At 38.7% G+C, this 266,803-nt stretch overlaps 7 protein-coding genes across 12 annotated transcripts; 6 read left to right on the top strand and 1 right to left on the bottom strand.

The window, feature by feature from the left end:
• Positions 1–41,522: 41,522 nt before the first annotated feature.
• tecpr2 (tectonin beta-propeller repeat containing 2) lies at positions 41,523–88,294 on the top strand. Of its 2 annotated transcripts, none has more exons than XM_047157548.2 (20): positions 41,523–41,685; positions 46,071–46,311; positions 46,403–46,531; positions 50,323–50,454; positions 53,165–53,322; positions 57,784–58,090; positions 60,204–60,336; positions 61,447–61,860; positions 63,477–64,213; positions 65,004–65,187; positions 65,568–65,741; positions 68,690–68,870; positions 70,754–70,895; positions 71,287–71,527; positions 71,832–71,921; positions 74,328–74,561; positions 82,367–82,515; positions 82,695–82,836; positions 84,548–84,697; positions 85,922–88,294. In XM_047157548.2, the coding sequence occupies exons 2-20, from the start codon at positions 46,072–46,074 to the stop codon at positions 86,071–86,073; spliced, it is 4,089 nt and encodes a 1,362-aa protein (XP_047013504.1). In that variant the 5' UTR covers positions 41,523–41,685; position 46,071; the 3' UTR covers positions 86,074–88,294. The 2 variants fall into 2 exon arrangements, with proteins under 2 accessions (XP_047013504.1, XP_053538480.1); XM_053682505.1 differs by having other exon boundaries at positions 41,523–41,689.
• Positions 87,310–90,064, bottom strand: ankrd9 (ankyrin repeat domain 9). The gene has a single exon (XM_017475369.3). The coding sequence runs from the start codon at positions 89,619–89,621 to the stop codon at positions 88,755–88,757; it is 867 nt and encodes a 288-aa protein (XP_017330858.1). The 5' UTR covers positions 89,622–90,064; the 3' UTR covers positions 87,310–88,754.
• Positions 90,065–102,421: 12,357 nt separating this feature from the next.
• rcor1 (REST corepressor 1) lies at positions 102,422–119,082 on the top strand. The gene is made up of 13 exons (XM_017476908.3): positions 102,422–103,300; positions 103,398–103,457; positions 107,219–107,299; positions 108,515–108,567; positions 111,183–111,344; positions 111,628–111,746; positions 112,781–112,859; positions 113,128–113,178; positions 113,643–113,840; positions 113,948–114,025; positions 114,244–114,301; positions 116,530–116,768; positions 117,138–119,082. Exons 1-13 carry the CDS (start codon positions 103,144–103,146, stop codon positions 117,177–117,179), a joined length of 1,377 nt encoding a protein of 458 aa, XP_017332397.1. The 5' UTR covers positions 102,422–103,143; the 3' UTR covers positions 117,180–119,082.
• A 2,940-nt stretch (positions 119,083–122,022) lies between these two features.
• On the top strand, positions 122,023–139,990 carry traf3 (TNF receptor-associated factor 3). 4 transcript variants are annotated; one of them, XR_008396990.1, is made up of 13 exons: positions 122,023–122,362; positions 128,145–128,362; positions 130,194–130,245; positions 130,344–130,448; positions 130,766–130,924; positions 131,331–131,411; positions 131,567–131,641; positions 132,536–132,628; positions 133,727–133,867; positions 134,153–134,330; positions 134,657–135,250; positions 136,311–136,634; positions 137,525–139,990. XR_008396990.1 is itself a non-coding variant. In XM_017476927.3 (13 exons), the coding sequence occupies exons 3-12, from the start codon at positions 128,148–128,150 to the stop codon at positions 135,226–135,228; spliced, it is 1,671 nt and encodes a 556-aa protein (XP_017332416.1). In that variant the 5' UTR covers positions 122,023–122,362; positions 122,943–123,157; positions 128,145–128,147; the 3' UTR covers positions 135,229–135,250; positions 136,311–139,990. The 4 variants fall into 4 exon arrangements, 3 of the variants coding, with proteins under 3 accessions (XP_017332416.1, XP_017332414.1, XP_017332417.1); XM_017476927.3 differs by adding an exon at positions 122,943–123,157 and having other exon boundaries at positions 136,311–139,990; XM_017476925.3 differs by having other exon boundaries at positions 136,311–139,990.
• Positions 139,991–147,237: 7,247 nt separating this feature from the next.
• Positions 147,238–171,341, top strand: ehd4 (EH-domain containing 4). The gene is made up of 6 exons (XM_017476890.3): positions 147,238–147,613; positions 150,268–150,444; positions 156,090–156,187; positions 163,645–164,057; positions 167,394–167,558; positions 169,235–171,341. Exons 1-6 carry the CDS (start codon positions 147,384–147,386, stop codon positions 169,790–169,792), a joined length of 1,641 nt encoding a protein of 546 aa, XP_017332379.1. The 5' UTR covers positions 147,238–147,383; the 3' UTR covers positions 169,793–171,341.
• A 3,279-nt stretch (positions 171,342–174,620) lies between these two features.
• On the top strand, positions 174,621–228,851 carry sptbn5 (spectrin, beta, non-erythrocytic 5). Of its 2 annotated transcripts, XM_053682471.1 has the most exons (72): positions 174,621–174,897; positions 175,883–176,008; positions 178,200–178,367; positions 178,538–178,654; positions 178,782–178,939; positions 179,035–179,263; positions 185,486–186,120; positions 186,446–186,584; positions 188,826–189,049; positions 189,189–189,342; positions 189,485–189,685; positions 189,814–190,020; positions 190,720–190,882; positions 190,990–191,126; positions 191,264–191,467; positions 192,407–192,559; positions 192,704–192,834; positions 193,492–193,743; positions 193,876–194,163; positions 194,335–194,578; positions 194,741–194,880; positions 194,977–195,076; positions 195,232–195,402; positions 195,664–195,828; positions 196,174–196,400; positions 196,636–196,822; positions 197,276–197,458; positions 197,549–197,662; positions 197,770–197,927; positions 198,012–198,144; positions 198,359–198,504; positions 198,728–198,842; positions 198,932–199,042; positions 199,156–199,335; positions 200,329–200,532; positions 201,289–201,438; positions 201,775–201,879; positions 202,584–202,772; positions 202,853–203,008; positions 203,138–203,329; positions 203,437–203,532; positions 204,847–204,965; positions 205,104–205,218; positions 205,726–205,839; positions 206,027–206,148; positions 206,228–206,390; positions 206,582–206,770; positions 206,864–206,941; positions 207,127–207,299; positions 207,389–207,479; positions 207,663–207,809; positions 207,946–208,083; positions 208,902–209,158; positions 209,251–209,437; positions 211,650–211,862; positions 212,227–212,423; positions 214,348–214,552; positions 214,705–214,881; positions 216,059–216,214; positions 216,325–216,542; positions 216,629–216,818; positions 217,018–217,194; positions 217,330–217,437; positions 220,557–221,393; positions 221,470–221,535; positions 221,680–221,763; positions 222,020–222,111; positions 223,168–223,281; positions 225,008–225,105; positions 225,192–225,296; positions 226,677–226,772; positions 228,186–228,267. In XM_053682471.1, exons 2-71 carry the CDS (start codon positions 175,883–175,885, stop codon positions 226,715–226,717), a joined length of 12,123 nt encoding a protein of 4,040 aa, XP_053538446.1. In that variant the 5' UTR covers positions 174,621–174,897; the 3' UTR covers positions 226,718–226,772; positions 228,186–228,267. The 2 variants fall into 2 exon arrangements, with proteins under 2 accessions (XP_053538446.1, XP_017332380.2); XM_017476891.3 differs by lacking the exon at positions 226,677–226,772 and having other exon boundaries at positions 228,186–228,851.
• A 5,673-nt stretch (positions 228,852–234,524) lies between these two features.
• foxg1a (forkhead box G1a) lies at positions 234,525–236,361 on the top strand. Its single transcript, XM_017475510.3, has one exon. It carries the CDS (start codon positions 234,884–234,886, stop codon positions 236,096–236,098), a length of 1,215 nt encoding a protein of 404 aa, XP_017330999.1. The 5' UTR covers positions 234,525–234,883; the 3' UTR covers positions 236,099–236,361.
• The last annotated feature ends 30,442 nt before the right edge of the window (positions 236,362–266,803 follow it).

Raw genomic sequence — 266,803 nt, 5'->3', positions numbered from 1 at the left:
AGGGTCAGCCATGATACGGTGCCATTGGAGCAGAGAGGGTTAAGGGCTTTGCTCAAGGGCCCAACAGTGGCAGCTTGGTGGTGCTGGGGCTTGAACCCCTGATCTTCCAATCAGTAACCCAGATCCTATGATAATCTTTTATGTCTTCGTTATGTAATTAAACATAATCAATGGGGATATAGGAATGGTTGATTCTGATTAGTCAGAAGGTGTTGATTACTTCTATAATTACTTCTATATACGGAACAACTAACACTTTTAGAGTTTGTCTGCCTCTGCTCTAAGGTGTTTGCTGTTGATATATGTTTGTCTTTATATTTGTTTGAACTTTTTATTTTTTGTAATCTTTTTTCCTGTCGTTCACTAGCCCACCTTGAACTCTCTCATTACCTGCAGTTTGTCTCATATAGACCTGTGGGTAAGTCTCCACTTTCTCTCTGGTTTATTGCTTGCTACTCTCCTTTGGGTCTTAAAGGTCTGGGGCATTCTTTATCAGTTTTCCTACCCAGTGGTATTCTGGGTGGTCCTGTGGTATTCTGGCTAACACGTTTTTCAACATGGTCTTGTAGACGGTTCAGAGAGATGCGCTGCTCATGATTGAGTGGTTTTCTTTTCACTATGCATGGCATGCCAACTACAGCTGTTGTGCTGTTCTTCACAATATCCTTTCTACAATGGTTTATCGGTACTTACCTGCAGAGATTTATTATTGGTATTCGTCATTGCGTTTTATAAAACCTGTGTCGTACTGGGAATTGCTCGTCGCCCACGTTATGTTCATCGCGGGTCACGACGCAAACCTTGTACTTCCAGTCTCCCTGACACTTTTGTTGATGATCAAATATTAGCCATCTGGTCTCCTTTTCACCATTTACGTGCTAGACCAAGTGCTGGAAATGGAGGAGCTAATTTCAGCAAACCTTAGATCGCTGGAATATTTACCAATAAACACCATGTCAGACCCAGTGCGTATTACAGACCTCCCTATTAAATCTGCTTTAATAAATGCTAGGTCTTTGTCCAACAAATCATTTATCTTAAATGTCACCACTCGTGCTCTGGATTTTTTAATTTGTGATGGAGACCTGGCTCAGCCCTGGTGACTCTTCTTACTGCCCTGAAGGAACTTACTCCTTTAGACTGTTTGTTTCAGATTTTTTTGGCCTCTCTAATGCCACATACTGATAGACTTCTGATTCTAGGCGATTTTAATATACGGGTCCGTTGTCAGTCAAAACCTCAAGTTTTTATGTCTTATGGACTCTTTTCACCTTGTCCAATCCGTTTCTGGACCGACACATCAGAAGGGTCATACTCTTGATTTAGTACTATCGTTTGGTTTGTCTGTGGCAAACCTTGAAATATGTGATGCTGCTATTTCTGATCATTGTCCATTTGTTTTTGAATCTGTGCTGTCATGTCCTATGTCCAAATCTTATCACCCACTGTGTTGTTCCAGATGTTTTAATCCCACTACTGCCAGGCTTTTCAGTGATGTCTATATATCTACTCAATTGCCAAATGCTGTGAAAGTTCTATCCTCTTGTGTCAATCCTGATGAATTGGTTGGTCTTGTTAACAGTACTTGCATTGCTACCTTGGACTCAAATGCCCCCCTAGGTCACAAAGACCCATAGTGATGCATAAAGTCCAGCCCTGGCTAAATACCTGGCTAAAGTCCACTCGTGCACTTAGACAGGAGCGTAGGCGTGCGGAGCGCAAATGGAAAAAAGATAAACTACAGATATCTTATGATATTCTTAGGGAGTGTCTTAGGCAGGAGCAGAGCTCTGTTAAAGAAGCACAGTTCAAATACATGTCAGATTTAATTGCACAAAATGCACAAAGGCCAACGATACTATTCAGTAAAATTAATGCCTTTTTAAATCCTACTTCTAGCGACCCTTTAGAGACTTCTACTGCCCTGTGTGACCAATTTATAATTCATTTTATTCATAAAGTTGAGGACATTAGGTCTGACATAAACATTCTGTATTCCAGAGATTGTTAAAAAGGCATAATCTTGACCAACATGATCTGATTAATTACAGACCCATCTCCAAACTATCTTTTATTTCAAAAGTCTTGGAAAAAGTTGTTAATTCTCAGATCTCTTCTTACATGAGTATTTTTTTAAAAACATTTCGGATACATTTCGGTCTGGTTTTAGAGAACTACATAGTACTTATTCTGCATTGTTAAATGTTACCAATGATCTTTTACTCTGTCTCGACTCTGGTTCCTGCTGTATTTTAATCCTGCTTGATTTAAGTGCAGCCTTTGATACAGCAGATTTAAAAAGTCTTAATCATGTGGCTGGGTTTCAGGGACCTGTGTCAAAGTGGTTTGCCTCTTACCTTAAGGAGAGAACGTTTTCTGTTAATGTAGGTAATTGTTTCTTATCTCATGCACAAATCTCTTATGGTGTTCCTCAGGGCTCCATTTTGGGACCTCTTCTGTTTGCTCTATATGTCCTTATCATATCATTGTTATGCTGAAGACACACAGCTTTATTATATTACATTATATTATATTATATTTATATAGCTGTTCTCTGTCAAATCTGGTTGAATGTCATTATGACATTAAATGCTGTATGGACGTGATTTTATTTATTTATTTATTTTTACAGCTAAATTGTGATAAAACTGAAATAATCATTTTTGGCCCACCAGTCTCAACTGATGCCATTTTCAATCAGTTAGGTCCTCTGTCTACAATTGTGCACAATTGTGTCAAAAACCTTGGTGTCATTGTAGATCCTACATTGTGTTTTGATAAGCAGAAAAAAGCAGCTTTTTTCAGTTGCTAAAATCAAGAAAATGCTTTCTATGAAGGACCTGGAAACTATTATTCATGCATTTATAACATCAAGGTTAGACTACTGTAATTCCCTCTATTTTGTATTGCCTAAAACTGCTCTAGATCGCTTGTAAATGGTACAAAATGTGGCAACTAGATTATTGACTGACATCAGAATGCATGAGCATAATACTCCTGTAATCTCTTTACCGGTTGCCAGTCAATTTCCACACTGATTTTAAAATTTTGCTATTCATTTTTGCAGCTTAGCATGGACTTGCCCCTAGTACATATGTAATCTCCTTACCCTGTATATTGCCTCAAGATCTCTTCGATCATCCAGTTAACTACTCTTTTCAGTCCCTCGTTCACGTTTAAAGCCAAAGGAGACGGGGATTTCTCGGTAGTTGCTCCCAGGCTTTAGAGTAGTCTTCCATTTCATATTAGAGCTTCGCCCTCTATTAAAATCTTCTCTGAAGACCCACTTCTATTTGTTATCTTTTAATTCAGTCTGAGGGTGTAGAATTTTCATTTGTCCACCGATATTTGATATTATTGAATGTTTTTTTATATATATAAATCTGTTTTATACTACTTGTACAGCACTTTGGTTTCAACTTCTGTTGTTTTTAAATGTACTTTATAAATAAATAAACTCAACTAAACTAATATAACAGGACCGTAGTGACTTTATTACCAACTGTAAGGCAAATCCCAGGTTTTTATTAATGTACTAATTCTATATGTCATTCCTTCTATAGTAAGAACTAATTCACAGAGACTTACATGGTGGACACTCCACATAAATGAATCTCCACATTATACACTGATCAGCCATAGCATTAAATCCACTGACAGATGACGTGAATAACATTGATTATCTTGATACAATGGCATCTGTCAAGAGGTGGGGTGTAAAGTATTAGGCAGCAAGTGAACAGTCAGTTCTCGTGTTCGAAACCTTTGGAAAATAGGCAAGTGCAAGGATCTGAGAGACTTTGACAAGGGCCAAATTGCATTGCTTACCTGGGGGTAACAGTATTTAACAGTCTGTGTGAGCTTTATGGAGCAAGGGCTGAACATATGAAAGTACATTTCTTTTATTTGTACAAAAAAATGGTAGAAATGTGAAGCTATTTTGTTTTAGATCTCATTAAGACAAGTTCATTAAGACAACTTCTCATTAAGAAGTTCTGTCTTGAGAAGTTCTGTGAGCAGGTTTCCATGTGTGATGTCTGTGTATTGCAGATGTTTAGTTGTGCTCATAAATTTACATACCCCTTGCAGAATCTGCACAATGTTAATTTTATTTTTTTAATTAAAATTGCATGTTGTTTTTTTTATTTAGTTATATACACAACTGTATATATACTGCAAATCACAAAGGCACCACCCTGTAATCTTATTTCCCTCCAAAAAGATTAAGAAAATGAATAAATTCCTATGATTATTAAAAAAAAATTAATTAAAAGTTTTTTGTGAGGTTTTTGAGTTTTGCTAAAACCCTCCCCACTAGATTCTACAAGCCGTGCTTGAAATTGAACATTACAGTAAAAACCTCTTTTCACTTTTTTCTTTCTTTTGTTTTTTCCAACTGTCCAGTTTTCCATAAACATATTTGTTTATGACGTATTATATGTGCAATCCGAATAACAGACTCATATTTGCTTACAGAATGGTAATGGGGAAAGTATTTCAGATTGTTCTCCTGTATTTAAGTGAGTATGAGCCCTGGGACACATTGCTGATCCGTCTTATCATTGTAAACGCTTCCAGGTGCTTTGACTGGGAGCAGAGTGTGGAGCTATGCAGCTAACTAAGTGCCCTGAATGAAAGACTATACATTTTTGGGTGAAAGTTCAGAACACTATGTCACTGCACCACATACGTTATCTCACAGTCTCTTCCAATCACTCAGCTCAACCACTAATCCCCAGCAGCTGGAAATACTTAATGCATTTGTCTGTGCATTAGCTGTGAGCGGGTTGTAAATGAATCTGTACTTTATCCATCTGCCATGCTGCTGACTGGACTCTCCTGTGTTTCCTGCCTGACTTGTTCTGCTTTGCCCGTCATTATGTATGACAGAGACTTTGCATGGCTACCTGCTGGGCATTTGGCAGCAACGTGCTATGTCTTTGATCTCTTTATGACCTTTGACCTACAGCTGGACCTAGCAGGACAGGATTTGTAGGTTTAGGACCTTAGGAGCTGATGTTTCGCACCACATTTGCTTCTGAATAAACTGAATCTTAAGACTTAATCACTGATAAAGAAAGAATTCGATGCATGTCCTGGATTATAGTAGATAGTTAATAAAAATAAATAGGTGGCTATTGAGCACAGTTAATACAGCTGTATATACAGAATTTTTAAGAAATAAGGAGTACTAATGAAATTAATAGTATGTTAAGTGTTTTAAGAAGACTGAAGACCTATCTCTTCAACAAGTACTTAAATTAACACGTTTTTTTTTTAAGTGCTACATTCCCCCGCCAAATGCTGTAAATGTAAATGAAAATAGCGTCAAATTTAAGAACAAAAACAAATGGTTATGGATTAAATATTTAGTGGGAGATGTTTATGTGTGTGGGCGCACCGTGGCTTAGTGGTTAGCCGCACACCTCCAGGGTCCAGGGTTCGAGTCCCGCCGGGGCCCTGTATGTGCGGAGTTTGCATGTTCTCCCCGTGCTGCGGGGGTTTCCTCCCGGTACTCCGGTTTCCTCCGCCAGTCCAAAGACAGGCGTGGTAGGCTGAATGGCGTGTCTAAAGTGTCCGTAGTGTATGAAAGGGTATGTGAATGTGTATTGTGATTGTGCCCTGCGATGGACTGGCACCCTGTCCAGGGTGTACCCCGCTTTGTGCCCTGTGCTCCCTGGGATAGGCTCCAGGTTCCATGTGACCCTGAAAAGGAGTAAGCGGTGGAAGATGGATGGATGGATGGATGGATGGATGGATGTTTATGTGTGTATAGGAAGGAGAGTTAGAGTTAGACTGTGACTATTATAGTAAGCGTGAGGAACTTTCTTGGACTTCATATCATATACAGTAGTGTGCAAAAGTCTTAAGCACATAGAAAGAAATGCTGTAAAGTAAAGATGATGAAGACTTAAAAAATAAGGACATTAAATCTTTCTACGTAAAAAAGAAAAATACTTTAAACAGCAATAAATTAAAACTTTGGGGGGTTTTTTGGTGGTTGTTGTTGTTGTTTTTTTCTTGCTTTTTTTTGCATAGTAGTACCAAGTACAATTTTTTAGTAAAATGTCTTCCAAATGTTTCCAAAGGTTTATATATATATATATATATATATATATATATATATATATATATATATATATATATATATATATATATATATATTTCAGATAGCCTTTGGCAAAAGAAGAGCGTATTGAAATCATTCTCATGGCTGGAAGCTGTCACACAGGTTGCGATGGACTTTAGCAGGAAACATGGCGAGCACACCACACACGACACTGATGCCGAACTTATTAACAAAGGAAAAAAGACTGGAAATGTTGCGGACAAACTGAGAAGTGGACGTCCACGAACATACACTGATGAAGGCACAACCGACGTGGTGCTGGAAAACATCGTCTCCTGTGTATGGAAACTTTTAGGACACCCTGTATAACAACATTTGTGCTAAAAATAAAAAGGGTGCCTAAGACTTTTGCACAGTACTGTATGTCATAAAAATATTATAAGAAAAGCAACCATTGGTAAACCCACTTGTGTCATAAACCTTAATAGTTCATAAGTTACATTTGCAGTTGAAAATGTGTATAAATTCTGTTGGATTTTATGAATGAAGTAAAACAAACATTTAGTAGTAGTAGTAGTAGTAGTAGTAGTAGTTAAAGTATATAATATTTTTATGTCCAAATAACATTGTCATTTATCCTCCTAAGCTGAATGAAAATGTCCATGATATTTTATTCTCAACATACAAATGTAAGACAGACTGTATCCACAATCTAATCTAAACTCAAAAATAAAACCTTTACATATTTCCTTATTCAATATTTCTTATTTGCATGAGTGAATCTAGTATGCTGAGAACACAGTATAAACATATGCAGTATAAATATAGACTGCAAAAAATGTTAGTTATTACTAATCATATTGATAATGGAGTATAACACTACACACGGCTGTTATTAACAGTTAAGTGCAATTACACTGTGCAAACTGAACCATGTGTTTGTAGCTACATATTGCAAAAAAAAATGGATACTATAATTGTAATAGTTATTACTATTTATTCAGCTGTAATTATTATTATTTATTATTACTTGACATTAAAGCCCACATTACATTTATTTATTACGCACCCAGCATGTCACTTTGGTGAACATTAACCATTGAGCCACTACTATCAGTGTTATGTTTCTGATAATCTGTCCTGCATTCAGTTCTAGTTGTATTTCTTTCTTTTTTTCAAATCGTCAACAATGTCACATATTACAGTTACCTGGATGAGTTCTCTTTGGGTAGTCTAAGTTGCTGAGGTTTATTCAGTAGTTAATTAGCCACGGCTGGCCTAAACTGGGTCTACATTTAAGAGGTGAGGGGCCTGGGCGAGTGAGAGGAGGCCCAGCTAAGCCGGTCTCTCAACAGCTGCTAATTATTCTGAGCCGGTGTTGGCCTGCACTCTACCTACTAAACATTTATCTGCTGTCATCCATATTTTATGAAGCACCATTATCAGCCAACAATGCAGGAAGGAGCCAGACCCTTACTTGATACCAGACACAAGGCAAACACTGAAGAAGCTCTCTCTCTCTCTCTCTCTCTCTCTCTCTCTCTCTCTCTCTCTCTCTCTCTCTCTCTCACACACACACACACACACACACACACACACACACACTGCAAATATATTCTTAGCTATGCATACATATTCATAGCCAAAACTGGAGAAAAAGTCTTCCACTCACATAATTATTAATGCACGAATGAATGCTGTGTTTACACTTAAACATAAGCCCAACCCTCACATTAGTACTAAAAAGAAAACATTTTGGCTGTTTTAGTTTTTTTGTAATTTTTTGTAATTTTTTTTTTTCTTGTAAGGACAAGCCAAATGCCCACACAAGCTCAAACCTGTTACTATTCTTTGTGGACACTTTGTCCCCAGCAAGATATTACAACACACACAGAGATAGAGATAGTGAGAGAGAGAGAGAGAGAGAGAGAGAGAGAGAGAGAGAGAGAGAGAGAGAGAGAGAGAGAGAGAGAGAGAGAAAACACACACACATTTAAAAAAAAAAAAAAAAAAAAAAAACATGACCCAGTAGTGGTACAGCAAACACAACACACACACAGCTGCATAGAGAGCTGTGAAAACCAAATACACTCCATTTGGATGATGAAACAACACATTTTATCATTTTTTTGCCACTCAGCACTTTCTGCTTTTGAATTATTCTTGAATAAGGCTACAAAAACTCTGGTGGGACATGGCAGCTGAAAACTGTTTTAGCATTCCGATATATATATATATATATATATATATATATATATATATATATATATATATATATATATATATATATATGACTCCATGACCCTGAAAAGGAGTAAGCAGTAGAAGTTGGATGGATGGATATATATATATGAAATCATTCTCCAAATTTTTTTAACGAAAAAATAAAAACTGATATAAAAAACTATTTTTAAAAAATGTCATTGCATTTTTAATTAGAGTTGTATCATCCATCCATTTTCTGTACCACTTATTATGCACAGGGTCGTGGGGGTGTCTGGAGGCTATCCCAGGTGACTCAGGACACAATGCGGGGGACACCGTGGACGGGCTGTAGAGCTGTACTGTATCATATTAATGGTATGGAACCCTAGCCTACTTTTGAGCAGAATTTTTTCACTCTCTTTTGGCTTCTTACATTGACTACAGAAATTCATATATGGCATATGTTTTATAGGACATCATAGGATACAGAGATATGTCATTATTTTATATATAAACATTAACAGATTTTTCAATATTACTTTTTTTTTAGCAATAAGTGTACTTTGCAGTATTAGAAATCGGTATATTATTGCATGAATATGAAAACAATTTGTGATTTCAGTTTTAGAAAAAAAAAAAAAAATCGCTTCTCTAAGATCTGCGAGTATACCGACTCAGAATGGGAATTTCTATGGCTCAGTACTGTGAAAGAATGTTGTATTAGTGTAAGATGGGAATATTTTTCATTGATGATGTCTCCTGCCCTGCGATGGACTATATCCAGGGTGCGTTCCTGGGATAGGCTCTGGATCCACCATGATCCTGACAAGGATAAAGCAGTCACTGAAGATGAATGAATGAATGAATGACATTGTCTGCTTTTGGTTTCATGCTGTTTAACAAAGTTTTTTGATAGCAAAACAAGGCATGCCTTGTACGTTTTTTGCTCAGGGCCAATCTGACGACTTTTTGAGGTTTTTTATTGTATAATTCCAAATGCCATGGCAATTTACATCTCATTATACTTCAAATCTGTGGCACAGTGCTTGGCACAGTGCTGTGTTGCTGCCTCACAGCTCCAGGATTCTGGTTCAATCCTGAGCTCGGACTTCTCTTTATGTGGAGTTTGTTCTTCACCTGCATGTGCTACACTGAATTGCCCCTGGGTTTGAACGTGTGTGTGTGTGTGTGTGTGTGTGTGTGTGTGTGTGTGTGTGTGTGTGTGTGTGTGTGTGTGTGTGTGTGTGTGTGTGTGTGTGTGTGTGTGCATGCATGCATGGTGTCCTGTGACTGGCATCTCCTCCAGGATGCATTCCTGCCACATGCCCTATGTTAAGGGGTTCCACTACGACCCTGAGCAGAATAAAACCGTTACTGAAGATGAATGAGTTGTGCTTGAATTCAGTTGAAATTGAAAGATAAAACATCCGTTAGATGTAATGTTGCACTCAGCACCTGAAGAAATCTGTTTCATCTATCTCTGTGTTCATGAGCGCTATGACTATGTCTCCTGCACTAGACACAAACACTATTAAAAAATAATAAAGATAGTGAAAATGAAGTGATTTTTAAAAGTAACTGAATGAAACCCTTTTTGTCATATGTTTTGATGAATACACTCACTCACACACAAACTGACGGCTGTGGAAAACAAAAACGTGTGAAATAAAAATTGAGAAATATTATCAAGTATAAGTAGTTTCGGACTCCTTGTATTTGTGTTTTTAAAATATGGGGCTTTGTGCCCTGGGACACACAAGGGTTCATGGATCTGTAAATATATTTCTTTGTTTTACATTGGTGGAAATCCCAACCCATCATTATCAAAGTTATTATATTTATAACCTATAGATCCTATAGTTATTAGCCTGTTTGATTGTCTACATGAATTGAATGGGTTTAATACAAACTTCAATGAATTGATAAACAAGTCACAGTATATGTAATAATAAGTTGACTTTAATGTGTTCCATTTGCCAGTGCAAATATTATTGCACACATTTGAATTATGAACCTTATATCTGAATAGTTCGGAAATAAATCTGTACTGAGTGGGTTCAGGGAATTAAAGGGTCCCTGTCTGCAAAAAGTTTAAGAACACCTGATGTACACACATCACATTCCATTTAAAGAGCACCTATTATGATTTTTCAAATATTACCTTTCATGTGGTGTGTTATAGAGCTGTTTGCGAATGTAAAAACGTCTGCAAAGTTTCAAAAATCAAAGCGCTCCCAAAAGAAGGAAGCGATTCTGAAACAGCTGGAACGAGTCATTAGTAATTCCACTAACGTAGGTTTGTAACAAAAAACCCCGCCTCTGGTCTTCATCAGCTTGCAAACAGACAGAGCTGAAACTCGTTATGGTAGTGAGTGTTTCCTTTTTTAAACACGCTGACAGTGGTAGACCAATCACAACAGATTGGGACATCTGACCAATCAGAGCAGAGTATGCTCTCTGAAAGGAAAAGTTTAGACTGAATCCTTTAGAAGGGATCATTTAACGAGTCGTTTGTGACACGGGGGGGGGGGGGGGGGGGGGCTAATGCTACAATTAAAATTATAAGCATGTTAAAGTGATATTTGACCTTGGATGCAAGTAAATCTATTGTATAGACGGAGACCGTTAAAACTAAATTAGGCACGTTTCAAAACCATAATAGGTGCGCTTTAAGGTCTACATTCGGGTTGCATACATATTCCAAATATGACGTTTATATGTGTACAGGCATCGTAATATTCCTCTATACATGGTTGTTGTAAGCATGCCTGAGTTGACATTCCCAATTACCTAGCCTACAGTTAAGCATCTGCAAGCACCCACAATTCCTTGTGGACTGAGCATGTACATATTTCACCTTTCAGTGGATTTTCTGAATAAGGTGTTTACCCGCAACAAATTTCCGATTAAAACAGGCATATTTCAGGGGTGGGGATGAGAATTTGGGGAATCAAAATATAGTTTTAATCTGCCTCGGGCAATTGGTCTCAATACTAATTCGAATATCACCAAATTCCGATTAATATCGGAATATTGATGTGCATGTAAACAAAGTCACTGTCTCATGTTAATTGTAGCACTGTGATTCTGGAGGAACTATATTTTATTCCTAACATTACATCTGAGGGGTGCACGGTGGCGTAGTGTTTAGCACGTTCGCCTCACACGTCCGGGGTTCGAGTCCCACCGGGGCCATGTGTGTGCGGAGTTTGCATGTTCTCCCTGTTGTATGCGGGATTCGTCTGGGTACTCCGGTTTCCTTCCCCAGTCCAAAGACATGCATGGTAGGCTGATTGGCATGTCCAAAGTGTCTGTAGTGTTTGAACGGGTGTGTGATTGTGTCCTGTGATGGACTGGCACCCTGTCCAGGGTGTACCCCTATACTCCCTGGGATAGGCTCCAGGTTCCCCGTGACCCTGAAAAGGATAAGCGGTATAGACAATGGATGGATGGATGGATGGACATTACATCTGTATAAACAGGATGATTGACAGTAAAGGCAACTTTTTAAACACATTTTTCCCAGTTTGGTCTTTTTGCCAATTTCCACCCACTAGCCAGCTCTGACCATCATACAACAAGCTACCACTTGGGTAAGCTGAAGGCTAGAACGTTTTTACTCCGAGACACCGAAGCCAGCCACTGCATCTTTTCAAAATCATGCTCATGTTAAAATCACAGGCAGCTGAACTCTCTGAGACGAAAGTGAGCTGCCGTCTTCTGCATATACTGCATATGTGATTGTTTAGTGTTGCTCTAATCAACAGCCATCCCTCACACCCATAGAGCATGAATACATTTTGCTCCCGACTCCTGGACACGGATGGTTGTCATCATCATTGGAATTCAAAAGTGTGACAATAGAGTGAATTCTTTTCACTTGGGAGCCCTGACAATATAGCTACTTGATCTGACTGGTCGTTATTGAATGTATTACATTACGTATATTGCACTTCATATGTATCATCTGTACATATAACAGATCTGTGATCAGTCTGTACACTAATCATACGGTAATGATTAAAGCTTGCTGCTGGTTTTGGTGGCTGCAGTTGAGCAGCAGAGCTTTAGTGCCATGCTTCAGCAGCCTCTTTCAGGAGCCGCTCTCGCCAATTTGTACTTACAGCCACGAGAATAATTATCCAGTGCTGCATGCGCCAGACAGTTCAGGCCCTCCGCCAGCAGTAATCTACACCAAACTCCTGAATAATTCAAGAGCTATTAAACACAAAAACAGGCATACTCTAATATCCCCTTTCTACTTGTGAATCAACAAGTCTGCCTGTCTCAGAGGTGTTGACATAGGAGGAATTAGTACCAACGACTTCACACCCAGTAAAGACAATACAAAAAAACATTGCATTTTCTTCTTGGAACATTAAAGTAGTTGTTAAATCATCAAAGAACCTGTATTTAATGATTAATGCAGACAGATTTGTGTAATTAACTGATATTAGTTGGCCAAATCTTTTGTAAAAGGCTACCTGGTGTTATTTGCACATGCACACACACAGCTAAATGCTGGTTTGTGCTCTGATTGTTACACTCTATGAACTGAAAAAGGCCAGATATTTTACCATTTTGCTTGCTGATTGCAATTTTTTTTTTGGAAAACAGCAAAGGTAGGCTGCAATGATATCTTATAGGGTTTATTAACTAGGACTTTAAAAGTATTTTACTGTAGCCTCAGATTCCTGTTCTTGGCCGTTTAGAGTAGGATCCAGTGTGGTATTCTGCTGTTGTAGCAGTATCCACCTCAAGGTTCGATGTGTTGTGCATTCTGCGATGCTTTTCCTCTCACTGTGGTTGTAAAGAGTGATTACTTGAGTTCCTGTCAGCTCAAACCAGTCTGGCCATTCTCCTCTGACCTCTCTCATCAACTGCTTTAGCCAACAGATCTGCCGCTCACTGGATGTTGTTTTTTTTTATTTTTATTTTTTTTGGACCATTCTGTATTCTCTAGAGACTGTTGTGTGTGTGAAAATCCCAGGAGATTTGCAGTTTCTAAAATACTCAAACTAGCCAATCTGCCCTCAACAAACATTCTACAGTCAGAGTCACGGAGATCATTATTTAAAATTGTTTCAAATGAAGTTTGATGTAAACATTTGTTTGTTTGTTTGATGTGACAATTATGCATGATTTTTACATTGTATTGCAATGATTGGCTTAGTGGTTAGCACATTTGCCTCACACCTCTAGCGTTGGGGGTTTGATTCCTGCCATGGGCCTGTGTGTGTGTGGAGTTTAGATGTTCTCCCCGTGGTGTGCAGGTTTTCTCTGGGTACTCCGGTTTCCTCCCCCAGTCCAAAGACATGCTAGGTGGGCTGATTGGCATGTCCATAGTGTATGAATGGGTGTGTGAATGTGTATGTGATTGTACCCTGTGATGGATTGGCACCCTGTCCAGGGTGTACCCTTCCTTGTGCCTGATGCACCCTGGGATAGGCTCCAGGTTCACCGTGACCCTGTAGGATAAGTGGTACAGAAAATGGATGGATGGTTAACATTTATTTCTTAACAAATGCATAGAAGTTCTATGAAGTATGTTTCTCAAATATTTTCTTTGCAAACTACTTCTAGCACATACATGAGCAATGCAAAAATGTTTGAAAATGCTAATTGTTATTTCACAGGAATGAGAATCTCATTATGAAAGATGAGATTTAATGTTATGGTACTGTTCAATTTCAATTTCATTCCAAATGGAATGGGTATTGCATTAAGGATCTTATTTATTTATTTATTTATTTATTTATTTATTTATTTATTTATTTCAGTCTACCATGCAGAATATATTAATTATTATCTCTGGATGTTTTTTTTTTTCTGGTGATTTTTAAGGGAAACTTGGACATCCATTGTGGACTTTATGGAATGTGCTATTAAAACAGATATGGACTTAGAAGACGTCAGTTCCTGTTGGTTTTGCTCCTGCTAGCCTATTTATAGAAAGCTATATGTGTTTTTTGAAATACCAGTGCAGTGAGTCATTTGCATGACACCAGATGCACTGGCTCATATGTGCTATGGAGATGATGTCACAAGTTTGACATAAATGAAGTCTTTACCACACTCCAGTATGTTTCGTAAGTGGTTAGGATGAAAGACAGACACCAACTAAACAAGAAATTTTATATAAAGCCTTCTGTGGATTTTTGGCACAGATTTTGCCCATTAGAGTAAACGTTATTTGTTTGCTTAGGGAAAAAAAAAAAAAAAAAAAGGAATTCACATCTCACGTTACACTTTTGTTTTTCCACTCTTTACTTTTTGTCATCTTAATAGTGGAGCTCAGTGGACATATGCAAGTATATTTACATTTATACTAAGATTTCACCACCTTTGATAGTTTTACCACTGTACAATAAAGCAAACCGTGAACAGTGTTGTTTCTTGCCCCTCTGTATTATCTGTTGTTGTCTGTTATCATTTGATATTGTTTATGTTTGATCTTGTTTATGCAAGATATTGCTAATATCTTACATAAACCCTTTAATGCAGAGGATCATTTCAGTTTTAGCATTTTTCTGCACTGGTATTGATAATGACAGCAGACAAAAATAACATTATTTCCAGTGTGGCCACTGAAATATTCTACAGGATTTCTGTTAACAAGGAGGTAAAAAATCATAGCACTCAGATTGCTATAGTGTTTTGCTGAACTACTGATGACAGAAAGCCTTAACATGCTAAATTAAACAACTATTCAATTATTCTAGCATTTTCATACAGTATCTCACAAAAGTGAGTACACCCCTCACATTTTTGTAAATATTTGATTATATCTTTTAATGTGACAACACTGAAGAAATGACACTTTGCTACAATGTAAAGTAGTGAGTGTACAGCTTGTGTAACAGTGTAAATTTGCTGTCCCCTCAAAATAACTCAACACACAGACATTAATGTCTAAACCGCTGGCAACAAAAGTGAGTACACCCACTTTTGCTATATATATATATATATATATATATATATATATATATATATATATATATATATATATATATATATATATATATATATGCACAGTGTACACACTACCAGTCAAAAGTTTGGAGACACTTGACTGAAATGTTTCTCATGATATTAAAAACCTTTTTATCTGAAGGTGTATGATTAAATGTTTCATTTATTTCATTAGAAAACTAAAATTTTATTTACAAATATATATATATATATATATATATATATATATATATATATATATATATATATATATATATATATATATATATATATATATATATATATATATATATATATATTTTTTTTTTTTTTTTTTTTAACAGATGACTTGGAGCAAAGTATTACGAAAAGCAGCCAATAAGTGTCCAGCGTAGGTGGGAATTCCTTTAACACTGTTTCAAAAGCATCTCAGGGAAATTCCTCAAGAAATCGTTTGAGAAATTGCCAAGAATACATTTCTGGAAATTCCTGGCAAAAAAAGGGGGTCTACTTTGAAGATGCTAAAATATAACATTATTTTGATTTATTTTAGATTTCTTTATATCACAACATAATTCCCCTAGTTTCATTTGTGTTATTCCAGAGATTTTATGACTTTATTATTAATCTAAAATGTGGGGAAAAATTAAAAATATAGAATTTTTATTCTTTATAAAGAACACACACACTGTCAGTATATATATATATATATATATATATATATATATATATATATATATATATATATATATATATATATATATATATGTATATATATATATATATGTATATATATATATATATATATATGTATATGTATATATATATATATATATATATATATATATATATATATATATATATATATATATATATATATATATATATATATACTGACAGTGTGTTTGTGTTTAAGGCATCATATACAACTTTCCTTGTCGGCCTGCTGCCTTCTTGCAGTGGTGTCTCTTGCTGAAAGAAGAGAGAGCCATATCTAAAGTCACTCTCTGATTACCCTTTCCAACTCAGAATCAAGTAACTCTTAAATATGTTGCTTACACTTCTGCCATGTCTCTCCTTGGACTAAATATTCTCCTCTATCTGACATTTGGCTCATTTTAAAAGTGATAGATTTTATTTCAAGCCATTAATAGTGTGTTGAAATGCTCCAAGAGAGGACTTTGTGTTTAGTGCGAAACTTAATAGGCAGCCGATTGTAGATTGAATAAGACCAGTGTAATATGCTCTGAGTTTCGTTTCCTGGTAAAGATCTAACTTGCTGTGTAATAGCAGGACAGCCAGCTAGTAACATGATGCAGAATATATCTTATTCTGGATATGTTCATCACTGACAATATGCTGTATTAGAAATGTTGCCTGTATGGGAATTATAACATAGACCAGTCTATTGTGTACTTACAATCTAACTGAGCTGATGAATCTGGCCAAATGTATAAATATACCAGTGTATTATTCCATGTAGTAGTAAACACCAACATTGTGTATTCAAATTACATGCCCAAGGGACTGTAAATAAAGAATGAACTGTAAGCGGCCTAGAGAGCCGAATCTTGTTGGACATCGTATTGGACTCTATTAAAGCTCTGAAAAATATCTACAGATCAAATCAATCCCAGCCCGTACCTGGATAGCTCAGGCAGTAGTGCACAAGATGCTTAAGCTAAGGATTGTGGGTTTGAACCCCATGCTGGCCACCAAACCCAGCCACTGGGGATTGCAGAAGCTATTGCCCGCTCAGTGCTAGTCCCAAACCTGGATTAAATGGGAGGGTTGCATCAGGACAGGTATGTGGTGTAAAACATGTGCCAATCTTTAAAAAAAACAGGTTGACTCTGGAAATGTTTTTTCTTACTTTATAATCTTGCCAAGGCTATGTGCAAAGATAATATTGGGTAAGGAATTAGTTTAACAAACACAGTGGTGAAAACAACCAGTCCGCCTAAAGATCTCTGAAATATCTTGTTAGCTAAGTGTATGTCACGATTTGATCAATTTGTCAGAAGCCATAGAGAAACCGAAAATAAGCCGAAAAAGTTGTCAAATGTTCTGCAATGCTCCGGCGCCATTATATTATCATCGCAACATACAGAAAATCATTTGACAGAGGAGAAAATGTGAAAATGTTTGCATGAGCTAATAAAATGATCAGAAATTGGGCCAACAAATCACCAATGTAAAAATAAACAGCAACCAGTTTATATGCCGTGAGTGACGTTTACCTCAAGTGATAAGACTGATTTGGATGATACTGGTGATAAAAGTGATTACACCATTCCCATTACAACATCTTCATACAGTATACACCTAATTCTTTGATGAAGGTTTTAACATATAAAAGATTATACTTTGGATATCTTATTTCCTGTATACTCAATTCAATTCAATGCAAGAACATTTGCATTTAGTTTGGAGTGTGTCAGCGGAATTGGAAAGGACTCTTTAATTGCCATTTTCTCTTTTTTTATTTTAATTTAGGGGATGACCAGATTTTTGAATGTTATATCTTTACATGAAACACATGCGAAAGTGAACCATCTTTCAACTGATGGAAGTCTGTAGTTTTGTTTTGTTTTTTAAATCCGCATAGTAAACAATATCAAGGGATTTTCTTTATATCTATTAATAAATGAATCTTAAAGTGAGACTTGTAGCTATTTTGTATAATGCAAAAGCAAGGAAGACATTAGTTAGTGTTTGGAATTATTGGTGCTGCTTCTTCCACTCATTGCCTTGATATTGAGGGGATAAAAAACAAATATGGTTGAACCTTAAGGCACAATGGCAAAAAATAAAGATACATTGTTATAAGGTCAAGCCAACATTTTTGTGACACACAATAACCTGGATGCCACAGCAGCATAGAGCTGGTCCGACTGTGGAGGTAATCTGTTCCTTGTCACTTTGGTCTGTTTCAAACAATGGTCATATTATCATGTGGCACAAATCAAATGTGGCGACACGGTTCAGTTACAGTAATGAATATGACAGAGGTGTCGCAAGGTATAACGCTCAATTATTCATCGCTAAGACGGCAGCCAACAAGAAAGAGACTGAAGAGAGAGAGAGAGAGAGAGAGAGAGAGAGAGACAGTGACGAGGAAAAAGCCAGTCAAATTCTTTTCTTTTTCTGACCCAGACTTAGTTGCAACTTTAGCTGCCTTGTGAACATCGTATATCAACTGGTGAATGCCTCTTAATGTATAGTTCATCAATTATTTACCGTGCATGATAAGAAGAGAAGACAGCCCAAGGTCCCCAGACTGGATAGTGATATAGTATATAGTGTCCAGTATGTGTGTCTCTGGGTTTGATGGGTTGAGGCGGTTATTTGAGGGGAGAAAGTGGCAGTCATTTCAAGCGTTCTCTGCTAGCCAGAACACACCATGTTGATGTGAGGTACGGGTTCATTGCCGTGCAGTGACTTGGTTACATGAAGCCTCGTAGTGGCTGCAGAGGTGAAGTCAGATTCCATAATACACGGGAAACAAAAGTGCTGTCAATCAGCCTGGCTCAGACAACTCATCAGCAACTCAGTGGGATCCCATTTAGCTGCTCTTTAGTATATTCCATCCCATTCCCTTTACTTCATATGATATTGATGAGTGAAATGAATGTTCCAACATAATAGGGGGTTTAATACTTTAATAGCAGTAACAACAGGATGTGGGGAGTTTTATGGCCAGATGTTTGTGACAGCCCAAGGTCCCTAGACTGGATAGTGATATAGTATATTGTGTAGTGTGTGTGTTTGTGTGAGTTTGATGGGCTGAGGCAGTTATTTGAGTCAGTTCAGTTCTCTGCTAGCCAGAGCGCACCATGCTGATGAAGTGCGGGTTCGTTGCCATGAAGTGGCTTGGTTACATGAAGCCTCATTGTGGCAGCCAAGGTGAAGTCAGATTCCATAATACACGAGTTTTATGGCCAGATGTTTGCAATTGTTATTGACTTTACAGTCTATAACAGTCCCACGATTTTACTGTATGGCCGTGAAGCTTGTAGAGTCCACATCTGTGTCTTGTACATGATGTCTGTGTCTACAAATTAGGCTTTACATTGGTTTATTTTATAGAAAAAATGGTGAAATCTGTGTGGGATTAAGGATGGCATGGTAGTGCAGCATGTAGCGTTACCACCACACAGCTCCAGGGTCCCCGGGTCAGTCCTGAGCTCAGGTTAGTGTCTATGTGGAGTGTCTATGTGGGTTTCCTCTGGGTTCTCCAGTTTTCTCCCACCTCCCACATACATACCAGTAGATTGATTGGCGAAGATAAATTACCTCTAGGTGTTACTGAGTTTGTGAATCAGTCTCATGCCCAGCGTTCCCGAGATTGGCTCTGGATCCACAGGGACCCTGATCAGGTTAGTGAAAGGGAATGAGTGGGTGAGCGAGTGAATGAGGGAGTGAAAAAGAGATGGAAAGTTTATAAGACAAAAGTGTGTGTGTGTGTGAGAGAGAGAGAGAGAGAGAGAGAGAGAGAGAGAGAGAAAGGGAGAGAGAGAGTGTGTGTGTGTGTGTGTGTGTGTGTGTGTGTGTGTGTGTGTGTGTGTGTGTGTGTGCGCGTGTGTGTTGAGTAGGGGCTCAGGGCATTAAAGATTTGAGTGCGCTACCATGTCTTAGGTCATCAGGTGGTGGAGTAAAACAAGCCTCAGTGAAGTTATAAACCCTTTGAACTGGGTTGTTTTATCAGTCGAGCGATCGATCAGACGTGTGGTTGAAAAACAAATCCTTCATCAAAGGCACCCCAGTGTGTGAGCACTGCCTTCATAAACTTGTTTTATTAATGTGGAAGAGGATGTAAAAGGTTATATCTTTTATAATGATAAAAAAAAACTCAGACATTGCTGTATACTGTATATTACAGTTCCGTTCTTGAAGAATTCCTTTGAAACATTTCCTTTCATCAGATTGTTATTACTGATGAAAACTAGAGTTGCAGCAGTGGGACAAGTGTATTTTATTGTATTTTTGTCAAAGAACACAATATTAGATTGAAATCTATTCGCTTTATTTAACAGAGAATTGCTGATATGGTGAAGACATCTGTGAGGAGACCTGTCTTAACATTAATGAAAGGAGTTTTGTAATAGTCATACCTTTAAGTTTTCAGTTTATAAACTGATTTTAAAAAAGAACAACCTGCCGTTCTTTGATTTAAAACAATAATTAATTACTGGGAAATTGCTGTGGTATACAGTAAGAGGAGTAACTGTAACTTTGGAGTAGTAATGGATCGTCACATCGTACTGTCATTGTTTCCTATGAAAGCACATTCCGTCATCTTTTATTAGACCTTAGACTTATAGTCCCCTCTGAATCTATTGGAACGGCAAGACCAATTCATTTGTTTGTGTTTTACATCGAGGAGATTTGAATATGAGATGGATATGAGACGAGAGTTTAGGATTTCAGCTTTTATTTCCTGGTGTTTATATCCAGATGTAACCTAAAACCGTTTTTTATCAGAACACGAAATTTTTAGGCGAGCGAAAGAATATAAACAGATAAGTCTTGAAATACAACCCCGATGCCAAAAAAGTTGGGACAATATGGAAATTGCTAATAAATTCAAAGAGGAGTGATTTGTAAATGTTCTTTGACTTGTATTTAAGCAAAAAATAAACATATAAAGACAAGGTATTTGATGTTTTATCTAATCAACTGCACAGTTTTTTTAAGGTAAAGGTTTATTTTGAAACTGATGCAGGCAACACGTTCCTAAAAAGTTGTAACGGGGCAATTTAGGACTAATAGTGATGTAACAAGTTGAAATAAGAAGGTGATGTGAAACAGGTGAGGCAATCGTCTAATCATAGTATATAGGGAGCCTCCAAAAAAGGCCTAGTCCTTCAAGAGCAAGGATGGGTCGAGGCTCGCCAATCTGCCAACAGATGCTTCAGCGAATAATCCAACACTTTGAGAACAACTTTCCTCAAAGACAAATCGGTAGGATTTGGGGAATTTCACCTTCTACACAATATAATTAAAAGATTCAAGGAATCCAGTCAAATCTTGGCGCGTAAAGGGCGAGGCCGAAAACCACTTCTGAATGTACGTGATCTCCAATCCCTCAGACGTCACTCTCTAAAAAACCGTCATGAGTCTGTAATGGATATCCTGACATGGGCTCGGGAATACTTTGGTAAACCTTCGTCAATCAACACCAGACAACCAAGTTGTCTATTTTTCAAAAAATATACCATAGAAATAACTTGTTAATGTTTCTATTATTTGTACTGGCATAGCATAACATGTCAGCTATTTCAGATTTTGTTATCACAGTGTACCATCATACTGCTATATCACATTAACACCCAGTCATTAATCAAGGTTGAAAGTGTCAAACCAAACGTCATGCATTAACCGCATTGTTCCTCTGTTGATGTTTACTTCATCTGGCATTTCTTTTTTCACAATAGTTGGTTGTTCTGTTGGATGAAACAGAATACAGAGCTCCACATGTGCATCCGCCCGACTCCCTGAAAGAAAAGAAAAACGTGTGTGTGTGTGTGTGTGTGTGTGTGTGTGTGTCGTCTCTGATCATTGCAGCTCCATGAGTCCTGAGGCTCTCGTCAATCTCGGCATGTGTTCCCTGCTGCAAATCCATCCAGCTGTCCTGCACTCTTGGTCCCAATCGATAGTGCCTCCTCACAGTTGGATGGCACCTTTGCGTTTGAAGTTTTTGTATCAAAACCAGGTTCTAGCTTTTGATTCCAGCATTGTAATGGGTTGCTCAGCTTCAGGATGAATCCACAGCCTCTTCTGCCCTTTTAGTGAAAGAACTCCATGCAGCGTGATCATGCAGAGAGCTCGGGAGCAACAACAGGATACCTGTGGGCGTTAATATTAATAGGTAGAAACTAACAAAAACGTATCAATACCTAAAAGTAATGGCCATATTCCCCCAACAGAATGGCAGCATTCTCCGATTTCAGAACACAACTCTTGCCATACACTTTGGCCGCAGGATATACCCCATACCTTCATCCACTGCACTAATGAGTGTATGTGTGTGAAGGTGGGAAATCAACCCAGGGAGGGACATGAAAGGAAAAAGTACTGATTGAAGAACAGACAAATATGTTCTGAAAAACATGGTAATGGTGAAGCTTCACTTCAGAGTACACAAACATATCCCCTCGCCAGCACCTCTTTAAACACTCAATACTTTCAAGTATTGTTCATGGCTTCCATACTTTAAAGTGGTGGAAGTCCTGTGAATCAAAGACGGACATTTCTTGCTTTGTCTGTCTCTTTGAACTACGTGCCAGCCCTTTCTGTAAACTAGTTGCGTGTGTGTGTGTGTGTGTGTGTGTGTGTGTGTGTGTGTGTGTGTGTGTGTGAGTATTTGTACCAAGCAAGGACTGAGCCTTAATGAGTAGTGTCAACAACACAACATGAAAGGAGTCTGACAAGTGTTCGTGTCAACACTGATAGAGAGTGGTTCAGTAACATAACAATCTTCTCGTCGTCACTGTCTTGAGCAGGTGGGTGGAGTGTTTCTAAACTGGCTCAACCATAAACACAGAAACTATGATGGACATGGAGACATATGGACAAAGATAACACACCTCAAATTTAAATCTGCGTTGATCAAATCTTACCATATATCTGTCCACCATCCAACTGATATGTTTTGTTGTTACGCTGCTATATTTTGATTTATATCAGTATTCATTTGTAGTCCTTTAGTCTGCTCAGCTCTCTCACTTCCTCATCAGTACACCATCAATGCCATTGTGCTTGTTATCTCATAGATAGCCAACTAGTAAGCCGAGTCTCTGCTGAAACTCAGCACAGGTACACTGTATAGCTGCGTAGCATTCTGGATCATTGAGTCTCTAGTCAATTTGCTGTCTGCACTACTTCTATGTTGGATTTCTCATTAATATGATATTGAACATTCCTGGAAAATAGTGAGCTTTGGATCTTTTGCTTTTACGGGCTAACAGTGAAATCTGTCCGTTAGCACATATGCTAACATTTTGGTTGCTGTCATTTTTAGCCTGCTGTTACATTGTCCCACTGTAACGTCAGTGCGACAGACATCCACAAACTTCTCACAAGAACAATGAAAATACAGTATAAACCAAAAAACTAGCACCAGAATTGTTCAGCATATTGGAAATATTTCAATAGAAACACATTTAATGTGTGTTCAAGGTGGACTTTTGCTTTAGATTAATATTTTTAGCAAAACAACATTAACCCACATCATACCATTTACTCCAGATGTGGTCAGTCAGTCAAGACATGTTTAGTGTCAGCCAAGGCATGTTTAGATCCCAACATTTGGTGGGTTAAAGGAATTCTAACCATCCATCCATTTTCTGTATCGCTTATCCTACACAGGGATGTGAGGGAGCCTGGAGCCTATCCCAGGGAATAAGGCAGGGGACACCCTGGAGGGGGTACAAACCCATCACAGGGCACTATCACCCAAACACTCACACACCCATTCACACACTACAGACAGTTTGGAAATGCCAATCAGCCTACAGCACGTCTTTGGACTGGGGGAGGAAACCGGATTACCCAGAGGAAACCCCCAGAGCACGGAGACCATGCAAACTCCACACACACAGGGTGGAGGCGGGATTCAAACCCCCAACCCCAGGGTCCTTTGATATATACCTGTTATTTAAATACATTGGGTGCTCACTCACACATTATTGTCATCCCATTGATTAAAATCCCTCTAATTTCACCTTCAAATTAACTGATAATCCTAGAGGTTCACATACTTTTGCCACTCACAGATATGTAATATTTTCCTCAATAAAGAAAGGACCAGGTATAATATTTTGTCTCATTTGTTTAATTGGGTTCTTATTGTCTACTTTTAGGACTTATAGGAAAATCTGATTATGTTTTAGGTCATATTTATGCTGATATATCAAATATGCTGAAGGGTTTGCAAACTTTCAAGCACCACTGTATAAGAACAGCAGTTAACAGTTTTATGTAACTGACATTCAAGAATGACTTCCTGTTCATCTTATTATCAGGTGAATTTGAGTCCCAATGATTCCAAAAGCCAACCTTGACCAAAAGACCAACAGAATATAACCAGCCCTGCTGTCTGGGTGGGAAGGATGACATGTTTCCATCTCCCTCTGTCAATTAGTGCATCCATTCATTTACATAAACAGAATAGAGCATTATCACATTATACACATTATATCAAAACAGATTTAAAAATACTATTTTCACATCACTGAGGATTAGCTATACATACAGAATAATGGGCCCAATGAACCCAAATGTGGCTTTTATTTTTAAAATGCTAACTAGCTAGCGAAAACAGATGATGCTCTGGTTATGCGGGATTTGGAGGCTGAATTTTAATAACCATTCAATCACACATACAAACAACAAAACTGTAGTACTGAACAATTATTTGTTCCATTTCTGTCACCCATAAAAATACAGTAATTAAATGTATCCCCATTTGTGTAGTGAGTGCATTGAGAGCAGAATCAAGACTATGAAATAAAAGCAGTGTTAGCCAATATTTTCTTAGTACCTTCTAAGTGGAAAAAATAAAACCTAATATGCTATAAATATTTCCGATAAAGTGCTGGGCAAATAGTTCTGAGGAGTCTACTCCACTGACACTAACAATACCCTTATATTTAGTCATTTTCCATCTACATCAGTGGTTCTCAATGTGGGGTCCAGGAATCCTGAGGGGGGTCCATGAGTTGTTGTTTTGTTTTTTGTTTTTTGTTTTTTTTTCATTTTACATTTCACCATTGCTAAAATTATTAGAAACATTTTTGCATTTACAGTCTCCTCCAAAAGTATTGGAATAGTAATGCCAGTACTGTTGTTTTCACTATACACTGACATTTGGGTTTGCGAATCATCTTTTGATCTCAAACCCAAATGTCGTTAATGTATAGCGAAAACCTACATTTAATTCCAATATTTGGTAACTATATTACCTTAAATGACTTGTCAGTTAAATTAAATCGGTTAAAACCAAACCTTAATAACCGAAAAACAAGTCAGTTTATAAGACACGCCAACTTGGTCCTTATGTTCAGTCAGTGGAATTTTCAGGAATAAAAAGCTCCATGGCTCCAACGAATACCCAAAATATTATTATACACAATTAATTTATGAGCCTAGTATCACACAAAGTAAATATGTGCTGAGCGGGTTCAAAGCAAAAGGTATCCCTGACTGCAAAAAGATTGAGAAGACCTGCGTGATCCCCCATCTATATCAGACTTAATTATCCTGAGCACATGAACCACCATTTTATAGTGATTTGATCAAATAAAATGATAGAATTTGCAGGGCTTTAAACCATAGAGATCAAATCCACAGCCAAGTTTCCACAGAGTGCTCTATTCTGTGAATGCCATTAGTGCTGCAACCGACCATTTGATTTCCATACCAAGCACAAAAACAGAAATCCTGCAGGATATTAAGAAAGGTGAGCCCATTCTCAGGAAACCCAGTGTATCAGTGAAGATGGCTGTTCATGAATGGACTGTAGGCAGTGAAACTGGATGCCAGTGCAGGTTTTATTTCAAAATCAGGCAGACAATCTGAAAGATAAATCCGTAAATAGAGTAAAAAGGTAACAGGCAAGGGTCAGGCAAATGGCAAACAGAGATAACTAGGGCAAACAGGAAGAGCAAAGTATCAAAGAAACAAAGTGGGGGGAAAAAAACAGAAATGCATATATGAGAACTTGAAAGGATAGGAGCAAAGTGTTTGGATGTCTGGGTTATTCAAAGCGTGAAGGTGGGTGTAAACAGAACGTGTGACACGGGTTATAGTCTGTGATGTTGACGGGAAATTGAGTTGATTTCATGAGTGCTGTGCTGTATAGGTCCATATGCAGGTCTGGGAAGTAAACTTCAAGTCAGAAATTGTGGTGGTCAAAGTGGTGATCGTAATTTGACACCTGTGCTTTAGTGACCACAGAAAAGAAGCTCATGGCCTCTCACCTCTAGCCTCCCTTGTTAATCTGCTCTATTCAGACGCTAATGGTAACACGCTGTCACTGGGCTCGTAGAGAGCCTGAGGCCACCTGCAGCTGAGCACCCATGACATCACCTTCCTGGAATGCAGACACCCCCCTCTCCATCCCCTGCCATTTTCCCCTCTGATTTACTGCACCCTTCCACTCGTTTGTGGTTGTCAGCTGAATTTCGAGCTATTATAATGAAGTTCTTAACAAAGTGACTAACCGAAATGAAAGGGTTTATTTAACGTAAATATCAGTTGTGGTTAAATTTACTTTAGGGCATGACGGCATTAAATGGCAAAGCTATTACAGGTGAACTGCAATTGTAAAAAAAAAAAAAAAAAAAAAAAAAAAGATAGAAAGAAAAGAAAAAAAGAAAAAGAAAAAAAAGGAACAGTAAAAACCAAACCAATTAATATGTAAACAATGCAAACAAACAAAATAACAGAAACTAGAGTTTCTGACTAGGGAAAAGTTATACGAAGCTAACGTTTGGTTTTAAAGAAACTTCACATGTGATTTCAACATCATTCATGTATTTACACATATTAATTTTTACATGTAGGGCGAAAGTGTCTTTATCACGTATTGTTTACATAAATTCACAATTTGCTAATTCAGGCTATAACATGACGAACACCCTCACGTGTTCTTCATAGGATCACGTAATACTCACATAATCACATGAAAAACGTGAAATGTATGTGACTTTTCTGTAAGGGGTCATCCCTGTGGCACTCATTCTCTCTCAGGCTTCAGTGGGTCCCGCTCCTAGGATTTGTAGCTCTTAATCCTCTTTGAACTTTGGGGAATTGGGTCATTTTCTTTGGGATGAATTAATGAAGACCTTTTGTCTTGAAATGTTTCACAACGGAGGTGAAAGTGTCCCCCTGCTTTAGCTTTGCTGCTTCCTACAGTGAGCACATCCATCTTCTTTCACTACCAGGGTTGTTTTTATTGGTCTTTTTGTACGACAAATCTGTAGTCATTGAGTCTGTTTATGGTTCAGATCTGTCAGAGTTTTATATCAAATATTGGTACAATGGCCTTTTAATTATGGCTGTAATAAACATTTCACGGACAGACAAAAATTCAGTCAAAAGTAAGGAATAACACATGACAGGTTGGGCAGTTTTAGGATAAATAATCCACACTGGCATGGTGTGATACGGCCCAATATAAAGCCGAGGGCCATTTTCACCCTAAAGTGTTTTATTCCTCTTACGATAGTGACTATAGTGATTCCCAAAAGAACCCATGTCACACCCCTCTTCAACTCCCTCCACTGGCTTCCTGTAGCTGCTCATATCAAATTGATGCTCACGTACAAGACCTTGTCTGGAACAGCACCCCCCCGTACCTCAAAACTCTCCTGAAGGCTTACGTTCCTTCACGCAATATGTGATCGGTTAACGACTGATGCTTAGTAGTGCCTACTCAGCGTGGCTCAAGGTCTCTTTCCAGAACCTTCACAGTATCTGTCCCTCAGTGGTGGAATGAACTTCCAACCTCAGTCCGGACCGCAGAATCTGTCACTATCTTCAAAAAACAGCTAAAGACCCACCTCTTCCGTGAGCACTTAACTAACCCCTAAATTACCTTAAAAAAAAATTTTTTTTTAAATAAAAAAAATTACTCTGGCACTTACACCTCTACTCGACACACTTTGCTTTTCTAGAACTCAATTATAAATCTTGTATGGTAGCACTACTTGTATTGTTCTCTGCTTGATATATCGCTTTGCTTGTACTTCCTCATTTGTAAGTCGCTTTGGATAAAAGCGTCCGCTAAATGAATAAATGCAAATGTAAATTTGCCAACAATTAAAAATTGAATAACACTTTGTGTATTTTTTACCTATTTTAGTTACATTTAAAGTAATGAAATGTCCATCACTCATGTCATCAGAGCTTCCCCTACCAGCCTCTTGAAGTTGATGAAAAAATGCAGCTTATCATGTTACTGAGAAACCAGAAAGTGCTACGTCCTCTGTCCTAAAGACTCTACCATGGTGGAAATACTTTACTGAGTGTTACAAAGCATGGATGCCCCAAATTCCTACCAGAAATGTTAAATAAGCATCTCCTAACAGAAAGCTTCACCATATCAATCAGTACGTTTACATGCACAACAATATTCCGATATTAACCCAATTAAGACGATACTCTGATTAAGAAACTAGCATGTAAACAGTGATTATTGATGACCTTAATCTGACTAAAGTCATACTCGAAGTAAACTCAAAATGTGAATTAAGACGTGTGGAGTGTTCCTATTTTAGAGGCATTATCGAAGTGCATTACAGACATGTACACACCTTAATCACACTATTAATGTCGTGTGGGAGATTTCACCGCATTTTGCGACAGGATACGATCACACATGGCAGCGCACAACTGTTTGATGGCAAACAAGAGAGCACGGCTACGTCCCAAACCGCGTACTTACCTACTTTGTAATAGGTGAAATACATGAATCTTGGCTACTATACAGTAGGTAAGGACGCGGTTTCGGACGCAGCCCACAAATAATTAACTGCACTTGAAGCGTTCGTAAAAATTAAAAATGAAACACCCAAAACTGTATACGGTATCATAACGACAACGAACTGTACGTTGATTCGTGAAATTCTGGAGGGACGTCGGACAGCGTGGTGCGGGGACGTAATGACGTGTGCTGTTAATCGATGTTCTACAACATGTAAAACCTGAACATGAAAGGAGTATTCTAAAAGCAACTCATGCAAACACCTTAATCACAATATCGTCTTATTCAGAATAAGGTTAATTAGATTACTGCTGTCCATGTAAACGTAGTCACTGATTATATGTTTTTTCTTTGATAAATAGCAACACGTTAAAATGACAACGTTATATGGAGCGTCTGTTAAACCTATCCCAGTGATTGAGTTGTCACTATTGAAAGGAGAAAGTATTAGAACGGGTACATTAACGTAAACCTGTGAGTCGTCTCGCAGCCAGGACTACGACTCTCCGAGCCGTATTGTTACCCAAAATGAATTAACACCTTCTGAGCAATTCGAATCGAGAATTCAACAGCTATGGTATAAAAAGCGTTGTCATTATTGTGCCAACGAATAAAAGAAAGTAATTAAAGAAAGTAAAAGTAAATTCGTTTGAAAAAGATCTTGTTTGGTGGATGTTAAAATGAAAACAAAGTGAATTACATTCATTCAAGTGATTCATCAGAAAAATGTATGCATATTTTATGTTGAAAATTTTTCTCTTTCGACTGCGCTTCTTTATTTTTTGAGAAAGAAAGAAAAAAAAGGACGTCAAACGGTCATGGACTCATTACTCGAACAGCTCGTTGTGTTACAGTGAGGTCAGAGAATTGAGAATTAATCTTGCATGCAATTCCCCCTCTGTCATATATCTCATGCACTGGGGGGTCTGAAACAAGCTGCTCCTCCCTCTATGACTCATTAAGCATGCTGATGTGACCTTGCTTCTATTTTAAAACCATTACCAAACGGCTCATTCACACATGATACACATAATTCCAGCACCGGTCATGATGTCATGGCAGAGCACGTTTTCAATCCGCATATTTATTCCTGGTTATTGACTGATGGTTCATTGCTTCAAAGTGCTTCATTGACTGGTGTCATTATTACAGTCTTTTTTTTTTTTTTTTTTACAAATTATTTTTCCACAGCAATGGAGCTGAACCATAAAGCTCTGAATGAAAGGCATGGATGATTAAATGTGTGTTTAATAAACAGCTCATCTGTTTACTGAGGTCTTCACTTGATGAAGTCACTAGCCATTAAATCCTTTGATTTATTGCAGGGAATATCCAGACCAGTCCACTGGGAATTATTTATAACAAAGATACTATTTGGAAGGTAAAAAGCAGAATCTAATTTATAAGTAATATATCCCTTTAAGAATATCCCAAAGGTAAAAACCTGACAAAGATATTATAATATTAACATTATAAAAGTCATTATTAGTGTAAGGTTGTCATTTATTTGTTTTGCATCTTCCTGTAGTCTCTTACTTACTTGTGCATTTCATCATAAATACCTCCTAAATAATAAGTACCTCCTATTTGTATGTCGTTTTTAGTTTATTGAACTTTATTTCTTTATTGTTATGCATTTTGCGCATGATAGAAAGCAGTTTGATTTGCATCCAAAATGTAAAAATATATAAATAAATCAATGGTTTTTTAAATTTATTTTTACCCCATTATTATTATTATTAGTAGTAGTAGTAGTAGTAGTAGTAGTAGTAGTAGTAATATTAATACTTATTTTTTACAGCTGAAAATGATAAATGCTGAAAAAGATTACAGCAAAAAAAGATTTTATTTCTTTTACCTGTGACCTTTAAATTTGTATTTAAACACACCCAAATTCTTTGTCCCAACTGCGGCTACATAAACTCATTACTGCCACTCTGAAACCCAATAAAGTCATTATTCTAAGTTCACACTGCTCATTATGTGGTTTCTTCGCCACAATCATCCCTCTTTTCACACTCAGCTGCTCTCTCATTCCCCTGTGTGTGTTCCCTTCTTCCCAGCCCTCTGCTTTTGTCTTTCTGTTTTCACAGCTTGCCAACTGTGCTTCTGTCCTCCCTCACACCTCTATTGTAATGCAGGACAGCTTTTGGGGAACTGTAATCTTGGACTGCAGCAGAGCTCTTCACACCTGGGTGCAATCCTCCCAAACACACACACACATGCACGCACATACACACATACTGCTAGACCCCCTGCGGACTCCGGAGCTGTCAGTGCTTCACTCAGATATCTGCAGTGACCTGCTGCGGTTCCTACCTGGGGGAACAAGAGAACTAGAAGGATGAGACAAGATTTATTCTGATTATACACACATAGATATACATCTACACACACACACACACACACACACACACACACACACACACACATGTACGCACAGTCAGGGTGATGTCATTGGCTGCAATAATGGCACGTCTGAGGAAGCAGAGAATGCTGTTTTGTTCACCCCCCAAAATCTGGTTACAGAACCACAAAAGGGGAATCATACTCAAATTAAGATGCTCATGCCTTATTTAAATGTATATTTTAACAGACACCCTCATCCAGTCTCATGACTTACAGAAGCACTTTACAGTCTCTATCAAAAACATCCTCATGCTAGTACAAATACTGTAGGTCAGGGTCTAAAAGTGCTCAGAGTACCTTTTAGCACTAAAAACAAAAGTCACCTTTTTTAAAATGAGTACTTGTTTTAGTAGTTATTATTGAAGAGAGTTATTACTGAAATCCCTGCGTCCCAATTGGTATGCTTTCCATACTAAGCAGTATCCGAGATTAGAATCAGTGTGTCCCAAATCGTAGGATGATGAAACGAGTATCCCAAAGGTACCCAGATGGTGTAGTATTTCTAAGCATGGATCCGTGCACAGTTTTTCAGTTAATATTACCGACAACTCCTTGCACGATGGAGGAGGTGTTTTGTGACAGCTTGCTTAGCCAAATTCAAAAATGCATTTTAGAGTGGTGTAAATGAAACGTGGAAAAAAAATAAATCAAGGGAATGGTAAATGAACTGATATAGTATGGATTATATAAGGATTAGTGAATGAAGAAAAGCTGAAAGGCAATGAGGAGTTTGTTTATGGTGTTCTTTCCCAGCCAACAAGGTTCTCTTCCGTTACGCGACGTGTTAGTATGTCCCAGTACTTACATTACATTTACATTTATTCATTTAGCAGACGCTTTTATCCAAAGCGACTTACAAATGAGGAAATACAAGCAAAGTGATATATCAAGCGGAGAACAATACCAGTAGTGCTACTATACAAGATCTTTTAATTGAGTTCTAGAGAAGCAAAGTGCGCAGAGTAGAGGTGTAAGCGCCAGAGTAAGTTTTTCTTTTTTTTTTAAAGGATAATATGGGGGTTGATGTTTTATGGGTTGGTTAGGTGTTCATGGAAGAGGTGGGTCTTTAGTTGTTTTATGAAAGATAGTGACAAATTCTGCGGTCCGGATTGAGGTTGGAAGTTCATTCCACCACTGAGGAACAGTTAGTGTGAAGGTTCTGGAAAGGGACATTGAGCCACCCTGAGTAGACACTACTAAGTGTCGATCGTTAACTGATCACATATTGCGTGAGGGAACATAGGCCTTCAGGAGAGTGTTGAGGTAGGAGGGTGCTGTTCCAGACAAGGTCTTGTAGGTGAGCATCAAGGCCTTGAATTTGATGCGGGCGGGTACAGGAAGCCAGTGGAAGGAGATGAAGAGGGGTTTGACATGGGTTCTTTTAGGCTGGTTGAAGACGAGACGTTCTGCTGCATTCTGAATCATCTGAAGGGGTTTGATGGAGCTGGCTGGGAAGCCCGAGAGTAGTGAGTTGCAGTAGTCCAGTTTTGATATGACAAGAGCCTGGACTAGTAGTTGTGTAGCCTGTTCGGTGAGATAGGGTCTGATTTTCTTGATGTTGTACAGGATGAACTTACAGGACCGTGCAGTTGTTGAGATGTGGTCTGTAAAGGTCAAGTTGTCATCGAGAATCACCCCAAGGTTCCTGGCCGTCCTGGTTGGCTTGAGTGTGGTTGAGCCGAACTGCACAGTGTACATACTCTTTTAAAACACACTCCACAAAAGAGTACATACTTTTAGTACATAGTATAAATATGCCAACTGGGATGCTGGGAATGTCTTTGTTTGAAGACAATCACTGATCTCCGGACAGACAGAAGAGTCTCGATGCATGTTTTCCTTGTATCTTGCAGGACAGTGGATCAGATGACCAGAAACTATTGTCAGAGCTCCTGCAGTTAATTATCTTCTGCTCAGTCAGAATGAAGAAATCAGCAGTGTTACGGTATAAAACTTCTTATTCTTATTCTTAATCTGATTGGTAAATAAATAATATTATATTAAAATGACATTTTCTACAGATCTGGGCCAAGACGCATGATGGAAAAGTTACAGCTTTACCTCTGATAGTGAGAAAGCCCTGACACTGGAGAGTCCTTCCATAAATGCTCACAGAAAACTTCACCAAATAAACATTTGCACATGTTTGTTTCTTTTTAAAAAAATCTGTTTATACTGAGCATCCTCCATACAAAACCCTGTTTAAGTTCATAGTTACCATAGAAAAAACATAATGTGTCAGAACAAGCTCAGTAATCAGTCCCTCCAGGATTTTGCGATCGCAGAAATGAACGCACAATCAAGGAACCTCCACAATATACGGTGGAGCTTGCAATTTTTCAAAATTATGTGACATCATCATAACGCGCATTCAGCCAAATCCCTCTTCGATTCACGTACATCGTACAGCTAAAAGGTCTCATTTACCAACATTAATCACAGTAAAAAAAAAAAAAAAAAGTAGTTTTCTCCACAAAATGCATGAGATCACAAATTTATATATATAAAAAAAAAATCCAGCATTTTTGGTTGCAACAATCCCCCCCCAAAAAAAAAAAAAAAAAATCTGTGAAATCCAGTATGGACTGAATTAACTTTGCCAAGCGGTCTATTTGTTTCCAGATTTTTAATACTCAACCGCATAAATAAAGGGTCTGTGAAGGTTTTCAGTCATACAAGTCATTTCTAAAATTGGTCTCGTTGTAAACTCAAAGTATTATAATTATACCACAAGTTCAGCAACATTGGCTTACTACTACGACTACTACTTGTACTACTACTACTACTTGTTTTGCTAATAGTTATTTACTGATACTTCTCAAGTAGAACATTATACTGTACCTTCCATCAACCACACATCAATCACAAACTCTTCAAACATGAAACGCAGTCATGGAGATATCTGTCCAACCTTAGATAACCATCAGTAAAGACTATACACAGTCATTTAGATCATGTGGAACATGTCACTGTGTGCGGACGTGAAGGAGAGGAGGTTTTAACTCATATGCCCTCAGGCCTCAAAAACCCTGCGGCTTTTTCCACTGGTCACTCAAGGCCACGTGTAAAGAAAATCAACAGTTTATTCATGCTGACAGTTAAGTAGCTATGTTTGCACACCTAAAGAGCTCTGTTTGGGACTTCCATTTTAGAGAAACGTGTAGACTTTGTCTCTGTTCATTTTTTGGTTCATTTGTTTATTTGTTTATTTGTTTTTTTGTAGGGATGAACGGATAAGGCTCCTGTCCAGTGTAGGGTGCCACCCCGTGACCTTGTAAAAGAAAACCCATGCAAAATTAATGTGAGAAACATGAGCGTACTGTTTTGTTTTGTCCATTTGAAAGCTCTTGGGGTCATAAATTATGTTCACTCAATCCTCTCCTCCTCCTTCTCCTCCTCCTCCTTCTCCCTTTCTTCTCCTCCTCTATGAGGGCAAGGGTATCCAAGGTGGGGCACACTACCGTGCTCGATTAAGGTTCAGTGCCACAGGCTCAGGTGACTACATTCTGATTTATATCATAGCATGTTGTAAGATATGGCAGGCTCATTGCCAAGTGAGTTTTATGTTGGGCACAAAAGCAATCCATGACCTCATCACTCGACTACATCCATCAAAACCACCGAGATCACCAGATGTAAGAAACTGAGCTGAGGGGGTTGTCTGGAGGCATGAACTTCTACCTTAATTACTGAAAAAAGGGAACATTAATCCTTCATGTTCTTCAAACTAAATGAAATTCTTTAATACCTTACTTCTAAAAAAAAAAAAAAACTAAACATATAAATATTTCTAAACAATAAAAAAAACACACACACAATAAGACAGATCCCTTGAAATTAAATTAAAGCAGCAAAAAGCTGGACTATAACCAAGATGTGATTAATTTATTAGTAAAATTAATAAAATTTATTATTACAATTATTTATTTATTCATTGATTTATTGTGAGTTTACAGTTTTGTACACAATCTTACACAGATATAAAAAGTATAAAAGGCCAGTGTGCAGCGTTCCATCAACAAAGCAATCAGTTAAAATCGGAAAAAAATAGTGGTAATTTAAAAAATGTAAATACAAACGTGCTGTGTTTATTATATAAAGTAAATAAATAGTAGAACTCACTCACTCACTCATTCACTTTCAGTAATCACTTTATCCTGGCCAGGGTAGTGGTGGATCCGGAGCCTATCCCAGGAACGCTGGGTGTGAGGTGGGAATACACCTTGGATGGGACACCAGTGCATCACTACACACTATACACCCTGCACATACACACATTTATAGTTAGGGGCAATCTACTGTAGCCAATCCACCTACTGGTATGTTACTGGGAGGTTGGAGGGAACCAGAGAACCCAGAGGAAACCCACACATGGTGAGACCAACTTCACATGAGCTTGGGATCAAACTGGGGGTTCTGGATCTGTGAGATGGCAAACTTTCCTACTGTGCTACCACGCTGCACAAACTTCATTAATCCCAGGTGGGAAATGTTACAGCAGCATACAAGAGACAATAGAAAATATAACACAAGACTGCAACATTATATATTTTTTTCTGTAGAGAATATGTGAGAATTTGCCAACACTAGCCATATTTTGTTTATTAAAGAATGATACGTCCTACTTTTATAATCTCATGTATTGAATGTCCATAAAACAAGTTCCTGGTATAGCAGCTACAAACAATCTTTTCCTCCCAAGTCTTTCTGTTTTGCTGTCCCTTGAAGTTATTAAGACAAAACCATGCAGTGTGTTACAGAGAAACCACAGAGCACCCCCTGTCCTGAACACATTCTCATGATGGAAAACTTACAGCTTTACCTCTGACAGTGAGAAAGCCCTGACACTGTAGAGAACCTTCCATAAATGTCACAGAAAACTTCACCAAATAAACATTTACACATGTTTGTTTGTTTTTAAAAAAAATCTGTTTATGTTGAGCATCTACCATACAAATCCCTGTTTAAGTTCGTAGTTACCATCGAAAAACATGTGTCAAAACAAGCTCAGTAATCAGTCCCTCCAGGATTTAGTGAGTTTGCGATCGTAGAAATAAACACAAAATCACGGAAACTCCACAATATTCGGTGGAGCTTGCGATTTTTTAAAATTATGTGACATCATCACAACGCGCATTCAGCTAAAGCTCTCTTTGATTCACGTGCATCGAACATGAGTACAGCTAACAGGTCTCATTTACCATCAAACATCAATGCAAAAGACCGTACAAAACAATTTCAGGCAATTACAATTTTGCCAATTCAAGTAGTTCCCTTTCAAAGGGAACTCAACATTGTGTGAGCTTCATGCTGTGGGAAGCGCCCTTGCTTGTGACCAGTATCTGAATCTGTGTGAAATCACGCCTATTTATAGGCCTGTCGTGGTCAAGTGACGTGGCTATTTTGCGCAATGCATGACGTGAACCATGTCATCAGCCTTTTTATCTTCAGCGACTGCATGTCGTGAGTTTGTGTGAAACGCTCTTCGCACTTTCTGTGTGAAGTGTCTGGGGATGGAGCGTATGACAGCTGCTCTTGAGAGGGCTGACTGTGCACATTGTGAACACTTTACAATCAGGCAGCTCTGCTCGCGGCTTGCTCTCTTCTCAGCTGAAGGGAGTTGGGTTTCAAAGCCTCACGTATCTGGGCCGGCCAGCCGGCTCAGGTCCTGGGGATCCTGTAATGAGCTGGAAGAGTAGCCAGAGACGAGCTCTATCGCCTGTCTCTTCCGAGTCTGATTCTCCGCCGTATTTTGGAGCTCGCTTCGGGACTCTTCCTGACTCCTCCTCCTATGGAAAGTCAACCCGACCTCTCTGACTCCTAGGAGCCAGAGGGGGGACCCTTTGCACTAAAAATGGAGGGCAGCTCTCGAGCATGTAAAGAGCTGCTTGAAGTGATTACTAGTGCTGTAGAGAAACTTAATCTAGACTGGCCCAGGAAGAGGAAGTGGCTCATAGCAGGCTGGATGAGCACTTCCTGCCCAATGAATATAAATCTCCCTGACACAGCAGAAAACTCCCCTTTTTCCCAGAAATGTCTTTTCCTTTTTTTAATGTCTGGTTGGGCCACACAAGATTAAAAAAGACCTTGTGGTGTAGGCAGAAGGGAGAGTTGCACCTGAAAATAGCTTTTGACATGTTTGACCCGAGTTCGAATCCACCTTTTGCCGAACTTGCTTTTCTCCCTTTTCCACAAGACATTGCGCCCAGGGGCCTCTGAATTCTTAATCCAGGCCTGCTTACAGGATGTGAAGAACAGACCATACCCTCAGTATGACGAAGTGGGTATTCTCGTTCCCACAGCATGAAGCTCACGCAATGTTGAGTTCTCTTTGAAAGGGAACGTCTGGGTTACAGATGTAACCATGTTCCCTGAGAAGGGAATGAGACATTGCATGGCTTTGTCATAAAGGGAAATGCCTGTGAATTGCATCTTCATTTCAGATAATAGAGGCTGATGACGTGGTTCACAGGTGCCGTTTTATAGTCACATGACATGCGAAATTGCCATGTCACCTGACCACGTCAGGTCTATGCAGTAAATAGTGCTTTCACCCAGACTTCAGATTCCAGTCATGTGCAAGGGCGTTTCCCACAGCGTGAAGCTCACGCAACGTCTCATTCACTTCTCAGGGAACAGGGTTGCATGCATAACCGAGACATTTTCCACAAAAAGCACAAAAAAACTTCACAAATTGCATTACAGATTTGGAAAAAAGCAGCAGTAAAATCAAAATCAAAATTCTGTGCGGACTGCTAAATTTTTATTCAATTTAAAATCAACCACTAAAACTTCTGCGCTGTATGGAAACATGCTTAGATCTTTCAGCACATAAATGAGCCAGCATTAACCTTTAAACAGATGACACTGAGCTGCTGATCTCTTGAGCCACCAGTCCAAACAGGAGCAACTCTCCAAGTCTGCATGTTTTGGCAACCAGGGACTGGGATTAAGAATAATGTAAGAGTGTGGTGTTAAGGAATTTTGGTGTGTGTGTGTGTGTGTGTGTGTGTGTGTGCGCGCAGCAGGGAGGTGGAGTATGGAACACCAACTCTCTGTGGTACTGTGAGAGGCATAGGGCTAATTTCTTCCAAACAAGAGCAGCTGTTGTTTTTGCCAATGTGCCCAAAATGGTGCCACACTCACCAGAGGGACTGCTGGATTAGGCATGAGAATGTGAGGCCTCACAATCATCAAACACACTGAAGTTTTTGTGCCATATTTGTGCTATATTACCCAGTATGTTTTCAATATCTGGTAAGTGGAAATCTAAACAGCAGCAAAGTTTAATATACTACTTTTAAAAATAAGGTTGTCTTTTGGGTCTGGTTCCTCTTAAATTTTCTTCCTTGTCTTAGGATGTGTTCCGGAAGCAGCCATGCAAGCCCAAGCCATGACACCTCTACCATGTTTCACAGATGAGCTTGTATGTTTTGGATCATGGGCAGATTTATTTTTATTTTTTTTCAGCACACTTTGGCCTTCCCATCACTATGGTAGAGGTTAATCTTGGTTCCAGACCTCATCTCAGTATTACTTTGTGAATTCCAATCTGGCTTTCTGATTCTTACTACTGATGAGAGGTCTTCTTCAAAGGGTGGATTGTGATACCTTCACCCCGCCCTGTGGAGGTTGTTGGTGATGTCACTGACTGTTGTTTTCAGGTTTTTCTTCACAGCTCTCACAATGTTTCATCATCATCTGTTGTTGTTTTCCTTGGCTGACCCATTTGGTGTCTGTTGTTCAGTACACCAGTGGTTTTTGTTCTTATTCAAGACATTCCAGATTGTTGTACTGGCTATGTCCATTGTTTGTGCAGTGCGTCTGACTGATTTTCCCTCTTTTCCCAGCTTCAAAATAGCTTGCTTTTCTCCCATAGTCAGTATGGGTCTGGTTCCTCTTTTCCCTCAGTTTTTCCTTTCTACTCTTGCCTCTGGTCTGCTAATTATGGATCTAACTCTAGATCAAAATGTCTATGAAGCTGCTTTGTGACAATGTCTGTAGAAATAAAATATAATGTAATGTAATTGAATTGAAATTCGAGTTTCACGGCTCATAACATTCTGTCAAAGTGGTTAATATCCAATAACTGACAACAGCCCATTAATAACAGACAATGACATCACCCTTGTTTTGCCGGGATCAATTAGACTTGGTTTACTTGCAATCAGTCTTTGTCAATAAAAGGCTAAATCAATCCATGTTAGCATGCGTGGCCTCTCTTCCCATGAAACCCTCCTAAATTTTATGCATGGCTGTAACATTGTTAATCACCTTATCAACCTTAAATGTGTTTACAAAAATTAAACTGCAGTGTAGATCTCCAGACCACAGGGGTCATCGGTCATTTGATACTTTATGGTAAAGCATAGATTTGATTTATTTGATGACCACATGGCTACCCTGTTTCAGAGCTTAAATGGGTTTATAGTGATGATTATGGTTAGCACAAAGGTTTGGGGGTTGGGTGAAGGTTGTCATGAAACCTTTGTTTTCAGGAGCCTTTTAAAATACACACTATATCAACTCGATGTCAGCAGAGTTGGCAGGGATGCCACTACTGCCAAGTGTAGTCCTTCTTGTTACTAATTTGTATGCCTCAGATACCTTTTAAAAATATATTTCATACAGGAAAGAAACTAATGAAGAAAAACTGTTTCAGACATTTTATCTTGCTGTGACTTTGACCCTGTTTGGATCAATTCCAAAATGTAATCAGTTCATATGCTGGTTACAAGGATAATTCCTTATAAGTGCTACAAACTCTCATTAAATCAAGAATGAGTGGATTCTCACTAGCGAGAACCTCGGGCAGACGTACGGACAACCTGAAACATGATGCCTTCACCACCTCGTGGTAGATACACTAAACCTCTCACATACTTGAGTATGTTGCAACAAGATAATTGCCTGTTGCCTGCCCTCAATCTCAAATTTATACAAATGCTTATTTAACAGGGACTACAATCATCTGGTTGCTCTTCTTTTTTTTACTAATAAAATTCACAAAGTAGTGTCATTTTAACTGTTTGATTTGGCCTCACAAATTCCAAACTTACCTGAACATAATATAAGTGACATAAATGTTTTTGGGGTTTTTTTTGTTTTGTTTTTTTAATAATATGAACATGATATATTTTATATAAGTGATGAGATTTCTGACATAAAGTTCTAGGTTGTGAAAATTACTTTTAGAGCTTATCCTGGGAGCACTCATTCACACCTAGGGGCTATTTAGCATAGCCAATTCCACCTGCTGGCATGCTTTTGGGAGGAAAATGGAGAACCTGGAGGAAACCCAGTAATTTGTAATGCAATTATTTCCTTCCATCCCTCCATTATAATACACAGGGTTGTGGGGAACCTGGAGCTTATCCCATGAGACGGGGATGGGGTGCCAACCCATCGCAGGGCACAATCGCACACACACTCACACACCGATTCACACACTATGGACAATTTAGAGATGCCAATCAGCCTACAAAGCATGTCTTTGGACTGGGGGAGGAAACCAGAGTACCCAGGGGAAACCCCCAAAGCATGGGGAGAACATGCAAACTTCACGCACAAATGGCAGATGTAGGAATCGAAGCTCCAACTCCAGAGGTGCGAGGCAAACATACTAATCACCAGGTATAACGTCGCTTGAACTGAGGATATGTTTTTAATGGTGCACTTTTGTCAGACGTTGTGGATAATGGCATCTATGTATCAAATGCTGTAAATGTGAAGAGGAAGAAGAAGAAGAAGAAGAAGAAGAAGAAGAAGAAGAAGAAGAAGAAGAAGAAGAAGAAGAAGAAGGAGGTGGATGAGGAGGAGGAGAAGAAGATACGTTGTGGAGACATTTGTAGTGGCAGAATAAAACCTTTGACATAAGTATGTAATTGGATACATTTTTTTTATTTAATAGCTGAATAGTATTCTTGGAGTATGAAAGAAAAAATATATATATATTGCCCTTTGCATCCAGATTTCGTTTCATTTGATTATAGTGCCCTCTACTGTGCAAAGCAATTTATTACAAGCTGCTTATTTGTGAAGTCTGTCCACAAGGTCTATTTATAATGTCAACTTCTTTGTTTTTCTTAAACGATTTGTTTCTGGAAACTATCTGAATATTTATTAAATAAACCCGAACCTTAATAAAAGTACTTTCAACGTTTTTGTTATTCTTGGTGTTTTTGCTTAGCCAGACTTGCTTATTATCCGAGTCTGAAATGACTCCACCTTTGACCATATAGCTCACTAGATAGTATGCAGTAGACATTACTCCACACTCTAACGTAGTGCACTTATACAGGTAGGGGCGAGCTATTTGCACTACAGCCATACTGCCGTTGAACTCAGCTCAGCTGGGACTCCTGGACTGTAGGTGGAAGTGTTGTTTCACTTCGCGTTCACTTAATAAAGCAGGGAAGAAGAAGTCTTCAGTAACATCAACAAGAGCAGACATGTCTGTGATTTGTTCTCGCCATATGTCAAAACATTGCTGGCAGACGGAGAATTTAACACCGACATTATCTTTATTCGTGCCCTGAAAGTCTCTGGCGTGGGCCTGAGTGTAAGTAAGTAGTGTGTGGTGGAGGAGTGATGCTCTGGGTGAGACCGTTCATTTCCTGGACACTGCCAAGCTAGCTCGCTGACTCCAGTGTACAAATATAGTGCTGTGAAACATTTCATATTTAAACCGCTTTTATAATTAGTTAATGCTCGTGGATTCAAACTAAATTCGTGGAGGCTTTGGGAGAGTAGCGATATTAACATGTTAGAGAGCTAAGTGGCTAATTAGCGTTGGGCATATTGTTAGCTAGCTGTGAACATGACTGGTCTGACATCTGGGAAGTGTATCCGTTGTGACTGATGCAGCAGCTCACAGTGTTTACAGTGTCAGGTTTATAACTGTTCCCTGGGTTTAAACATGGGGGGTGGAGGTGTCTGTGGCTGTGCTCAAGGAAGGAACTTGACCTTAGAGTCTAATTTGCTTGTTCATTTAATCGTCAAGATCCTTTGCATTCAAAATCTGTCATGTGAAGAAGGAGGTACATGGGAGAGAACAGGAGAGTTTTATCAGAACGGAAAATGAAGGATGACAACTTGTTTAAATACATGGTAAGTTCGTGTATTTCTTATAGAAAGAATGCTGGCAAAAAGCAGTGGGATTGGTTTAATCCGGACATAGACACAAAGGAAAGGGTAGTGCGTGGAATAGTTTTATTACTTGTGAATGTAGCCAAGAAGTGCACAAGAGACAAACAAAGATGATCAGGGATTGTGATCAGGGACGATGGTGAGCGGGGATTGGTCATTGGGACGATGGTGAGCAGGGGTTGGTCGTTGGGACGATGGTGAACGGGGATTGGTCGTTGGGATGATGTTGATCGGGGATTGGTTGTTGAGACGATGTTGATCATGGGACGATGGTGATCGGGGATTGGTCGTTGGGACGATGGTGATCGGGGATTGGTTGTTAGGAGCCTAGATGTGTGCACAGCAATTCAGTTAGGCTTTACACGCTGGTGGTGAGTCGACCAAACCTTCTTGCTCAACTCATATAACTAGTGGCTGTGATGTGATTGAGAGAGCCATGTTGAATGCAGGACATTTGCTAACGTCTGCTCAAAGGACTAACGCGCTCACATCTAGGGATGTCATGATACCAAAAATCTAATAGTCGGTACCGATACCACAAAAAGTACATGATACTCAATACCAAAGTCGATACCACGGTGTGGTTAAAAAAAAAAATTTCAATAAAATTTAAAACTCCTGGAGTACATCCTCCTCTGATTGATACTGGCAAGAGGGGGGGGGGGGGGGTATTTTAGTTATCAAACACTGTCTGACAATGACTAATAACAAGTGCTAAGGTGCGCTCCTAAATATGCGCGTGCACACACACTCCTTATACTCTGAATGCAAGCATTAGTTTAAATTCACTAATATGGTGGCAGGCCAGAAAGATTTATTAAAAGCATGAATATTTGAATAATTATTCGTGACATTATTCTCCATTTACCCGACAGGACACGGGCTGAATGGCGATGCATGGTGGCCCATTAGGAGGTAGTTTATAACATTGCAATGGGCTAGCATCTTTAAAAATAACTGGCTATCGCAAACATTACATGGAGCATAACGTTAGCTGGTTTCACGGCCACAGTGCCAGCTGCCTCAAACAAACATAATATAGGACTGTCTTTCAGGTGCTTCACCAAATTCCAGGTGTGTCCTCGCTTTGTTTCAAATGAACGATCGCATCGGTTGCACACCAGAAACCGATGCTAGCTTTCTTCTCTTTTCCTCTCAACGAGTCGGGGCGGAGCTAAACTTGTTAAGCTAAGCTAATCTTCTGTAGTGTTTCCTATGTGCTTGTAGGCGTTCTTCTTCACCACTTGTGGACCGACTAATACACTTGCACGTATTTGCTGCCCCCTTCAGTTCTGGAGGAATTGCAACCTCGGTACTTACGCAACTGCAGAAAAACAAGTACCGTCACGTTTTGAGCATGTTGGTACCGAAGTATCGGTTCTCGTGACATCCCTACTCACGTCACAGCTGCTGATTATACAAATTGAGAGCGAAGGTTTGGTTGATTCACCACCAGTGAGTATAGCCTGACTGAGTTGTGTTGCACAAGCCTACGTTCACAATTGGCAGCACTGCACTCATCTCTTTGACTACAGTGTCAAATTATTAATTTGTTAGCAGTTGTGTGGGATTCTTGACTTTAAGCCCTTGTGTCAGTAATGAATGTAATGTAAGACTGTGCAGTATGATTTGCACCCTGACTGCATTACATTACTGAGGAGAAGGCTCACACTCTGGCTGATTTAAAGTAATCACTATGTTTGCATAGAGTTAGTTAGTAAGAGAAATAAATAGCAATAAGAAAACTACACAGAATGGTGTGACGAAGTGAGGCTGGAGCTGATTTCTTTCTAGCTCAAAAGACTGTAGATTCATGCAGCTTATCACTTCTTACAACCTCTTACTAACTATGCAAACATCTGTTTCAGGATTATGTACAACACCACAGATGTGCTATGCTTTAATATGTCTAGCTGGTATCAGTATATCTGATCGGTGTAGCCTTTATTCAGTGATTACTGTAAATCAGCCAGTGTGTGAGCCTTCTCCTCAGTAATGTGATGCAGTCAGGGTGCAAATCATACTGCACAGCCTCACTTCGTCACACCATTCTGTGTAGTTTTCTTATTGCTGTTTATTTGTGCTCTTCCACATGGTTCCACAAAAGTCCAGAATACAGTGCCCTCCACTAATATTGGCACCCTTGGTAAATATGAGAAAAGTAGGCTGTGAAAAATTGTCTTTACTGTTTAACCTTTTGATCTTTTGTTAAAAAAAAATTCTCAAAAATACTCTGCTCTCATGGATAGCAAACAATTGCAAACACAACACAGGTTTATCCAAAAAAAAAAAAAAAAATTGTTAAATATGTGTGGTATAATTATTGGCACCCTAATGAGTTCATGTGAGAAAAATATATTTGAAGTATATTCCCATTGATTTTTTATTTTTTTAGCACTCCTGGGTGACTAGGAGCAGGAAACTGTTCAGCCATGACTTCCTGTTTCACAGGGATATAAATGAGGGAACACATAGGCCAATTTACCTTAATCATTCATAACAATGGGTTAGACCAAAGATTATAGCTGTGATGTGTGGCAAAAGATTGTTGAGGTTCACAAACTGGGAAGTGGCTATAAGAAAATAGCAAAAGCATTGAAAATGTCCATTTCCACCATCAAGGCAATAATTAAGAAGTTCCAGTCAACTGGAAATGTTATGAATGAAATTGGAATTGGACGTGTGTCTATATCGTCTCAACGCACTGTGAAGAGGATGGTTCGAGTGGCCAAAAAATCTCCAAGGATCACAGCTGGACAATTGCAGATGTTAGTTGCATCTTGAGGTCAGAAAGTCTCCAAAACTACAATCTGAAGTCACCTACATCACCACAAGTTGTTTGGAAGGGTTTCAAGTTAAAAGCCGCTACTCTCATCCAAAAACAAACTCGAGCGTCTTCAGTTTGCCAGACACTACTGGAACTTCAAATGGGATTGGTTTCTGTGGTCAGATGAAACAAAATATAGCTTTTTGGCAAGAAACACCAGAGGTGGTTTTGGCACACAGAGAGAAGTAGCCTTATGGAAAAGTACCTCATGCCCACAGTTAAATATGGTGGTGGCTCTTTAATGTTTTGGGGCTGTTTTTTCTGCCAGAGGACCTGGACATTTTGTTAGGATACATGGCATCATGGACTCTGTCAAATATCAACAGATATTAAATGAAACCCTGACTGTCTCTGCCAGAAAGATTAAAATGGGCCGTGGTTGGATCTTCCAGCAGGACAATGATCCAAAACATGCATCAAAATCAACACAAAAACGGTTTACTGACCACAAAATCAAGGTCCTGCCATGGCCATCCCAGTCCCCTGACTGAAACCCATAGAAATCCTGTGTGGTGAACTGAAGAGGAGAGTCCACCAGCATGGACCTCATAATTTGAAGGAGCTGGAGAGATTCTGTATGGAGGAACGGTCTCAGATCCCTTGCCATTTATTCTCCAATCTCATCAGGCATTATAGGAGAAGACTCGGAGCTGTTATCTTGACAAAGGGAGGTAGCACAAAATATTGACTGAAAGGGTGCCAATAATTGTGACACACATATACCTAATAAAGATATTTATTTTTTGATAAACCCGTGTTTGCAGTTGTTTGATATCCATGAGAGCGGAGTATTTTTGAGAATTCTTTGAACAGAAGGTTAAACAATTAAGACAAATTTTCACAGCCTTCTTTGCTCATATTTAACAAAGGTGCCAATATTAGTGAAGGGCAATGTAACTTGCCATAAAACATTTTCCTATAAGATGTACTGCTACCTTATTTTCCATAAAATGTGGTGTTTTTATTTTCAGTATGCAGAAGGATCACAGAACCATGGCAGCTCAATCACCCTATCTGCCCCTGAGGGAATTTTGCCCCCTCTACTACCTGCTGAACTCCATCCCTGCTAAAGTCCAGAAAGGCTTCCGCTCCATCCTCGTGTATCTCACGGCTCTGGACAGCAGCAGTGACTACATCGCAGTGGGCAGCAGCATCGGCATGCTGTACCTTTACTGCAGGAGAGTAAGCCAGATGAACAAATACAACTTGGAGGTATGACCACTCACTTATTTCAGATCACTGCGTGTTACTGGTTTAGCTTCGTGTTGTGATTGAGTTGTTTTCGTGTGTCTGATTTCAACAGGGGAAAAGTGAGGCTATCACTGTAGTGAAGCTGCTGAGTTGCTTTGATGACCTGGTGGCTGTTGGTACGGCTTCAGGCCGAGTCGCCCTCTTTCAGTTGGTGTCACAACTGCCTGGCAGGAATAAACAGGTATACAGGGTCTGCTTTAAAGTGCACCCATTATGGTCTTTCCTAATATTACCTTTCATGTGGTGTGCTATATAGCTATTTGTGAATGTAAAAAGTATACATAGTTACAAAAATCAAAGCGCATGACAAACTGAGTTATTGACTCCCTAAAGAAGGAAGCGATTCTGAACAGATGAAACGAGTCGTTAGTGACTCCACACTTACTTCCTGTACAAACCTACGTAGGTTTGTAACAAAAAACCCCGCCTCTGGTCTTCATCGGCTCGCAAACAGATGGAGCTGAAACTCGTTATGATAGTGGGCATTTCCTTTTTGAAACACGCTGACAGCGGTAGACCAATCACAACAGACTGGGACATCTGACCAATCAGAGCAGAGTATGCTGTCTGAAAGGAGGAGTTTCGAATGAATCCTTTGAGCGGATCATTTAACGAGTCGTTTTTGATGGGGAGGTGGGGATATGGCTGCAATTTAAATTATGAGCACGTTGATGTGTTTTATGAACTTGGATGCATGTAAATCTATTGTATGAGACCATTAACTAAATTAGGCACGTTTAAAAACCATAATAGGTGAGCTTTAAGATATTGTAGTTAAGTTGTACTAATTATGACGAATTGGCAGACTTTTGGACGAATCAGAAAGAAGATATTCAATTCAATTTTATTCGTAAAGCGCTTTTTACAATAGACATTGTCTCAAAGCGGCTTTAAAGAAATATATAAACACGGTATATAGATATTAAAAGTGAGAATTTATCCCAATTGTGCAACCCGGTAGCGAAGGTGGCAAGGAAAAACTCCCTAAGATGTTAAGAGGAAGAAACCTTGAGAGGCACCAGACTTGGAAGGGAACCCGTCCTCATCTGGGTAACAACAGATAGTGTGAAAAAGTTCATTATGGTTTTATATGAAGTCTGTTTGGCCTTAGAAGCAGCTGTAGTTCCAGCAATCTGGAATTGGAGTAGATGAGCACTCCATCCAGAGGTAGGACATCCAAAACTGATCAGGCAGGTCCTGAGAACAGAAAGGATCAGGATCTCTAGATCTCTAGGACTGTACTTAGCGTAACAGAAAGTCTAGTCAGGGCAAGCTTGAGTAAACAAATACATTTTAAGCCTTGACTTAAGCACTGAGACTGTGTCTGAGTCCCAAACACTGATTGGAAGACTGTTCTATAACTGTGGGGCTCTATAAGCGAAGGCTCTTCCCCCTGCTTTAGCCTTCACTATTCGCAGTACCGTCAAATAGCCTGCATCTTTTGATCTAAGTAGGCATGGCAGATCATAGAAAACCAAAAGGTCACTTAGATACTGTGGTGCAGGACCATTTAGTGCTTTACAGGTTAATAATAGTATTTTATAATCAATGCGAGATATAACTGGCAGCCGATGCAGTGTGGATAAGATTGGGGTGATGCGGTGGTATCTTCTGGTTCTAGTTAGGACTCTAGCAGCTGCATTCTGGACTAACTGGAGTTTGTTTATGCTCCTACTGGAACATCCAGACAGTAAGGCATTACAGTAATCTAGTCTAGAGGTGACGAATGCATGAACTAGTATTTCTGCATCATGTAGTGACAATATGTTTCTTATCTTAGAAATATTTCTGGAGATGAAAGAAGACTATCCTAGTAATATTATCTACATGAGCATCAAATGAAAGGCTGATTAGAAAAAACATTTTCTAATCTATCAAGGAGAATAGTGTGATCTATAGTATCAAAAGCTGCACTAAGGTCAAGTAACACAAGCAGCGAGACACAACCCTGATCAGAGGCCAGTAGTAGGTCATTTACCACTTTAACTAACGCTGTCTCTGTGCTATGATGAGGTCTAAAGCCTGACTGATACATTTCATGAATGTTATTCCTATGCAAGTACGAGCGTAACTGCTGTGCTATAACCTTTTCTAATATCTTAGAGAGGAAGGGGAGATTTGATTTTGGTCTATAGCTGGACAGTTGAGAGGGGTCAAGGTCAGGTTTTTTTAATCACTGGTTTAATAACTGCTAGTTTAAGCGATTTAGATACATAGCCATTGCTAAGGGAAGAATTGGTTATATTTAAAAGCGGTTCAATTACTCCAGGACAAATCTGTTTAAAGAAACATGTAGGTACAGGATATAGTATGCAAGTTGATGAATTTGCTGAAGAGATTAATGAAGCTAGTTCGGTCTCTCTAAGGGGAGTAAAACATTCTAAACATTGATCTGATATTGCTATATTATCATCTATAGGGTTAGTTATAAAACTGCCTGGTTTTAATTTAATAGCCTGAATTTCACATCTAATATTTTCAATCTTACGAATGAAAAATTTCATGAAATCTTCGCTGCTATGTAATGATTGTGATTGTGTGTTTCTTTCTGTAGTGGTTTTATTCCTAGTTAATTTTGCTACTGTGTTGAATAGAAATCTCGAATTGTTTTTGTTATCTCCTATTAAGGTGGAGAGAGAGACTTTTCTAACATCGCTAAGAGATTTTCTATAGTTCAGTAGGCTCTCCTTCCATGCTGTTTGAAATATTACCAATTTGGTTTGACGCCATTTACGTTCTAATTGTCAAGTGGTCTGTTTTAAGGTACGTGTTTTATCGTTATACCAGGGTGCTAGCTTTTTCTCTCTAATTAATTTCCTTTTGAGTGGAGCCACTCTATCTAGCGTGTAGCGGAGTGTTGACTCTAAGCATCCAGTCGCCTGATCGAGGTCTATCGGATCAGACGGTGATCCCGATCTAATTGATGTCTCTGGGAGGCTGTTTATGAAGCTCGGTGCCGTTGCTGATGTGAATGTACGTTTTACGCGGGAGGGAAATATTCTGATCAATACGTATTATGAGCGAGATAAGATAATGGTCTGAGACAACTTCAGACTGCGGAGAAATTACAATATTTTCTATATTTAATCGGTATGTTAGTATGAGGTCAAGGGTGTGACCAGCATTATGAGTAGGTCCGATTACGCTCTGATTAACCCCTACTGAATCTAAGATGGACACAACCGCTGTTCTCAGAGGGTCTTCCGGGTTATCAAAATGAATATTAAAATCACCGACGATTAATGCTTTATCTTCAGAAACAACCAGGTTTGAGATAAAGTCTGCAAATTCACTAAGAAATTCAGTATATGGCCCTGGGGGTCTGTAAATAATAATTAGAGGAATTGACTTATTTTTGTGGCTGCATAAGTTATACTGGTATAAAGAATTTCAAAAGATAAACGATGTGTCTTATTTAAATAAAATTGTTTATCATGATCCCTGGTGAGGATCATCTACACTTACGCTTTGGTGTTAATCGAGATCATCCGCTAACCATATGCCATTTTCCCTAATCCGTTTCATGAAGTCAGAAGCAAAATCATAACAAGCGTGTATGACTCGCATCTACGTAAAAATATTGTTCATAACATATGACCTAAACAATGGTCTCCGCTTACCACATAGCCTACCTTAAGATGTCTTTCTCAGAGATGTTGAAACTGCTTGGGGCAAACCAAACAAAATTTTGAAAGCTATGCATGTCATCTGTCTGCAGTTTTCTGCTTCAATTTATGCAAGTGAAGTATAGTTTTTAGTATAGGAGCGATATCATATTAAGTATAGTACAGTTTTTAGTATAGGAGCGATAGCATATTAAGTATAGAAGTATAGTACAGTTTTCAGTATAGAAGCTTTAGCATATTTAGCATAGTTTTTAGTATAGGAGCGATAGCATATTAAGTCTTTTTCTGTTTTACGTTTGGTTTAAGTTGACAAAATGTTATGGTTGTGTATAAATCTTGCTTTCAGTTGAGACGCTTCGATGTCGTCGGCCTGCACAAGAGCACAGTGACTGCATTAGCCTGGAGCGCTAATGGCATGAAACTCTTCTCTGGTGATGATAAAGGGAAAGTGGTCTATTCTGCTGTGGACCTGGACCAGGTGAGAATCTGTCCTTAGCTTTCTGACTACTGCCTAGGATTTCTCCTAGATAGTAATATTTATAAGCTGATTTGTGCTTTAGGCCAATGCCAGATATGTTTTGAACAATGTGCTGTCACAGTGCCTTTTCTTACAGAGTCCTTAGATCTAATTATTTTAGTTAAAATAGCCGTTCTTGTCAATGGACATATTGTACACGATTAATCAGTATACATCACCTGAAATACAAAATTCAATCTTCCTTCGTATTGATGTTTGCCCGTCTTTGTTGACAACACCACCATGCAAGAGTGTACAGGGAAAAATAATGTTTTTTGTTTTAAACTTTGTCAAAAATGTAATAAAATCCAACATATCCAAGCGCCGTTATAAAAATACAGACCTTATTTCGGTTGATAAGACTATCATAAGTGCATGGAAAAATTCCCACAAACCATTCTCTTAAGTGCAAAGTCATCATTGATAGTTTATTAAAACACTTCATAATTAGTCAACAGTACACAATCAAATTAACCAGTAACAAATTAAACAATCTTTCTGTTACAATCCATTAATAACTCGAGCTTATAGAGCAAATGCAGTGCAACCTCAAAATAAATGCATATGAATGTACAACCCCATTCCAAAAAAGTTGTGACGCTGTGTAACATGTAAATAAAAACACAATGCAATGATTTGCAAATCTTATAACCCCATATGTTATTCACAATAGAACACAGAAAACATATCAAATCTTTAAACTGAGGAAATGAGTCATTTTAAGAAAAAAATAAGGTTATTTTGAATTTGATGGCCGCAACACGTCTCAAAAAAGTTGGGACGGGGAAACAAAAGGCTGGAAAAGTAAGTGTTACTAAAAGAAACAGCTGGAGGAACATTTTGCAACTAATTGTTAATTGGCAACAGGTCAGTAACATGATTGGGTATAAAAAGAGTATCTTAGAGAGGCAGAGTCTCTCAGAAGTAAAGATGGGATGGAATCTGGATGGAAGCATATGTTGCTCTAAAACCTGTATATACCTTTCAGCATTGATGGTGCCTCAGTTTAAACATTTGAAGTGTTTTCTATGTTCTATTCTGAATAACATATGGGTTTATGAGATTTTCAAAATCATTGCATTCTGTTTTTGTTTACATATATTTACACTTTTTACACAGCGTCACAACTTTTTTGGAATTGGGGTTGTTGGTATATAATGAAGCATTCCTAGAAAACCACAAAGTTGGTCCTATATTATTTTTTTCTATGACTAGGGAGACCTGAGCAATGCATATAATCTCTGATGAGCTAGTTTGATTAGCATTGTCTTAACTAAAGTATCACACGACTAGAGATTTTGAATCTCTGTGTGGCACTGCTGTGTTTATTAATGTGCATACGTGGTTGTGTCCGAGTCTGTTCCGCATATTGATATAAATGAAATATATGTATATAAATATTAATGTATATTAGTTATGAATAAATATTAAAGTAAATAAGATATACATCCAAACAGAACCAAAACGTAATACTTCAAATAACGAAAATAAAAATGGAGACATCCAAAATGAATTTAAAAAATGCTTCAAATAACACAACAAAATTTGTCAGTGATAGTTTTTATTTCTCCTCTAGAGGCCGCTCTCATACTGTATAATGACAGTGGAACCTTCTCAGGCACAACCGGAAAAAGCTATCCATGTGGACTATCAGTGTGCCGATAACCGATCGGTTATCCTTGCTGATTAATCGTCAAAACCAATCAATAGGTCGACCTCTAAGTTTTAGTGACTGTTAAGGGAATCAGTTTTGTGAATATCTTAACATGATACAGAATTGTGACATGGAACAAGACATATGGGCATTGTCAGGTTTTTCATATTGTCTCAGACACAGGCACCCAACTTGTCAAGATCAGCATGCTGTAGGCGTTTTTTGCTTGTTAACTGTGGAAAATATTAACCAATGCCGCCAAGTTGCCCGAGTCTGTAAAATACAGACCACCCCATAATCGTCAAAAATTGAATGAAACTAGATCTATTACAGAAGGAAAACCTCAACATCATCTTCTACTGGGTCATGGTGGTCTGGCTGGCAATGAGAGAGCAGACATGGCAGCTAAGGAGCCCTCAACCTGGAAATTTCGGACTGTCAAATATAACCCTCTGACCTCAGGCCATTAATAAGTTTGTACATCTGTAAAGAATGGCAGACAGAATGGGACGAATGCGACGATAATAAATTGGATGAAATAAACCCCAGTTTAAAAACAAGATCCTCGCCTAACTTTAAGTCTAGGCACGACCAGGTCGTGTTCACTAGGTGCCGGCTGGGTCAAGACCACACATGGGTTTCTAATGACAGGTGAAGCGCCACCATTATGTCCTTCCTGTTAAATGCCTTTGACTATCAAACATATCCTACTGAACTGCAAAGTCTTTGGTACCATCAGATGACGGTTTTATTCAGAGACATGTATGTTTAATGTAGGAAGGTACCAGCTGAATGCATTTGATTTGTTTCTGTCAACTGTAAATTGTATATCTGGTATTCTTTACCCTGGACTCGCTATGACATAGCCTCGTTGCTGACATGCTGTTAAAAAGCAATAAACAAGTAAAAAGTGATCCCACTTGGAAATGCATCAAGTTACGATAAAAATTGTTAGGTTTTTTATTTCAGCTAGAGTTTGAAATTAATGTTGATCTAAAGTGTGTGTGTGTGTCCCAGGGTGTGTGCAATCCGGTGGTGCTGATAGAAGAGCCGTCAGCTATAGTTCAGCTGGAATATAGTCAGAAAGTTCTTCTTGTTTCTACTTGTCAGCGTTCTCTCGTGTTTAACACTCAAGAACAATCTCTCCAGAAGCTGGGCACCAAACCCCGAAAAAGGTAAGACAAACTAACTCTACGTCTCTCCTTTATCTGGATGTTACTGCGTAGTGAGGGCCAATTCTTTATGGCCATAATGGATTTTAGGAAGTTTTGAGATGTACAGTGCATTCGAAACCTATTTAGACCCCTCCAGTTTTGTAACACTTTCAGAGCTGCAACAACTAATCGATAAAATCGATAATAATCAGTTATGAAAATCGTTGTCGATGAATCTCATTATCGATTAGTTGGTCTGCGCGCGGGACGGGGTGCGTTTACTCATTACGTTACTTCTGTTCCAAAAACACGCTTCGGAGCATAAATACTAAAGTTGTGTCCCAAATGACGTACTCTACACTTACACTATGTACTGCGTACTTTACCTTCCAGTGTATGTATTTTAGAAAGGTAGTATCATCTCAAATGGAACACTAGCGTTTTTTTTTTTTGTTTTTTTTTACTACCCGGAAGTATAAACCGCTTCCTAGTTGACGGCGCATGACATCATACGCACATAATGACCAGAGTCAAGAATAAAACTTTTGTCAGTTTACTGTTTATATACTTAGTTATATACTTAGTTTATATCATATATAAGTATTTATACAGTAGTATTTATGGATGCACAAAAAGCACTGAATTAAACTACAGTCCTAAATGAATAATATATATTCTGGTGTGTATCTGTGTGTATTGGGTTCTTTTCAGTCTTATATAATTGGACAAACAGTTGTGTAAAGTTCTCGTCTGAAATTTAAATTTGTAACACACAGTTTGTGGGTTTTATTTTAAATAAATGGAAAAAATGATACTGAAAGTTTGCCCCGCCAATCCGATTAATTGACTAATTGAACAAGAAGAAAAATAATTGGCCAACTAATCGATTATGAAAATAATCGTTTGTTGCAGCCCTGAACACTTTATAGTGTTAGAATTACATTTAGTTGTTTTTTTTTTTTTTTGTGGTTTGACCATCAGTCTACACACGCACATAAACCCTAACCTATAATGGAAAAAAGCGAAAAAACAAGTTTATAGATATTTTGGCAAAATGTCTATAAAGAAATCTCTCATTTAGATGAGTATTCAATCCCTTTATTCAGTACTTTTGTCAAAGGACCTATGGCAGCAATTACAGCGTTCAGTTTTCTTGGTTAATACATAGCTTTGTACTCCTGGGTCTGGGCAGTTAGTCACATTCTTCCTGGCAGACCCTCTCAAGCTCGGTCAGATCATCTATGGAAGTGTCTGTGAACTACCATCTTCAGGTCTCTCCACGTATCTTCTGTTGGGTTCAAGACTGGGCTTTGACTGAGCCACGCAAGGACTTGTCCCAAAGCCACTTCAGCATTGTCTTGGCTGTATGCTTCGAGTCATTGTCATGCTGAAAGTTTCACCCCGATCAGAGGTCTTGTGCACTGTGGAGTTTTCTTCAAGAATCTCTCTGCATTTGGCTGCATTTATACTTTCCTCAATTCTGACCAGTATCCCGGTTCCAGCCACTGAAAAGCACCCCCTAGACTAAATGGTGCCACCACCATGCTTCACTGTAGTGATGGGATTATCCAGTTGATGAGAGGTACCTGGTTTTTGCCCGATGTAGCACTTGGGGTTAGTCCCAAAGGGTTACATTTTTCTAATCAGACCAGAGTTCTTTTCCCCTCAAGCTGTCAGAGTCTTTATGTGCCCATTATATACTTTCTTCTCAGGATTATCTTCCGTCTAGCCACTCTACCGTAAAGGCCTAATTGAGCGAATACTTCTAGTTCTCCCGTCCTTGTGGAGCACTTTTGTTAGTGTGGCCATTGGGTTCTTGGTCACCTCCCTGTCCAAGGTCTTTCTAACCCAGTTACTGAGGTTGGTTGGAGTGCACTGTGCTTCTTGGGACATTCACATCATTGGCAGTGGTTTATACTCTTGCCCAGATCTGCGTCTCGACGCAATTTTGTCGTGGAGGTGTACAGAATGTTCCTTGGACTTCACGGCTTGGTTGTTTTTCTAAATCGTGTCCAATCGTTTGAATTTGCCGCAGATGGATTGCAGTCTAGTTCTATACATCTCAAGACAATCAAAGCAAACATCATGCACATGATCTCAATTTGGAGTGCATTATCCAAGGGTCGGAATACCTTAATGAGATACTTTTGGCCATACAGTGTATGTGGACACCCATGCTAATTATTTAATTGTGTTCAGGTGTTTTAGCCACACCCATTGATAACAGGTGCATCAAATCAAGCACATAGCCATGCAGTCTCCGTAGACAAACATTGGCAGACCATTATCCCTCCTCCACCAAACTTTACTCTTGGCACTATGCATTCTGGTAGGTAGCGTTCTCCTGCCATCCACCAAACCCAGATCTTACTGAGCAGCTCAGTGATTTTAAGCATGCCACTGTCATAGGATGCCACCTTTGCCACATTGGCTGGAGTGATGTAAAGCAGGATACAACTTGACTCGGGAACAGTGGAAACATGTTCTCTGGAGGGATGACTCATGCCTCACTAACTGTCTGATGGAGAAATCTGGGTTTGGTGGATGGCAGGCGGAAGCTACCTATTTGTATGCACAGTACCGTCAGTAGAGTTTGGTGGAGGAGGGATAATGGTCTGGGGATGTTTTTCAGGTTTTGGGCCTGTTAGTTGCAATGAAGGTTAATGTTAATGCTATAGCATACAAAGACATTATAGACAATTGTGTGCTTCAACTTTGTGGCACCAGTTTGGGAAAGACCCTTTCCTGTTCCAGTCTGAATGTACCCCTGTGCACAAAGCGATGTCCATAAGGACATGTTTTGATGAGTTTGGTGTGGAGGAATTCTATTGTCCTGCACAGAGACCTGACCTCAACCCCACTGAACGTTGATTGCAAGCCAGGCCTTCTCTTCCAACTTGAGTGTTTGACCTCATAAATGTTCTTTTGACTGAATGGGCACAGATTCCCACAGGCATACTCCAAATTCTTGGAGAAAGACTTCTCAGAAGAGTGGAGCCTGTTTTAGGTTCAGATCTTAGCAGGAAGGGCATATTATTGCCAATAGTCTTGAAATGAGATGTCTAACAAGCACATATAGATGTGATGGTAAGGTGTTCACATAGTTATGGTCATATATTGTATTTTAGTTTTTGAGTTTGAGTATATCTGAAAAATCTCCAAAAAAAAACTACTTGTTTTCGACTCGTTTTTTGTGTGTAGATTGAATTTATAACACACAAAGGTTCAAAAACTGAACCCACTGTATATGACCTTGGATGCACTACAGGAATGTGATAAGCTTGTGAAACCACAGAAATAACTGATCAAGTTCCTGCCTTGTTCTTAAAATAACTTCCCATGACATTGAAATCGAAATTCTATATACACCTCAGTCATGGGATTTTAATTTCTTCTGTCTCCAACCTTATCCAAATCGCTGTATTACTCATCAGAAATCCTACTGCAAGCCGAATGTCACACATTATAGGAAAAATACATTTACACTAATGATCAGTGTAAACTTATGTCAAGTGGTGGTATTTGGAATTTGTCATTTAATTGTTTAAAGCACAATCTACCATCAGTGATTTTTCACAATTGCAGCTGGTAGCAAATAAAATGTGTCACAATCTTGAAATGCCCCTTCCTGAATCTAATATTGTCTTGTCTTTGATTTTAAGTAGAGACAACTTAAAGAAGTATTTCAAGAAAATGTTAGGAAAACAAATATTTTTACATCTATCAGCCGTATTTAATATACTTATGAATTGCTTGATTTTAATAGTGATGATGATAGCAGTGACCCCAGTACAGGAAAATGTCATTCTAATTAAAAACTGTAAAATTAATAACCGTTACTAATGACAGTAGAGGTCGACCGAAAGTGGGTTTTACCCATACTGATAACTATGTCGGGCAGTACCTTTCCGATTACCGATTAATAAACCGATTAATTTAAAAAATCGATACTGAATGAAAACATTACACTCAGTAAAATATTGCTGAACTTATTACAAAAATAAACACTACTGACTGTACCGTGAAAATGTACTGTACTTTTTTTAATGAGATAAATATTAATATATTAAATATTTATAAATATTAACGTAAACCAAAGATATACATCCAAACTGAACGAAAAAATAACACTCCAAATAACAAATAAAACTAGATACATCCACAAAAAAAAAAAAAAACACTTCAAATAACACGTCAAAATTTGTCAGTGATGGTTTTTATTTCGCCTCTAGAGGTCTCTCTCGTACTGTATAATGGACGCAACCAGAAATTATATCTGTGTGAATTTCAGTTCCAGCAACCGGTTATCGATTATCGGCAAAACCGATCAATCGCTCGACCTCTTAACAACAGTACTAAATATAATCTGATTGTTGACTGAGTTGTGTAGAGTGTTCCCCGATTTTTATTTATTTTTTGGCAGTTATCAGACCATTTAGGCACACTCTGTGTTCACTAAACTGCTCTCTTATTCCCTCGAAGCAACGGCAAGTTTGGAGCCTGTTTTCAGCCTGCTCTGTGCAAGCAGAGTGACCTTCTGGTGTACGCGGCACGGCCAGGCCTTCGTCTCTGGAGAACAGATGTGCGTGGGCGCGTACAAGAGACTCATGTACTCAAGCCGCTCTTTAACCAGGACGTGCCTCAGTTCGAACTCTTCCCTCGTTCAAGCCCCAGTGGCGCATACCGGCCCACTGACAGGCAGCTGGGGCTCGTCACCTGCTTCCTCAAGGAGGGCTGGGTGCTCAGCTGGAACGAGTACAGCGTCTATGTAGTGGACTGTACCAATCAGGTACACTGTGGGAATTTTTTTTTTTTTTTTTTTTTTTGTAATTTTACAGAATTCAAGTGAATTTCTGCCGATCGCATTTCACACTTGGCCCAAATACTACAGTCCTGTAAAGTAAGAAGTTATTTTAGTGTCCAGCACCAGGAACGGATCGCTTCCACATAGTCTGTGATCAACACTGTCCCCTGAAACAAACACTAGATTAATGTTTTTTTGTGTGTGTTTTTTTTTTTTTTTAAACTGGATCAGAGATCTCTTCCAGGGTTAGAAACAAGTTTTCAAACTTGTACAAAATGTGCCATAGTCTGGGTGCAAAAGTGCCCTTTTAAAAAATCTTAATTTTATTGACGCATTCCTTCTGACATTTCTTATACTATGGGGAAGACCTAATACGAATGGCATTCGGATTTAACTGATATCACATCCTAAACGAATATGGATACAGAGCTGAACTGTAATACGACACAGGAAAGGGTTTTTTTTCTCTTTTTTTCTTCTTTATCTCAGTGTTTCTATGGTAGACAATTTATCAATGGTGCGCATTTCCTATTTGCAGCGTATCTATCTGCAATAAGCAGGCATCATACGCTGAACCTGACAACCCAGCTCCCAGAATAAAAATCAATTTCATTAACCTTATACGAAGACGCACTATTCGTTTTTGTCAGTGGTTTTCTCCACTTAAACACTGCGCTACTGAGTTCCAAAATAAAACCATATATCTACCATGTTCCTGTACAGACAATAGAAATGCTTTTATTTATAGATCCGCTGCTCCATGCAGCTGCACTGAGAGCACAGATCTCTGCGGGGCTCTCCAAAATAATCATGTAATGAATTTGGGGGAAAAAAATAACTTGTATGTTCATTGCACATGTTTTTTGATTTTGTTTTGTCCTTCTTGAATGATCTATGAATCATTATTAAAAGAACATCTTCCTGAAAAATCATGTCATTATAATGAATTGTTGCTTGAAGGTAAAGGTGGGGAGTGGACGGCAATTCTTGGATACATGGCGATGCGGACGTGGACGATTCTGAATCGATTCACAAATGTCAAAAATCGATTTAGTAAATCTTAATCGATAACGTCATGTTGACGGAACGCAGAAGTGCAGTGCCCGGACAGTCTGTGGCTGAGAACTGTCACAGTTATAACACATTTTTGACAAGTCTCTGTTCTAACTCGATTTACACAAAAACGACAGGCTTAAAAACTGTGAGATTCAGGTACAAAGGAGTCGTACAAAACTATTTTCAGAGGAGGGATCGTCATAGCAGTAATGGCGATTTGGCACAATTAGTCAGTAATAAAAAATAAAAAAAAAAGATGCATCAAGATGCATCGATTATTAGTTTTATCATCACATCGCAGCACCCTGAATCGTAATCGAATCGTGAGGTGCCTAGAGATTCACACTTCTACTTAAAGGACCCTAGGAGCATTGAGTGTGTCCAGCTTTATAGAAGATTCTGGTATTGTGTCCAGCGAACTTTTATGATCTTTCTGGAATGTACCAAATCCTAGCTTAAGTGAAGCTGAAATCAAAAACTTATGTAAAGCTGATAACATTTTATAAGACACTTATTGTTTACTGTTTAGTAAAAACCACTTATGGTACAGACCACTTCTGGTTTAAATTTGAATATGAATGCAGATTATATATATATATATATATATATATATATATATATATATATATATATATATATATATATATATATATATATATATATATATAATATATATATATATATATATATAATATATATATATATATATATATATATATATATATATATAATATATATATATATTATATATATATATATATATATATATATATATATATATATTATAATATAGTATAATAAGCACTAAATAGACACAGATGCAAACTTTATGAATTATTTATTTATTTATTTATTTATTTTATTTCCTCTACTTTTTTAATTTATAATGAAATCTGGTAAATGGAAACCCTACTTCTAAGTTAATCCTGTATACAAACTGTGTTTAAACAAAAATGTAATGTGCTGTGGGTTTAATCTGTCGTTTGGTCTACGAATATTAGCTATGGCGACTTAATAACGGCAATTGTTTGTTCACTTCAAGGTTATTGTAGGCGGGATGGAGAGCTGTGGAGACATAGTGTCTGTGTCTTGCACAGAAAACGAGATCTTCGTTTTGAAAGGAGACCGAGACGTTATGCGTATCTCCAACTGCCCCGAGGGATTGGTCTCCAACAGTAAGACTTGATTATGTTACTGTACATCATTATTCATTATAGGTCCTTATTCAGATTCAGCAGAAACATTGGCTGAAACATTTCAGGCTTTGTAGCTTATAGCAAGTCTAAGCTGCTGAATTTTCGGTCGTTTTATATACAGTTATATACAGCCTTGTATTTCTCAATGACTATGCAGCTTCCAAATGAACTGTTTGTGTCTCCTGAACTGAGTAATCTGTCGGCAGTCTCTGATATGCACGCTACATGTAATCCAGTCCAGAGTTATGCACGTGCGGGAAGTAGAGTTTAGTGTCAACATTACCGTAACAAGAGAAGTGCATGAGTCCCGTCAGAGCGTTCGGGGGGGTTTTTTTTTGTTTGTTTTTTTTTTTCTTTCTTTCATCGTTAAATAAATGACCTAGTTTTACATAATTTCAGTCTGTGCAAATCTTCATTCAATTGTGTGTCACAGTGAATTTGCTCATCAGTTCGTATTTGCCTGCGATTTAAGAACAAGCACGTTGTGGTTTCCGAAAATATCAAAATTGTACCAGTTATCCGTCAGTATGACGAAGGTCTTCGTTAAGGTCTTCACACACTAGAAGATGAAGAAAGTTAACGACGTCGTTTGGGAATACTTTCTTCTTACCATCTTTTAAGTTCTTGTTGAATTTCTGATAAATATTAGACCCTGAATTTTTTCAATCGATCTTCATCCTCCGTCTGCCTCAGAATGTTCGCTTGATGCCCAGTCCACCACACATCGAACCTCAAAATTATTCAAACATGGATTACAATGTGTAATATGAACTGTGTTTTCTTCCAAGACTGTTTTATTGCACAGAGAGCGCATTGTAAGTCTCATGCACAGAATGCGCACACAGATTCTGACAGTGACAGTAATCGGACACAAAGGTTTGCATGGCTGTTACTCTGTTTATTAATGGATTGTTAAAAGGATTACCCACATCATTAGTTTGGATAGGAATTTCATTTAGTTCATTCGGTTTACTTTATTCCAATCAGTCAGGTTACTCATAGATTATTAGGCTGCTTGTAAATATTGCCATTGAGTGTACTGGGGGGGACCCCCCTAAAAAAAACCCCAATCTTTCCTTCTTCTCTTAGTGTCAGATCTGTCATATCGCCTAACCTCCCCTCTCTCCACCCCAACCGTTTTGCTCCCCGCAAATGGAGCGGTGGAAACAGCTCAGCCGATCAGGACCGTAGCTATTGTTGCAGAACCAGAAGAGCGGCCCAAAGCGGAGGAGTCTGAAGAAGCGCAAGAGGAGTTTAGAGAGACCCAGGAGGAGTTCAGCCAGGCACTGGAAGCACTAGAGGTGGCAGAGGAGGTTGAGGACCAGAAGAAGGTATCGGGAGATGCGCGAAGCCGCAGTAGCTCCATCACTTCGTGGGAGAGCGCACAAGGAACTTCAGAGATGTCCTCGAGCCGCTACAGCACCATCACACAAGAGGATTTTCAGCAGGAGCTAGTTGTCAAGCCTGTCAAGTTGAAGAGGAAGGGCAAGAGGATAAGGCACGGTGCGTACAGGCTGTCTTTATCAGCATTAGCAAGTCTGATCTACCTTTTAGTTCCTGTATGCAATGACTGTATTTTAACGCATAGGTACTCACCATGGGGTTTCAGGAGATTTTTACCAGCCATTATTAATAGTGGACACTATATAATGGTTTGTGGATACCTGACCATCCTGACCAGCCCAGATGTGTTTCTTCCCCAAACTTTATCCACAAAGTTGGAAGCACAGAGTTTGTATAGGATGTATAAATCTGGAATGGGATGTTCAAAAAGCATGTGTGTGGTCAGATGTCCACAAAATCTTGACCAGTAGTTTGACATAGTTATATGCATCTAAATGTAATCTCTGTAATATTTAATGAAGATTAAAACTACTACTATTATTATTATTATTATTATTATTATTCTTAGGGGCCAAGCACTGCAGGTGCAAGGTACCTATTGTAGCTGTTAGTCGTCGTCGTCTTCTTCTCCTTCTTCTGTCTGTGGCAGTCAGCGTTGGGTATAACGCGTTACAAAGTAACGCGTTACTGTATTCTAATTTCTTTCTCTGATAATGCAGTAATGTAACTCATTACCTTTTAAATTTATATAATTTGATTACAGTTACTGATGTCAATAAAATTACATTACTTGCATTACAAATTTATTGTTAAGAAAACAATATTTGTGCGGGCCCTTGGTAGCTCAGGGCCCAAGGCAATTGCCGAACTTTGCTTAATGCTAAAGTTCACCCCTGGGTAGAGGACAGTCTCAACATTAACCATAGCGAGAATGGAGTCTCTATCTCAAACCCTGTAGTGCCACCTACTGCTCAAACTTGACTTACGTTTATGCTATAAACTTTTGAACCATAAGGCCTAGAAACAAAATTCTTTTTTTCCTCCGATTCCTTGGCTCAGAGCTACTCCACATCAGGTCATTTTCCGTCATTTCCCGCTGTTTAGAATTTTCAGAAAAACCTACTTTTTCAATCTCATCCAAGACAAGCTCGTCCAGTTTTCACCACAATTGGCTGAGATCTTGAGACCATGCTGGCAAAATGTTATTCAAAGCTTTTTGGATAGACGAAATTATTTTCAGATAAGGCGCAAATTCGACTGCAAGCACGCCAAAATGGACGTGAGGCTATATCTCCGTAAAACTTTAGTTAATGCTTTATTTAATGAACCTTCATTCAGCTTGGAGTTCCTTTTAAGCCCATTTTACTCCAGACCAACATTTTCCCTTTTACCAGGGAAAGTATTGTAGTAGTCAGAGTGCTTGTGTCCTAGGAAGGGAGTGTCTTAAAGCTGGTGCATTGTACAGGAAGCGTCTGAGGTAGTGCAGTTGTTTCTCCAGCTAAGCCAACTGGGATAGATGAACTTATCTAGAATACAAAAGAACTAAAATGTACTTTTCAGTTCTTTTGGCATGTCATTCACCAAGAAAACACCCCATTTAGAAGTCGAGCCACCCCATGTGTTAGAAATACAAAAGTCTTGATTATGATTAAAATACAATTCAATAATCCAGCTCTACTACTGAAGTACTTTCCCCATTTCCTGATTGCGATAATTACATTACTTTACAGTGAATGTGTTGCTATGGTGCAGCTCTAATTCATATGATTTCACAGAGAGTGGGAACTGTGTGAACGAGCACAGCAGCTGGTCAGAGAGCACGTACAGCCAGGATGGCCTGACCAGTGACGGCCTTCCCACACCTGCCAGCGAGCCACCCTCAGAGCGCAATAGCCTCCTGTGCAGCAGCCTGGACCTCCACAGCAATGACTCGCCCGATCACGAGGGCTCTGTTTACATAGAGGCCCTCAGCACGGAAACATTTTTACTGCAGAACTTTTCAGAAAAGTCCCAGCTTCAGGACCAGGAGAGCAGTGAGGGCCCCCTGAGCAAAGAAGCAGATGCGCAGCCCTCATGTCCGACATCCCTTTGTCTACAAGACATGGACTGCCAGGTTTACAACGACCCTGCCAAAGCTGTGGAAAGCAAGGAGCAAACAACCAGCACGCCAGATGTAGACATGCTGCTGGAGTGCACTTTCTCCTACATGCATGCAGCTAATGAGAAGCCTGACATGGAGGAGCCAACTGAGATTCATAATCCAGAGCTTCAGGCCAAAGATGATTCAGAAAGGAACTTTGATTTGGATTTACTGTACTATCCTATCAGGCCACTTCCATATTCCCCAGAGCCGGAGCCGGAGCCATCGCCCTCCAGTGACGAGGAGGACATATACGCACATGGCATGCCATCTAGTGCCAGCTTGGGGGATGGCCTCAGTAATGTGGACCTACAGAGTTCTACCGTGAAGCAGACAGAGCAGGAAGACATGCGGCTTCACAAAACAGACCAGGTAAGCCAGACCAGGTGAGTCCTGTGGCTTTTTAATTTTTAGTCATGTGGACAGTCAGGTACATGTGCATTGTTTACCTGAGGAAGTGATGTCACCAGGATTCACTGTGAGAAGAGGACAAGCCAGTGGAATGAATGTTCTGCTGGGAAACCCTCGGGCCTGGCATTCATGTGGATGTCAGTTTGACACGTGCCATCATAATGTTTTGGCTCATCTCACTTATTTTTGCTGTATCGGAAATGTATTGTATGAAAGTACCACAAAACGGTATCAAATTTGAATTCTACGTATCATTACACCACTGATAATAATAATAGAAAGTGATTGCTCCTCTGCTCTAGTCAGTGCAGATGCTTTTCAACAACACAGTCAACCTCATCACGGTAGAAACTGAAGTGTGCGTGTGTGTGTGTATATATATATATATATATATATATATATATATATATATATATATATAAATATATATATATATATATATAAATATAAATATATATATATATATATATATATATATAAATATATATATATATATATATATAAATATAAATAAGTGATTTGTAAAAGGATTATATTAAAAATGTACTTTGTGTTCAACCATAAGTGAATCAAATCTCCATCTCAGTAGTAATGGACGATCTGAAATGATAGATCTGGTCATTGAGAGACATTTTGTGGTCCTTGAGGTGTTTTTTCACATGGTTTTATCCTGTTTGTTGTTGTTGTTGTACGGTTTAATGAGTGGCACAGCTGAGATGTTCCCTCTCCTTATTCTGTGCTCTTGGTGCAGTTGGCCGAGAGCTGGATGGGCTACAGTGGGCCAGGCTATGGCATCCTCAGCCTGGTAGTGACTGAGCGACACATCTGGTGCCTAGATTTTAAAGGAGTCCTGTACTGCAGCAGCCTCACCAATGGTAGCCTGAGCTGGCAGAAATATGAAGAGAATGTCCAGCAGGTGGCTTTGTCCCCTTCTGGTAAGCAGAGCTTTTTCCTTTCTCCGCTTTTGCTTCATGGCAGGGCTTACTTTATTTTATAAGACTACTGAAGGACTGGACTTAAAAGACCACTGTGTCTGGTAACTAAAGAACTTGTATGCGGTGACTGTTTGGCATATCAGGCAATAAACTTTAATGAAAGCCACATAAATGCATATTTAAAAAAAAGGTTTTAGGAATCAATGGAATTGTGATTTCCGGAACTCCTAATGAAGTGAAATGGGAAAGTTCACAGTGAAACTCGGTTCCAGAGCCTGGTAGTTAGTAGTACTAGGTAATAGAATGGAAATAGTATGTCTTGTGTGGTGAGAAATCAGAACATAAGTACAAGATTTGTGCTTCCTGTTTGTCTTTTTTAGGCTCATTGCTGTGGAAGGTGGAACAGAAGACCATGACAGCCTATGCCTGTGGTAAAGTGACCATTAAGGGGAAAAGGCACTGGTACAAAGCCCTGGATGAGACTTCCTTTGTGGCATTGAGTGATGACACAGCCTGGATCATACGCACCAGCGGAGATCTTTACCTCCAGACAGGTGAGCTGTAGTGAATGCTGTATTGTCCTTGAGTAGGATCTCATGATTAAAAGCATGTGCGTGCATGCGTGCATTTTATGTAAACTCTCGCTAGTCATCCACTCCATCGAATGCTTTTCAAACAGGAAGTGTAGCATTACTGTCAAAAACGTAAAGCTTTTTCTAAAGCTATAGTAAATGGATTGTGCTGTTCTTGCTCAATATTGAACCAGACAGAGTTACAAATTGCACAAGAATCTATAGCATGTACACCCCCATTAGAGTAAGTTTTCTCTGTGTAATAAATTGTAAATTTAAATTAGATTCATGTAGAATCTGTGTAGAATTCAGTCCTACCATAAAGATATACTGAAATGTATAACTTCGTATTAAAGGTTTTTATTTGGACTGGAATTCTGGGGGGTGGGTGCGCGCGAGTGCGCCCTCTTTGAATCATTCCACGGTTTTTCAATAGGATCTGAACTCTGACTGGGCCGTTCCAAAACCTTGATCATCTTCTGAAGCCATTCCTTTGTTGACTTGGATTTGTGCTTTGAGTCGTTTTTTTTTGTGCTGGAAGGTGAAGGTTTTGTGCCAAAATGGATTGATATTTAGAGCTATCCATGATTCTCTCTATTTTGACTATAGCCCCAGTCCCAGCTGAAGAGAAGCAGCCCCGCAGCATCATGCTTCCACCACCATGCTTTACTGTGGGAATGGTGTTCTTTGGGTGATGAGCCGTTTCGTTTTATGAGAATTAAGATATCTTTTAGAATTATGCCCAAAACTTCTATCTTGGCCTCATCAGACCATAACATATTTTGCCATAAAGTTAAGGAGGATTTAGGTGAGCCTGGATGTTTATTTTCGTGGAAAATGCTTCCGTTTAGACCCCCTACACCATAACCCAGACAAAGAGTGGTTGCCATAGGACTCTTGGCAGCCTCCCCATCCCCCCCTAAGTTTATTCTTGTCCTTTCGTCAATTTTGGAAGGGCGTTACGTTCTTTAATGTCACTGTGATGCACCATTTTCTCCATTGCTTGATGATTGTCTTCAGTGTTCCATGGTACGTCTTAATGTTTTGGAAATTGTTTTGTACCCATCTCTACCGTTTGACAGTGAGATCATATACATACTTCCTAAGTTTTTTTTGTGGACAAAGAGTCAGCAGTCAGATGAAACCGAGAAGATGTCAAGAAAATCCTCCAGAAACAGAGGATCTTTTATACACCCTCAGATGTGTAGTGTTTTAATAGTTGACCATTAGATGGCGGTGCATGACTTTTTATAAAACACACAATCCAGATTCCACTAATAACATTTCTTCCCTAAACACTTTCTAAACACTTTGGGCAGTTGGATCTTTGACTATAGTAGTCCTGAACTGAAAGCAAGAAGAAAGTCTCAGTTTGCGATTGCAACACATGCTGCTGTGTAGTTGCTCGGGCCCAGTGTTGGTGTTGTGTCAGTGTGCTTTACATAACTCTGCAGTGTGTAATCAAGCACAGCAGCTCTCAGCACGGTCGTGCCAGCTGTCTCGTAGCTCTCTTTATGGAAATCCCCAGCAGTAGTTTGGCCTCCAGCTCCAACCACATTGTTCCTGTGAATACACTGACTAGCTGACAGAATAGCATCTTATTCCCCTGAATCGCCAGATATAATACCTTTTAGTGCATTCATTTGCAAAAACAGCACTTATGATGATCTCAGTTAACGTCACACTGGCAAGGATAGAGCAGTCACTTTTTGGATTTGGAGTGAAATATTTGAAAATGAAAGCAAAAGCCGTGACAGTTTAACTCGCTTTACAACACCCTGTAAATGTATTTATAGTACTCAGCTGTGCCTGATGTTCTTGATGGGTGAGAGCATTCAAATTATATTGTTTTTATATTTTATTGCATTTTCCTGCATGAACAACCATCCCATAATAGATTGACATGATGATAAGATTCTGAAAAGGTGATCAATTCATCAAGTGAATGATCTCGTCGTTGTAGACGTGGTACATGGGAAGCGAAAGATCAACACCATCAGTGTTCGCTACAGTGGAGTGTAAAATGTTAAGAGAGAAAGAATAGGACATTGTATGGCCACCCTCTTCTTTTAGAACTGAATTGAATCTCTATTGAAATCCTCTCCTGGTTGTAGAATTTGCCCCACATTCGCCTTGACATCTCTGTTCTACATTTACATTTATTCATTTAGTAGATGCTTTTATCCAAAGCGACTTACAAATGAGAAAATACAAGCAAAACCCTGTCCTAACTCAGTTTTAACTGCAAGATTGCTCGGCCAAATCTTGACCAGTCTTCTGGACACATCTGTTGTAACTGTGCCAGATGTTGTACACCACCATCTTCAAATCAGAGGTTTATCTTCTTTCTTGTTCCAGGATGCATCCATGTTTTAATTTTAAATCATCAGATCTCTTTCTTTATAGAAGTGTAATTTCTTTGGAAGAAAAAAAACAAAAAACCTGCTAACCTGTACTTTATATCTTACCCACTAAACAGGACATCCTATCAAGATCCATCAAGAATGTTTAAAAATGTTATATAATATTCACCTGGTAGAGAATTGTTTTCAAGAGAATGTTCATAGGTAATAGTTTCTGTTTCCTGTACAATCTAGAGAATAATGTTTTGCATGTTATGTAACTGCTAGGACCCATTCCTGAATGAGTCATTGCAGTCAGGACTTGGCATCTGTCGACTTGCAGTACCTTAGAATAATAACTTCTCCTCCTGCCATTATAGTAGTGTGATCAGTTCTGAACCTATTTTTTAATTTTAATAAATCCAATCCACTGTCTGAAGCTAATATGGAATAAGCTAATAAGGTGGTTTGACTAATAAGAATGTCAAATTGAAAGGCAGTGAAGTTACATCGGAAACTGAACAGCACTATAGACACTTAAAACATGTGTGTGTGTGCATGCGATGTGTATGAACGTGTGTGTGTCAGGGCTGAGCACGGACCGGCCGTGTGCACGCTCGGTGAAGGTGGACTGCCCATGTCCCATGGCACAGATAGCAGCACGGGGCAGTGTGGTGTGGGCACTGAGCGAGCAGAGGGTTCTCTTCTACAGAGAGGGACTCAGCAGCTACTGTGCAGAGGGTGAACAGTGGAAATACGACAAAGTCAGGTACCCTCACCACTCTCCAGACCTTCACCGTAACTACTTTGTCTTGAAATGCTAATCCGTAATACGGTTTAGGGACCAGCTTGACATAATCTAGTCATCATAGTGCACAGTGACTGCTGTTTTACCTTGCTGAATTTGTTTTCCTTGTAGTGAAATGGCAAAACTGGTATAAGCAGGTTCAAACCAGCAATGAATGCAGTACATTTTGTATCTGAGAAATCCTGAGAAAGTACTGTTCTATCGTTTGTTTACGAAGACGCAGGTCTGATTACACTGTTCTCAGCTGATGATCTCTTGTATGTTTCCATATAACAGCTGACTGGACTTTGAGTGTCTTGTTAGTTAAAAATGACATCATAATGTTTCTAGATTAAAACAATAATACAGAACGGTTTAGACTGTAACAATGAAAAGTGCAAGCAATATTTAGCATACACTGTGTGGGCAAAAGTATGTGGACACACCATCACACCCATATGTACACATTCCAAAACCATGGACCAAACCAGTTTGGGCCCTTTAGATCCAGTGAGGGGAAATCTCCTCCAACTTTGTGGCAAGTGTTTGGAGAAGGCCCATGGTGTGATGGTCAGGTGTCCACATACTTCTTGCCATATAGTGTATAAAGGTGATCATGAATTTGACATCAGAGTAACATGAGCTTTTGTCTGTCCAGTGCAAAACATTGATCATTTGAGTTACAGTCGGGGTCATAACGTTTACATCCCCCTTGCAGAATCTGCAAAATGTTAATAATTTAAAACAAAAATAAGAGGGGTCATAAAAATTGCGTTTTGTTTTTTTTTTTCATTTAGCACTGCCCTGAATAAGCTATTTTACATAACAAATGTTACATAAACGGACTGTTTATAACCGAATTTAAAAAAAAAAAAAAACCAGTTCAAAAGTCCCTTGTTTGTCCTGAGCGGTTAAACTGCCCACTGTTATTCAGAAAAATCCTTCAGGTCCTGCAAATTCTTTACTTTTCCAGCATCTTCTGCATATTTGACTCCTTTCCAGCAGTAGGTATATGAGAAGATATATATATGTGTGTGTGTGTGTGTGACTTCTCATACACTATTACAAAACATTCACTGATTCTCAAGAAGGCAACATGATGCATTAAGAGCCAGGGGGGTGTAAACTTTTGAACAGGCTGATCGATGTAATCGATGATCGATTTGTCTTCTGGGAAGTATGTAAATATTTTATGTAGCTTCTGAAGGCCAGGACTAAATTGGGGGGCGGGGGGGCAAAATGACAGTTTACACCGATCATCCTGTTCAAAAGTTTACACACACACACACACACACACACACACACACACCCTGGCTCTTAATGTATCGTGTTGCCTTCTTGAGCATCAGTGAATGTTTGTACCTTTTTGTAATAGTTGTGTTCGAGTCCCTCAGTGTGAAAAGATAGATCTCAAGATCATATAGCCGCTGTTGGAAAGGGGTCAAATATGCAGAAGATGCTGGAAAAGCAAAGAATGTGCAGGACCTGGAGGAATCTTCTGAAGCACAGTGGGCAGTTTAACTGCTCAGGACAAACAAGGGACTCATGAACAACTATCACAAAACATAAACACAGTCATTGATCATCCAGGTAACGACACACAGTATTAACAATCAAGCGTTTATAAACGTGTGAACTGGTTCATTTGCGTAAATTCAGTTAGTATTGTGTCTTGTGGACTATGTGTAGACATCTGTTATGTGAAATAGTTTATTCAGGGTAGAACTAAATAAAAAACCACATGCAATTTTAATGATCCCTCTTATTTACTTATTTTTACTATTAACATTTTGCAGATTCTGCAAGGCATATGTAAACGTATGTGACCTCAAGTGTAGCTTGTAATCTGTGTGTGGTGTGTGCAGTGAGAGTCAGCGTCTGGAGCCCATCTGCATTGCTCTTGGTGAGAACAGCACCCTGTGGGCTCTGGACACCAGCGGTAGACTTTGGTTCAGAACTGGGGTCACGGCTAAGAAACCCCAGGGTGAAGACGAGCACTGGTGGCAGGTACACGTGTGCAGCGCTGTGTAGTACAATCCAAACATCTGAGTCTACTACCAACAGCCATAAAGTTATATTCAGTTATAAAGCTGAACAGAATAGTTTATTTGTGAATAAAATGGATTCTGATTCTCGGTTACTGAATAGATTATTTAAAACTAGATTTTCTTCAACAAATGTCATTTGACAGAACTGTTAGGGATTTTTTTTTTCATATTCTAATGTGATGCTCTTGAATATATCTTGGTGATATTTTAAGCTTTAGTGTAAAGTTGATAAACATGTACAGCGCGTTCCTCACAAATAGCGTTTTAATGTATAAGTTACAAACAAATGGATGACAATCGTGTTTATTATTTACTAGCTACAACGCTTGCACCCCTAATCTCCTGTATAGGTGAGCATCACGGATTACGTAATGTTCGAGCAGGGTGGCCTCTTCCAGACACTGATCCAGGCCACGCAGAGTGTCGCCACGGCCACCAAGGCTCCGGTGGAGCGGGTTGCCGAGCGCTTGCGTGTGGCATTCCTCTGGCAGCAGTCTCAGTGTCACCCAAGCCTGGTCAGTGCCAACCGCAGCGGCGTGTGGATCGCCTCAGGTCGCAACGACTTCCACGTGGCCAAGGGCAGCCTCATTGGTGCGATTCTTTTTTTTTTTTTTTTTTTTTTTTTTTTTGTAGTTTCCCGTTGCACAGTTCAACATTTAGCATATCAGATTGTCAAAGGTTTTCCGAGTTTAACATAGTGTTAGTGTCGGGGAAAACGCAGAATCGTGCAAGGCAGGACCAACAGAAGTTCTGACATGTCTTTCATCCATAATTGAGTAAAAACACCTACAGCTTAGTAATGGTGGATAATCATTTTTGGCTTCTGTTGTGTTTCAGATGTGACTTTTGTGTGTTTTCTGATGTTTGGTTTGTTTGTTTTTTAACGTTCCTTCAGGGACATATTGGAGAACTATTGCACCCAGAGGACTAGCATCTGCTACTAAGTGGGCATTTGTGTTTTCCTCAGCAGTTCCAGCCAAAGAGGGTATGTGCATTGTTCCTTCCTTTTCCATTGCAGCTCCGTGGATTAACAAGCTGAATACTATGGACTCCAATGAAGGCTGTCTAAAACCTGACCTATAAACAGTTCCTTTAACCACATAGTTTACATACACCTAGACTAAAGACATTCAAACGCCACTCGTTCCATGTTACCATACATTTCCTGTGTTAAGTCCATTAGTGTAGCTGCTTTATTTCCACAAGAGGTCATTTCAAAATAATAACTAAGAGACAGATTTATTCAGCTTTTATTACAATATCAGATTTTCAGTGGGTCAACCGTTTATAAGCATTGCACTTCGTGTAGCCTTCCACAAGTTGTTGCTCATTCCTCCTGACAAAACAGGTGTAACTCATTCAGGCTTATGGGCCGCCTTGTTCAGAAACCCATTTGAATCCACAATTTGTCTGTGGGATTCATGTCAGGGTTTTGTGATAGCCACTCCAATATTTTCACTTTGTTGTCTTTTTGTTGCAACATTTTATGCTTAGGATCACTGTCTTGCTGGAAGACCCATTTGCAACCAAGATTTTTATATTTGCATACAGTCGTACAGATACGTGTGGTACCTTCGGTCATTTGGAAATTGCTCCTAAGAAGGAACCGGACTTGTGGAGGTCCACAGATATTTTTTTTTGAGTTCTTGGCTGAGTTGTTTGGATTTTCCCATGGTATCAAGTTCAAAAAGGGAAATAAAATAGAGCCACAGGTGCACTCCTGAGAAATCGTAAGTACACTTCTGAGTAACTCCTAATTATGTCACTTGGCCAATCAGAAGCTTCTGATAGTTTTTACATCAATTTGTTTAGAGAGACAATGCATGTAAATATTTGACCCACTGGAATTCCGATGTAGTGAAATAAAGCTGAAATAAAATCCATCTCTGATCAATTGTTTTAAAATAACCTCTGATGTGAAAAAGGAGATTGATTTGTCAAAAGAAATTTAAGGTAACATGAAATGTATGGAGTTGTGAAAAACTGAGATTGAACATCTTTAGTCTAGGTCAGAGGTTCTCAACCTTTTGTAACTAACACCCCCCACACACACACACATTGCCAGGGACCAGGTATAATGATTATCTTTTCTATATAAAATCTATCTATATATAACCTAATCTGTTATCTGTTTTTGATAGATAGATTCTTTTTTTTTTTTTTTGCTTTTGTATTTTTGTACTTTTACTTTTCATAACTTTTATGATTTCTTAAAATAAATAAAATAAATTTTATGACTTTAATAAAATTATATAACAGACAGGTATGGAACATGAATGATCAAAAATGTTTCTGAACACTATACCTGCTTTGAACAAGAGAACTAGGTTGTAATAACGTGTACTGTTTTACATGTAAAACATGTTACATTCGTCTTGCGTTCTAAAAACATTCACATAAGAAGGATTTTGTTATGTGACATTGTTAAATCTCCGGCTCTCAGACACTCACAGAGCAGACGTAGAGAGAGGTGAGAGTGCAGCAGGAAAGCAAGACCTCACGCTTGCAGGACAGTACTGGTCACATTTGGAAGGTTGCTAACATTTGTCCAAAAAGTCACTAGATCCGTCATCAGCCTTTTTTTTTTTTTTTTTTTTTTTTTCTTTTCCCTTCAAAAAAAATAAGTCGCTAAATTGGCAACACTGGTCTGCACTGACAGCTAGATAAAAGGCAGGCTAAGCTCCGCCTCTTCCCAGCAAAAAGAAAATATAGAGGGAGAGAAAACGCAGGGTTTTTCATATATGAACATTCTATTTGAATGTGCATATATGTACCCAAATGATGCCCTGTCTGTGTGGGGTTTTTTTTTTTCTTCCTTGAAAACAATTTGAGCCCCCCTTCCGACCTCTCCACATCCCCCCCAGGGGGTCGCGCCCCCCGGGTTGAGAACCGGTCTAGGTGTATGTGTAAACCTTTTGCTATTTAATGACTTCTACAAACAGGCATCTTAATAAAGTGACCCTAGATCAGGTTTAATGCTCCTTGGCATACATTATACAGTTATATATTATCTCTGGAACTGTAGTGGACTGATGAATACCAATTTTCCAAAATCTCACATAGGTGTTCAATTGAGTTGAGGTCGGGTTACTGTGAAGGCCATTACTTATTTACCTCATTTTCATGCTCATCAAACATTCAGTGAGTCCTCGTGCCCTGTGGATGAGACATTTATCATCCACCAAGAGACCACTCCCATCAGAATAGAAATGTTTCATCGTAGGATAAACCTAATCAATCAGAATAAATTGTGAACGTATTGTTTTGCATCGACTGTTTCCTCTGAGCTGACAAGTGGACCCAAACCACGCCAGTCAAATGCCCTCACAGCCAGTTTTCCCTTTAATTACTCATCTGATTGTACAGTGTATCGTATATCTTATCTCTGCAGGGAGTTTTCTTTGGCTGGGTCAGAGCAGGAAAGACTTGTTCTGCATTTGGGACCAGGACCTGCAGATGCGTCCTCTCACTGTCCAGCTGCCTGCAGATGTTGAGATTGTGCAGCTGTCGGCCTGCAGAGACGCTCTGTGGGGTCTGGACCAGCACGGCCGTGTGCACATTCGCACACTCACAGCCAACTGCCCCACCGGCCTCCACTGGACCCTTCTTGACCTCAGCCAGCTTGGTATGTAACACTCACCCACCCCCTGTAAGAGAGTAGCGTCAGTGGATCACGCGCATGGTGAATTTAGACTAGCGGAATGCTAAACAACCATGTCATGAAAGCTTTGCTTATTTATTCAGTTTCAGCTCGTTGTCAAGACGACAACAGTTGGTTGTGATGGTGGCTTGGGGCGTTGCTGGGGATTAACAGTAATTACATAACTGAATTAGCCTGGAAATAGCTGAATGGATGACATTAGAGACAGTTACTAACGGGACTCACCAGTTTGATTTTGAAGTTTTTGTACATAAACATTCACAGAGTGATGTTCTTGGAGTTTTTCATTGAATTTGTTTGTTTGGCGCTTATAAGCTTTAGAAATGTGATCAGAGATTTAAAGCTTGTTTCTTCATTTAGCTGCTTTCCCTTGCTTTTACAGAACATCTGTATTGTAGTTCATCCTTCAGCTTTTGTAGTAAATGCTTAACAATCTAGGAGTGGACCTTTTTAACACCCACTCCTACCTATCTAGCATGTTTTAACACATCGTCTGGGTTGGGCTTTTGAAGCGTCCCTTAGGCTGGGTTGATTGTGACGAGGTGACCCACATGGAACATTCCTTTCCGCATAGACCTTCTCTAGTTTCCATCCCGTCTAAGGTCGAGTGTGAACTGCAGTGTACAGCTAACCTGCTTTTCTTTTACCTTTTATTTATTTTATTTTTTTAAATAGCTTCTTCAGAACATAACATGGTATCAAGTTTTTCTTGTTGCAGAATGAGTACTTTTCTGATTTTCCCATTCGCACAGTGGTGGATGGGATTCTACGTCACTAAAGTGCTCAGACAGCGAGTGCCGGTTTCATGTATCAAGACCACCTGCTGTTCAGGGATGTGTTTTATATTTTGATATGAGCAGGTGGTTCTTGCATAACACTAATACGCCCTGCAGGCAAAGCAGTTCTGCTGGTGCCGAGCTCGTGGATATTGGAATAACAAACGAACAGAAACTAGAGCAAATGATGCACCAGAGCATGTCATCAACATGTTTGTTAATAGAAAGCCTTTCAGGTTGCACTAACCCCACACTACTCTTCTGAGCACTGACATGACACTTTAATCTAGGGGTCTTCAAACTTGTCCGGAAAGGGCCGGTGTGGCTGCATTTTTTCCATTATAGCCAAATTGGAGGCACAGTTGATTGTTCGAGACGAAGGTGAACTGATTAAATAAGTGAAATCCCGAGTGGCTCCTGCTTGATCGGAATGAAAGTCTGCAGCCACACCGGCCCTTTAGGGATAACATTGAAGACCCCTGCCATGACTAAACTAAACAGATTTTTACTGGTGATTTACCATTTACAGGAATGCAGTCGAGTCCATATGTATTTGAACAGTGACACAGTTTTCATAATTTTGCCTCTGTACACCACCACAGTGGATTTGAAATGATGCAATCAAGATGTGAATGAAGTGTAGCCTTTCAGCCTTAATTGAAGGGGTTTAACAAAACTATTGCATTAACCATTTAGGAAGTGATTGAACAATTGACTTATTTTGCCGTTTTCATGGACAGGTGTGGCTTGTTTCCTCATTATTTCATGACAAATTAATGAGATAAGAGGTCTAGAGTTGATTCCAAGCGTTGAATTTGCATTTGCCAACTGTTCAAGTGAACTCTCAATATGCGGGCCAAAGACGATGAAAGTGAAAGAGGCCATCAAATTAGGCTGGGAAAAAAAAAACCAGACCTGTCGGAGAGAATAGAAGAAATTTCAGGAGTGGCCAAATCAACAATTGGGTACATTCTTAAGAAGAAGGAATGCAGTGGTGAGCTCAGCAACACTAAATAGGCCTGGAAGACAACTAAAGTGGATGATCGCACAATTCTTTCCTTGTTGTAGAAAAACTTGGTGTAGGCACATCATCTAGCCAAGTAAAGCACACTCTGGAGAAGGTAGGCGTATCATTGTCAAAGTCTACAATCAAGAGGTGCTTTCATGAATGTAAATACAGATGGTTTACCTCAAGATGCAAACCACTTGTAACACTCAAAAACAGAAAGGCCAGATTTCTTTAAAAAAAAAAAAAAAAAAAAAAAAAAGCCTGACCAGTTCTGATGCAAGATTAACTTGTACCAGAATGATGAGATGAGAAGAGTATGTAGAAGGAAAGAACTCTAAACCATACCACATGATCTGTCAGACATGGTGGAGGAAGTGTTATGGCATGGGCATGTATGGCTGCCAGTGGAACTGCATCACTGGTGTTTATTGATGATGTGAGTGCTGATAGAATTTGCAGGATGAATTCTGAAGTGTTTAAAGCTGTATTTTCTGCTCACATTCAGTTAAATGCCGCAGAACTGATAGGACATCACTTCACAGTACAGATGGATAATGACCCAAAGCAGACCGCTAAAGCAACCCAAGAGCTACTTAAGGCAAAGAAATTAAACGTTCTTAAATGACCGAGTCAGTTATTTGAAAACCACCCAATTGAGAATGCTTTTCACTTACTGAAGACAAAAGTGAAGGCAGAAAGGCCCACAAACAAGCAGTAACTGAAGGCAGCTGCAGTATAGGCCTGGCAAAGCATCTCACGGGAGGACACTCAGTACCTGGTGATGTCCGTGGGTTCCAAACTTCAGGTAGTCATTAACTACAAAGTATTTGCATCCAAGTATTTTAAAATAACCTTAACGTTGTTTTTATTATTATTATTACTATTATTATTACGGGGCAGCTGTGGCTCAGGTGGTAGAGCGGGTTGTCCACTAATCGCCAGGTTGACGGTTCGCTCCCCAGCCCACATGCCTCCATATGTTGAAGTTTGCCTCCACATGCCGATGGCAGGCTAGTGCCTTGCACGGCAGCTCTACTGTCATTGGTGTGTGTCTGTGCTTGTGTGGGTAAATGGGTGAATGGGAAACGGTCTAAATCTGTTAAGGTTAAAAGGCACTATATAAGTGCAGACCACTTACCATTCATTATGTTAGCTTGTCCAATTACCTTTGAGCCTGTGAAAATGGAGGGACTCTGTAAAAATGGTTGTAATTTCTAAACTGTTAGTGCAGTATTTTTGTTAAACCCCTTGACGTAAAGCTGAAAGTCTACACTTCAATCGCATCTTGACTGCTTCATTTAAAATCCATTGTGGTGCTGTACAGAGGCAAAATTACAAAAAGTACATCACTGTCCAAATACTTATGGACGTGACTGTACTGTATGTGCATTAAAGGATAAAAAGACTAAAGGCTTTTCTTTTTTCATTTTGCTGTTTTACATACAGTAAAATTCCGTGTTGCTCTTCGACTAACCAGTGGGTGAGCATAAGAATAATTCTGGATCAGTTGTGTCTGTTTATTCTGCTGATGTAATCAGAATTCACAGCCATTGTAAAGATAATAAAGAACACAATCGCTGAACGTTGCATAGATTTACACAAAAGATCTCACTCACATGGAGTTGACGTGAACTTCTTGTGTTACGATCACTGTACTAACCTTCAGTAGACTCACAGTGAACTTAACATCAGATTTAAACCCCAGTTACCCCAGGTTAAGAACATCCTGTAGTATGCGTGGTGTTTGTTTACAAGGCTGTGAGTGTTTAGGTGTGTCGTCCTGTGAATACAGTGGGGGTGCAGATAGACAGAGTCATGTGATGTTGGCAGCTGTAGCCTGCCTGTTTTGGCTGTGGATGTTTAGCAGGGTGAAAGATGAGCTCGGCACAGCTTCAGGGTGTAGGCTCAATTTTAGAATGGAGAAACAGTTATGGTACACAGAGTTTCTTCTACTTTGAATATACAGTACAGTCCAAAGATCTGAGTCCAGCTACCAAGTGTTCTTTTATTACATCAAAAATGAATACAGCAGTTTTTACTGTTATTCAAGAATGTACAGCGGGGGAAATAAGTGTTGGACGCGTCAACATTTTTTTCAGTAAATATATTTCCGATGAGGTTATTCACATGAAAATTTCACCAGACATCAGTATTAACTCAAGAAACCTGGAGATATAAATAATTCACAACATTAAAGTCCATAAATAAAGTTGTGTGTAATAAAGTGGAATGACACAGGAACAAGCTAAGAAAAATCAGTTCTCCAAGGCAAGGTAATGCGAGGAACCAGCCAAAATCCGTAAGTAATTATACCCCCTATCTGTGCAGATTAATATCAGCTTTGTTAGTAAACTGATGGTCTATAAAAAGGCTTTTCATTACAGAGGTGTCACCCAAGAAACATCTCATGATGGGTAAAAGCAAAGAGCTCTCTCAAGAACTTCAGAACCTTATTGTTGCAAAACATATTGATGGAATCGAATATAAGACGTATTTCAAAACTTCTGAATCCTCCAGTAAGCAGAATTGGGGCTATTATCCGCAAGTGGAAGCAACATCACTCCGTCATCAACCGGCCACACACAGGAGCTCCTCGCAAGATTTCTGACCAGGGACTCAGAAGTAGAGTCAGAAATGTAGGACCAAGGATCACTCGGAAAGAGCTCCAGAAACACTTGGAGGCAGCAGGTGTCATCGTCACAGGGAAAACAGTAGGCAATGCACTCCACTGCTCACGCTCACCCCGCAAGACTCCATTACTAAAGAAAAGACATGTCGAAGCTCATTTAAAGTTTTCTACAACTCATTTGGACAAGCCCCTGCAATACTGGGAGAGTGTGTAGAGTGTAGTCTTTCCAAGAGCAAAATGTAACTTTTTGGTTGTCATACTACACACCATGTTTGGAGAAGAAATGGCACTGCACATCACCCTTAAAACACTATACCAACAGTGAAGTTTTGAGGTGTAAGAATCATGGTGTGGGCTCTTTTTCATCACATGGTGCTGGCAGACTTCATATAATTGAAGGAATGATGAATGGAGCCCTTTACCGGAAGATTCTTGAGAAGAATCTGCTGCCATCCATCAGGATGATGAAGCTGAGACGTGTGTAGACCTTCCAGCAGGACAGCGATCCAAATCATACAGCAAAGGAAACTCTCAATTGGTTTCAGAGGGAAAAAAAATCAAAGTGTTAGAATGGCCCAGTCGATCACATGACTTGAATCGAATTGAAGAAGATTGAAAGAGAATATGTTTAGAAGAATGGGTCAAAATCACACCTGGATACTGCGGCTGATTAATTTCTTCATACAGGAAGTGTCTTGAAGCGGTCATTACAAACAAAGGCTTCTCCACTAAGTATTAAATAAATTTCAGTTAGTGTGTTCAATACTTTTTTCCTGTGTCATTCCTCTTTATTACACATAACTTCATTTATAGACTTCAATGTTGTGAATTCTTTATATTTCCGGATTTCTTGGGTTAATACTGATGTCTGGTGAAATTTTCATGTGAATAGCCTCATTAGAAATATATTTAGTGAAAAAAATTTTTCGACACGTCCAATACCTATTTCCCCCGCTTTTATTATTATTATTATTACGTTTATTTTTGTTGTGCTGCTGTGTATTTTATTCAAATACTAACAGTTATTGTTAGTAAGCTGTACGCTTTACGGTTTATTATAGCTACAACTTTCAGTAAATAATAATGAACTTCCTTTGAGTGAATAATTGTGCAATACTGTTTAAGAAGTATAAAGTTTCTGTTAGTGGATTAAATAAAGTTTTAGATTACGGGACCATGAGCTATCCCTTAGTAAGTGCATGCCATTGTCTGATTCATGAGTTTTAATCATGGAACTGTTGACATAAATACTCCTTTATTTCATGTAATATAACATTGTGTTATGAATCACTTTAATATTAATGAGTTTATTAAGAAGACAAAATACACTTGTGCTGTCATGATGAATGAATGTTAACCCATTCTCTCAACAGCTAAGCAATACTGTGTGCAAAGACAAACTTTTAAAGGTCACTATGATTACATGCTTTCTGCTTGTTCATGAAGAATTTATTTGTTCCCAACACCAGCTGAACTGCATTTCTTCTATTGATCCAGGAGATAGCATTTATGTCCATGCTTGCTTTAAGTCTGTCAAACAGTGCTGTGGAGTCTTAAGCACCAGATCAGAATGTGATGACATTGTAGGTTCAGGGACATATCACAGTGTTAGCCACTCACACCGACTGTTTTAATCAAAACACAACTCGGTTCTGACTGCATTGATTTTCTAGTACTAGATCTGCATGTGAAGAATAAACACCTCAGATCCTCAATGTGCTTTTAGATGTACTGACATAGACCTACATATAATAATATTCCAGTATGACAAGAGTCGCTATCTTTTTTCTGATTAAGATGAGCCAGCACAATGCTCTGCTTACAGTTTACCAGCCTTCGAGATTAAGCATACATTCAGAACAAGCAATTTTACTGCTCCTGCACCTAACTTTTCTTATGAGTCACCCTGTTGTTAATACGTGGACTGGACTTGTAAGCTGTTAAGTGGAAGATAAGGGGACATAATGACAAAGTGCATATAGTTCAGTTCATAATGACAAAGCGAATAATGACAAAAGCGTATACAATTAAATTTTATTTGTGTAGCGCTTTTAACATGTGCAGTGTCACGAAGCAGCTTTACAGAAATGAATAAATGTATCCCTAATGAGCAAGCTAGAGGTGATGGTGGCAAGGAGAAGCTCCCTGAGACAATAGGAGGAAGAAATGATGTGAAGAACCAGACAGGTTTTTAGAAAAAAAAAATTCCGAATGTATTAAAAATCATAACGTGAATAACTTTTGTTTAGTTTTCACATCCTTTATTCACTACATTGTAGAAGCACCTTTTGGCAGTGGTTACAGCTTCTTGGGTAAGTCTCTACAAGCTTTGCCAAGTTCTCCCATTGTTCCTGGCAGATCTTCTCAAGCTCAGTCAGATTGGATGAGGAGCATCTGTGAACTGCCTTCTTCAGGTCTGTCCAAAGATGTTCTTTGGGGTTCTTGGCTGTTGCTGGTCCACTCATGGACATTCAGAGACTTTCCCAAAGCCACTACTACATTGTCTTTCCCATGTGGTTCAGGTTGTTGTCGTACTGAGAGGTGAACCTTCGCAGACCCAGTCTAAGGATGTGTGCAGTCTGGAGCAGGGTTTTTTTTTTTCTTTCAAGGATCTCTCTATATATGACTGTATTCCCTCAATTCTGATCTCCCAGTCCCTGCCACTGAAAAGCACTTGCATACATAACATGCTTCAATGTAGGGTTGCTATTATCCAGTTGATGAGCAGTGCCTGGATTTCGCCAGATGACCCGCTTGGAGTATAGTTCAAAGGGTTACTTTTTTTTTTTTCTAAGTAGACCAGAGAATCTTTTTACTCATGCTTTCAGAGTCCTTGAAGGGCCTGCTATATCCCCTTTACTCAAGAGTGGCTTCATTTAGTCAATCTACCATAGCAGCCTGATTGATGGAGCATTTCTGAGATGGCTGTCCTGTCTTACTGTTAGAGTGGAGTTTGCTTGATTTTGTGTTTCATTTCTGCAATTGCAAAATCCTGGAGGGACTGCCTAATGCTGAAGGGGTTTGAATAAATTCCAGACGCACTGGAGGTAGTAATTGTAACAGTCATAGTTGTTTATTGTTTTACCTCGTACAAATTCATCGAAGATTCACTATGCAAGTCTAGCCTCTGGAAAGAACTGATTTTGACATAAAAATCATAAGCTAATTTTCAGCCTCGCCGTGCTGAATATGCTTTCCATTTTTTTATTATTGAGTCAGTGTGTGTGTGTGTGTGTGTGTGTGTGTGTGTGTGTGTGTGTGTGTGTGTGTGTGTGTGTGTGTGTGTGTGTGTAATAACTTCAAGGTCTGCAAAAAAAATGGTGAGTATGACCTCCGGAACCTCTTACACTTACAGGACACGTGAGGCTTCTGAGCTTTTCCTGTGGCAGTCAGAATGTGTGGGCATGTGACTCCAATGGCATGGTGTATTTCCGAGTGGGAACCCAACCTTTAAACCCCAGCATGATGCTCCCAGCCTGGATCTGCATCGAGCCACCTGAGCAGGTAAATGGACCTGTCTGACGTTGATTAACCAATTGATTAATTAAAGCCATTGTACACTTTGATTTGAGGTATTTGTTAAATCCAAGGCATTAATCTTTAAACACAAGATTGCACAAGTGCAGTGACAGTGCAGCCTAACACAGTTCTTCCTGCGTTTTTTTTTTTGTTCCCTGGAGCAGCTTGTGGGCGTGCACTTAGTACGCGTTCAGACCAATCCCAACGACCGCATGTTGTGGGCTCTGGATAGTCGCTGTAACGTATATGTTCGCACTGGCATTACCGAGGAAATGCCAGTGGGGACGGCCTGGGAGCACATTCCAGGTACATCATCGTTATACTTTTCTCTTTTGTTTTGTCTTATTTGCTTTGTTTCTTCTTTGGCTGACTCAGACATTCACACTGCCCCCGCCCCTTCATGTAACTTAACTATGCACTATAATGGGAAGCTTTGACTCAGTTGTCTGAGTTGACTCAATTACAGCAGCAACATGCGTCACACTGACACAAAGCACATTATACACATTTCTATATAAGCGACACACGAAAAGAAAACTTTAGTTTTTGGGGGGTTTTTTTTCTTTTTGTTAAAATAAATCTAGTGGCCTCCTCCACTAGGTTTGTTTCTGTGTTGTCAATCCATTCACCTGCCCATGTGTCCGCCTGAGATGTTTGTAGGATTTATATGGAATTATCATTGTAATCAGCAGATGAACTGATTGCATTTTGGAATGGATCCAAACAGGGTCAAGGTCACAGCAAGGGTTAGGGTTAGAAAACTGAAATGGTTTTAGGGTTAGAAAACTGAAATAGTTTTTATTCAGTAGCCTCCTTCCTGTTTGTCATACAGACATTCGCGTTGGTGTTCAGGAACGTATCCCAGTTGATGCCATTGGCATCAAGTTCTATTTGTTTTGTTTTTTCTAGCTGTTGAACCTGGACACATAATCGGATTGTTCTGGGTGCCTGGGCTACTGATTTGTCCAGCCCTGAAATGTTTTTGAATAAGATCAGCTAAAAGGGTTAGTCTGACTAAACAAAATAATGTTCCTGGTAGGGGTGGAATATGAAAATTATTTTAAACCCAGCATTGCAGTCTACTGGACATCATGGTACAATATTATACAATGTACAATATTATTAAAGAGGATGAAATTACATAATGCACCATTCAGTTGTAAAATTATGAGGTTAGGGTAAACAGCGCTGTTGTACCTTACAAATATTTTAAATATTTCGAAGGATGTTCCAAATAATGCTTTTGTGATGTTATCTATACCAGTACTGCTGTAACTATTTTCAGAGTTCCTTGTCATGGTATATCATAAGTAGGAATGTCCCTATCCAGTACGAAGTATCTGTATCCGAGCCGATCCAGGCACGTTCTAATGTATAGGGATTGGTTATTTTAAGTCTGATTCACGCAACTGTCCTAAAGCAGGATAACAGCTGTAAGCACTACCAGTATTTCATGTGGTGGCAGCAACAGATGTGCTTTCAACATGAAGGATGAACTCCAGTGAAGGAGATTTTGATTTTGTGGTTCATTTAGAATGTTCATGTTATGCTGCTGATGTTATGTGGAATTGCAATGAGCATACACTGAGTATACTAGTTTTGCTATAATGCTGCTACACTCCAACATGTTAAGAGGACTTAACAGAATTGTGCCTGAAATGGTATTCATTAGAGTGTTGTATGTTTTTGCTGTATGTTTAGAAGTCTAATTTATTTATTAAGACATTTTATAGATATTTTTGTTGTTGTTGTTTTCGTTATATTTTTGTTTAAAGGAAAGCTGGGATAGCAGTTTTCTTAATGGAGAGGTTTTTTGAGCTCTAGCCTGTCTTGGCTTATTTGGATTAGTTTTAGTAACTTAAATGTACATGGCATGACAAACAAAACTGGACTGGGACATCCGTACTTATTTTCTAGCACCGATTCAGTACTGGTTCTGCAAGATTGCATGACTCAGAAGTGACAAAGATGGTTGTCCCATTAAGATGTGTAATGTGGCCTCTCTATGTTGCTACAGGGCTCCAGGCTAGTCAATTAGTGCTGAGCACAAGAACTGCATGGGTGCGCTGTCCTAATGGTGAGATGGCTCGACGATACGGGATTTCAGAAAAGAACCCAGCTGGGGATTACTGGAAGAAGGTGCCTGGCCTGGTCAACTGGCTGACGGGTGAGTGGTTAAAGGGTTACGGGTGAAATATGGGTGAAAATTCTGTAAAAGCTCACTAAATAATGCTGACCAGACTTTAGTAGCTCCAATAGGAACTCCAGTTTTTATTGTGAACAAATGTTAATGTTAATTCACCCCCTTTTTGGTCAATACTTGGGAGAACCAACTTTGGCTGCAATTATAACTTCAAGTCTTATGGGATCTGTCTCTATCAGCTTTGCACATCTGGATCCTGATATGTTTGCCCTTGTGTGCCAAGGCCAAGGAGTCCATCGTACCAGAGAACATTTTTTTCCACATTCGCTGAGTCTCCAACATGGGATTTCAAAAGGCTTTTTGTCAATAAAGGCTTCTCGTCAACACTCTTTGTGGCTGTGGTTGTCTTGTGAACAGTTTCTCCCATTGGATCTGTGGATCTCTCCAGAATCCTTCAGATTCACCCTTAACCTCTTGGATGCTTCTCTGATTAATCTGCTTACACCTGAACTAAATAAAGTTTTTCACAGCAGTAGGGGTGAATACTTATGCAATCGCAACATTTAAGTTTCTTTATTTGTAAATAGTATTGCAGACTATACTATACATTTGTTATAAAGCCGGGCTCGGTGGTTTAGTGGTTAGCACGTTTGCCTCGCACCTCCGGGGTTGTTCAATTCCCACGTCCACCATGTGTGCGCAGAGTTTGCATGATCTCCCCATGCTTTGGGGGTTTCCTCCAGGTACTCCAGTTTCCTCCCCAGTCCAAAGACGTGCATTCTAGGCTGATGGGTATTTCCAAATTGTCCGTAGTGTGTGAATGGGTGTCCACTTGTGCCCTGGGAACACGTCGAGGGTGTCCCTGCCTTGTTCCCCGAGTTCCCTGGGATAGGCTCCAGGCTAACCGCGACCCAGTGTAGGATAAGCGGTACGGAAACTGGATGGAGGTTCTAAAGCAGGGTTGTCCAAGCTTATCCGCAAGGGCCAATGTGGGTGGAGGTTTTCATTCCAATCAAGCAGGAGCCACACCTGATTCCACCTGTTTAATCAGTTGAGCTCGGCTTTGAGGAAAATCAGATGTGGCTTCTGCTTGGTTGGAATGAAAACCTGCACCCACACCGGCCTTTTGCGAATAGGATTGGACACCCATGTTCTAAAGCCTACTGTCCTCTTACAGTGATCCATTACACAAAGGTAGAGTAGACTGAGCTAAAAAACAAGTATGAGAATGATGTCTCTCTGTTGCAGTGACTCCCATGGATGAAGTCTGGGCTGTTACCCCAACTGGCGCTTTGACACAGCGCCTGACCAAGACCCTGCCACACAGCACCAGCAAAAATCACGCCAACACAGGCTCTCTCAGTGGGGAAGAACTCGAAGAGGAGTGGGAGGTGATCTAGACAGCCGTGGTGTGTGTTGTGTCTTGTAAAAACAGTTCTGTTAATGGGCACTTTTTTGTTGTTGTTGATTATGAGCTTAACCTGTGTACAGAACAGATTGTCTTTACAGAGTGTACAGAATTATCGATGGTTACGTTTTGAAGGGAAGTCTAAACAAAAGTATTTGTTTAATGAACTTATTTTAACCATGCACTATTTAACTTTTTACCCACAATATCAGGATCCGTTACGTTAGGATTTTTTCTTTTATGTGACACAGTGGTCCAGTCCGTACAGCAATGCACGTCATGAGGCGTTTCTGTCACAAGTGCGTCAGAGTACGCTTACAGACTCGGGATCAGATCCGCCGTGATGTACTGTAAAGGGGGAAATATAAATCGGTATTCTAACGCTAAACATTTTGATGAAAATGGGTTCTGGTTCGCAGACAGAAAAGTGAAGGAGACCGAGACTAAAGTCTGATCGTGAATTGAAATGAAAAATATGTAATGCAAATGAAATATGTCAAGGGATTGGTTGTAAAGAGCATTCATTGAACATTTAACATGAGTGGAATCATACATCGCAGAATTTGTATGATAATATAAATTGTACAAGATATGTTGTTCAAGTGTCATCTTAACTTTTGAAATGCAAAAACATATGTTTGTTAACCTCCATGTGTGGCGTATAACATCTGTTAATATTAACAGTCCGCAGCTGTTCGCGTTGTGAAAGAACACCGCTTTATGGCAGAAAATGCTGTTCTCAATTTAGTGAATTGATGATTGGTATATCTGTGGCTGATTAAGCAAAATGGACTCTCTTTCTCCCTTTTCATATTTGGGAGCAGCCAGATTTTACTTTGCGGTTAAGGTACATGCTAAAGAGAAACAGTTGAGGAAAATCTGTAGTTTTCAGCACTATATACACTAGAACGTATCAAAATTTCACCATACGAATGGTTTTCCCAGGACACCACTCATAATGTGAAGCAAGCAGAGACATCTCCACGATGCTTAATGAGTCGAAAGTCTATATAAACATGTTTACAATAACAGTGTGTTGAGCTTAACAGATTACTAGATTGTACTGTAATTGTAAAGCCAAAAAGCCAGAAACCCTACTGTGCCAGGAGTAAAATTGCTGGGGCCAAAAGTACTTAGTAGTGGATTTGGGATTCCATTCTGATTAATCTAGTGTGTAAATTCCTGATTAATCTAGTGTGTGTCTTAAATCCCCCCCCCCCCCCCCCCCCCCCCTGAACTGATCATGAAATCAGTTCATGATCACAGTGAGAACGTATAACGGTCTCTTTAAGACAGAATGTAGGAGGAACTATTTTTTGCTAATATTTACCGAAGCCTTTGCTTTCACAATGGACTCACCAAGGAATGTGTGTGTAAATTTTCAAAATTGGTAATAGCTACTGAGAGCTGTTACCAGAGTTAATTAAATACAATAGGGAATAAGGCATGCTTAACATCGTTATTTACATACCTGCTGTTTGTCGGGTCAGATCGACTCTGTGCATGAACCATCGGAAGCAGGAAAAGGGGATGAGGAGGGGTGTGTGTTGTGTTTTTTGTTTGTTTGGGTTTTTTTTTTTTTATTATTATTATTATTATTATTATTATTATTATTATTATTCTCTTCATTGCTGTAATTTTGTTCACTTGGTTATTACTAGACTGCTTAGTGTTATTGTGCCAGTCTACAGCACTCTTATATGCCACCCGGTTCATAAAAACTTTCATAGTCCATTCTGAATGAACTGTAACGCCGTATTGGCAACTTTCATGTAACGTCATTTAGAGAATGCACTTTATTAATGAATAAATATGTGTACCAAGTGTATCATAATTGAATAAGAGGCATATATAATGGTGTCTTTTTTAAAATTTATTTCTTTGGACCACAGACACCTCAGAAATATGCAAATATAATGTGGTAAGTAGATTAACATTGCATTAATAGTGTCGATTGTTTGTGGTTGTTTTTACTTGTGACTATTTTTTCCTGTAATTTGGGACGCTCGTGTCCTCTTTTCTTCTCCTCTTCTCCTTTGACCACAATGCTGTTGGTGAAAATGAAATGGGAACCCTAGCACTCATTATAGAGCACTATGTTATGTGTATGGTATATTATCACTGATAACATTAACCCTGCTTTAAGCGCTGCTGTCATCACTTTATGCTGTCAATATGAACTGCCAGAATTAAAAAGATGTTTACCAAAATAACACCTAAGCCTGATTATGACTCCGATTTAGCACAGGAGAATCAAGTACTGACTTGATGGTGTACTTGTTGCAGAAGTGTGTTTTTTGTTGTTGTTGTTGTTGTTGTTTTCTCACGTCTAAAAAAAAAAAAAAATTTTAAATCGACCGTGTATGCAGGGAGTTAAGAAATTCACTGATACTGTTCACAAAAAATATATTTAAAAATATATTTATTTTTTAGAACAGTTACCAAGCATCACTTGGTATCATTGTATTTTACAACATTGACATATTTACAGTGGCGGAATCAGTGTAGCAGTCCTAAATGCTCTGAACAGAACGATTTTCCAATTCTTGCTCTAACTTCACGAGGTTTTTTTTTTTGTTTGTTTTGGTTTTTTTTTTAAACCACACACTTTTCAGATAAGGGATCTTGTTGATGCTATCAGTCAAAGTCAGATAGAGTACATCCATTATTGCGTTAAGACTGGTGCAATCTGAAATCAGGTGGTCTGAGGAAATCAGGCAGGGACTCGAGCTGTTCGTCGGGAACGGATCGCGTCACAGTGCGCATGCATTGCACGAACAGAGATGTTGGACATTGACCAGAGAGCCACTGGAACGCCTGCTCTCCGATGAGGCGGCTCCACAGTGCGGGGTTCTCCCGCAGCTCCGCGCGCATGCGAAAGCGTAGCGCGGGCATGAACAACACCATGTATCCGAGGCACACGCGCTTCGTACGCATGTCCATGTCACTCTGGCTGATTTGTTGCAGCAGGCAGTCCAGAGGTGTGTCTCCAGCACGGTCTGTGACGTACGGGCACGCGCCGTGGCCCAGCAACAGCAGCAAACACTCGGGGCGCGCCAGGTCGCACGCCAGGTGTAGCACCGTTTTGCCTCCCTCTGCGTGCGCGCACCCGCGGTGATTCAAGAGCAGCTGTTTTTCGCCTTCGTCGGCGAAATCCTTGAGACTGCCCATCATCATTTTGAGAATGTTCGTGCGGTTATAGCGCACGGCCACGGCGACGTGCGGCGCGGCGGAGTGCGCGCAGCAGCGGAAGCTCGCGCTCGGCACGGCCAGCGCGTGCACGGGGAAGCGCTGGAGCAGGTGGCGCGCGTACTGCTGGTGGTCGTGGACGAGCGCGTAGAGCAGTGCTTCGGATGGCGAGAAAGCGCATGCGCGACCTTCGTCTTCCCAGTGAAACGCTTCGGTGGTGCGGATGTCCTCCAGCAGCCACACCGGCAGCAGATCCCGCACAGCCTGATAGAAAGCAAGCGAGGTTCTCTGGCACTGTTTTTCAGATTTGTAATCTGGCCGGCGCTCGTACATTCCCAGATCCAAAGGCATCGTTACTCTGTTCTACCCCCTTTTTTGCACTCTGTTGTGATTTTAAAGTTGTTCTTGAGATGTTTGGGTGGTTTTGCTGGTTTGACTTTGAGGTCAGTGTGTAAAAACACTGAAACATCTGCAGACTTACTGGAGGTAGTTTATAGCGGTTATGTTGACTATCCTGCACAGCGTTAAAACAGTTAACAGTCACTTATCACGCATCAGCAACCAAAAGGACAGTTCAGTAACCTCAATAATCCATGTGAGTACTAACCAAGAAAACAGCGGCTTGTTTACTCGTAATGTTACATTCGTCCACCGTCAAAGCCCGCTTCAACACCATTCAGCAGTTTATATATGTCCGTGCAGCGACACGCCCCCATCCCCGCTCGTCCCCGCCCCTCAACGCTCGCGCACTTGTTTCATTGGCCATGAATATAAGCATGCAGATGTGACGTCAAGAATGTCTGAATGACCTGTAAACGTTTCCATATAGAGAAGAGCCAGTGACAGAGCGCTCTCACAGGAACTGAAATTTTTAGAACAACAAAACCTTCCTTGCCCTCGACTTAAAAGATACACCCTAAAGAATTCACTTGTCTCATCTCAATTTTGCGATAATAGACTTTACCAACCCCGTTATTGCCCTGCAAAAACAACAGAAATCCTCAGAGAATGTGTAATGGTTTTAATGGTTATAATGGGAATTGTATTGGTTTTAATGGAACCTGTAATATCCCTGTGGGTCTCTACTGGTAATTTGTTGCCTTCTATTGGTGGTATGTTATGCGTAGTGGATACCATTAAGGACTGGTAATGGTTTTAATGGTCAGCTGATGGTTTGTCATGGTATTTGTAGTGGAAACCAAATACCAAGTAGTGATGGTTTCTGTGTTTTTTTCAGTGTGCAGTTCCTCATCCAGCCGTGTTCGGTACAGTTGGGAAAATAAGTATTGAACACGTCAACATTTTTTTCAGTAAATATATTTCCAATGAGGTTATTCGCATGAAATGCTCACCAGATATCAGTATTAACTCAAGAAATCCGGAGAAATAAAGGATTCACAACATTAATGTAGATAAATGAAGTTATGTGTAATAAAGCAGAATGACACAGGGAAAAAAGTATTGAACACGCTAACTGAAATTTATTTAATACTTAGTGACGAAGCCTTTGTTTGTAATGACAGCTTCAAGACGCTTCCTGTATGAGGAAATTAATGGGCCGCAGTGTTCAGAATCCCAAATTGTGTAATTTTGGAAATGTGACCTCCAGCTGTCCTAATGAACAAAATGGCGCTGTAGACTCACCAGGAATCAGGGTCTCGGTAACTTGCGAATATTTATTTTCCAGCCTTTAGCACCTCACTGCTAACCTTACAGCGATTAGTGTGAGCATTTTTTAAAAATTATTATTTCAGTGGAGTTTTAGCTTTACGTCTGTCCAGGTGCCGTTTTCCACTGTATAAATAAATTAGACTTGTGCATAGTTTTTAGCAAGTGCCATCCTTTGGCTGTCCAACTAAGAACATCCACAATCATCTTTAAGGAATCCAAGTGGTACCATCATTTTCTTTAACAAAATATATCAATATTCTTTACATGTGTGTTGCATAATGCAGCTGATTTTGGAGGCAAAATCTTTTTGCAAGAGATATACGACAGACATACTGCATTGAGAATGGTGAATAGTCAAGACAGCAACAGAAATCAGGATAATGATGCATGTTAAATTAAATGACAGTCATCAGGGGATTTGACCATACAGGTCTCAGGTGATTTGGAGATGATTTACATCTTATGTTTTCTTTAAATTGACTATCCATAAGTGTGGACACTATGCATGAAAAGGGTTCAATCAATAAAAATAAAAGCAGTACACTACCATTATGACGGTAGTGTCCAACCAATTAATAGTTTCTGGTATTATGTTATTATTATTATTATTATTATTATTATTATTATTATTATTATTAAGGTCAAAAGTGGTGCAAATGAAATAGTGCAATAATAGTACCAACATTTCCTTGCATTTCAGCAGTTACGTATTGTAGACTGTAAACTTCTGCCTGCTTGTATGACAATTACACTATATGGCCAAAAGTTTGTGGACACCTGACCTTAATACCCATATGTGCTTTTTGAACATTCCATTCCAGATGTATTCTTCCCTTTGTTGTTATAATAACTTCCACTCTTCTCGAGAAAGGCTTTCCACTAGATTTTGGAGTGTGGCTGTGGGGATTTGCTCATTCAGAGCATTAGTGAAGTCAGGCACTGGGGCACAGTTGGTTTAGTGAACAGTGGACTCGTTCAACAAAACAGACTTCATGTGAAAATGATCTTTCCTTTACTTTCACACTATCCGTCATCACCCAGATGAGGATTGGTTCCTTTCTGAGTCTGGTTCTTCTCAAGGTTTCTTCCGCATATCATCTTAGGGAGTTTTTCCTCGCCACCGGCTCGCTCATTAGGGATAATTTCACACACATATAATATGTATCCTGTGTTTATATGTTTCTGTAAAGCTGCTTGGAGACAATTTCCATTGTCAAACGCGCTATACAAATAAAAATTGAATTGAACTTAACTGAATTGAATTGTTCCAATTCATCCCAATGGTGTTCAGTGTGGTTGAGGTCAAGGCTCTGTGTGCAGCCCACTGGAGTTCTTCCACTGCGACCTCGGCAATCTATGCCTTCATGGACCTCACTTTACACTCGGGTATTGTCATGCTGGAACAGGTTTGGTCCTCTTAGCTCCAGTGAAGGGAAATTGTAATGCTAGAGCATAAAGGCATACTGTACAATTGTGTGCTTCCAACTTTGTGGCAAAAGTTTGTGGAAGACTTTCATATGGGTGTGATGGACATTGTGTCCACATACTTTTGGCCATATAGTGTATTTCATTTTGCAAAATGTATCGAACAAGGTATTAAAACACAGGTTAGTATTATAAACGTTGGCTTACCCCACTGTGAGTGGAAACGCTCTTGGTTTTCATGGCAACTTCTTTTACTTGCAGAGGCTGGATTTGTCACATATTTTGCTGCACAGGTATGATTTACACCTACAACCTTTTCTGACACAAAGGTCCTTTGCTTGTTGTTATCCTAACATAAACACACAGTTATACTGCCACTAGTAGCTGAATCAGATTTTTATTTTATTTTTATTACATCTATTAGGCTTTCCTTGTTATTTATTGACCTAAAAGTGCTTATTAGTGAGGCGAAATCTATTAAGAAAAGATGTAGCATATAATATTTGCCACTAATAGTATTCACAATGTACTCAATATCCGAATCTTTCCGTGAAAAGTGCCATCACGGTGGATAAGACTGCCGTCATTTCCAATCTGAGCGTTTCAAAATCTCCACTTTTATTACTTCCAGCTGCTCACATTATACACCGCTGAAAGTCTGAGGTCACAAATGACTAATGACCTTCTAGTGGTGAGTTTAAATGATAGTGATAGTGTTGTGACGTCACATGATCCCATCCTGCCAGGCTTATTGGGTAATATTGTACGTATTATCAAGTGACCAGCGCATTCAGAACATTCAGCACCCAGCACTCACCTTATATAAGCCCAGGCTTTAGCACTGGGTTCATTAACAGACCAGAGTGTTTAATGGTTTACTAGATGTATTTCAACAATGTATCTTTAATTATAAAATGTACAACTTTTACTAATTAGGTGATTTTCGACAAGTTTTGTCTGCCGAGTTAGTTATGCATTTACATTTACATTTATTTATTCAGAAGTCGCTTTTATCCAAAGTGACTTACAAATGAGGAAATACAAACAAAGCGATATATCAAGCAAAGAACGATACAAGTAGTGCTACCATGCAAGATCTTTAATTGAGTTCTAGAAGAAGAAAAGTGTGCAGAGTGGAGGTGTAAGAGCCAGAGTAAGGTATTTTGTTTTGTTTTTTTTCTTTGTAGGGGTTGGTTAGGTGTTCATGGAAGAGGTGGTTCTTTAGCTGTTTTTTGAAGATACTGACAGATTCTGCAGTCTGGACTGAGGTTGGAAGTTCATTCCATCACTGAGGGACAGATACTGTGAAGGTTCTGGAAAGTTATGCAGTAGTATGCATGTGACACTATCTTTTTCTTTTTAAATCTATCCATTAACATTTAGTTATTTAACATACACTAGATTTCCTCAAGCACACAACAATAACTCTTTGCTCCTAGGATTTAATCTCAACCTTCCAGACATTAGCAGAGAATCTTAAATGCTGAGCTATCTATTTATCTAGACAACTACTCAGCAGTTGTAATAAATAAATAAATAAATAAATAAAATGGTAATGTAATCACATTGAACAAAACAATAGATAAGCATTTAATCTACACCTTGGGTTTTCTCTGCTCACTACACACCTGATCAAGCTTGAAATCTGATTTGATGTGAAATCTGATCAGCCTTGAAACCTGAACTATTAATCAACTACTCTAACTGTTCATTCATCCAATTACCCATCAGTCAGTACTTAATGTGTGAGAACGTAATCAAGTCTGAACAGCAGCATTCACAACAAGACCCTGGAAAAGGTGGGGAGATTGCCCTGATGAAACACTAACCACAACACCCACACCACCTAGTGGATGAACATTTAATGTCAAATTCAAACAAGCTTCTTTTTATATTTGATAAGGGTCTTCCGCAATAAATATTTGAATCAGTATTCTGCATTTTGTTGAAGAAAGGTTAAATAAAGGTTTAAAGAAAGCTTTATAAATTCAGTTGTATTTTCACATCATCAACCAGACAGATAATGGCAAGTTAGAGTGCCCTCCACTAACAGTGGCACCCTTGATAAATATGAGTAAAGAAGGCTGTGAAAATTTCCTTTATTGTTTAACCTTTTGACGTTTTTGTTTAAAAACAATCACAAAAATACTCTTTTAAAATTAATCTTTGCTAAATATAGGTGTGCAATGATTATTGGTACATATGAATGCATATGAAAAAAATATAATTGAAGTATATTCCCATTGATATTTAAAAAAATTTTCATACTCTTGGGTGACTAGGAACAGGAAATTGTTCAACCTTGACTTCCTGTTTCACAGGGATATAAATATGAGGTAACACACAGGCCAAATTCCCTCAGTCGTACATAACAATGGGTAAGACCAAGGAATAAAGCTGGGACGTGCAGAAAAAGGTTGTTGAGGTTCACAAAATGGGAAGTGGCTATAAGAAAATAGCACAAGCATTTAAAATGCTCATTTCCACCATAAGAGCAATAATTAAGAAGTTCCAGTTAACTGGAAATGTTATGAATCAACCTGGAATTGGACGTGTGTCTGTATTTTCTCAACACACTGTGAGGAGGATGGCTCGAGTGGGAAAAAAATCTCCAAGGATCACAGCTGGAGAACTGCAGAAGTTAGTTGTGTCTTGGGGTCAGAAAGTCTCCAAAACCACAATCCGAAGTCACCTACATCACCACAAGTTGTTTGAAAGGGTTTCATGAAAAAAGCCGCTACTCTCATCCAAAAACAAACTCGAGCGTCTTCAGTTTGCCAGACATTACTGGAACTTCAAATGGGATTGGTTTCTGTGGTCAGATGAAACAAAATAGAGCTTTTTGGCAATAAACACCAGAGGTGGTTTTGGCACACAGAGAGGTAGCCATATGGAAAAGTACCTCATGCCCACGGTTAAATATGGTGGTGACTCTTTAATGTTTTGGGGCTGTTTTTCTGCCAGAGGACCTGGACATTTTGTTAGGATACATGGCATCATGGACTCTGTCAAATATCAACAGATATTAAATGAAACCCTGACTGTCTCTGCCAGAAAGATTAAAATGGGCTGTGGTTGGATCTTCCAGCAGGTCAGTGATCCAAAACATACATCAAAATCAACACAAAAATGGTTTACTGACCACAAAATCAAGGTCCTGCCATGGCCATCCCAGTCCCCTGACTGAAACCCATAGAAAACCTGCGGGGTGAACTGAAGAGGAGAGTCCACCAGCATGGACCTCGAAACTTGAAGGAGCTGGAGAGATTCTGTATGGAGGAATGGTCTCAGATCCCTTGCCATGTATTCTCCAACCTCATCAGGCATTGTAGGAGAAGACTCAGAGCTGTTATCTTGGTAAAGGGAGGTAGCACGATGTATTGACTAAAAGGGTGCCAGTAATTATGGCACACATATATTTAACAATTTTTTTTTTTTTAATTAAAAATAAAACTTGTGATGATATCCATGAGGGAGTATTTTTGTGATTTTTTTTTAAACAAAATATCAAAATGTTAAACAATAAAGACACATTTTCACAGCCTTCTTTGCTCATATTTACCTTTACTCTGTACAGATGACAGATATGTTATAATTGCCTAATGAAAACACGGGTACGAGTGAAATTTAGTCAACAAAACAGACCTCACTGAGGTAACTTGCAGTAATTTCATGATCAGGAGATCAATCGAGGGCCATGTTCAAATGCTGTTCAAGTGATTTTTGCTTCAGCTGATAGGTCCTGATAAAGTGATAAAGACTGGTGTGCGTGCTGATCAGAGTGATTGCTTATGTACTCTTGCACCCATAATTATTGTTTGACTAATGCTGTTTTACGTAAGTAAATTAGGTTACAGTTGTAGAGGTATTCAGGGCGTTGGCTTGCTTGTCAGCTCAATATAATATATATTATATAATTCCAACTAAACTAAGTACGTTTATAATGTAAATATAATCAATTATAATATCCCATAAACGTTGCTTGGACTTTAAAAAATCAAATAAAATCAATGATATTAAACACAGAATGACTGCTTTGGAATAGCTTGTCCACCTGTAGGCTATGAATAAAGGCCGCTGTAAAGACAGACATAGTTTTCATTGCCATATTTACAATTTCATATTCATGTTCATGAAATATTACATTTATTTAATAAATAGCAGCTGCTTTTAGACCATTGGTGTGTTGATGTCTTTTAGTGGAACTGAAATGGAATCTTTCAATTCATTTCAATTTTGGAGGTTAACCGGTTTTTAAAATGCTAGAACATGACGTCTGATTGAGATATGTGCAAAGAAAAACGTATTTCAGTCCAGTAAAACATTTCATTTTCAGAATTTCTCATAGCAGATTTCAGCATGAGAAGGTTTTTCCCCAGACCGCCTCATGTGTGCATGAGTTCAAACCAAGTGACCGCATAGTACAACATTGTTTCATTGAATAATGACTGTAGATTCCAGTTATAGTGCACATTGATCTACATGGAAGTGTTTATTGTAAAACTGAGAACGTGACTTTGGGGCTGTAAAGTCTATTTTGAATAAATGTCACGTACTGTAAATACAGCTACCTGTGACAAATTCATTTTCATACAAACCAAACTTTAGCAATTACAATTAGGTTTGGAATTACAAGTAAGCCAATCATGTCACAGCAGTACAATGCCTTTGGTTAATGCTCACATCAAACATCAGAATGGGGAAAACATGTTATCTAAGTGACTTTGTCTGGGGCGTGGATGTTGGTGATGGAAGGTTGTTTCAAGTATTTCAGAAACTTCTGATCTCCTGGGATTTTCACATACAACAGTCTCTAGAGTTTACAAAGTATGGTATGAAAAGCATAACATATGCAGTATGAGGCAGCTCTGTGGGTGGAAATACCTTGTTTATGGAAGAGGTCAGAGGAGAACGGTCAGACTGGTTCTAGCTGTAGGAACGCTACAGCAATCAAATAACCACTGTCTAGAACCATGATTAACAGAAAAGCATTAACTGAAGCTCTTGACCTTTATCTGTGTGGGTTTTTTTTTAAAAATATATATCGTGCTGCTGTGACATGATTGGCTGATTGGATAACCGCATAAATGAGCAGGAGTACAGGTGTTTCTATTAAAGTGTCTGGTGTGTGTATACAGTACATTGGAAATATTGAGCAGATCAAGTAGGGTCAGAGTAATAGAGCTGGTGCAAAAACCATGTGAATTACAATAGATACTCTGTTGACTATGTTAAAGAGGAGCTAGCTTACTTGTTATTTCAAAATTAGTTATACGTGTATGCTAAAGATTATTTTTGTAAGTGACCGTGTCAGAGGAAGCTGTATTTACAGTATGTGATGTTTATTCAAAATACACTTTACAGCCTTAAACTGACTTTCAGTAAACAACAATAAACAGTTTTGATTCAATATACAGTTGAGGCCAAAAGTTTACAGACAGCTAGAAAGATATTCAATCTCAGTTTTTGTTTTACCATACATTTCATTTGGCAAGTCAGTTTGGGCATCTACTTTTTTCCACATCAGAGGTTATTTTTAAACAATTTATTTCAGCTTTAATTCACTATATCAGAATGCCAGTGGGTCAAAGGTTGATGTGCACTGTCTCTTTAAACAGTCTGCAAAACTCCAGAAATTGATGTAATGACTTTTAGAAGCTTCTGATTGGCCAATTGTAATGATAAGGAGTTAATGGTAGAGACATTTGGCTGTAAAATGGCCTTTAGAGACAGTGGCTTTTAGCTGTTGATACCCACTGTTGAAAATCCTAGCACCTCAGCCAAGACCACAAGTCTGGCTCCTCCTTAGGACCAATTTCCAAACAATGGAGGGTGCCACAAGCAAATATAAAAATCATAGGGCCACAAAAACAATGCATCATTCAGGAAAGAGACACAAATTAACTCCCAGGGATGAGCAAACTTTGGTCAAGAAGGGTCAATTGAACCCCAAGCCTACAACAAAGGAACTGGTGAAGGAGCTGGAGGCATCAGATACCAAATATGTACATTCATCTTAAAGAGAGTCCTACACCTGCATGTCCTGAAGGAGTGCCACACAAGGAAGCAGCCCCTATTCTGAAGCCAACATTATTAAAAAAAAAGCCAGCGTGATGTTTGCAGGTGATTACCAGAATTTTAGAGGAGTGCTCTCTGGTCAGATTAAACAAAAAAATGAACTGTTTGGTCATAATGATCAGCACTACAGTATGTATAGGGGGAAAAGGTGAGGATTTTAATCCAAAAACACCATCCCAACTGTGAAGCATGGGGGTGGAAGCATCATGTTGACGTGGTGTTTTTCCTGGAAAAGACACGGGATAGACACTTAAGACTTAAGACACTTAAGAAAATAGATGATTAGGATTATCTAGAAATACGGGAGCAACACCTCAAGACAACAGCCAGAAAGTTCAAATTAGCTCAAAACTGTGTCTTCCAACAGGAAAAGGATTCAAAACATACATCCAAGGTTTAAGGACAACAAAGTGAAAGTATTGGAGTGGCCATCCCAAAGCCCTGACCTGAATTTCATAGAAAACACGTGGAATGAACTCAAAATGCATGTTTAAGCAAGAAGGCTCACAAACGTGACTGAGTTACAACAGTTCTGTCAGGAGGAATGAGCAAAAGTTTCCTGCATAGTATTGTGAGAAGCTTGGAAGGCCACGCCAAGTGTTTGATTAAAGTTCAAGCAATTAAAAGGCAATGCCACCAAATATTACAAAGGGTATGTAAACTTTTGAACTAGTGAAAATCTGATATATTAAATAAAAGCTTAAATAAATCTGTCTCTTAGTTATTATTTTGAAATAACCTTTTATGAAGTAGGTACTCTAAATGACTCAACACAGGAAATATATGGAAACATGAAATGGGTGGAGTTGTGAAAAACCGAGTTTGAATGTTTTTAGCCTGGGGGTATGGAAACTTCTGGCCTCAACTGTAGGGCTATTAACCTTTCAGTTTTTGTATAATACCTAAATATCATTACAACAAGTACTTACACTTTAACTAAAATATAATTACATTAATGAGCTAGAGTACACATGGTCAATGGCCACCGTAATAAATTCCGTAAGTGGTATTGTAGTGTAATGTAACTGTATCAGAATGGGTATTCCGGGGGGTGGGGGTGGGGAATCATGAATTTGGAGGCTTTGTCTCCCTTCATTGTTATTTTGAATTAGACAAAATTTAATACAGGCTATTGTATTAAATTCATATTAATACTCGCATTAGGCGCAGCCTGTTTTCATAATAAAGGATAGCATTACAGTTACTGTAACGTGAGATGAAATTTGCTATGAAATACGTACAGTTAATGAACCTGGACCAAGTGTAACAATTCTCAGTTATTACTGGCTCAGTTATTACTGGTTCAAAATGATTTGTTTTTATTATTTTACTCAACATTTTATCCATTTGGCATCTCATAACTGGTATAAGCAGTTAGGCATTAAAGACAGTGCTTAATGGTTTTCTGGCAGTCATATTTCATCTCATTTTACAGTAAATTTTACATAAAACCTTTATTGTGGTTTGTTACCTTCAGCATAACCATATAATAATAATGGGGGGTATATGATTAACACACTTAACACACTTACAGTATAAGGAGTACTCAATCTGCCACAGGCTTACTGAATGTTTAAAAAAAAATGCCCTTGTTTTCTTAATTAGTTGTTCTCCATAATTATTTGTTTCAATTATTTTACATTTATGTTTATTCATTTGCTTATGATTTTTATTTTAAGCAACTTTAAGCAAGGTGGTACAACTGGATTAAGGTTAAGTTTAAGGGGGCAATTAGTTTTTCACACGAGTGAAATATGTTGGATAACTTTTTGTTTTTTGCTTCAATAAAATAAATAAATAACTAAAAACCGCATTGTGTGTTTACTCTGGTTGCTTTTGATTCATGTTGTATTTCGTTTGAAGGTCTAAAATGATTTAGTATGAGATGTACACAAAAATAGAAGAAATCAGGATGGGGCGAATACTTTTTCACAGCACTGTATGTACTAGCTAGGACTCTGACATCTTTTGACATTTAACGTGTCCATGAAACTCGAGATCTGTGCTTTGATCCCGTATGTCGACATATTTGTCTTTGAACCAGGAAGCAGACTGATGGCAGGATGGAGTGCATGACTGATTTACACTACATGCAGTAGTGTTTGCGATGTGCCACACCCTGGTGAATCTATACAAACTTGACAGTAATTTAGCAAAGAGAATTTTATGAGTTTAACGAGAGCCTGCTTTCAACTGTGGAGGATTTCTGAACGCAGTGTTCTGACCCTTTCTTATCGACTTTAACAAGAATGATATCATAGATCACGAGATCCTGTGTGCTTTTGGAGTTATGCCGTACTTTTGAGCCAAGGTTCATGATCAGGAGCACTAGTGGTCACAGAGATCCAACACAGGGAGGCACCTGAATGGTAGATAAAATTATATTACACACTCTTACTGATGGAGAACTCCCAGTGGTGTATAAAGATGGAATTGTGTTCTCAATCTGTCTGAGATAGCAATAAATTCTGTCGGTGAACAACCCCAAGATGATAAATCACGCCTACAGAATGTGCTGGTCATATAACTACAGACTTGCACGAATTCCACCCTTTTCAAAAGGAATAAACTGCAATCTTTTTTTTTCCACTATTCAGGGATGGCTGGAAAAGGAACTAGTGCACAGGAAGATGTGAGAGAACCATATTTGCTACTAAATAGCTGCTACTGTAGTGCAAGACTTGACCAGTGAATTTGACCAGTGGTCACCAGCCGACCACCAACGACATGAGGGTAACTGATGACAGAATTTTCTTCCATCCTGAGGTAACGGTAAAGTCGTTAGCTTAGCTTTTAGTTAACACGAGGTCGCAGTTGCAAACAGAGAGCTTACTAAATTAAATCATGCTTAATTAACTTTTTGTTACTCAGCCTGTTAACAGTAAATCTATTAACCAGGTGAAACATATTACTTAAGTAGCACTGAAGAGATGAGGACCCTGTCCCACTAGTAGAAATGTGCTGGGACGGTCCTATGAGCAACAGGAAGCTCACAGCACATCTCAGTTCTTACAAAAAATGTTTTCTATGCCCTCCTGTCCTTCCGAGTTCGTTCTTTCAAAGTAGCCTGACAACGACCGGTCTTCACGAGAACGCAAGTCCGTTCTTTGTGTTCTTAGAATTGAGAAACAGCCAAAGTCCTCAGGAAGGTACAGAGTTGGTGACCACTGGTGTAGAGAGTATTTGATTGGATGAACACAAGTCTAGTACAGGCTGAGTCATCAAAAAAGGGCTAACTTTTAAATTGAAATGAGGATCTCTGGGTGCACGGTGGCACACCTCCAGGGTTGGTGGTTCAATTCCTGCCATGGCCTTGTGTGTGTGTGTGTGTGCGCGCGGCATTTTCATGTTCTCCCCGTGTTGCGGGGTTTCCTCCGGGTACTCCAGTTTCCTCCCCCAGTCTAAAGACATGCATGGTAGGCTGATTAGCATGTCCAAAGTGTCCATAGCATATGAATGTGTATGTGATTGTGTCCTGTGATGGATTGGCACCCTGTCCATTGTGTACCATGCCTTGGGCTCATGCTCCCTGGGATAGGCTCCAGGTTCCCTGCGACCCTGTAGGATAAGCGGTATAAAAAATGGATGGATGGATGAGGATATCTTCAAAAGTGTTTTGTTTTTGCTTTTTTCCCCCAAGGTATGATAACATATTGGTGTCCATAACAAGGAATGGGTACAAAAAGCTCTGAGAAACTTTGATTTTCATTTCAGGGGCACTTTTGGGGAATGAATCTGACCTCCTGGTTAAGCGTTAGAGCAGTCAGTAGCACAAAATAGAACACCAAGCCATTTATTTTATTTGTGTGTGGGGTGTTTTTATTTCTTCTTTATTTTTGCACCCTAAATGTGTGCAAAACTAAAGCTAAACTTATGATTAAGTTCTTGATTAATCGCACTAACTCGGCTATGTCAGTGTAGACCCCCCCCGCCCCTTTCCCCCCGTCAGCAGTTTGACTGAGTGTGTTTCGCTCATTCACAGCTCACTAGGGCTCTTTACTGTGGAAGTGCAGAACTGAAGTTCCCTTCTCTCTCTCTCTCTCCGTATGAAGAGGCTCAGACTTTTTATTCCACACAGTTACGTTTTTACAGCAAAGCGTATCGGTTGTTTTCCTCCACACTGGACCTTAACGCGTGTCCTGAAGGAAAGTAATCTCTTGCCGGAAGTGTTTTTAAATGTTTCCAATTAATTCTGGACGAAACGGTCAATTAAATTAGCATTAGCTGATGCGGTTTTGCTAGCTCGCTATCAGTGCTCTGACTGAAGCTCTCTCTCTCCCTCCCTCTCTCACACATACAGTGCTAACAGTTAGCCTGCTAGCTATCGACTTAATATTGTTCGCACCAGTTCGGGTGAACTTAGCTGGCTTGGTATTGCTAACTTCACAGAGCTAGCTATTTCTACAGACGGCGTTGCAGTTTGAATACTTCGTAGTTGGCGTTTAACTGTTTTGTTCTCCTGTCTGGAGGGATTTGGGCTTTTTTTTTTTTTTAAAAAAAGTTGTTATTCAGACTTCGTTTTTGACAGCGAGGCCGCGAATTAGCCATCATCATCATCATCATCATCCTCCTCATCATCATCAGTCTCCACTTAGCTTAGCCTGTTAGCTAGCTAGCTAGTCGTGTGTGTGTGAAAGTGAGTGAGTGAGTGAGGAGAGGGGGAGAGAGAGGTAGCTAAAGTTCGGTGCTGTGCCTCGAGATGCCCGCGATGTTGGAAAAGGGTACGTCGGAGATTTCGGGGAAGAGAAGAGGCAGAAACTCGGTGAATAACCCGGCGAAAAGTTTTACTTCGAACGGCAACAGTAACAATTCTTGGGAGGAAGGAAGTTCGCCTTCCTCTAGCGATGACGAGCACGGTAAGTCTCGGTTGGTAGCCTCGATCACTCGGGACAAGTTCTGACACTTTTCCAGCCTGTTCTGAGCCTGATTTCGTGCCTTGTTTTTTGTGATCAGGTGCAGGAGGGATGCGAGTCGGGCCACAGTTTCAGGCTGTAGTTCCAGATTACGACCCCGGTAAAGTGTGCCCGAGTTTCCCGAGCTGTAGTGAGGGAGCAGGTTACAGCGCGCGCTAGCCTCGAGCACAGCCCGTTGTTTCACTGGTGTACAGTTGCATCAGACCTGCATCACACTGCACCACTTACTGCTCTCATTCTTCCCTCACTCACTCCTCATCAGCTCGGGACAACTTACTTATTTTAAACAAGATGCCTGTGTGCTTTTATTATTATTATTATTATTTTATAGAACATCTCATTATTGGCATCAGAATTCACATTCATTTCTCTTCCCTACACTCTCCACTCGCTCACTGTTTACTCTTCATGTAAACTCCACTGGGCTTCTTTCCTCGTTAAAACTCTTACACACTAATATGAAGTGTCATTCACTTTATTAGGAACTCCTGCACGTTTTTGCAGTTCTCCGTGTAAATCATGCAGATACAGGTCAAGAGCTTCGGTTAAAGTCTACCTATTATGCGCTTTTTTAAAAGATTACCTTTGATGTAGTGTGTTATAGAGCTGTTTGTGAATGTAAATAAAAGTTTCACAAATCAAAGCACACAACAAACGGGAGTTATTGACTCCCAAAAGAAGGAACCGATTCCAGACTTACTTCCTGTACAAACCTAGGTAAGTTTGTAAGAAAAGGCCCCGCCTCTGGTCTTTATTGGCTGCTTAAGGCCAATCAGAGCAGAGCATGCTCTCTGAAAGGAGGAGTTTAGATTGAATCCTTTAGAACGGATCATTTAACCAGTCGTTTTTGACACTTGGGGGGACATGTCAAAGTGTTTTTTTGATCTTGAACGCATGTAAATCTGTTATATGAGACCTTTAAAACAAAATTTGGCACGTTTCAAAACCATAATACTGTAGGTGCGCTTTTAATGTTCAACTCAAACAATGAAGTCTATACTAATTCAAATAAGCACTCTTTACTGTTCTTGGCTGACAGGAGTGGATCTCGGTGTGGTCTTTTGCTGTTGTAGATTATCTACCTCAAGGTTCGCTGCTTTGTGCATGCCTAGATGCTTTTCTGCTCACCACAGTTTTAAAGAGTGATTATTTTGATTATGTCCATCGTGGCAGCTCGAACCATTTTTCTCTGACCTCTCTTATCAACAAGGCGTTTCCACCCACAGAACTGTCACTGACTCAGGGTTATTTTTTTGGTTACCATTCTGTGTAAACTCTACAGACGTGTGGGTGTGTGTGTGTGTGTGTGTGTGTGTAAATCCCAGGAGATCAGCAGTTTCTGAAATACTCAAACCAGCCCTTCTGGTACCAACATCTGCCATGGTTAAAGTCATAGAATTTTTTTTTTTCTTTCTCTTCATTCTGATGTTTGATGTGGACTTTAAATAAAGCTCTTGACCTGTTTAAAAAAAAATTTGCATGGCATTGCACTGCTGCCACACAATTAGGTAAGTGCATGAATGCAGGTATGCATGTACAGGTGTGTCGACTATGCTGGAAAATGCAGTTTGGTCTTAGCAACTGCCAAAGCATATGCTGAGCTGAGCTAGTCAAACTGGTAAATGGAACAAGTTTCTAAATGACTGCTATGAGTGCAACATAGACTCGTTGTTTTAAAGAAAATTCAAGCAATTTATTGATTTAGTTTAATGATGTAATTAGGATACTGGAAAATAATTGTAAGTAGCTTGTAAAGATGGTGTACCAACTTGACGAGTTCAGCCTGTGATATGGCAGTTGATAGCCTGTCAGACCAAGATTGAGATTTTTCAGCTTTATTATATTATGTTGTATTATATTATATTCACTAACTTGACTTGTCATATTAGAGTAATATACTGCAGTGTAGCCTTTTCATAAAAAAAAAAAAAATCACACATCGAAAGTTTGTGAGCCCTTTAGAATTTTCTTTTTCTGCATAAATATGACCTAAAACATCAGATTTTCACCTAAATCCTAAGAGTAGATAAAAGGAACCCAATTAAACAAATGAGACAAATATTATACTTGACAATTGATTTTTTTTGTGGAAAATGGTCCAATAGTACATGTCTGTGAATGGCAAAAGTATGTGAACCTTTGCTCTCAGTGTCTGGTGTGACCCCCTTGTGCAGCAATAACTGCACCTAAACGTTTTTGGTAACTGTTGATCAGTCCTATACATCGGCTTGGAGGAATTTTAGCCCATTTCTCAGGACAGAACAGCTTCAACTCTAGGATGGTGGTGGATTTCCTCACATCAACTGCTTGCTTCAGGTTCTTCCACAACATTTCTATTGGATTAAGGTCAGGACTTTAACTTGGCCATTCCAAAGCATTAACATTATTCTTCTTTAACTATTCTTTAGTAGAACGACTTGTGTGCTTAGGGTCGTTGTCTTGCTGCATGACCCACTTTCTTTTGAGATTCAGTTCATTGGAACATATTGTGTGAATTTGCTGGTATAATTCATAATTCATTGTTCCATCAATGATGGCAAGTCATCCTGGCCCAGATGCGGCAGAACAGGCCCAAACCATGGTACTACCACCACCATGTTTCACACATGGGATAAGGTTCTTATGCTGGAATACAGGGGGTTCTTTTCAAACATAACTCTTCTCATTCAAAATACTATTTTGGTCTCCTCCGTCCACAAAACAGTTTTCCGGTAGTGTTCTGGCTTGTAAACATGCTCATTAGCAAATGCAGAGGGGCAGCAGTGTTCTTTTTGGCGATCATTGGCTTTCTCCTTGCAACCCTGCCATGCACACCATTGTTGTTCAGTGTTCTCCTGATGGTGGACTCATGAACATTAACATTAGCCAATGTGAGAGAGGACTTTAGTTGCTTAGAAGATACCCAAGGATCCTTAGTGACCTTGCAGACTATTACACGTCTTGCTCTTGGAGTGATCTTTGTTGGTCGAGCACTCCTGGGGAGGGGAACAATGGTCTTGAATTTCCTCCATCTGTACACAATGTGTCTGACTATGGATTGGTGGAGTCCAAACTGTAGAGATGGTTTTGTAAGCTTTTCCAGCTTCAACAACTCTGTTTCTGAGGTCCTCAAAAATCTCTTTTGTTCATGCCATGATGCACTTCCACAAACATGTGTTGTGAAGATCAGACTTTGATCGATCCCTGTGCTTTAAAGAAACCAGGGTGCTCACTCACACCTGATTTTATGTAATATTGGCTGATTTTCACTCAATAAATAAACGACCAAGTATATTATTTTCCCCCATTTGTTTAATTGGGTTCACTTTGTCTACTTTTAGGACTTGTGTGTAAATGCGATGATGTTTTAGGTCATTTATGCAGATGTATAGAAAATTCTAAAGGGTTCATGCACTTTCAAGCACCACTGTATAATGTGACCTGTTAATTGGCAGCTGGTTTGGTGCCATTGTGATTTAAAGACAAAGCAGTGTCAAAGTTTTCGTTAAAATCTCAGAATGTGACCGTTGCAGTGACGCTTGAAGACGGCACAGGAGTTTCAGTGGTGACACGTAAATGAAAACACGCTAACGGACAGAAAAATATCCTTGTTATATCCAGCTCACTTTGTAGAATGTTTGTTTGACCTAAGCACATTTTTTTAATCGCAAGAGGTCCTTCAATTTATAACCTGTCACAGAGAACACATAATCACACGGTCTGTTTTAGAGTTTAGCCAAGATTGTATTGGGGTAATCTTAAAAGACCGCTCTCATCACTGGGTGAAGCAGGGTTTAGCAAGAACAAAAACGCAATATTAAATAAGAGATTGATTTTCTCTACTTTATTATACTTGTCTGTTGTGCATCTTTGTCTTGTCAGAAGTGGCCAAGGCGAGCCAGGAGAGGGAGAATCTGGGGATGTTGGTGTGGATTCCTAACCAGACTCTCTCAGAGTCTAAATGTGAGTTATTTGGCAGGGTATTATCCATCAACTGTAATCTCAGTGTTTATATCATTTATACACTACAGGCCAAAAATGTGTAAGTAACACTAACATTCAAAAAAAAAAAACGTGACATGAGTTATTGAATAGTAATATGTTTAACACACATAAAGGGTTTGATTAAATGTCTGCAGCAGTCAAAACTCTTTTCTTAATACACACAATCTTCGTGTTCTTGATTTAATAAATCAAGTTTTGTTTTTTTAACAGTGAAATATCGCGTTACTGTGAAGCATACTGTGATTGAATTAAGATGCATCCACTTTTTCCACTGAACAACCTAGAGATGTTATACAGCTTTATTAAAGTTCACTGATGTTAAATTCAGTTGATCGGACATGATCTGGAAATATAAAGCGCCACAGTTGACCGTGGATGTGAAAGGAATTGTCCATCGATCTCTGAGACCGCATTCTTACTCGACTGGTTTGGTCTGAATATTTGTGTGAATCTGAAATTTCTGATTTTGTTCATGTAACGCAGTCCAGACAGAGAGGTTTGACAATAATGTATGGAGTGGTGGTGTTATGCTGCCATGATCTTTTTTGTTAAAACATCACAGTAATGGAGTGTGTTGTACTACAATGATCATTCCCTCACCGGTCTCTCTTGCTAAAAAAAAAAAAAAGAGCTTATCGTAACTTATGGAGAAACGAGCACATAAACTCTTCTGTCTTGAAGACGTTCCTGTGCTGATTAAACTTCACAAAGCACCGCGACTGTTACAAAGTGCTTACTGAGATTCCTTCCATAAATGTTTGAAAAAGAATTATACATTTATACAATGATTATACTTTTTACGTTGTGAAGGAGCACAGCTTTAAAATACATTTATAATTAGTCTAAAATATGTATATAAGACACCTGTAGAAACAATAACGTATTAAAACGAGCACGTTAATATAAACCTGTCGTTCATATACAAAAATAATGCACGCCTTTCGACCAATCAGATTCAAGAATTCATCTATGCTGTAGTCTAAATTTGATAATTTTACTACATTTTGTGAAAACCTGTCTATGCTTTTCATTATGGGGTATATTTCTGCAGTTTCATCAGAAACAAAAGTCAGTATTTTGACCATAATTACAGGATAAAAATATAATCTACAGCCCTGTATGTTGATGACTGACTTCACTCTCCTCACCCCCCCCCCCTTTTTTTTTAAACAGTGGATGAATATATTGCAATAGCCAAAGAGAAACATGGGTACAACATGGAGCAGGTAAAACTATTTATGATTTTGTTTCATTTTTTTAATGCTTTGTATTTTGGTGCATTTGAGGTTTACATGTTTCTCGATCTTATTCAGATGAATGTTTTCTATGTACAAGCTACATACGTTAGTTAATTAGAAAGTACAGTATATTTACCTATATATTATAGGGCTGCAACAACTAATCGATAAAATCACTAATAATCGATAATTAAAATAATCAACAACGAATTTCATTACCGATTAATTGGGTCTGTGACATCACTGACGGGGGCTATCCACAGGGGGTTTATCCAAATCCCACTGCTACGTCACAGACCCAAAGAATCAGTAATGAAATTTGTTGTCCATTATTTAGATCACTTCATTAAGGTGAAAAATGCATTTCTGTGAATAAAACACGAACAGAGTGAGCTGCTGTGGGGAAAAGTGCACGATCCAGGTCGTCCAAAACTTGAGACTAGGGCTGAAACTAACGACTATTTTCATAATCGATTAGTTGGCCGATTATTTTTATTATTATTTTATTTTTTATTTTATTTTCGATTAATCGGATGGGTCGGGGTGAACTTTCAGTGCCTCTTTTTTTGTTTATTTAAAATAAAATCCACAAACTGAGTGTTACAAATATAAATTCAGACTAAAACTTTACACAACTGTTTGTCCAAAACAGAAAAGAACCCAACACACACACACACACACCAGAATATATATTATTAATTTAGGACATTAATTCAGTGTTTTTTGTGATACCATAAAAAAATGCATAAGGACTTGTGTGTGTATGTATGTATGTATGTGTGTGTGTGTGTGTGTGTGTGTGTGTGTGTGTGTGTGTGTGTGTATATATATATAAAATAAAAACTCACTTTCACTGCACCCTGTGATTTCTGTTACTTGCTGCCTTTAGACATATTATTTTACTTTTGATCATAATGTTTTAATGAGATATTACAGATCTTACTCACGCTACACTCTGTATCAGCGCGTGATCAGCGTCGCAGGCTCTTTACTAACACATCACTTCCGTTATAATAAACAGCAGAAGTTACACTGCATGTACGCAAATACAGCATATAATGACAGTAAACTGGAATTAGATTAAACCTTTTAAGCAACTCGTGACTGCATCACTGTCATGCTTCCATGCTCCACAAACTCCGCTTTATAAAGTTTATAAATCTTATTGGCGGTGTTTAATATAAAATGGCCCCGTGCCTTAGAGGACTTGGAGGTCGCACAGTTTCATCCTCAGTCACGTGACGATTTCGCCTCCATCTGATGAGGTCTGAGATCATGTTGAGACTAAAAGATAACGCTGACAGAAACCGTAAACTGAAGAAAGTCAGTGTCGGTGACTCTGAGGCTAAAGCTAGCGGTGTTGCATTACGTGCGTGTGACGTCAAGCGCCATCGACTAGGAAGTAGCTTATACTTCTGGTTAGTAAAAACCCGCTAGTGTTCCACTTGAGATGATATTACCTTTCTAAAACTCACACACTAGACGGTAGAGTACACCGTGCACAGTGTAAGTGTATAGTACGTCATTTGAGACACAATTTTAGTATTTGCTCTCCGAGGCGTGTTTTCTGAACAGGAGTAACGTAATGAGTAAATCTCCCCCGTGCCGCACGCAGACCAACTAATCCATAAATGATTAGTGAAAATCATTGATAACGATTTTCATAATCGTTTATTATCGATTAGTTGTTGCAGCTCTACATGAGACTGTTTTATATTAAGCTTGTCGTGTCAGATGCTGCGACAGATGCGTGTGCTGTTTAATGTGTTCCAGACATGTTTTCTTCAGCACAGAAATGACATGTTTACATTTATATCCTTATCTGTAAATGTTGAAATGAGATTCACACCAGTATTTCCATTTTACGTAAAGCCTCATCCTAACAGCGAGCAAGTCTTCATTAAACTTCACTGAATGAGTGCGAGTCCACGCATGCACGTCAAAGATCGTGCGCTAGAAAGGAAGCGCAATAACTGACTAAAATATTAATTTGATCAAATATGTTGTTTGCTATACTTAGCGATATTTAGAGACAAAAGTAAGTGTGTTTTTAATGAGAGCAGTGACTGTAATGGGGTTATAACATGTCATTGTATATAAATGTAAAAAGTGTCATACATTTAAAGAATAAAGTAACGGTACTGTGTTCAGATGAGTGAATGTGTGTTACTGCAGAACATTCAACCTCTTACCAGTTAACACTTAGTTTGTTTTGTTTTTCTTTTCATAGCATTTTAATATAGTGATTTAACTTCTGCTTTAAAGCTTTTAGACAGATCAGTTGTTGTTTTTTTTTTTTTTCAATATATAATGTTAACATTTTAAAAAATAAATAAATAAATTCTTTGCTCAATGAATAGCATAGACCACATAGACACATTTAATACCTTTTTCATAGTCTTCACTTTGCACAATGTTTGAAGGACATCAGGCAGAATGTGAAATAGCATTTTTTTCTCGAAAAAAAAAAATACAGAACATTAAAATTGGCCTTTTAATCCAATTAATTGATTAATCGAAGGAATAATCGACAGATTAATCAATTATTGAAATAATCGTTAGTTGCAGCCCTAATATATTATGATACCTTTTCTTCTTAACAGGCATTGGGGATGCTTTTCTGGCACAAACACAACATAGAGAAGTCTTTAGCAGACCTGCCCAACTTCACCCCTTTCCCTGATGAATGGACAGTAGAGGACAAAGTACTGTTTGAACAGGGCTTCAGCTTTCACGGCAAGACTTTCCACCGCATTCAACAAATGGTGAGCCACCACTAGGGATTATAACACTGCTCTTATTCCGACCCACTTTAAACATACCCAAGTTGTATCTGGAGGGGGGATTTAAATCTTAATTTAGCCCTCCACTGAGAGTCGGTTATCCTGGCAATGAAGTGAAATAACAGTGATTAGTGTATTAGTTTTATTTGTAGTTTATATAGGTTAATGACTTTAAGATTGTGAATAATCCTGGCAAGTTCAGTCCTTTTATATGGTCTAGAAAATGTGTAAATGTTTTTTTTTCTTTCTTTCTTTTTTCCCCCAGCTTCCAGACAAGTCTATTGCAAGCCTTGTTCGATTCTATTATTCCTGGAAGAAAACGCGCAGCAAAACCAGTGTCATGGACCGCCATGCACGCAAGCAGAAGAGAGATCGTGAGGAGAGGTCAGCCACTCATATACATACAGTCAGGTCTAGAAATAAAATGAAAGTTATTAAAGTGTAGACTTTCCTCCTTTATACAAGGATCTTTACAATTGAGCGAAAGCTGTTGGAGTCAACACTCTTTATATGTGGTAACGTGCCCCCCCCCCCTTTCTTTTCTTCTTTTTTTCTTTTTGAAGAGACATAAAGTAATTGGGCAAGCTAACATCATCTAACATTAATTTTTTACACTTGGTTGCAAATCCTATGCAGTCTGCCTGAAGTCTGAAACCCATAGACACCACAGGGTTTCTTCCCTGCTGATGCACTGCCAGGCCTTTACTGCAGCTGTCATCAGTTCCTGCTTGTTCCTGGGGCATTTTGCCTTCAGCAAGTGAGATGCACACACAGTCAGATTCAGGTCAGGTGAACAGCTTGGCCAGTGCAGAATGTTCCACGTCTTTGCCCTTTCTTCCCATCATTGTGGTGCAAGTTGATCTGTCCGTAGGAGGATGATCCAGAATGCATAGGCTTTCTAGATGTTTTTGGCTAACTAATCCAGTCTTCCTGTTTTTGAGGCATATGAGTGGTTTACATTGTGTGGTAAACCCTCTGTATTTATTCTGGGAAGTCTTCTCTTGACTTGACTTTGACACGCCTACCTCCTGGAGTGTGTTCTCGATTCTTCAGTCATCCATCACAATTGTTTTCCATAACAGTCATGTTTTTTCCACACATTCAACTGTTTGCTCTGATTGGATAGTTGCACAAATGGGAAGGGGTACACCTGTTCCTATTAAAGTGTCTGGTGTGTGTATACGTGTATACATACAGGTGGTAGTGTGGGTGGTTCTCTTATCTGTTCTCTTATTTTTTTTTCTTTCATATTATCTTTAAAGCCTGCAGGTGAATCATTGCATCATTAAATTACACAGTCAGTTTCAGTCTTCGTTTTCACTGGTGTTTAATCATTACACAATTTTTGTGAGCTGTAAGTTTTCTGGAATACTCAAACGGTGAATTCAAAGTAAATTACTCCTCCTCCTGTTTCTAAGTGATGACGAGGCCGAAGAGACACACTGCACCTCTCCGGCTGATGCGGAATTGGAAGCAAGCAAGGAGGAAAAAAAAGAGGTAGAGATTTTTCTACCCCATACAAAGTAGAAAGTTGTCTGCATGTGAAGTAAAATAGAAAGAATAAACTGATATCAGGTGTACTTTTTGCTGTTTTCTTTGGGGGGTTTTTCTGGGAATTGAACTTGCAGTGCTACACACACTTGTCTGAGTCTTTTACCTGTGATCCATCTGTTTTGCAATGGTTTATTCCTTTTCCTTTTAAAGAGTGTGTAGTATTTATTTTGGCAAACCCTCTTCTTCTTCTTCTTTTTTTTTTTTGCCTCAGGGTCCATCTGGAGTTGAAAAACAGGATACAAAACCTGCACTTGTCCAGAAGGTACCAGTACAAATTTAAATAAATCCATGGCTAAACCCCAGTGACCATCAAGCACATTTTACTGAACTTTTATTCAGAGACTTATTTAATAGAATTCTTTTTTTGAAGTACCATCTGAACAGATTTCACAGTTTTTATCTTGTATACATTTTAAGGGTCTTATTTAATATTGTAATATTTACACATGCATACAACATACTTTTTCTGTTTTTATCCAGCTGGGGGAACGTGATAGTACATTTATTTGGTTTCCTGTCTTCTAACTGAGTGAATTGAGACTAAAGTGGGCACATGGTATATAACAGCAAATGCCGATATTTACCGCTAGTTATGAGTTATGGACAGTTTCCAATTTCTAGGATTTTTTTTTTTTTAACCTCCGTCAGTGATTTTATTTTCTTCTTTCAATTACAAAACCATAGTTGGGTAATAGGTTTAATAGGTTTTGATTCCGTTTTTTTTAGCCAGCACCTCTCACAGACAAGCCAGCTCATGTTAAAAAGGAAGCACAAGGTCCAAGGAACCACCACCGGTCCAAGAGAAAGCCACCCAAAGGCATGCACCTGATCCAGAGCGACGTGACGGCCATGTCGAGCAGTGGCCCAGCCTCAGCCAGCGTTCTCAGGCAGCTGGACATGGAGCTCGTCACCATTAAACGACAGGTCCGTTCCATCCAGTCTGCATTCATTTAACGTTAACCTAGCATAATGAGCATAGGCTCGAGGTCGTAGTGCACAATTAAGCATGTGATTGTGAAACCTGTCTGCAGATCCAGAGCATCAAACAGAACAACAGCGCCCTAAGAGAAGCGCTTGATACAGGGGTGGAGGAGTTTCGGCCTCCTGAGGTAATCACACAATTCAGTTGTAGTGTGATATGTCATACTTCTAAACGTCAGGTTTTATTTCTGTTCTTAAGAATTTAAAAAGTGGGCATTGAGTCACAACTGTGGCACATACAAGTGTTGTTTAGGTGGTTAGGTTTCTGATTTTAATTATATTCTTTTTTTCACCCCCATATTATTTCTGTGCTCCTCAGTCTAATTTAAGCACACTCTTTTCAAAGGTGAATCAGAAATTCAACACACGCTGGACTACAGAGGAACAGCTGCTTGCGGTACAAGGTAAATTTACAGGGTATTTTTTACCAGTACGTTTTGAGATTTAGTATTATTTAGCTGTTGAAATCCTGACGACAAAGATAGTTAGAAGTAGTTATTGGGGATCGATAGATATACAGATGTGTGAGCGATAGTGGATTTTAGTACGATAACTAAGTTGGGCAGTACCTGCCGATAACCGATTAATTAACTGATAGTTTTTAAAACTGATACTAAATGAAAATTAACACTCAAAGTAAAATAAACAGCACTGACTGTACCATTAAATATGTACTGTACTTTTCAAAAATGAAACAAATATTAATATATTAACTATTAATAAATATATAAGTAAATAAATGATGTACATCCAAACAGAACCAGAAAAGTAACACTCCAAATAACAAGAGACACCCAAAATGAATCAAAAAACACTTTAAATAACACAACACAATTTGTCAGTGATGGTTTTTATTTCGCCTCTAGAGGCCGCTCTCGTTCTGTATAATGACAGCTGACCCTTCTCAGTCGCTCCTGCAACAGGCACAACCTGGAAAAACTGTGTGGAAAAAAAATGTGTGGATTTTTTGCCTATAACCGAAAGTTCCATAATCAGTTATCAGTGCCGATTCATCGGCAAAACCGATCAGTCGGTCGACCTCTAATATTTATGGAGTCGTGTGGAAAAAATAAGTACACCCCATGGAAATTGGTGGCTTTTTTGACATATTTGGACAAGCAAATATTTGATCATCTTTGAAACAGTGCCTATTAATGAAGTTGATGCACTCAAATGACACACAAAATTTACTTTTTGTAGTAATTTTCACAATTTAAATGAACAAAAACAGATCAGTCACATGGAGAAAATAAGTGCCCCCCTACATTTATCGCACCTTCAAATCCATAAGATTAGAATTAGGTGTTCAAGATTTGGTGCCAATGATGAGAACCTGCTTAGGGAGTGCAGGTGGAACCTGTTACTTATACCTCACGCATATCTAGTGTCTGGTGTTCCCTTTGTTATTGAGGTGTGTGGTGTCATCATCCCATGATCTAAAGAGATCTGTAAGGCCTTCAGAAAAAGGTTGGTGTGGATGCCTATGACTCTGGCAAGGGATTTAAAAAGATCTCCAAATTATTTTAAATGCATCATTCCACTGTAAGGGAAATCATCAACAATAGGCGCAAATTTCAAACGACTGCCTGTCCCAGTAAATTCAGCCCAGGAGCAGACTGTCTGATGCAAAAAGAAGTCTCCTAGAACCCCAAAATTTAATCACATGACCTGCTAGTAAGTCTTGGAACTGTTGGTGTCAAAGTGCATGCTTCTACAATCAGAAAGACATGCCAGGAAAAAGTTTTTGCGAGACTACAGTTTGCCAGTGAGCATATAGGCAAAGACCAGGCCTTTTGGAATAACGTACTCTGGACAGATGAATCAACGATCGAGTTGTTTGGCCACAGTAACAGCAGACATGTTTTGGCACAGACCAAAAACAGCTTTTCAGGAGAAGCACCTCATACCAACTGTGAAGCACAGTGGTGGAAATGTTATGGTTTGGGGTTGTGTCACTGCCTCCGGGACTGGACAGCTTGCATTCATTGATTCAGATATGAATTCTGCATCATATCAAAAAGTGCTTGAATATAATGTGAGGTCATCTGTTCAAAAGTTGACGAAAACGTTGAACCGAAAGTTGACCTTTCAACAGGATAATGATCCTAAGCACACTAGCAAATCCACCAAGGAATGGCTCAAAAAGAAGAAATGGAGGGTTATGGAATGGGCTAGCCCTGATTTAAATCCCATTGAAATGTTGTGGGGGGGCTTTGAAATGGGCAGTACATGCAAGAAAAACCTCAGCCATCTTGCTTCTAAAAGAATATTGCATGGAAGAGTGGTCAAAACTTCCAGAAAGCCTGGTGGACAATTATGCAAAATGCCTACAAGAAGGTATTTCTGCTAAACGGGGCGATACTAGAGTCTGAGGCCAAGGGTGTACACACAAGAATCTTTTTCCACAGAAGAATCTCCTATCTTTTGATATTTCTGTTAAATTAATGATTGCAAAAGCTCATTTTCCTTCCTCGTTTTGTTGCAACTTTATTAATAGGCACTGTTTCAAAGATGATCAAATGTTTGATTTCTAAATATGTCAAAAAAGCAACAATTTCCATGGTCTATACTTATTTTTTCACACGACTGTATTATTTTTGGTAAATAATTTTTTTTTTCCACGACCTTTCAGCTATAAGGAAATACGGAAGGGATTTCCAGGCCATTTCCGATGTCATCGGCAACAAGTCTGTGGTGCAGGTGAAGAACTTCTTCGTAAACTACCGTCGCCGCTTCAATTTGGACGAAGTGCTGCAGGAGTGGGAGGCCGAGCACGGTGTGGAAGCCTCCAAGAGCTCGGAGGAAGAGAAAATGGAGGTGTCGTCTGAGGAAGGAACCATCACACCTGTACCATCAGAGGACCAGAAGGAGGTCTGAAGTTCTTGAATCAAGACAACATATTTCATATCCTGTCATTAACAGTGATATTTACCCCTTATTTACCCCAGACACTACACTTGGTTGTGCAAGAAAAATTTGGAAGGGAAGGACACAGTGCTGCACGTAATAAAGAAAGCCTTGTTAAAAGTCAGTGTTAAACCAAATTGCAAACTGAAAGAAAATGCCCATTTGTTACTTATTTATTAAAACATTTTGAAAAGTTGGTGTCTCCAGACTTCTACAGGAGATGCATGTGTAATACACCAAGGCTTAGTTCTCTTGAGTCCTGCACTTAAACAAATCAGAGAATAAAGAAGTATTAGGAACACTCTTTGAATAATAGCTTTTTCTTTTGTCCAGGAACCTATGCCCACAGAAGCACAGACCCCCTCTGCCTCTTGAGTGCCCACATCTGAGAGATCAGATGCATCCGATCCAAATGCAGTCTGCAATCCAGTTGAAGGCATGTTGTCCTGAAGAGGCACCGACTCGTACCTACCATTCCCACCAGTCTCCTTGCTGCTGCTCCTTTGACTCAGCTGAAATCTATGGTTTTTACATGTCCTACAAAGTGGAACCGGCCCAACCCAGGAATAAAGATAGTCTTTACTTTTGTATCGTCACTGCCAACAGGAAATAACCTCTCTGTCAGGTCAATGCTGTGCCTGGTTCTCCAAGCACTGTATTCACTGAACCTTCAGAAACATCGAGGATGCTGGATGGATTTTGTGACCTTATCAACGACAGAGGAAAGCTTGACTTCTGTTGAAGGTTCAATAAACCTTACTTCGGTCTCCCTCATAACTTACTAGTTACTTCAGTGTAGCATTCAGCTCTTGCGTAAGTTTTCTTTCTTATCAGGTTGTACAGTGATCATTATGATTTTAGATGAGTTGTCATAATTGCTATCTTGACTTAAGCTATTCATCTATTTATTTGCTTAATAAGTTGTTTCAAATGAATAATAGTTTTTCCAATTATGAAAGAGCCTGTATTGAAGAGATCTCGATGCCTGAATCCCAAAGTCATATGAACAGCCTTGGTTGCTTCCAAAATCCATCCTGTGATTAAGTGGTAGGACATCCAGCTTTGGTGCTGCAAGTAACCGAGATTATTAGCTACCTTTAAAGATACAACAGTGAAGTCGTTTAGTAAAGTTAGTATTTTTTATTTATTCAGCCATGTAAGGCATGTTTAACATGTAATTAAGTGATATATACATATATATATTTTTTTTCTTCTAAGGAACCAAACAAATGCAGTGAAGTGAAACGATTTACTGCTTCTTTTTCTCCATAATACTGGCTCTCCCCAGTTCCCAGTGGTGTGCTACAGAATACACACGTTACTGGGGAACTCGTGATGATTTGGCCTTGTGTCAGCTGGAATGCAAAAAGTTTGTCTCTGTCTTTAATTGTTTATTTTAAATCCATTTTAAATTCTGGATATTTGGATGGATAAAGCTGTTTAATTCACCCGATATTAACTATTGAATTATGGATAAATGGATTAAGCTAAGTGTCTGTGTGAAAATATTGAACTTCCCCTTTCAGATAATCAGATCATTTCATTTAAAATGCAAAATCTGTTTTAAATTCATTGGGTTTTTTTTTTTTTTTTTTTTTTTTTTAAATAGTGGTTCAGTATATCAGGTTCTCACTTTAAGTAAGTAAGTTGCTTAAGTAATTCATTAAGAAAGAGGCTTAATAATGGACAATTAATCATTGCTGTTGAGGGTTGTATGTGAATATTGCAAAATAAACATGTCTTTAAAAGCCATTTAGCTAGGGCTGTTGACTAAATACAGGCTACCTGTAATAGTAAGTGGGATTTTTATTATATATATATATTTTTAAATATTATTTTGGTATATGCTTTTCTCTTGGGTTTTTAATGATGTGTACTAAAGTCTGTCTTGCATGCATGGGAAATTATTTGATAAACTTTGTCCAAGTTTGGAGGTGTATTCTCCAGTAAAATAAGAGGGGACGTGTGGATGCAAGTTGTTTCAATTATCAAAAGCACTACAAAAACGAAATACATGCAGGCTACTGAGTTTTGGACAAACATTGTCAAGTCTGTCCTGAGGTTATTTTCTTTTTCTCCATTTATGTTCATTTCCGTACCGTTCCAGAACCACAAACAGGCAGACTGATTTTAGTTGTTTTTTTTTTTTTTTTTTTGTGTGTGTGTGTGTGTGTGTACAAGCTTCAGTGTGCTTTTTTTGACAATACATAACTTTGCCCACATATAACCAGTTTGTCACATTAACCACAGAATAAACCAATGGGATTTAATCAAATAATGGAGTATGTGAGCTTTTATGATTTAATCTGAACACCATATTGTCATAACTAATCAGTTAGGATTTCATTCCTACATGACATTTGGAGTTTAGTGATGCAGTTACGAGATGATTGTAGACAGTGCAATGGGTCAACAGTTGTTTTTTGTTGTGCAAAAAAACCCCGAAATCAATCTACTTACAGGTAAGCTTGTATTTTTTTTCTTATGATGCCACACAATTTGAACAATGAACATTGTCTGAAATATTAGTTAGCTTCACCTTTATGATAACTTATAGAACAAAACTGATCATTTAAATTAAAAGATTTTCCCTACAGGGCAATAATTTTATATGATGATTAAAAGGGATGGTGGGTATGAGCTATAGTCTGTGTATGAAGGGCGAAAGGACCTATACCGGTGGTCAAAATTTGTGGACCATGAGCTAGATCACCTCTGCAGTATTTTTTTTTTTTATATATACATTCAGAAAATCATATGTAATAAGCAAAGCTGTACAGTTTACTTTTAAAAGTAAAACTGATCACGTGTAGAAAAAAGCACTCACACGAGTAGCCTATACCAATCATTTGAAGCTTTGTACTTTTCAGATCAGTGTGTTTTCTTGGCACAAAAAGGTTTTAGTTCTAGATTTGAGTAGTGTTTACTTCTGTGGGAGTAAACACCATCGTCTACCACAGATTTATCTTATTTTAAAGTAGATTTTCACAAGTATATACTATAACACTTGGCTGCCTAGACAGGTGTGAGAGATAGAATAGATTACCACGTCTCTCTCTCTCTCTCTCTCTCTCTCTCTCTCTCTCACACACACACACACACACGCGCGCGCGCGCGAAATAGAAAGCAAAAGCAAGCATTGTGTAATCTTTTATGTTTAGTTTTTTTGGTATTATTTTTTATTTTTGAGGCACACTAAAATAGGAACTCAATTATTTAAAAAAAAAAAAAAAAAAAAAACTTTTGAAAAATAATATGTGGACGGGTTTTAATTGTAGCCATAGTTCACGCTGGCAATGAGGTAAACATTTTTAGCACAAACACAAATCTGGGTGTTTTATTTTGTTAGCAGGAAAGCTACATATTGGCAAATTTAGCAAACATTTACAGTAACCTATTAATAGCCATGTGACTATGTTCTAAAACACTGCCCCACACAGTGATTATATATATATATATATGAATATATATATATATATATATATATATATATATATATATATATATATATATATATGAATATATATATATATATGAATATATATATATATATGAATATATATATATATATGAATATATATATATATATGAATATATATATATATATATGAATATATATATATATATATATGAATATATATATATATATATATGAATATATATATATATATATATATGAATATATATATATATATATATATGAATATATATATATATATATATATGAATATATATATATATATATATATGAATATATATATATATATATATATGAATATATATATATATATATATATGAATATATATATATATATATATATGAATATATATATATATATATATATGAATATATATATATATATATATATGAATATATATATATATATATATATGAATATATATATATATATATATATGAATATATATATATATATATATGAATATATATATATATATATATGAATATATATATATGAATATATATATATGAATATATATATATATATATATATGAATATATATATATATATATATATATATATGAATATATATATATATATATATATATGAATATATATATATGAATATATATGAATATATATATATGAATATATATGAATATATATATATATATATATATATATATATATATATATGAATATATATATATATATATATGAATATATATATATATATATATATGAATATATATATATATATATATATATATATATGAATATATATATATATATATATATATGAATATATATATATATGAATATATATATGAATATATATATATATATATATATGAATATATATATGAATATATATATATATATATATATATATATATATATATATATATATATGAATATATATATATATATATATATATGAATATATATATATGAATATATATATATATGAATATATATATATATATATATATATATGAATATATATATATATATATATATATATATGAATATATATGAATATGAATATATATATATATATATATATATATATATATATATATATATATATATATATATATATATATATATATATATATGAATATGATTTAAATCTTAGCGTTAACATTGTAGGTGTGTGTTTTTGAAGTGTCCTAACAGACAGGTACAACATTCATCCACAACCTTCTAAAGGATATCACGCTACTACTAATGAAGTACTCGAGTGGGACAACTTGTAAGGTGTCAGGAAGCATAACGTTGAAGTCTAGCCTGTATGTCTATTTAAAGAGTCTGGGTCACATTTCTCTGACATATTAGCTCGGTGAAGGATGTTTTTTTTTTCTTCTTTCCTTCTCCATGATTAATGATTAAATAGCTATTCACTGTAGTGGGCTTTACTGTATCTGTAAAATCGAACAAAACAAAGACGGAAATTTTGATATTTATGCCATGTTTAATGTTTAGACCAACATTAAACTATTTTGAACATCTGAATTGTGCCGTTCATTCCACCAACCCCCCGCCCCGGCTACACACTGACTGGGAAACAGGGCGCGTGAGACGCTGATGAACCGAGCTTCAGACTCTGCAGCTTCGTCCAATCAGATCGCTCTCCCGGTTTAAAATGCCAACGAGGTTTGCGCGTGCGCACAGCGCCCTCTCGCGGCCACGCGCCCACTTCAATGGCGTCCTTTTACTACGCTTTTTTTTTTTTTTTTTTTTTGACGGGGATTTCCTGAGGAAGTCGGAGCGAGGGGCTTTCCAGTTAGTCGAATTGAAATCAACAGAGCACAAGGCTTCAACGCTGGTGGATTTTTTCGCTTCTCCTCGAGCCGAATTACGCACTTTTTTCCCCCCGTCTCTCCAAACTGGACATCCGACCATGAGAATGTTCGGTGTGTCTGCGGCCGCTGCCTGTGTGAGAACCCGCGAGGACGGATTCCTCTGAACGGTAGAGACGTCCGCGGTCTCTGGGAGCGTTCATGAAGTGGACAAGCCGCCGAGGCTCCGGCTCTTACATTGTTCCGAGGCAGAAAACAGTGCTGCAGTGTCGGACGACGTCCATAACTGATTCATGTGAGTGTTTGTGAATGTTGGGGTTTGTGAGTCCAGCTAGCTTTCCACGTCGAGAAGCTTGGCTTGTTAGTTAGCAACAACCTGTGTCAAGACAAGCCCAAAGGAGCTATGGGCTCATTTAACCACAAAGCTATGTGGCTAGCACCCAAAAGTTGCCTCTTTTATAAAAGGCCTTCTTAGCTAAATATCATTTGAAGAGGTTCGATTTAAAATAATAATAATAATAATTTAGTGGTTTAAATAATTAAATAAATAAACAATCTAACAGAACATCTAGTCCAAAACACCTAACCTAAACCTAGTGGTGAAGTGGTGCTTCCAGTCAGTCAGTCAGCTCTTCACTAACATCAGCTCAATACATATTTGGACAGTTTCCTGGCTCATGGATGACAAGTGTACCTCCACCCCTCCACCCATCCATCACAGACCTGAAGATTTTATACTTTTACTCCGAACTCTGCTTCTTAATAGATTCGCCTTCACCAGGGATGGGCACGGTGCATGGAAAACCTGTCTCCTCCTCCATCATCATCATCATCATCATCATAGTGCTGTATTGTGTTTTTCTTTTCTGACCTAGGAAAGTCTGGTTCAGGCCTGTAAACTAGTGATGGAAAAACCGTGATGACACACAGCCGAGTTTAGCTCTCTGTTGGATTGGCAGTTTGTGCTGAGGCATTGTCAGTCAGTCTTTGGGAGGATGTTGGGGTTGCTTTTGATCACAGGGTGCGCTTTCTCACTTCGCAGCCTGGGCCATTTGAATCTGACATCTGTTGAACTCTCAGAATAAACACGGTAAGGTCCCTTGACATGCTTCACTACACACACACACACACACACACACACACACACACACACACACACACTCTTTTGGGACCTGGTGTCAGCATAGGAGCTGAACGCATGTACCTTCGTCTTGGCACGTGAAGTTGTTTTTTGTTTGTTTGTTTTGTTTTTTTGTTGCACCTCACCACCTTTTTTTAATTTTTTTTTTTTTTTATACACAAATCATCATTTGTCGGCATTTAAACCTGACCGTTTGTTCCCGTTAACAGTGTGAGTACCGCCCGATCTCTTCCTCTGTCGAAAGGTCAGACGAGAATAGTCTGATATTCCCCTTTATAGACGTTTGTTTCATTTTTGCTATGATTTCTCCGGCAGTGCAGGCACGTTCAAAGAAAAGCCTCCTTTACCTGGACGCCATTCAGCCCTGAACTTACACTCTGGGTGGATTGAGTTTCACACTTCACCGCCAGCTCTTTCTGGTGTTCAGTTCGGTCAGACTCGGATGTGGCGCTTTTGGCTGAGACGGCAGATGTGGTCTCTTTGCACCTGAGATTTTTTTTTGCTTTCTGTCGTTTTGAGGCAAGTCACACACTCTGTTTTGTTTCAGCTGTGTGTCGGGCGAGTCACAGAACTCACGTTGTGCTTCTAGGAGTAGATTTGGTCGTTTTTAAATATGAATGAAGTGAAATGTAAATATAGACCGCTGAAGTATCCGAGCTTTAATCTTTGTTGTTCTGTGGAGTTTCTTGATTTAAAAAAAAAAAAAAAAACCTTGGGAGAAAGGGCTTATAAACACTTAGTTCAGGCAGATATATCCTCTAACAGTTCTCCGAGTGAGAGTAATGAGTCTGGTTTATTTCTTATATAATAGTAGAATAGTGAATTATTATTATGTTTTTAGCTATGAGATTTCTCTGTCTGTAGGATGAATTGCTTACATGCTGCTTTTTCTTGCGTGTGTGTTGTCATCAGTGACGGCGAGGAATGAGGCAGCAAACTGAAAAGCCCCTTAAATATTCCTGGAAGCTCCTAGAGAAGTACACATATTGGTCAGCCGATATACGTTGCCTTTCATGGGAGGGTTTTGACTGTTACTTCGTTTCTGTCAGGTGATGATGATGATGATGATGATGAATTAAGGCTTAAGGTCCTCTTGACGGTCCTCTTTTTCAGGGGCAGTATTTGCATCACTCAAGATTTGATTTAAAAAAAACAAAAAAAAAAAAACTGAAAAAACCCCCCTCCAGTATGACTGAGAGATGCAAATACGTCGAACAGAAGCGAAATTAAAACCAAGTTTCTCAGTAACCTTGACACTTGAACATATGGTGGGTGCGACGGCGTACTAATATTAATACTAATAGCGTAGAAAGATATATATTTAGAGATATGTATTATATGAAGACGATTGCATCCGGCAGATCATTTCGTTATCATGTTTCATATTCATGTTTCAGGCTCGTGTTTCTCTGTAAGTTCCTACTCGCTCTCAACAGATGATTAAGCATCTTGTTATGACACAGCAGTCTCATACGCTTGGGTCACACCGCAGCTCTGCGCTTGGGTGTTTGGGAGGTGCTACGTGCGCCATACTTACATCAGAGTTCTTTTGATCATCCCCCATGTAGCTTGTATACACGTTGTAGACACTGGCATTGTGAAATACATGCCTGCTTACCCGAGTGACCAAACGTTATAAAGACATTGCAGCGTGTAACGGAGATTCTGCAGAAACCCGTTCAGTTGTAAAGCTTCTCTTCCTCTTACATTCACACCGATGGAGTGATTTGTATGTTTTGTCGTTTCTTTTAGGTTTTAAAAAAGACATTAGTCGTGACGTTACTTATTAGAAAGTCGTTGTGTATGTACTACCAGAATAGGTTTGTCAGAAGCTCTGTCTCCTTAATGATTTATTTCAGTTTGACAAACCTGTAATAACGGCTTTTATATTCTAGGGAGGGAATCTGATCTGGCTTCATGTTGGTCATGAAGTGCCATCCGTAGGGTAAAGAAGTAATTATCTTCGTATTACTCTTTGTGTTTGTGTAAATTGTTAGTACAGTAACGACGAACACAGAGCAGCATGGTGCTGCCTCACAACTCCAGGCTTTTCGGTTTGATCCTGAATTCGGGATACTGTGTGTATGTGTGTGTGTGTGTGTGTGTGTGTGTGTGTGTGTGTGTGTGTGTTGAGTTTTGCATGCTCTCCCAGTGCCCGCATGGCTTTCCTCTGGGTTCTCTGGATGGACTGGCATATTCCTGCCCCGTGCCCGTTGTTCTGGATCGGCCACGACCCTGACCCGGTTACAGCGCTTACTGAAGCCTAACGATAGAACGCGATCGAGCTCGTTCAGACTTTTCTCATACGTACAGCTCACTTTTTGCATTATTCGCAAATCATTTGAAAACTTCTTCAATCCAAGACGTTTGAGCACGTCCTCAGTTTCCACAAGACTGAAAGACAAGCTTCCTAGCACGTCAGGATATGATCTACACGATGGTCGGTTTTTTCCTTCTTCTCAGGCTTCTTTTTTTTTTTTTTTTTGCGCAGATTTGTGCTCTTATACTCTTGCTTGATTTTATATAACCATGGCAGTGTCTGTAGAAGGAATTTCATGTCAGGCTGTGTGGCACTGCTGGGACCGTCTTCTGTGCTTGGTTCAGTGAGGTACTTGGCTCCAGTGTGATGATATTCCTGCCAGAGTTATGCCTGTTATGACGGGGTTTCCCAGGCTGTGAGCTGCTGGTCAGGAGCTCTTGACAAGGCCAGCGTTTACGCTGTTTGAAAACGGAGCAGGAGATGACGGTATATTCTCTGTCCGCTGAGCTGTACACTGTGTCTGAGTAGATTCTCTGTGTGTGTACGAGAGAAACACCAATGTCTTGTAGACCTCGACATAATCTGCAACACACGCCAGTTCTGTTTGTGTCCCAGTGCTTCAGTGTTATCCATGTTACAGTATGGCCTAGGGGACAACGGAATTCTGCACGTTTCTCTGTGTGTGTGTGTGTGTGCGCTTTGACATCTGACTCATCAGCTAATAATCAAACCCTACCTGAGTTGAATCCGTAGAGATTATAATAGATGCAAGAGACTGAGAGAGGCACAGTGCCAATTCTTTTTATAATTCTAGTTAACATAACAAGATCTATGTGCTTATAACTTCTCAGACAAAACAAACTCGGAGGTAGGAATCCACAAAATTCTTCCACAAATTCAGGTCATGTAGGTGATTATTGACAACTGACCCATATGGATTTTTTTTTTTTTAGTATAGAGGGAAAAAGAGCAACAGTAACACACAAGAAACCATGCTCGAGATGGAGCTGATTGCACATTCTCCTTTCCTAAAGTTGCTTTGAATATTAAAGTGCTGTGGTTAAGGCATCAGGCTACCGATCCGAGGTCGCGTGAGATCAAATCCCAGGAAGGCCCTTAACCTCGACCGCTCCGCTGTATCCACGTTGGATGAAAACATCAGACACAATGAGCTAAATGTTAAATAAACACCCTCGAGCGATCGCTAGCTCGTAATTGTAAGGAAGCTGACAGACCTGCGCTCAGCTCGTGTAAATTCCCGGTACACGAACGTGTTAAACAAATTAGCTGCTGATTATTTCCCTCCCTAGTTCACATTTATCGAGCACATAATAACACCTCCTGTTCCTGGAATAATCCGCTTGTAGTCTGGCAGCGCATCTGTTTGAGTAGCAGAATACGGCAGATAGATTCAAAACCTATTTCACGACTCGTACGCCATTTTTAACGACGTTAAACCGCTCTGATCCATCCAACACGAACCCTGAACGAATAACCGTCTTGAGGAAGACCTAAACGTATAAATAGTAACTCCGATATACGTTCTATGCTAAATTACATTTGCAGACAGACAATGCAAATAAAAGGAAATCCTTTTTTTTTTTTTTTTTTTTTTTTTTTTTTTTGCATAAATTGTCGCAGGAGTCCAACAGACATGTGCAAAAATAATAACAAGCTGTAAAAACAGCTACAGTTTTAGGGGTGTACGACTTGTTGAGAGCGGACGGGTTTCACTCGAACGCCACCGGTGCGAAGAAGGTGCTTGCTTCAAGTTTGGCTTTGGCTGGAGATGATGGAAGAGAGTGCTTCCCTGAGTGTCTCCATGTCGAGGACAGTAAGATGGGATGGAGTTATTACCAACATGTCAATTTGATTGGATACATGTTACCTGAAGCTATTTCTACAGGTCCTTTATTCTATATGAAAATGTAGTCATTTTTTTCACATGCAGGGGGAAATAGCACCAAGAATATTTTACCCCTTTACATTATAAATGCATTTGATTAGCCCGTGTAGTGACACTATGCCCTTGAGAAGGCAGCTGACTGTGATTGTTGTCTGTATTGAGGCACTATCTTCTCTAAGCACTCTCTTTTCTCTCTGGGATTTATTTATTTATTTATTTTCATTTGAATATCTTGCAATCCATCTCAAACGCTTTTCTGAAGCTACGAGACTCAGCTTTTAGTTCCTGCCATCCGAAGAACTGAAAATCCGAGAGGCGTCAACCGATAAAGCCGGAAAATCAATCTTTTTTTTGAATATCGCACCCGGGCGCTCTCGGACATGGTGTAAGTCTCTGGTGCTTTTCCAGCAGGCTGAAATAATTGCTCATTAATCAGACACGTAGATCAGCGAGTGACTTTCTAAACTTTCCAGGTAGCAGCCAAAACATGACTGCTGTGATAGTGTTGAAGCGTGACGTTTTTGGAAAGTTCCTGAAGTTCAAGAGGTTGAGCTCATCATCCCTAGGGTTCAGTGACAGAATCCAAAACAAGTCTTCCCATTGAAGATGTAGTGAACTATGTGCATTTACAGCAACTCTTATTTGGTTGCAGAGATGATGATTTAATACCTTTTCCATGTAGCCACGTGTATGACTAATTAGTATTCACCTGTACAAGAAACTTGTTCATGGAGGTAACGTGTCCATTTGTGTTTTGTCGCCTTTTGCAGGTCATGTCCTTGCCGCGCCGTGTGGACGGGCGGGAGCAGCAGATTGCTCTGCAGCAGCAGCAGTCCTTCCTCCCGCTGCGTGGTGGTTTTCAGGACCACTTCGTCATGCCTCCCGAGCCCAAGTATTGCTGCGAGTACTGTCGCATGGTGTTGTGTAATCCTCGGCAGACTGAGTGCGGACACCGCTTCTGCGAGAGCTGCATTCCCCAGCTGCTTAGGTTGGGACACTTTTTTTTTTTTAACTTGCAGTCATTACTACATGTCTTCATCACTATAACATTATCAGGTTATTATCATGAAGGGAGAAAAAATGTCCTGAGGCTGGTGATCCATTTTCTGATCAGTAATAAGACTATAAAAAATCTAATGCTTCTGTTAGTCTGTTGAATTAAAGATGCTTGTTTATTAAACAAGAATAGACTCAACCTGAAGCTTGCATATCAACACTTCAAAACATATTATTCAGAACATTGATGGGGAATTATCATTTTGATGTTTGAAAAGCCATTTAAGCTACAAAGAACTCAACACGGGGCTTCCAACTGGTGACCTAATTCTGTTTTCATAGTTGCCCCTGGCCAGTCTAGAGCATTTGTCTGTTCATGTAAACACAAATTTGGCCAAATTGTTCCCTAGTGCTAAGCACATTCAGCTGCTCTGTGATGTATGTATACATGCAGCAGTTCAAGATGCAGAAACCTCATGTGGCTCAGAGGCAGGGTACCCCTTCCACTCCCAGATTGGTAGCAGTCATAATAATAATTCATTTATATAACGCTTTTCTAGGCACCCAAAGCTTTATATTGTACGTCAGAAATCTCCTCAAACACCACCAGTGTGTAGCTTCCACCTGGATGATGCGACGGCAGCCATAGTGCGCCAGAACGCCCACCACACAGGTGTGGGGATTATCAGGGGGCAGTGATGGAGAAGTGCCACTGGGGGAAATTTAGCCAGAACTCCTGAGTTATACCCCTACTCTTTTAGGAGAAGTGTCCTGGGATTTTTTTTTAATGACCACAGAGAGTCAGGACCTCTGTTTAACATCTCATCTGTAAGACTGTGCTGTTTTTACGGTGTAGTGTTCCCATCAGAACACTGGGGCATTAGGACACACACAGACCACAGGGTGAGCGCCTCCTGCTGGCTTCACTAATACCACTTCCAGTAACAACCTTACTTTTCCTCTGGAGGTCGATACTGGCATACTCATACTAAATCCTGCTTAGCTTCAGGGGGAAACCAGGCGAGAACTATGCATCGAAATATGGCTATGTCATGTGGTAGGGGAACACCAACATACGCTGGAGGGAATTTGCAGCAAAAACAGTAAATCGGGTGAAAAATATGACTAAAGTTGAAAGGTATTGACCACAAAATGTGCTTGGTGTTTTTTAAATTTTGTGTAAGTACTTTAGGAAGAGCTTTCAGCCAGCACTTGAGTTTTGGTGCGTTACCAAGGCACTTGGAGTATAAGTGAGCTTTATGGTGGGACAAGATCTTACAGATGATTACAGACTGCCATAAATTCATTAAAAAATACAGTAACCCTAGAGGGAGAGTTAGTGAAATATTTACAAATAGTCAGCCATGGTCTCAAAAGAAATGTTACACTGACTCAGTCATGATTATATCATAAATATGCACTTCTTTTATTAACTTGTATGTTGTATCGGTTCATATAAATAGAAAATAAATCCCAAGCTAATATCTGTAACTATAATACAAGTCCTATTAGTGATCCATAAATAAATAAAATTGGCTGTTAGCAGGCAGAGGCGATCCTGAAGCCAGAGATAGTGGAGAGTCTATCAGTACCTGATCTGAGACACTGACCCAATTTGCCCCATGCATGCCTTCCATTTGTACAGGGAAAAAAAAAAAAGAAAAGAAGAAGCCCATCATCTGAAACTAATCAACTGAACACTGTCACCGCGTTTTTATTTCCTTTAAAATATTTATTTCATATTCACCTGACCTCTGAAGGAGTCTTAGGCTTGAAACAGTGGTTACTGCATGAGATCTCACGCACCTTGTTTATTCTTTCAGTAAACCAAATCCGGTGTGCCCAGCTGATATGGAGCCATTATCTCAAGAGAAAGTAAGCCCCTCCCCATTATTAAGCTTTTCCTGAATGCAAATATGTGTTTATAGGGTGAGAGTAGTGTAACGGCAAACTCTTTCTTGCTTTATGGTCAGATATTTCGCGATGTTTGCTGCCATAGAGAGATTATGACGTTGAAAGTCTACTGCCGCAGTGCGAAAAACGGATGTAAAGAACAAATGAGTTTACAGCAGGTTACGGTAAGTTTCCTTGCATTATATTGCTTGTTCAGAACGATATTGCTATATTATTTACAAATACCATTTTAACACACAATAATACAGACTGATTTTTGATTTAATCGTTCTATAATAAAACAGCTGCCATTCACATCAAACTGTACATTCAGGATAATGACTCTTGAAATCATGAATGTTAACACTATAATACATGCTCTTTACAGTATTAGTCTCAGTAAGGTAGAACTAATGACTTTCTCACAGTCCTCACCCGAATTAATCGATGTCTTCTCCTTTATTCCCTTCTACATCTCTTGTCTCCCTCTTTGGACCATCAGGACCATTTGAACATGTGTGAGTACTTTGAGGTGCCCTGTCCATTGTGTAAAGAGAAGATAATGAGGAAGGACATGCCTGAACACTTGAACCACAAATGCAAATACCGTGAGGCCACCTGCGAATTCTGCAAACACAAAATGGCCTTAACGGATCTAAAGGTACCTTTAAGGCTACTTAACTCAGTCAGAGCTCATTATCATTTATCTATGTGGATTCATGATGGTTTTTTTGTTTGTTTTTATGGTAAATTAATTCTAAAGTGTAGTTCATTGCTTTGTACGTCCTCTGTATTTAATATTTCCCTTACTGCCAAAAAAAAATGTCCCCTGAAGTTTTGGTTTCACTTTAGGTCCTGGGAACTTTAGGGGAATCTCCTGTAAGACATTCAGAGAATGCTGGTCATAGTGTTCTATAAAAATTGTGGAAGTAGTTACTGTACTACTTATAATAGGGTTGTGGGAAGTCCTAGGAAGTCTAGGTGAAGCATTTTTGGTCTTATCTTATGATTAGAAAAATTACTAACACTGCTGGTTTTCTGTTTCTGTTTGTTACTCTCTCATCTAGAAACACAAAGAAACAGTTTGTCCTGCATTTCCAGTAGCATGCCCTAATCATTGTTCATTTTCATCCATTGTAAGAAGTGAGGTAAGAATGAAGTCTTGTCATTCTGAATTATGTGCTTAATCTGCTTTAATGTCTAGTGAATTTATTTATGTCTAGTTCTGTACTAGCAGCGTTTTTACAGTAGACAGTGAAGTGAATTTGTCTTCAATTTTCATTCTTTATTTTTCCTCTTCTAGCTGTCCATTCACCAGCAAGACTGTCCAAAGGCTCAAGTCACGTGCTCCTTCTTTCGTTTTGGCTGCACCTACAAGGTGATGACTTCTGTTGCTTATATGAGACAATAAAAGCTGTATTAGACCATAAAAACTCTGTACTCTTAACTGTAACTTTTCTTATTATATAATTAGTAGGGTAGCCATGCTGCTAATTAATATATAATTAATATTGATAAGTTTTTAGTTCTGTATGAATGATGAAGGCATAAAGGTATAAGAACACAATATAATCAAAAAGACTATATTCAGTTATGGAGGAAAAATAAGTACACTCCATGGAAATTGTAGGGTGTTTTTTTTTTTTTTTTTTTTTTTTTAATGTATTCGGGAGGCAAACATGTGATCATCTTTGAAACAGTGCCTATTAATAAAGTTGATGTACTCGAACAAAAAGGAAAATTAGCTTTTTCATTCATTTATTCAATAGAAGTATCAATAGATGTGATATTCCTCTGTGGAAAAAATAAGTACACCCTTGACCTCAGATGCTAGCAGAAATCACTTCTTGTAGGCGTTTTGCAAAATCCCCCCCCCCAAAAAAAATATAATGTGCGTGGGATCATTATCCTGTTGAAAGGTCCACTTTCGGTTCAGCTTTCGGACAGATGACCTCACATTATCTTCAAGCACTCTTGGATATGATGTAGAATTCATATTTAAATCATTGAATATGGCTAATGGTGTACTTACTAATGGTGTACTTACTTTTTCCACAGAAGAATATTACATTGAAAAAGCAAATTTTCCTTCTGGTTTTGTTCAAGTATATCAACTTCATTAGTAGGCACTGTTTCAAAGATGATTAAATGTTTGTTTGAAAAAAGCTTGTGTGTGTGTATATGTATGTATGTATGTATGTTTTTTATATATATATATATATATATATATATATATATATATATATATATATATATATATTTTAAATTGCAGGGTCTGAACCAGGAAATGAGGGAGCACGAGTCAAGCTTTGCTGCAGAACACTTGCGAATGATGGTGGCCAGAAGCAGTACACTAGAGGCCAAGGTAGGGAAGCTTTGCTGTTTTATAGCTATATTAAAAGAGGCTAGATTTATGTGTAATAACAGTAGGAGCATAATAAATTAGAATACTTTAAATGAGACTCTTGTATAACACTGAATAATTGCTCATCTAAAATAACAGTGTCTCAGGTATAATTGGCAATACAAAAAACAATTTCAGAATCACGTCAAGACATGTAGATCAGTGTTTCCCCATACATAGGCTCTACTTGGGCGGCGTGCCCATGTAGATAAAATCCGAATTCCAGTTTTCCTTTTCAACCAAGACGCGCAATTGTCAGTTCATAATGGACACAAACCAGCGGACCTTCGACCCGCCCCACCCCAACCAACTTTTGTGTGTGTTTTTTATATCTCCCATTCACCGGCTTTCTCCCTAACACCGCTCGCTCTCTTCATTCGCTGTCTAGCTCACTCGACCACTGCTGCTCGCGCTCTGAATGAAGAGAGATGTCCCTCCTTTGTCCTAGTAACGGCTTTGTGCTCATGGCAGGGTTGCACAGCTCTGATCAGTCTGACTGCTAAACTCGGCTGCTGCGGACAGTCATGGAGCAGACACTTTGTTTATAATTGTATTGTCCATCGTCCAACTAAGTCCTGATAACACACTTATCAATAACCATACACCTACAGACAGGCATTGGAGAATTTTATTTATTTATTTATTTATTTCCCCAAGCCAAGGAAAATGAAATCTTCCTTAAGCCATGTGAACTGTGCAAATAGGCACATTTAAAAATGTATTCCATAATGTAAAAAGTTGTTTATTTTGACATGTTCATCAAAAATCAGTCTGTTTTGTTCTTTAATATATTTTGAAAATGTATTTTAATACATAGTTATTTATTTCTTAATAGTTATTTATGCTGACATATAGATAGTTAGTTATTTTGAGAAGTTTGCAGTAAATAGTTTATTCATAAAGCTTGCTTTGACTGGTTCATTACTGAACCCGTACCGTCACACACCTCGCCACCCACCACCACCACAAGTAAATTTCCAACCTGTGGGAAACACCGTAGATGTTAGAGTTTTTGCTTGTCTTATTCCTTGTCTTATTCACAAATATTTGTACGTATAGGTGGAGGATGTCAAAAATGAGCTGTTGGAACGCTACAAGGTTCTCCCGAGTCTGAGCAGTCGTCTTACAGAAGTGGAGGAGCAGTATAAGGACATGAGGGAGAAATACCGACAAATGGAACAGAAACTGTCCAGCACGCAGGTGAGAAACCTGTCTTGCTTGCTCCGCAATTGTCACCTGATACTTGTTTTACATACCACGCCTTGAATGGGACTTTCCCTAATACAGCTATGAACCCAGAAGGCCATCAAAATAAATGACTGCTGTGAATTTATGATGTTATGTGGTTTGGAGCAATTAATGGGATGCTTTTCAATTGTTACTGCACTCAGTAAATTACAGTACGGCTTTATTTCACTTATATTGGCGAAGAATGACGAAATATAATCAAGGTAAAGTGTGACAAAAATTGTGATGTGCACGTAGAAGCTACTGAGCACGCACTCCGAGAAGCTGCTGGAGGTGGAGATCGAGCTGAGGGAACTGCGGCCACTGAGGTCCATGCGTGATGAAGTGGAGGCTCTGAGGGACGCCGTGGAGAGCATGCGCTCTGTGGTAGCATCACTCGACTCTGTCCGAACCGGTTCTGGTTCCCACTCGATGAGTGAGTGTCACCTTTGCATATCTGCTTCATGACTGATCTGTATGTAGCAAACTAACTAAACAACCTAATGACACAAGTCCATATCATATAGACGTCACACATTTCCGTTCCTTATTCGGGAAAACTCTCCTGATGTGAATCAGGATGTGAATGTGAAAATGTGCTAATTTTACTTCTAATCTTGTGATCTTAAGGAATGTCCAAATATGAATGCATATGAATAAGTTTCTAAATAAACAGTACAGTACTTTTGTATAATTAGATTTTTTTAATTAAAAAAAAAAAAGATTTGATAAACAGTTTACGTTGTTCTGTTCCGATTCCAGCCTCATTAGAGACCCAGATGTCGCGGCATGACGAGCTGCTCAGCGTGCATGACATTCGTTTGGCTGACATGGACCTTAAGCTGCAGGTGCTGGAGACGGCCAGCTTCAACGGAACTCTTATTTGGAAGATTCGTGACTACAAACGGCGCAAGCAAGAGGCAGTGGCTTCTAAAACATTGTCGCTTTACAGCCAGCCGTTCTACACGGGCTATTTTGGCTACAAGATGTGCGCACGTGTTTACCTGAATGGTGACGGCATGGGAAAGGGCACGCACCTGTCGCTCTTCTTCGTAGTGATGCGTGGTGAGTATGATGCTCTGCTGCCGTGGCCTTTCCGCCAAAAAGTGACACTCATGCTGATGGACCAGGGTCCTACACGCAAGCACCTGGGTGACGCCTTCAAGCCTGACCCAAACAGCAGCAGCTTCCGGCGGCCCACGGGGGAGATGAACATTGCCTCGGGCTGTCCACTCTTTGTCGCCCAGACCGTGCTGGAGAATGGCACCTACATTAAAGATGACACCATCTTCATCAAAGTCACAGTGGACACCTCAGACCTGCCTGACCCATGACACCGGGACAATTATCCCATTGGTCAGTACCACTGTCATTTTCATGTCACTGAAACTCAAAGTGCTAAATATTTTAAATAAATAGTTTATTGCTCTGTATTACACCCCTTATACTGTCACTTCAGGTCCAAAATCAGGTTTGAACACTCCTGAAGGTCTAGCACTAAAAAAAAAAAGAAATATAAATGCAACCGTAGCATAAATACAGGGTGATTCAGAAAAATCTTAAAACCTTTGACACTACAACATTGTACCGCAGTTAGGTTCCTAATTCCGGACTGTAAAATGTATTCACTGCATCATCTCCACTTAAAACGGCAGTACTCTAAAGAAAACGAAAGGAAATTTTTGCCCATATGTGCTTACATTTTTAAAATCACGTGGCATCATTTTAAATGACGGCATAACGGCAGGGTAATACGACGGTACTATATCAGTGTTGTGATATAATCATAGCATGAAACGTTTTTTAAAGTATCATCGTTATTATCCGGAGTCAGTGCTTTTATAACTCCTTTTATTAAGCCCCTCTGGGATCTGACAATTCTACAAACACAACCTTTGGTCTTTGCAAGCAACTTTCCTTCTTAAAGAAGTGCTTTATAAAAGACCAGTGCATTCGAAGGGGAAGCTCGTTTAGCTCATATTTCCGACTCGAGATGGTGCTAGTGTTGTGTGCGACAACATACATTTAGTTATCAACATTGAAACCTTTTCTAATTCGATCTAGCTTGTTCCCAGTGAAATCAGGAATTCAGGGAAATGCTCTACTAGTATCAGTTAAAAGTGAACACATCTCATTTCAATTATACACATTAATATCGTTTGATTTTCAGCTCATTCCCCGATGATGAACCAAAAAACTTTTGAATAGCAGTGTACACACACACACACACACACACACACACACACACACACATACACACCCACAAACACACACACAAGAAATCAGTTATTAATTCGGGAGGCTTTTATCCAGTGTAGTTTTTATTGAATGAGTTTGTTTGTTTTTTCCTCCCAACTTCTACCATTAGCATTGTAGCATTGTAACATTTTTATAACAGATTTTTCTATCATGCCAGAGGGCCCGGTGCTCATCATGGATGTTACGAGATCACAGGATTGGGAAAAACAGAGCAGGAACCGATGAGGAGAATCAACCAAACACAAGAGTGTGCCGAGAGTCTCAGGCTGGTTCTCCTGAGACGGTGTAGGCACAGTTTCTTGAGAGACAGATTGTGCTCTCCTTTGGATCATGACCAGGGTAGGGGAGGTCTCAGATAGCCACAGTGTTCAAGATGGAGCAGAAAGAGCGAAGGGTTTTCACCTCAAAGCAAACGAAAGTATGTAATTGTCCGTGATGGTAAAGGTGCCAACATGCAGCGCTGCCTTTCAGCCAGAGAAAAGTAAGAGGGACCTATTTGTTCTCTTTAACCTACATGTTACTGTTTTTAGGATATTAGCTTAAAAAGAAATAAATATTTCACTAAAAATTCAATTTTTTTTTTTTCCTAAATAAATAATTAAATCTGACAAATTTAATGAGTGGGCCTCATTTATCAATCTTTTAGTAAAGTAATGTGTAAATGTTTTCATAAGCCAAAACAAAACTAAAAATTCCTGTAAGATTATTTTTGCTAAATACTTTTCTTCATACTCCAGCCTGTTTGTTTATAAATGCCAGTCCGCTGTTTTGCATTTAGTGATGCCCACAAAAAAAAATTAAACGGCTGAAAATAACTAAATGATGAAAGAGTAGTTCGTAGTTAATTAGTAGAGATGCACCGATCCTAAATTTCTCAGCCGATACCGGTACCCGATTATTCAGAGTGATATCGGCCGATACCGATAGTTCTGCCTTTTATACCTTCTTATAAAATAATACTAATTAAATCCACAATTCTGAAGGAAATGCATATAAAAACTTTATTCTCTCCATTTCAACAAGTTGTTTCACAGTAACTGGTCTCATAAACAAAAAACACATTACTCTAATTAACATTAACACATGAACTAAATCCTGAAGATTAAAGTAAGATTTCTGAACTTATTGAATGTTATTAATTCATATTAACATTGACTGAATTCTAAAAAACCTCCTGTTAGTCTCACATTCACTCACCACAAACAAAAGCATTTCTACTTCATCATTAACATCAAACTGGTAACATATAATATAAACTTTTTCATGTATTAACATTAATTGAATATGAAATATACTACTCTACAAATATATTTTTCTGTGCCATATATACTTTTTTTTCCTCAACTCATCTTCATTTAAATTTTTCAACAGTGTACTGGCGCTTTAATTCAGCGGGAGCAGTGCGGCAAAAAAAAAAAAAAGGTCTCAACGCAAAACTCCCGCTTCACTGCTGCAGCGTCCGGTTTTAGCAGTGCAGAGCTTACAAACTGCAGTTTTGTCGTCATTCCACACAAGAGACATCATCTTTACTCACAGCACCAAATCGATGTGTTTTCCCGCCCTCTTTTGATTGACAGGATATAATCGGCCCTGATCATCAGATGTTTTTAAACTATCGGACGATGCCCGCTAGCGTGAAAAATTACCTTTACAATAATAATCAGTAATCTGTATCGGCCGATACATCGGTGCATCTCTACTCCTAAGTGAAAAGTGTGCTAAAACTTCCTGTACCGCAGTTCTGTCATTGCAATACTTTAGCTACCATAGACACACACTATCTCTTTCTCCCTTTATAGGTTGCTATTTCTTTTTTTCTTAACTGAACGGCTAGTGTTATTCGTCTTAATTTACGGATTGTTTTGGATCGCTTTCTTTCAAGTCATTAATATGAAGTGCGTTTCAACACTTTTCAATAAATTTGTGTGTAATTGAAATTGATTAATATAATTACGCGATTTTAAACTCGACCGTGTATAATATCTCAGTAACTCATCAAATGATTGGCTTCAAATCGTATAATTGGCGATAATAATTCACCTTATTGAGTCCTTATATGTAAATTTAAACAAACTCTGGAGCTTTCGTTGGATCCTTTTTTTTCTTCTTCACTAACTGGATTTTCCTGAATAGCACATTTATGATGTAAATGTTCCTATGAACAATTTTATGAATAGATTTGTTCGTATCCAGCTTGATAAATGAGGCCCAGTTTCTGTATTGCAGGCTGTTGTTCTGGCAGTTCAGCTTTTATATTCAGCGAAATAAAGATAATGTGTATTTCACTGTATTCAGTGATGTTTGGTGTTTTCGTTAAAAAAAAACAAAAAAACCAACTTGTCAGTATCACGTATCGAAGCATTCATATAGCGAAGAACAATGTATAGAATGTGTTTTGTGCGTATGCTGGTAGAACTTTCTTTATTGGTTCACTGGTAATGGACCTGCGCTGTAAAGCATGAAGATGAAAGGAATCCACAAAACACATTGGGCTAAAAGTAAATAAATAAATATAACTAAAAAATAAAAATAAAAAATGATGCATGTAAAACCAACATAACGGAGTTTAATCTTCAGAATGTGTTTACTATTCTGACACATTATTTTTTGTAATGTTAAATATTGATGGATGCTGTGCATCAGAATATATTGTTCTTTTGTTAACACGGTTTGTAATACTAGTCTTTAAGACTACAGCTATGCTGGTCGAGACATTGACAGTAAACCAGATCACCCTTCTAGGATTTGCACAACTATGGTTTTTGTATATGTAATGCAAATGTATATGAATATTAAAAAAAAAAAACACACAAACATTTTACCATATTCTTTTGTTGTCATTTGTGAATTAAGGTTAATTTAACTTGCCTCAAGTTAATCCACAGGTTCGGCTTAGGGTTTGTGTAAAACGAATTAAAACCCTCTTTTTTTTACAGATTTAAAAAAAAAACAAAAAAAAAAAAAAAAAACTGGAAATTTCATGTTCATAATATTTTCTCCTTGAGATCCATAACATGGCCTACAAGTCAGCATTTATCATTAATATTAATGCATCCTGTATTTGCATGTGCCTTATTAACCCTTTCATTCATAAATGAGGCTTTTTTTTTTTTTAAATGAAGTTTATTACTCAGTTCTGCATAGACAGTCATATGATATTTCATATTTTCATTTTTACCTTAAAATCACTTTTATTAAAAAGGTATTCAACTGTCCACATATGTGGACACAATGCAAGTCAAACAAAAGTAGAACAACACTGATTATAAAATACAGACCGTGTTTTTAATCATCTTTGTGTCGTTCATTAACTTTTAGCTGTAACATATTACATAAATATTTAACTGCAAAGAATTTTGAACTCCTTCTTTTAAAAAAACAAACATTTCAATTTCATTGCAAAACGTTCAAATTTCTGAGGCTTAATCCTCTTTCTATTAAAACAAGGCATTTCTGTTTTATTGAAAGATCCGGAAAGCAACAACACTTAAGGAGAGAACAATTAATAGAAACACTTATGAATCTGTTCAGGCTTTGATGGCGCTTTAAGTCCTGTGACAGCGGTAGATATTGGCACTAAGGCGTGGGTTATTCTTCTCTTATTTCTTGCTGTGAACTCCCCCAAAAGCAGTTCGCCCATAAATTCACATAGAAAATGCACAAATTCGAATATACCTTCCTTTGTTCTTTCTTCTACGTGTTATGGATCACAGCACACTCTTTTTCACTCCACCTTTGTACAACATCCTGACGATGTCACATGAATTATGTGGATTCTTCACCGTCAGGCTTCACTGTAAAATCCCCCGTCTGTTTCTGGCATTCTGCTGTCGTTGGCAGTAATTGTGTACACCTCACCTACTCGCTTCCTCAGTCCCTGAAACAGAACTGGACTCAACTCGTTCCTCATTGCAGTTGTCACTGTCAGCGTCACTGCACTTTGACCCCCCTCCATTCTGCAGTCTCTTCAGTCACGTTACTGTGTGTTTTAGATGACATGAACTCCCCCTGTTGGAAAATCAATACATCCGATGTACTACCAAAAAGTGTGTTGCTCTTTGAGCAAAAAAAATAAGTATTTTTAATTATTATTTCTTCACGTTTGTTTATAAAAATTGTCATTTTGCAGAAATTTACAACCATTTATTCAAATACACCAATGAAAATAAATCCATGTTATTTGTTTGCAGTTATTTGATGTTATTTAGTTTGTAGTCACTGTTGTTCGGTATGATGTCCACACACAGTGACCTCCACTAATACTGGCACCCTTGGTAAATACGAGCAAAGAAGGCTGTGAAAAATTGTCTTTACTGTTTAACCTTTTGATCTTTTGACAAAAAAAATTCACAAATATACTACTATCAATAAATATAGGTGTGCAACAATTATTGGCATTCCTATGAATTCACATGAGAAAAATATATTGGAAGTGTGTATATATCAGTATACTTATATATTTTTTTCCATACACCTGTGTGACTAGGAACAGGAAATTGTTCAACCATGACTTCCTGTTTTACAGGGGTATAAATATGAGGTAACACACAGGCCAAATTCCCTTAGTCATTCATAAGAATGGGTAAAGCCAAGGAATACAGCTGTGATGTGTGGCAAAAGGTTGTTGAGCTTCACAAAATGGGAAGTGGTTATAAGAAAATAGCAAAAGCGTTGAAAATGCCCTTTTCCACTATCAGGGCAATAATGAAGAAGTTCCAGTCAACTGGAAATGTTATGAAACAACCTGGAATTGAACATGTGTCTGTATTTTCTCAGCGCACTGTGAAGGGGATGGTTCGAGTGGCCAAAAAATCTCCACGGATCACAGCTGGAGAATTGCAGGAGGTAGTTGCGTCTTGGGGTATGAAAGTCTCCAAAACTACAATCCGAAGTTTTGTAGTCCATAATCCAATCACAAGTTGTTTGGAAGGGTTTCAAGAAAAAAGACTACTCTAAGTTGAGCATCTTCAGTTTGCCAGACACTTGGAATTTCAAATGGGATCAGGTTCTGTGGTCAGATGAAACAAAATAGAGCTTTTTGGCAATAAACACCAGAGGTGGTTTTGGCACACACTGAGAGAAGTAGCTGTATGGAAAAGTACCTCATGCCCACGGTTAAATATGGTGGTGGCTCTTTAACGTTTTGGGGCTGTTTTTCTGCCAGAGGACCTGGACATTTTGTTAGGCTACATGGCATCATGGACTCTGTCAAATATCAACAGATATTAAATGAAACCCTGACTGCCTCCAGCAGAAAGATTAAAATGGGCCGTGGTTGGATCTTCCAGCAGGACAATGATCCAAAACATACATCAAAATCAACACAAAAATGGTTTACTGACCACAAAATCAAGGTCCTGCCATGGCCATCCCAGTTCCCTGACTAAAACCCCTAGAAAACCTGCGGGGTGAACTGAAGAGGAGAGTCCACCAGCATGGACCTCGAAATTTGAAGGATCTGGAGAGATTCTGTATGGAGGAATGGTCTCAGATCCCTTGCCATTTATTCTCCAATCTCATCAGGCATTATAGGAGAAGACTCAGAGCTGTTATCTTGACAAAGGGAGGTAGCACAAAATATTGACTAAAAGGGTGCCAATAATTGTGGCACACATATATTTAACAATCTTTTTTTTTTTTCTTTTTCTTTGGCTAAACCTGTGTTTTGTCTTTTTGAGAAGAAACTGTGAACATATATATCAGTGGTATTTGCTGTGTTTTTGGTAGTCAGCTAATGTTGCATTTGAGAAAAATGTCTCATGACTCTGTAATTTTTTTGTTTTGGAGGATACAAAAAAATCTAATTTAGCTTAAAATTGACTAATTTGAGCTCTCCACAAAGAAGGACCATGCAGGAAAAGACTGCTTTGAGTCTTATTTCAGGCATGAGAAAATTCCACTAGGCTCAAACTCCCAAGCAGTCAAATTACGAGTCAGTGGAAAGCAGCTATCTCAAGACCTAAAATAGAAATATCGACCATTCACAGAACTGAAAAGGGAAAGAAGATACGGCTGTTTTAAGACCTACTGCAGAATATGAATAAATGGGTCTTGTTGATTTTCCTGCTTTCCCTTTCTGTCCACACGGTGGCAGTGGCCCACAACCTCTCAACGTGAAGAAGACTTACTTACTTACTTACTTACACAGTGCTTTCCTCAATGTACAAGTCTTCAACTTCCAATGTAGCCTAATGACTTTTATACCCTATATGTACTGCACTAGTCCTATGTGCAACAGAGAGCCGTTTTAAGGTTCAGTCATTGTATAACAAAAATACACAAGTATTTGACATGGGATGTACAAAATAAGTAAACCTACCACATAATACCTTCTAACTTCTCCTTGGCTGTGCTGATCTGCTCGTATACTAGGGCTTTAAAACTTTTGATAGTCATCATTCAAGTGTCTTTTTTTTATTATTTTAATTTTTTTTTATCTGTGTTTAATGTCGTTTACATGTTACACTTGTAGATTTCTGCATGAAATACAGGCCTTAGGACAGAGGTCAGGAACTTTTTCAGCTGGCAGAGCCATAAAAACTAAAGAGAGTTACAGTGCATACGGAAAGTATTCACAGCGCTTCACTTTTCCCACATTTTGTTATGTTACAGTCTTATTCAAAAATGGATTAAATTCATTATTTTCCTCAACATTCTACAAACAATACCCCATAATGACAACGTGAAAGAAGTTTATTTGAAATCTTTGCAAATTTATTAAAAATAAAAAACTAAAAAAGGGGACCTTATATAGACAGGTGTCTGCCTTTCCAAATCATGTCCAATCAGCTGAATTTACCACAGGTGGACTCCAATCAAGTTGTAGAAACATCTCAAGGATGATCAGTGGAAACAGGATGCACCTGAGCTCAATTTTGAGTGTCATGGCAAAGGCTTTGAATACTTATGTACATGTGCTTTTTTTTGTTTTTTATTTTTAATAAATTTGCAAAGATTTCAAACAAACTTCTTTCACGTTGTCATTATGGGGTATTGTTTGTAGAATTTTGAGGAAAATAATGAATTTAATCCATTTTGGAATAAGGCTGTAACATACCACAATGTGGGAAAAGTGAAGCGCTGTGAATACTTTCCGGATGCACTGTATGATTTTTTTCTTAAAAGAGCCAGAGAAAGAGCCAATGTTTTCATCTTTATGTTTTTTAAAAATGTTTTTACATGTCTTTTTATTATTATAGTTATTATTAGGTTTACAACTATTATATAATTATAAAAAGTTGTAATGTAATAAAGTGCTGCTGCTGCTTCTACTTCTGCAACTACTACTACTACTACCACCATCACCACCACCACTAATACTACTACTACTACTACTACTACTGCTACTGCTACTTGTATTACTGCTACTACTACTACTACCACCACCACCACCACCACCACCACTAATACTACTGCTACTACTACTACTACTACTGCTACTATCATCATCACCACCACCACTACAACGACTACTACTAATACTACTACTACCATCACCACCAATACTACTACTACTACTACTACTACTACTGCTACTATCATCATCACCACCACCACTACAACTACTACTACTAATACTACTACTACCATCACCACCAATACTACTACTACGACTACCACCATCACCACCACCACCACTAATACTACTACTACTACTGCTACTTCTATTACTGCTACTACTACTACTACCACCACCACCATCACCACCACCACTAATACTACTGCTACTACTACTACTACTACTGCTACTATCATCATCACCACCACCACTACAACGACTACTACTAATACTACTACTACCATCACCACCAATACTACTACTACTACTACTACTACTACTACTGCTACTATCATCATCACCACCACCACTACAACTACTACTACTAATACTACTACTACCATCACCACCAAAACTACTACTACTACTACCACCATCACCACCACCACCACTAATACTACTACTACTACTGCTACTTCTATTACTGCTACTACTACTACTACCACCACCACCATCACCACCACCACTAATACTACTGCTACTACTACTACTGCTAGTATCATCATCACCACCACCACTACAACAACTACTACTAATACTACTACTACCATCACCACCAATACTACTACTACTACTACTACTACTACTACTACTACTACTGCTACTATCATCATCACCACCACCACTACAACTACTACTACTAATACTACTACTACCATCACCACCAATACTACTACTACTACCATCACCACCACCACCACCACCACCACTACAAGTACTACTACTACTACTATTACTACTACTACCATCACCACCACCACCACTAATACTACTACTATTACTACTATTACCATCACCACTACCACTAATACTACGACTACTACTACTACTATCATCACCACCACCAATAATACTACTAATACTACTGCTACTACTACTTCTACTACCACCATCACCACCACCACTAATACTACTAATATTACTACTGCTTCTTCTATTACTACTACTGCTACTACTACTACTATGACCACCATCACTAATACTACTACTATTACTACTGCTATTTATATTACTGATACTACTAGTAGTACTACTGCTGCTACTGAATCTTTTTTCCAACAGTTATTCTTCTCCTCTTTGTGGTGTGGTTGTGAATTGGTTTTCACTTCTATATTTGTTTATATGCTTACCCCTTTAGGGGTAATGAAATAAAGGGTTATGCTTACCCCTTTAGGGATAGATGTGTTAATTCATCCTGTTTAACTTTTTATACCTTAAATAAGTGATTTTAAAGTTGCAACAGTAAAATATAAGATTTGTTTTTTGTTGCAAAATAAATAATGCCCCAAAAATTGGAGTCCAAGATTTATCTCACCATGCTCTTAGCAGCACAAGGAAGTGAAACCTTAAAAAAAAAAAACTGTCTTCCTTGTGGTATTTGGCCAGTGAACTGATCATGGATGTACAGCATCACATGTGTATACTGATATATTCAGTTGAGGAAAAAAGCGAGAGATTTATTTCAGCTTATTTAATTTGTTATAATGACATTTATAAACTTCTGATTGGCAACTTGTCATAATTAGGAGTTAATTGGGAGTGCACCTGTGGCTGTAAAAGGACTTACCTTTAGAGACACTGCCTGTTTTCCCTTCATACCATGGCAAAATCCATGTCTGGACCTCCACAAATCCGGTTGCTCCTTAAGAGCAGTTTCCAAACAACTGAAGGTGCCACAAGAATCTGTACAAACAATATACAAATATAAAAATCTTGGGACCACACAGACACTGCATCGTTCAGGAATGTGGCACAAACCAACTCACATGGACGAATGAACTTTGGTCTGAAAGGTTCAACTAAACCCCAAGACAACAACAAAGGAATTGGTGTTAGATACCAAAGTATGTAAATCCACAATAAAGAGAGTCCTACATTACCACAGCCTTACACACACAAAAAAGAAGCCCCTAATAAGAGAGGCATAAAAAAAAGCCAGACTGGAGTTTGCAGGTGATCACCAGCCTTTCAGAGTGTTCTCTGGTCAGATGAAACAAAACCATCTGAACTGTTTGGCTGTAATGATCACCACGATGTATGGAGGAAAAGGGGTCAGCCTTTTATTATGAAGAACACTATCTCATCTGTAAGGCATGGTGGTGGTAGAATCATGTTGTGGTGGTGTTTTACTAAAAGGGACTGGTGCACTTCAGAAAATAGATGGCAACAACACCTCAAGTCAGAAAAGTTTAAACTCAGTTGCAACTGGGTCTTCCAACAGAACAATGACCCTAAGGATACCTCCAAAGTTGTAACAAAATGGATTAAAGACAACCAAGTTAAAGTATTGATGTGGCCATCACAAAACCCTGATTTGTATCACATGAATTGAAAAAAGCCTGTCTGAGCAAGGAGGTCCACAAACCTGACTGAGTTACACCGGTTCTGTCAGGAGGAACTGGCAAACATTACAGCAAAGTATTGTGACAAGCTTATGGAAGGCTACACCAAATGTCTGACTCAAGTAGAGTTCAAGCAATTAAAGGCAATGCCACCCATAATAAGTGTATGTAAACTTTACTGCACCCACTGAAAAGCTGATATAGTAAATAAAGGCTGAAATAAATCTGTCTCTTAGTTATTATTTTGAAACGACCTCTTATGGAAATGAATTAGCTACTCTAATTGACTTAACACAGAAAATGTGTGCTAACAGGAAATATATGGAGTTGTGAAAAAAAGAATTTGAATGTCTTTAGCCAAGGTGTACAGTAGGTAAACGTTTGACCTCAGCAGTAAGTGATCTTGGACGTGGCACTAATATACCAATTACACCACTCTCGTGTATAAGACACGCCCCCTGTTTGCTTGTTTTTTTTTACTACTATACCGCTTACACCGGTCTGGTGTATAAGACACGCCCCCTGTTTGCTTGTTTTTTTTTGACTACTATACCACTTACACCGGTCTCGTGTATAAGACACGCCTCCTGTTTGCTTATTTGTTTACAAATATATCAAATACACAGGTCTCGTGATTGGAATAAAGTTGGTTTGACGTTGAACGTTCGATATTCGCAGATATGCGGAAATTAAGGGTCCGTCTCTAAAGTTACATACTTATTTTAATAAATATCAAAAATCTAAGAGGTGTGGTTCATACCTGATACCTAGATGAACACTTTCCAGTTGTTTGTTTGACTGTACGTCATTCCCTTCAAATGCTATTGAGCTTTAAATTATGGTATATTTTGTGTATGACCCCATGCAGTAGGGAAATACATGGCAATATTTACATATGATTTAATAACTTATTTTATTTAATGTCAAAAATATAAAAGGTGTGCATTATAGCTGACACCTACATGAACACTGTACAGTTGGTTATATTACTGTAAGTCATTCCCTTCAAATGCTATTGAAGTTAGAAACGTGTATAATAATGCCGTGTGTAACTTTAGAGACGGTCCCTTAAATTCGCTTATCTGCGAATACCGAACGTCCAACATCAAACCAACTTTATTCCAATGGTCTCGTGCATAAGACACGCCCCCTGTTTTTTTCCATAATTAAATACGCTGTGGGCGGAGCTTACGGCGTTCAGGTGACGGCAGCCCAGCTGGACGCGCGCGCAGAGAAACACAGAAGCAGCATTTATCCCCTTGCTACAGAAAAGAGAAGTCTAGTTGTGCAATACTGGTTGGAAAGTGGGAAAAAAAACCAGATCAGCATTATGTTCAGCTGGGTGAACAAGGAGCAGGGTGGAAGAAACAAGGAGGGCGACATGTTTCAAACGGTCACTGAGGGACTTCAAAGTCTTTACAGTAAAAAATTACTGCCTTTGGAGGAAGCCTACCTTTTCCATGACTTCCACTCACCAGCGCTGGAAGAAGCGGATTTTCAGAGCAAGCCAATGGTCCTTTTGGTGGGACAGTACTCCACAGGAAAGACCACTTTCATAAGGTAATGCTGTCATTCATATCTTCTATGTTTTAACAAAGTATTACAAGTATAAAGCACAAGTATATGCGCGAGTAGTCTTGAATGTTCCAACAGCTTTATCACGCAGTCAGTGCAGTCTGTTTATTTCTTTACATATGAGCTAATTAAAGTGTGTAAAGTAAGCTGTAGTCACACAGCCTAGTTAAATACACTCGAGTGTAGTGTACAGTACAGTGGTTATGGAGGGTTAAGGAGCCCTCTTGGCAGTGATGAAGAAAAGCCACCTCACAGAAGCCTCACAGTTCCACATGTGTTTCCTGTCGTTTCTACTGTACTATATATCATCATCTTACAACTTTCAGTCTTTGTTTGCAATTAAAGGGCAGGGGCATAACCTGGCCTGTAGTCCCGAAGATGTTTTCTTTACCCCAGAATAATTCTCCACCTGGAGCGGTTTGTCACTAAGTAACTGAACTTCAGTGAAAGAAGAAGGCTGTGTTGTAAATTTGTATCTTCAGTGAACGGAGACCAATCAGACGGGGTTTACAGGAAAATACATGGAAATACTCGCGTCTTATTGGCTGACAGCTCTCACTTCTGCCAAACACTAGCTCATACAGTTAGTGTGAGTAAAAATAGATATCTCGCAGCAGTTCTTTCTTGGTTTCCCACTGAAGCTAAGCAGGGTTGAGCCTGACCAGTACCTGGATGGTAGAACTCCTGGGGAAGTTATATTAGTGAGGCCAGAAGGGGTGCTCACCCTGTGGTCTGTGTGGGGCCTAATGCCCCAGTGTGGTGACGAGAAGACTGTACTGTCTTTCGCATGAGATGTTAAACGGAGGTCCTGACTCTCTGTGGTCACTAAAAATCCCAGGACATTTAACCTAAAGTGTAGGGGTATAACTCTTTTGTACTGGTCAAATTCCTCCATTGGCCCTTTTCTATCGTGGCCTCCTAATAATCCCCATCCCATCTCCGAATTAGCTACATCACTTTCCTCTCCTCTCCACTAATAGCTGGTGTGTGGTGGATGCTCTGGAGCACTATGGCTGCCGCCACATCATCCAGGTGGATGCTGCACACTAGTGGTGGTTGAGGAGACCCCCCCCCCCCCCCCCTCTTTATGTAAAGCATTATATAAATGTAACTGTAACTAACTAACTTTGGGGTGGTGTAATAATAATAATTATAATAATCAGTTTCACATTGGGCCATAGTACACCACCCCATCATTGATTATTTTCCTATAATAGCACTCCTTGTTGCATTTTAGGTGTTACTATCCGTAACGATGTATGGTAATATTAACATTATAACTAATACAGATTTTCTTATCACAGTCTATCATCATAACAGTACATCATCCCAGCCTTATTAGGAAGTAAATAATGTAGACATTGGACACATAAAATATGCGTTTTTTTAAATTTATGCCACAAAAGTTACTTAAACACAAGTCCACACGGAACCTATCTCTTCTGAAAGCTTTGGCCTTTGTCCAGGTTAAAAGTGTCTAGGTTATAAGAGTATTTGTGTGAAAGCTAATAAATCTACCGTATAATGTCTTTTTCAGCACCCATAAAAGAAACATAGAGGCCATTTGTGTATTTTGAAATGTGAAAAGTGAATTTTGGCATATGTAAATATTTTGATGCAAGAATTAGGTTTCGGTTTTCCTTATTTCTCATATTTCTTAGAAACAGGATCTTATTGATGCCCACTGAAAGTTGCTTCCTCAAGTTCTATGGTTTTGCAATCAAAGAGGAGGCTAGTAACTTCTTTCTTAACATGATCATACACTACATGGCCAAGGATTTGTGGACATCTTAGCATCACACCCATGTGTACCTCTTTTCTGTTATAATAATGTCTGTTTTTCTGGGAAGGCTTTCCACTAGATTTTGGAATGTGGCTGTGGGAATTTGTGCTCATTCACCCACAAGAGCAGTAATAATGTCAGGCACTGATGCCAGGTGAGGAGGCCTGGGGTGCAGTCAGTGGGGTTCCAGTTCATATCGGATTATCCCCTGGTTATACATTTTTAGGCTTGAAATCAGCAGTTAGTGTATTCTTGTAAATGTGTTGTGTTCCTTTAGCAAGAAGTATTGTTTCTGCCCAGTTGCTGTTAACATTTACTTTGAATTTACTCATCCATTATTTGATCCTGAATTCACGTGGCATATCTTTATCTCTGTTTAACAGCTGGAGGGTGTCAGACACTAATGCGACTCCATCCTTGCAATGAAAGGTTAATGGTTAATTAACCTGTTCTGCTGGCAGTGCTGGAAAGCAGCTGAGATTTACCATATTTACCTAAACTGCTTCAGTAATTCCTCATGAAATGCATACATTTCAGTTCAGTTTATAATGAATATATGACTTTTCATATGCAGTTCACTGCTTTCCTGTTCAGTAGGAAATCACAGTGCCTAAGAAAACATTTCATATCGGTCACTACCACACCCTTGTTTCCTTGCTTCAGTTCCAGAATCAGTTTTGAACGCTAACACAAATCCAGTATAATACAGAGACCTGTTCAGACTGTTTACTATTTTACATAATGTTTTTCAGTAGTTTGAAGGAAGACCACTATTATTTCTCGTTATATCTCTGTGTGAAATAACAGTATCTTTAAACCGAGCATTGACTTTCATGTTTGGCTGCTCTGGCTGCAGGTATTTGCTGGAGCAAGACTTTCCCGGTATGCGGATAGGGCCCGAGCCGACGACAGATGGCTTCATTGCTGTGATGTATGGGGAGACCGAGGGAGTTATACCTGGAAATGCGCTGGTGGTGGACTCCAAGAAACCTTTCCGGAAGCTCAATGCCTTTGGAAACGCCTTTCTGAACAGGTAACGATAACGAAGGGTTTCGCCATTACTGGCTGCTGGATTGGTGCCGATACTAGTGTTTAAGTTGAACTCATATGGGGGTGTAAAGGTGCAGCAATTTGAAATGGCAGAATCTTTATGATGAACAAGGAAGTGCTAAACTGCAATGTTCCAAATCATAAGCTGCTTCAAAGGCATCTTTTGCATATGAGACCATTATTAACTCAATGGTATATCGGTATGAGTGACAGAAGGAGAGATGCTAATAACAAGTGAATTAAAATAAACCAGAATAAACCTCTCAAACAACTCTGACACACTTCTGTGTCAGATGACCGTCTCTATGACCGTCTTCCCTGCCTACACGCCTCTGTGATTCAGTGCATTATTAAAAACCTAAGCAATTACTGAGTTAATAGGAGGGAAGAATAGAATGGACACTTTAGTAGGTTAACTGTGAATGTAAGTTGCTTTATTTATCAACCTGTTCATAAGACTACTCAGTCAGTCTGTCCTGAAATCTACCCCAATTTATATTGAAGAAAAATGCCCTATTCTACATAAATGTGAAATCCGAATTGTTCATAACATCAGTAAAAATGATTTATTATTAGTTATAACAACCTTCTTGTATTCTCGCTACTGATTGGTCAGAAGGTGTCGATTCATTTCCTATAACACAAGCTCTGATAGTTGTGTCGGCTGTATTTCAAATCACAGGCTCACAATTACACACTTGTTCTGATACTGTACGTTATAGTTTCTATAGCAACAACTCATTCGCAGTTTATAGAATCTAATTCTAATATTAAATAGAGTTGAAAAACTTTGTTGTTATTTAACAAAGACAAATGTATAATTGTTGATATGGTGAAGCTTTTGGTAGGAACATTTTTATTTAATGTTCACGAATGGAGTCTCAAGTGTGTCAGGGCTAAGGCTTTTCTTTTAATATTTCTACCATGGGAAAATCTAAGGATGAAGAAAACAGCATTTTGCAGTTTCTCTGTAACAAGCAGCTTTTTTTTTGTTTGGTCATTTAAATTTCAAGAGAAACTGTGGGAATGACTGTTTATAGCTGTTATAACCTGAGTGATAACAGGATCCAACTTGGTTTGTGGATGTTTAACATTAAATGTAGATGTAATTCCCATGAACCTGTTTCACTACACAAGACAGGTACTATGCTTATTCAGTCACAGCTGGTACAGTAGCTGCTGTAACAGGTTCAACATCTACTGGAGCTGTTGCCAAAACACACCATTTCCTTTACTGTGTATTCTAACACGTAACACATACAACTCCAGTTCCGAAAAATGTTGGGACAGTATGGAAAATGCAAAAATAAAAACAAATAAAAAGAGTCATTTGAAAATTCAGTTCACGTTGTACTATATTGAAAACACATTATTAACACATTATTTGATGTTTAACTTTGTGACGTTAATTTATTTTTGAAAATATACACTCTTTTCAAATCTGATGACTGCAACACACCAAAAAAAATGGGACAGTTGACTGTTTACTGTGTAACATCACCTTTTCTTTTAATAACAGTTAAGTGTTTGGGTGCTGAGTGAAGATGCCAGTTGGTTAAGTTTAACAAGCGGAATTTTCCCCCATTCAACCATTATGCATTTCTTCAGCTGCGCAACTGTACGGGGCCTTCATTACCTTAACTTGCACTTCATAATGCGCCACACATTCTCAATTGGAGACAGGTCAGGACTGCAGGCAGGTCATGCTAGCACCCGCACACTTTGCTTACGCAACCATTCGCTTGTAATCCAGGCAGAATGTGGTTTGGCGTTGTCCTGCTCTCGATGACAGCATATGTTGCTCCAAAATGTGTTCACATCTTTCTGCATTAATGATGCCCTCACAGATGAGCAGGTTACCCATGCCATGGGCACTGACACACCCCTATACCATGACAGACGCTGGCTTTTGGACCTGACGCTGATAACAGCTTGGACGGTCCTTTTCCTCTTTGGCTCGGAGAACACGACGGCTGTTTCGTCCAAGAACTATTTGAAATGTTGACTCATCAGGCCACGAAATACAATTCCACTGTGCTACTGTTCATCTCAGATGAGACCGAGCCCAGAGAAGTCAGCGGTGCTTCTGGACAGTGTTGATGTATGGCTTCTGCTTTGCACAGTAAAGCCTTAACTGCAGCGGCGAATGGTGTTGACCGACAAAGGTTTATCAAAGTATTCCCGAGCCCATGTCAGGATATCCATTACAGACTCATGACGGTTTTTTTTAGACAGTGACGTCTGAGGGATTGGAGATCACACGCATTCAGAAGTGGTTTTCGGCCTTGCACTTTATGTATAGAGATTTGACCGAATTCCTTGAATCTTTTAATTATATTGTGTAGAAGGTGAAATGCCCAAAATCCTACCGATTTGTCTTTGGGGAACTTTGTTCTCAAAGTGTTGGATTATTTGCTGACGCATCCGTTGGCAGATTGGCGAGCCTCGACCCATCCTTTTTTGGAGGCTCCTTATATACTATAATTAAACGATTGCCTCACCTGTTTCACATCACCTTCTTATTTCAACTTGTCACATTGCTATTAGTTCTAAATTGCCCCTGTTGCAACTTTTTTGGAACGTGTTGTCTGCATCAATTTCAAAATAAACGTTTATCTACAAAAAACTATGCAGTTGATTACATAAAACATCAAATGCCTTGTTTTTATATGTTTTGTGTTTAAATACAAGTCAAAGTACATTTACAAGTCACTCCTCTTTGTATTTATTAGCATTTTCCATATTGCCAACTTTTTCATAATTGGGGTTTTAAAACTGTACAATGTTTTACACCAGTTGTTCTCAACCAGGGGGGCCCAGGGCGTGGAGAGATCGGAAGGGGGGAACAAATTTTTTCAAGAAAAACACGGACAGGGCATCATTTGGGTGCTTGATATATTTTATTGCTTTTCAAATAGAATGATGTATTGATGATATATTTTATATAGAAGGGATAATCATTATACCTGGTTTCCTCCAATATGAAGGGGGGGGGGGGGGTGCATGCCACACGATAGGGAAGGCTTGGGGGGGCTTTAGTTTAGTTTAGTAGGTTGAGAACCTCTGTTTTACACTATTCAATTCAGTTCAGTTCAATGGTATTTTATTTGTATACCGCTTTTAACAATGGACATTGTCACAAAGCAGCTTTACAGAAATATATAAATTTAGGATATAAAATTTACATTTATACATTTACAAGTTTTATCCCTAATGAGCAAGCGAGAGGCGAAGATGGCAAGGAAAAACTCCCTGCGACTAAATGAGGAAGAAACCATGACAGGGACCAGACTCGAAAGGGAACCAATCTTCACCTGGGTGACACCAGATCTCAATTATAGATAATTCCTTTCTATATCTGTGTACTACGTGGTCAAAAAGTGCAAATGTGTAAACAGGAAATTCATTACAGTTTTCGCATGAATTCTGTTTTGTTGAAGTAATCAAATGTTCACTGATGGAGACTTGTCATAGCAATCGTAATCCTAAGCCATTGAAGCAAAATTGTTCATATCGATTGCAGTCCAAGCCATTTTCATGGTTTTTAAGTGGTACCATTTTCAGTAAGCTGATTCATCTTTGGCTGTCCATGTTGGGCCGTCCTCAGCAAATTTCTCCGCCTGGGGATTAATAAAGTATTATCTTATCTTATTTTACCAACAGTCAGTGATTTCCAAGTGATGAGAACTCAACCACAAGTAGGGCATAGGGGTGGTAACACTACCATTCATTCATTTTTATAGTTACAATAACGAATACACTTCATCTCATACTGCTCTTCAGACTACACACACACACACACACACACACACACACACACACACACACACATACATATATATATATATGAAGCTATCTGAGTTATAGTTTATGTGTGCAATTTTGATCATTTTAGTGTATTGGTGAAAAAAGGTATATATCCACAGTGCTTTTATTTCATATAGAAGAATGTAATACTTGTTACTAATACTCATTGCATTTACCGATTTGTGTGCTCCAGTGCTTCCGCCCTTCCTGAACCATGTGACCTATTATAGTTGGCATCACTTTCCACAAACAAGTTAGCTCTGGAAATGGTCACTGGTTTATTTGAGTGCCTAGTGGATGTTGTTTGCTGCCAGTTTTTTAATGTTTAACTACAGTTACATGCTACAGCATGTGGAAAGTAAGGGGAGGGCTATTTTTCCCTTGCGTGGCTGGATATTTATGTAGAGGGGAAATAGGTAAAGGCTTCTTTGACAATCACTGCCACGGAGGTCAAAGACACACTTGGCAGAAAACATCTCTTTTTTCCAGAGGAACCTCAAACAATGCATTTGGTTTCCTGTGGGCCACTCTGTGCGTCATTTTTTGGCATGTTTGTAAGTGAAATTGTGAGGGCTATTTTTTTTTAAAACAGGTTGTAGTTAAGGGTTATGATTCATTTCTAGATAAATAAATAGAGGAAGTCTATAACCGAAACATCTGAGATTTTCTGCTGACGGAGTCGCTGATACATTTTTCAATTTCCTCTTTTATGAATACCATGTTAAAACATTTTTTTTTTTAAATCCAGTGCTTTGATCTTTTTAGCAAATGACTCATGCAAAAAGATTTGTGTTTCAAAAGACCAAATATGTAAATGATTATTATTTTGAGATCTGTTTTTCAGGATAGAGTATATTAGAGATGCACCGATGTATAAAGGCAATTTTTCACGCTAGCGGGCATCGGCCGATAGTTTAAAAACATCTGATGATCAGGGCCGATTATATCCTGCTAATCAAAAGAGGGCGGGAAAACACTTCAATTTGGTGCTGTGAGTAAAGAAGATGTCTCTTGTGTGGAATGACGACAAAACTGCAGTTTGTAAGCTCTGTATGTTCTGTACTGCTAAAAATTTTACAACGGAAGTGAGCAGAAGTGAAGCGGGAGTTTCGGCGTCCAGTGTAATTTTTAATTAAAGCGCCAGTACACTGTTGAAAGATGATGAGTTGACAAAAAGTATATATTGAACAGAAAAATATATTTGTAGAGTAGTATATTTCCTATCCAATTAATGTTAATATATGAAAAAGTTTATATGTTACCAGTTTTGATGTTAATGATGAAGTAGAAATGCTTTTGTTTGTGGTGAGTGAATGTGAGACTAACAGGAGGTTTTTTAGAATTCAGTCAATGTTAATATGAATTAATAACATTCAATAAGTTCAGAAATCTTACTTTAATCTTCAGGATTTAGTTCATGTGTTAATGTTAATTAGAGTAATGTGTTTCTGTTTATGAGACCAGTTACTGTGAAACAACTTGTTGAAATGGAGAGAATAAAGTTTTTATTTGCATTTCCTTCAGAATTTTGGAATTAATTATTATTCATTTAAAACAATGTATAAAAGGCAAAACTATCATTATCGATATCACTCTGAATAATCGGTTATCGGTATCAGCTGAGAAATTTAGTATCGGTGCATCTCTAGAATAATTTTCTTTCTCAGGAAAAAGGAAGAAAATAAGGGTGGATGGTTTGCGTCAGCTGTTTTACTACCCAGTGCCTCAGTCTGATGATATATAGTCAACAAGCAGTTGTGGTGGAAACACCTGTGTTTGCTTTGGTAACACTCAGTACGCTTTCTCTTCATGTACCACCAGGTTCATCTGCTCTCAGGTCCCCAACCAAGTCCTACAGAGCATTAGCATCATTGACACACCGGGTATCTTGTCTGGAGAAAAACAGCGTATTAGCAGAGGTTAGTAGCTACAATGCATTTTTGTTGGTTGTGTTTAAGTGCAGTGATCTGATGATCACATGGTCACACATGTTGGTTGGGAGAAGTCAGCAAAAGTACACATACAATAATAAAATAAATCATATAATATAATGATCCATCCTTCAACCAGGGCCCTCGAAAATGTTCCTTTTTAAAAGGTTTAGTGAACAGTGCCATGTTATGGAGCAGGTCATGGAGTGGTTCATTGAATATCATTTAGGCAGTATCTGTCTGCATGAGTCAACACTGAGATTTTCCACTGATGCTTTGCTGACGCTTTGCTGATGCTTTGCTGATGACTGTCTGCATCATACCTTTATTGAAGGCTGGTCAAATTCACATTATTCCTAGCTGTTTCTCAGTACTGGGTCACAGTGCTTTGCTCTCATTAGGTTTCATTTCAGTAACCAGATGCAAGCCCATGTCTTTGTAATGAGGCATCATTTCCGTCTCTGCCTTCCATCCTGTGGGTCTGGAATCACAAAAAAGCAGCTTGAATTAAGGGCTACAGCCGGTTGCTGTCAGCACGTCTTGCTTTCTATTCCTCATTTTGACACAACTGATTCAACTCTCGAAACCAAAGCGTGCACATCTGTTTGAAGGTATCTATTAATACACCAAGAAGAAATTGGCCATGCGTTTATAGTTTACCTGTTAATTATGTGCTTACCTATAAACTATACAGTACATTTCATTTCAATTTGAATCCAGTACATTTTATTTCAGTACATTATCATATCATTTACTTTTTGACTAGGCTAGTCTAACATAAGTGACATTTTGTCCAAAATATATAAATATATGTGTCTAAATAAATACTACAGCGGAATCTGACCATCCAGGATGTTTTTTTATTTTATTAGTAAGAAGTGCATTCATGTAATTAGCTAAAGACGAACAGCTGTACAGGGAAAGCATCAGTTGCTGAGTGACTGCACCTCATTCTGTTATTTCATGGTAACAGCGACAAGGTTAATGTCTCAAGAATATAAAAACAAGTTGTGGCAGTTTTCGTTTTGTAGTACTTTCTGCCCCCACAAAAAGTAAGCACTATTTCTGGCCCAGTGGTCCAGGTATTGTATTATCGCACAGCCTGTATTGCTTTAGTAGGTGAACTGCATCATTGTATGGTAGATGAGATCCAGTGTGGGCTATGATGGAGGCTGTGCAGCCCATATTGTGATTTCTTTGGCCTGATTTTTTGTCTAATAATGCCACAGCAGAGAGTGAATCTGAGAAGAGATCCATACTGTTTACGCTAGAGGACAACAGTTTACTTTTACCCCATGGCTTCAACAAAAGGAGGGAATCTGATGAGTGCACATATGTTCATATATATATATATATATATATATATATATATATATATATATATATATATATTATATATATATATATATATATATATATATATGTTCATACACTAAGACCCGAAACACACCTTACAAATGCAGGCTACATTCAGCAATGCAGCTGTCACAGTAAAACAACAACAGTTTGTACTGATATGGACAATGTTTTCTTGGTCAGAATAGCCTAATGCTAAAGGTACATACAGTGGCAAGAAAAAGTATGTGAACCTTTTTGAATTTTATGGGTTTCTGCATAAATCTGTCATAAAATGTGACCTGATCTTCATCTAAGTCAAGGGTATTGACCAATATAATGTGCCTAAAATAATAACACAAAATAAATTCTGATCCCTCGTGTCTTGTCCCCCCCAGCAGCAATAACCTCACCCAGGCGCTTCCTGTAGATGTGGATCAGGCCTGCACATCGTTCAATCGTTCAGGAGGAGTTTTAGCCCATACTTCCTGGCAGAACTGCTTTAGCTCTGTCACATTCTTTGGACGTCTCATGTGTATGGCTCTCTTCAAGTCATTCCATAGCATCTATATTGGGTTGAGGTCTGGGCTCTGACTCGGCCACTCCAAAAGGCGGATTTTGTTTTTCTGAAGCCATTCTGTTGTGGACTTGCTCCGGTATTTTGGGTCGTTGTCCTGTGCATCACTCAACTTCTACACAGTTTCAGCTGACGTACAGACATCCTCACATTATCCTGTAGAATTGTCTGATCATAACATCATCTTCCCCTCAATGATCGCAAGCTGGCCAGGCCCTGATGCAGAAAAGCATGATGATATGCCGTGCCCTTTCTATGCCAGATGTAGTGCTGTGTGCTTTTTCCAAATAGTTCAATCTTTGTTTCATCGGTACACAAAACATTTTGCCAATACCGATGTGGAGCGTCAATGTGCTCTTTTGCAAATTTCAGGCGTGCAGCAATGTTCTTTTTACTAAGCAGTGGCTTCCTCGTGGTGTCCTGCTGTAGATACCCTGCTTGTTCAATGTTTTACGTATTGTAGACTCATGAACAGAGACGTTAGATAGTTCCAATGATGCCTTCACATCTTTGGCTGTCATTCGAGATTGTTTATTTACCTAATTGATGAGTCTTCATTGTGCTCTTGGTGTCATTTTGACTGGGTGCCCACTTCTTGGTAGAGTAGCAACAGTCCCAAAGTGTCTCCATTTGTAGAATGTTTGCCTAACTGTAGACTGGTGAATTTCTAAAGTCTTTGAAATCACGTTGTAACCCTTGCCAGCTTCATGTAAATCAACAATTCTTGATCGTAGATTCTCTAAAAGCTCTTTTTGGTGAGGCATGGCTCACATAAGCATGTGCTTCTTGTGCAGATCAAACTCCAAAAGTTTGAGGGATTTTTATCAGTCAAAGTAGCTGTAGTCCTCACCTCCAAACTCATTTTCTTAACGAGACTCCAGGTGTGCTAAAACCTGACTCCAATTAGCGTTTTAGAGGTCATTAACTCAAGGCTTCACAAACTTTTTCCACAAGCACTATGAGTTTTTTTTGGTGGTTCTCAATAAAGAGCATGAAAGATCAGATTTTTTGTGTGTTATTATTTTAGGCACATTATATTTGTCAATACCCTTGACTTAGATGAAGATCAGATCACATTTTATGACAAATTTATTCAGAAAACCATGAACTTCCAAAAGGTTCACATAATTTTTCTTGCCACTGTAGCTGTGTGGCACCAGAAATTTACTCCACTCATTAACCAAACATCTACAGCCAGGATAATTTGTCACATAGAGTTCAGTCTGAAATATTTAAATGTTTTCTTTATCCTAATGCTTGCATTTTTTACATGACATTTCTGATAAATGCAGAACATCTTCAACATTTGAAAAAAGGATAATCTTTGTTCCTCTATTCTTATGGTTTCTTTTTCATTACATCACTGCTGCTAAAAGCATAAAATTCCCCACAGTTGAACAATGTCAGGCTTCAGTTATCTTATCTAGCCTTATTCAGTATACCCGTCCCAATATTCAGACCAGACCCATGTATTTCAGCCAGGATGTGGAGATCAGGACAGGCCAAAAAATAAAAAAAAATAAAAATAAATAAATAAACAACACCAGATTGTCCTGAATAAGTGATACTTTGTCAAATGACGTATTTTTTTTTTTTTAAATATATATTTATTCATTTATTTACAGTTTTGAGTTTATAACTAGTTCTCAGAAACCAAGAAATCAGAAAGTACTTATACCTATAAATACTGATTAGCAGGTGAAACTCGACATGCTCTGTTTCTGCTTTGCGTTCATACCCACCTGCAGTTGGGTTATTTATTAGCTCAGCTTTTTTTTTTTTTAATTTCAAGGCGTTTGAGACACAGCCTGATATACAAGTAATGAAGCCTTCTCAGAAACATGTGCAGGCCTTATCTTGAACCTTCAGGGCAGTAGGAGCACAGTGGAGGGTAAGAACTGGTTAGTGCATGTGATAGAAACTGCTGCAGATTACACCAGGCCACAGTCATGCAGCACTGCTCTGGACCTGAGGGATAACACTCCATGGGCGTTCCACATCACATCTGTTACTGGTTTAAGTCCATCAGCTGAATCAGCATTCCTGAATCATGAACCTCTCAATTCTACAGGGTGTCCCAAAAGTCTGTTACAACACTTTTCAGAAATATCTTCATACTTAGTTTATATATATATATATATATATATATATATATATATATATATATATATATATATATATATATATATATGTATATGTATATAGTGTGTGTGTGTGTGTGTGTGTGTGTGTGTGTGTGTGTATGTATGTATGTATATATGTGTATATATATTTATTATTATTATTTTTTTTTTTCAGATAGCCTTTAAGATTGACGAAAGAAAAACATATTGGTGTATACAGTACAAAGATCATTTAAAGGAATGCATTGAAAGTGCAATTACATGTATAACACCAGATGTGTTAACACGAGTTCATCATGAGTGGGAGAGACAACTCCACGGGTGTTTACAAAGAAATAGCAATCATGTAGAGGATGTTTTGCAAATAAAGCTATATGTTGCTAAAAAGTGTTTAATATATATATATATATATATATATATATATATATATATATATATATATATATATATATATATATACACATACATTCATAGGGGGTACAATGACTTAGTGGTTAGCATGTTTGCCTCGACATTTCCAGGGTTGAGGGTTTGATTTCTGCCTCCGCCCTGTGTGCGTGGAGTTTGCATGTTCTCCCCGTACAAGAGCCACCCCCACTTTCCCGAGTCACCTGGGATAGGCTCCAGACACCACATGACCCTGATAAGCAGTACAGAAAATGTATGGACGGAGATGCGCACACACACACACACACACACACACACACACACACACACACACACACACTTATATGCAGTCATGTGAAAAAATAAGTATATCACACAGAAATTGTTGGCTTTTTTGACGTATTTGGAAAGCAAACATTTGATCATCTTTGAAACAGTGCCTATTAATGAAACTGATTGACTTGAACTAAACAGAAACGAAAATTTGATTTTTCAATCATTTATTCAAGAGAAATATCAATAGATGTGATATTCTTCTGTGGAAAAAGTAAGTACACCCTTGCCTTCAGAAGCTAGTATTGCCCCTTTTAGCAAAATAACTTCTTGTAGGCATTTTGCATAATTGTCCATCAGGCTTGTTGGACTTTTTGACCACTCTTCCATGCAATATTCTTTTGTGTTTGGGGATTTTCTTGCATGTACTGCCCGTTTTCCCCCGACAACATTTCAGTGGGATTCATATCCAGGCTTTGACTAGGCCATTCCATAACCCTCCATTTCATCTTTTTGAGCCATTCCTTGGTGGATTTGCTAGTGTGCTTAGGATCGTTATCCTATTGAAAGGTCCACATTCTATTTAACTTCAACTTTCGGACAGATGACCTCACATTATCTTCAAGCATGCTTTGATATGATTCAGAATTCATATTTGAATCAATGAATGTAAACTTGGTTTCTTGGAGACTTCTTGTCACATCAGACAGGCTACTCTTGGGCTGAATTTGCTGGGACGGCCAGTCCTGGATGAATTGGCAGACGTTTAAAATCTCCGCCCCTTGTAGATTTCCCTTACAGTGGAATGATGCATTTCAAACCATTTGGAGATCTTTTTAAATTACTCGTCAGACTCATAGGCATCCACAACCTTTTTTATGAAGGCCTTTAGAAGTCTTTAGATCTTGGCATGAAGAAACCACACACCTTAATAACAAATGGAACACCAGACACTAGATATGAGAGGAGTATAAATAAGACAGACTCCACCTGCACTCCCCTAAGCAGGTTCTTATCATTGGCACCCAATCTTGAACACTTGATTCTAATTTTATGGATTTGAGGGTGTGATACATGAAGGGGTATACATACTTTTCCATGTGACTTATCTGTTTTTTTGTTAATTAAAATTGTGAAAATTACTACAAAATGTCAATTTTATGTGTCATTTGATAGAGTGTATCAACTTTATTACACTGTTTCAAAGAGGATCAAATGTTTGCATGTCCAAATATGTAAAATAAATAAATAAATAAATATTCCATCGGGTGTACTTATTTTTTCACATTTGTTGTTATAAATATAAAGATTTTTCTAATTTACCTTAATTCTTTTATGCAAGGAAACGCTTCAATATTTCCCACGCTCCAAAGCTCCTCCTCACAGGGCCTTGGCAGTGTTCCTTAACATTTCTATACCATTATGTAATCGTATTCTATTGTTTTTTAACAGCCTAATATCATCATGATTGGATTGTGAACTGATTATATCAGCAGATGCACTGAATTGCTGCCAGTTAATTTTGCTAGCAGTATTGTGTATTGCTAAAGGTTGAACACCGTTGTATATGGTGGCTATTAGAAACCAGGCTTTAATACCAGAACACCTGAAAGCTGTGTGAAAATGTGTCCTCCCGCCTAAAAAGTTGTATGACCAGGTATTAAGGTTACATGGGTAGTAGCATTACTAGGAAGTAATAGCAGCAGTTGTTACTCAAATGTGCACAATAAGCTGAAATGAGTAGCGATTATAAATGTGTAATTAATAAAACAAATGCAGTAGCTGTTAGTAGTATTGCACGAAATCTTTTAGAAAGTAATCAAAACTAAGTAAATATAAAATGTACATTGCAATTAATTGTTTTGTACAATTCCAATTTGTCAGTGTAACGAATCGAGTCTTGGGGGCCGATGCAAATGCAGTTTAGATTTTTATTAAGAATAGGTAATCCTAAGGGCAAGGCAGAAAGAATAAACAAAGACAAGGGTCAGGTGATCGGCAACAGGCATAAGGCAGGCAAAGCAAAGTACACACGAGAAACTAGAAACAGAATCAAATAACCAGAAACACGAACACAGAACAAAAGCTTGGTAAGGTGAAAACACTCAATACTTCCCGTCCGAACAACGACACACAAGGGGTTTAAATAACGAACATAATCGGGTATAGCACAAAACAGCTGTGATTAAAGAGGACATGTGAGTGAAACATCCAATAATATAACAGGGGTGGAGACAGACGTAAACCATAATAGAAGCATGCGTATGAAGTAAACAATGTCAATGTCAAAATGCCTTTCGCACTTCGGGCTTCAGAGTGCGCTGCGTGCTCCAGCACTGTACGAGAGGGGACATCGAATTTCTTCAGTCATACACCTTGTTAGACCATTGCTAGATCAGCGTTTGAGTCATTATGTTCCTTAGTTTGACGTTTACAAAAGAAGCCAATGTGGGGATACAAGACATATGTGGCCAAAAGGGTATTTAGGGTAACCTGAATATCCTAGGATATTTGGACATTGCCCTAATTGTGAATCCTTATTATAGAAAGTCTGTAAAATATTTCTTTTATCCCAGAAACTATACGCTAGACTTAATCTGCTTGGTAATTGTACCCTCAACCAAAACCTGTATTATGTATATACTGTATATACTGTGTGTGTGTATATATATATATATATATATATTTATATACACACACACGCACAAGCAAAAGCAGTCCTTTTAAAACGTCTCATCTCTCCTCTGTAGGCTATGATTTCTCTGAAGTTCTGCGATGGTTTGGTGAGCGTGTCGATCGCATCATCCTCCTCTTTGATGCCCACAAGCTGGATATCTCTGATGAGTTCTCTGAGGCTATCAGGGCCTTCCGTGGCCAGGACGACAAGATCCGTGTGGTTCTAAACAAGGCTGACCAGGTGGACACACAACAGCTGATGCGTGTCTACGGGGCCCTGATGTGGTCTCTGGGCAAAGTTATCAACACCCCGGAGGTGGTGAAGGTGTCCCTGGGCTCCTTCTGGGCCAAACCCCTGCAGAACACAGACAACCGTCGGCTCTTTGAGGCTGAAGCACAGGACCTCTTCCGGGACATCCAGGCCCTGCCACGCAATGCTGCCCTGCGCAAGCTCAACGACCTCATCAAAAGAGCCAGACTTGCCAAGGTCAGCTAGGTTTAAGAGCGCTGCTGTATCTCTCAGCCTTGTAGAATCTCAAATCCATATGGTATGCTACAGTCCATATCATTTTATACAATCTCTGTACCATATAAAGATCATTGGTAGGCTATATAACTTCTTTGAGCACACTGTCTTTCTACACATGGTGAGGTATGTGCATAAATCCTTTATTCGAAGAATGGGCATTTGGGTGCCGAAGGAAAACCTGAGGTTATTTTTGTATGATATCAGTCGAAATGTTTGGAATGATTACAGATAATATTGACCTTCTCTGCTCCATGTCATGGCTGTTTTGTCTTGCATTTGACCTGAGTTCAGACACTGTTGTTTTTGGCCAGCTGTACTATGCAAACACACTCGCTGTGCCACGTGAGCTCTCAGCATGCCGCTTGAAAGAGTCTAGAACAGCACTTAAGTCAAAACAATTAATTTACGGATCTGCCTTGAGAGCGCCTCTTATCTTTTCCGCAATGCTTCCCCCCAACTGCCTGACAAACAGGAATCCTGGTTCTACTTGTATTCCTTCCTAAAATGCAAAAAAAAGGCGTGTGTGAAATAGTTCACACAATTTCATCTCCTGAAAGGGCCCAGTGTATCCCTTTTCCCTGACATGAGGGATGTGTCTGATGTATACCAGTTTAGAAAATGTTTTTCTCACCACCTTCCACCCTCTTCTGCACTGCCACTCTTCTTGTTTGTGCCACTTCTGCCAGTCTGTTTCTGGCTACAGGCCATATATTGAAAGAACAAGTGTGGACTTTTTTTAGTCCTCCTCCTTCAGGAAAGAGGTGTGTACATATAGCTACTGTTGACCATTTCCTATGCAAGCGTCAGTCTCAAGGTGGACCAGTTGATAATATTATATTTTGCAACCAACCTGGAGAAGTGCAAGGCAAAGTTTACAGTGTCTGACAGCTTCCTGATGATAAAAGAAATAATGTTACAGTGCAAGGTCCTTTTCGGTCTTATTATTTATAGTTACTGACTTGTGGACAAAAGATACAACAGTGTTCTGACTTGTGTACTGAACAGATTCAATTCAATTCAATTCAATTTTATTTGTATAGCGCTTTTTACAATAGACATTGTCTCAAAGCAGCTTTACAGAAATATCAACATGGTATACAGATATTAAAGGTGCGAATTTATCCCAACTGAGCAAGCCACTGAGTGGCGACGGTGGCAAGGAAAAACTCCCTAAGATGTTTTAAGAGGAAGAAACCTTGAGAGGAACCCGACTCAGAAGGGAACCCATCCTCATCTGGGTAACAACAGTTAGCGTGAAAAAGTTCATTATGGATTTATATGAAGTCTGTATGCAGATTCTGAATTTCTTTGTGGCCATTCATATTATTGAAATGACCTTTGTGGAGTTTACACCTCTGAGGTTGAGCTGTTCAGTAGAGCTCCTGAGGCATGTTTAAAAAATTTTTTTTTTTTAATTTAAGCTCAAAAGAAACTAACCAATTGAAAATGTAGAATGATAATAATCTTTTATGAGTGAAAGTCCAGTACAGTGTTTTGAGACAATAAAAAGCAAGAGAATAAAAAGTTTGGATTAATATGATAATGATAATAATAATAATAATAATAATAATAATAATAATAATAATAAAAGGAGACATCAGCAATCAAATGCAAGTTTAAAAAAGTGTGTCTTAAGTTGAGCTTTAAAAATGTCAAAGGTCTGAGCTTCCCTGAGTTCAGGAGGAAGAGAGTTCCAAATTAAAGGAGCGTAGATAGAAAAAGCCCTGTCACCCATAAATTTTAAGCGTGTTTGTGGAATAGTTAACAGATTACACTGTGAGGAGCGTGGTCTGCGATTTGGGGTGTAAGGGATTAATAAACCAGATAAGTAATGAGGAGCCAAGCCATGTAATGCCTTTTATGTCAACATCATGATCTTAAAATCGACACGGAACTTGACCGGGAGCCAGTGCAAGGACTCAAAAACAGAAGTAATATGATCACATTTCCTGGTTCCTGTCAGGATCCTGGCAGCAGAGTTTTGTACATATTGCAGTTTGTTGATTGTGAATTTAGACACTCCGGCTAAAACAGCGTTAAAGTAATCCAACCGAGTGACAACAAACGAGTTTATCAGCTTTTCAGCCAAGTTTAGCATTGGGTGCAGTCTAGCTATATTTCTGAGGTGAAAAAAGGATGCCTTCACAGTGCTCAGAACAAAAGAATCAAATTCAAGTCTGGTATCGAAATTACTCCAAGGTTCTTCATTACTCTGAGTCTCTAGAACAGAGCCATCAACAAACAGAGACAGTGGACCAGCTTTGAGAATTTGATGACGTGAACCTATAAGCATAAGTTCGGTTTTCACGCTGTTCAGGCACAGAAAATCATTGTTCATCCATGTTTTTATCTCAGAAATACAGTCAGAAAGAAAACAAACATCAAGGTTTTCACCAGATTTTTAGTGAATGTAGATTTGGGTATCGTCGGAATACAAGTGATAATGAAGGCCGAGCGATCGCAGCAGATGCCCAAGTGGAGATAGATAAATATTGAAAAGTAAAGGGCCTAAAACTGAACCCTGAGGGACACCAGTGAGCTAGAGTCAGACCTGTAACCACCTATATAAATAAACTGGGAACGTTCAGTAAAATAGGATTTAAACCCGATTAAAACTGTTCCAGACACACCAAAAACACCTTCAAGGCAGGTATCATCTAGGTGCAAACAGAGCTGGTGTAGCTAACATTTGGTGACCGGGCTCAGGTACCTGATATCCTATGGGAAACATACCCTGAACATGATTGAAAGTAGTCATAATATATACAAATGAAAAGCAAGCAGAGATTTAAATAAGCATCCACTGATTGATTGTTACGATGAGGATTGCTATAAGTTTCTCTAATTTTAATAATATCGGATCCACCCACATTAACTGCCTTCTAATCTATAAAATGGGCAGCTATGGCTCAGGTGGTAGAGCGGGTTGTCCACTAATCGTAGGGTTGGCGGCTCGATTCCCGGCCCACGTGACTCCACATGCCGAAGTGTCCTTCGGCAAGACGCTGAACCCCAAGTTGCTCCCTATGGCAAGTTAGCGCCTTGTATGGCAGCTCTGCTACCGTTGGTGTGTGTGTGAATGGGTGAATGAGACACAGTGTAAAGCGCTTTGGATAAAAGTGCTATTTAAGTGCGCCATTTACCATTTATCAAAATAGTGCGGTGAAATAAACCACAGAACGAAATAGCAGATCCTACTTCTAATGCTAATCATTTACAATATAATACAATTATACAGTATATATAATTCTCTGGATAACAGTAAATGACTCTGAATTATGTTTATGCCTCTAGGTGCATGCCTATATCATCAGCTATCTGAAAAAGGAGATGCCTTCTCTGTTTGGGAAAGAGAAGAAGAAGGAGGAGTTGATTGCACACTTACCTGAGATCTATCAAATGCTGCAGAGAGAACACCACATCTCACCTGGAGATTTCCCCAACGTCAACAAGATGCAGGTAAATTCTGTAATCAATCACCCATCAACTATTACTGAATCACTTTTTTGCTAAACTACATTTATCAGAATCCTCTTGCCATTGTGCCATAGCTGGGGGATGATGGAGGTCATCGACCCAACCTTCCAGGCAGCACTTACAAGATACAGAGTGGACTCTAAATAGATTTACATTTAAGGGCCAACATTGATTAGCATGCGTACAGCTCCAGATATGGCTAAAAAAAGAACTACATCAATGCTTGTTAATTTTTTCACTCTTGTCTCTCCACATGCTTTAATTTCGATTCAGAAAACACAGGAATAGTCCACAGAACATTACATTTACATTTACATTTATTCATTTAGCAGACGCTTTTATCCAAAGCGACTTACAAATGAAAAAATACAAGCAAAGCGATATATCAAGCAGAGAACAATACAAGTAGTGCTACTATACAAGATCCATTAATTGACTTCCAGAAGAAGCAAAGTGTGCATAGTAGAGGTGTAAGTGCAATTTTTTTTTTTTTAATGAGTTGGTTAGGTGTTCATGGAAGAGTTGGGTCTTTAGCTGTTTTTTGGAGATGGTGAGAGATTCTGCGGTCCGGATTGAGGTTGGAAGTTCATTCCACCACTGAGGAACAGTTAGTTTGAAGGTTCTGGAAAGGGACCTTGAGCCACGCTGAGTAGGAACTACTAAGCGTCGGTCGCTAATTGATCACAGATTGCGTGAGGGAACGTAGGCCTTCAGGAGAGAGTTGAGGTAGGAGGGTGCTGTTCCAGACAAGGTCTTGTAGGTGAGCATCAAGGCCTTGAATTTGATGCGGGCGGCTACAGGAAGCCAGTGGAGGGAGATGAAGAGGGTTCTCTTGGTCTGGTTGAAGATGAGCCGTGCTGCAGCATTCTGAATCATCTGAAGGGGTTTGATGGAGCTGGCTGGGAGGCCCGAAAGTAGTGAGTTGCAGTAGTCCAGTTTTGAGATAACAAGAGCCTGGTCTAGTAGCTGTGTAGCCTGCTCGGTGAGGTAGGGTCTGATTTTCTTGATGTTGTACAGGATGAACCTACAGGACCGTGCAGTTGTTGAGATGTGGTCTGTAAATGTCAAGCTGTCATCAAGAATCACCCCAAGGTTCCTGGCCTCCTGGTTGGCTTGAGTGTGGTTGAGCTGAGCTGTACAGTGAGGTTGTGGTTGATTGAGGGCAGGCTGGGATGACGAGAAGCTTAGATTTTGCCAGGTTGAGCTTAAGATGGTGTTCCCTCATCCAGACTGAGATGCCCGACAGGCAAGCAGAGATGTGTGCAGAGACGGATGGATCGTCAGCTTGGAAAGACAAATAGAGCTGGGTGTTGTCAGGATAGCAATGATATGAGAAGCCATGAGACTCAATCACCTGCTCTAGAGATGTAGTGTAGATAGAAAAGAGGAGTGGACCCAGAACTGACCCCTGTTACATGGAGGAGGAGCCGGTCTATGCATGTCTGGGGTTGAAAACTGGTTCCTGATTGATGTAATCTTGTTGGAAAATAAAGTGGCAAAGTCATCTGCAGTGAGAGGGGGGGGGGGACAGAGAAGAGAGGAAAAGGTTTTTACATATAGGCAGTGAATTATAAAAAAAAAAAACGAATATTTCACCCACGTCAAAAAATATTACTTTATTAAAGATTTGTCAAATTTGTCCATATGTGTCTATACAGGAACAACTCATGCACTACGACTTCAGCAAGTTCCCCTCCCTGAAAATGAAGCTGATCGAATCAGTGGACAAGATGCTGAGCAGCAAGATTGCACAGCTGATGAACATGATCCGGGAGGAGGAAGGCAAACAGCCAGCTCCGACAGTGATGGGCGGGGCTTTCGAAGGCTCTGAGGATGGACCATTTGGCCACGGCTATGGCGAAGGCGTTAGTGCTGGAGCAGACACCGAGGACTGGATTGTGAGTCGTGACAAGCCACAGTACGATGAGATCTTCTACACACTGATGCCCATCAACGGCAAGGTGACCGGCGTCAGTGCCAAGAAGGAGATGATGAACTCACGCCTGCCCAACACCGTGCTCGGAAAGATCTGGAAGCTGGCCGACTGTGACAGGGATGGCATGCTGGACGATGAGGAGTTCGCCCTGGCTCAGCACCTCATAAAGATCAAATTGGAGGGATACGAGCTGCCCTCAGAGTTACCGCCCCACCTGGTGCCCCCCGGCCACAGGAAGAACCCCACTGCAGACATCCTGTACAACCACCAGGACGACTAAGACCCCTCACCATATGACCACAGCTATTCATATATAAACTTTAGCCAACAACTCACATCGCAGCCTCAATGGGATGATTCAACCAAATGCTAACGTGGATAACAATAAATCAAATTTTCTGTTGCTAGTTAGCTTTATTTTGCTTTCTAATGATATGCCTTGTACAGAATTCTGAAAAAGAACACAGTTTAATGTTATACTTATTCCACCTTACACAAAAGGAAATGATCACAGACTTAGGTAGAGAGGTCTGCATGGTCTGCGGTCAGTGCGCGTGCTACACATACATTTCGCATGCTGATCAACGGCAGACTTTCAAATCAAGTATTGCCATTGTTGAGTGAGTTGACGATGCCAAAACTGCAGCCAAAGTAAATCATCCAGCAAACAAAAAAGCTGTGAACCCAGTATAACATATTTACATCCATAACATGCACACACTATACGCCCAAAAGTATGTGGACACCTAACTGATCACACCTACAATACCGGTCAAAAGTTTGGAGACACTCGACTGAAATGTTTCTCATGACCTTTAAGATTTCTTTTTCTGAAATGTTTGAATTCGGTGTTGTAGACAAAAATATAATTGTGCCAACATATTCATGTCTTTCATTAGAAAACTAACATTTTATTTACAAAAAAAATATTCTTTTAAACGGACGACTTGGAGCGAAATATTCAGAAAAGCAGCCGATAAGTGTCCAGCATAGGTGGGAATTCCTTTAATACTGTTTAAAAAACATCTCAGGGAAATCCTTCAAGAAATCGGTCGAGAAAATGCCAAGAATATGTTTCTGGAAATTCTAGGCAAAAAGTGCGTCTACTTTGAAAATAATAAAATGTAAAATTATTTTGATTTATTTTGGATTTTTTATCACAACATAATTCTCATAGATCTATTTGTGTTACTTCAGTGTTTTGATGACTTTATTATTATTCTAAAATGTGGGGAAAAAAATAAAAATAAATAAAATTTTAACTGGTAGTGTATATGAGGGTCTTCCCCAAACTGTTGCCACAAAGGTGCATTAAAATTTCATTTCACTGGAACTAAGGCACCCAAATATGTACACAAAGTGAGGTCCATAAAGATGTGGTGTGGAAGAACTTGAGTGGCCTGCACAGGGCCCTGACCTCAACCCAGCTGAACATGTTTGGGATGAATTGGAACACCACCTTCATACCAGGCCTTCCTGTTCTTGTGGCCGAATATGTACAAATCCCCACATCCATGCTCCAAAATCTAGTGAAAGGTCTTCTCAGAATTCTCCTTATTAATGCCTATGGTTGTAGAATGGGATGTTTAATAGTCAAGTGTCTACTTACTTCTTTTTTTTTTTTTTTTTTTTTTTTTTACCATATATTGTATTTAAATTGAAGTTGTCAAGTCATCGCTTAATTATTCTTTTCAACATTCGCTTGTATTGTGCAGGTATACAATTGTGAAAGGAGTGTTTTATTGGTAGCTAGTGTGTTATAGAACCATGTTTGATCTAGCACACAGTCTACTGTAGGTAACGTGAAATAAATATCATTTGAATCCAAATGGCAAACCATTTCCAATATTATTTTGCAGTTAGTTCACTGATAGTGATACTGGCCCTTATTCAGCAAAGTTGCATAGAAATGAGCACAGACTGAGTCAGCTTCAGCTCACCATCATATCCATACGAGACCCCAATTTACCATTATATAATATATCTAAATCACATGAAACATGTCATCATTTTTGCGGTTTCATCATAATGCAGTAGGCTTGTCTTTTGCAATCCTTTGTGTTTAGTGAAATAGTTTTACGTAGCTGAATATAGATAGTTATTAATTTAGTGTGTGTGTGTTTTATTAAGGTGTTGTTTAAGGCCTAAATCAGGCAGATAATGGATAGTTATGGCTATGTTCATTCATTTTAAATCTCAAATAGGTCAGATTTAACTGATGTTGGATTTAAACAATGAAAGAAATGAATCAAACACTGAAAGACAAGGCTACCAAAATAAGTATAATTGCATCTAGAATGTTTTAGTGTTTAGGGAAATTTTGCAATAAGCTCAAAAAATGATGATATTCAGGCCCAACACTCAATTCAATTCCATTTTATTTGTATAGTGCTTTTTACAATGGACATTGTCTCAAAGCAGCTTTACAGATATATACAAACACAGGATGCAGATATTAAATGTGTGAATTTATCCCTACACTCTACATCCTGGTCAGAGCTTCATGATCCTTTTTTATTATTATTCTTATAGTGATATTGAATATTTGACTGAATTTTTTTTGTTTGTTTGTTCAGGTTCCGAAATTATTATGATTTGATTTCCAAGCACTCTGATCCAACAAAGATGAAACTAATGAATGAGGAAACCGGTGGTGTAATTTACATGTACTCGATTTACGATCAGATTTGACTATACATAACTTTAATGAATAAGGGCCAATGTTCCATTTAATTAAATTGTATTAAAGGGCATCTGAAGGTTTTCATTTGTAGGCTTACGTAGTCCAAATGAGTTGGTCATTCTACACAATAATGTGTGTTTTTTAACAATGACAACAACAACAACAGCAAAATGTGTAATGATTCTAATGCTAATAATTAGTTGCTACTGATAGTGTGCATTATTACAACAAGCTCATGCTTGTTGGTCCAGGTGAATCGTTGTGCTGGAAAACAAATTGTACAACTGGAAAACAAATCGAATTACTTTTAATGTATATAAAGATAAAAATAGATGAAATAATTTCATCTTGATTTCAGAAAAATCAACCTGCTAGGCTGCTGCAGACAAACTGCACTAAATGGACATTGTTTCCTGTTGATGTTAGTGTATTAAGTGACCTTTTCACTTTGTCAGTATCACTTTTGCTTCAGTGTCTCATGAGCAGGGTTGGGAGGGTTACTTTAAAAATGTATTCCCTTACAGTTACAAATTACTTCATAAAAGATTTAATCAGTAACGTAATCCAAGTATCACAATATGAAAGTAATGTAATCTGATTATTTTTGGATTACGTCAAGGTCACATATGTACATAAAGTCAAGAGAAATCAATATGATGTAAAATACTTTCATTTAGAGCTTATTTTAGCTTAAAAACATGTTCAGTGTTTGGGTTTATTTTAATAAACTAAATAGTTAAATAAATAAATAAAAGATCACTGTCCCTAATGCGGGTAACGTTACATCACAAAACCTAGGGTGAACATATTCTGATATATTTTTTTTGTTGGTGGTGGGGGGTGTTGTGTGTCTTAATAGCGTTCAAAACAGTGTTACTATGAATGCAGACTTTAATAAACAGAAAAAGACACACTATTAGCATCACATAAACATATATAAATAAAATTGGTTTCACTCTGAGATGGCAGGAATTACAGAGAGGGGTTAAAGCAATGCAAAATATGCGCACACACATTGCAGTATTAGACCATAAGCACATCATAATGAAACTAAAGCCGAATCCCGGACATTTTACTCAAATTTAGAAATCCGCCTTTTTAAGGTCTGATAAAGAGGACATGTCCTGGAAAAAGAGGACGTATGGTCACCCTAACAGAAAGCATTTCAGAGAACAATTTGTGTTCATGCACCAGGAGGTTGCTCACGTGAACTATAATCAAGCAGCTGTCTATATTGTGTTATGTCGAAAGATTCATTTCTTTGGTTTTAAATGAAAAAAAAAAAAATCCTGGTAGTATTCCCATTTTTTATTTATTTATTTATTTATTTTACAAAATGTACCTGTAATCTGATTACTTTTTTTTGTACGTAACTGTAACTGATTACAGTTACCAGTTTTTTGTATCCTGATTACGTAACGCTGTTACACGTATTCCCTTACTCTCCAAGCCTGCTCGTGAGAAATTAATGTGATATTATTTCAGTTACATTTAACACGGATAATTGCTAAATGATAATAACAGGATTTTTTCCCCCCATGCAAATCTGTAGCTCTTAGACAGTTTTGTTCATGTAATAATTCCCTCCAGTGTTACATCACACCAGATGCGCAATGCACATTGGTGTAGAGTTACACTCGGTCTGGTTAGTGGCTCCAAAGTATTATTATTCACAGTAATCCCTCAGTACAGCAGTGCTCATTTTTACCTGATTGAATATTGTATTCTTACAGTATCCTTCAAATGAACGATTTCAACTGACTAGTTTTCTTTGCGATCAGTGTTTATGAAGAGATTGGCTCTTTGAGGACACTGACTAAAAGTAATATTCCAACTGTTAACATTACTGTATATGTGATTAATGTAAAACACTTTCAGTGTTAATAAACAGGTTTAATGTGTAGTGAGGAGAAAAGGAGCTTTTCAGATGTTACATAAAGACATGTACATGTCATGTACTTACTAACCATTAAATTACTTTTTTGATTATCAGTCATTTTTCATAAGCATGTTGTTTTAATCAATGTAATACTGTTACCTATGAGGTCAAATGGTGTCAAACTTGATTTCAAATTGATTGTAATTTTATTTGGGGTATTTATCTACAAATATTCTAGAAATAGAGAAATTCTACTTGTTTTAGTTTTTGTTTTATGTTATTATTTTAACTAAAAACGCTTTCCCAAGTGTCGTCTCTTTTTTCATGTTAGTTTATAGTGCTTATACTGCGTTTTCTTTAAAGACCCATGGCATTATAATGTCTAGCATATCACTGACTGTAAACAAATCACATTCATATACTCCTCATTGAAATAAAGGAATATGTAGATATTAAATAATATTTAACGACAAAATGTGTTTTTCCTTATTATTTCATGATTTCTAGAGCTTTATAGATGTAGATCTCAGATCACGTGCTCACTTTATCTGCATTATCGTATATTATGGCTAAAGTATTTCCTGTTGAATTGCATAATGCACTAAATATGATGTGAAACCTTTATCCTTCTCTCTTTACAGAGTCAGGTGAGAGATAGTTGCCCTCCCTGTCAATCTACTACTTACTATGGCTTCAAAGTTCAGTTCACTACTTCACTCATCAACCTGCAGGAAGGAGCGGAGTTCGCTTAAAACCATGACTTTCTCCACATCTTAGCTCGACGCTCTTTAAGGCTGAGAGCTCAGAAGAGGACATTGTGAGGGTTTGTAAAATTTAATAAACAAACCAAAAAAAAACATTTAATTCGATTTGATATATTGAATTTGTAACTAGCGGATATAAAAGGAAAGCTGTAATAGTATGTTTCAGTTCTGTCTTTTGATTGTTATATAGTGTATAGTGTATAGTGTATAGTTTATTTGACCTATAACGCACAACATTTTAGACATACAACACTTGCTATGCTTAGGTGTTAAGTAAACTCATGAGATCTATAGCTTATGTCAACGTACTGTATCTATAAAGAATAACTGTAGCATATTCTGTCCATTACATTACATTAAGCTATACAAAGGAATTTGGATATTCTAGATAAATGCTGTTGCTTTTGTTCTCAGCCTATAAGTCTGACTTTAATGGTAATTTAATGGCTACCAGCTTTGATTTTGTTGACTCATATCATGCATGGCTGTAAAAACATAAAATTCCAGGAATTTTTACTGTCCTTTGGATCAATTTAAACATGGGATGCGGAACCAGATGATAAATTAACATGAAAAAAATTAGATAATTCATGATAACATTTGTTTTTGTATAAATAACTGTAAAAAAAAAAAAAAAAAAAGTTTCTTTATTCCTCTGCTCACTGTTAAGTTCAAAACACTCAACAGTGAAGTCCTCAACTACAGTATGAGGTGTGAAGCTTAATAATTAAGCTGATCCTGTGACTTAATTTAAGTGCACCAGTCAGTGTGAAACCATAATACTGTAGCATATAAAGGAATATTCGAGCAAAGAAAGGCCTCGTACGGATCGGCCATAATTCTGTTAAGAGAATGCTAGCATTCTGTCCATCAATAGCTATGCTGACATTTTAATAATCTTATATACATATTATGTTAAAACACTATGTTGATTTTTAATGCTTAAATATACAGTTCTTCATTTATAACTCGATGATGAGTTTTTAAACAAACCCACCTGTATAGGTGTTACTTACTTCTGCGAACTTTGCTGTGATCTCACAGATGTCTGAGTCAGCAGATATAGATGAGTACGAGCATGGACGCATCCGGGAGCTGCAGCAGCAGCGCATGGCCGTCCAGAAAAAGACCTACACCAAGTGGATGAACAGTGTCTTCTCTAAAAATGGGGTATGAATGCACCATTATGCCTAACATTAAAGTAAATAATCTAACACAGTCATTGATAGAATATTCACCACTTGAAGAAAATAAAAAGCAACAACAGTTGTATACAGTTGTATGCAAAAATTAGGGCACCCCTGGCCAAATGACATATTTGGATTTTTGAAGTGAAAAGAAGTAAACACAAACAGTTTGAAAATAAAAAACTGCAGATGTTAATTAGGAAACTAATTACCTCAAAACTTTTTAAGTTGATAAATCAATTTCTTTAAGCCAAATACACTTAAATATAACAAGTTTGAGTTAAATTTTAGAAATTGATTTATCAACTTCAAAATTTTGAGGTAATTAGTTTCCTCAAATTTTTTGAGTTAAATGAACTATCCGGTTTTACAGTGTAAATTGGCAACAGGTCAGTAACATGATTGGGTATAAAAAATAGTATGTTAACTCATGTCAGTAAACATTTATGTGCTCATCTGATAAATAAGCAGTAAGGTTTGTTGCCGTTGGTTTCCAAAAGCTCTTAAGATCAAGCTTAATCAAATGGAAATTCTAAACAAATATATGCTACTAGCTAATTAAGCTAATCTCTAAACACATTTACCAGCTAATAACAGGTATACTGTATAATGCATTATACTGTCTAATGCAATGTTTATTACTATCTCAGTTAGCCTTGTATAGTGCTTTTAACAAACGAGCTTTGCAGAAATACAAATGTGGATTTACATCCCTAATGAGCAAAGTACAGACAACAGTGACAAAGAGAAAAACTCCCTGAGACAACATGAGGAAGAATCCTTGAGAGGAACCAATCCTCTTCTGGATTACACCTGATACAGTGAAATTTTACAGTATACTCGAGGAGAGGTGTGTAAAGTTAAAGTGTGTTGAAAGGATGTTTGGTATAGGCAAATTTTTAAATAAGAGTCCTGAGATGAACACAGCATTTAATAGGTACTACAGTATCCAAGTGCGATTATCCACTGAAACATGCATCTCTTAATTAAACCTTTAATAGCATCATGGCATTCCTTTCTGTATTATATATAAATAATGACATTAGTTCCTCTGACGTTGGAGGATAATCGTGGTGAACAACCTTTGAATTCCTTTGTAAGTTCAATTGTATAACCCTCTGGTGGCATCTCACTGAGGAAGAACATAAAACAAGGAGGAGAGGATATAGCTCGTAACTCAAGGCCTTGTATAAACATTTCAGCAATGCTGAAGCCAGGAAGGAACAGGATCTTGCTGTTATAGTGTCAAAACTAAATGCGGTACATTCACTGCCAAAACAGCAACAAAACAAATAAATAATGAGTCAAATAACTCAGTAAACATGGAAATTCATGGAAATTATTGGTAGTACTATAAATCAGCTGATACTACATTGTGCTGCTTGTTATGGGGCAAGGAATATATTAATAGCTATAAGGGGCTGGCACAGACTTCATATGCTTCCCTTTCCTTTTTTTTACCTTCACTTGTTTGATTTTATTATTTCATTCCTTCATTAGTTCACGTCTAACAAATCCTTCCTGTTTATGTCCTTATCTGCAGAGATTCTAGGATGTTTTCCCCCCATAGTTCTAAACCAGGAAATGCACACAAACATGCTAGATCTGGTCCGAGACTAAACTCCCTTAGCTCTCAAGTTAGGGAGTGGCTCTGAATGGAACCGACACAAAGGCAGGGGTGTGCGACTCATGCTGGAATATAGCATGGTGGCCACTAGCCAAACGCAATATTCAGACCTTGCCCGAGTACACAGAGCAGAGCACGCAATACTTCCTGCCCCATCTAACCTTAAAATCTATAGCAAAATACCAGGAGCCAGTTCAACCTGTCCTTTGTGAGTTGGATTATGATTAGACTTTGATTATGGACTATTGGACATCATTAGTCACTGTATCGTGACAGAAATAGTCACATACCAGTATGTGTCCAATACATTACAAAGGTTAACCTTTAATATTGTCATTTTTCTTGTTCTAACTTGCTCATTACTTGCTCATAACTTGTGCTAGCTTCCTAAATCATTTATATCCATAAAGAATTGTGAAATGTGGGGAAATAACATTGGGGAAACCTACATGTTGAACAAAGAATGAAATTTTAACTTTTTATTTAGGGCTTTATACAACTGACTTGACTTATGCTAGTGAACTAATCCAGGTATCTCTGTGTTCAGGAAAAGGTTGTCCTGGATGATGTGTATACAGAGCTTAAGACCGGAGTGCATTTAGTGCGACTCTTGGAGCTCATCTCCAGGGAGAAGCTGCCCACACCCAGCCGACGCACCCTCAGAGTACACTGCTTGGAGAACAATAGCATTGCCATAAACTTCCTGAAAACCAAGGTGCACTTGGCAGAATCAAATGAATAATTCTTAAACACAAACGAGGAAACAAATAAGTATACAGCAATGAACAGTCGAAAAGAATTTCTCTTCTAACATGTGGGTCTTTTCTTGGAGGATATCCTTCTTAATTATGAAGGCCTTTAAAATGCCCCTTTCTTTCCCTTCAGATCCGAGTAGATTTGATCGGCCCCGAGAACATTGTGGATGGGGACAGAACTCTGATCCTGGGCCTCATCTGGATTGTCATTCTCCGTTTCCAGATTGGAGCGATTAATCTTGATGAGGTAGTGGGCAAAAATGCGTGCATATAGTATGTCTGCTCGCAAGCATGCAAGTGACGGGAATTTGCTAGCATCTTTTCAGTGACTAATTCTTGACTAGAACTGCATCCCGACTTTGTTTTGTGTCCAGGTCAGCGGTGATGCCAGCTTAGCGCGCCGTTCAGCCAAGGAGGCTCTTCTGATATGGTGCCAAAGAAAGACTGCTGGCTATAACAATGTGGATGTTCAGGATTTTTCCAGCAGCTGGAGGGATGGATTGGCCTTCAATGCACTCATCCATGCTCACCGGTAGTGTTTATGAAAGCAGTATCATTGCTATATATTGAAAAGTAGGCATTCAGATTCAGCAATATAATTAAGTCTCTGGTGGCTTTCTTTTCCAGGCCAGATCTTTTTGATTACAATCGCCTTCATCCAGATGAAGCAAGGAGAAACTTAGGACATGCTTTCAGCCTAGCTGAGAGTGAATTTGGTATCATGCAGCTACTTGATGTAGAGGACATAGTGGTTTCGCATCCTGATGAGAAGTCCATCATGACTTATGTCTCGCTCTACTACCACTACTTCTCTAAAATGAAGCAGGGGAAAACAATTCAGAAGAGGATAGCCAAGGTCAGTTTTACCGATAAATGTACACTGCACTTAAATGTACCTCCAACCATCCAAACCCAAATACAAGCACATTAACAAAGGTTTTTACACACCAAGTATGTAGTGGTGGGGCAGTGGTTGCTTGGCAGTTAAGGCTCTGGGTTACTGATCAGAAGGCTGGGAGTTCAAGCTGCCATTGTTGGGCCCTTGAGCAAGGCCCTTAACCCTCTCTGCTCCAGGGGTGCTGTATCATGTCTGACCCTGTGCTCTGACCCCAGCTTTCTGACATGCTTGGATATGCAAAGAAAAGAATTTCACTGTGTGTGTGTGTGTGTATATAGATATATAGATATATACATACAGTGAAATTCTTTATATATTTTATATATATATATATATATATATATATATATATACAGTGAGATTCTTTTCTTCGCATACCCCAGCATGTCAGGAAGCATGTCAGCAAGTTAGCATATATGCAGCATTAATCCTTGATAATGATAATGAGTCCTTTTTGATCATATGTATACAGTGCATCCGGAAAGTATTCACAGCGGTTCACTTTTCCCACATTGTGGTATGTTACAGCCTTATTCCAAAATGGATTAAATTCATTATTTTCCTCAAAACTCTACGAACAATACCCCATAATGACAATGTGAAAGAAGTTTGTTTGAAATCTTTGAAAACTGATTAAGAATAATAAACAAGAAAAGCACATTTACATAAGTATTCACAGCCTTTGCCATGACACTCAAAATTGAGCTCAGGTGCATCCTGTTTCCACTGATCATCCTTGAGATGTTTCTACAACTTGACCGGAGTCCACCTGTGGTAAATTCAGTTGATTGGACATGATTTGGAAAGGCACACACCTGTCTATATAAGGTCCCACAGTTAACAATGCATGTCAGAGCACAAAACAAGCCATGAAGTCCAAGGAATTGTCTGTAGACCTCAGAGACAGGATTGTATCGAGGCACAGATCTGGGGAAGGGTACAGAAACATTTCTGCAGCATTAAAGGTCCCAATGAGCACAGTGGCCTCCATCATCCGTAAATGGAAGAAGTCTGGAACCACCAGGACTCTACCAAGAGCTGGCCACCCGGCCAAACTGAGCGATCGGAGGAGAAGGGCCTTAGTCGGGGAGGTGACCAAAAACCCGATGGTCACTCTGACAGAGCTCCAGCGTGTCTCTGTGGGGAGAGGAGAACCTTCCAGAAGAACAACCATCTCTGCAGCACTCCACCAATCAGGCCTGTATGGTAGAGTGGCCAGATGGAAGCCACTCCTCAGTAAAAGACACATGACAGCCCGCCTGGAGTTAATGACAAGTGGACAAGTTGGCCTTAATGACAAGTGTCATGTCTGGAGGAAACCAGGCACCAGTCATCACCTGGCCAATACCATCCCTACAGTAAAGCATGGTGGTTGAAGCATCATGCTGTGGGGATGTTTTTCAGCGGCAGGAACTGGGAGACTAGTCAGGATCGAGGAAAAGATGAATGCATCTATGTACAGAGACATCCTTGATGAAAACCTGCTCCAGAGTGCTCTGGACCTCAGATTGGGGTGAAGGTTCATGTTCCAACAGGACAATGACCCTAAGCACACAGCCAAGATAACAAAGGAGTGGCTACAGGACAACTCTGTGAATGTCTTTGAGTGGCCCAGCCAGAGCCCAGACTTGAACCCTATTGAACATCTCTGGAGAGATCTGAAAATGGCTGTGCACCGACGCTCCCCATCCAACCTGATGGAGCTTGAGAGGTCCTGCAAGGAAGAATGGGAGAGACTGCCCAAAAATAGGTGTGCCAAGCTTGTAGCATCATACTCAAAAAGACTTGAGGCTGTAATTGGTGCCAAAGGTGCTTCAACAAATTAGTGAGCAAAGGCTGTGAATTCTTATGTACATGTGCTTTTTTTGTTTTTTATTTTTAATAAATTTGCAAAGATTTCAAACAAACTTATTTCACGTTGTCATTATGGGGTATTGTTTGTAGAATTTTGAGGAAAATAATGAATTTAATCCATTTTGGAATAAGACTGTAACATAACAAAATGTGGGAAAAGTGAAGCGCTGTGAATACTTTCCGTATGCACTGTATATATATATATATATATATATATATATATATATATATATATATATATATATATATATATATATATATATATATATATACAATTGATACAATTCAAACAATGGCAGTCAGTGTACTGTAATTCTTTTATCACAACCAGTGACAAAGATGGCTTATTTGGTTGTTTATAGTTACAGTATCTCACAAAAGTGAGTACACCCCTCACATTTTTGTAAATATTTGATTATATCTTTTAATGTGACAACACTAAAGAAATGACAGTTTGCTACAATGTAAAGTAGTGCGTGTACAGCTTGTGTAACAGTGTAAATTTGCTGTCCCCTCAAAATAACTCAACACACAGCCATTAATGTCTAAACCGCTGGCAACAAAAGTGAGTACATCCCTAAGTGAAAATTTACAAATTGGGCCCAAAGTGTCAATATTTTGTGTGGCCACCATTATTTTCCAGCACTGCCTTAACCCTCTTGGGCATGGAGTTCACCAGAGCTTCACAGGTTGCCACTGGAGTCCTCTTCCACTTCTCCATGACGACATCACGGAGCTGGTGGATGTTAGAGACCTTGTGCTCCTCCTCCGTCCGTTTGAGGATGCCCCACAGATGCTCAATAGGGTTTAGGTCTGGAGACATGCTTGGCCAGTCCATCACCTTCACCCTCAGCTTCTTTAGCAAGGCAGTGGTCATCTTGGAGGTGTGTTTGGGGTCATTATCATGCTGGAATACTGCATACTGATCATGTTCTGCTTGAGTATGTCACAGTACATGTTGGCATTCATGGTTCCCATTCATGGTTCATAGCTCCCCAGTGCCGGCAGCACTCATGCAGCCCCAGACCATGACACTCCCACCACCATGCTTGACTGTAGGCAAGACACACTTGTCTTTGTACTCCTCACCTGGTTGCCGCCACACACGCTTGACACCATCTGAACTAAATAAGTTTATCTTGGTCTCATCAGACCACAGGACATGGTTCCAGTAATCCAGTAATGTCCTTAGTCTGCTTGTCTTTTGCGGCTTTCTTGTGCATCATCTTTAGAAGAGGTTTCCTTCTGGGATGACGACAGCCATGCAGACCAATATGATGCAGTGTGCGCCGTATGGTCTGAGCACTGACAGGGTGACCCCCCACCCCTTCAACCTCTGCAGCAATGCTGGCAGCACTCATACGTCTATTTCCCAAAGACAACCTCTGGATATGACGCTGAGCACGTGCACTCAACTTCTTTGGTCGACCATGGCGAGGCCTGTTCTGAGTGGAACCTGTCCTGTTAAACCGCTGTATGGTCTTGGCCACCATGCTGCAGCTCAGTGTCAGGGTCTTGGCAATCTTCTTATAGCCTAGGGCATCTTTATGTAGAGCAATTCTTTTTTTCAGATTCTCAGAGAGTTCTTTGCCATGAGGTACCATGTTGAACTTCCAGTGACCAGTACGAGGGAGTGTGAGAGCGATGACACCAAATTTAACACACCTGCTCCCCATTCACACCTGAGACCTTGTAACACTAACAAGTCACATGACACCGGGGAGGGAAAATGGCTAATTGGGCCCAATTTGGACATTTTCACTTAGGGGTGTACTCACTTTTGTTGCCAGTGGTTTAGACATTAATGGCTGTGTGTTGAGTTATTTTGAGGGGACAGCAAATTTACACTATTACACAAGCTGTACACTCACTACTTTACATTGTAGCCAAGTGCCATTTCTTCAGTGTTGTCACATGAAAAGATATAATCAAATATTTACAAAAATGTGAGGGGTGTACTCACTTTTGTGAGATACTGTGTATATATATATATATATATATATATATATATATATATATATATATATATATATATATATATATGTGTGTGTGTGTGTGTGATCAATAAAGACTCATTCTAATTATCAAGGATTAATGCTGCATATACGCTAGCTTGTGTACTCTACAGTGAAAGGGCTGCCCTCATTCAGCTAGACTGCGGATTATTGGATTTTACAGTAGGGCAGTAGGGAGGAGCTCTGGCTCTAATCAGATAAGTATAAGCTCAGCCCTGGTAATACACACAAGTGAGGAAGTAAGTCCCCATCCTACAGCATAGTTAGCAAGATAATGAAATAGCTTTCACCATATTTCAGCATCATGACAGAAAAACACTTCTCAACAGACAGTTGGAGGCCACCTAGCGGATTTGAGTTCAGAGGGCAGAAGATTCTATTTCAGTGCTGGCCAGGGACTCATTGAGAGGTACAGTGGTGAGAAGTGTCCTGTTCTGTCCGTGCAGGAAAAGGATGACAAGATTGTTCAGCACCACATCCGTATGTGTGAATAGAACAGTACACTAGCTGTCACAGAGGTGCGTTACATAATGACGTACACGTCGGTTCGGGAACTGCTCCAGGCTGGGTCAGAGTCGGGGGCAGTTTGGTGTTGAGACAAGACGAGACAGACGGCGTGTTTGTTTCCAGGTGTGGCCAGCTGGGTCATTGCTTGGCAATGTCTCTCATTGGGAGTTTCAGCAATCAGTGGCTGAGATGGCAGGCTATGAAAGAGGTCATTATTAAACCGCAAAGGAGTGCGTCTGCACTGCGAAAGGTGTGTATAAGTAGCTAGATGTCAGTGTACTATGTTGAAAGATGCTCTGGTACTTTCATGCTCCATTATAGTTTGGAGATTACCGTAGTAATTCAGTCGAAATAGCGTTGTGATAATTTAACTTCTGCACTGGTCTCAGGTGTCTGACCAAAATATATGTTTTAAAAATGTGTTTTTTTCTTAAAGCTTCATTATTTGTTAGAGATTCTGAAAAAACAGAATATTAAGCATTAATACAGAAAATACAGCATAACAATTAATACTTAAAAAATAGGAGGTAGTAGATATTTACAGAGTAGAAACACACACACACACACAAACACAAAGAAACAGTCTCCACAGAATGCACACTAAAATTGTTGTTTACAGTACTTCCCTTTTAGTGTATAGAAGTTTATCCCATCTAACAGAGCTCTCTAATAAATCAGTTTTTCTAATAAATCACATGTTTTATGTATACATACCTTCAGTGGCCCTTGTGTCAGGTACATCTGGAATTGAGGTGCACCTTGTAGGTATACAATTTCTAAATGTAGTCCACGTATTGCTTTGCACAATTTGTCAGCCCCTCCACTCCATCCATCAATAGAAAGGGACCAAAACTGGATGACCGCTGATCACATATTATTTGGGAGGTGGATCATTCTCAGAATAGCAGTACCAATGAAAGGCAACAGCACTTAGTGTTTGTTGGGCTGGTATGGGGGTATGAGACACAGCAGCAATGTTGAGGGGGTTTAATCCCTGTGTATTCTTACTTGATGTTTTATTAGACACATCTTCTTTGTTAGACCGCCCTGGAGGTACAGTTAGAGGCTATAGTTCTTTTTCAGTTCTTGTTTCCCCTTTGGATTACTCTCTAGATCCTCATCAGTTTAGAGTTTTTAAGTGGGTAAATATATTTGGACTGTCCTTAAAGGGATAGTTCACCCACAAATGAAAATTCTGTCATCATTTACTCATCCGCATGTCATTCCAAACCCGTAAGATTTTCGTTCATCTTCAGAACACTGTTTGTTACAAAGATTGTTCTATGTGTACAGCGTGCCTCTTCCTTTGCTGTAAACAGTACAGTGCTTCCGGATCCTGTCAAGAGCTCTTTTAGTTTTTTTTTAGTTTTTACTTTTTGAAAGTACTTGAAGAACTTGAAAGTTTTGGTTACATGGACTGTAAATGGAGGGACAGAAATCTCCCAGGTTTCGTTAAAAATGTCTTCATTTTCCGAAGATGAACGAAAGTCTTATGGGTTTGGAACGACATGAGGGTGAGTAATTGATGACAGAATTTTTTTTTTTTTTTTGGGTGAACTATCCCTTTAACATCAGCTTGGAACATTACACCTTACTGTCAAAAGAGTTCTCCTCCCCTGAGTAGTGAAGCACTTCACAAGCAGAGGGCATGACAAATAGACTACATGTACATATGCATTACGTTTGGAGAGTACTCTACTGTAACTAAAGCTCTTTACAAGAAATTACCCTACTTATACTGATTTGAAAAACCTGAAGTGCAAGTCAATCTAGAACCTGTGAACATTCTTCACTGTGCTTCCAGATTGTAGACCTCCTGAAAGAGCTGGATGACATGAAAAGGGAATATGGGCACATGGTCTCTGACCTACTGCAATGGATAAGGACCAAAATAGTGATGCTAGAAGACCGTTCTTTCCCGAACTCCCTACCAGGCATGAAACCGCTGGTGGCTGCCTTTAAGACATTCCGCACTGTGGAGAAGCCCCCTAAGTACCAGGAGAGAGGTGCTATCGAAGCCCATCTCTTCAGTCTGCGTACAAAGCTGATGGCCAACAATCAGCGTGCTTATGTTCCTCCAGAAGGCAAGACCCTAGGAGATATTGAGAGGACCTGGACCCTGCTGGAGAGGGCAGAGTATGAGCGGGAGCGCTACCTGCAGAACGCCCTCTTGAGGCTGGAGCAACTTGAGCAAGTGGCGCAGAAGTTTGGCCGCAAAGCAGCACTCAGGGAGGGCTACGTGGAAGAGACACTGCAATTGGTTCAGAAGGATGATTTGAAGCGACTGGAGACTCTGGAGGAAGCCCAGGTTTCAGCCCAGAAACTGGAAGCATTATACACTGATGTGCTGGCTCGCGAGCCTCGCTTTCAGGCTCTCAGTGAGATGGCAGCCATCATTGAGAGGGAGAATTACCACAGCAAGGAACAGGTTGTCCGCAGGTGTGTTGACAGACTTTATCATTTGTGACATACAATATAATTACTTTACTTTATCAATGATGGTGTTGTAGGGATACTGTTTAAAAAAATAGAAATGGAAGATTGCAAGAATAAAGTCGAGAGTACTTCAAGAATAAAGCTGCACTATTATTATATTCTTCAAATATTGTGACTTTTTTCTTGTAACATTATGACTTTTTTTCTCAAAATATTACAACTTTATTTTTTAAATCTCATATTTTTATTTATTTTATTTTTTTTACTATCTGTGCTCACTATAAGCCACCGGGAAGCATCTCTTCACAGTTGTTCTTGTGTACAACAGGCAAATGAATATCTCCAAAAAATGGCAAGCTTTGCTCCAGCAGTTGCAGCAGAGGAGAGATTCTGTTGGAGATGTTGTGAACACGCTTTCTGTCCTCAAGGACACTGAATTAATCTCTCTGGACCTCAAGGAGCTACAGGTTATTAAAAAAAAAAATTTCAATTCAATTTATTTGTATAGCGCTTTTGACAATAGACATTGTCTCAAAGCAGCTTTACAGATATATCAACACGGTATACAGATGTTAAAGGTGCGAATTTATCCCAACTGAGCAAGCCACTGAGTGGCGAAGGTGGCAAGGAAAAACTCCCTAAGATGTTTTAAGAGGAAGAAACCTTGAGAGGAACTAGACTCAGAAGGGAACCCATCCTCATCTGGGTAACAACAGATAATGTGAAAAAGTTCATTATTGACTTATATGATTCTCTATGGCCATAGAAGCAGCTGTAGTCCAGCAGTCTGGAATTGGAGTAGATTAGAGCTCCATCCAGAGGCAGGACATCCGAAACGGATCAGGCAGGTCCGGAGATCAGAAAGGATCAGGATCTCTAGTATCTCCATAAAGTCGTGTGTGTTTTTCTAAAAAATTCTAAGCTTAAAACTAATATTTATGACTAATTCTCATTTCATTGAATAAACATAAGGCACTTCTTAGATATAATGGTTCTAAAAAAAAAAGTCCACACCCCTGTTGCAGGTTTTGGTGATGTAGAAAATGAAATCGAGATAAATCATGTCAGATATTTTTTTCACCTTTAATTTGACCAATAGATTTAAAGTTCTAATTCCATTCCCTTGTAATACAGCACTCAGTCTTTTTGAGTAATAGTCAACCAACACATTTTATTCCACACTTCTTTGCAAAAATGCTCCAGATCTAAATGGTCTGCGCTTATTTAGCGCTTTTATCCAAAGCGCTTTACACTGTGTCTCATTCAGCCATTCACACACACACACTCACATACCACTGGTAGCAGAGCTGCCATGCAAGGCGCTAACTTGCCATCAGACGCAATTTGGGGTTCAGTGTCTTGCCCAAGGACACTTCAGCATGTGGAGTCATGTGGGCCGGGAATCAAAGCACCAACCCTACGATTAGTGGACAACCCCGTTCTACCACCTGAGCCATAGCTGCCCGTTGTGTCTATCACGTTGCAAGGGGATCTCCTGTGCACAGCCCTCTTTTTAGTCATTCCACAGGCAATGTGAGAGGATTTAGATCTTGGCTCTGACGGGGCCATTCCAATACCTTGATGATCTTCTATAGCCATTCCTTTGTTGACTTGGATTTGTACTTTGGGTCATTATCCTGCTGGAATTTTCTTTTTTCTTTATCTTTAGCTGTCTAACAGCGGTCTGCAGGTTTTGTTTCAAAATAGATTGGTATTTGGGGCTATCCATGATTCCCTGTATCTTGACTAGAGCTTCAGCCCAAGCTGCAGAGAAGCAGCCTGTAGCAGCATGATGCTGCCACCACCATTCTTCACTGTGGTTATGAGGTACTTAGGGTGATCAACTATCTTGTTTTTGCACCAAACATATCTTTTAAAATTATGCCCAAAAGCTTTAACCTCTCATCAGGCAATAACACATTTGAACAGCGTGGAAGGAGAGCCTCCTGAAATATAGAAAATCTCTTAGCGATGCTAGAAAAATCTATCTCTCCACCTTAATAGGAGATAACAAAAACAATTCTAGATTTCTATTCAACACAGTAGCAAAATTAACCAGGAATAAAACAACTACAGAGAGAAACACTCAATCATTACATAGCAGTGAAGATTTCATGAAATTTTTCACTGGTAAGGTTGAAAATATTAGATGTGAAATTCAGGCTATTAAATTAAAACCAGACAGTATTGTATCAAACCCATTAGATGATAATGTAGCAATATCAGATCAATGTTTAGAGTATTTTGCTCCACTTAGAGAGACTGAACTAGCTTCATTGATCTCTTTAGCTAATTCGTCAACTTGCATACTATATCCTGTGCCTACATGTTTGTTTAAACAGATTTGTCCAGGAGTAATTGAACCACTTTTAAATATAATCAATTCTTCCCTTAGCACTGGCTATGTACCTAAATCGCTTAAATTAGCTGTTATTAAACCCCTGATAAAAAAAAACCTTGACTCCTCTCAACTGTCCAGCTATATCTGCTTTGTGACAATGTCTATTGTAAAAAGCGCTATACAAATAAAATTGAATTGAATTGAATTGAACACAGGATTGTGTGTATGGCTGTATGTATGTGTTATATTGATTTATTTTTTTACATCAAGGGTGTGTAGACTCTTGTTATTATTAAAAACCAAATGATCCAACACATTACAAGTGCAGTATGAGTCGTTGCAGTCTGCCATGTTGTTTCACTCTTAGGTCCAGGCAGAGTCCTCTGACCTGGGGAAGCATTTACCAGAGGTGGTGGATCTACTTCAGAAACAAGAACTGTTGCACACCAAGATCATCTCTCTTGGAGAATCACTGAGTGCCATCAGCAGTAGTGCCTTAAGGGGGAAACAGAGGGACGTTTCACAGGTTCAGACAAGAGTGAAAGCACTTAATAACCAGTACAACTCCCTCCTGTCTCTCAGCCTGAACAGGTGATATCTTTGCAACTTGTTCTCCAGTCTGGTATTTTCATAATGATGCATAATGATGTACTATGTACTAATATATTCAGTGCTATTGTATGGTTAGAGCAAACAAAAGTTGTTTGACAGATCATCTATCCTTTTAAAGGAGGAAAGCCCTGGAAGGGCAGCTGAAGCTCTTTGAATTCTTCCATGACTGTGAGGAAGTGGAGGCTTGGATCTATGAAAAGTGGCTTCTGGTGCAAGCAGCGTCTTTGGGCAGAGACCTCAGCCAGATTGAACAAGCCATTCAAAACCATAAGGTTTGACGCTTTAATATTAAAACACCAAATGCTAAATGCTTCTTACAATTTGGGGGAAAACAAACTTTTCCACATACGAATTATGTTGTCTTTAAGTAATAGCCTTTGCTAAGCAATGCAAATGTTCTAATATTATTTGCAGACATTGGAAGCAGAAGTGCGGTCACAAGAATCTCTGTGCTCCAAGGTTGTGTCCAGGGGTGAAGAACTGTGTCGAGGGAGACACCCCAATGAGAGAGATATCCAGAAATGGATCCGGACCTTGCAGAAGCAGTGGCAGCAGCTTAGGGACCAAGTTACAAACCGCAAAAACAGACTGCATGCAGCCAGTGTTATCAAACAGGTTCTAGCTATTGATTCTACAACTAACTGGTAGACCCACAGAACTAGAATGCGCACTGTAAGAAAGCGCATAAAACGATTATATTCATACGGAGTCTGTTTTAATTTTCAATGCTGTTTTCCCTACAGTATTTTGCTGACGCAGCAGAGGTAAACTCATGGCTTAATGACCGCAAGCCCCTTCTAACTGATGAAGATTACGGAAAGGATGAGATGAGCACCATTGCCCTGCTCCAGCGTCACCAGAGACTGGAGAAGGAAATGGGGGCATATGCTTCAGAGGTGAAAAGGCTCGGTGAGCAAGCCGAGAGTGCTGCCCAGCTTGCTCCACTAACAGTGAGTAATAATCATCATACTGTTAGCAATTATTTGAAAACACACTGAAAAAAACACTACAAAAATTTTAGCATCAGACTCTTTAGAGTTGCCATGATCCATTTCTAAACATAGTTTATAACCAAGGACGATGAAGCAGGAGCTCAATTTTAGGAAGAAGCTATATATGTACCATTCAGTCTGTCAAATTATGGGTCATGACCAAAAGAATAAGATAGCAAGTACAGGCAGTGGAAATGAGGGTCTTCTGTGTCAGGGGACCTACTCTCTGTGACAGGGTGAGGAGCTCTACAATCCAGAAGAGCCTGTGAGTAGAGCTAGTGTGCCTCTGAATTGAGCTGTCCTTTGGGCACCTTATAACAATGCCCCCTGGTGGCTTCTGGTAGAGGTGTATCAGACATATCCCACAGGACTTGCTAACAGTTGGCTTGGGAACTTCTGAGGATCTGGACTCCTTGGCCAGGGTTAGAGATGTCCGGACTGGGACTGCTCTTCTCAGCCTTTTACACCACAGTGACCCATACCAGCAGAAATAAAATGAATGAATGAACGAATGAATGAATTTTTTTTTTTTTTTTTTGGAGTCTGTGGTTCGATGGTTCTCAAGATCTCAAAAGGTCTAATATAATAATATTAGGCAAAATGTTGTACTTCTGATAATTAACCAGAAGGTAATCATCATTCTTTCTGTTCACTCAGACAGAACCTCAGCAGACCAAAATGGTCCACTACAGCGATTCATCAGGAGATGAAAGAGAGACAGTGAAGGAAAAAGCAGGAATTTCAGTGAAACGCAGCGGAAGCTCCCAGGCTTTGCCACAAATGCAGGAATTTAATGCCAAAATTAGGTTCAAATACAGAGGTGCAATTAACATGTATAATTAACATGCTAATCTGATACTTATATTAAGAATCAAAGTGGTACAACAGCAACAACACATACCTTTTTGCATGGACTTTTTCGTTTAGGGATGAAATTAACCTGGGACCGTGGAGAGATGCTGACAATCCTAAGCAAAGACAAAGACGATAAAATACTTGCGCGTGATAGTAAAGGAAATGAACAACTGGTGTCTTCTACGTACATTACTGAGCTTTCTTCATCTGTAAGACACTCCATTAATCACTGAAAAGCCATTACATCATTGTATAGAATAGAATGTACTTTTAAGTATGCGTGTTCTGTATGTCCTAATGTATTAACTCATTATTTGTGCATGCATTTTGAATTCTGAAAATGCAGCAAGCCCCACCTGCACCTACAAACACAGTTCCAGAGAACCAGACACGGAAAGTGAGCCGGCCACGTCGCACCCGCTCAATGCGCCGGGGCACTGCTGAAATCTCAGTCACCTCCATACCAGACCCCCATTTCCAGAAAGATACCATAGAAAATACACAGAGCAGCTTAGAGGAAGACTTTAACAGTCTCTGTCAGCTACTACAGGTGAATGAACACTGTGAAATCTCCAAACGCATACATTCTGACCTGGTATAAGTTCAAGTTCTATAGGGGCTTGGAAGCTCGAGGCTAAGGGCAAGATTTGTCTTTAAAAACATTACAATTTAGAAAGTCCAGACCATAAATATAAATCTCAAATGTTCTAATCAGGTAGCTCATTTTGTACATAAGCACTTGGTGCTTAATATATGCCCAGTGTTACTAGTTAGGTAACATTCTAGTTAATAAGGTTATGCTAACTAGCTTTCCTATTAGCTGCTTAATAGCTATTTCAGTAGAACATAAAATTTTCTATGCATTTACAGTTTATATCCATGTCTCTTGACTTCATAGTCATGAGCATGGCAGACTACTGTTATTAGCTAAATGTTGATTTTGTCCACTCTGAAAGCATCTACTTTTCCCTGGGAATCCTGAATGCTTCACCTTTGGCTTACGTTACATAAAATATATATTTCTGAGATATTTTTGAGGTTTGTTTATTTTATTTCAAATCATAACCTGTCATTCCAAATTATGCAAATGTTACCCATAGTGAATTGTGAATCTTACTCCTAGTAAGTTCGAAACAAAGAAAACTGGCAAAACTGTACAGTTATTAAATGTAATGTGATGTGTATAATTCAAATAGCCAGAATTCATATTCAGATATTACTGTCAGATTACAAGTTCCATAATATAGGTCAGAAAATTTATATTCTTCTTTCTTTTTTTTTTTAGTTAGGAGGAAATATCAAACAAGCCAACAGTATAACAGATTAATAATTCTTCAACTGAAAGATTTGTCTTAAAAAACAGAATCGTTATATAGCAAATGGTAAAATAGATACACAATGCAGTTCTAATTTCAGAGCTCTTTGTCAAAATCAACCGTTGTTACCTGTTACGGTTCAGAATATCACAGAATCTTATTTTTACCTGTAGTATAAGAGAAAAATCTTGGACGAGACTGCTCGATTGCATCGGTTTTATAACGCCTGTGATGAGTTTGAGTCCTGGATGGAGGACAAGGAGAACATTCTTAACACTTTCAGCTCCAAGTCTGATAATACTGAGGCTGTGCAGGCCAAATATGAGGTGGGTGTACTGAAAAAAACAACAACAGCAAAAAAAAAAAAAAAAAAAAAGAAGATAAAAATGCATTACAGATAATGCTTGTAATTTGCATCCATTCATCATATAATTTAACTGTACTAAACCTGTCATCATTTCCCCACACAGAATTTTCTTACAGAGCTGGCTAGTGGGAAGGGGCAGCTTGATGACATCACTAAATTGGGTGAAGAACTTGTGAAAAAGCAGCACAGCAAGAAGAAAGAGATTCAGTCCAGATATGCTCAGGTCACACAGAGGTAATAGGAAATGGCTTTACACCCTGTCAACTGTCACCATAATGACTTCAGAATCTATCCCCAGATGCGAATAAAATCAATCATGCTCCACTGAGGCTGATTATTTATTTATTTATTATTTGATAAGAAGACATATTCATAAACTACGATGGAAACACATTTACGGAATAAATTCATCGATGCGCATCAAAAAAGTCATGAGTTTACATCAACAAATCGCTATAATTGGCTCAGAAAAGCAGACCAATCACGTTGCATAGCATCTCAAATGTTTTTGTCATTGTGAAATGCCTGAGCCAAGATTGTCATCCAAATGATTTGGAATAATTACCTCCCAGAACTGTTGCATCCCCGGTTGCAACAACTTCCATTTGTATTGATACTTTGTGCCAGTTTCCCCAGAACTGACGATTATGTTCTCTTGAACACATGGGTTGGAAAAGTGCTTTATTGACAAATGTTTTATGTGATATTCCAATTTTTCGCATAATTTAAATTCACAACTTGAATGGAAACATGGCTAATAAGTGCTGTGCTGTACTGGGAAAAAAAAAAAAAAAAAAAAAAAATATATATATATATATATATATATATATATATATATATATATATATATATATATATATATATATATATATATATATATATTGTCCTCAGGTGGGAGCATATACAGGCCCTGAAGGATGAGAGGGGTCAGGAACTGCTCAGCTCAGCTGATATCAAGTCCTTCTTGCACACTTGTGAAGATGCCAAATCGCAGCTCCAGGAAAAAATGGTCCAGCTGGATACGGCTGGTGTGGGCAGCTCAGCATCAGCCCTGAAGGCTGAAGAACAGAGTCAGGCCCAGGCTGAAAGGGAGATCGAAGCCCTCGAGAGGAAGATAGAATACCTAAAGAATGTGGCCAAAATGTGAGTCTGTGTGGCACACGACATTAAGGTCTAAAACCTAACGATACACATTGTTTAGGACATAAGGTAATAATCCTACAATTTTCATTTTCTTCACTTCCCTTCATTGTGCTTGCCCTACATATGTTACAGGAAACGTGACTGCAGCCCCGCAGAGAGTGCCGCTATCATGGAGGAGGTCTATGCTTTGGAGGAGCTGCTGCGGCAGGTCAAGGGCCAGGCTGCAAAAAGGCAGAGTGTTATAGAGGAGGCTCAACGCCTGCAACTCTTCCAGAAAGAGTCCAGAGATTTGCTGCTGTGGGCTGGGGTGGTGGAAGAGCGCTTGCTTGAAGAAGAGAACAGCTCTGATGTTGCCTCCGCTCAAGCTTTACTGAACGAAAACCAGGAACTGAAGCTAGAGATTGAGCAGCAGAAAGAAAGGTTTTGTAATACCTGACTGCATCAGTAAATAAATGAAAATATAATTAAGGGATTTCAGAACAACTAAGTGTTCTAAACTCCCTTGCATGATCGATTACAAAATATAGAAAGTAGGACAGAATAAAAAAAAGGAGCATCTAAATACTGGCTATAACGTGGCATTTATTTCAGATTGATAAGCATGGAGAAGCTGGCTGAGTCTTTGGAGGCATCATCTGGAGACAAAGTCGCTAAGGATATCCGACAAACACTGGCTCAACTGAAGCAGGAATGGAGCAGGCTGGACAAACTTTGGTCCAGTCGAAACAGACGGTTAGAACAAGAACTTCAACTCCAGAAGTGGAACAAAGAGGCAGATCGTATAGATGCTACAATAGCTGGTCATGAAGCCAGGTTAAAGGTCAAAGACCTAGGGGTAAGATCAACTGTAACTGTTTGGGGGAATCATTTAAATTACAGCTTTATGCAAAAGGAGTCGGAAATCTTTTTTTGATGGAATCGATGGAAATAATTATTTTAACTGTTCTATTTCAAATTGCTTTTATGTTATGTTTATGCATTATATGTGTGTGTGTAGGACACTGTAGATGGCGTTCATAGTTTACTTGGCCGCCAAGAGGAGCTGGAAGGTTTGCTAGTAGCTCTTGACCAGAGTATAAGTCTTTTTCAAGACAGGAGTCAGGAACTCATTGACAAATGCCACTTTGCATCCAAACAGTGAGGAGAAACTTTCAGTCCTAATTACTGTTTTTTCTGTATTTCATTTTAGCGTATTTATGAAACATGCTCTTATATTTGAATCTGTTCTCTCAGGATTCAGCAGCGATCCTGTGCCATTGAAGAACGAAACAAGAAGCTCAAAGACAGCTGCAAACAAAGAAATATAGAATTACTTGCCTCCAAAGCATACCAGGTATTACTACATATGTATGATAAAGGACACAGTGACTGCTTTCCATACTGTATATAAAATACAGCCAAGTAGATATTCACTGAACTGAATAGGACTGTACAGTAACTAGGCAGCACTAATCGCTCTAATGCTTACATTTTTTTTGTCTATGGCAGGAATTTTACAGAGATGCAGAAGAGCTACTAATTTGGATGGAGGAGAAATTTAAGATAGCTGAGGACGAATCTTACAGAGACCCAACCAACATCCTGCGCAAACTTAAAAGGCATGAGGCTGCAGAGAAAGAGATGCAGGCCAATCAAGTTCTTCTGGACAGGCTGATCGAGGTACACTACAATAAGCATATGACTTTTCTCTAAATTTATTTGAGGAAAATTAAGCCATAGTTTATTTTCATAAAAAGAAACTGTAAAAAATACATGGAAACCAAATGTTTACTGTAGTGTTAATCACCAGTAAGATCTCATAGAGCGTGTGCATTTTTAACATCATCCTATTTTATGGTTCATCTGTGCCCCTCAGATAATAACTTTGTTCAATTTAAAGGCATGTCTGTAAATTTTACTGGGTTTGTTTTAAATGAGAAGGCAGGAGAAGAGATGCTGGCTGAGGACCATTATAACAGTCAGAGCATCCGGAGAAAGGCTCGGCAAGTGCAGAGTAGATGGAGTGAGCTCCAAAGAAAAATGTCAGAGAGAGGGAGCAAGCTAAGACAGGCTGGCCAACAGGAACAGCTCATGGAGCTACTTCAGGTATGTTTGAGCTCCTAACACTGGTATAATAAGAAAATGTTGTTCATTGTTTTAAAATGTCATAACTTGCAAAAATTGGAAACACTGTTTAACAAATAACACATATGTTCATATACACATACAGTAACATATAGGTTTTGGCAAAAAAATTAATTCAAACAAGATATTCCAGATTTAAACTAACAAGATGCGTTATGATAAGATTGACCAATCAGACACGGAATACATATATAATATAAAAATCAGACAATTTAAAGTCATAATTCACCTTCGAGGCTACATTTCCCTTCATAAAATGTGAATTCTGTGTTGTGAAAGAACAATAAGTTAAACATATTATTTCAGGATGCAAAAGTCAAAATTGAGGAAATTCAGCGGATGCTGCAGCATGCACCTAAAGGCCACGACCTTCGCTCGAGTCGAATGCTCCTGAAGGAACACAAGCAGGTCGAGCAGGAAGCTCAGGAACTTGCGGACAAAATTAACTCCATCGTCACCCACGCCAAACACCTGGCTACAAACCATTTTGATTCTCAGAGAATCCTCCATGAGACAGACATGTACCTGAAACTGTGAGCTCCACTGTTAATATGGTCTATACTCGATGCTTTTCTCAAACGCTTTACAATGTTCTAAATTGTATTCAGAGTTTCGAAGAATCTGATCATAATCTTGTCAATTAATGTTTCATAGTCATATGGGTCCATTTGATCTGTGTATTATAATATTCCTTGACTGATTTTCATATATTCATTAGTTAAGCTAGATATAACAGTCTCTTTCATTTTCTTTTGTTATATTTGATAGGTTTAAGTCTCTAGAAAAGCCTCTGGATCACCGCAGAAACCAGTTAGAAGAAGATGTGGCACTCTACAGCTTTTACCACGATGTGGACTTGGAACTTGCTTGGATCGCTGAACATGAACCTGTAGCAGATACCAGTAGTTATACCAAATCCTTAGCTGGGGCCATCAACCTTCTACAGAAACACAAGGTTAGAATTCAAGAGTGAAGCAACGGCATATAAGAAAACGCATTCATGGAGCTCCCAAATGGACCAACACTCTCCGCTTTATTGTTATTTAATTCAAAAGACCAAAAGCATTCGCCATATTATGGGAGATCATGTGTTTTAATCCTGTCCAGGCAAAGGCCATCCTTGAATCCAAGAGAACTAAATTGGCTGTGCTTTTTGGGTAGGAGGGATGGCATTACTTTGTCTCCCGTCAATCAGTGACCTCGTGTATGCGGACAAAGGCTGTTCGTGCTTTTCTCTGAGTGTTCAGCTGCCCTGTGATGTATTACTATGAGCAGCAGTTTGAAAAGATGCATTGGCTTCATGTGTCTTGGAGAAAGCACATGCTAGAGAAAATACATTAATGACCGCCCATGTTATTGCTATAATTCTGTTCAAGAGCTTCGTCTTCACACTTCTGAAACCCAACAGGAGCTGCAAGCAGAGGTCAACGCCCACAGGCAGTATCTTCAGCGTGTACTGGACAGAGGTAGGGCCATGGGCAATCAGGAAGTGCTCCAAAGGTGCAAGCATTTGTCTGCAGCATGGGATGAACTTGAAGATGCTTGTGAAAAACGCTCTTCCCACCTCAACAAAGCAGTCAAGCGAGAACAGGTACCAGCTACATCTCTGCAGACTACAGCAATTCCTACGTGCATCATGATAAAGTGTGGCTTTTCTCTAATTATATATGATTACATGCAGATCTTGCTTGACTGTGCTGAATTAGAAGTCTGCTTATCCGAAACATCAGCTCTGGTCAGCGCGGACTATGGCAAAAATGCATTAGCCACACAAAGCCTTATGAAGCAGCATCAAGTAAGTAAGAAGCTGTACCTGGGTTAGTAAGTGTATTACGTGTTAACCAGTGGGGTTATAGGTAGAGCACAGGTTTATGTTTCTACAGTAGTACTTTATCTTTGCAGATTGTGGAGGGGCAGATTGAGGTACTTTCTGCCCAGGTGGATGAATTAAAGTCCAGGGTGGAACAGGCTGTACATGCATGGGGCTTAGAGGAAGTAAAAAGACCGTACACCCACATTAAAACTCAGCTAACTGAACTCCAGCACTCAGCAGCAGTAAGGTAATTGCAGAAAAATCTACAGGTTTAAACTGTGTACCGACGTGTGTTATGTACATCGTGCATGCTATATGCTTTGTGCGACAGAGAGCAAAGACTCCAGGATGCCCTCCACTTGCACGAATTTAAGAGGGAGTCTTCAGAACTGGAAGATTGGATATCACAGGAGCGGCTGATTGCCTCATCTGACAACTACGGCTCAGATTATGAGCATGTCCTGGTGAGAAAACTGCTACTTCCTGGTTTTACACAAATGAAAATAAATATAAAAACCAAAACCTTAGGACCAACATAATCTGTGCATTTAATTGTCGTGTCTATAACAATGAGCTTTATTTAAAGCAAAGAGAGTGAATTAATTGGGCTGAATTTGGCACGTGACAAATGTTCATGTATGTCAGAAATGTACCTGAGTGTGATCTGATCTATGACAGCACCTGCAGAGAAGGTTTGAGGTCTTCCTGAAGCAGCTAGACATGGGTTGGGAGAGGATGCGTTCATGTCAAGAGCTGGCACACAGACTCATAAAAAACAACCATCCTGAGAGTAAATTTATCCAAGAAACACAAGAGCAATTGAGGTATGAGCACACATGTCAATTATTTGAAAACTTCAGTGCAACATCCACAGCAACCTGTTTGAATTTAAAATAGTGGCATGAATGTGTCATGTTCTGTTACCATTGGTACATGACACTCTGTGAAACAGGAACCTGTAATGTGTGTAAAAGGTTATCCATCTACCTTTATAGGAACTGTCATTTTTGAAAATGACAATAATGGTTTTTTATTGCTTTATGTCAGGGAATCATGGGATGAGCTGCAGCACTTGGCCAAAACTCGTAAGGAGAATTTGCGTAAATCTGAGGAATGTTACAAGGTCTACAAAGACTTGACTGATGCTTTTGGACACATAGAGGTACTGAAACCCAAACACAACGCAGTGACCTTTTAAACCCAATAGAGCTGTTAGTGTGGTAACCTACGACTCTCTCTGTAATCCAACAGGACAGGTCCAAGTGCATTCCTGACGATATCGCCAAAGACCTGAAAGGGGTCGATTTGCAGCTAAGGAAGCATGAAGCACTGGTAAACGAGCTGGCAGGAAGTGAGCTGCAGGTAACTGAGAACATCCAAATTTTACCCCCAAGTGTACAATGAAACTCAATAACAGAAGTGATTTTGATGGCATTTGTATTTTACTCATGTGTGTTTGCTTGGTATTTGTACAGATGCAGGAGCTACTGGACACTGCGGACTCTATTTTAGACCAGTGCTCTGCAGAACTAAGAGGAAAGATAAAGGAGGAACAGCAGGAGGTGGTGGAAAGTTGGGAGAAGCTCCGCACATGCATGGAGCAGAGGGAGCAAGAGCTACGGCTTGTCAAACAGCATTACTTGTTTCTCAAGACAGTAATTGTCTCTTTTTCTCGGTTACACACACACACACACACACACACATTTTTATGTTGTACTTGGTATAAAATGGACAAAAATCATTTCAGAAATGAGAGTAAATGTGCAGGGTTTAGTGCATTTGTTTCAGTAGAATATTATTATAATAATATTCTATAATATAATATTAATAATATAATATTAATATTATAATTTTAGTAGAATCAGTTCATTCTTTATTATTATACCACAGCGCTGTTAAATTCATCTAATGTTTAGTTAAATCATTTTTAACAACATGGTTATTTAATATAGTGAATGCTTTACATGTTCTAAACCTAATCATAAATGGATTACAAAATGTGTTCTTATTTAACAAAGATGTCCATTCATTTCTAAGATCTCTATAAGTTTATTTACCGTTTATGAAAGGGGTCTCTCTTTGTAACTGTCCAGGACAGACAACTTTGCACTTTCTGGTTTCTCAGTACCAAGTCAAGCTGCGAGATGCAAAAAACAAAACAAAAACGAACAAAAAAACAAAAACCAAAACCTTATTAACTTCATGAGAGAGAGAGAGAAAAGAGAGGCTGGTGAGGGAACGACAGTTTCTAGCTGCTATAACATAAGTGGTAGGAATTGACTTGTTTCGTAGATGTTACACAACATTAACTATAACTACAAACAGTGATGTCAGTTATTAATAATTAGGAAATTGTAATCATTGGCGCATTGCTATTGCATAAGAGGAATAAAACACTTCAGGACATGATGTTATCGGAGAATAATCAACAGCCCTGAGTGCGTCACACCGTCCCGTACAGTAATTGATTCTTTTCCTGTAACTGAATGCCCTGCTGTGTTTTATTCCTTACTTATAACATAACAGTTAACAGCACATCCTGTATGCTGGTGAAAAAGTCTAGTATTGATATTAGGAAAGTGGACAGGCATTAGGGCAGGTGTAACCAGATACAAGACCTCTGTTTCTTTGCCACTTTTTGTCCTTAGGTACAGGATTATTCATTGTGGTGTGCTCACGTGCTGAGTGGCATGAAGGCAGAGGAGTCTATTCGGGATGTGGCCACATGTGACCTGCAGCTTTTCCAGCATCAGCAGCTGTGGGCTGAGATCATAGCCCATGAGGAGACATACGCTCAGGCTGTAGCTATGGGTCAACGCCTACAGGAGCAAGATATTCCCAATCCTCATGAAGTGAATATCTCTTTTTGTCATTTTCTTATATCAAGGTTATCACTGATGGTAAAATGTCTTATGAGAAAATGAACCTAACCCTAAAAAAACACAGGAAAATGGGCATTTCCACCATTTCAAGGTTAAGTAGAGTAGAGCACGCTGTAAAAATACTACCAGCTACACTGTTGGATGCCAGCAGCAGCAATTGTGATTGATGGTTGATTTTTAGGTGATTCGACTTCAATCATATCATCCCCATTAACAATTTGTAAGGCCTATTTAATCTTTTTAGATTCAAAATGTTAGCTTTTTTCTCTTTTGGCCAAAAACCAACAATGCTGTTGAGCATTTTCCACCTTAAATCAGAGTTAAATGATGTCTAATGTCTAAATTGTCTAAAGTTATTTAAGTCACATGTTTATAGATTTTCCATTTACCTTGACCTAAAGGCGAGACCTAAAGAGTCCTGGATTTCCAGGAGCTGTCAGATAATATTGGAGATTTCAAAATGCCTGCACAGGTCATTCCAGATTCATATGGTGATTGGCTTATCTCCTCTTTTATTGTGGAGAAAAGGGCTCTTTTCTGAATATTTTAAGTTATAACTCATACTACCTTACGGCGATGTTAAATTTCAGCGGTCCTATACACAAAATGCAAGGTTGTAGAGCAAACATCTCGGGATTTTGGCAGTGTAATATCGTATAGAGAAAATGAAATTGTTATATTGCACAAGCTTTATTAGAAGCTATAAACAAGCCTTCTGTTTGCCAGGTCCAAGAAAAACTGAGAGCTTTGCGGGGTGAAAGAGAGAGGCTGACAGCTAATTGGGAATCCAAGCAGAAATGGCTGGAGAACACCTATCAGGAACAAGTGTTCTACAGAGACATCGAACACATGGAGAAGCTCACCAACTCCCAAGAGGTGGGAATTCAAATACATATGATATTCACTGGGCCTTAGATTTTTTTTTAACAGTGTACTAATTTGCTTCAAAATAAACTCTCTCAAATGATGAATGGACTTGGCAGACTTTTCTGGCAAAAGTCCACATTGGTGGTGAAGACACTTTTTAAGGAAATGAACACCTGGTGGTTTCAAACACAGAATAATCCAGAAAAGTCTGGGGACATGATTTATTGCTTGAAGTCATGGTGTCATGACATTCAGCTGATACATAACAGATCTTTATTTGTTCCACAGTTTTACTGCAATTTTATCATGTGTCTTACTCGAATTTCATGATCTTTTTTTCTGCAGGTCCAGTTGAAAAATAGCGATTTGGGGTCAACAGTGGATGAGACAGAGAGGCTCATCAAACGCCATGAAGCCTTTGAAAAACTTCTTAGCACTCAGGAAGACAAAGTTGGTGCAATACTTTTTTATTCATTGACATTTATTACTATAATTCACTTAGAACTTGGTGACTAACTAATCTTGTGCATTTAATTAGTAACAACTGGCTGCTAATTACTCTCTTAATGATTGTGGAATAGGAAGGGTGCACTTTCCACCTGGTTTCTGAATGTTGGTTAACTTTTGTTGTGTAATCTGTTGTGTTTTTGTTGTTGTTGTTGTTGTTGTTGTTGTTGTTGTTGTTGTTGTTGTTTTATTGTTATTGTGAGGTTATTTGTTTCTTTATACATGTTGGTGAGGATCACACAATTGTTAATTAGGCCCTGATAAATAAAAATAGAGAATTGAAGGAGGGTACACTTTCTTTTTCCCATGACTGTATTAGATGAAGGGTGTTTTTGTTTGTGGTACAGAACTGCAAGGGTGATGTTCTCTACTGCATGCGCTGTAGTAGCATGAATTCATTACAAGGGTTGATTCAGAACCTAGGATGGGAATGATAACAATCTGAGCTGTAATATTTTGAGTTTGTCACTGCAACTACCATAACATACTTGACGATTATCAGCATTAATTAACATTAACCATTATTAATGATGTTGCCATTACGACTCAGTAGATGTTCTTTCAGGCTTAACCAATTGCAGTATGTCATAATATATCAATATAGCGAGATATTATACTTTTAGGAATAAGGATCTTCCTGTTTGCAGATGTTTGCGCTTCAGGAATCAGCGGACCGTTTGAGCAAAGGCGGGGTAATGAGAGAAAAAAGCGACTACAAAAAAACACTGAACTCTCTCAGAGCACGGAGGGAACGAATCAGAGATCTGTCCATGAAACGCAGGGAAGAACTTGAGCTCTCTATGCTTCTTTGCATCTTCACCCGGGATGCCTCTGAGGTATCGCAGTCTTCACCACAGAGCAATAGGGAGTAATGTTCTGTAATAGTTCAATTAATCTGTTATGAATTGTAATTCAGGCTGAGGAATGGGTGTCGGAGCGCATGCAGAAGATGCAGGAGGATTCCAAAATGGACCTGAGCAACCTTCAAGCCAAAATGAAGCTACTGCAGAAGCATCAGGTGTTTGAGGCAGAGATTCTGGCTCATGGAAAAATAATTGACTCTGTCCAGCAGGTGAGGCCTTTTGCATGGTGCTTCAAGATGGCTTGTATATTGTGGTATGTGATTGCATGAGAATGTGCTAATGACAGATCCCTAGCTTTTACACTATTTTCATATACTTGATTCTATCCATTCATTCAGACAGGAGAAGAGCTGGTCTCTCTTCGTCATCCAAAGTCCAAGGAGGTGAAACAAAGCGTCTCTGCTCTGATCTCGCACTGGGAGGCTCTGAAAGAAGCCATCTCCGCCCGGGGGAAAGTTCTAGAAGGCCACCGTGACTTTCTTGAGTTCCTTCAGAAAGTTGAGCAGGTAGAAGTTTGGATCAGACAGAAGGTAAGAAAAACAAGCTTTAGACTCATGGTTGAGGACCTTAAATTCCAAGGTTTCTCAGACAAAATATAAACTAATAAGACTGCTCTCTAACTTTACTTCCTCTCCAGGAGGTCATGATTAATGTTGGGGATCTTGGGGAGGATTATGAACATTGCCAACAACTACTGAAGAAACTAAGTGAGTTCAGAAGCTCCAGCCCTGGGGTAAGTCACAGGATGTAACGTTTCGCATTTAAAAAATATGAGAAATTAGATGCTCCATTATTATGATATGATATGATATGATATGATATGATATGATATGATATTATATTATATTATATTATATTATATTATATTATATTATATTATATTATATTAGTGCTGGTATTAGGAGAAGGGGAGGGAGTAACCAAAACACAGTGCAACATTTTTTTTTTATCCAGAGACGTAAATTATTATTATTATTATTATTATTAGTAGTAGTAGTAGTAGTAGTAGTAGCAGTAGTAGTAGTGGCAGTAAAATTTAAGATTTATTCATCACATTTGTAGCAGGTACAAAAGTGCAGTGAAATGAGATGCAGCTATTCCAAAGAGTGTAGGAGTAAGGGAGAGTACAGACAAAACAAGAGCACAGGAGCTGAAGGGAGTTTGTGGTCAGGAGATTAGGGTTCTGATGGTTTGGGGAAAGAAGCTCCTCCTTAGTCTCTCAGCCCTGGCCATGTGATTGTGGAGACTCTTTCCAGACCGCAGTGATCAGTACAGTCTGTTGTCTGATGTAAACGTTCCTCAGCTGATATAAACGTTGAAGGCACTGTCTCACCTTCCGTAATGTAGTTGAAGCGTGCAAAGTCCCTGACTGGTCCTCGCTGAGTTACTGCTCATTCTCTCCACCGGGGTCTGCAAGCAGTTTCTAGGTTTTGTTGATGTTTTGGAACAGGTTGCTGGCCAGGCACCATCGTGAAGCTGTCTACATTCACCACCTGCAGCTGAGCAGTTAAAAAGTCCAGAAGACAGCGGCAGAGTAATGAGTACAGGCCCAGCACCCTGAGCATACCAAACAGCCTGAGGGGGACTATAGTGTTAAAGGCTGAACTAATCAGTGAACAGAAGTCTCACATAGTTCCCCTTGCCCATGTCCAGATGAGATAGGGTGGTGTGTGGGACATGGGAGATGCCATTGTCTGTGGATCTATTTAATCTGTAAATGAACTGGAGTGGGCCTATCGTGCTGAACAGAGATGTGCAGATGAGGTCTTTCATAAATATCTCAAAGCACTTCATCACTACAGAGGTCAGGGCCACTGTACAGTAATCAACCGAGGTGCTAATATTAGTAGTGCTAGCATCAAAATAGTCCCTGCCACACACACTCGCCTGGTGTTAGTTGTAGCAGTAGTAGTAATAGGAGGAGCTCTTGAGCGTTGTAATTGGTCATTTGGAAGTGTCTCTATGGGCTTCTAATTGACATTTTTCCATGTTTGTTGTGCTGAAGCTAATAAAACGGTTCATTATAAAGTTAATCCCTCTTTGCCAGGATGTGACTGTTGATGATGCTCACATTAAGACCATCAACAACCTGGCAGCTCGACTTGAGAGACAGAATTGTGATGAGATGGTCACTGTGAAGAAGCGTAGACAGCAACTTAATGAGAGGTCAGTTAGTATGCATTTTCATAATATTAACTAGCTCCCTCTAACTTCCATTCAACATTAGAAGCTTTTACAAGTCCAAGCAAATATTCATTAGCATACCCACATTTGTGCTGTGCTCACTGCTCCTGCACATGACAGATGGAGTAATTTCCACGGAAACCTGAGCAGCTATAAGAGGAAGTTAAAAGAAGCATTGGAGGTCCACTCGCTGATCCGTGATCTTGAGGAGGTCAGAGACAGGGCAAGTGAAAAGGTAAGGTTTTCATTACCATGATTTTGTCAATTATCTTTGGACCATATTACAGTGCCACTGACATTTCTGTCATAGTGTCGAACAAAGCAAAGTCTGTATTTATAGAATGCACTTCTACTCTCCTGCACACCTCTTATTTGCCATCCTTCACCATATTCAATTCCATATACCATATTCCATATATTAACATATTCACCAATGACATGAGGTTAAACATTTATTTAAAAATATATATATATTTTAATGACAATCCTGTCAACAATGATGAAACTTGAGAAGTATTGCAAACAGGACACTCACCCCCCCCCCCCCCCCCCCCCCGGGATATCGTAGTGATTCCTGTGCATGCAATTTTCAAAACGTCAGTGAACAAAATACCTTTTCTAACCAACTACAACTTGCCATGGAATACATAAAGCTGATAAGACACATTCACCTGTCAAACACCATCCTTCGTCTTGTACAAAACAAATCCTAGCATTTATGTTCCTTTCTGTGGGCCTGCAGATGCTGTTACTGCAAGGTCAGGGCTATGGAGAGGATGTAGAGAGTGTGGAGAACCTTATACGTAGGCATGAAGAGATGGAACGGGAGGTTCGAGTTATCCAAGACAGAAGCACTGTGAGTATTCCTTAGAGCTTTAGTACACGCAAGATGATCGATGTCTTATCAATCATATTGCTCTGTTTTACAAGACATGAAGACACTCTGTCTTATTATTATACTTGCATTGCACCCCAGTTATTCATTTCACCAAGAATATGTTTCTTGGTCTTTTTAAAAAAAAATAAAAAATTTTTTAAATCAGCTCCTGGAAAAAGAGACCAAAGGTCAATTAAGGACTCATCGTGACCTTTCTGACAAGCTAAGTAAGAAGCAGCAAGAAATAAACAGCACTCTGATGAAACTGGACAAGGAAATGAAACTAAGGTGAGCTGAGACATTATACCATTTAGGACAGAGCTTTAGTGTAACAAACTGCATTGGGTTCATTTTAATGTCATTACAGGAAAGAACGTTTACAGGAGGCACACCAGCTCCAGCTGTTTAAAGCTAACCAGCGTCTGTTGCTGGACTGGACACTGAAGCAGACTGTGGAAATGGGAAAGAAGGGCTTGCCAAAGAGTAAAGCTGAAGCAGAAAGTCTTATAGTGGAGCACCAGGATTGGAAAGTAAAGGCTCCCAAACTTAATTATACACTGACTGATGAGGAATATATTTATAAGTTTAAAAAAAAATTTGTTTTGAACACAACAATGATCTATTACATACATTGATAGACATGGTAGAAAGTGATAAGCAGAAATCCTACAAACTGAAAGCAGATTTTTATTCATATGAAAAATTGCTTTTATGACTGAAGGCAGAGATAGATGCACGTGGTGACCGCATTGATTCAGTGAAGAATTTTGGACAGAACCTAGTGACGTCTGGCCATAGTGAAATCGCAGAGATCAAAAAAGCCCTAAGCAAACTCCAAGATGCTAAAGTAAAGCTCATTCAAGCATGGGAAGAAAGGAAGACAACATTGGACCAAGCTCTGGAGCTTCAGGTATTATAAACAATGCATTGCAGTACATTTGCTAATGCCATATGCTTCTACCTGAAAAGTAATCAACATGATATGTTGATTGATTGGGTGTAGGTATTCCTTGATAATTTGGAGCAAAGTGAGAGCTTGTTGAGCAACATAGAAGCTTTTCTGGCCAATGAAGATGTTGGGGTAAGTGACCTATTAGTGTGATTTAAAAAAATATTATAGCGCTTATACTTTTCAAATTGTATTTGAAAAGCAAAATTTGCGAATTTGCAACTAGTCCGATGTGAACATTGAAACTAATTGAAGACACTACTTTCTAGGATTCAGAAAACTATTCATTGTTAGTTTGTATACACTCGTCTTTGTAGAGCTCCTTGTCAGAAGTGGAGGCTCTGCAGAGGAAGCATGCTTTGTTTGAGAACTCTCTAGAAGCTCAGCTACAACAGGTTGAAGAGGTGGAGAGATATGCTCAACAGCTGACACAGAGAAAACATTATGACTCAGACAACATCACAAAGAAGAGCAAAGCAATTCAGCTGAGGTGAGCTGTAACCCTTTTTTCTATATAAAAACACTTCTAAATTAATGGTTCAGTATGGTCATAAGGTTTTTTTGTTGTTTTTTTTCCAGAAAAGAGAGATTGTTGGAGATGAGTAAAGCCCGGCAAAAGGATTTGGAGGAATCAGTCCAGCTACAAAAATTTTTAGAAGATAGTTATGAGGTATGCCAATGCAAAAAAGAAACAAGTGTTTTCTCTGCTTGAAGCCATCATAATTACTTTGCTTTTCCGTATTTCTGTATTTAATGCATAATTATTATCTAATAAATTTTCGCTTGAAATCCTTTGAAGTCCTTCTTATTCTTATTAATGTGCATATATCCTAACTCTTCTTCTATCATTAAGGTGTGCTCATGGTTGAACGAGAAGAAATCAGTGGCCCAGGATGAGAGCTGGAGAGAGCCCATTAATTTGCAGGCCAAGATACTGAAACACCAGAGCTTTGAGGCTGAGATCCTCGCCAACCGCAACTGTATAGAAGCCCTAACGAAGGTAAAAGCAAATCAGAACATTAGTTGTTTTTTTTTTTAAACTTAAAATTATAAAGCAAACTGCAGAATACTAAAACACCCTCAGAATCAGTATCATGAATATCAAGAATATCATGGAGATTATATTTAAATTCCAGGAAGGTGAGAAGATGCTAGCTGCTGGTCATCCAGCCATGGACAAAATAAAACCCAGAATAACTGATCTCAGTGAAGGCTGGGAGCAGCTCTTAATCAACAGCAAGGAGAAGAAATCACGTTTACAGGAAGCATATCAGGTATATAACAAGAATTGCATAGATTAGTTTACATTGTGGTAGCCTGTGTCCTTATCAGGAAAAAAGATGCATGGCTGCAGCATTTCAACTATCTGCTACTCAAAAGGAATTATGTACTACAAATATGAATTGAATATTATTTCCTCACATAAATGAATTCTTAAGAGCATCATACAGGGAGTAATGGGGCTGTCTAAAATTCAAATTGGGTATATAAGTGCTGCATGTGCCAAATAAATGAAGGTTAGTCATATAAGCCTGAATATTACTACAAAATATTTCTTGTTCTTTGTTTTATTATAAAGGGATACTTAAGGTTCGAGGCCCATCATTATTCTAAAATGTAATGCTATACATACAATATATGGCGAAAAGTTTGTGGATACCAGACCATGACAGCCATATGTGCCTTTTGAACCCCCCATTCCGATAGATTTTGGAACATGGCTGTGGCAGCCACCAGAGCAGTAGTGGTCAGGCACTGATGTAGGATGAGTAGGCCTGGGGCACAGTCAGTGTTCCAGTTCATCCCAAAGGTGCTCAGTGGGGTTGAGGTCAGGGCTCTGTGCAGGCAACTAGAGTGTTCATGGACTTCACTTTGTACACAGGAGCACTGTCATGCAGTGGAACATGATTGTGCTAAGACTCTGCGTCCAGTGAAGGGAAATTTTAACTATTCCAACTTTGTGGCAATAGTTTCCCTAGGGGATTGCACACATATGGTTTGAAGGTCATGTGTCCACATTCTTTTGGACATATAGTGTACGTAACATACAGTGTATCACTATCACTTCTCTGCCTCATTCCTTATCCTGCAGGCACTGCAGTTCCTACGCTCCTTGGATGATGTTGAAGAACGGCTAGATTCAGTTGAAGCTGAGCTGAGTCAGAAAGACTGTGGGGAGGACCTGGCCTCAGTCAGCAGACTACTAAAGGATCTACAAGGCTTGGAGGACGTGGTGGATGGACATCGGGAAAAAGTCCAGAATCTGGTGGACACAGCCAAAAATCTCAGCTATCAAGGCAATTTTCAGGCTAGGGAGATTCAGCAACAAGTTTGGCATATGGCCAACAGGTACCTTATGGTTAGGTCTGCTGATAGTGAAAATTGAAATATAAAGAACAACACAGAAATATAAATTGCTTGCTTCTACCTTTTTTCCTCAGGTATAATGCTCTGGCTGAGCCACTCCAGTCTCGTAGAGATACTCTGGAATCATGGCAGATACTGTTCCAGTTCTACCGGGACATCGAAGATGAAATGGTATGGATTCAGGACAAGTTACAGGCAACAGCTTCAAAGGACTACGGTACTTCGCTCGAAAGCACACAAGCAGTGGTCAAAAAGTACCAGGTCAGTGTTTAACTGTGTTACAGCTCACAGTTATTGTGGTAAAAGTTTTAGATATATTCAACATATATGATACTCAAATTTTCATCACAAGAAATTCATTATTAATAGATCCCTTAGACATACTTTCATCTGGAAAGGAAAGTACACCCTTCTTCACTTCTGTGTTTTTATTGATCAGGGCCTAAATAACAATTTTGTGGTTCTCACCAACATCTGTAAACAAACCGATAACCTCAGGTGACCACAAAAAAAACACAGATTTCTATATGTAGTCATCTTTTTCCAAAATGTAAACCAACGTTCAGAAACCTGATGGGAAAAAAGAAGTACACCCTTCCTACTTCCACAATCATGACACAAGTAATTAGCAGCCAGGTGTTACTAATGAAATGCACAAGATTAGTTATATATCAAGAAGTGTGACTACTGCTATAAAAAACAGAACTTTTGGCAGTTTGGTGTTCTGGAGCATTCCAGGTGTGTGTCTATTGGATTGAAAATTGGACTGTATTGAAAATATTTCGAAACTGATCCAATCTAATAACATTCCAAAATATCAGACAAGTATTGGTGCAGATATTGATTCTCAGAGAAGTACACTGTCCTCCACTAATATTGGCACCCTTGGTATATATGAGCAAATAAGGTTGTGAAAAATTGTCTTTATTGTTTAACTTTTTGACCTTTTGTTAAAAAAATCACAAAAATAATCTGCTCTCATGGATGTCAGACAATTGCAAACAAAACACAGGTTTATCAAAAAAATATCTTTATTAAATATAGGTGTGCAACAATTATTGGCACCCTTTTATTCAATACTTTGTGCTACCTCCCTTTGCCAATATAACAGCTCTGAATCTTCTCCTATAACGCCTGATGAGGTTGGAGAATAAATGGCAAGGGATCTGAGACCATTCCTTCATACACAATCTCTCCAGCGCCTTCAAATTTTGAGGTCCATGCTGGTGGACTCTCCTCTTCAGTTCACCCCACATGTTTTCTAGGGGTTTCAAGTCAGGGAACTGGGATGGCTATGGCAGGTCCTTGATTTTGTGGTCAGTAAACCATTTTTGCGTTGAGTTTGATGTATGTTTTGGATCATTGTCCTGCTGGAAGATCCAACCACGGCCCATTTTTTAGCTTTCTGGCAGAGGCATTCAGGTTTCATTTAATATCTGTTGATATTTGATAGTCCATGATGCCACGTATCCTAACAAAATGTCCAGGTCCTCTGGCAGAAAAACAGCCCCAAAACATTGAAGAGTCCCCACCATATTTAACCATGGGCATGAGGTACTTTTCCATATGGCTACCTCTCTGTGTGTGCCAAAACCACCTCTGGTGTTTATTGCCAAAAATATTTTGGTTTTATCTGACCATAGAACCCGATCTCATTTGAAGTTCCAGTAGTGTCTGGCAAACTGAAGACGCTTGAGTTTGTTTTTGGATGAGAGTAGAAGCTTTTTTCTTGAAACCCTTCCAAACAGCTTGTGGTGATGAATAAAAACACTTCTTAATTATTGCCCTGATAGTGGAAATTGACATTTTCAATGCTTGTGCTATTTTCTTATAGCCACTTCCCATTTTGTGAACTTTAACAATCTTTTGCCGCACATCACAGCTATATTCCTTGGTCTAACCCATTCTTATGAATAACTAAGGGAATTTGGCCTGTGTGTTACCTCATATTTATACCCCTGTGAAACAGGAAGTCATGGTTGAACAGTTTCCTATTCCTAGTCACCCAGGTGTACTAAAATTTTTTTTAAATATCAATGAAAATATACTTCAAATATATTTTTCTCATATGCATTCATAGGGGTGCCAATAAAAATAGGTGCAACACACCTTTTTTTTAACAAAGATATTTTTTGATAAACCTTTGTTGTGTTTGCAGTTGTTTGATATCCATAAGAGCAGAATATTTTTGTGAATTATTTTTTAACAAAAACAATAAAGACAATTTTTCACAACCTTCTTTGCTCATATTTACCAAGGGTGTCAATTTTAGCAGAGGGCACTGTATATCCCTAATAATATAAAAGTGCAATTAATGAAAACTAATTCACATAATGTTTAAAATGCTCTAAAAATATCTTGTATAAACTTGCATCAGTGCATATGGCTGTCTTCAGTGTGCCTGTTTCAAACAGAAGACACTGTGATATAAAACACACGTGTATTTACTAGTGTGGAATGCTGTACTTTTCAGATGATGATGCAGGAAATTGCAGGTCGTACCCCTCTGGTGCAGGCAGTACTTGAGGCAGGACAGAACTTGGTAAGAGGGAAGCACTTTGCCTCACAAGAGATCGGTGCAAGAGTGGCTGAACTAAAGGAGCTCTTTGACAATTTGACGAAAGAATCTGAGAATAAAGGCCGCTTGCTGAAAGAAGCCCTGAAAATCCAGACCTTCCTCTCAGAGGTGTGAGATCAATTTGTCCAGTTTTTATTAGTAAGATTTACTCAGACTCTGGCATCCATAATGTATTTGTTTGGATATAACTATTCGTTTAAAGAAGAACTAACAAAAGGACCTAGCATAATAATAGGAAAGAAAGAATATATGATTTCATTTGCAACATGATAATCCATAATACTATAATAATTAGTGATGAATAATGACCATTTCACCAATGCCACTTTGCATTGCCAAGTCTTAAAATGTAATGGTGGGTTGCTAAGTTGAACAATTACAAAATCATTGCTAGGGAATTCCTTTAGATATGAATAGACTTTTTTAAAAGGTTTATGTAAGGTTGTCTTAGACACCTTATGTTTTTCTACAGGTCTCTGAGATTGAGCTGTGGATGGAGGAGTTGAAGCCAGTGCTAGAGTCCAGAGACTATGGGAAAAGTGAGGAGTCCACAGAGGCACTCCTCAGGAAGTTAGATGCAGTGGACCTGGAGTTAGTCAACCACCATGACAAAGTCAAGTCCCTGCAGGAGACTGGAGCTGAAATGGAGAAATGTGGCCACCCCAACAGGTACAGACATTAAAGCAAGTTTAGAGCAGTCTTAATACATCTCGGTGTGCAGGTATGCATCAATTAGGTTAAACTGATTGCCATGTTATTTTCAAGATTTATCAACAAACACCACAGCACTGAACATACAGTGAGGGAAATAACTATTGAATGCTTAAAAAAAAAAAATCAGTAAATATAGTTCCAGTGAGGCTATTCACCAGATTTTGGTATTAACTCAAGATATCCACACATATAAAGAAATCCAAACATTAAAGTCCATAAATAAATGTATGTGTAATAAAGCAGAATGACAAAGAAAAAAATTATTGAAGATGCGAACTGAAATTTATTTAATACTTAGTGGAGAAGCCTTTGTATGTAATGACAGCATCAAGACACTTCCTGTATGAAGACATTAATGGGCCGCAGTATCCAGGTGTGATTTTGGCCCATTCTTCTAATCATATTGTCTTTATAACTTGTTCAATTGGATTCAAGTCAGGTGATCGACTGGGTCATTCTAACACCTTGATTTTTTTCCCTCTGAAACCAATTGAGAGTTTCCTTTGCTTTATGATTTGGATCATTGTCCTGCTGGAAGGTCCACCCATGTCTCATCTTAATCATCCTGCTGGATGGCAGCAGATTCTTCTCTAGAATCTTCCAGTAAAGGGCTTCCTTCATCATTCCTTCAATTATATGAAGTCTGCCGATTACCATGCGATGAAAAACAGCCCCACACCATGATGCTTCCACCTAAAAACTTCTCCAAACATGTTGTGTAGTATGACAGCCAGAAAGTAAAATTTTGCTCTCGTCTGATGAGACTACACTCTCCCGGTATTGTATAGGCTTGTACAAATGCATTGTAGCAAACTTTAAACGAGCGTCGACATGTCTTTTCTTTATTAAAAGGGCCGGCTGTGGTTCAGATGGTAGAGCGGGTTGTCCACTAATCGTAGGGTTGGTGGTTTGATTCCCGGCCCACATGACTCCACATGCCGAAGTGTCCTTGGGCAAGACACTGAACCCCAAGTTGCTCCTGATGGCAAGTTAGCGCCTTGGATGGCAGCTCTGTGATGATGGCATCTGCTGCATCCAAGTGTTTCTGGAGCTCTTTCTGGGTGGTCCTTGGCTCTTGGGCTACTCTTCTGACTATTCATCTGACTCCCTGGTCAGAAATCTTGTGAGGAGTTCCTGTGCATGGCCGGTTGATGACGGAGTGATGTTGCTTCCACTTGCGGATAATGGCCCCAATGGTGCTTACTAGAGGATTCAGAAATTTTTAAATGTCTGTATTCAATTCCATCAATGTTTAGCAATAGTAAGGTTCCAAAGGTCTTGGGAGAGATCTTTGCTTTTACCCATCATGAAATGTTTCTTGTGTTACACCTTGGTTACGAAAAACCTTTTTATAGACCATCAATTTACTAACCCAGCTGATATTATTTTGCACAGATAGGGGGTATAATTACTCACGGACTTCGGCTGGTTCCTTGCCTTTCCTTGCTTTGGAGAACTGCTTTTTCTTACCGTGTTCAATACTTTTTTCCTGTGTCATTCCACTTTATTACACATAACTTTATTTATGGTCATTAATGTTGTGAATTCTTTATTAATTAATTATTTGCTAATAATGATGTCTGGTGAAAATGTGAATAACCAACCTCATTGGAAATATATTTACTGAAAAAAATGTTGATGCATTCAATACTTATTTCCCCTACTGGAGAGCATTGTTTGGAGCTGTATTTCATTGCACAGCAAAGACTAAAAAAGAAAGAAAGGTTAAATATCACCTTTAAATGGTTTCACACAACATAACACATTTGTTAAGTCTCACAGTTGCAACACCAAATACCCTCCGTTGTATATCCCCCTGATAGCAGCAATCTGAACTGAGTGAATTCACATTTAAAACACTAAATATGTTTAATTGCAGCCATTTGGTGAGCAAGAGTGTCATAAACATGGAAAAGAAGTATGAAACTCTGCTGCAGCTGTCTTCAGACTATCGTGCAGCACTGGAAGAACAGTACAATCTCTATGTGTTTGAGAGAGAGAGCAGAGACCTCAAAAGCTGGCTCATCTCTCGCAAGACCCTCGCAGAGTCCGATGATTTTGGCCAAGATCTTGAAGATGTTGAGGTACTTTTGCATCTGATTATAATTTATAAAATATCATGACAGTGGTCACCAATGGATCGAGTTTATAAAGACCATAATTGGCCAAACTCGTAAGTGTCTCAGAACTATAACCTGCTGAGTAATGATTTTCTGAAATTATTTATTTTTGCCAGACCCTGCAGAAAAAGTTTGAGGATTTCACAGGTGAAGTCAACACTCTGGGTCAGAACAAACTGACTACAGTTCGAAAGCTGAAAGAGCAAGTGAAATCGTCAGAAGCCCAGCAGAGAGAGAAGGCCCTACTAAATTTATGGGAGGAGTTACAAAAGTCTATGAAAACTCGAGCGGAGGTAACTATATAATGCATTTGTGAAAAGTCAGAAATTTGCATCGAAGTCGGTCATATAAAGCTTAGCCTTTCTCATTTTCAATGAGTTTCTAACAATGGGTCTCATTTAGCAAACAAGTCAAGTGTAAAAGTTTTCATAGGCAACACCCACAAAAAATTCCCACAAGATTTCCAAAAGTTTGGTAACATTATTTTCTTCAAACACATGTGCCATTGTCACGTAATGGAGGCACAGACAGAAGAAAGTGCAGGTATGGCAGATTAATAAAATAACAAGTCCAAGGGATCAGGCAGAAATCAAAGTGCATAGGCAGGCAAGGGTCAATCGATCAGGCAAACAGTCCAAACTAGGCAAGGCAAAGAGACAAGGTCGTGAACAAAGTCAAAACCAGAATAAACAAATCCAATGTCAACGCTTGGCAACTGAGCATATACTTCACAATATCTGTGTGTGTGAGAGTCTCTTAAGTAGCGTGATGAGATTGTCAGTGTGATTGGGAACAGGTGTCTTAAAGTAGAACTCTGGAGAGGGTGACCGTGTTCGTGGGAGTGTATAGGAAGTGTAGTTGTCTTCAGACATGTTTGTAGCTCGTGGAGTATTCTGGGAAATGGAGTAGCTGGCTTGTGATGACATGACAATCATGGCACAGCTGATTTGCATTTAGTGATGCCTACAAAACTCCATAAAAGGAAAAACTCACAGAGAGCTGAAAGCACAGATTGAGGACAAAAAACGGCAAAAGAAAAGAATTTCTCAGAAGCAGAAGTCGACGTTATTTTGACTCACATCTACACAAGTAAAAAAATATTATTTAGCAAAATAACAGCCAGAATATGAAGAGAAATGACAGAAAATATGAATTAGATGTGAATTAGGCACAGCAAGTGGCCGCGGTGGCATCCCAGGCCAGGTGCTCAGGGCATGCGCAGAGCAGTTAGCTGCAGTCTTCACAAACTTTTCCAACCTGTCCCTAGCCCAGGCAGTGGTCCCACCCCCTTCAAGACACTGATCATTGTGCCAGTACACATGAAACATGCCACTGTCACGATACTCACCCCCGTAATCGCCAAGTGTTTTGAGAATATTACAAATAAATTTTGTTCATATCAAGCTTGATAAATAAGGCCTGTTGTTAAAATGTACAAGGTTGGTTCTTAAAATGAATTGTTTACCACAGAATTTACAATCAGCCCGTGAGGTTCACCAGTTTGACCATGACTTGGACGAGCTGAAGAGCTGGATAAGTGAGAAGGAAATTACGTTGGACTCAGAGGACAGGGGAAATGACCTGTTCAGTGTTCAAGCTCTTATTCGACAGCATGAAGGTCTTGAGGTACTGGCCAGCCACTAGTATTGTCACCTAAGAAAAACTGTAAACACTGTATCAGGTTCTACGTCTGTGAAATCTTGATGTAGACACATAATGCAATTTCCTTTCTCTAGAGGGATCTGGTGGTAATAGAAGAGGATATGCGGCGCAGAAAAGAAGAGGGTAGGGCTCTGGTTAGACGGTGTCCCCAGGTGAGGGAAAGTCTGTCCGAGAGGATGCAGGAGGTGGAGGAAAACTGGGATAGCCTCCTGGAGAAAGCCAGCCAGTGCAAACACAGACTACAGCAGGTCGTGGCTGTCCAGAGATATCTTACTGACTGGAGGGAGCTCATGTAAGTCAATGTTCTTTCATTTCTTTCTAAATGGTCACGGCACAATATGACTTTGGACCTGTCAAATACTCTTGACACCTCCACAGGGCGTGGCTAAGGGAGTCACTGTCTCTGGTGACAGGAGAGGGACTCAGAGGTGAGGTAAAAGACTTGGCACAGCTCATCAAACGGCATGAGGAGTATCGTACCCAGATTGAGCAGCAACTTGACAAATCAGAAATGGTGAAAAATGAAGGGAGACTTCTAATACAGGAAGGAAACTTCATGAATGAAGAGGTGTGGTTAAAAATATAACAAAAATTACACAAAGCACTTTTGCATTGATACTTCAGGCAGAATGGCCAGAACCCAATTAACATCCGTTTTACAAAATACAGCACATCAGAAAAGTGTTGCAAAGCTAATAAACTGGACCTTTGATCTATATGCATGCATGTGTATATTTGTTTTATTGCTTTAAAAAATATGTATATAGTTGGAGGAGCGTCTAGCTGAGCTCCAGGATCTGGAAGTCCAGGTCCTGCATGGCTGGGCTGAGAGAAGAGATCTGTATCAGGAGGAACTGGAGCTGCAGCAGTTGCAGAGAGAGCTGGAGCAAGCTGAACATTGGCTGAACACATATGAGAATGTGCTCACCGCCCAAGACTATGGGGTGAGGATGTGTATACAGACATTGCGCAAGACAAATTCCTTTGTTTGTAAGGGATCATATTGCTGGACGATTTTGTTGCTGATTATGTAAATGTTAAATCTAATTATTAAGCTGTTCGATTGCTTTGTCTTTCAGGACACTGTTTCAGATGTTCTAGAGCTAATGAAAAAACAGGAGGATCTGGAAGCAATGATACAAGCTCAGAGTGACCGATTTAACACCTTACATAAGAGGAAAACTCAGGTAAAAGGACCAAAAAGCAACAAAACTTGATTAGATGTGCTGCATTATTATTTAAATTTTGCTGTGTCAAGATGTGTAGAATCACTCAGTTCATTCTTTCATCTTCATTTTCCACTTGATCTTGATCAGAGTCGTTGTAGATCCAGATGCTATCCTGGGAAAACTGGGCGTGAGGTGGGAATACACCCTTGATAGGACTCCGGTCTATTGCAAAGCTCCATACATACACACCACCACATACTCATTCACATGTAGCAGCAATTCAGAGTAGCCAATAAACATACCATTACCTACTTTTTGGGAGGTAGGAAGAACCGGGAGAGCCCACATGGACACAGGAAGAACATGCAAAACTCGTAGCCTAACAGCATACCTCGTAGCATCCATTGTGCTACTGTTCCGAGAATGATTCCTTAGTTAAGGGTGAAATGTCCTATACTAGATGGTTTTGAGTATACACTAAAGCCACGATATGAGACAAAGCCCAATACAGGCTTTAGTCGATATTGACACAAATAAAATATTACATTTTAATGCATTTATTTTGTAGTGACACAAATTGGACCACAATATCAGCACATTGCATTGTAAGAAAGGTAGGTCAGGAGATATAATAAACGGTGTAATTTTCCCCTTATTAAAAACATGTTATTTAAATCTTTTCATAACTGTGTCATAACTGTACAGTACTTCATGGCAACATTATTAATATTTGTGTCATGACCACTCGTACTGCTGTCTGGCATCCACCTGAAATACATGAGTGTGTCACACTGAAAACTTAAATTTTACAGATGAGAAAAACAATAGTGATTTTTATTTTGTATATTTCCTCATCCCTCCAAAATTCATTTTTGGTTATGCCACTGCCAGTACAACACAGATTGGGCTTCTGAATTATTGTTAGACATGAGTGTGACTTATATCAAGTGCAGCACACAGGTGTTGGTTTTAACCCACATTCAGACCACAGTCAAGCCAGTTATGGTGAAATCCGGGGTGCACATATATGGCGATTCACGGTAACTACCCTACAGAAGGCTGTTCTCCATATGTGCAGTGAATTCTGGATAGTGTGAAAATGGTGAGCAGTAGTGTTGTATTTGCCAATTCGGTATTCGTTTTTCCGAGTTCACATGGGTTGAATGAAATGAGTGAATGAATGAATGAAACGAGGCTGTGGGCCCTTGTGTTTGATGCATGTGCCATAATGCTTCCTTCTGATTAGATTAACTTTTTGGATTATTAAGTAAGCATGCTTCGAATCAGGTGGGTTCCCACTCATAAGCTCTGTATACTACTACCACTGGTGCTGCCACCTAGTCTGTAAGAAGAGGTAGAGCTTATAATTATGCTTACAATGTTAAATGGGAATATCACAATACATTATATACAAGAAAAATTAGTCTCACCAGTATTGTGTCCAGTGACACTCTTTTTAGTGCCACCCAGGGTGTAGCCATAACCTGTGTAATGGGAGAAGATGCTTCTTGTGCTGTATTCATGTGTACTTATGCAATCACCTTTTACCCAGTCGCTAATCTGTCTTCAGACAGACAGCTGATTTGCACACAAACAGCTGGTTAATGGTGTAGCATACAGAACAGCACTTGTTTTAAGAAGACATGTAAGCTTATTTATTTATTTATTTATTTATTTAACCCTGTCTGGCTGTAGAATATTATATGTGGGTAGCCTATTGTGGGTGGTTGGATGGATTTAAGGAGAACATTTAAGCACTGAAAATAAGGCTGTGTGAGACTAATTAAAACATTACTCTTTGCAAGTAGCAGAATATCTGCTTATTCTTTTACACATATACATTTACACAGGCAATCTGACATGTGTAATGTCTTTTACAATACCTGTTTCTCTAGTAGTGGGTATCACACCATTTTGGGGTAGACACTGTGACTGGTGTTGGTGGTGAAACTTATATATGCGTATTTCATATATAAGGTGCCCTATACATGTGGTCATGCCCTGATCTGGCATCAAATGATTTTAGTGTTCAGAGTTTCCATGGTGGCACAAACATGACCCTTGTTTATTCTGCATAACCACACTTTCGGCAATAGTGGATTTCATTCATTCTTGAGCATCTCACTAGGGTATTGGTCACTGCCATGCTCTGACTTCATGGAGTCCCGTGCTGGAGATTTCCAGCGTGTCAGTATACTAAAGACTTGTTCAGGTACTACCAACAAGTCCAGAGTGTTTCTACCGGCCTCCGGCAAAGCCATTTGAACTAACCAACTTATAATCTCTGTTATCAAACCTAGTGATCTTCCACACTCCTCGGCTAGGTCTCTGATTGCTTGGAGTATTGTATGTTGTATTTCTGTACCCATTGCACATGCCGTTATGGTAGTTATATAATTAAAGACCAGGAGCAACTGTTCCACCATGTTAGAAATACAACCCACTTTTATTCAACATCTCTATTATATTCAGGTTGCATGCAGCACAGATTTATGTGCAGACCCCCATCAGCCTGTACCAGTAGTGAGGCCACTTGTGTTTATACAGAGGCATCGAGTAACATTAGGCACTAAGTAGCATAGTGCGTACTTGTCCTGGTCCAGAGAGCTGAGCAGGCAAGCACTCTGCCTGTTTATGATCTGTTTCTGTACATTTTTTTAAAATACAGGGTTCAGCAGTCATGTCTTGCAATGATAATAAATAGTTACCAGTATGCACGTAGCATCCAAGCATGAATCACTATTAGCATTAAGACTAATATTGACTGCAGCTGCCATAAGTCACCTTTCTTTGTGTGTTGAGAGGGTCTATCATTGTTTCACAATCATTAACTTTATTTAAACTGTATCACCATCTATGCACGCTCTTCGTGAAGTCTCACATTAATATGCACTTGATTTGCCATGAATATTGTGACTTCTTTCTTTTTATTAAATTATCAATATTTTTTTTTTGTACTGTGCATCATGCATCTCCATGCTGCTTTGTACACTAGATAAAACTATACAATAATTTTACAGTTTAGTTGTATCTAAGATGAAAATTGTCTACAACCACAAGTACTTTTAATAAAGATTACTGAGAGTTCATTTCTCTCGCAAATTCTATTAAATTTATAACAAAGTCTGATTTTTCAGAAAGAGCAGAGGCAGCAAGAGACTTATGGAGAAGATAGTGGTTCCAAGAAGAAGCCTTTCCGAGTGACTTCCCTAAAGAGAAACCCGTCTGATCACCCTGTCTCAGTTTCTCAGCCTTCTGTAGCCAAACACATTCTAAGAAGAAAGAGTAGCGGGAAGAAAGATGGCACAAAACTGACCTCAGCACCGCTGAGGAGAAACAGCAGTGGCAAGGGTGACAGTTCTTCTCCAGTCCCCCGAGTGGCATCTATGCTCAATAGGACCGTCAGCAACAGTAGCGATACCATGACCTCCAATACTCCCTCTGTCAACTCTGTCCCTGACTCTTCTCAATCACAAAACACATCCCATTCAAGCCTTGTTTACAAATCCCATCTAGTTCCCAGCACAAATTCTGACCACTCATCCATGCTAGAAAATGAAGTAAATATCTCAGGAAACATAAATCTATCCCACAAATCCTCCTCTGTTGACACCCCGAGAGAAGTGAGGCTGTCAAGTCCAAATGAAGTGATTGATGAGCATCCTAAATCTATATTTCTTGAATCAAATGAAGAGATTGAGGAACCTCCTACATACATAGTTCTTGAATCAAATGGAGAGATAGAGGAACCTCCTACATCCATACCTCTTAACCCTCCTATAGCCAGTCCAAGAAAACTTGCAGCAATCAATAATGCTTCACCAGTGAGGGACCTTCCTCCATCTTTCTCCACCTTGCAACCACCTTCACCTCCACAATCTCATCCATGTTCACCACCCACACTGAGGAAATCCACTGAGGAGGCTAAGAATTTAACTGAGGAACCTCCTGAATCATCCCCTCTAGATTATAAGGTATGCTTCCTTAAATTACACTACCTTTGTTTATTTGTGATGTGTATTCTCTGTAAAATTGATTTGTGCTGTTTAGGTCGGAGCAGGCCTGGTCAAGATGGAGGGACCACTGGATATTAAACTGAAACAAGGAGGATTTAAAGTAAGCTGTCCAGCTGATATAAAATGCAGATTTTGCTTACAAACCAATTTGGATATCTTAAGGACTTTGCTATATAGAGTCTGACAGTTATATCAGGTGATGATTTTATTAGCTGAATATTGGTTGTGTGTTGATTTGGATCAGGGTATGGATCACTGGGAAACCATCTATGCACTACTGGAAGAAGAGACACTGAATTTGTTTAATGACCGAAATGCTGCTGGAGAGGTATGAATACACAAGTAAAGACACATACAGGGCATATATGAAAAAGAAATTGTCAGTCCTAGCTGTCCCTCAACAAAATCTATTAGACCTACATGATATATGATATGAACATACATGATAGCGAAGACGGAAACACAATGCCATTCATTAACTAACTATGAGCCAGCAAACCTCCTTTTTTAGCCACCATACCCCTGCAATTGTAGTTTATTTATCTTGCTAGTTATCATATAGCTAATTTTGATATGCTTTACAGAACTGCACACGATGGCCACCTATCACTATGTCTGGAGCAATTTGTAAACATAACCCCTACTACAGGAGAAAGGACTACACCTTCAAACTTATGTGCGTAACCTACTCTTCTAATGGGTTCTGATAGATCATATACATAAGCTGACAGACAGATAATGAGGTACAGATGAGAGTTTCAGGTTTTTAAGTGTGTTCTCTGAGCAGAAAATGAGACTGGTCATCAGAGGTGGTTAAAAAAAATACTCAAGTTCTTTATTCAAGTAAAAGTTCAATCACTCATTTAAATAAATACTCTGGTAAAGGTTGAAGTAATACTGCTACAAATTTCTTGTCTCAAAAAACAAACAAAAAAAAGTATATTTAACTCTTACAAAAGTAAATTAAAAGAATAATTGTAAGAAATACAAGAAAGATTTATAAAAGAAAAAAACACCTGCCTCAAATCACACACTGATTTTACATTTAAGGAGCATGAAAAACATTACCTAAGACTAAGTAACTATACCTTTATTCCTACTGTGTTATAATAACTTTAATAACTCAGATTATCTAAAAAACTAGTTTAATGCTATTATCGGGACTCATCTTTGTCAAACTAGTTGCTACCTATTTTACAAAAGGTACCTGAATACATACAAAGTTTATGTAGCAATAGATATACTGGTACATGACAGGTATTAAGTCTTATTCTTGTGTGTCACATCCATTCATGTTTAGATTTGTTAGGCATTTAGGTACTAACAAGTCACCTTGTGACTTTTAGTGTAGTGATGTGGGTTTTGAAAACATAGCAAGTAGAAAAAAATTTTTTTTTTTCTTTTGAAATGTAGTAAGTAAAGTCTAAGGTATTAGGTGAAAGAAAAACTTGATTAGAGATACTTTAAAACAGATGCAAATACAGTAAAAAAGTAATTGTACTTTGTTACTTCCCACCTCTGCTGGTCACCTCACAGACTGATCGTGATCATTTTCACTCTGAAATCACATTTCAATAACTAAAACTGATTTTTTGAGGATGAGATACTGCTCTCACATAAGTATGTTCTTAGATTCATAGTTTTATCTCATAAAACAATTATAACTGGGAATAAGGGAAAACTAATAGTGTATTGAAAAAAAGTATAACTGTTATGTTCATTTTGGTTAAAGACTGAATGATGGCAGTCATTACCTGTTTGCTGCACCCTCTCAAGAGGAACAGCAGAAGTGGGTGGAGGAGCTGCAGAATTGCACTGGTCAGAGAGGCTTCTCAGAGAATATTGGGTAACCAAACAAATATGGAAGTATCAAATTCAGTATGGGTAATATACAGTATGTACTACAGTGAGGGAAAAAAGTATTTGATCCCCTGCTGATTTTGTACGTTTGCCCACTGACAAAGAAATGATCAGTCTATAATTTTAATGGTAGGTTTATTTGAACAGTGAGAGACAGAATAACAACAAAAAAATCCAGAAAAATGCATGTCAAAAATGTTATAGATTGATTTGCATTTTAATGAGGGAAATAAGTATTTGACCCCCTCTCAATCAAAAAGATTTCTGGCTCCCAGGTATCTTTTATACAGGTAACGAGCTGAGATTAGGAGCACACTCTTAAAGGGAGTGCTCCTAATTTCAGCTTGTTACCTGTATAAAAGACACCTGTCCACAGAAGCAATCAATCAGTCAGATTCCAAACTCTCCACCATGGCCAAGACCAAAGAGCTCTCCAAGGATGTCAGGGACAAGATTGTAGACCTACACAAGTCTGGAAAGGGCTACAAGACCATTGCCAAGCAGCTTGGTGAGAAGGTGACAACAGTTGGTGCGATTATTCGCAAATGGAAGAAACACAAACGAACTGTCAATCTCCCTTGGCCTGGGGTTCCATGCAAGATCTCACCTCGTGGAGTTGCAATGATCATGAGAACAGTGAGGAATCAACCCAGAACTACACGGGAGGATCTTGTCAATGATCTCAAGGCAGCTGGGACCATAGTCACCAAGAAAACAATTGGTAACACACTACACCGTGAAGGACTGAAATCCTGCAGCGCCCGCAAGGTCCCCCTGCTCAAGAAAGCACATATACATGCCCGTCTGAAGTTTGCCAATGAACATCTGAATGATTCAGAGGACAACTGGGTGAAAGTGTTGTGGTCAGATGAGACCAAAATGGAGCTCTTTGGCATCAACTCAACTCGCCGTGTTTGGAGGAGGAGGAATGCTGCCTATGGCCCCAAGAACACCATCCCCACCATCAAACATGGAGTTGGAAACATTATGCTTTGGGGGTGTTTTTCTGCTAAGGGGACAGGACAACTTCACCGCATCAAAGGGACGATGGACGGGGCCATGTACCATCAAATCTTGAGTGAGAACCTCCTTCCCTCAGCCAGGGCATTGAAAATGGGTCGTGGATGGGTATTCCAGCATGACAATGACCCAAAACACACGGCCAAGGCAACAAAGGAGTGGCTCAAGAAGAAACACACATTAAGGTCCTGGAGTGGCCTAGCCAGTCCCCAGACCTTAATTCCATAGAAAATCTGTGGAGGGAGCTGAAGGTTCGAGTTGCCAAACGTCAGCCTCGAAACCTTAATGACTTGGAGAAGATCTGCAAAGAGGAGTGGGACAAAATCCCTCCTGAGATGTGTGCAAACCTGGTGGCCAACTACAAGAAACGTCTGACCTCTGTGATTGCCTACAAGGGTTTTGCCACCAAGTACTAAGTCATGTTTTGCAGAGGGGTCAAATACATATTTCCCTCATTAAAATGCAAATCAATTTATAACATTTTTGACAGGTGTTTTTCTGGATTTTTTTGTTGTTATTCTGTCTCTCACTGTTCAAATAAATCTACCATTAAAATTATAGACTGATCATTTCTTTGTCAGTGGGCAAACGTACAAAATCAGCAAGGGATCAAATACTTTTTTCCCTCACTGTATATATGTAGTTCTTTACCACTGCTATTAAATATGTTTTTTTTTCTTGTATTATTTCAGGATAAAAACTGAAGAAAAGGTAGAGATGGCAAAACAGCAGGACTCAAAATTATTGTATGAACCTTATACCCAAGTCTCCAACGTTGAGCTGGAAAAAAGTGAGGAACTCAAGGCAGCCTGTAAGACTTTATAAGCATTTATCTGTGCCTGTGTGTTCTAATCAGATGTTCTGAACCAACTACAGATTCCACAGAGAGTTTCGAGAAGGAAAGGGAACCACCCCCCAAGCCCCCACACACATACTACAGCAAACATCGGTACCCAGATGGAGGAGAGGGCAAAGACTCAGGTGGGCTCAAAAATGGATCTTCAAAACTCAAGCTTTCTTTCTCCTACTGTGACTGAGACTTGGATTGTCCAAGTCCAAGACTTTGACTTGTCTACTGATTGACCCCCAAAAAGTGCATATTTGAATGTTTTTCTTTGAGTCTTAATTTTGTCTTACCTCAGTGACATCAGAATTTCCAGACTGGTCAACTGGAGTGTATAGGCACCCAATTAAATGTGGCCAGTGCCTAAAGAAAAAAGTTCCCTCCTCTGGTTTCTTCCTACTTCCCAAAAAACATGCATGTAGGTGTGATGTGCGTGTGCATGGTGCCGTGTGATGGACTGGCATATCATACAGGGTGTATGGTTCTGGTAACCGTTGAAGATGAATGCATGAATATACACTATATGGCCAAAAGCATGTGGAGACCTGAACATCACACCCATATGGTCTTCCCAAACCTGTTGCCATAAATTTGGAAGCACACAATTGTATATGATGTCTTTGTATGCTGTAGCGTTACAATTTTCCTTCACTGGAACTAAGTGGCCCAAACATGTTCCAGCATGGCAATGCCCCTGTGCACAAGACATAGTTTGCCATGGTTGTAGTGGAAGAACTCAACTGGCTATGCAGAGAGCACTGATTTCAACCCCACTGAAAACATTTGGAATGAATAGGAATGCCTGCTGTGCCTCAGGTCAACTTACAACTTGCTCACCAGTGTCTCACCTCACTAATGCGCTTGTGGCTGAATGGGCACAAATCCCTATAGCCACACTCCAGAATCTAGTGGAAAGCCTTCCCAGAAAAGTGGAGGTTATTATAACAGCAAAGGGGGAGGAAATATGGAAAGGGATGTTCAGAAAGCACACATGAGTGGTATGGTCAGGTGTACACAAACGTCCTGCCATATCTGTCCAGGATTTCACAATTTTGTGATCACAGAAATGAATGCAAAAACAAGCAGACTCCACAATATTCGGAGGAGCTTGCAGTTTTCCAAAATTACTGCAGATTTTCCCCAGATTTGGCCCAAGATGTCTAATGTGAAGTCATGACAAGGCACATTCAACCAAAGCCCTCTTTGATTCACGTGCAGCCAACATCAGTACACCTAAAAGGTCTCATTTACCAACAAACATCACTGTGAAAAACTGTTTAATTTCACTAATTCAAGTAGTTTTCTGCAAAAAAAAAAAAAAAAAAAAAAAAAAGGGCACAAAAAACTCCGCAAGTTACATTGCAAATTTCTTTAAAAAAGCCACAGCAAAAGCAAGCATATTTGGCCGCAACAATCACAAAAAACTCTGCGAAATCCTGTAAGGACTGAGTAATATACTGTAAACAGTTATAACACACGACTATCTTGTGCCTAAATCCATTGTTATTTTATGTTAGGTGGCCTGTCTGTTGATACCCCACAAGTTAGTGGACCATAATAGTACCACCACTGACCAGATGTTATATGGGTGGTGGATAATTCTCAGCACAGAGGTTAGTGTCAGTGTCACCAAATATAGACTACATACACTCAGGTGTTTTGCAGGTATATTTGTTCTGCTTTTGTCAACAGTCACATCAACAATAAATACAAGGCAACCAGTTCCATTGGCAGCAATACATGCCCACGCCATAAGATGAAGTGGTATGCTTCAGATCATGAGCAGTTCCTTCCCTTCTCCTTACTCCCACCATTTGGGTACAAGCTGATCTTTGTCCCATCTGTCCATAAGATGTTGTTCTAGAATGCATGGGCTTTTGAGGCTTACCAGTGGTTTATATCTTGTGGTAAACCCTCTGTATTTACTATGGTGAAGGCTTCTCATGATTGTTGACTTTGACACAGATGTGTTTGCATCCTGGAGATTGTTCTTGATCTGGCCAACTGTTGTGAAGCAGTTTTTCCTGTACCGGGGGAAAAAAATTCTCTCACCTACCATAGATTTTATCTATGGTTTTTGGGGTTTTTTGGTGTCCATGAGCTGACCAGGGCGTTCTTTCTTGTTAAGAATTTACCAAATGGTTGATTTGGCCTATATGTTGGCCTATATATTATGTTGTGTACATAAAGATCAATTTAATAAATTTTATACTGTATTTAGATCAGAAGAATTATGTGGAATAACCTATACTGGGCAAAAAGACTAAGAAGAAAAAAAGATTGCCCATTATATCATCAGATATCATATTATAAATTGTAGACAAATAGAGTTTATAAGTACCAAATATCCCAGGTCCCGCTCCTGAAGTCCACTACGCCAACATATAGGCTTGTTGTAGGCTTGTTGTGGCTAAAAGGCCTTCTGATCAATAAAGATACAAATAAAAAAAAGCATCTTGAATTAATTTTCCTTTATTTTAAGAAGTACATTCATTGGATTCATTTACACAGTTCTAATGCATGTTGTATTTCTTCAATTTGTCAATTTGACAAAGTACAAAATATGTGACAATGCTATTAGGTTCCATAAGACAACATTTTTGAAATTTTAACTGAACAGAAACGCAAAAAGCAACAACTAAACAACTGAACACCAACAAAGGTTGTACTAGATGCTGGGGTTCTATTCCCCAAGCATCAGTCAGTAAAACTGTGAATAATGCAATCTTATATGTCGGAAAATGTCTAACTTGCATTAGTGTGCCAGATTATACAAATAATTGTGAAAACAAAGGTGCAAGCAGCAACAAATAACTAATGGAGACAGATGAATCGTAGTGGTGTAATGTATATAATGTTTCTGCTGAATAAAGACTGGAAGCATCACTATACTTTGGATCAACTGAGTCTTTCAAAATCTTCCTCAGCAAAACATTGTATGAAACGTCACACACAAATCTTAACTAGGAAACTGGAATAGAGTTCAAGTTGTATTGACGAGTGCTGTTTTCTTTGTTTACTTTCAGTGACTTTGCAAGGTCTGAGGAAGAACCAACCCCCCTCCTTCTCCCCACCTGTTCCCCCACAAAACCAGCAGGAGAGCGGAGGAAAAGAAAAGTCTAAAAACAAGAATGTCTTCAAAAAATTATTTAAAATATAATTTATACTGCTTGGTAGAAATCGTCTTTGCCCATCAAAATCCTTTTCCCCACTGGCTCAAGTTAGAGATGTTTCAGTGATTGCTAGGTCTTGTAACAGGATATGTAATGGGAACAACTTAACAGCTATAAAGAATCACACTAGTCTGAATTATTTGCATTTTCTTTTACTGTCATTTTATTTCTAGATACATTCTGCACCTTGATCATTAATTAAAGCTTACTACAAATTTAATTCCACATAAATGGATTTCACATCATTGTTATACTATACACTACTTAACGTACACTGAAATCAGTGCTGTGCTTTTCCCATTTAATGTTAATGAAAGAACAAACCTATGGAAGCCAATTGTTGATGTTCATTTTATTGAGTAATGTAGTCTTGAGCCTTACTTTTTCATTCGCTTTTTTTTTTTTTTTTTTTTTTTAATCTTCAGTTAATCTCTTAAAAACAAAAGCCTTATTATTGTGCACATTCCATATGCACTCTACAATCACATAAGCCTAAATAAAGACCACGATTTAGAGGCATGTAGCACTGTGAATATATTAACTTTTTAACACCTTTCCTAGTGAGTAAGCTATTTATACTAGTCAACAGCAGCTACCCCTTTCATGACAAAACTCACTTTTATTGCTCCTCAATAGCCATACATATTTGTTAAACCATTGGCCATATATCAAAAACATGTTGCGCTTTGTTATTGGATGAGATTAACAAATACACCATTGCCTACTGCACAGATACCCAACCCTGTTTCCTGAGTACCCCCTGTTTCTGGAGTAACCGCTGTCACTACACGTTTTGGTGTTTTCCCTGTTCCCAAAACACCTGATTTAACTAATCAGCTAATGAACAGCATTCTCTGAGTTTGTGTGAAAAGGTGTGTTAGAGCATGGAACAGTTTCACAACCCAATTTCACAAAAAAGGGTCTCAGACTGTTAAAATTGGCGACAGGTGGCAGCACTGAGACACAAAACACGCACCACTAATTTCCACACTCATCGGAATGAACTGCAGTTGATGCAGAGAGTATAAAGACATTATCATATCTGTGTATTAATTTGAATTCATTTGACTCCAGTGCTAGCCAATAATCCGAGATAATACAGAGAAACCCTGAGGTAATTTTAATGTATCTGTTTTAAAAACTAGCTAGTAGTAATGTTTATTAGTTATGTATAAGATCAGAATTTGGTATTGTTAACTGTGTACTCTAATTATATAATTATTTAATTTAATCTTTACATTCTTCTTACATTTGTCTTTTTTTTTTTTTTACATGAAGCCAACTTCAGCCATATTTTACCCTCAAATAACATTAGCTGCTAGCATACTTTTTTATTAGCAGGCTAACACTGGATATAAACAACATATTATATTACTACTAGCCTACATATTTAAAAAGTTATTGCTTTAAAGTTAAATATGAACAAAAACATTTCTTTGAGTTGTCTGGGATATTCTTATATTGTAATAGCGATTTGTTAATTGTTAATAACATATGGATTAATAATGATTGAAAAAAAAGAAAGAAAAAGGATTATGTAGCTTTACACCGTACACAAATTGGGCGTGCAGCTTGATAAGGAGATAGCGCTACCACAAGATGGCGCCAAAGTCGATGCAAACCGCCATTCAAACACAATGCATTTAATTTGGTCCAGAGGTTTATCCAAGACCGTGTATCTGTTTTAAAGGTTCGGGCTAATTATAAGTTGGAATAAATACAAATAATGTAGGCTACATCTGTTGAGAGGTTATATATCGCATAAACCAGAAGCACCCCTGACGAAAAAACAATAGAAACCATCACAGAAATTCTATTGGTTTCCACTACAAATACCATTACAAAGCTAACCATTACCCTTATTGATCCTTACTTGTATCCACTATTCATAACATGCCACCAATAGAAGGCAACAATTATCAGTAGAGACCCACAGGGACCATTGCAGTTTGCATCAAAACCAATACATTTTCCATTATAACCACTACAACCATTAAAATTCAATGAAGGTTTGTACTTTTTGTTTGTTTGTTTGTTTGTTTGTTTGTTTGTTTGTTTTTGTTTTTTGTTTTTGTTTTTCAGCAGGGCCCTGAACAGTTCTGGCGTTAGTATTCAGTATTAGTATTCCGTTTCTCAGAGCTTTATCTTCGGATACTGTACACAGTGCATCTCAGATGTGACTGTTAGCTGTCGTTAGACGCCATTATAGCATCTTTTCTTATTTTTATAACCCGTTACATTTACATGACATTTCTAGCCTGACGATCTATCCATCATAAAGTTATAAAAATCAAAGAATCTTTATATGTGCAGTCCATACACATAAGTGTCAGATGTGTATCTTCAACCTTTTTACTACACAACTCATTAGATGAAAATTTCTGTGAGTAACATTACTATTACTACTAATATTAACTGCTAATACCCCCTTCTCTTTATTATTATTATTATTATTATTATTAGTAGTAGTAGTAGTAGTAGTAGTAGCAGTAGCCTGTTGTTGTTGTTTTTGGTGTACACGGTGCATGGACACGTCCTATGTATATATAACTTATTTTATGAAGCTATATTTACATTGGGGTTTTGACTGAATAATGAATAATTTTAAACGAATCGTGGTAGCCTGCATATGCTGAAAGTCGTTTCTAATGGTGTTTTATAAGTGTTTTATCCGTTTCTCGAGCAGTCACAAAAAGTCTAACATTGTTCAGTTTTACTAAATTTAGATTCAATACAGCAAAATAGCCAGAAGTCAGATTACAGTTATAAATTATTTCAAACAAATGCGTCTAGATTTAAGCAGTTATACAGCCCAGAGAATATATGCGCTAGAAACACTTGATAATTTGAGACTACTTGCAATTAAGCCTATGCTATATAAGCTTTAGGCAATATTTCTTATGCTACTTGAACATTTCGCTGTATGGGGATGAAAAACCTAGCTGGATATAGCAATGTTTATGACTCCACTGTCAAATCTGATTCATTTTTATTTGAAAACTTGTTTTAGGTAAGTCGCGTAGTCTAAATCACGTCGGCGTCAGACATGCCATCATTCTCTGACCGCTAGGAGGAGCCCTTACTACATTTACAAATTTGAAACCGGCTTTAAATATTCCTTCATCCACAGAGGTGTTATCACTTCAGCGCCTCAGAGTATGTTCACTGATATGGAGGGTAACTCTGATTATTTAATGCAGTTATGTGATAGATTTTTCCAGTTCGTCTCAAAAACATATTTTTTTAAAAGTTTAGTTCAACAGTAAACAACTGCTTTGAATTATATAAAATCGTTTGGGCAATGATACAAGAATGTAGTCTAGAATTTGGTCTATCGTAATTAATCCGTTTCAGTTATTATTATTATTATTATTATTATTATTATTATTATTACAAAATGTGTGCAACCACCACTAGTTGCTGTAAAAACTAAACCCAGACGTGGCCTATAACACACTACTGTGTGTGTGTGTGTGTGTGTGTGTGTGTGTGTGTGTGTGTGTGTGTAGATATATGAATGACTAATTAATAGCCAGTCTAAAGCTAGCACAACTGTTAGAAAACAATATTAGTTTTACAAAATATCTTGCAATATTTTAATACTAGTTGTCTTTAGAAATCTAGAAACAATTAAAATCTTTAAAAAAAAAAAAAAAAAACTATTTAGAAAAATTGTTCGTCAAAACTACTGGGACTGGGATTTATAACAATGAGAAAACATGACAAGCTCTGCATTAGGCAAATTGAACTGACAAAAAGAAATGTTTGATTATTTCTTCCAATACAACTCGTTTCTTGGAGTCTACATCGGTACCAGTCTACATGCATGAAGACGAGTGTTTGTTATTTGGAGACAAAAACATAAATAAATTAAAAGAAAAAAAAGAAATAATAAAAAATAAAAATAAAAAATAAAGAGCATTTGTGTTGTGCTTTATAGAAAACATCATACACATCCTATAGACCAATAAAAACGCGAGCAAACAAGATTTTCCTAAATGTTCTTGGCTCCTAAATCTAACCGAGTCAAATAGGAGACTGAAATGATGTCGATATGTAAAGCAACATGTGGATACAATCATAAACACCCATGCTTTTATTGATTTGTTTTGAACTTTGAAAGATTTTATCCATCTGTTTTGAGTAAATATTCTGATTTTTCTGTAAATAACAATATTCAGATTTTTTTGTGCGCGCGCTGCCGCACAGAAACAGGACGGGAAAGTCGTTTGACAATCTACAATGTACAAAATTATGACGCGGAAAATATAAGTAATGATGCTGTGTTTTATTTATTGAAATTACGAGGGATTATTTTTCATTGTACACAAGTCGTAACTCAATATAGGTACAACAAATATAATAATAATAATAAGAAGAAGAAGAAGAAGAAGAAGAGGAAGACGATGATATATATATATATATATATATATATATATATATATATATATATATATATATATATTCTATTATATATAAATTCTAAATTATATATATATAATTTAGATATCATTTATAACATAATTTGTGCGTTCCACTTCTTTCTTCCTATTATTATTATTATTATTATTATTATTATTATTATTATTATTATTATTATTATTATCGTTTTTTTCTCGAGAGCATTGCCATTGATCTACAATGGAAAAGTATCAGCTAAATAAAAAAAACACTGAAAAATCTTAAGGAGTCCTGATCTATTCTGTATAGTTAATTTAGAACGTGTATAACAAGAATCTAATCTCATCCAATGTCTAATCAATTCTTTTTGGAAAAACACACGAGCTCTTAATATAGCTGTAAGCTACATGGATCCGTACTGTCCGGGCGTGTATCTTTTGTCTTTTGTTTGTGTGCTTGCATGTGTGTGGACATGGACCGTGTGTGTGTGTGTGTGTGTGTGTGTGTGTGTGTGTGTGTGTGTGTGTGTTACTTTCATGTATGTGCCAGTGAAACACCCTGCAACGTCTCTAACACAAAACATACATTTGACTGGAATTCAATGGAAACAAAAGTATAACGACTTTAAAAGCCAGTTGGGTTTACACTGACGTCCCTATTTTATTTTATTTTTTTTATTTTTTTATTTGTCGCCAAGCCTTCACCTAGCCTAAAGATGACTTTATGTATTACTTATGCATCGAAACTCAACTGCTGAAATTTCAGGACTAGAATTGTTGGAAAGGCTTTCACTGCTGTCTTCTAACTGTCGCCAGAAATTAAAAAAAAAGGTGGTGGGGGGGACATTTCCATGGGTTAAGGTTAGTTTTCTAATAAGCCTGATAAGTAATAAAGATGAAATAAAATTAACAGAAGCACTTATTGTAAGTATTTATTTTATAATCACAACAAATACATAAAAGGTTTTTTTTCACGTCATTAGATCGTTTCCGGCTTTCCTGATAGGCTACTTGAACTGCAGTTAGCACTTCACTTTTGTGAAACAAACATCAAATTAATTGTAGACTATTAGGATGCAGCGTGTTGGTGCACCCGTATTGCTGCTAATACACTTTTATGTTAGCTGCCTAAATGATTATCGTTGACAATTTTTGCGATACTGCACCTTGGCTGATTTAGTAGGTGTACTGTTATTACTTGGAACTCATGGAGGATATTATATAAAACACCACGCGCTATTGTTTAGTGTAAACACACACTCTTGTCAAACAGAGGCAAAATCTCTGCGTAGGCTATACTAAATGTAACGACGTGCTGCTGCTGCTGCTGCTGATAAACAAATGACGTGCGTCAGGACGTGTGAATTTCCCAGTGAAGAAAACTGAAGCTGTTGTGCTATGATATAATGTCCCGGGGAAGAACTGCAAAATTAAGCCTAAATAAATAAATAAATAAATAAATAAATAAAAATAAAATAAAATAAAATAAAATAAAATAAAATAAAATAGAATAAAATAAAATAAAAATGCCGCCAAACCCGCGCAGGGAAATTATGAATTGAGGTACAAGCACGCGCTGTATTAAAAAATAATGTCCGAGACAGGAAGTAGTACCTCTGTGTCCACCCCCACACACACGCGGCATGGAAACAAATGTGAGGGCGTGCGTGTGTGTTGAAACAGCACTCTAAAATTATCTAAAGCTGCGGAACGGATCGAGGTTATGTGGTGTGTTTTTCGTGGTAATGGTTTGGTGCAGAAATGCGAGCTCGCTGTTGACTGTGTGCGCGAGTTTCCGTGTGTATCCTTACGCGCTCCAGCGGCCGTTAAGAGCTGCGCGCTGATTGGCTGCAGCCAAGGAGGACGCTTTAATACTTATGGTGCTGTGGTTGGCTGCAGACTGTAAAGGTTCAAGCAATTTTTTTACAGCTTAGTGTCTGTGGCACCGTAATTAATTGTAGCTAGCCGTCTCTTATCGATGCGTTTGGAAGGAACATGAAATAGCAGTTGTGTTGTGGTGTTTTTTTTTTTCTTTTTTAATCAAAGGACTTTACCGGTCGGCCTTAGAGATTAGAGATCCAATTGTGCTGCTGCTGCTGCTGCTACTGCTACTGCTGCTGCTGGTGGTTACTATTTCTACCTTTACGTGTGATGTTGGATATGGGAGAACGGAAAGAAGTAAAAATGATTCCCAAATCATCGTTCAGTATAAACAGCCTGGTGCCTGAAGCCGTCCAGAGTGACAACCACCACAGGACCATCCCCGAAGAAGAAGAGAAAATCCCTTTACCTATAGCACAGGACACGAAGTCGGAGAACACTTGTGCTAAAAGTGACAATTCTGAGCCAACGGACGATAAGGAAAAACAGGAGGAAAAAAAAGACTCCAAAGAGGGCGAAGGAGGCAAAGACGGCGAAAAGAAAAACGGCAAGTACGAGAAACCTCCCTTTAGCTATAACGCCTTAATCATGATGGCCATCAGGCAAAGTCCGGAGAAACGGTTAACGCTGAACGGCATTTACGAGTTCATTATGAAAAATTTTCCATACTACCGGGAAAACAAGCAAGGCTGGCAGAACTCCATCCGGCACAACCTAAGTTTGAACAAGTGCTTTGTCAAAGTTCCACGGCATTACGATGACCCGGGCAAAGGGAACTACTGGATGCTCGACCCTTCGAGTGACGACGTGTTCATCGGCGGCACGACGGGAAAACTTCGGCGGAGATCGACCACGTCACGGGCCAAGCTGGCGTTCAAGCGCGGCGCACGGCTCACCTCCACTGGCCTCACGTTCATGGATAGAGCTGGCTCTCTATACTGGCCCATGTCGCCCTTCCTTTCGCTGCACCACCCCAGGGCAAGCGGCGCCCTGAGCTACAACGGCACGTCCTCGGCCTACCCGAGCCACCCGATGTCCTATAGCACCATGCTGACGCAGAACGGTTTGAGCAACAACCACTCGTTCCCGTCCTCGAACGGCCTGAGCGTGGACAGACTCGTGAACGGAGAGATCCCGTACGCCACGCATCACCTGACGGCTGCAGCACTGGCCGCATCTGTGCCCTGCGGCCTCTCAGTGCCCTGCTCAGGGACGTACTCTCTCAACCCGTGCTCAGTGAACCTCCTGGCGGGACAGACCGGCTATTTCTTTCCCCATATGCCGCATCCTTCCATGAGTTCGCAGGGCAGCACGTCGATGAGTTCTCGCACAGCTTCTTCTTCGTCGCCGCAGGCGGCTGCGTCTCTCCCGTGCGAGTCGTTAAGGCCTACACTACCGAGCTTCTCGTCGGGACTTTCCGCCGGACTGTCTGATTACTTCACACATCAGAACCAAGGCTCTACGTCCAATCCTCTTATACACTAACTGTCATCCCGAAGGATGAAGACTGTAAGTGAACATTTTACACCCCCATTTACACTGTAATATATATATATATATATAAATATAAATATACTTTAAAGAAAAAAAAGACTGAGAAGGGAAAGGAAAAATGCAAGCGGCCGAACTCCAGGTATTTTGTATTATTCTTCTCCTTTATTTCTGTACACACGAAAAAAAAAACTCGGGTGTCGCGAAATTGTTTATTATTCCACTGTCAGCAACGTGCAATGTGACAAGATCTTTTTTTTTTTTTTTTTTTTTTTTTTTTTTTTTTTTTTTAAAGAGGGTGAAGCGTCGATTTTTTTTAATTTGGAAAGGCAGTAAAATTGCATTAGAATGTGTATTTAAATAGTGATTGCAGATTTGTTTAATTTTAAATGTTAAAAAAAAAATCTAATACCATCGCATCAACCACCAGTCTTCATGTTTGCAGTATTATACGTATCATGGGCACACTGGTGAAATATAATTTTTCAAAATTAACACAAATTTTTCTCTCTCTCTTTTTTTTTCTCCATTTTTAAATAAATGTGCTCCAAGTGCAGAATACCCGTTCGAATCCATGGCTCCTTGTTATTTTGTCCTTTTCATAGGCTCTTGTTCATGGAATAAATGCATTTATAATGCATTCTTTTATACATATTTTTAAATTACAGTTTCTTTATAGACCAAAGAATGGGTATCGAAATATTTTTTTTCAGTATTCACTATCTGACCGACAGTTTTAAAGGGAGCAGAATGAATGAATGCTTTTAGCTTGTGTTTTGCATCTTTTTTAGGCTAATGTATGTGGGCACCACCACATGCTTTTTGTAATTAGTGAAATGTCAATTCCTGTTGTAATTATAGGTTAACTTTGCGAAGTGTAACCGTGTTGAGTAAATGCCTCATAAAATATTAAGTGAATGTTTATGTCGTCTTTAAATTCCATGGTTGTGATTTTGTGGTCTATATGCCCGTGTTTGTCGCTTAAACTGTTAAATCTAACAAAATAAAAGAAATAGGTTTCGTCCATATATCGCGATCATTTTGTCCTTTTTGCAGGTAAAATTTACAATGAGTTGAATCTTGTTTGTTCTCTAAACCGACATTTAAGCGACAGTTTGCGGGTATGCTGAGGGTTTTCTTAATTAGGCCTCTACTAAAATCTTCGAATTTGGCCGTCAAAATGTCTTTGGCACTTTTCGGAGTAAGCGTGAGAGAATAAATTATTTCTAATTTATCTTTACAAAGCGCTTGTGTCGCGAATATCAAAGCGCCCCGTGACCACAAATATTTCCTGTGTTCCTATGCGAGTTCTCATTTTCTTGCTTTTGAGACTATTTTACAAAAACAAAAACAAAACAAAACAAAACAAAACCAAAGTAAGTAATATATTCCGAGTAGCCTAATATTAACCCGCGGTCTTTAATCTGTTCATTTCTCTCTGTTATAGCCTAACCTGTCTATTCATAACAATCATTATATATTGTTTGTCTTGTCGACAGACAGTAGAGCCCTTCCTTGTAATTACAACGAGTTTTCAGCACTAAGCTATATGTACAGCAATTTGTCCATTTCTTACAGATGTTAAATGCAGCCAGCTGTAATGCAATAACCTCACTGTTTGTCACAAAAGAGCGGTGGAATTTAATATCTCCTTGCACGATGTTATCACTCGAATGTTAAATGGGGTGGCCATTCATAAGACAATAACTGTGAGAATAGAGCATCACGGAGACAAAATTCTGAAAATCATTTTTTTTAATGACTGTAACTTTTAAAAGGAGCTAAACTTACATATGAAGCGGACGGCGGAAATTATAAATAGATCCAGTCTCGATTTGACACATTTTAGGACAATATTAATATGATCACCGGATAACGTGATAATATTAAAACAGTGATTAAAAAAGCGAGTGATAATTTAATAATAATAATAATAATAATAATAATAATAATAATAATAGTTGTTATTGTTGTTGTTCTTGTTGTTGTGGTTAATAAATTCAGTTACGTGGCATGTACCTGTATAAAGTGACATACAGTATTCAGTGCATTAGTGGTGGAAGGAAACTGACAACGCTGATGGAGGAGTTTTCTCTTGCTCCTCTGTCAGTGGGCTTTAATGAGGACAAAGCGATGATCTTGAAGCAGTGATTGCTGTCCTCGGCGTTTGACGTCTTAATTAGGCCGCATCTGCCTGCAAGTTCGCTTTCACCCCGCGACAATAAACAATCAGTCCATACCTGAATCTCAAGTGGCGTTAAGAAACAAAGCATCAGATCAGATTTGCAAGCGGATCATCGGGCCTGCAGCTAATACAAGTGTTACATGCGGAAAGCTTGCGGTCTCATACATTTAGGCGAGTTATTGAAGCGATACACGGGTTTTTTTTTTTAAATAATGTTTGTTTAGAATTCGCACCCAACTTCAGGTTTCAAATGTTTTATCCTGTCTATCCTAAGGCATAGAGAAAGACTGGATCTCTATCCACTCAGCTGTTAGTATATAAACTCGATACTACTGTATTTAGCATTGTAAGCTTACAATGCAGTGTGTAGTTACGAATATTGATGCCTTAAGCTGTGTTGCACTTTGTCTTTGCACATTATACTTCAGAATTTATTGAAATCGATAACAGATCGTATGAAAGTCTTATTTTTTTCAGTTTTCACTCAGTTGCATGAGAGTTTCGCGTGATTTAGCTTTTTGTAATTTAGGTAAATAAATACACTCTGTAGTTTATAATGGTAAATAGTCTACCAAACATAACCCTACTAAATATTGTTAGATTATGCAGTAGGGTCTACCTCACGTACCTCATGGACAAGGCGAAGACATTGATATCCGGCATTTATCATTACTATAAACTAGAAGGAGCATGTCCCATAAAATGTAAACATTTTAAGCATTAACCAAATATTTTACGTAAAGTTATTAAAATTATTTGTGTGAAGTTCTGAAGTGCTGAAGGTGGGGAAAAAAAATAGAAGGAGGTTTTTAAGTCTGATCTATATGATCACGTTTGTATGGTCATGTGAGAATGTGCAGCTTTTGGGGTAAATAAATCTCACGTGCACTTCCTTACCCGATACTTTACCTTCTACCGGCGCACATATTTGTTATAGCTTGTCACGCAGAGAGCTTATTTAACAAAGTCTGCAACCGTATAAAATATAAACGTTAACAGTCTCTATCACTGAGTGACGGATTACCAAAAACGCCTATTTTTTTTTTCAAAGGAAAAAAGAACCGTAATGTAAAATGATCATTTCCACAGGGGGCATTTATCAGAGCCGTTTAGACGAGTTGAGAACTTTTGTAAGCAACGCAAATCCTGCGTAAATGGTAAATGAACGTTTCCTCCTTCAGTGTAATACGAGCTGAACAGAGTGAGGGCGCTAGAATGACACGCAGAGCTGCAGGCATCCACCTCCTCACACCACTACCTAGCCTACAATGCGTCTCACAAAGTTTTACCCCCATGTCATGTAAATAAATCTGCACACTGTACGCTTAAAAACAAACAAACAATAATGGATACGGATTATGGATAATGGAACTTGCTTTTTTAGCGATATGGAGCTCTTTAACAGAAGCGTGAACGAAGATGCAGGGCTACATGAGAACATCTTTAAGTATGATTTAAGCATGTTATGGATAATATAATATAATATAATATAATATAATATAATATAATATAATATCATATAAATTGCATTACATGAATGATCATTTTATTTCTCTAAATTAAAACAACAGCAATTATCATTTGTATGTCATCATTATATCAAGCTACCATTTTTAACAATCTATAGAATATAACACTAAACTAAATAACTTATTAAAATGCAACAATAACGACAACAGTAGTAATAATAATAATACAGCTTTATAATGCGTATAAACTATTATTATTATTATTATTATTATTATTATTATTATTATTATTATTGTTTGGTTGTTGTGGATTTCATTTTATACATAGCATTACGAGAAATGCATCACTGCAAGAATATTCTAGGAAAATTCTAGGAAGAATAGGTCTCTCTCTCTCTCTCTCTCTCTCTCTCTCTCTCTCTCTCTCTATATATATATATATATATATATATATATATATATATATATATATATATATATATATATATATATAATGTTTATCAAAGCATATCAAAGTTGTAATGTATAATGTAAAAATGACCTAATTTGTATAAAGATAAGGTTGCGTCTCTTTATTTGATTTGATTCTTAAATTATTAAGTGATCTTAAATCAGGGCTGAGTAATTTTAGGTTTGCTTATATAGCCAGTGTGGACATGACCTTTAATGTTATAAAGTCCCGCACTGCACAGCACGCGCAATATTAAAGTAGATGGGCATCTGTTTTTTGTCATTGAAGCAACAGGGTACTAGATCTCGTCTGCTCCTTGTTTGTAGCAACTTTTTTTGTTAATGAACGATTGTAGAAAACACCTGACAGAACGTAAATAATCGTTTTAATGAGTCGGTGCACCGACCTGTCGGGTTAAACAAACAGTTTGTCCCCAGACGAATTCGGATTGTTTAAGTGCAAAGTGGTGTCATTCCAATCCATCGCTTCTTTCACTGAGTCCAGAAATCAGACAGACTGAAGTCTACTAGGTTAGTGTCCAATAATAAAAATAAAAATAATAATTTTTACTATGCAGGCCGACCGAAATCGGACTTTTTTTTTAGTTATTTAGTTATTTTTAAATGTAAAATTTATGCTTTGTTTGGACTGCAAATGCAATATATTAGGACGGCGCAAGTCAAATTAATTTATACTCTTGAGGGAATACTCTCGTAAATACTCTTCCTTCAAAAAAACCTAGTCGAGTAGGCTAAACATTATTATTATTATTATTATTATTATTATTATTATTATTATTATTATTATTATTATCCATCCATCCATTTTCTATACCACTTATCCTATAGGGTCACGGGGAACCTAGAGCCTATCCCAGGGAGCACGGGGCACAAAGCGGGGTACACCCTGGACGGGGTGCCAATCCATCGCAGGGCACAATCACAATACACATTCACATACCCTTTCATATACTACGGACACTTTGGACATGCCAATCAGCTTACCATGCATGTCTTTGGGCTGGGGGAGGAAACCGGAGTACCCTGAGGAAACCCCCGCAGCACGGGGAGAACATGCAGACTCCGCACACACACAGGGCCGTGGCAGGAATCGAACCACCAACCCTGGAGGTGTGAGGCAAATGTGCTAACCACTAAGGCACCGTGCGCCCCATTATTATTATTATTATTATTATTATTATTATTATTATTATTATTATTATTAGTAGTAGTAGTAGTAGTAGTAGTAGTAGTAGTAGTAGTAGTAGTAGTAGTAGTAATAGACCTAGTAGTGACTATTGTTAGCTAGTAGGCTAGTATTAGTAGGCTAGTAGTAGTAGTATTGAAAATAATATAATTCTAGCAGGAAATAAGGTGTACCGTTTCCTAAACAAACCAAAAACAATGAACAACACTGAACAGCACTGCTTTTGTGATACTGGACAAACCTTACAATATAATTTTGTAAAACTGACTGTGGGTAGATATACTAAGATGTAATAATTTATGTCAGTGTGGTTTATTTAGATGCATACATATATTTATAATAAAAATGCTGATTTGTGTGACTTTGTGCTAGACATAGCTAGGCTGTAAGACGTAACTGGTGCGGAGGCGTCACTCTGGAGAGTGACCGTTTGGCCCTTTGACCTGCGCGCCTCCTCCTTGCGCTCTCGTGCACGCTCTGTCTCGCTGTGGCGCGTGCACGCGCATTCGCTCGCGGTCAGCCAGGGCTTCGCTCACACTGAACTTGATCTCGTGCATTTAGTTTACATGCGCAGGAGTCGTTTCATGTCTAGGATAATAAAAATGCACAGTGGCATCAAATCAAAATCGATTACCGCGAAATACGCAACTTCAAAGCCCGTACACGCGCTTAAACTAGTGTAGCGACAGGCTGTGTGTGTTAACCAGAGGGTGACTCGGTGCGTATGTTTGTTTATCCAAGCCATGACTAATTTTGTTGGCCTGGTTTAAATATGTGTGTTAAAACGCCGAGATTGCTTAAGCATTACACCACACTAAAGCCAGCGCCTGTAATTCAAGTTGTTGCATTTTATATAGGCTAACTGCAGAAAAAAGCACACTCCGTGCAACTGTAAGTTAACACGGAGGTCTTCTGTGATGTTTTTACCCTATTGCCTCCGAGAGAAACTTTAGACCAATTTTAGATCAATAGACGCCTTTCGCCATATCACTATAGACTATGTGTTGCAATTGTATACAAGGAGACTAAAAGCCGCTGAATGGTGAGTTCGACAGAATGCGTTATGTTAAACTGCATGTTAGATATGTGATATGATTACATTTTTTTTTATAAATATGTTGCTTACTGACGTGTAAACCTGTAGAATATAATACTACTTTAAATAAACGATTAAAATGCAATAGTAACAACAATAACTATAACAATAATAATAATAATAATACAACTTTATAATGCATATAAAGCATTATTATTATTATTATTATTATTATTATTATTATTATTATTATTATTATTATTATTATTATCATTACCACGCGTCACTCTGAATCCTCGGTTGATCGCGAGGAATCACGGCTGTACTCGGATCATGTTGCACTCCGGTGACTTTCTGAGACACAACCAACAGGCCTGCCGACGGGGATGAATTCCCTCTGGCCATTCTCAAACGACAGCAAACTATTACAGGAGGCACTTAAACTTATTTATAATTCGCTGACTTACAGCTAGAGCAAACATTTATTTAAAACGCCTTATTCCTTGAATGTCTAAGCTCATTGTCTTACTCTTTTATAAAGCGAACTCTAGCCTATTGCCAGGGATGCTGTCTAACAATAAGCGGTTTTCTGCCGCCAAGCATATATCATACCATAATTAAGCAATACTAGCTGGTCCAGTTTAAATGGGCTAACGTTGTTTTAAAAAATAGCCTACAAGCCTAAAACAAGCTTCTACCCTGTTCACGTATGATATTTTACTACACTTGATATTGAGTGTAAATACATAAACACCTTTGGGATTTCAGATATTTATATTTCCACCACCACTTTGTTTAAGTCAGTGAGACCCTAATACATTTCCCTACATGACTTAAATTGTTATTAGAGCTTAACCACTGCTACTGTCAGTAGCAGCAGCAGTGACATCACAGCCGCAGTGTATTATTATTATTATTATTATTATTATTATTATTATTATTATTATTATTATTATTATTATTAATGCATTTGTTTGTTTTTGTTTATTTTTCGATTCTATACATATTTTAAATGAACTAAGTTGTTTTGTGCACTAGGTTTTGAGGGCTATAAATATTAACAACATAGATTAGAGAGATGTTATAACACTGTGTAGTAATAGCCATAGTAATAACCAAAGATTAATACACACACACACACACACACACACACACACACACACACACACACACACACACACATATATATATATATATATATATATATATATATATATATATATATATATATATATATATATATATATATATATATATGACTAGACTCTGGACTAGACAGACTAGACTGGTTTGAATAGCATCTAAATTACTTTTTCGTATGCCTTATACTCGTCGTGGAATTTTATTTTCAATGACATTTAATTAAATTTGAGTGTCGTCATTTTTTTTGCGTGTTTTATTATTATTATTATTATTATTATTATTGTTATTATTATTATTATTATTATTATTATTATTATTACTACTACTACTACTACTACTACTACTACTATTATAAGGCATTTGTGCTCTAACAGGAAAGCTCTTCGCGCTTATTCTTTAATCGTTTTTTCTCTCCTTTTTTCTGATTTTTCCTAAATTAGATTTCCTGCCTAGCATTGGCCTAGTCATAGAAGTCTGGTTTTATTAACACCCAAACAGGTTGAATGCTTTCACCTGCTAGAAATACATGTCCAAAAGAAATCTCCTACATCCCAACGCCTTAATATCCCTCTATCTACAAGATAGAGTCCTACAGAAAGTAGATAGAAAAACAAAGCTACACCATCATGCTTCGTGGTCTTATTAATATAACATAAACGCCACTTTATTTACCGTGAACCCTAATGAAGAAAAGAACATTCTCTTAAAGGGTGAGCTACTTCCACCTGCTTTTAGCCCCCCTCGCCAGTAGAAGAATTGGAGATTTTTTCCTCATTCCGTACTTTTGGGGTGAGGCAGGTTGTGTGTGAGTGCAGCAGAGGCGACAGTCTGTCTACAGGCCGTAAGCTGATCTGCACCGAGCTGCAGGGAAACCGGGCAAGATTCCTGGCTCGCGAGCAGCGATATTGATCTACCTCAGGCACCTAAACAAAGCCTCACCTGTTCCCCTTGTCCATACTTTATTTTATGCCGTCTAATGCTTGTTTTGTTTGACATTTCTTTTATTTCCTCGGATCCGAGCTTTGATACACGTTTGGGGAGTAGCACATAAACACGGTGTTTTTGTACCTGGAGCGCGCGGAACTACCTCGCGGCATACGAGACCACCCTCCTCTCTCGGAATAATCACACTGCTACGATTAAAGAAACCGGAAAACAACAACAAAAAAAGTTTTCCCTGTTTCGCCGGCGGGGCCGTGTCCAATAACATTCAACGTGAGATAAAGCTAATTACTTCCATTATGGCGCGCCGGTTTGCGTTTCATAAAAGCGGGCCCGCTAAAAGCTCCTTTATTATTTATCGGGCCTCTCCTCGAGCTGCTTGTTAAACATATCAAGATTAGCGGAGGATCTTGTAGGGTCCGTTTGCGGAGATTTTCGCTCATACAGCGCCGCTTTATCAGCGCGTTCCGCACACGACGCTGCTGACACACCGCCAGCAGCATGAGGAGAGGCATGTGCCTACTGCCCAAGAGCCTAATCACATATTCCTTTGTAAATAATGCATTGTCAGAAGCGAATATTAGCCATTTGTTCACGGCATAATATTTGCAATACTCTTGGAACCCAAAAATATCTTTTATTTTTATATTTAATGCGACAGTGCCGCAGTTTTTATCCTACAGTTTGTACACGTAGCTGCACCTTTAGTCTGGAGTGACGACATGTCACTATTTGAGAAGGCGGTAATAAATGGAAAGTGTTGTGTCATTTTGTTAGACTACAACTTAAGAAACTTAACGGAGACACTCGGAGTTAAAGTTAACTCGTGTATTAACCAGAGCAAGAGCAAACAACATATCAGTGCGCATGGCTAATTACCAATCAGAAATCAATGCTAAGGGGAGGGATTCCACTTTAAGAAATAGATCCACTCTATACACCACAGAAAGAGAGAGAGAAAAAAAAATCTGTATGAATTAACATGCCAAGATGAGTATATAGACTTCTCATAAATTTCGTACCAATTCAACCAACGAATGACTTTCTAATGAATGTCATTAGAAAGTCATTAGAATCGCCAGCCCCGCCCCTACTCTTAACCTTCGTAATATTTATATAAGCGTTGAGTCGTGAGAGTTGTTACGAATTTCAAAGTGTGAGACCGTCTTGAAGAAAAATACTCTACCCCTGACTGCTGTTCACAAACTAAGTATCTAAACTAACTAATAGGAACTTTAATCAACAATAGGTTCTACGTAAAAACAGAGGTAACCTGCACACAGTGGGTTTTTTTTTTGTTGTTGTTGTTGTTGTTTTTGTGGGGTTTTTTTTTTTTTTTTTTTTTTTTTTTTTGCCATTTTGGACATCAGCTGTATAAATGAAAGGTAAAAGAGTCTATTCAGAAGCTGATGGACAAATGTGCTACATTGCGGAACAAACACTTCTGAAGCTCACCATTACACCTGTGAAGCAGCCTTCTGAAAAAATTGGACAGCATTCAGTAAATGGTGATGTCAGTCCAAAGATAGCAGACAGGGGTTTGAACCATTTCAAAGGAGAATCTCATCAGTGCATCAGAAAGTGAGGAAGGGGTGCTTTCTAGGCTGACACAAACAGGTGCCTCAACCAGTCTCTGGCTATTCCACAAACAAGCCCAGCTTCTCAATTCCACCCACAGAGTCCCTCAGCACTAGACAATGTGTTAAAATGCCTGCCTGCCTGGAGCTGATACAGGTCCAAGCACCTGGATTGGATGCCCAGACTATTTCTATTACCCAGTGCATTAGTTGACAAGCAAGCACAACTTAAGATCTGAAAAATAATACATGAGAATAAACCAGAAAATGGAGATAAACTGAATCTGGAACATCAAAATATATGGATTCAGCAGCAGGATGTAGAATTCTAAAGAGGTTAACGTGTCTATATAGGACCTTGCTGCTAAAAGGGCTACCAAGGACAAACCACAGGCCAGTGGGCCTCATTCCCCCTGTGGGGCACCAAAGAGAATGAATGGGCAATGAGAGGGTCCCAGTGTAAAAAACAACCGTTGTGTACCTGAGCAAAGCACTTAACCCTAAGTTGAGTGCTGCATCATGTTACCCTGCTCCCTTTAACCCCTCCTCCATCCAGGTCACAGTAGCAAAAAGAGGAACTGTTCTTTGGGAGTTTTCCCAGGTTAGAGAAGGTATTAGGGGTAAATGGGAAGGCTGTGTGGTGAGAAACTGTGGGTGTGTTTGTTCGATTTGCAAGGCACCCTTAAAGTTGTGGAGAAACAAAGATGTCCGACATTCAGTGGCTTGATGCTTTAAAACTGAGTAAATAAAAGAGTCCACACTGAGATTTATAAGGTAGTTCAGAAACCCCACTAGCAGATCTACATTGATTCACCATCAGCTGTCCATACATCGTGGCCCTAAATCAATGATATTCTCACAGGTAAGGTTATTAATCTTGAAATGTCAGTACATTATCCAGGTGAATTCAAATATGCGTTAACCAGATATTTTTTTTAATGGACAACTAGGTTTCAAAAGAAGCAAACACTAATCAAACTAATGTCAATGCTGAAACAGGCTTATGCACATTTCTGCAAGGAAACAAAAGTGCTTAGACAAGCTCAGCAAAACGTGAGTGTCTTTAGAAGTGAAAGTATTTCTGACTGCGTTGAGAAGTCTGGGAACTTTATGTTCTGTGGACGAGAGGGTGCCTGGAGTGCCCTCTTCCTGACCTGTCCTTTTAATGCTGTGTGGATAAGCGTATGACCTGCTGAATAGTTTTTACCATTCATCCTTGTCAAAGAGATACACTTTGAGGAGAAAATGAAAGAAGAAGTGATAGAAAAAGAGACGAGGAGACAAAAAATGAAGACTTTAAATGAAATGAAGTCACATTTGTTTAATTTGATAGACAGCAACAAAAACTATCCATAAAATTGATAATTATTTTGAGAGATTGTCACCTGTCTTTGTTTTATTAAGACTCTTACTCTCTAGGATCTAATGCTTTTTAATATAACAGTGTAATATAATTTTCACTATGTAACAGTAAAAAAATAAAAAAAAATAAAAAAAAATAAGAAAAAATAAAGGCTAATTAAGCATGTGCATGATATTTATGTGATCATTGTGAACATTACTTGTTTCCCATACAAAAACATCAAATATAGCCATGTGTGGGTGCTCAACATATTTTACATTTCGTGATTGTACATAACTTGATAGCAGCCTTAGTGAATTGATAGACTTGGAAAGGGAATTGTTGACTACGTATGTTTAATTACTAGTTAGTCACATAACATGGATAATTACCTTTTTTACTAAAACTATAAGCTGACTCTGGCTTTTAACCTGAGTGTGTTACACAACACGTTTTAATTCTAGTGTGTGAAGAGGTAATGACACAAGAAACTTCTCTTCTAGTGTTGATGTCACGTTGGAAGCCACAACGCAATATGGAAATGAAGAGACTGCTACTCTCTGTTGTTTTCACTACAGTAAAAAGCTTATTAAAACGCACACATTGCTGGAAGTATAACATGTTCTGTTTGCCCACTGCCATGGTGAAGAAGGAAGCTGTTTACACTAATTATAAATAATGCACTAATTGCATAAATGCCTTGCAATTAATCTAAATATACTATTGCAACTGGTACAGAGAAATGTACAGGGACAGCAACGTGGTTAAGCCAGTGACCAATGTTCAAATTTGAGTTATATCCTGTGACTGAGAGAGCCCCAGAGAAACACTGTGGGGCCAGTGACTGTTAAAGTTAAATTGCTGAGCTATATACTCCACTATGTCATCTCTTGCTGACTTCTAAGTCATTTTGTAAAAAAAAAAAAAAAAAAAAAAAAAAAAACCTCAGGAAATAAATTAATGGATATGTTATTATATACAGAGTATACACATTGAGGCTAATGGTCATAGCCATGTAGGCTATATAACCATTAGCCTACATGGAAATTTCTTTTCACACCCACCCACACACACACACACACACACACACACACACACACACACACACACACACACACACACACACACACGCATTATCTATCTATCTATCTATCTATCTATCTATCTATCTATCTATCTATCTATCTATCTATCTATTTATTTATCTATCTGTCTGAGTCATGGATAATGTTTCTGATAAGAACCACTTCAAGGCTGTCTAGGATGTTACCCACAGAGACAGAAGACCTGTAGTAAGTTCTCCATGTTCTCACCTAGAACTAAACTGACATGACAGTGAACCTGAGAACATTTATTTGATTTCGTTCCTTTTGTTGTTGTTATTTTCCACACCTGACCATATTTAGTTTACTGCTCAAAACTGTCATTAGTTGTACTTCGATACGTCTCATTTCATTATTTTTGAAGGCATCTCTTTGTTACATTTAAAAATATATGTTTAAGATATTTTGCATACATCTCTCTAAATTTTAGATGATGCAAATAACGGATTTTTTTGTTTCACATCTCTCTCAATGTAGGCTAAATAACCTGCAATTTAGTTTGAAAAGGGTATACTTTTCATAATTTGTCACAAATACTGCCAATTTTAATAGGATATTGATACTGCCAAATTCTTATGCATCATTAAAATTTGAGTTAGAAATAGTAAAATTAGTTGTATCGTCCTAAATCTTTTTTTCCCCTTTTTATTTATTTATTATTTTTATTTTTATCTTTCCTTGCTATGTTATGACCTGCGTAGCGTCTGTTTGTTTTGTAATAGTGTTGTAATATCGTCAGTCTTCCTGTTTAGTGTCAAAAGGGAAGGAGGAGGGAGGAAAAAAGATCTTTTACTTGTGTACTTGTGCATGAGAGAGAGAGAGAGAGAGAGAGAGAGAGAGAGCATTGTCTTGGTGGTGCGTGGTTGCCAGCGCGCGCAGTGGAATCCACCCCGGAACGCGCTCCTCACTCATGCTGCGAATGTTTACAGTTGTAATCAAGGTCCATGTAACTTGTTTGTGAAATGTTTTGCCTTTATGGTTTAGAGGTGCTATACAATTTGCAAATAGTGGGGCATGAAGTCACAGTTTGATTAAATTGCTGTCAGTACGAGAAAAGGAGAAAAAAGAAAACAAAAGCATTGTACAAAGCAAACACTGTTGTTTTGCATGCTTTTTCAACGAGTAAATGTTTTTCCCTTAGACAACTAACTATTCTGAGTTCGAAATGTAATATGTAATAGTGGTCTTGTATCCGTTTACCAGTTTGGATGATTGGATTTATCCAATATAGCCTATATGTTTTGGATACAATTGTATATTATTGCTACTCGTATTTTGGATTTGTTGTTGTTGTTATTGTTGTTGTTTTTGTTGTTATAGAGAAACTATTATCTTCTAACAGTAGTTTATTATTTATTTTAGAAGAGTGAAATCTACGAGTCACTATTAAAGCTCTTGGGTTTTTCTCAGTGTTTCCCAACAGTTCTTCCAGTTTGCTGACAAGTGAGACTGATGCCTAAATAGTATCTTGTGTGTGTCAGTTTGTGTGTGTTGCAGTGCGTGAGCTCAAGGGAGCACTGCATTGAACCTGCTATAGACACACACACACACACACACACACACACACACACACACACACAGCAGCAGCAGCAGAAGGCTCATAGGATCAATGTTACAGCAGGTATCATAATGAGAAACGATTTCACATGTGTATATGCAATGAGGGGAAAAAATTGTGTTGTGTGTGTGTGTCTGCCCACTCTGTGGATTTGCCCTTGTGACATGAAAGGACTCGATTTTACACACCCAAAGTCTCAACGTCCCAGTGGACATATCTCCAGAGATGTCCGCTTCAAGGTGTCTTTTAGTGTGTGTCTACAGTGAACAAAGTAAACACCAAATGTCTCGTGAAAACACAAAGGGATATGAACAGGCTTTCAATGAGATAATGAGAGGTTAGTTGCTTTCTTGGTAAACACCATATGCCACAGAAGATACTAAAGAAAAATATACATGATGTCTAAACAACAAAGTTAAAAGCTAATTATTTACATTTGAAATAATTATTAAACATCATAATGTTTATTTGTATTAAAGAACAACTGATTTGGAGAAACATGGCTACTTTCACATCTCATTATTTCTGAAATAATCACTGAAATAATCGTCTCATGGAAATGTCAATGGATATATGTCTTATTGGTGCTCTCAGAAATACATTTCTTAATAAAATGTTATTGCGATTGATAGGATGCACTCTACTGAATCATCACACTGTGCTCATCAGCGAGATGTCCACAGGGTCATCTTCAGCACCCTCCTGAACTCCTCTCCTTGCGCTACACACTTGAAAGAATAATACATAAAACATGAAAAAAAATGCCTCTTTCTTTTTCTCTCTTCAGTGCTTTGAGCTGCAATGGAAAATCTGCGCAAACAAAAGGATGCGGCTGCCGTCTCGCCTTCCCCAGCTGGGCGGAACACGCAGGCCATCGCCGCCAATTTCACAGCCCAATTATCTACTTGCATTCAGGGGAGTTGACTAAACAAACAGCGGCCCCGCTGCGCCCCGAGAGCTCGCCGAGTCACGCGAGACCCCTGCGAGATCAATCCTAAACGCACCAAGCACCTCTGAGCATCAGCACTGCATGTATACGTTAAAAGCCCATCGATCACTATACGCGCCTTAAAGCGAATCCATTTATGCACCTGTTTACTTATTTGTCCTCGACTTAATTACGCACCCACGCAGTCTGCGTATTGACCCAAAGTTGTTTATGGCAATTACGAGTCAAGTTTCCCCTTTTTTTTTTTTTTTGGGGGGGGGGGGGGGTTGTATGATTTCTTCCTCCCTTCCCTCCCTCTCTCTCCCTCTTTCATAAACCACATCGCCAGACTGTCGTGGTCAGACCACTGTCAATTGCTCTTGTTAGGGCAGACATGGCTTCGGCGCCTGAAAGGGGGAAAAAAAATCAATGCCACCGTGATTAGACCGATGACAGCAAATTCACAGTTTCATCCGGGAGTGTTCAGACAGAGACGAGGTGTGCGGCAAATAAGGCGCACTTGTCTGCACACAAAGGAAAAGTCCTCCCGTCTTTGTTTATAAGGTGTAAAGATTCGACAACGATTGTTGGGTTTCTGGAGACATTCTGGCCGTTTTCATCTACAGCGTCGCATGAAAAGAGTTGTGTGGCAAATTTCAGGGCAACTTTAGCTATAGTTTAGTCTACTGAGACGGCTTTACCTTTACACGATTCATCACTCAAACCCCCCCCCCCCCCCCCCCCCACACACACACAATTTCACTGTATATCTACAGAAACCAGTGCTCGTGATCTACACAGTGAACTGAGTTTAAGATTTTCTCGGCTGCAGCCTAAAACAACAACAACAACAACAACAACAACAATAATAATAATAATAATAATAATAATAATAATAATAATAATAATGTACATTTGAAACCTACTGTTTTAAACCCGAGTCAGTGCAAAGACCAGAACTCAGTTCTGATAGTTACATTTTGATCTTAACAATCTTGTAAGCTAAACTAGACTATTTTGACACATGGTGCACTACGGGGAGGTGGGCCTTTTGTTTATTAATCGCACGATCTTGTTTGGAGAAACTTTGTGGAACGGAAAATGGAAACACCCCCCTGCAATCGGGGCGGATATTATTAAGCAGCATGGGGCGGCTCGGTTCACGTCACGCGGCCTTCACGAGCTGAACGCGGCGGGACCGCGCGCGCACGCTCTAACGGGCCAATTGGCGTCGCGGAGCGCGCTTTTCTGCTTGCCAATCGGTGGCTCTCCTCTTACTGCGGCTGCCATGGCAACCCGCTCTTTAACCGGCAGCCCCCTCACATTACAGCGTCGCGCGCTTCCGTCGTGATTGGTGACTCGTGGAACGAGGGGAGAGCGGTTTCCACAAAACAAGAGCCATCATTTTGTGTGTGTATGTGTGTGTGTGTGAGGAAAAAAAGACATCACTCGTCTAACACCGAAACGTTCCCGTGATAAGGGGGCGCACAGAAAAGCAGACAGGAACAAGATAAGACAAGGCCAGCTGTGAATGTGAATTTGCTCCGAGGCATTTGTTTGGGGTTACAGTTGGGCATAAAATTGGAAGGGTGGCAACACAGTTTTGTTTAGTCTAGCTGTCCTCCAACCAAATCCACAGCAGCACACTAACATCAACAAAATACCCCACACTCTTAAGGACAAGCCACAATGTCGCCTAGCCTTGTTATATACTCAGAAATAAAGGTAGACCTACTGTTCCTTATAGCTGTGGTGGTACCATCAAGCATACATCTTTTCTACCTGGGAAGGTGCATGTGATGTACCTTTTATTAGCATTTAGTATAACGTTTTAAAAGGTATCTCGGTGATCTTCAAGGTCCAGTTATGTGCCTTAAAATATTTTTAAATGTAGGCTACATTTAAAAGATGCCCTTGATGGTACCACCCCAGCGATAAGGAAGAGTACAGCATGGTACCCTTATTTCTCAGAGAGTATCTAGCCTACTGAACAGACAGAGTAGGCACGAATTAAATTATTCACTACTAACTAGCCCACTATGTTTCCAAAACAACTCCAAGAAATCTCTTTAAAGTGACACCAACTCTTGTTTCCCATGTAATTAAATATCACATTAGCGTTCTATATATAGTGGCTGTGCAAACATTTTTTTTTTAAATAGCAAACTGCACAGTAGTTTATATAGTATTTTAGAATGTTCAAAACCGCATAAAATATAAGAGTTGATGTGCTATTTATTACGAAGAAATGGCTAACTACACATAGGCTATCTATTTAGCACAATAGTAAACTTTTTATTTGGACGCAGCTTTATTTATGATTATTTTTTTAAAAACATTCCCTCGCCTCCAGTAGCTCCGCAGTGCTGTGCGCGCCTTGGAGCATGCGCAGAGCGCACCAGCGGCCGCCTCGCGCGGCTCGTCATCTTAATCCTCTGCTCTCACCTGCTCTGGCCCGGAATGCACTCATATATCAACCTGCGGGCCACACTGAGCCACTCCGGACCAGTAAAGCGATATCCCGGGGTGTCATGCTGAAAATTAGACTTGGATTTGAGTGAAGAGTCTCCCTCCCCACGGCGACCTTTATTCAACACAGATGTGCTCAGATATATACACGGCATGAATGTGTGCGCATGTTTTCAGACGAGTAATCTGTGCAGAGGAGACAAAGAATCAATCACGCGTGTTTAGGGTTATTATGGGGTTATTTGAACATGTGAGAATGAAAGATAAATAGACTTATAAGTTAGAACTCAAACTATATATATATGTATGTGTGTGTATGTATGTATGTATATATATATATATATATATATATATATATATATATATATATATATATATATATATATATATATGTACATACATACATTTATTCATATATATATATATATATATATATATATATATATATATATATATATATATATATATATATGTATATGTATATGTATATGTATGTATATAATTGTCACATTATAGGCCTAATTACAAGGGGGTGTGCCCACAAGACCATTAATAGAATTAAAATAACATTAGTAAGAATAGTTTGCATCTGTCGCTTTGCACTAAGAGACATATTAGTGAGCAATTAAGTGACCTTCAACATGACTCTTGACAGATTAATATACCCCTGACATTGTAGAGGTGTTGCTGATACAGTAGACGCAAAAGTTGCAACATGACTCCTTGACTGAGGAGGAGGTTATAATATATGTTTATGACAGCTGAAGAACTTGTCATTTGTTAGAAAATGCAAAGAAATCAGGAAATGTAGTGATGGAAGTCACTAGAAGGTTTTGTTTTCGGTAACTCTAGAGGAAATATGAAGTTTTAGCTGTCCATTAAAACATTCAACTTGAGTCAAACATGGCATTGCCTCAGATTACAAAGATTTATTGAAAACACTGCATTTAATACCCAAAATATTCATGATCGAAACTGAGTGCTTGAACTGGTCTGGTATACCTTTCTATTTCAAATAATAAAGAAAAATGGGCATGCAGTTCCAGGACTGTAGAGTCATTTGGCCTGCAGATCTAAACAGGTTTTTTGCTTTATTTCTGAGAAGGTCATCACTTGAACACCAGCCCAATGATATACAGCTGCATTTTCTCAGTGTTTTGCAATGCAAAAAATCTGTATTGCCTTCTGGTAGAAACCTTAAATGTTATATGTGATCCATACTTATTTATGGTCTGTTTGTAAAGTGTTTTATTGTGAAGATGAAATTAAAAACTATAAGTACTCTTTGTCAAGCTCTGTATGTTCCTGTAGGTTTACAATAATCTAGGTTATCTTTGGCCTTTTTACTAAATTAAAGGCACTTACTAGACACTGAGGTTATAAAATGTTGCCTTGTTTTTATCAAACGACTCCACTTACAGTAACAGCTGCTAAGCCTATCTTGCCATCTCCTCCCATGCCAAGCATTTCAGAGGAAAAGCCACAAAGGAAGGAATAAGGGTGCTAATTTATGTTTTATTAGGTTGAAGCACCACCACATGCTATATGATACTCATATGCCTCTGGCTTCAACTGCACCTGCACCACAAAATAAATAATCAAACCCAAAATGATAATCCTAGACCCTCAATGTTATCTTGCTGTGTTTTAATGTATTGGCTGAGGCATTATAAAACGTTTTAAATAACATGTCTGTTTCAGGTGAACTGAGCAGCTTGTAACTAAACATACAGAAGTGTATACAGTATATGTTAGTCAATAAAGTATCAGGTGATGCATCACACTGAAGCTGCTCATAGCTGAAGAGGAAACTGGTTCCAGAAAAACAGGTAATAAACCTATCCCTAACCGTCTCTAAATGATAAATAAATATCTCAAAATGAAAACTACATACCACAGTTTGATGAAAACCAATGGTTTGGGCTGGAGATCTATGTTGTTTGCAATCTCTTTTCTTCATGCATCAGTGTATATATGATTTGATACTTAAACTGTTTATTGTTTTCTAACTGATTCGAATTTGTAGAACTTCCTCCAGGAACTTTGGTTCCTTCACACCTCCCAAAAACATGGCTGTAGGTGGACTGGTTACTCTGAATGAGTGTGTGTGTGTGTGTGTGTGTGTGTGTGTGTGTGTGTGTGTGTGGGTGAGTGTGTGTGAGTGTGTGTGTGTGAGTGTGTGTGAGTGTGTGTGAGTGTGTGTGAGAGAGAGCGATGTTCTGCAATCAACAGACATCCCATTCAAGGTGTGCTCATGCCTAGTACTCCATGTTTCCAAAATAAGCTTCGGATCCATCCTCAAGTGGATTAGCAGCTATGGAAAATGAATAAATGAACAATAATTCTGTGAGGGGAAAAAAAAACAACTGTTTCAAAACAAATTCAATTCTTTATATGTATATATATTATTTAATATTCTAGATCAGTATCCTGGGAGCAGTTATAATGTTCATTGGGATGACCTGTCTAGTGGTGGCTATCTTTCATTATCATGCCATCATAACCTGAAGAGTGCTGAAAGTGTTTTCAAATTCCTTGGCTAACAGAAATAAAGACTTTATTTGAATTTGTCAAATGAACTAAGAACCAATGTCATGTTAAAGACTTAAAGCTTATAGTTTCATTGAAAAAATGTTATGTTTGATTTTTCCATTACACGAAACCGTTTAAGGATGGCGATCAGGGACCAGAAAATGTTTTCCTTAATGTAATACAGAAAAGATTTAGGGAACTCACTTTTGTGCAAAACACACAAAGAAAATGTAGTCGTGCAGTCTTGAACATTCTGGAACAGACTGCAGACATTTGCAATGTGCATGCCGCACATAATTCAGAAGCTCTGGGAGATGGGCACAATTTGCAAAAACACGAGTTATTTCAGGTGCCGTAGTCCCCTTTCATGCCAATCTCTTTTCGCAGACAGGAGTTTTTCTGGAGAAAGAGTAATTTCAGGTATTACTCTTAATTCAGATGTACTTGTAGAATCTATTGTATGAAGAATGTGTTTTGTTATTTGAGAGCGCCATTAAAGACATTTCACTTTGTTACACTCCATTTTATAGCCTTCACACAGAGCTAGAGTGTGTGTGTGTGTGTGTGTGAGAGAGAGAGAGAGAGAGAGAGAGAGAGAGAGAGAGAGAGAGAGAGAGAGAGAGAGAGAGAGAGAGAGAGTGGGGGCATACATTAGCATCATTTCAGCTTTTAAAACTGCCATGAATTGCATGAGTGAGATGAGAATTTCTTTCAATTGTTGAAAGATGTCATTTTACAATGTTTTAGAAGTCAGCAATATGAAATAGTGCACTGTTAGCTGGCACTAAAATTAGCTCGTAATTATTAGGACAGCAGTACTTGCCCAACAATTGAGAAGCTTGTTAAGTGGTATGCATTTTCCTCATAGTAGTTTTACGTAGAGAATTCATGTGAATGAATATAAACTCTTTTTGGGGGGGTTGGGGGGATAAGGGGGGGGGGGGGGGGGGGGGTTGAGTTAACATATATTCTGATACATCTATTAAAATGCTTTACTTTATATAGTTCAACACTGAGTTAAAGATTTCTGCAGTTAATTCAATAAAATTACTCAACATTAGTGCATATAACACTTTTATAGACAAAAATTGCTATAGACAGCCCACGATTTGACCAAAAAAAAATAAAAATTGACCATAATTCCCAATCTGTCTTTTTAAGACAGATTTTTATGACACAAACTTCCTGAACTCCTCTCTCTGACATTCTGATGTTATGTGACTGCAAATCAAATATATTTCTCATCATATTTAATAAATTTTTCATTTGTCTAGTAGACTAGACTACATGGTTATGAACTGCACTGGTATCCAGATGTTCAGTGTAAAGGAGTGAGGAATGGCAGCCTTCTGCACCCTACAATCAAGTAGGTGAAGGGAATAGAGACAACAGTCCAACAAGAAGACATAGCCCAGCTGGCCAACTCTCTCTCATGTCTTTTCACTCTCACTCACTCTCTCTCTCAAATAGACATTCTGGACTTCAAATAAAAGATAAGCTCTGTGGTGGTGTTTTGAAAACCTTGCTTGAAAATTATCAACAGCTGTATTTGATTGGTGCATGAAACCACTGCTAACAGACCAGTGGCCATTGTACCAGAGTACGGTGGACTAGTCACTTAACACAAATTTTTGTAGAAATAATTGTAAGTTACTGATTATCACAGCGTCAAATCTGCCAATTCTCTTAGTAACAGAGGATTAAGTAGAACTCAATACTTACTACTAGCTTAAAACTAAGCTTAGATTTTGAGTGTCCAGAAAAAGGACATGTTCTGCGCTTGAGCGTCACAACGTGGGGGCCCCAAGGAGTGTTGCTAAATGTCTTCTCATCGCCGTGCACTTTTAGCATAAACAGTGCTCAAGGACACTCGGGGAGGGCACACCTGGGGCATGCCAGAAATCCACGCCTGGAGCCAATACGCTAGGCCCCAAGGCACCAAGCCCTGGGAAGAAGGCTTGGAAAAGAAGAGGGAGGTAAAGTGAGATATTACTCTTTAATTATTTGAACGAGTGGCTGTTGACAGAGAAGAACAGGCTGGGGGGGTGGAAGGGGTTGGAACAGGGCTTATGGCGGTGTTGGCTAGCTAGCTGCTAGCCACCCCCCTCCCAAAATCTCTAGTGGGGAATTCATCAAGCAAAAAGAGAAGGATGATACCAAACACTGCAAAACACTGTTACCAGTGATAAGCTAATGACTGAGAGAGAAAGGGTCAGATGGGGAGCGAAGTCATAGACCAATCCTAAAATCAGGGGAGAGAAGTATTTGGGAAGATATTTGCAATTATAATGACATGATTTAATGAATCTTCAAGACAAGAAATGAAATAAAATATCTTGCTTTCCTGGTGAAAGTTTCAAGTCAAACAGAGCTTAAACAGGAGAAGGGAAGCAGGGTGCAAAGAATGTGACATGACCATAAGCCAGGGATGGTTGTGCTGTTTACACAGAGTTGAGGACTATGGGATTGAGAATAATTCACTACTGTAATTCAGATTCAGTAAATCCATTCAGACTATCTGTTGCTTACATTTAGTTTATGCTTAGAAAGAGATACACTCCACTCCTTTTAAAAGAGAGGGCTCCTACATTGCATTACATTTCTCTAACACATCTTAACAGACTTAAGACACAGGTTAGTGCACAATCTGTGTGCATATATAATTAGCATCACAAGCACTGAAAAGTAAGATGTTACTAATATGTTAAACATAAACATACATTTTTTAAATTTGCATACTGCCTCAGATGTCTAAGACATGTAAAGTCACATGAGCATTAGATACATACACACATATATATATATATATATATATATATATATATATATATGTGTATAGCTTATATTTACTTTTCATAATAAAGTACAGTTTAGCAGGAACATTTAAATTTATTCTTATTATGAATTTTTTGTTGTATTTTAACACAACGAAATATTTTAAATAATTAAAAGTATTTTAAATATTTTATATTTTATATTAAGGATTTCTTTATTTCCACAACAGTGCTTATACAAGATACTGTGGATCAGTCCTGATTTCCTTATGTTTCTTTTTTTTTTTATCAGACAGACTGCATTCTCGACTTTGGTATGTTTGGTATTCAAAGTACAACATTTTTTAAATGTTTATCAGAACGATATTTATAATGTTTTAATCATAGCTGTTCTGTATCTGATTGTTTTTCCTATGTTCCCTGAGTTTCTTCCTGGTTTCCGCCCACCTCCCAAAAATATGCTGTTAGGTTGATTGGCTACACTAAATTCCCACAAGGTGTGAATGGTTGAGTGTGTGAATGCATGTGTGATAGACTCTTGTCCCATCCAGGTTGGATTCCTGCCCCATAGTCAGTGTTCCCAGGATATGCTCCACTACATCCCTGACAAGAATAAAGCTGTTTCTGAAGATGAATGAATGAATAAATATTTCATAACTACATAAAATAAACGTGTGTAGCTATAATTTAACTCTAATATAAAGCTAAAGTACACTAGAATATTGTACCATAAATTACAATTTTAAAAGTGGATTTATACCTGATGAATCTTTACTATAAGCAGACAAAAACAATAAAGTGCATAATTTGAATCAGAAGGCCATACAATCTCCACAGATTTATATAGAATCTTTATTGGACATAACTTCAAACAATTATCAGCTATTATCAGAGCCTCAAGACCAACAGAATATTCCACACTTATTCCCCCAAAATGCAACTGACAGCATTTTAGACATTACACAAAACATCATTCACTACACCGAGGCATTGTCCAACGAGTTATTGGTAATTAAAGCTTCCCTCTTGCTGTTTGCTATTGCTCCATCTCCCTTAGTGCTGCATTTCAGCAGCATGAAGCACCGTTAATGAATGGAGGCAGCAGAAGCATGGGCTGCATAAATTGACACTAGAGTAGTGTGCCCAGTATCACCCTGCCCCCGTGGGAGCCGGGAGGATGAATGTGTGTGTGTGCGTGTGTGCTGTTTTCCATTTTTAATATTTGCACACATTTTTTTCTTCTCTGAGAATAACAGTCCCCCGTGTGTGCACACACGCTCGAACGACAGGAACGAAACTGTTAGTTAGCTGCTCAGAAGACTCTTCCCTCGAGATGATCGGGAAAGTTTTATAACAAATGACAAAATTTAATTTTCACCCTGATTTTTAAAATGTGACAGATATTGATGTTTGGAGAAAGAAAAAGGTAAAACAGAGACCTGACATTTACAATTATTCTGTGAGGAAATACATGAAGAGAATGGATGCAGCTGACTAAATTCATTTCCTGACACCTGAGAGCACCACATCTAAGGACTGTCTGTCTATCCCTAACATCATCTCTGGTATTGACTTTCTTATAGTAAGTCTTGAGTTGAGTGATGCAAGGACCAGTGACATGAAAACTTTTTCTGTCCAGACAAAACAGAGATAAAACTGTTCACGTCAAATCATTTTTCACTTTGATCCCATCTACATACACTTACACAGTGGCAGTACAAACAGAATGACTAGTGCAACACAAGGACAAGTACAGAACCATTCAATAAATGCACAGAACAGCATAGGGACATGGTCTCTCTATGTTTACATGGGTTTCTTCTGAGTTTTCTGGTTTCTCCCACATCTCAAAAACATTCCACTAAGTGCACTGGCTATGCTAAATTGTCCTTTGTTGTGAATGAGTGTGTTCGTATGTGCATGCAGGGTGCAATGACAGACTAGCGTCCCATTCACGGTATATTGTATAGAGAACAAAAGAAGCAGCATAAATGAACATGAAAAGGGCATGTGATGTAGATAACAACAGGTAGCAGTATATGAACATAGCAGCCTAAAGCAATATAGTAGATTAATAAGTATACAATCCTAACTACCGGCATATTAAGGCTCTGCATGATGCTAGATCTACAACACCAGTTGGCTGACAATGGGCACATTTTAGCTCTCATAGACTAGAAGTTGCCTATTTACTGCTCAGTGTAACTCCTTATGCAGAAACACTGACACATTAACCTTTATTTCACTTGATCAAAGCTATAGCACCTGTCTTCACATGAGACAGGTGTTAGGGAACTGCTGAAGAAGCAGCAAGGACCTGAGAGAATACTTGCTCGCCATGGACATTTTCAGGAATGTATAACACTGAGATCTATCTTAGAAATGAAAATGTGTACTTGCCCAAAAAGCTTGGTCAAGGACACCAGTGAATGACACTGATGATTACATATTCAACGAGAACAGGATGCCTTATCATATGCCATGCATTCTTTAATACTAGGGTTGTTCTATAAAAAAGGTATTTAAAATAATAATTAGTATATTATTATCCCAGAAAAAGAGTAAATATAAATGTCTTAGCATTTACTACTTTGATGGGTGGTAATGGTCTTAAAGCCATGACAGAAAATTCATAAATAAATTCTAAACGCTTTGATGCATGATTTAAAATATTTTCAGATTTGAAAACTTGATGATTACTCAAGGTCAGAACAGTCCAGAAAATGTGATATTGGTCGGTTATTGTTTTCTAATGACAGACATTCGGGCAGAAACAATTATGTACACAAAATATGCACTCATCATATATACAAAATATGCTGGAAACACACTTGTTTCCAGCAGAACACTTCTCTCACTAATTGCTTATTATTAGTTAAAACGATTACTGATAATATGGATCTACTATCACTGAATGATTTAACGATATAGAAATATGCTAATAGTAACAGTTTGTTTATGTTTTTTTTTTTTTTTTGCTGTTGATATATGATACAAAATGTGAATTCAACAGTTCACCAGCCATAAAATGCAAATGTGACAAACATGCACATATTTCGCCTGAGAATTAGTTATCACGTTCACAAACCCAGTTCTGATTTATAAAGCTGATGTGTTTTCATGACTAATATGCCGTACAGCATCTATGCAGACTTTCCTGAGCTTTGTATAGCCTGCCTCATTATATGTGGAGTGTGGTGAAAGGTGTTCAATCGACTTTTTGAGGCAACTAGGAGAGCAAAGGGGAGAAAAACTAATTTACACTCGCCTACAGCCCGCAGATTCCTTTCTTCAGCTGAGAGCGCAGGCAGCGGGGTCGGGAGCTGGTGTGATCGAAACGATGAGCCCTTTGCGCACCAATAGGACGCTTCCTATACAATTAATTGGTTTTGTTTGTAAATCGGTTCATTACAAGTTAATTGCTGTTAACGCCAGGGAAATGAGTGGCTTAAGAGAGCTTGACCTCACAGGTGAAGGTCTTGCCTAGAGAATGTGTGACTTATTTCCTTATCTACCATTGTCTGGGGTCAGAAGGGGTCAGGAGAGCATTGTTGGTTTTTGTGTATGCGAGAGGGATTTTGCATTCACAGACACAGACCATCCAAGATCTGAGCCTGTCTACCAAGGATTTGGATGAAAGGACAAGGAGAGCTGAGGATGGATCTTTTGAAATGAAAGCACACTTCCTCCCTCCTTCCTTCCCTCCATCCACTGAAAATGGCTTCGGGGCACTGGCCATATCTATGGTTCTCCCTTTTCTCTTCCTTCTGTGCTCATTAGCAAGAGTGTGATGGTAAATCCCACATATCCCTCTTTTGCCCATGTAGTATAATAGACTTTTCTCAAACAAGGGTGAATGGCTGAATAAGGGGAAAAACCTTGACTAGAGGGAAATAAATTCTATAATATAATATTTACTGATGACTAATCCCATGCTGAGATGCATCTCTCTCAAAAGCTCCATGTGCATCTTTGCTGAAACTTGACCATGTTGTTGAAATAAAATAAATAAAGTAAAGTGATTCTGTGCTTTCACAAAAAACATTGACTCTTTTTTTTTCTTTCCATCTATTGGCTTATATTTTTCTCTATCCATTGGTGCAGAAATTATTAGGCAAAATATAGCTACTGTAGTTAGGATCGTACAAACAAAATGCACAAATCGATAAACAAACAAAAACATAATTTTATATTTCTATATATTTATATTTCTTTATTTATATTGATAACCCCAATTCCAAAAAAGTTGGGACGCTGTGTAAAATATAAATAAATGTAGTAAAAACAGAATGCAGTGATTTGCAAATCTTATAAACCCATATGTTATTCACAATAGAACATAGAAAACACATCAAATGTTTAAACTGAGTAAATGTACCATTTTAAGAGAAAAGTAAGGTAATTCAGAATTTGATGGCTGAAAGTCTCGAAAATGTTGGGAAGGGTGCAACAAGAGGCTGGAAAGAAACAGCTGGAGGTTAACTGGCAACAGGTCAGTAACATGACTGGGTATAAAAAGAGTATCTTAGAGATGCAGAGTCTCTCAGAAGTAAAGAAGGGCAGAGGTTCACCAATCTGCAAAAAAATGTCTACAAATTGTGGAACAATTTCAGGATAATGCTCCACGATATAAATCTCATCATCTACAGTACATAATATCATCAAAACATAATCTGGAGAATTCTCTGTAAGCAAGAGACAAGAGTGAAAACCAATATTGCATGCCCGTGATCTTCAGGACCTCAGGTGGAACTGCATTAAAAACAGAAACGATTCTGTAATGGAAATCACTGCATGGGCTCAGAAACACCTCCAGAACGCATAGTCTGTGAACACAGTTTGCCGTGCCATCCACAAATGCTGGTTAAAGCTCTATTATGCAAAGTAGAACCCAAATGTGAGCATGATCCAGAAATGCTGCCATCTTCTCTGGGCCAAAGCTCATTTAAAATGGACTGAAGCAAAGTTGAAAACTGTTCTGTGTTCAGACAAATTGAAATTTAAAATTCTTTTTGGAAATCATGGACGCTGCGTCCTCTAAACTAAAGGAGGACTAAAGAGGAGAGGGACCATCCAGCTTTTTATCAGCGCTCAGTTCAAAATCCTTCATCTCTGATGGTATGGCGTGCATTAGTGCCTATGAAATGGGTAGCCTGCACATCTGGAAACGTACCATCAATGCTGAAAGGTTTAGAGCAACATCTTCTTCCATCCAGATTCCATCCCATCTTTACTTCTGAGAAACTCTGCCTCTCTTAGATGCTCTTTTTATACCCAATCATGTTACTGATCTGTTGCCAATTAATATAATTAGTTGCAAAATGTTCCTCCAGCTGTTTCTTTTTAGTAACACTTACTTTTCCAGCCTTTTGTTGCCCCGTCCCAACTTTTTTGAGACTTGTTGTGGCCTTCAAATTCAAACTGATCTTATTTTTTTTCTTAAAATGGTACATTTACTCAGTTGAAATATTTGATGTTTTCTCATCTCTACTGTGAATGACATATGGGTTTATGAGATTTGCAAATCATTGCATTCTGTTGTTATTTACATTTATTTACATTTTTACACAGCATCCCAACTTTTTTGGAATTGGGGTTGTATAGTCTATGCAAGCTATCACACTTATTGTTTGTGGTATAGTGGAACAAATCTACTTCTACCACCACACCTCAACAAGATCCCCACACCTCAGGAGGAAGATGCCTGGGCCACAAGAGAACACAGCCAGCTTCTCATTATTAACCTCCTAATAGACAGGCAAAGTCTGGCCTGATTCCCACAGGGCTTCCCTGTAAATACAGTATCTGATTTGAGAAGACCACTTGTCTCCTTCTCCTCCCTCTAGAGAACAGAGCATCAACTCAGCATCAGTGAGATCTATTTAAGACTGATATCAGATAACACTTAAGTTAAGTTACGGTATAGTCACAGTTACAATTCTACCTATGGAAGTGGCAATTTGCATGTTTTTGGTTGTTGCTTAAGAAATGCAGATATGTCTTGAGATGGCATAATGAGCTATGAATTTCATATTCTGTATCATTAATTGGTGGTTGCAAGCCATGAATTCCCGCCAAATCTCTCACTTGTGCGCACTTAGCATTGTGCAGCCAAAGGCTGTTCGCACCCATCATCTGTCCTCCCATTTTGTTTTGAAGGAGGAAATCATTTTGCAGTTTCGTCTTGTGCCATAGCAGCCCAGAAATCTGGCTTGTAATATAAACATAAAATTCCACTCTGGATTACTGAACAGTTTCCAACTGTTTGTGTTGAATGAGTCTTAGTGCACTTGTGTTTGCAAATATAACACGGGCTCTTCAAGGTACAGAGAGTGCTGGAGACACTAATCTTCAGCACCTGCCTTGGCACTGCTCATGGAAACCGCTTGACCTGCCTTGGCATTAACTCACAGTAATAGTTGACCCCAGGACTGGCACAGTCATATCCAATAATTAAAAATACTTCCATCATAGTCCAGACACTTAATGCATATGGAACTGCATGCTAAACTAATATACTGTTCCTTATTAGTGCTGTAAATAACATATTTTACCAAACTGCATCTTCATAAAATGATGGCAAGAATTAGAAATAATAAAAACAAATTCTCTAATTTTAGTATACTGCTTCCATTTGTGGGGGGGGGGGGGGGGGGGGGGGCAAGAAACTACAGAGTTTCATGAAACACCAACCTAGCCCCATTACACAACCTGTAATGAACACTTTAAATCTATACTACTCACACTCTATACCTTTCACACAGTTCTGGGCCAAACACCGTTCTCATGTCAAGTGAAACTATCCTTCCCTGATATAGTTTCCTTATATGTGGGTGGCATTTCTGAGAGTCTACAAATCTAGAAGACAAGTGCCTATTTAAATGACCTCCTGGGATAGAGGGCTCATGGTGCAAAGCCCTGTTAGTAAAGGAAAATAAACACTCCAGGACTGTGTGGGACGGCCCCTCGTTCACAGAATTTATTAATTTGTTTGGAGGAGCAGAGAGAGAAGAGGAGTGGGTTCTTTGGGAAGAAAAAGTAGCTGAAGGGAAAGTAATCTAAGAGGCTAATGATCTTTGGCTTTACAAATGGGTGGGAGAGAGCACTGGGTGAAATTGGATACACCCTGGATCACCCTTGAAGGTACAACAGGCTTTGTCCCACAGGAAAAAGACAAGATGGCAGTTGATGAGGGCTATTTTTTCTCAGTGGTCAGAGGCACCATTGGTGGTACAGACTCATCTCTATACCATAAGGGTTGATGGCTTTCTTTCTTCATCTGTCTTCAGAATAGTTTACATTGTTATCAGTGTAAACTGTATAGAAAGAAATATTCTCTTATATCTCTGGGGATCACTGCTAAAATATTACAAAACAAAAAAACATCTAAACTGAAAGACAGCTAGCAGACACTTTATTAATAACAGGAATCATTTGCTTATATGTTCTATCCTACATGTGGAGCTAAATAAATCCAGCTCTCCTAGCAAAGGCAAGTTATATTATACAGGGACAGGGCTTTCTTTAAACATCCTTTAAACATTTTTTGAGCACACGGACGGCTAGTTTGGAGGGTTTGTGTTTTAAAAACATTGCCAGTTTCTTTCCCAACTGGAGGGAAATTGTGGTTTAACACATCAGGGAGCTGTCACAGGGTAAATGCTATGTGCATATTCTAATGTGCATATTTCTTGCTCACATTCTTTTGGTAGTATTCACCGCCTGTCAGTCAGTGGGGCTTTTTACTGACGTGATGCTGAGCCGCAGATTCAGTCACCATGGTAACTTTGCAAGGTCTGTGTCACTGAAAATCCATTTAAGGATCAAATTAATCGAGGGAGAAAAAAAGGTCTGTGCTGTTTGATTGCCGCTCTGCACCTTGACAAAGGCCATGGCACAGCAGTGCTGTCAGCTACTGAAGAGAATGTGCGTGGAGGCACTAAGGGAGAACATTGCCACAGAACTGATGCTGCTACTGCATCAG

Source organism: Ictalurus punctatus, chromosome 9 (assembly GCF_001660625.3).
Source record: "Ictalurus punctatus breed USDA103 chromosome 9, Coco_2.0, whole genome shotgun sequence".
In the NCBI taxonomy this organism is placed as follows: Eukaryota; Metazoa; Chordata; class Actinopteri; order Siluriformes; family Ictaluridae; genus Ictalurus; species Ictalurus punctatus.
This window is presented reverse-complemented; position numbering and strand designations above follow the sequence as displayed.

Bases quoted from the DNA above. Each gene is read 5' to 3' on its own strand.
- tecpr2 (XM_047157548.2), top strand. From the start codon at position 46,072: ATGCAGAAGGATCACAGAACCATGGCAGCTCAATCACCCTATCTGCCC. The intron at 53,323-57,783 runs GTAAGACAAACT...ATTCCCTCGAAG, and splicing joins GGCACCAAACCCCGAAAAAG to CAACGGCAAGTTTGGAGCCT. The intron at 64,214-65,003 runs GTAAGCCAGACC...CTCTTGGTGCAG, and splicing joins GGCTTCACAAAACAGACCAG to TTGGCCGAGAGCTGGATGGG.
- ankrd9 (XM_017475369.3), bottom strand. From the start codon at position 89,621: ATGCCTTTGGATCTGGGAATGTACGAGCGCCGGCCAGATTACAAATCT.
- rcor1 (XM_017476908.3), top strand. From the start codon at position 103,144: ATGCCCGCGATGTTGGAAAAGGGTACGTCGGAGATTTCGGGGAAGAGA. The intron at 108,568-111,182 runs GTAAAACTATTT...TCTTCTTAACAG, and splicing joins ATGGGTACAACATGGAGCAG to GCATTGGGGATGCTTTTCTG. The intron at 113,841-113,947 runs GTCCGTTCCATC...ACCTGTCTGCAG, and splicing joins TCGTCACCATTAAACGACAG to ATCCAGAGCATCAAACAGAA.
- traf3 (XM_017476925.3), top strand. From the start codon at position 128,148: ATGTCCTTGCCGCGCCGTGTGGACGGGCGGGAGCAGCAGATTGCTCTG. The intron at 131,642-132,535 runs GTGATGACTTCT...TTTAAATTGCAG, and splicing joins GTTTTGGCTGCACCTACAAG to GGTCTGAACCAGGAAATGAG. The intron at 134,331-134,656 runs GTGAGTGTCACC...TTCCGATTCCAG, and splicing joins TTCTGGTTCCCACTCGATGA to CCTCATTAGAGACCCAGATG.
- ehd4 (XM_017476890.3), top strand. From the start codon at position 147,384: ATGTTCAGCTGGGTGAACAAGGAGCAGGGTGGAAGAAACAAGGAGGGC. The intron at 150,445-156,089 runs GTAACGATAACG...ATGTACCACCAG, and splicing joins GGAAACGCCTTTCTGAACAG to GTTCATCTGCTCTCAGGTCC. The intron at 156,188-163,644 runs GTTAGTAGCTAC...TCTCCTCTGTAG, and splicing joins AAAACAGCGTATTAGCAGAG to GCTATGATTTCTCTGAAGTT.
- sptbn5 (XM_017476891.3), top strand. From the start codon at position 175,883: ATGTCTGAGTCAGCAGATATAGATGAGTACGAGCATGGACGCATCCGG. The intron at 217,195-217,329 runs GTGAGGATGTGT...TTTGTCTTTCAG, and splicing joins TCACCGCCCAAGACTATGGG to GACACTGTTTCAGATGTTCT. The intron at 221,764-222,019 runs GTATGAATACAC...TATGCTTTACAG, and splicing joins ACCGAAATGCTGCTGGAGAG to AACTGCACACGATGGCCACC.
- foxg1a (XM_017475510.3), top strand. From the start codon at position 234,884: ATGTTGGATATGGGAGAACGGAAAGAAGTAAAAATGATTCCCAAATCA.